Consider the following 243793-nt stretch of genomic DNA (forward strand, 5'->3'; position numbering starts at 1 on the left):
CAAACACAATCCAAATTCCTCCTGTTTAATTATCTTGGAATCATAGAACAGTTTGGGTTAGAAGGGAGTTTTGAAGGTCACCTAGTCCAGCTTCTCAGCAATGAGTTGGGACACCTTTCACTATCCCAGGTTGCTCCAAGCCCCATCCAGCCTGGCCTGGAACACTTCCAGGGATGGGGCAGCCACAGCTTCCCTGGGCAACCTGTGCCAGGGTTTTATGAGCCTCATCATAAAGATGTTTTCCAAATATCTAATCTGAACTTAAACTCAGTTTAAAGCCCGAAGTTGGATGGCTCCATGCACACTGCCTGGGTCTCACACTCATGGATGTGTTTGTTGGAGAAGGAGAGGCAGGAGCTGCAGAATTCAGTGTTATTGTGATGCTTCCCTGAGGCACACACTCAGAGTGAGAGATCAGAATGAGAAATGGACTGAAAACCAGGGTCTCTATATGGGGCTGAACAAAAGCAATGTATGGTCGAACCAATGTGATTATAACATACATTCTCCCTTTATTCCCAAAATGGCTGGTTTTATACAGTGTCAGATAGTTTACAGTTACAGGTGCATTTCTATTGGCATTCAGCATGAGAAAGAATGCAAACAATCTTAGCTTAAGGCAGCTCCTGTGTTTCTACTCTAAGTGTCCTAACTAAAGCATGCACACACCTTAACTTAATTTCTAACTGCACCACAGGTTTATCTACTTCTACACGGGCCTAAATCTGAGGCCCAGTTTGGGATAGCTCAACCTTCATTCCATATCATATCCTGCTCTTGCTACAATGGACCATAAGAAATAACAAAGCTTCAAAGGTGATAATGAAAGCATTTGGTTGACAAACTCACTTAGAGCCCCTCAGTAACAGTTCTAAGGGAAGAAGCTAAATGTATAAAAATGGAAAGACTGGCTAGGAGAAAAGGGGTGAGAATAGCCAGGCACTTCAGGACTTTGGAATAGCAATGCCTTCCTTTTTCCCCACTCTCCTTCCAAGGCAGGTCATTGCTGTGGACTGTATTCCCCTGGTGTAATTATGGTGTAATTAGACACTTTGGGACACGCTGTGTAGCAAAGGTTATGTGGAAAAGTCTTGTAGCAGTGCTGGGAGTCCAGCCCAGGTCTGCGGGCCTTGTCCATCCCAGACTCCATGCAAGCCCACAGGAGGCACCAGATATTTCCTATCTTCATCAAATAATCCGAAATTGAACAAGAGAGAGAATTTAATTGGAAGGATGGGGGTAAGGAAAGCAGTGGAAGAAGTAAGAGCACACCCAGCACCACACCTGACTAATTGTGCTGTCTAGCACTCACTTCAGAGAGACAGAAACAGATTGAATATCTGTTGAACTTTATTCACAGCTTTAGTACTAAATAAAAAACCAGAACACTAAAATAAAATTTGGCAAAAACCAATGCCAACTCCTGTGTTAAATTGACATTTTCCTGAGCTACATTAACCTCATCAAATCTTTCCTATGCTAGAAGCCAAGTGATTTGATAAATTTGGGACAAAGAAATAATCTAGTTAATAGTTGTAATTAACTGACAACAAACAATCCCTTATTCATTTAGGGGTTATGCAAAAGGAAGTGAGCAAATGAAATGAGAAGTGGAACACTTATTTCAGAGAACTAGCAAGCCATCAGGAAATCATTCATTTATCATTTTTAATAAAACACCGTAGACTCCTGCAGATGAAAGCAAGCCACCAAACAAACTCAAACTACAGCCGAATTTTTCAAGTTAACTATTTTGCATACAGTATCCAGGACTGACAGCAAATTTTTGTCCATGGCAGCTGATCCTTAGATTGAGAACAACTGGGATGCCCAAAATTGGGTGACCAGGCCAACCTGGTAGCGTCTGGATGGCTCACTGGTGCCTGCAGCTGAATGAGCACGGTCTTCAAGAGATGAACAGGGAAATATTTCCTAAAATACTTCAGAAAACTGCAGTGCCAGCCCAGTAAGGTGGGGAAGATGTCAGAAAAACTGAAGTGGGAAAGAAAAGAGTTTCCAGCTGCAGCCCTCCCTCTCTCTGTGCTGGAGGGAGCACTGCACAGCTCAGGCTCATCTGGCAGGAAGAATTCTCTTTTACAGTAAGCAAATACAGCCTGTGGCCACATGTCAGGCAAAGCTGGAACCTTTGATCCCCTAAACCTCAGTCTCACTGACAACAAGGAGCAGCAACCCTCAGTCCAGGAAGGACAATTTAATGAGGGGTAACCTGTGGCCACAGGGCAGACATGCAGCAGCAGAGGAAAACCAAACCTCTGAAGCTGCTGCCACTCCCTGCCTTCCTCCCCCACCTGCCTCACAGATGTTGCTGCCCCCAAGGCAGGGATGTCTGACCCACTCATGAATCAGCTCCTAACCCATCCCACTTGGGCATGTTAAGGTAACCTGACATCAAATTTAGCTGCCAAATGTGGTGTGGAGCGCGTGTAGGCAGTACCAGCTCCAGCAGTGTGATATTAATTCACCTCTGCACTCCTGGCAAAGCCTGAGCTGGCAGCTGAAAGGGCAGGGGGGCAGTGGCTCATCCTGGGAGCAAGCCCCAGCACAGGGGGGTGGCTTGGCTCTCTCTGTCTACCTGCAAATTTCCTCCAGGCTTCAAACAGGTCAGGAATTTGGGGGAGAATTCACAAGCGCAGGGAGAGTAAAGCTCCACAAAGAGGTTAAGTCCTTCCTCTAAGCACAAACTCAGCCCTATACATGTGTCCTTTTATGCTGTAATTCAGTGTTTTGGTGTATTTCTAAGGCTAATCACAAATAATAGATGTAATACTTACTAATTGACATTCACACATCACCTTAGAGATCCAATAAGCGTCTTTGAGTTATTTTTGCATAATATTTCAACTATAAATTCACAGATTATTTAAATTATTATGGCGTTATTTAAAATAACTACTTCAGTAGTGAGGGGTTTTTTTTCAATTTGCATTTGTGAGTATGTACATGAAAACTTCTTTATGCATGCAAGGTCTTGGGCAAAATTTGCATAATAATATGCAAAGTTTCCTCTGCCTGTATAGACTCCTCCCTTCAGCACAAACCCTTCTTCTAGTCTTTCCTTTCTAATCATTGCCCTCAGGACTATATTTTTATAAGCAGCTCCCTTCAGAAGCCAGCCTGGACAGTTAGAGACAGGATACTACCAGAAAACTAGTCAGTCATAAAATGTAATTAAATTGGTACTCAGAGTGCTTTATATTTAAATCTAATTGACAAACTGAAAACACAGAGGTACAGGGATGTGGATCTAACAGTGCCTCTATAGATCCTAAATAGATCCAACATCAGTGTGAAAATACACCAAATGAACAGTAATGTATAGAGAACAGCTAAAGAACCTGGGCCTCATCTCTGGAAAAGTGTTCCAGAGTGAGTTTTGCTCCTGTTCCTGTTCTGTTTATATGAGGGCTGTTTATACTGAGGATAAAATTATTTATAACATATGATAAAAGCACAACTCAGGTCCTTCTAAAAACTCAGTGATATTGATCTTACATTTTCTATACAAGACAATGTCTGTTGCTTTCCTACAACGTTATTCTTTTCCTTCTCTGTCAGATCTACTGTCAACTCAGTTCCTCTTTTTATTCTCACTTTTCAAACTCTCAGCATTTCAGATCATCAAATTTCATTGGAAAGATGAACAGACATCAAAAGTCTGGAAGCACTTAGTAGAGACAAGTAACACTGTCTTCCTTTAGACCAGCTCAATATTAAGCTCCAAATATTTATTGTCACTTCTAGTGATCACATGCCAGAGCTTTCAAGAAGTCATTAAAATGAAGTGTTTATTGGAAAGTGGCAACAGTAAATGAGTGAAAATATGTCCAAAGAGAACATTCAATATTCATAACCCTTCTCCTATCTAGGGATTGCTAGAAGAGCAAATCTTTCCCTTTTTGCATCTAAGAAAAAGACTCACAAAAGGCTTCAAACAAAGCTCAGGGGAAGCATTAAGAAAGGAACATCATCCAGCTGAGCTAGGATAATCCTGCAATTATTATTCTAATCTGGAATTCCCAGCAGGCTGACAGCTACCTTTCAAGAAACATTGTTCAATCAGGTACTTATCTGCTTCCTCTAGGAAAAAAAGCAAACTTTCAACAAGATGTGCTTAGATGCAGTGGCACAAGCAAATTTTTAGTTGTCAGCTGTTATTTGTCTTACAAGATCAATTTTTTTTTTTACAAGTGCTCTATTATATTTACAATATATTCAGATTTTAAAGGGACAGGCTCCGTCCAAAATATTATCAAGTTTGTTTCACTTGTTCTCCTACAGGAAAAATGTCTTTCCTCCATAATTCTGTTAATTATTTTCCTCCATTTTTCAACTCAAAGTCATCTAAGCATGTCATTGGAATTCCATTCCCTTATTTTTAAATGAAGGATGTGTGCTATAATTTTTAAGAAGATTTGTACTAAACTGTGTCCTATAGAATAGTTTTATATGACTAGATATCTCACAGGCAATCTAAAAGATATCTTAAATTACCTCTCTAAAAATGCATTTCAAACTGAGAAGGGTATATAGTTCATAAATTTTTGAGCAGCTACTAAACTGTTATGCAAATGTCTTTGCAGAATGGGGGCTTTACAGAAAGAGAGCATTGATTTTATTCTCCTAGGAATTTGTTAGAAAAAAAGAACAAAACCAACACATAATTAGATAATATTCAAGAACTGCGTGTTATTCTCAGCTATTCAGAACCCAGGTTTCTCAGGAAGTACAGAAAACTTTGTTTTAATCTCCACTACAGATTCTACTTCCTAATAATTTGCCATGAAGCAATGGAAATTAATTAAAGACAACCTTTAGTACTGGGAGAGAAGAGAAGAAAATTTAACAGAAGGTAAGCATTCTGAAAGAACACTGAAAAGGGAAGAACAAACTTTTCTTCTATTTTGATTTAATTAAAAAGCTATTTGCTTTTTCCTTTAAAAAATGGTAAAATATTTTGAAAAATTATAACATAGCTAATTATAATTAAACAGCCAACCAACACCTCAGTGTATGACTTAGTGAACTGCATTTCAGGTAGTGACTGTTCAGCTGGGGATTTATCATGTCCTCCATTAACAGCAGAACACATTTTACTGATTTGTCTAGAGTGAAAGGTTAGTTCCAGACCACTAGAAAAAGCCAAGAAGTTTGAATGTAGGTTTGGCATGAAGCAACAACCCACCCTAAATCACTCTTTGAAAGAAAATCTCTATTTTGAAAGCCTACTCATGGGGCTGTCCAGTTTCAGTCTCATGAAATTCCCATTTCAATATCGTGCTCCAGTCTGGAGCTGCTCATTGCAACACATCCCCCCAGTTCCTCCATCCTGAAATGGAAGGACATACAACTCCAATTTTAGCATATAAAATAGTCCAGCTATTTTATCTTTGCTGAGATTTGAGTCTATTTGAGTCTAATGAAGAGCCATCCCTCTGGGAAATGAGTTCCCAAATATTCCCATCACAGCTGCCACTCACCCAGCACACACCATCCCCCCAGACAGGTCCAGGTCATGAAGGAATAGCAGAGATCATCCTAAAAGTGCCAATTAGTGTTCAGATTCAAGCTGACTCAGTGTCAGTAAAGAGGCATAATCCTGATTTTTTTGTATCAGCAATTTTCTGCTTTCTTGTGCCTAACCTGTAGCTATTACCATGCTTCATAATTAAGATCTTTTTTTTTTCCTCAACTCCAAATATAATTACTGCTTCCTTAGGCTCCTGTCTTTTCTTACTTTTTGTCTTACAGGCTAATGATCTGTCAACTAATATTAAATTATTTGCTCTCCTAATTGCCTGTTTTCAAATAATAGATTTTGGAGGAAGGTGGCTACCTTAGCACTTTCTCTGTATATTTCAAAAGAAGAAAGAATTGATACATTAGAAATGAAAGGCTCAAATCCCAACATAGCTCTAGTCCTACTTATAACTCACATATATATTTCATCCACAATATTAAAATATTTAACAAAATTTCTGCAGTATTTATTTTTCCTTTCCCTTCCATTTTTCATTCCAAAGCCTGCCAGTTTTTCTCATTTTCAGATCAAACATTCAAAGCATCCTGAAAATTTAATACTGCTATAATGCTACATTTAAAAAAAAAAGAAAAAAAAATGATTGAATCTACTGATATTTTCTCCACCTTGGAAGAATTCTTCCTGTTTGCCAAGACAAAAAAGTAAATCCAAACCACAGACAGCTGACCAGGTTAACAGCTTGAGATGAGTTCAGCTGTGTGACACAGGGGCTACACAGATTAGAAACTTCAGAAAATAAACTTTCCAAAAGTTTAAGTGACTCTACTGATGAGATTCTCCCAGGAGAGTTTTTCGTAGGTCAGACATCAAAGATGTAAACGTATTATTTATACCTAATATTTATTTATCAAGATAGACAGAAAAATAAAGCACAAAATAACTGGTAGAACCTTAAGACAACCTGAAACCTTTAAAAAATCCTAAAATAACTTTCATTTTAGAAAAATAGAGAACTTCAAACACATAACTTTAAACATCTTTTTGTATGAGAGTTAATTCCTAACAAAAATATCTTCGTCTGTCAGCAATTAACAGTAAGTGAATGTAGCTTTCCACATAATTACAAGATGTTTCATCTCTAACCTAAAGACCTCATCAAAGAATGACAGAGAAACACTTGCATTGCTTCCACCAGCCACTTTGTCCTTTAATCCATCAGGGTGACAAATGATTACTGAATAACCATCTTTATATAACATTTTCCCAATCAAGGGAAGTGCCCTGTAATCATATTTCATGATCAGTCTGAATCGTGGACTCGTGACTCTTCCACAGCCCCTGCTGTGGGGAAAACTCTTAGAAATAAACACTTTTTCAGGCAATGCCTTGTTCACATACTCAGACTCACATTTTCCAAGTGGATAGCAATAAAACCAGATAACGTTGATATTTCATACATTATCTATAAACTCAGAGTACATCCCGTTCTCTTAGCAACTTCAAATTTGCTGTAGTTACTTGGAGGGGTCACAAATTCAGAAGTGCCAATGGAAAAATGTGTTTCTTGCCCATCCCCTCACACTCCCTTAATTTAGTTTTTTAATGGATTCCTTCCCTCCACACAAGCATTCTAGTCCATATTCTACAGTTTTTGTGGACTGCTCCTTTAGAGCACATTTCCTTTAAAGAAGGAGAGAGCTTGAAGATAAAGTTCTTCCAGAGGCAGGTACTGCACAAAGGCAATGGATAATAATTATTTTAAAAATTGTTTCCACTCCAGCCTCCAGTGAATGAGTTAAAATTTCACAAAGAGTTAAGTGACTCCAACATGAGTTCAAGTTTGGGCAGAGCATCAGGAAATCCCCAAAAGCAGGAGGTCACCATGCTCTGCCCTTATATTTCTGCAACAGTTTTTCAAGTCACATCACCCCTTCCCTTTGAGCCAAAGCCAGATGTAATCTTGTTTTTACTGCCATGGCAAATAATAAAAGAGAGGCCATCAGTCTTTAATTTAAGGCTTATGACAGAGAAAATTTTAATGGAAGCTAAATTAACTATTGACATTTATCACAATAATTTGTTCCATAGCCTCTGACCTGCAAGACAATAGCAGAATAATAAAGACTTTAGGACATGAGTGAGCTGGGAGAAGAATTCAAGTAAGCAGCCTGTCAAATATGAGAATTCTTGTTTTACAGACACAGAAAATCCAGTGGCTATTTTATCTTTGAGACATATTCACACACATGCAATCCAAACATTTATATCTGTTCATTTCATGAGTATATGCAAAATGAGGTCCTGAAAAGTCTTTTTAAAGGAAGAAAGCTGAATTGAATTGCTACTGACCATTACAGCATATAAAACAGCCAGAATGATCTTTATGAGAAAAATGCTTTAAAACTTTCAAGATCTAAGCTTAACTTCAAAGATACTCTACAATATGAAGGATTTATGTTTTAAACATTAGGCAGGATATTATAAAGGAGATCTAAGATAATAAGAGAGTCTCTTTGACTTAATGGTTTGTTCCAGTTATATTGAGAAAAACTGGGATATTGCAGCTTTCCTTTCAAACTAATTTTTAACACTGTCTATTAATACCACATTGCAGACAGGCAGGTCTATATTCATCCAATGCAATTTCACTCTATTTTAATCAGATAATTGTAAATGCATTTTTTTTTATATTTATAAAAGGATAATACCAGAGCATATAATTGCTAAAAGTCTCCACTCCAGAATTTTGTAATTAAAATTCTGGTATCATGTCAACATGACAGAGCTTGTGCAGCCCAGGATCAAAAAAAAAAAAGCTAATAAATACTCTCCATCTACCATACAACCCCTGTGGCTTTGCATTCCTGCAGGAAGCCTCATCAAGTAGCAGGAATCAACCCTGGACTTTATAACCAGATCCTTGCCCAAAACTGTTCTGAAGCTGTGAGTGTAAATTGGCTTTAACATCACAGGGTAACTCCAGCATGTCAAGCCAAACATTAGCTGGCATTTTCACAAGAATATTTTCCTAAGTAAAGGGAGCAGAAGAGGCAGATTAGCACCAAATCCTGTGTTTGGTTAGGCACCAAGCAGCACTTAGTTAAATACACCTTTTTCTGCAATTATGCCATCCTGTGGAGAGGGTGGGACCATGAAGTCAATCCTACAAGCCTTAATTAGGCCAAATTCTACTGAATTTAAGAGAAGGTTTGCCTCTTTAAAAGTCAAGATTCAGATATTTGCAACACCCAGCAGCTGATCATGGTTCCTCCCTTGAAGCCTCATTAATTGCTCATATAATGTAACTTTTTTCCCGCTTTACGTAACAACTCCTTTTCATGTGTGTCTCATCTTTTATATTACCTAAATCAAGCTACTGGCAACAGCATTGTCCCGCCTTGGCACCTTCTATAGATTAAATGAATGTTGCATAAAAATGTGTTTCCCTTTATCTGTTTTACATTTGTTGTTTTTAATTTCAATATCCCTTTGTACTTTTATAATGAGAAAGAACAAAAATCTAAGCCTTTGACTGAGCTTCTCCACACCAGTTCATTTTTTATACAACACTAACATCTTTTACTTCATCCACCTTCCTTGAGTAGGTCAGGCAAGCTTTAGAAATATCTCTCTGTTTGGTGGCCCCTCAACCTGTAATAATTTCCATCTGTGAGGGTCATATTTACTTTTTTTCCACAATTTTAAATTATCTGTTCCTGTGCTCTGGTCGTTTTGAATCACTTCCTAAGGTACTGGTCATGTCTCTTATATGGGTGTCCAATTTTCTCATATATAGATTATCTTTTTTACACTAATATGGCAAAAATGTAGCCAATGATTACAGCTTCTCTTCCAAAAGTTATTTATCACTCTCAAGAGCCTGTTGGCTTTGGGGTAATAAAAAAAGTGTTGTTTACCTAATGAAGGAACAGCTTATGTCACTTGAGTAGTTTTCAACACAGATTTAGTTTTAATAAATCAAATACTTTGACAGTGTTTGGTGTTCTCCGTTAAAGACAATATGATGTATTTACATTTAGCACACCACTGCCCTTAAACCTGCTCCAGAGTCCAAGGCACAGCCTAAAACATCAGTAAGCTGGGTCTAGCAGTGAGCCCAGCACTGAACCTCAGGGTGGAAATGGTGTCAGCAGCAGCAGCTGCTCCTTCCCTGACCACTGCATTCAGGGCTGCTCTGGGTGGATCTGAAGTTCCTTGGAACTGGCAAACTTCCAAAATGGCAGAAGGCTTGCTAAGCAATATTACAATAAAACTGTTCCGTTCAAATATATATCTTTTTAAAATTAAAACTTTTTTTTTGTTTTAAATTCCTCTCCTCAGGAGGGGATTTGGAAAGGGAGGTTACCCTGGTATTTTTGAATCAGCCTATCCAGGCACACAATCACACATCTTTAGAGATCTCACAGCTAGGGAAGATCAGATGTTCATCATCTGATGACAAGTCTTTTGTAAGAACAGAACCTTAGCCATGCAACAATCTGCCAAGATCTCACTGGGCTCTGACACTTCCTTCTCACAGACCAAACTCCACAGAACAAGCAAAATATAGCATTTTATAAAAAGGAAGTGAAAGATGTTGACATCACTATACTGTTAGAACTCACGGACCTTCCTCACTTCCAGTTGTGTAACGTATTTCAAATGCTTCAGTGGGAAATTCTTTTGAGATATCATGGACTGGATTAGATTTGCAATAGGTGATGAAAGATGACAGAACAAGAAAAAAATAATTAATTTAGACACAGATGCCTAACACCTACCTGAGGACTGAGGGCAGATATTATTGGGGCAGCAAGGCAACATCAAAACACCTCCAACAGGATGAGATGTGTAGGACTTACTGTACCAAAACCACTTTTTTCCTCTCCTACATCCTCAGTTTGTTCAGGTTGCAGGGGCAGAAAATCAAGAAATTTGGATTAGGAATAAGCAGTGACCCCCTGGCCAGTCTGACTGTGCACATCACGAGGAAAGGGATTGCAGAGTGCACCAGGGATGTTTTAATGTATTTTTATATACAGTTTCTGAACTCATAGAATATGTTTTTCTTTGGGGAGGGAGAAAAAAAAGGGTGCTGGCCAGCTAAGAACGAAACAGAACTTCTTTTGTGATTTCCTACCTGCTAACAGTTTCTTGTTTTTTTCTCATAAATATTCATAAACCATTAAAGATCTCTTTGTAGATCTAAGAGAGGAATTCTGGGATTTGTACATGAAAAACAGATTTGGACTGTACAGAAAAGAGAGGAGACCTGTCAGAGTGTTGTCTATGGCAGCTGCCATCTCCATTTTTGTTTCTCTTAATGTATTTTATAACAAGGCTCTCAACAATAATAGCCATAAAATACTTAAAGCAAACTATTAGAACATGTTTATACATAGTAAAAAAAATAAGATTTAGGAAAAAAAAATTAATAAAACTACACAGAATTTTGTTTTCTTTGAAGTTTCTTTCAGAATAGAGATACTAACTGGAAGAAATTTAATGGAATGGTTTAAAATGATTTACCAGGCAGTTTGGCTGTTTCTAGCAGTGCCACAATGGAAAGTTCATCACTGGTTTTGGTGGCAGCCAGTTTATGCCAATACCTGACACTTCTAATCAGCACAATCTAAAAACATATCCACTAAACATACAAAATTCAAAGAGGAATCAAATATTAACGATCTCCTAATCACTTCTGCATAACCAGCACCATAACAAAATGGATAAATCTATATTATTTAGTTGGACTACTGAAAATGAAGAATACCTTACCATCGCCCCTTGCCTTGCAACAAATAACTATATCTTGCTTTCTTTTTTCTGAACAGGCTGGAAAATTACGTTGTGGCAACATTCTTTCATTTACATCTCACTTCTTTAGAAACACTCCATTGACTAGGATTTCTTGCAAATATTGAGTTAAGATTAAAAAAAAAAAAAAAAAAAAAAAAAAAAAAGAAAGAAAGAAAAACAACCAAACAACCATGGTCATTAAAGCCATCCAACCTGGCAAGAGACAGATTTCTTGAGAAAGAGTTATTTTAATGAAGAAGGGTATGACAGGGGAAAAAATATTTTGTAGAGTTAAAGCATGCTTGCTGCTAAATAACCTCTTTGTACAGTTAGGACTTGCAAAGTGGCAAAATGCAATCCAATTAACTGAGTTAGGTTCATGTGATTAACATCAGTCTGGCAGTATTGCTCCCATAGTTCATCAGTAGCTTTACTAATTAGGACTTTGCTAAGCAGGGATATCTGACCTTGCTTTAGCCAGTTCAGATTATTGTTTACCCTTCTGAACTCTCACTGCTTCCTTCTCTCCTTCCTGGTGGGCCCTTTCCTGTGATATTCTGCTCCATCTGAAATTATTTCTAGTAATCATCAACATTAATTCATTAGTGCCCCTCTGCTCACTTACTGATGAACACACAAAAGATGAAAGAGCTTTCAACAGGTGTATTTTTCTGCTCGTACTTTAAATCCTCTACAATACCAAAACCAGTACAGGAGGCATAGAAAAGCAGCCAGGAAGCAATTATAAATTCTAAGTAGCAAAAAAATGGAAATTGTCTTTGCTCACCAAATACTAACAAGGGAAAACAGTGTTGAGTGGAAAAAGTGTCACAAATGTTGCTTAGAAAAACAGAAGATTTTCTAGATACTGTCTTGTCCATGATAGCTCTGTGGTTAAGTGCCCTTAAAATGACAACTAACAGAATAAAAGAGGCAAGTACACACAACTCTGTGATGCTGATGAAGCAGCAACTAATAAGCATAATATAGGAGCTCTAAGTATCAAGAGAAAATATTATAAATTTAAATTTTTTTCCAAAACAGTTCATCAAACAGAATTGCTTTATAATATGTAGAACTTATAGAGCACAAAGAACTCATAAATTAATCATTTTTTTTCCATTTGACATCAGAATTCTTCTCTAAATATCTCCTAGCAATAACTACCATGCTACAGAAATAAAAAATTATGAATAAAAATTAACTGTAGATCTCTGAGGATAAACACCATCAGCCTGATGCCAGTTAGAGCAAAAATGTATCTATGATATTAAAAAGACATTAATAAATGTATTAGGGGCAGGGATACACAGTGAATTAAGTAAATTAGTGGGAAAATGAAATTTCTAAATACAAAAGAATGCTAATTAAAGTGTTAGAAAGAGCTAAGTGACAGAGCCTATGGTGACAGGGAACTTCACAGTCCTTGAGATTCCCTTTTTTTCCTGCAATCCTAATCTTTCTTGTCACAGTAGAGACAGACACGACACTCCAAGGTTCAACAGGAACCTTTATTGTTCACAGCTCATATTTATACGGATTTCAAAAATCTCACACTCAATCCTAACTGCCTAGTAAGTGGTTATTAATTTTATTATTCATTCACTGGCCAATAGCTGCTGCATAGGTGCTCACCAAAGGTTGGCCAGCATCTCTTCCTTGCAGTTAAGTCCTTCCCCCTTTTCAGTGCTTTTTTCCTTAGGGATGTTTATTTCTTTTTCTGGCAGGCACACATCGCAGTACGACACGAAATGAACGACACGAACACACAAAATTCAGACGGGGAAAGAGCAATTTATACAATTTAATTACAATTTCATTTTAATTTATACATTTCTGACACTGGCTGTGCATTGGAGGACGGGGTTACCACCTCCTCAACCACACTGGTAACAGCAAGAGTCCATCGACTTCTCTCCTCCTCCAGAAAGGAATGCAAAACAACAGACAGTTAGAATAACGTTGACTTTTGTTCACATGAAAAACTGTGAGAACTCTGACTCCATAAATGGAAACTTCAGAGTGCTAAGAAGAGCTTTAGAAGGGCAGGGTGACAGGCACAGGCTGCTCAAGTCGAGGCCAGGGTTACTGGTGTCTGTGAGGCCTTCAGGACAGCTGTCAGCCATCACACCTTCCAGGAAAGCAAATTTCACTGCTGCATAAATCTCTCAAACCTAGCACCTCCAAATTCACTGATGTTCTATCTAAAAGTACCACCTGCATATTATCCTCTTACCTGAAGAAAAGAAAGAAATTCCAGGGGTTTTCATCATTAAAGGGGGGAATAGAGGCAGAAGAACCCCAGTAATTAGTCAGAAAGGGATGGGAACGCTGCTGAAGGCATCTCAGGGAGGGCTGAGAGCCATGGGCCTTGACAGAGACTCTCAGCAGCTTTCAAGAAGAAGGCTCTGAAGCTGGGTTGGCACAAGAGAAGGTCGTACAACAAAACACCAGGAGCTAGCCCAGCTTCTTCCCTTTCATCCCTGGGTGGGGGAACCACCCCCACTTTGCCCCACACCACAGGGCACAGCAGGGGAGAGAGGAAGGCCAATGCCAAGGGTGATGCCAACCCATCTGAGAGAGCCTGGGGCTCTCAAACACAGCAGCTCTGCAGCCACCCAGGTAGCAAAGAGCAGTCAGGAAGGACTGATGTCAGAGATGTTCATTTTTCTCCACTTTTCATGCCTCATTCTTAATTGAAGGTCGCAATTCTCACTAATTTCTGATGGTTTTCATTTTCATTTCACAAACATGGGACTGCTAATATTAGGTAAATCCAGAGGCACTTGGCATTATTTTCAGTCTAAGCTCTTTGAAAGCCATTTTCAATGCAAAGCATGTTACAGGGAATAGAAAAGTAACTTACTATACTAACAATAGTGACAGAAGGAGAAAGAAATATCTCTTTGCAAGGGTTTGGATTCCTGCTGATAGGAAAAAATGAAGCATAAAAGGATCTGTAAGATTTATCCTTCACAAAAATTCTGGGCTGCAAAAACACTGAGAAGGGGAAAAAGCAAATACATGGCCTGTTTTTACTTAGTATTACAAATACCTTCATGCTCATCCAGTATTGGACAACACACTTCAGTGTTCCATGGTTTTGCATCAAAGCATGGAAAGGAGGTCTCTGCTTTTTTCCATCAGAGAATACATCAGCCTCAACTGCTACAGTGGTCAGCTACAAAGTGATGTGACCAACATTAGCATCCTGATGTCACTGTGTCACCTCTGCATCCATCTCATAATTGCTGCTTAACAACAAAACTTGGATCAGATCAGCACAGATCTGTTTCCCCTGAGCATTCCTAATGAATTCTGCAGGGCCTATGGTGGAATGGACTCAGCACAAGTGAACATATAAGATATAATGTAAATACTGGAAGTCACAAGATGCAGAGGACAGATCTGAAGTGTTGCACTCTTTCTATTCATTACAGGAAATATTAAAGCATGGTGTTAAAAACCAGCTGACAAAAGTCTACAGGAAGCCTGCACTTTTTCAGGAAAACATTATTAGCAGCTGAAAAGTGAACCTTGGCAACATTTCTGCTCAGGGGTGTAAGTGCTGCCTCCTTGTTTTCTACTAAAGAGTAAAATTCAAAGGACACAGTCAATTAAACAGAATGCTGGCTCCTATGGCCTCCTTCCTTTGAACCATCTGTCTGCAGGGCCATCAAAGGAGACAACCGGTGGTGGTGTTGTTGTTGTGGCAGATGTAACAAACTCTGTTCTGAAATATTCTAAAAGCTCACAACAGGTCATGACAGTGTGTGTAAGAGCTGGGTGGGAGGAGAACTTCAGCCTATCCTGCTGCAACTCCTGCAGGTGAAGCAGGATGGGCTGTGAAGGGGACATGCTGTTTGTAATTTAGCACTAAAAAGACTGGGATGGTCCCAAGTGTGCCTGAAGGAGTCTGGAGATATTTATAAGCTCTTAAGAAAGCACAGGCTTGGTGGAGACAATACCAGAGGGCTTGAAACTGAGACATCCATGTGGCCTTCAGAGATGCAAGGTTGCTTTATTCCTGTGCTGCAGCAGGAGCCCTTTGCCTGTTTTTGTGTCAGTTCACAGTGCTGCCACAGGGACTGGACTACTAATATTCAGGGAAAAACCAGAATCTGATTTTTGTGTTGTTCTTATCTCTTCTAGGGGAAAAAAAATGCAAAAACTATTTTGCACCATTTTCATGAAAGCTTTTCTAAGATCCAAGTGTTACACTAAAGCACTAAAGAAAAATCCTTTCTTTGCCAAAGCTGTAAGTTCAGATGGTAAAATTTGATAACAACAACAAACAAATGCCAAAAACATAGTCTAATTTAATAAATTAACTAACCTAAATGAATAACAGTTTTCTTCATTTTTGTCAAATAAAGCAATGCAGTAAAGGGCTGACTACATTCCTCTGTGCTCTCTGTTAGACTCTTAGTTATAACATCTGATGGCAGAGATCTAAAGAGATATCTCTTAATAAATCTGAGTACATCTATATGTCTGATCATGACCTGCTTGTTAACAGAGCCTGAATCATCATATTAATGGTGGTTTAAATGAGTAATTTTTCCTCAGATAAGTGAAGCCTGTTAAATATCATGACAGGTTTTCTCTGAGGATTTGGAACTGACCCACCTCTTACACACTAGAAGAGGTCATCATTAAAAGGTTCCCTTTTAAGAGTCACACTAATTGCCTATGTAGGGCAAAACAAACAGGGGTTTTTAAACAACAAAACAAAACCAAGGAAATATAAAGAAAGAAGAGCAGACTACAGGCTCAGACTTGAGGTGGAATCCAAACTCTTGCTCTGACAATATTAAGTATTACATCTCCAGGGCTGAGTAAAACCACAAATAGAAATAACCTCAACATCAGATATTAAAGACACTTTTAAAAGGCACCTTACTTGAAAATATATTTATAACTCCAGCACAGGGAAACAGACTCCCTCCAATTTTTGAGAAACATGAAGCTGTCCATGAAGATGTCCATTAGGTTCTGCTAAAAATACTCACCCCATTCTAAGGACCTGTTTCTCCTGAAACATTTTAGATTTTAATTTCTTCAGACAATTATGTCTGTACAAGGCAAATAAATGGTCACTAGATCCAGGGGTGTAAATCTGTGCTTTTAGTGTGCTGTGTGAAAACTGGGCTACATGGCCCACTCCCCTGCTCCCCCAAAAACCGAACAAAAAAACATACCTTTCATTTGCAGTTGAAGAAATGAAAAGTAAAGGAGGAGTCTGATACTAAAGAATTAAATAAGAAGTGCTGGAAGCATACTTAAACAGGGTCCTCAACTGCAGTACATCAAGAGAGTAGAATCTGAAGTAAATTCTATATTTGTGCCACGTAAAGATATTTTCTGGCTGGGTGTAGGTAGATTGTGGTATTCCTGTGCTTTCTGCATTCTAATAGCTTCTGTTCAGGAAGTGACAAGTAGAGATGATTTGATAGAGGGCACTGGAAGTGGAACAGTGTCTAACCCACACTGCTGAATCTCTCGCTACCTGATTCACATCACAGCATTTTCCTGAAACAGAGATAGCAAGAGAAAAAAAAAATCAAAGAAAGACAACTTCGTCATTTGAATTTCAGATGCAGTACAGTGGGTGGCAGAAGTTAATAACACACATTTTACAGCACACTAATTGCATGACAAGCACTTCAATGTCTTTTCAGAATTGCTTTTCCCCCTTGCATCTAACCCCCTTTCCTTGCCTTTGGGTGCATCAGCACTTCTTCCAGATTTTTCTGTTTTCCATGTTTTATCAAATTACTATCCCCTCTTCCCTCCTTATCACTTCTCTTCCTAATCCTTGGCTGCAGTTATCCATCCAAACAGTCTGTCAGATGGATTTTGTTTCTCCTCTCTGAGGCAAAGAAAGGCTTTGTTGTCTTGCTCTTCTTTCTCTGGCCATACAAACACTGAAAGCCAAAGCCATTGCATAGTCTAAAGGAGATCTTGTATGAACAACTCTCAGACATATTTTCATAGACATTTCTTCTGTCATTGCCTAAAGTCATGTCAGCCTTTCACTTTTCCAGCCTTCCATTAGATATTTTAGCTGTTTTTCCCTTTGAGTCAGAGCAGATTTGTAGGCCACATGCAAACACTGGGTTGGGGAAAGAAAAAGGGAATGTTACAAGTGGGTGTGCCTGCCTGAAGTCACTGTGGAATTAATCCAGACCCAGCAAAGCCAGGTTTAAAAACCAATGTCTCTCAAGCTGGGGAATGTTCAAGGAGTGTGTTTAGTGTTTAAGTTGAATGCCACATCTGAAAGGACTTACAAGAAAAAATATTTCTGAGAATCTAGAACTTTCATGCATGCAAACAAGATCCTCATACAGTTTTCCATCAGCTTCCAGGGAGCAGCATGCTTGAATCCAGAGGTTCAGACACCTACACATACTCTCATCTGCTGCCCGTTAACACTCACAATTTAAGTGTTTTTTTCACCAACAGCAGCACCTGAGTGCAATACACACATATATTCTGTTTCATGATGAAAAAGTAAGCAAAGATAACAGTAAACAGCAGCTTACATTAATTGCAATTCTGTTTTAATCACGTTAAACACCACCTCAATCTTCTCTCTTTCTTAAGACTGCCAATAGTCTGGAGCTACTCTGGATTTAGCAATTAAGTAGAGACAAGCACTCTTTCAGAAAGAGAAGTAGTCTGGTTTCCTGCTGTGAAACTACAAAATCACCCGGTTCTTTTCTGAGTCACCACGAATCACAGCGGAAGTCAGCCTTTGATTTGGCAAACTCGAAGATGTTTGACATCAGTTTTCAGAAATTACAGCATGCCCCTGGTTGTGAATGAGGTACCACACCATGGTACAGATGTTTTGGTGAATTCAGGATGTGGATCAGTTAACTGCACAGCCTCATGCACTGAGGGGCAAGTCATAAGACTAAAACTTGAAATGGGGAAGTGGCAAAAACTGAAGAATAGTCTTCTCCAACTTCGGCACACCCACACAGATTCATGACTGAATTTCAGAGGTACAAATAAGGAGTAATTTCAGAAGAAGAGGCAAAAGGGAGGGTGACAGCTCAACAAAAGCCACAAGAGATGCTCACTGTGCCCACTCTCACAAGACAGCCCATTTCCTGTTGCAGCAGCCCTCTTATTAAAGGACAGAAATGAGCTGAGGCACAGCATGAAAATGGCCCTGGTTTATTCCTCTTTACAGCTCAGCCATCCTGACTCCAACCATTCCTTGACTCTGCCTGCAGCAAGCTCCTGCTGGAGGTTTCCCTTGCAGCCTCTGACTGCTGCTTATTTCCTGCTGAGCTCTGACTGCAGGGATTGGTGTGCAGACCCTGACTGCAGCTTTTACCCAGCCAGACTGTGACTGCAGGGAGTGGTTTGCAGACCCTGACTGCAGCTTTTACCCAGCTAGACTGTGACTGCAGGGATTGGTGTGCAGACTGTGACTGCAGGTTCCAACAACAGGCTCTGACTGCAGCCCCAGACTGACCTCGCAGCAGTGATTCTCTCTCCCCAGGATCCTTCTTCTTCTTCATTCTCTCCCTCTGACTGGCAAAACCCCTCAGGAGGGTACAGTGTCCTTGGTGTTCCCCTGCTGCTGCCTGTCCCATGTGAGATATGAAATGGTTGCCAGGCCAAGTCTCCCAGAGACAAGAATTTCTCCCATCTTCTTCCAGTTGCCTTCTGCAAGTGGCACATGTGCAACCCCTCCCCAACACGCCTCTGACAAAGAGTTTTGAGACACATGTGAATTACGTTGGCTCCCCACACATATTCCAGAGGTTTTAAACGAAGGCATAAGTGCTAAAGGTCATTCAAAGGCATTCATGGGAAGATATTTAAGATAGCATAGCCATCCTCATGTGGAGAGCTGCCAAGAGAGGCACACACCAACAGCTGGGCAGCAGCCTTCTCACTCTCCTCAGCACAGCAACACTTGGGAAAGAGGTAAAAGCCAACAACCTGGGCCTGCCCTGCCTTCCCAGTCAGCTTGCAAACTGTGCAGAGATCTTAAAAAGGTTTTGATCTTGTTCCCACACCCTTTCCACCAGCACCATGCAGGCAGGCAAGCCAACCCAACCCATCTCCTGCATGCCTCTGCTAAGCCTCTCAAGTCCTTTGTTGTGCTTCTGACTGTTCTGCCTGTAGCCTCATGTTTTTACTTTGGACACTTGCCTCCTAACCACCCTCTGACCAGTTTTAGTGCTTCATTAAATGGTTTCTTCATCTTCAGTAAGTGCTTTTATAAACCCAAAATTGTATTTTTAAAAACAGTATTCCAGGTTTGCGAGTCAGCACAATGATGTGACACCTAATCCTGACTATCTAGTGCAACTGGAGGGCACAAAAGATCTTCACACATTATCAGAGCACTATTCTCACTGCTTTTCTTTGCTTCTAAATCTATCTACTAAAAAAAAAAAAACACTGTTACAATGTCAGCTGTTTAGTGATACACCCGCAAAAATCAAAACCATGTTTGCCCCAAGGTGAAAGAAAAAAAATGGAACAAAGCCTAACCCCCAACAGAAATATATGTTTATTTAAAAACCATTCATGACAATGACTGGGATTTGCTGATACATGAACTTGTGCAAAACCTTGGAAAACAGCCCCACCAAACTCAGACATTAATACCATACAAAGTTTCCTGAGCTGCAAAAGACATCTTTGTACAGGAAGTCTCCTCCTGAGCCTGACTTGTTTTGGGCACTAATAAATTCAGATGAAGAAATGGCACAGAGATGCAAAGGGAAATATTGGCAGGATACCACTTTAGGATACAGCAAAAGAGGCGATGAGGGAGAGGATGCAAAACCTGACATTTTGAGCATGATTTGAAGAGGCTGTTATGGGGAGGAAAATTTGCTGTATCTAAACTCTTTACATCCACACTTGCCCAAGACTAAAGCAACCAATCCCAGGGACAAACCAATGTGTTAATTTTAAGCATCCCCTAACAGCCAACACAAGCATAAACATTCTTATTCTTCACCCCAAAGGGCCACTGGTAGCTTCATCATGAAGGTTTAAGGACCCTTAGACCTCAGACTGCCAGACACCACATATCACCAGTCAGAGCTTCCCCATCTATGTTACTTTTTCCCAAAGTATCTTCATGTTATCCCAGACATGAAGCTGGATGGATAGCTTCACTCCAAAACCCTGTCCCACTCCATCTCTAAATCTAGATAGCAATGCTAGAGGTGTCATTTTGTCTCTGATCTAATACTCACACCCACGGCCTCACTGCAGCTGCCTCATCTGAGATCCAGATTGCTGCTCCCCACATCTGCCACTCACCCTTACAGGATGAGCTGGAGTATAATAAATATCCAGAGAAGCACAGATGTAAATGCAAACCATCAGTATGGCAAGGGGTATGGGAGTCAAAAATACATACATCCTTTAGGTATGGCAAAACTATCTTTTTAATGAAAGTGGAGTGTGCTCTGCCTGAATATAAGGTGAAGAACCCACAAAAAACAAGTTGCAAAGGGAAGATCATTTGGGAGACAAAACATGTGTCATATTTGCCCCAAAATCATCTTTTCCTCCTGGCCACCTTGCCAGGCATACACCAAGAGCCTCAAACCAAAAAATTCCTTCTGGAACGAGCAAAATCCAAAGTGCCAAAAAGCTGATATTTTGTAACCAAGGAGAAAGCAGAAGCAGACCATAGTGTCTGGGCAAATACAAAAAGATATTTTTGGCTTCCACCCAAAGAGGTAGAAGTCCAAATCACATGTACTTGGAAAAGCTAAAGCAGATATGGACAACCTAAGCACGCTGGTACTTCATGGAAGTTTCACTTCTGGTCACAGGAGGTGCAGGGAGTGTGAGAACAGAGCACTCCCATAGCAGAGGTCTGGTGCCCTTCCTGGAAGTCACACTGGCACATTAGATCACCAAATTGCTTCAGCACAAAGGGACATCAAATCAGCAAAGCTACGCTGTAAGTAGGTTTGAGGCAAAATTGTGCTCACTTCAAAAAGGAAAAAAAATTCAGACTATACTCCTGAAGCTATGCCACAGAAAGGAAGTACATTTCACAGGCTTAGGATTTTCCACATCAAAGTAAGGCAGTTCTCAAAGATACTCAAGTAAACAACCTCATGCTTTTTGATACACAGGGCAATAGGAAGATACAGCAGTGAATGAAATTGCAGCAGCATTCTGTCACCCTGAACTACCCAAGAGATGAGACAAGGACCTTCTGTGCAAAATGTGTCAGTACATAAACCTGCTCAAAGACAACACATCCAGCAAATGCAAACATAGGAGGGTGAGTTTTCTCATGTCCAGCACAAAAATCTATATCCACTAGCAAGCACTAAAGCAGATGAGGAAGCATGGTCTCGGAGTAAGAGGTCTGATTGTCCCAGAGACTCTCCACTCTTCCAAGGCCTTCCAAGCTTCCTTTAAACCATATATTTTACTAGAGCCCTGAGTGCTTAGTGGTCTGGAAAATTGCACAGTAAGTAAGATGGCTGCAGATGTCTGCTTGTACAGAAATACTTCCTGTGATGGCCACAGAAATGAATAAAGCTTTCATTGGCTGCAGTGTTTCTATTTCCCTAATGCTGCTTAGGATTTGTGGAAAGATCAGTCCTTGGTGAGATGTGAACTTGGCTAAACAAGTACTTACAGGCCCATTTGGAAAAGCTTTTGTCTAGCTGCATTTCCTTTGTTTAAGCTCAGGAAGAGCTGCGAGCCCCAAACCTGCCAATACACCTCCATTAATATTTGGAGAATTAGCCTTTTTTTTATTTGCAAAAAAATTACAGACAGTCAGAAAGAGATTTTATGAGCTCAGAATAAAAATAGTAACGAGCATTTATTCATCTGTAAGCCTATTTTCCTTGGATAGTTTCTCATTGATTTTACTGGGGCTCTTCCAGCTCTATCAGCTTGAAATCTTTTAACAAAGAAAGGTACTGCTTTGTCAGATGGGGTGCTTCCAAGGTTTCAAAGCAAGAATCTCCCTTAACTGTTGTGTCAAGGCAATGAAAAAAAAAGGGATGATCAAGGAGGGCAGAATTCTATCCTTACCAGTCTAGATCTATATAATCACACATCCCCAGGGAGTGCAGGCTCCTCTTCTGTTGCCTTTTTGCCCATCTGGAAATAAAACTCAAGTTAATTTTAGTAAGGAGGTAATATAAGAGTGGATCTTTATTTGAAGGCATTCAGGGGCAGTTATGGAAAGAGATCCACAAAAGTCCACCCCTCCCAGGGGAGAGTACATTTTTATAGGTTTTAGGAAATGAGCACAATTAATAAAAAGCACCAATTAAGAGGACAAGTGGTGATGCAATTCCCCCCAGGTCAAGCCCCTTCTCTAGAGTGCCCCCCTCAGCACAAGTTGTACCTTGTCCATGAAAATGTATCTGGAAGAGTTGTTCTCAGCCTTGGTTCCCAGGAAGAACCAAGATACCCCCAGGGCTTGGAGCTCTGGAATTTGTTTTGTCTTTCTGCTTAGGGACAGCCATGGAAAAGTACTCAAGAAACTAGCTACTAACACAATAGGCTGCAGAGTTACAAATTTGTGTGCAGAGAATACAGAGAACACATAAAAGAAAAAAGGCAGAAACCAAAGGGCATCACTTCCTCTCACTTGCAATGGCCAAACAAGCACATGGAGAGCAGGATTCGTGTAAGTGGCAGGCCTCCCAAATACCCACTGAACTGTGTCCTGGTCTCCTGGGCAAGCAGCACCACCCCAGGTCAGCATAGGAAGAGAAGTGACTTAGAAGATGGAAAATCATACAGAATTAAGTAGCATTCTGCTGAAACCTTTCCCCCTTTTGCATTAGACCTAATACTTTTCTAAAGAGCTATACCAAAGCGTTAATTTAATTTGTGCTATAAAACATTCAAGGGGTCCTTTGGTTGATGGATTCATAAGTAAAATGCAAATTCCTCTGATGTAGCAGAAATCGTAAATCAGTTGGTAAGAGAAAAGCTGGGGGAGATGGGTAAATGTGCTGAAAATCTGTCCTGAGCAGACACTTTGCAGATGGGAAATTTCACCCACAGAACAGCAGCACTGACCACTCTCAGCTACCAAAGGTCCTGCAGTGCCTTCTGGAGAATTAAAGCTGCTGTCTTAGGCAAATGTCCATGGTTATACTTTCCTTTCCTGCACTCCCTTCACAGTATCCATTACAGAGGTTATCCTCTTGCTTTTGCACCAGGCATGTTCCTGCTGGCAGCTGCTGAGCTCCCTCAGATGGGTCAGCAGTGCTCTGCAGGGGAAATCAGTCTTTATACACTGTGTAGACAATTCTTAGGGTCCTGGTTGGACCATTTGGGGATAGGGCATATCTTGGATGTCCCATACACCACACACTATAAAAGTAGCTTAGCACAGAGATTAATAACTGAGCTAAAACCACTTTCAGAGCTTAACAGACTACCTCTGCTTGTGATTTAATGCAGCTTGGTGTGTCTAATCACAAAATCTATGCCTCACAAAAGAGATCTTGTCATACTACATAAACAAAGGATTATCCAGCCGAGTGTCAGTGGAAATAAACTGTCTGCTCAAAATATCTTTAAACACTCTTCTCTATTACCCATTTCCAAAACTACTTGGAGTGTACTGCATTAGTCATATGAAGGAGGTCACTGATTAAGGTCCCCATGGAATCTTAACCTATTTTACCAAAAGCTTCAAGGCCAGAGCTCTGAAGTATGACCATTAATTAAAAGTGCTGGCATTTCTAGGTAAAAAGAAACCTACGGGCTTTCAAAGAGAATCCCTTTTAAGAGAGTACCAAATCTCTTGATTTTTGAGAATTTGTGTTCAATGCCCAGCCCATTGAAGTCAATGAAAACCATTTTGTTCCTTCTAGTCAGGGGACAATTTCACATGCCTACCTTCTAACTTCCTCCAAGTTTCCCATAAAGGACACTGTGCAAGCTACAAAGGTCACTCAGTCATATGGGATTTTTTTCTGTTTTACTCTGCTGGCTTAGCTTGTGATAAATACTCACTGATTTTCCTATATGACATAACTGTGGGCATAAAACCTCCTGCCCTGCTGTGATGTGTTAAGAGTTCTCCACACTCAATCCCTCGCCTTCAAATTGGAGGGGAGTTTACTTTTCCATTGTATAACACACCAGGTATTTTCTGAGGCATACTTGGGATCAGTACTGCCTTGCTAAGCTTGCTTATTTCCTAAGCAGGCTCAATGCATAGATCTTCTTGATTCTGCAGCAAATTGAACTCAGACACAGTGAAAGTCATGCAAAGGCAAGAGGAAGAGTTACACACACAGCATGAGGCACCTAATGACTGACAATAAAATCTCCACTCCCACTAACCCCTGTTCTCCTAACTTCTCTGAAGAGAAGATGAAGAAAACCTGAGGTGCTGGTGAGAGCCCTGGTGAAGGGTCTGGAGCACAAGTCTGACAAGAAGCAGTGAGAAAACAGAGGTTGTTTATTCTGGAAAAAGGAAACTCATGGAGGACGTAATGGCTCTCTACAGCTACTGAAGGAGACTGTGGCCAGGTGGAGGCCAGTCTCTTCTGACAGATAACAAGCAATAGGACAAAAGGAAATGGCCAGGGAAGGTTTATAATGGCTATTAGGGAAAGTTCCTTCACCAAAATGTGTTCAAGCATTGGAACAGGCTGAGAGAATGGTGTTTGTTCAGCCTGGAAAAAAAAAATACTAACGTGACCTGATCAGCCTTCATGTAAGTGAAGGGAGCCTACAAGATGAAGAGAGACTTTTTACAGCAGCATGTGTAAATACAGGACAAAGGGAATAGGCTTCAAACTGAAAGAGAGGAGGTTTAGGTTAGATAGCAGGTTTTTCATTGGATAAAGTTCTTTGCTGTGAGGGAGGTGAGGGACACAGGTTGCCCAGAGAAGCTGTGGATGCTCCATTCCTGGAAGTGTTCAAAGCCAGCTTGGATGGAGTTCTGAGTAAGCTGGTCTAGGGAAAGGTGTCCTTGCTGACAGCAAGGATTTGGAAGTGGGTAATACCAAACTAGTGACAAATTCTGTTTTCTAAAGACAAGAAAGACACAAGTGTTACAAATGTCTTCATTTTTTTTCTCAGAAATCCTTTCCCTCAATCCCCTCCAGTTTTTCTTGAACATTCATTCATGACTTGGTCAAACTCTGAATGACTTTGCTAAGCTTTACCCATCTGATCACAAAAAAACCCACAGAGATTGAAAAATACCTTGATATATATCTAAGCACAGACAAACTTTAGGTCTAAATAAAAACATGCAACTACACCTCATTAAAACCATCTCCTTCATTCTTCTGTAACTTTTATATTATGTTTTGGGGAGGAAACAAAATGCCACAAGCTGCCATTTCCAAGGATGAAAAGACAAACTGGTTTGAATACATTCAATAATTTAGGGACAAAGTCTCAAATAAAATGAAGAATTTCTACTTGCTCCTATACCCATATATTACACCTACTAGTTGGTTCTGTTGTGTTTCAAAGAAAGCAAGCCACTTTTGGTGTTATAGCCAATTCTAATTAAAGTTTGAAAAATTAACTTCAATATATAGACTTGGAAGCTGATAAAGATAATTGGCACTTTATTCCCACATGATCACAATTCCAGTCACTTACAGCTGATTCATTCTCTTGGTTTGCTCTCTGCTTCACTAATCCTCTCAGCATGTCCTGCCATGCACAGAAAAGACCAGCACAGGGTCCTGGATTCCAAGTTAAAATCAAATTTAATAGCAAACATTTAAACACAACTTATTAACATTAAAATCCCCTACCTTTATGTCACTTATGTCCCTACAGATGGTTTCTTCACAGTCCTCCAAACTTTCATAATCCCCTCCTGCACACATAAATCTTTCCACTCTGTTTGTCATGTAGACGCTCCAGGACAAAAGCTCTACAACTTTAGTACATCTTTCTTCAGAACTGAGTGAACAAGGTTGGGCAATAAATGTCACATGAAAACAAAATGAGTTCTACAAAGTGACAGGGTAACAGTCCTAGACTTACAGCCCACTTTATGCAAGCCATCATCTTATTAAACCTTATTACTGCTGCTCACTGGTCAAGGAATTTAAATAACGTGTATTAACACAACCTCAATCAGTTTCATCTTAGGCGTGTAGGAACATTTTAAACTCTGAATTGAAGCTGCAGATCATCCATCACAGCATCCTTTGAAGATGCTGCCTGCATCATCAGACAACAGCACAATGCAGCAACAGAAGATGATGCTTTGCATGGATCCAAAGCTACTGCAAACAACAAAAGGATTTCATTTAACTACTGATTGACCCCCCTCTGCTGCCTGTAATTGTTTCATGTCCTTACCAGCTTACTCCAGTGAAAATGCTTCTTATTTTATGCTTTTGAACACAGTTACAGGGGGGTAGGAAAGGACAACATTGGGAAATTACAAGATCTTTGTTCTGCATGACAGAATTATGACAGTATGAATTTGCATACAGTTCACTTTTTTGCAGAGAAATTTAATTTCTGTGCAGAGGTTTATATGCCTTAGGAATTCAGAGACTGGATTTGTTTGGCTTCGTGGAACACTCACCATCTGGCTTCTTGGGTCCCTTTTACAGAAAAGTTTACTTTCCTGTCAATTCTGTGTATTTGAGATGGTTTTAATCTTTCTTTTGAGATCCTAGAAATGGCTCCACAGAGTCTGGCATGTAGCAGCATTTAGAGAACTTTGCTGAGTGAAAATTAGTCATTTATTGTGCTGTGTGCCAGCTGTACTTTTGCCTGTTGGGTCTGTTTTCCTCAGTGCAGAGAGGCTGCTGAATTAAAGAACACAAGCATGAGAAAACCCCTCTATTCACACAATCTGGGCTGTGCATGGATACCACTGGCACCTCACATTCTGTTTTGTGTTGAAAGGATAAGGTGTCTTCAAAACACAGTTTCTGAACTGGCTTTTTGACCAGTATCTCCACAAATACACAAAAAAAAGTCCTCAATTTTGAAATACCTGCCTCCCTATGATGACAGCTACTTACCCAGCTTGGAATCCATCCCATCACAGTGGGAAATACTTTTCCCCCATACAGCTGTTCATTCACTCCACAGCAAAATCCACAGTTTCCACCCAAAGGGGGGCATTTTCTGTTCTCTTTTTCTTAAGCAAATCTCTCTTCCTACTTTCTCAATCTTTCCTTGAACACCCTTTCCCCACTGCCAATCTTACGCTTCCTCCAAGTCCACTTGGAAATGGGACATTTTCCTTTTATTTCACTGCAAAAATAAAAGAGGAATAGGAAACAAGACAAAGCATGAAACAAAAAACACAGAAGGTTGTTAGAATTGCAACTATCTTAGGACAGTTAAGATTTAGAGAAGTAAATGTACCAAACCTACTCATAGAGGAAGGAAAGTGCAACACTGCCAGATAGGGCAGGTGTCCATATCTGTGTGTGACATTCAGCAGATGCAAGTCTCCATTTTCCTCCACTGCCTTTGCAAATTATCCTTTGTCTTCCACTGAAAAATGAAGGAGGATAAAAATGAGCACAGACAAACAAACAAAACAATAAACAAAAAAAAAAGTGGCACAGAAATCCTGTAGAATGCTGACATCACCTGCAATTTTTGGAGTACATTGCTGAGTTACTCAGAACAAGTGTTAAAATTACTTGCAGAGAGTTCTCCAGGCTCTCCATTGCATAGGAGAGAGTGGCAGGAGAAGATGACAAAGCCCTGGCAGAGCCATGTGTGTTACAGAAATCTCTAAACAAGCTGTTTAACTGACCTGGCAAAGAATTTTCTGCTTAAACAGTGCACGTTGGTTTTTCCTTTAGATTTCAGACCTAGGTTTATAAACCTTCTGTGTTAATAATTCTTTGTCTTTATTAGACTGAGGGAAATCTGGCTCTGAACTTCTGTGGGTTCATTTCTTTATTCCACTTCAGAGTTTTGAAAATACACTGTCCCTGTCTTTGTCTGGAGAATCAAGGCAGTAAAACCCCTCAGCTAAGACGGGTTGGCACCTGGATCTCAGACAGATATTCTGTGTATCAGATTTCTGTATTTAGTAGTGGACTTGGTAGTGTCAGGTTAATGGCCAGACTTGATCTTTTCTAACCTTAATGACTCCATGATTTTGCTCTGCTACTTAAATGACATCTTGGGAACAGCTTCATCTACTGACTAATGAGCTTCCTACTGAAATGGGAGTAAAAATACAAAAAGTTTAAATTAATCTTTTATATTTTTCAATCTAATTTCCCAAGATCCTTAAGTTGGATGCACAAACACAGGAACTCTCCAGACACAACAGTTTGCCTTTCTCAGTTCAGCCAGTCCCCCCACAGTTAATTCCAGCCAGGGATCTGACACTCAAAAGAGAAGTAACAAAAATTTATCCCTGAATCACTCATGCAGTTGGACTGGATGATTATTGCATGACCCTTCCAAATTGGACTATTCTACTCCATATCTGGATTTGCAGCTAAAATAACAATTTTTTCATATACTACAGATCTTGGAAGAATAATAACGTGAATTGTAATGGTCTACAAACACCTTACAATACATTCCAGATCAACATAGGCAACAAATAACAACCAAATATGATTTCAGATCTTGAGTCTGGGTTCCCAAAAAGAGTTTGATAATGTCTCTGTCCAGGAACAGAGAACATATTTGCCAATGGCTGGGCACTCCAAATGTCTCCTTGTTTCTTTGAGCTCAGCATTTAAGGCAGAATAACATAGTCCTTAAATACTTGAACATAACAGATTGAGGAGAGAAGGCAAAAGAGAGGTGAATTAGACTACAGGCACCACTTGAGTTAAACCTTGATATTTTAAACAATGTCTGATGTTATTAAACCTCCACACACATGTTTATTTTATGAGCAGAGAAAATATCTTTGATCTTTCTATGCAGCCACAAAAGTCAAATAATAAAAAGGAACCATATCTGGTTTCCTCTTTTCATATATATAAAACATAATGCAACATTAAGAGTGTTTTAATCTAGTCATATAAAACACATGAAAAAACCTAAGGAAAAATTACTTTAAATGTTTAAAAAGCTTTTTTCCAGGCTAAATGGCAATGTTCATTTCTGTCTTAACATCTGCTTGAGGATTCCTAAGGAACTTCAAATGTATCCTAATAGACAGGTTTGTACTGAGAAACAGTAAAAGGCAGGAACACTGTATCATCCCAGTGTTCTCCAAAATATAGGATTTGTCCCAGAATAGTGCTTAAAGGAATAGACCCAAACCCCAGAGTTGATCTTTTCCAATCTTAATGATTACTATTTAACTACACAACCTGGTAGGATACAAACCTATCTGCCAACTGCAAAAATTATCCTTAAAGACTTTGTAATAAAGATAAATATATGCATTCTCTGTAAATATACTGTATGTTTCACGGGTGGGAAAATAGTGTAACAAAATCATCAGAAGATACAATACACACAATAATGCCTGTTTTTATTTAGATTCCATACTCTTTTAGAGAATTATAAATGTCAATGCCCTAATAATCCCCCACTTTACCTTTTTCTAAGGAATAGTTGTCTGGTCTCTGTCATTCTATTTCTCTCTTAGTTAAGGGGAGCATCATTTCTCCTTTTGTACTGCTTAACCCTGAAAAAGGAAGCTAGGAAAAAAACATTTTCCAGTGTATATTGTGAGAAAAACGGTGTGAGAAACTGTCATTTTACATTTATGCTTTTCCTCCTTTTTGACAGAGGATGCTATTGATGTTGCATGTGGTTCACAACATCTGAAAGGTGCTGCAGGGTTTAAATGTTCTTATCAAAATATGGTTTTGCCTCTAATCCTTGGAGATTTTACTACCTCCAGAAGAATATTTTTACAAGCAAACGCATGCATTATCATCTAAATCATACCAATATCAATGAACAAAAGGATGTGCCAGTTCTGCCGCGAGGAAGAGCTAAAAACATTTCAGTAATGTAAAGATCTCACTTTATTTAAAAGGGAAAAAGACTTACAATAAATAAAGATGGGTTTCATTTACAAAAAAAAAAAAAAAAAAAAAAAACACAAACAAAACCAACCCAACAACCAAAACAAGTTCCTAGCACTTTCCTAGCTTTCAAAAATGTTGGTATAAATACAAAGAGCCTGTGGGTTACTTTTCCCTGATTTCTGCTGTTTTCTATACTGTTCACACTGTATGTGCTGGAGCACAGACTTATCAGCTGCCTCCTCAATTTGGATTTAATATGCAGCAGTGAGAATTCCCATTCCATTCTCACTTTTCCCCCTCCTGCCCTGGACCAGGCTTCTTACTCTCAAAGTATCATTAATATCTAGGATGGTTGGTAATCTCCTGTCAGGCAGCCTCTGGGAATTTGGTGATCCTGGTAAGGAGGGGGAGATGGAAAGAGCTGCTTGTCTTCCACACTGATCTGGGCTGATTCCCCTTAGGAAATCACGGCTACTGGACCATCTAATTGGAAAGTCTCTCCAAATATAAAGTAGTATAATGCAATTTAATATACTAGTAGTGACTGGTGGCAAGTGAAATTAAGTGCTGCCCAAGTTGGCAGGCTGTGCTTGCCCCATGAGCAGCTCAGTACAGGGGAACTGCTTTGACAACATCTGCCCCACGAGATGGGATTCAAGAAGTTCTGCACCAATTGAAAATGCCTGGACCTATAACCCAGGGCCCATTCCCTGCAGGGAGTAAGGAAAAACAGCCCCAAAAACAGAGAAGACATGTCAAACAACACTTGGTAAAACCAAAGTCTTTTGACTAGATTGTGTTGTTCACATTTACAAGCTGAAGTCTACTGAAAGTAAACAGCAAAACCAAACAATACTGGAAATTTACCTATACTCATTGCAAAGCATAGAAGTAGCCTAATCTGTTTGGCATGAAAGTTGCATGGAAAAACTCCTCATCCATTCCTAGTAAAGGAATAGGTGAGTTTGACTGATTGATTCATTTTCCTTGAATAATTTTTAAAAGTGCTGTAAAACCCTCACCAAGCCAATGCCATTGGTTAACTATGTCTCTACAGACTTTAGGAGATAAAATGATTCCGACATCAATCTCTTTTTCTACTTTCTTGCTGCAAAACACAGCAATAAATTGCAGACAGTTCACTGCAAGGCTAAGATGTAATGTTGTAAAACCTTCAATAAAGCTTCAGCACCAAATTTAGCTCCTGTGATAGCCTGCATCACAAGGTCCTCCTGCAGTGGCAAGAGATGGCTTTGCTTAGCAGTAGCACCAAATCAATTAAAAATTGCAGTAAATAGCACAATCCCTTGAAAGCTTCCACAGTACAAATATATTAATGCTCAATGTTATATTTAGGAGTGAGATATCAATAAATTACAACTGTATTTACAACACTTCAAGTTTTGCTTAATGATAAAATGTAACTGTCTCCAAAGTTCCAGCACGCTGCAATAAAAACCATTATTTTAGTGCAGATCCATGAACACCAAGACCAGAAGAGCCCCAAAACCAACTAGAGCCTTTGTGTGCAGGTTATAGTAGACCTAAATACACACATACCCTTCTTAGGTGGTTTTTCTGTGACAGGAAATTAGGTTTGATTTCGGGACATTACTTACAACACCTTAAAATGAGTGACTAAATTATACGAGTGACTAAATTACAGAAAATAATGAATATGTCTATTCACCTTACACATCTAAGCAAAACTTACTGTTTTTCTAGCCACAATACACAGGGGATGTCCAAATGCAGTAAAAGGGGGGTGTGTCATTCTGTACCTCACTCCCCAAAATTCATTAAAACCAGAGAGAAATTGAGGTGATTATTTCCCCCTAGGGAGAACAGGCATCTGTGGGTTAGGTCTGTGGGGCTTGATTCTCACAAGCACAAAAAAAAAGCCATTCAATTTGTAGAGCCAAGACAGAAGAAGTGCCAGCGTGGGATGGTGGGCATATTCCAGAGCAGTACGTTAATTTAAATATTCTAGATTATGTAAGCACTCACAAATCCAAGAAAATAGTCATAATAAGTATTCTCTGGATTAAAAACTCAATCAAAAACTTTGGATACATGGGGAAAATAAATCTGACAGATAAAGAAGAACTTATGTAGTCACAGAAACATCTCCAAGGCTCTATTTAACCTTTCAGTTCTCATAGACCTTTCAACAGAGGTCTAATCTCATGTTAATATCAAATCTAACAACCTGTTAGAGATTGTTTTAAATGTTGTTTTAAAAACAGCTTCTTGGTGCCAACCAGGTAAAGCTGTCCAGCTCTCCAAAGGAAAAGATGCCACAAAAATCAGTCAATTCTGGTCTCTTATTGACATGCAGAGAAAGAAACACTTGCTTTTAATAACAGGACTTCTTTTCATGCACAGATAGTGAAAGCTTTCAAAGGATAAATAATTCATAGTCTTCCAACTCTGAGAATAAATTTGTTCTTTTCCTGTTTTACTTTCCTTTAAGATATGACATCTTAGGAAAGCAGGGAAAAGGAGACTACTCTTTGCTCCTAAGCATATAAACATTCACAATGTTTCATTTTCCCACTGCAAACAAACTATAAAATCAATAGACAAGTGATGAAAACCTTTTCCCACAAGGCAGAGGCTCTGCCATCTAAATAGTTTCTCAAAAGATAGAGCCTCTCTAGCAGCAAAACACAAAGAAACAGCCAGAGCACAGCTAGGGACCAGGCTTGGAATAATCTCACATGGGGACAACTCCACAGTAAGGCAGCAAATTATTTAAGTTTGATCATATCAGTGACTGGTGAACTACAATCCTGCCTCCATTCTTTTAAGTTTTATCTAAACTCTGAGGGGATGTGAGAAGGCTGTTGTACTTCTAGTGTGGTTTCAGTAAACAAAGGGGGGGAAAAGCAGCTCTGTACCAGGATGACTAAAAAAATTAGAACATATTCTGTGTGGTAAGCTGGGCTGTGTTATACAGGCCTAAAGCAGCAAAATACCTCAACACAGCAAACAGGTTTCACAGTAACACAAGCAGGCCAAGCTTTTGTGCCCAAATCTTGCAGGAGGTAAAAATCTCATTTTTGCCAAGTCTGCAGTGCTAGGACTAGAATGCAATCAGCACACAAACTGACTGTGGTAAACTTCATTCAGACCATTCTAACCCTACAATATCCATCAAAATGTAAGGGCACTCCTTGCCTAAAAAACAGTGGGTCTTCAATGCCCCACTGATGCAGTCAGACAGGCTAAGTCTATATATTTTATATATATATATATATACACATATACATATACACATACTTCTTATCTAGTAGATGTTTTAAACCAATTTTTCACATGCATTTAATTAAAATCCAAAGGGATTGCTTCAAAAAGAAATTTAATTCCATTAGCTCTTCTACCAGAAACAAACTGGCATAATTACCCCCGAGTGCAGATTGCCCAGTGCAGTGCCCTGCAGCCTTGGGCTTCCTCAGCAACCCTCCCACGGTTCTGACATAAGTACTAAAACAAAGGGCTCAGGGGAGCAAGTGAATTCTTGGGCTGAAACCAGAAACTTCTCCCTAAAACTCAGCTGCATGACCAAATGAGCCACACTGCTGCACACAGTGTCTTCCAGCATGTTTGTTCCAGACCAAGCCTTCTCTTGGATATTATTTTATTACCTTTTATTTTATATTATTAAATTATTACCTTTTGCTGGTGTATCCCTGTTAGTCAGAGAACTGCAGGTAAATGTCAAGAAAGCTGCCAGATAGAAGCTGCAGGAGAGACCCCAACAAAGTTCATTCACTTTAGAGAAGGGCAGTGAGACAGGGGCACAGTAACACAGTTATGTCATACCCTCAACATGTCAAAATCTGCCACTGTACAATGAAAACCCTTATAGGTCTGACCTGAACAGGGAAGTGGAGCAATTAACAAGAAATTAATTTCACCAGATGACTGGAAAGACCTCTCACTTCTCAAAGCAAGCACACTTTTTAGGTCACTGATGCTCAGCTAATTAGAGCCATTTCCTGCTCTTCCAGAATTGTCCGTATTAAAAGAAAGAGGTAAGAAAATGAAGATTTTGTGCATATATGTTTCAGTCTCTCAGAGTAAATTTGTCCCACATTTAAATGGCTCTCTAAAAACCTGGGAAAGTGTGGAATACTGGTAATAAATCTGCAGAGGTCTGCATAACAGATGGCTCCTTGCCCTTCCCTAACTCCCAGCCCTCTCCAGCTCAGTTTACTCCAGCTCAGCCATGGTCACTGATGGATACAGCCATGCTTTTACCAGCCCTGAAAAGATGCTCTCATAGGATAAAAGACTTGTTTGCATTGGAAGGCAGCTTAAACATCTAGTTCCAAGCCCCTTCCATGGGTAAGGACAATTTCCACCAGGCAAGGTTGTGAAAAGCTTTGTTTTCCTGTATTTGCATCTTGGTATCATGGGATGGCTCCGGTTCCAACAAAAGGAAAGTCTTCATCCTTTTTCTCTCTTTTGAGGACTTCATTAAATGTAGTTCTGCACAAGTAAGACAAGATGTTTTCAATCAAAAAAGTAAGACATTCTCAGTATATCAGATTCCATAGTCTCAGGTTCAAATTTGATAATGCCCTTGCCCTTGTATTCTGCTCAGGCTTTTTCCAGCAGTTTTCTGTTTTTCTATTACCCACTGATGACTCTCTCCAGCTTGACACTCTACTACTTTTTGAAGTCTCCCAATTTCTCACCTAAGCAACTTTTTCTCCAACCTCCAGCACGACTACCAGAGCAAGCTGGCCCCAGCAGCACTGGGTGTTTGGGTTCCAGCACTGTTTTCTTCTCAGATCCATCCTCACAGAGAAATCCTTTCAAGTTATTGTCTGAAGAAGAAGGTTCTATTCAGGTCAATTCTACCAACTTTGGTTTAGTGTTTTACTCTCTAAAGGGGCTCAGGGTGTAGAAGGCAATGGTGGTAAAACTGCAAACTTTATGTCAACTTCTGTTTGCTGCCTGATCAGCCTGTCCATATCTCACACAGATTCAAAAAGCAGTGAGCATATTTTCTTTAATTAATATAACTCTTCTGCCTTCCTCACTGATAAACTGAGATTTTTTTGTCATGGAGATGACTATTAGAACAAGTTTTAAGACAACAGGTGTCACTGCTCAGAATGAAAAAACAAGCACACATGAAAAAGAGATTTCTCTGCAGAGTTCTAGTGGCTGGGACTCCATAAGTATTTACACACTTTGGGTTTCTGGATGGGAGTTCGGGCTATATCCAAATCCAGCTGAAGCCAGCCTGCCCTGCCAAAAACACAGTGCTGTCTTCAACTGATTACTTAACTTTTCCAAGATCAAATCAGGTCTGGAAAGCAGCTGATTCCTTGTGTGCTAGAGTAGCTAAAGAAAAATCAAGGATGTTCTGAACAGCCTGGAGGGAACCTGGAGCCTTTTCCCCAAAACTACACTACATATAATTCTGAAAATATGTAGACCAAAAAAGTCTAGACCTTTTCTCAGAAACAACTTAAGTGATCAAATTATTATTTATCTTTGATTTAATCAATTGGACAATGAATAATAAGACTTTCGATTAAGTTTGGTAGAATTATAGGGAATTATTTTTCCATTATTCTCAGATCTGTTGTTGTTTTACTGTAGATTATCTGCTCTCAAATGTCAAAAAATTTACTGGAACAGAACAGCAAAACTAAAACCTCTATACTCAGCTTTATGAGTTTTTATGGAGCTCTTTTAAAGTTTGAATTTAGTTAGCTTGTAGGGTCTAGAAGCAGATCTAAAAATAAGCATGTTTCAGAATCTTTCTTCATGTCCAGACCCATTCTTCAGCTTCTGTGAAAATCTTGGATGTATGAGAAATGCTCAGTTCTCCCATGCATCTTCTTTACAAGGATCTGTAATTAAAGAGGAAGGGAAACAGCTCTACATGCTTACCTTTGAAACAAGACATTGCAACATTTAAGGGAGAACAGAGAAAAAAAACCATGCCTCCAAGCGAAATTACAAACAAAGCAAGGATTATTTAATGGCTGGGGGTTATTTCAGTTTCCTTCTAAGAGAGGAATTTTGCATTGTGGTTGTGGAGTGGGTGGCTGCACGTGGTCATCAGGTGTTACTGCAGGCTCCAGGCTGCCTTCCAAAACACACCTCATCTGGGTGAGAAGTGTACGCCTGATTTATCAGCTCTAAACCCAGCTGGAATGGAGGGAGATGGGTTTTGATGATGAGTTTTGAGAAGGTGAGGGTCACTGCCTAATCCCTGACACATTTGATACTGTAATGACTTCTTGTGCCACCCACAAAATGGGTACCTCACTCCATCAAGCACAGGAACAGCAAAGGCATGTCCTGCTGACACCCTGTCCTCCAAAAGAACAAATTCCTACATGTTCTCTCTCCCTCCTGATTTCTTACTGCCCCACAGAACCCCCATTCCCACCAGCATCAGGCTTTCAAACCTATAGCTGTGACCTAGGCAAGATTTCATTCCCTCAGCTGAAGGCAAGGATGGCAAAAGAGGCCTCAAGGATTAAGTTTTCATCAGAGTTCAGGCAGAAGCAGCAAGATTGTGAAGCTGAATTTCCCCAAGAATTGCAAAACTGCTAATTTTAAAAGAAAAATAAAATGCATCTTTTTCAGGTTGTAATGTATTAGCATAAAAATTATTTCAATGGAAATATTTTCAGAAAGGTAGGGGACCAAAGGGAACTGAACAAGGTAAAACAGTGAGAGAATTGCATAAAAGAGATCAGATTTTTTAAAAATAGTCTGTTGATAGTTGCACTCTTTTAGATGATGATTTCCATTCTTTTTCCAAAAACAGCCTTGAATCTGAATAAAACTTTTGTTATGTCATATTTGGAGCAGTCTCACTCAACACAAAAAAATAAAAAAGGTCTCAAAACAAGAGACACTGATCTATTTTGTGGATTCAAACACTGGGGTAATAGGATGAAAATAACAATGATTGATGTATACTCAAAATAAATGTGTAATAGCAAGAGTAAATATAAATATATAAGATCCTGACATTGCTTTGAAGATCCTTACATCACTTTGAAGATCCTTACGTTGCTTTCAGCAATGGTGAAATTCACTCTTTCCAAGACGCAAACTTGTGATGCTGTGTAAACAGATTTCCTCAAACCCCTGGAGTTTCCTGCATACATCACAAATAAACTGCTTAGTGGCAGCTTGTATAAATGCCTTCTTTTTAATGTCTGACTGCAGATTTTATAAACTGAATAAGCATTTCAAAGATAACAAAAGAAAGGGTGTTTAATTTCCTCTTAAATAAGTATGTGCTGCCTATGAGAGGGACTTTGCACAGCACAAAGCACGTTGCATAAGAAGACACAGCTCTAAAACAATTACTAGAATACAAATGAGTTGCTTCTTAAAATGGAAAACACAGACTGTGTTCACAGCTCTGGCTGGGAAGTCTGCAAGCACACTTTCACCAGTACAAAAACAATATAAATACCACACTGGAAATGTAAACATGAGGAAAAGATACATTAGCATGACCCAGGCACTCTGAACTGCATGGCAGGAGAAGCAAAGAAATAAATCAGTAGCAGTTAACAATTTATCTAATTTAAGCTCTTACAGATTCGTTCAGACTAATTTACTAAACTGGGGTTTAGCCCTATTTGCACAAGTTCAACAATCACTTTGGGAATGACACTTCCCAAGCACACATTACAATTTATTCAGCTATCACAGAACCATTGAAGTTGGAAAAGGCCGTGAAGATCATCAAATCCAACCACTAACCATACACTTTCATGTCCACAACTAAACCACACCCCTAAACAATCCATCTGCATGTTTTCTCAACACTTCCAGTATGGGGATTGACTTATAAATCATTTGCTGTCAAGTCTTTCAAAAGAACCAGCAGAAAAAAGTTAGAGAAAGTGCTTCCCTATGGCAAAAAATAGTCTCACTGACCACAAAAGCATTTTCTTACAACAATCAGGAAGGTGACATAATTTCAATTTCTGTCATCACACTGCTGATGTGCCTGGATCAAGCACATTCTGCCAGATGCAGTGCTGCTGCTCACCAGGGTAAAGCTACTCATTCAACACGTTTTAAATCAAATCATGATTGAGTGGTTAATTGATTTATTAACACATAATTAAGCAGCAATCAGTGCTAGCTCACACAATACATTCCAGAATCAGCATCCAGAAGGAAAACCCACAGTACTGAATTATTTCAAAATCTTGATATGTACAAGCAGGTTTCTAGCTATCCTTCTACAGCTAAATCCTAAAAAGTCCCAAACCCCACAGGCAGAGACATCCCAGAAATTCCATACAGAGCCAAAGCTTGGACTTGAGCTCTGATAGAAATGTTAACATAAGAGATACCGGAATATAATTTTGCAAAACAAAAAAGAAATAGGATTTGGAGAATGGTGCATTCAGTTTAAAAAGCACCAGGCAGTAAATCTGCAGTGGTCCTCTGTGCAGACTTCCCCCTGCTGTTACTCCTACTCATACAAGGACCTACAAAACTACTGCAAATATACATATTCCCTGAGCACACTGGTTATCACAAAAAATCCCATAATCTAATGAGTGATTTTTTAATGGAGTTTGTTCACAGTTTGGGTTCCACAAAAAAAAATTCATTCAGAGATCTCCAGGAGCAATTGTTTTGATGAAAAATTAACGTTATTTCGTAACTTTTTATTCCCCAAAATCCTTTTGTATGCAATCTTCAAAATATAATTTTTAAACAGATCTTACCACCTCAGTGAGTGCTTCTAATTCCCATTCGAATGCCATAACCCCACAGGAAGCGAGGGAATAATAATTAAAATACACGCTTGTCTGAATTTTTAATAACAACACTCTCCGTTTGCTCCTTACGGTTTATTGACAAAGCGTATTCATCGAAAGGTTCAACGAGTTTTGTAACCTACGTTGCACATATCTGTCATTCCCAGAGGATACACCTCGCACCAGCCACACGGGATCCCGCGCTGGGCGTCACCAGCCACACGGGATCCCGCGCTGGGCGTCACCAGCCACACGGGATCCTGGCCTGGGCGTCACCAGCCACACGGGATCCCGCGCTGGGCGTCACCAGCCACACGGGATCCTGGCCTGGGCGTCACCAGCCACACGGGATCCCGCGCTGGGCGTCACCAGCCACACGGGATCCCGCGCTGGGCGTCACCAGCCACACGGGATCCCGCGCTGGGCGTCACCAGCCACACGGGATCCCGCGCTGGGCGTCACCAGCCACACGGGATCCTGGCCTGGGTGTCACCAGCCACACGGGATCCTGGCCTGGGCGTCACCAGCCACACGGGATCCTGGCCTGGGCGTCACCAGCCACACGGGATCCTGGCCTGGGCGTCACCAGCCACACGGGATCCTGCGCTGGGTGTCACCAGCCACACGGGATCCTGCTCTGGGTGCCACCAGCCACACAGGATCCTGGCCTGGGTGGCACCAGCCTCCGTGCTGGCTGTTGAGCAGGGTGACACTGAGAGGACAGCGATGTCACCTCAACATCCGTGTGAGAACGCGCACACCGAAGGATCACGTTCCCTGGAGTGGGAACACTTTAATTGGCAACCCCAGCATGGGTTGCTGTGGGATGTGAGAGTGTTTGTGATAAGAGCAAGGAACATCCTGCTCTGCTGCTTGGTCATAAAAACATAAAAAGCTCACGCATGTCTAACAAAGCAATTCTGTTGAATCGCAGTGGTGTCCGTGATCCAAGGACTGATGACCAACGTAAGAAAGCTGCAGAAAGTCAGAAATCCCTGGGAACAAAGGAGTTTCCCCTCTATAAAATCTCCATACTACCTGAGCTCAAAGCATAACACTGCAAAACCAACCCAGAAATCAAATAAGGCTTAGGTCCTAAAGCAGCACCCCACTTTAAAAAGGTCATGCCACTCCAATAATAAGCTAGTTTCTGATTAAAGTTTTCACAAGAAAATCTGCTCAGTTGCTGGACAGTTTCTGAAGAAGATTAAAATAAAACTTCATCCTCTGCTACAGGCTCTGATTACCAGTTAGCAGTTTCTGATTTATTATCCATTTATTTGGAGCAGGGGAATTGCCTCTAGTCCTCCAATTCTCATCCCAGCTGCCTACCCTCTCTATATATGTGGGCAGCAAAAATGGCTCCATGTTCCTCCAGATGGGGCAATCTTTTTAACCTTGATGGGTTTAAGTGACAAGAGAAAAGTATCAATGCAGCAGAGAACCTTCTTTATTGCTTTCCAGAACTGTAAATCTACCACTGTCTAACCTAGTTTCCCCAAATTCTGTGTCACAGAAGCCTCATCTTCTGCTCCAGATCACACTCTGACCTGGCAAAAACAGAAACATACGCTACTCCAGACAAACAATTCTACTTATCTCCACAAACAAAAATTTAGTTTTAATTAAGGGCAAAGAAGGGAAGGGGAAACTTTCAACCTCGTCCTCCTCCCTGCTGCCCTTGGCCATTGCTAATACAGCTCTCACGAGGCATTGCAGGACTTAAAGGGTGCTTATGCAGCTTGTTTTAACAAGTTACTTACAGGCAAAACAGGCTTCCAATTTAATATTTTAATAGCTGTGGCTTAAAATGAATACTCCAGGTGGATGTATAGAAACATACAAGGTGAGAAGATGGATAGGCAAAAATTAATAGATCATCACAGAGAAGTTAAAATAATAGCAGTTTTCCATTTCAAGAGGTTATCCACTATAGCACGTCAAGGAAGATCTCAGTTCTTTGGTACTATACACACTCTGAAGGAATGTGTAAGGAACAGTCAGCACAAACCCAGAAACAAATACACCTTCCTCCCCTCCTCCACCCCACTCCTGTATTCTGTGTTAGTGTTTCCTTTTACTTTTTTACTTGGTTTGTTTCTCTCTCATTCATTTTGTTCCTGTACCCCTTCCCACACACATGCACTTTTTAACAAAATATTCACTTTTTCATTTTTTCCATTCATGAAGGAGCTAAGAGCGGGTCTTCTGTCATCTGAAGTGTAATGCTGCCCTCCAGAGCTGTCAGGAAGAAAAATTTCCTCAGGAAACATGAAACCATCTCCAAGCAAACCGTAGCCTTTCAGATGGAATGGCTGAGTCTATCTCACATTTATTCTCTGGGTTGAAAACTGTACAGAAATCTTATCTGGCTTAGCCTGGTTTACTGACAGTCATCTTGACAACTCTTCCCACATACAACTTGTGCATCAACTCCAAAGCAAAGAAGGGACTTTTCTCCTGTGTAAGACAGTGAAAAAATCCCAGCTAATAAATTAACTCATGTCTTCTCACTCACGGTAAGGAATGGTCAGTTAAATTTTCAAATCCTGATTGGAAACCACATTCAGAAGGAATTTACTGAGAAACCAGGCTCCAGAAGAAGCAGTGTTCAGGTTTAACAGAAATTCAGTTACCCAAAAGTAAGTATTTGATTTTAGATTTTTTTCTTTAACCTATTTGCAGCTTTGTTTTCCAGCCTTCAAAAATTCAGCAAAGTGCTTATTAATGCTTAGGCAGCCCCTGCAATGTCCTGGTATGATCTCTGAAAGAAACCCATTCAGTAGAGACACAAAAGACAAAGAGCAGCAGAATGTGTCTTATTTGTTGATTATCTATTGAAGAACTCGATGTTTCTGTTAGATTTTAATTCAGACAGCAATTTGCAAAGATCTAAGGTTGGCCACACCATAATTAATCTGTCTTATGCCAGGTAATACCCCTTGCATCAGATTAGATATTTCACCTCATGCATCTGCATACTCCTTGGGTGCTGTAACCAATTATGATCCAGAAATATGCATATCATCAATTTTAATACAGATATTTTTAATTAACTTTACAGGAATATATTTTACCCACTGCTTTGGTCAATGGGACAAAGCTTATGGCTCCATGAGTATCTCCTCATAAGAGTAACACTGAAGATCTGACATAACCAATTTTTGCCCCATCACACTTTTTTCATTTTAATTAATTTAGATTTCTCTTTTTTTGCTTAGTTAGTCCAATTTCTTTTTTCTCTTTGCCATTTCAGGTATTTCTTTTCATTATAAAAATCTCAAAAGGCAAATAATTTTATTGCTGTAAAACCACAAATCAGGAGCATACACCAAAGGTATCATACTTGGGGAAGAGGAACAAAAATTCAATAAAAATATTTGCCATATTCCAACCTAGACTGCACTGAGAACAGCAGAGTTAAAAAATAGATGACAGCTTTTTAAAGTATCATTATTATCCATTTTAAAGACCAATTTTCCAGATTGTCTCCAGATGGTAGAGTTTTAAAGCCAATTTACCTATTTCCTTCACTGAGAGTTTTGCAGTGATTTTCTCAAGAAAGCTCCAGCATTTGTAAAATTGCAAGCTGCTTCCAATGGGAATAGTAAAAGAAATGCTTGTTTATTTAAATTGGTATTATGTTAGATAATTATGGCCTAATCTTGTAACTGTCTGTGAGTTAATGGATCCTGAAGTGTTGCTAGTAGTTCCTGGTCCTCATCCATTATTTTTGGCCCTTCATTTCACATAAAATATTAGCAGTGATTTTCTCAACCTTTTTGGAATTTATGGGATTTTTTTTTTAATACAAGGATTTTTTCTATTATTAAATAAAATAAGTATCACTGTTTCATACAAAGTTTCAATAGTATCCTAATGCCATCCAGGGACAGAATACCTATGTGACAAGCCCAGATGTCGAAAATAAAGCTGTGGCAGTTCTTTAAAATCATCTCTTCTATGAGACACATCCAGATATTCATGAAAACAGTGAGTTGTACCTTGTGGTCCCTCAGCTGATAATAGATATCGGAATACAATAAAATAAAAATACAAATAGGTGAAGACATGTGGATAAATAGTTAGAAAATGTAAGTTTTCTGGAGGATAGAATCATCAGGGTTGGAAGAGATCTTTAAGATCTCCCAGTCCAAGCATCAACCCAGCACTGCCACTGTAACCCCTACACCACCAAACCCAGCACCAGATCCAGGTGCCTCTCACACACCTCCAGGGATGGGGATTCCATCACCTCCAGGGAAACCTATTCCAGTGCCTGACTACTCAAATAGAGAATTTATTTTTCCAACATCTTATCTGAATTTTCCCTGTCTCAGTTTAAGGCCATTTTTTTTCTGGTCCTTTCACTGAAGGCACAGCAGAAGAGATGGGCCCCCACCTCTCTGCCACTTCCTCTCAGGGAGCTTTAGAGAGCAATGGGGTTTCCCTGAGCCTCCTCTTCTCAAGACTAAGCAAACCCAGTTCCCTCAGCTGTTTCTCTAAACAGAAGAAGCTGTTTCTCTTCTATGACATATTTTCTAAACCCTTCTCCAGCCTTGTTGCCCTTGCTGGACACAAGACCTGAATTCCTGCCCTGCAGCTCCAGGAGCTGGGGATTTTGCAGGCACAGAGAAACAAAGATCTTCATCCACAATGCTCCAGGTCTATGTGGGTCTCTTCATCTACCCTATCACCACTTATTTTGAGAAGGTAAGCAAGATTTGGGGTTGTTTCAGCTCTTTTAGACTGAACCAGATGCAGTCATTTTTTCTTTTCTTTGTCTTGAAGGCTTGAGCTGAAGCCAGTCGAAGTCAATTGAAAGAGAACCAACAACTTCAAGTTTTGGCTCCAGCCCTAAATACACACCACATGCCAGACTTGATGACTGATTCTATATCTGTCTCTAGGAAGCACTTAAAAATTGAAATTCAGAGGGGGAAGAGAGTGAGTCTGTGTATATCACACTGGATGTTCGACTGGCTTTAATAAATTTCAGAAGCAGCACACATGCCAGGAGATGTTTTCAATCAATAAATAACACAGAGGTTGAATTGTTCACCTGCCACCTCTTTACTTCCCCTCAGCAGAGGTGGAATTATCTTTTAGCCTCAAGGCTACTTGCAAACTAAAAGTTACATTTACAGAAACATCTATTTGCCAGTCCTTTTTTTTTTTTATTTCAGTTACAGGCAGTAGCAGTGTTTGACACCCACAAGGACCCTTTTCAGCAAGACATTATATATCACTCCATGGAAATACATAAATGACAAATTATCCCTGATAGCATTGTGTCTCTGCTGACCTGCTCAAGGTTTAAAGGCAGCTGGCAATTAAATGTCATGGCTACTGACCTGTTAACTGTAGTTGTATTTACAAGCAGCAAAGGCAATTGTATGTGATGGTATTTATTTTGTGGATGTCTTTCTCAAATGAATTTGAGTAGCATTCATTCTTTCACTTCTCTGACTAAAATTATCTATTGATCTCTCATGTATTATTATTTCTTAACAAGCTGAATTCTGACTTGTCTGCTCTAAAGCAATAATGTTGTTTCCCTTCCACATTTCCCACCACAAAGCATTTTGCCAGAGACTGAGAAAGTGGAAAGATATCACTTGCCTTGAGTCTACAAAAACTAAAGATTTGTTAGCAAAACTTTCAACTTTTACTTTTTAGCTTTTTAATATTTTCTTTTTTTTTTTTTCTTTTAAGTACAGGCATTTATTTTAACTATTGAGGGTCTTGTATTTTTATTAAGTGCAATAGCATTGCTTTCTTCTGGGAGCAGACATACAGCCTAGCCTGTCTTCAGTAGTCCTAGGCTCAGGATTTAAGACCATCTCACACTTAACTCTCAAGAAAGGGAAGATGAATTCTCAAATTAAACATGCCACAGAGCTTCCCTCTCCTTGCATTCCACAAAAGCCTTCCTAATTTAAGACAATCTCTCTCTGTTTCAACTACAGCAAAACAACCCAATGAGAACAATTAGACCCACAGAAATAATAAAACTTTTGAGTTTTCCAGAATAATCAGGCTTAGGTGGCAACACCCATCTCAAAGTGAGGATGAATTACAATTCAGACCCAGGACAGAACAGCCTGATGAAGCTATAATTCTATGTTGCACACATCATTAATAAGCCTTGGCCATTAATAACTTTACGATTTGCTGTAAACCCAGAACCATAAAGATGTATTTAACCTTCCATCCACCTGAAAGAGAGCTCCTTCCAGATCAGACAAGATCACACAACCACATTTCTCAGCCCTTAGCATTCCTCCACTTTTCCCTTAACATTTAAAAGATGTGAGCAATGGCATTTTCAAACCAGCTTAGTGCCAGAAAAATATTCTTCCCATGTAAGATCAGTGGATGGAGTTTCCATCTCTTCTATAGAAGACTGTTCAGTGTTATTAACTGCTTTTTCATTAGAGAAAGGAACACCAAAGTCATGCACTCCCTCTCAAAGACCAGTGTGTATGTGCAAAGTACACGTCTCACACTGGCCATTAGCTGAGAATATTGCACTTACAGGTATAATAGTCTATTTTTCCTTCTTCCATGCTTAATGGTGCATGGAATGAGTGTCTGAATCTTGAAATGGAACAATAGACTACTGATCTTTAAAAAAGTTTTCAGCAGCAAAAAAAAAAAAAAAAAGGCACAGGGAGAGAAACTGTTTGCAGTGCACTCCTTATGGGGGAGAAGTCAAAAGACTCAAGTTACAGCTTTAAAACTAAAAAAAAAAAAAAAAAAAACCTCAAAGGAGCAGGGAAGAAGGAGAGGGGGGAACACAAAAAAATGCACCATCACACCAAAACAAGGCAAAATTCAAAGAACACATCACTTTATCAGAGAAAACTATGAACAATCCCTTCTGTTTGTTATCTCAGTACAGGACAGACTGCTCTAGCTGGTTGATTACAGTCCTACACTTATGTTGACATTGTATTCAATCTACTGTTGAATTTTTGAATTGAAAACTATTGTTTTCCCTGCTTCTGAGGGAGAGGGGAAATGGCTAAATTCTCTCTGTTCCAATTCCGTTCTCTCCCCCTCTCTACTGAGGTTTTTTTCTGTACACTAGCAAAAATGCCAAATATCTGCTGGGAACACTCTTCCAGTTTCAGTCCACACTGTTATAAACCAAAGAAAGAACAAGACCAAGACTGGTAATCAGCTACAACTGCAATTATCACTACCATAAAGCATCCTGCTGTTATTTAACTTCTACACTGTTAATATCTGAGATTTGCATTAATTCTAGATGCTTTTTTAGATTAATCTTATTCTCCTTGATGCAATATTAAATCCCTGAACAGGCTCCCATCAAAGTGACACATCTCATACCAAGCAGAAGTATTACAAATGAAGATGATTACAAGAAAAGACTGAACTGTAACGAGCTCAAGCACTGGGCAATAAGAGCACAGTGCTAGAAAAGAGAATTGCAGTGCAAGCAGCTCTCTAAAATATGATTTTCCCCTTCCCTATTCGTATTATTGAATATGGTTTTACACAAAGGTTAATAGCACCTGAGAAATGAAGCTTTATCTCCTCAGAGTTTCCACACAGCCTACAAGAGAAGTCATGACTCACCTGCTGGCTTTATCCTGGATGCCTAGAAGTGGCACAGAAATAGCAAATTCTCATCAATGCAGGCCACTGAGAGTGACCCCACCCTTCCACCCCAAAGGCAGCAGCAGCCTCCTGCACCCCTTCTCACAAACAGCCTGGGAAGCTGCTGCTTGGGAAGCCTAGGAAAGCCTTGAGAAGCAGCACTTTAACATCAAAACATGACAGATCTTTGCCTGAAGTTTAAAATAGGGGCAGCTGACCATTCAAGGATGTAAAGAATAAGATAAACCTGAGGCAAGGGCCAGCAGAATAATAAGCAAGCTCTGCCAACACCATACTGAGGTGTGACACTGGTCACCTCCTGAGGATCCTTCTCAAACAAAGGCACACACTTCTCATTGGCATTACCAGCAGACTGCAATTGATATTATCCCAAAATTATTAAGCACAGGATTACCTCAGTCCTGCCTACCGTGACAGAGAGAGCCCAAGTTATATTGCTGGGCATAATTATTCTGAAAACCTGCTTTTTTTCCCACAGATTTTTCTCTCTGTTAGAGACATCTGTTGCCCTCATCCTTGAAAGGCAGGCCTTGACCACCAGGAACCTGCACAACTCCACACAGCCCAAATCTTAGCAAAGGGTTTTAACATGTCTTCATGGTTCTTCCTCAGAAAGACAGAAAATCACATTTTTTCTGTAGGAAAGCGTCCTGTTAGGAAGCGGGGGCAAAGCCATGTGCTGCTTCACTGCGTGGTGGAGCAGGAAATGGTGCTGATCACACCGACAGGCTGCTCAGCCAGGAAGGGGCTCCTATCACCAAGAGAAGTGAAATCCCAGGCTCTGCCTGCAATTTTATGGGTGAGTATTTTTTGTATTTATTGCACTGGACCAAGCTCAGCTCCTGCAAGAGGAACGTGACAGATTTCATCTGACAGCCAAGTCTAATTGTATTTTCGGTACAAAATGACCAAAGACAAAAGTGCACATGTCTAGGTAGTCCAGTGATGTGCCATATGGAGGTCTAGATAAAGAGTTTTTTTCTGTTGTTAGAGCTCTCCACAATAACCAGGCATGGCCTGCATCCTGAGTAACTGGAGCAGAGAGGACAGACCTGAAGGGTTTTTTGGAATGGTGAATTAAGATAATGTCCCTTTCATTGCTTGGACCACCAAATGCAGTGGAAAAAGTAGTTAAAACTGATCAGACATCAACACTCCTGGTAGACACAGTGTCTAACCAACAATAAACCTTCAATGGTGAATTTCAGTTCCTTATTCCAGCATTTACTGCTAATGTTGTAAAAGTAATGTTAGCATTAGAAGAACTTTTCATTTACATTAAATTCATGACCCTCCAAGATAGCTTTCCCTGGCCTGTCCCAATGAGATTTAAAAATATTCTTACATATTTGAGCAAGGAGTATTTGTGTAGTGATGCAGCAACTAGTTCCCAATACAAAATGATCACTCTTGGAGTCCACACAGTCAGATTTCTACTAATCTTCAAGACATTATTGCAATGCTCTTTTTAGATGCATTGATTACTTTGATATTTTTGCTGAAACAGAAGCAAAACAACAAAAAAATGCATCTGACAAGTATTAAAAAGCTGCTCTGATTTTTCCAACCAATGAAAAACCAAGTTTTCTACAAGTCTTTCCTTGCCTCAGACAACCAGAGCTATGAGAGCATTATATGTATTTAAGTACAAAAGACCTATACAGGCTTAAAAGGCATCCAAAAGTAATTCATTAATCTTAGAATTACTGTACCCTGCAGTACTCTGAGTGCAGTTTTGATTACTACAAAACTATGAAACATGACAATATTTACTATGATTACCATGGAACAGTATACCCAGTAAGCCCACATGAACACCAAAGAAACCCAAAAACCCCTCCCATGTGGATGTTCAGTGGTCTATTTGTGACTAAAGGTAGCTGCCAGATGAGCTCTGGGACCACCTCATGTTGCAATTAGTTATTTAGAGGTTATGGAGCACAATAAATGACTGTTCTGGAAGAACACAGAAAGAAATCCCTCATGTGCTAATACTGATGGCATGAGGCAGATCCTCAAGGAGAGGAAGTCCATCCTCATGGAGCACAAACTGAACTTTCCATCTTCGATCTGCAGATAACACCTGCAGTCTTTAATCAACTTTTGCAGACAGTATTCAAGGAAGTAAGACTTAGTCTATTTAAAACAAACAAACAAACAAACACCCTAGACTATTTAGGTTTGTTTGAATTAAATATAAAAATAAAGTTCATTTTTAGGAGCCAATAACTTATTTCAAATACAAAATCTCTTTTGCAGTGAAGTAGCTCTTGGTTTCTGCACAAGTATTCACAAAGAAATAATTTCAAAAAAGTACAGCATCTGTTTTACCAATCACAAACCCAGATGCTCTGTCACAGTAAAAGTGGAGTCACTGTTTCTCTCAGCAGAGAAAGTCCATGAACTCTCCATAATTTTAATTACCAAAGTAATGCCTACCTCCTTCAAATTAAACTCCTGGTTAAAAACAAAACAAAACAAAACAAAACAAAAAAAAAAAAAAAAGAGGGAGCAAGTCAGCTACGTTGTTTGGGCAGAAACTTTTTACATAGGCATCCAGAGAATGGCGTGACCTGACTGGAGCTAACCCCAAAACACCCTGCTAGTGACAGGCTTTACAAAAGCACTCTGCTTCCCTTTGGTTTCCATTCCTCTTTGTTTGGCATTTGGATGGCAGAAAAAGGAGATTTATTTCTATCACCAGCATGCAGTGTGTTTTCCAGAAACTGTGCACAAATCCTGAGAGACAGCTACAGAAATGGGCTCCAAGCACCTTGGATGAGCTTTGGAAATACAGGCCGGATTTTTAGCTGCATGATTCCCATCTATTTTAACTGTTTCATTGCTGCTTTCTAGAACAGGTACACTGTGTCAAATGTGTCCTCTGAGCTTGCCAGCACTCACATCACCACAGGCCATCATTTTTCAATCACACCTCTGCCTTTAGCCACTTGGGCTGTGTAGAACAAACAATCTAATTATTATAACACCCAGCTGAAGCTCCCAGCTGCACCTCACCTTCTCCCACCAGCCTTCCTCATGCTTTAATTTTGCTTCATTAATATTGCAGCTGATTTCTGCAAAGTTATCACTCCACATGAGTGAGGTGAGCAGCTCCATCACCTCCATCACTTTCCATGGAAACAATCAGCCAAGAAAGAGCTGGATTCATTGCACCCAGGAAGCAGAGGGAGAGTACACTGCTCCTTTCCAAGTGTTTGGTTTAAACTGTAATTGAATAAGAAAAAAAAATACATCAATTGGCTTCAAAGATACAGAACACTGACATATTTCATTTAAAAAGGAAAAGGCAAATATTATTAAGTAACAGCCAAACAGAAGAAAAATTCATGGGAATACACATGCACACACAAGATAATGGTCTTGCCTAGACAGATCCAAGCTCGGCAAGTTTTTGCTACAAAACCTGCAATAAAATCACCTGAAACTGAGGTGGTAAGGAGCACCAGCACCCATCTCCCCTCCCAGAGGGAAAGGCAGGCACAAACACATCACTGTGTGCATGGAAGAGCAGATGACCATAAAGATGATTTTTCTTCATAAAGAGAGGCTTCTCAGAGTTCTCCACCCTGTTTCCACAACCAAAAAAAAAACCCCAAAAAAACCAAACACAGCCTCCCTCAAAACAGGAAGGATAGAAGGAAAATGGAGCTTGTTAAATGTTAGCACACAAATCTTCCAAATGAGGGTAAAGTGAGATTATTTCAAACACTAATAGTTCCTCAAAGATTTAGCACTGGCTAGTGGAACACAGACAATTTCCCCACCTCAGTTAACAGGAAACTGAGTTTAAAGCTGCAGGAAGTTCCTGTGTTGCACCATGCACCTTGTTGAGAGTGCTTCTGCAGAAACCCAATTTCTGCAAATCAACTTAATTTTAAAAAAAGGGGGAAAGCCATGTGGCATCCATAAACACACAAAGTTATGCTTAATATAATCTTTATTTTATTCCAAGCCAAACTCACAAAGAAATCACTTGTCCAAATCTCCCCTTTCAGGACTCACAGTAAAGCTTTCACTTTTTCAGTGAAAGATGTTGGGATCTCCCTCAGAGCTCTTTCAAAATGGTCTTTAAACAAAGCAGAAAGGTCAACCCAGGAAAACAGAAAGTTCTACTTTATTTCTATCCTTAACTGGAATGCATACTGCATTATTAGTGTTTTGACATATGTGCATTGGCACATAGTGAAGAATATTTAATATCATGAATCATAAAGGATCTCCTAGTTCATTATTCCATGTATGCTAAAACAAATATGAAAAAAACTTTTCCTTTTTTTATTTTTTTATTCAGTGTTTTCCAAGCACATAATTTTGAAATTAAATTTTAAATCCCAGTCCAGAAGCCAAATTATGACATGAACCGAATATAGTTTTTAGAAGAGGTACACTCTGGGGAGTTTAACATAAACCTACCAAAAAACCTATTCTTTGTAGAAAGTCAGAAGGGATTCTTCTGGAACTACTACTGAGGTGCTTGAGAAGCACACAGAGACTAATTTCAACTTGGACACCATCTTTTTCTGGCAAACAAGGACTATGTCAGCGTTTCAAACTTTTGAAGTTCAAAATATTGGAATAACACACTGGAAAAATTGGGCTATGGAAGAACAGATTTTTCAGAAACCACAATATCTAAAATAGCTAAAATGTGATCTTTAATGTGATCGTTGACATCTGTAACTAGGATTATTTCCAATTAGGAAAAACAAAATCTTAGAAGAACTACAGGAGAAAATATCAAACATTCATTTAAGAGGTAGATTCAAGTTGACCAAACAAAGGCAAGTAAAATTTCTGATTTTCATTTGATGTCTGCATAGAAACCTGCTGTATGCTGCTCAATTCAACTGAAACACAAAACACCCTCCAGCTACAGAATTACCAGATAAAGACACTTCATTCAGGCAAATTATAATCATGCACAAGGTGATTCTGTTGCATTTCCATGTTATTTTCTGCCATTTACTCTCCCCTTACATCCCCTTCTTGTAGGTCCTGCACAGGTCACAGCTGGCCTTGCCAAAACCAAGATGTGAGCACAAAGAGAATTTCTCAGTGAGACCCAGTGCAAGCTCTGCTGTAGGAGAGAAGGGCTGTTCTCTGTGACCTTTTGTCTTCTGCAGCCCAAAAGAAGGATAAGTCACACAGTGACTGTCCTGAGACTGACCCAGCAAAGATACTTTGGAGAGTACAAGCCATTGTCAGCTCTCATTTCAAAAACTGAATTTCAAGAGAGAAGGATTTGGCTTTTATGAGAGATGTCATTCTATTGAAACTAAATTTATTTTCAGAGGCTCCATAAACTGGCTGAGTGAAATCTTAACTGCATTAACTTTTTAAGATATATTTGAAAAACTGTATTTCACAGGACTGCTGCAAAACCCAGACTTAGTGCCTATAAATCCTCTCCTGAAAAGGAATCCATTCTGACATGTTTTATTGAATATAACTTAATAATAAACCCAGACTCTCCAGACAGGATGCCCAGCTGTATTTGTGCAGGATTCCCAACGCACTATCAGATTAGGATCTGGCATGACAGATTCAATTGGCTGCCTCTGGAGATTAGGGGACTGCAGGTCTTATTTTTTATAAAACTATTAAGTGTTTAGCCTACTCTTTACAGTGAGTCTCACCAAAGATGTTCTACACTGTCATTAGGCTGAAGGAAGCCCCTGTCATATAAATCAGTTCATGCTTTAAAAAGTTTAAATAGAACACCTTATTCTCCAGAGTACGGAAATTTGTTATCCTACCCACAGATTATGGGGGAGCAGCAGCCTCGAGACATGTTCTTCAGTGACCCTTATTTTTCTAAGCCCAGGGAATTTCTCAAGGATCAGCCAAAGGTGCAAAAAAATTCTATCTGAATGTCAATCATAGCCCATGTGCTTTTTCTGACTCAAGCATCCTAACTCTAAAGTGATTGGTCTTTTCCCTCTGGAGTCAGGCCGAGTGATACAGCAGCTCTCTCTGTTGTGATATTAACATTTAAGACTCAATTCACATCTCCATCTAAGAGACAAGACAAGACCTTAGGCCTGCAAGCACTGCAGGGAAGTTCAGTTTGATTCTCAAGATCCCTAGAGTTTTACAGATGGAAAGCAAACCAAGAGGCCACAAGTTAAAATTCCTCCTACAGAACACAGAAATACACTGTGGAGATTTCAAATCAATCCTGCTCTGGGGAAGAACGCTGAAACCCAAACACATCTGAGTTTGTGACGTGGCATCTCTGAACCACACGGCCTGGGAACAATTAACAGGTATTGCAGCGGTGGCTCCTGTGCAAGGACAACCTCCCTGAGCACTGGGAATCATCCAGAACCTCAGCCATGGGAAGAGGCAGGAAGGGACATCACTGGGGCCAGCATCACCCAGCACTGGTGATGTTCTGCACACCCAAATGATTCATCCTAACCCCACCAGTGGGGTGGGTGCCCTGTGCTGTGCTCTGGACATTTCTCACACTTAAACACCCCCAGAATTTGCCCTTTTTCCACTCTCCTCCCTCTGGTAAGAACCAGGTGGCAGTTGCTTGTTGCTATAGGACACAAAATGAGCCACAGACCCTGTGAATTCTTAGAAGGCTAGAAAGAACATTTATTCAAAATGTGATTTCTTTATACACCATCTACAGGCCCCCTACATGCATCAATATGATTGGACGGGCAAAGTTAACACTCCTCAACCACATTGGTTAAGCCAGAGGGCCATCAAGAAGTCCCTCCTCTAAAAGGAATGAATAACAGATACAGTTAGCAAAACATCTCTTTTTGTCTACAGCAAATCATCTGGGAAAGAAATTTCACAAACCAAAACATTTCAGATATGAAATCAGGGCTACACTTGCTCATCTGAATATTTTGGTACCAGGTCACCAGCCCTGGTAAGGTGGGCACACAGCTTTGCACATCCAGGCCTTGAGGACCAGAGAGAGATTGATATTTTATGCACACTGTGGCAGTGAAGAGCTGTGCAGGTATGGTTTGATTACGTCATTAAATCAACCTACCTGATCTCCTAAAAGACCTTGCAATGTCCCCTTCTTTCACTTTGAAAACAGGAATAAAATCACCTCTAGCAGCCTGTTACATCCTCATTGAGCCCAGCATGCTGTACATGAGTTTCACAACATCACCCACCCCTCTGTGTCCAGAAAAAAAAAGGGAAATTAGAGTAGAATTGGGATATAGTGCATGTGGGGCCTTTGGTCATGTTTTTGGACTGCACCACAGTCTCTGCAGCCATGCCAGAAAGAGGAGGAAATACTAAATGCTGAAATCTATATTCCCTGTCCCTGTGAAACTCTATTTGAAATCCTAATCAAGACAAATACTTCATCTACAATACACCTCCTATTCATAAAGAGAATGACAATGGTAGAAAAAAATTAGCTGACAAATGCAAACAGCAATATCATCTGTCCTCACCTTCTAGCAGTAAACATCAAGCTTTTCCAAAAAGGGGGAAAAAAAAAGTGCATCAAAGCTGAAAGATAGAAAACAAAGTAGACACTTAAATTAGAAATTATTTAAATTGAATTTTAAATGAAGAATGCCCAGAAGCTGGCCTGTTTATGATAAACCTTGGGGTTTCTGCATGGCTGGATTCACATTAGCAGAGGAATGATAGCCTCATGTACTGACTGATCTATTACCTTAAATTAGAAATGGAATATTGCATTAGCATGCAGAAGGACACAAGCCAGCACTACAGGGGAAACCAGTATTTGTTGTAAGTGCTGGAGAATCACAGTGCACATCTGTATAAATAATGAGGCAAAGGAAAAACTGAGCTTGCACTGTTGTGAGGCTCATTTGCCTTGATTAGAATATTGACATTCATTTTAACGTGACACCTGCTCTGAACAGCCAACCAAAGGCCAATGCTCAACATGGTTCTGATAGGAGCCTCTCCTTCCTTCTTTCCCATTTCCCTAAAAAAATAAAATAATGCTCAGATATGCTGAAATCTTTCATCTGTTGATGACTTCCAAGACTCAGATAAAATTCAAAGCGTTTTTACTGCAGCTTTCAGTTTTAGTTACATAATTTACTCAGTTCAGCAGTGACTATCATTTTGGGACTTGAACTGCCTGAAGATTTTCTTCTGAAGAGCAGAAAAAAAACCCAATTCAACTCCTGACACCAGTATCTTTCCTCTGGGAAATGCTCTAAGAGCTATTACCAGCAGGTGGTCTGGCATGCCACTTGTCACCTGCCAAGGCAAGCTTTGTACCCACCTCTTCTCATCATCTTTAATAGAAATGAGCCAAGTCGTGACTCATGTTCCAGGCCCCAAAAATCCAAGGGAGTTTGTGCTCTTGTCTCAGCTGATCTTCAGTAGTTCTGCTTTGAAGGACTGTATTGTTTATTCTCAGATAATATTACCAAAGATGCTGATTCCTGCATCTTGCATGTCCCTTATGTTGAAGTCTTCTAGCCTCCTCTGGCAAGCTCATATTTTCCAAAAATATTTAGAAATATTCATGCATTTCCTGGCTTTTCTGCCTTTAGAGGCCAAAACTCTGCTGGCTTGGGCTGGACCCTTGAAGACTGCACAGGAGGCACTAGGATACATTGATGGGCAACTTTCAACCACACAAATTATGCCCCAGAAAAGTTGAGAATTAAGGTACCTAAGACTACTGATTAACACCCAATCTGGCAAATCATTTTGGCTGAAAACACGTTTTGTGTTTACAACCTTTTATTTTGACATCATTGAAATATTTGGAACCATTTAATTCCCAAGCACACTGAAGCATAAACACTTCAAAGCAAAAATATTTCTGAAATGTAAGAGTTCTCAAAGACTCGTTTTGTTCCAAAAAAAATCTCTTCTCCCCTCAGCTATCTGATTTTTTCAGCAAAAAGCTAATTTTTCACTGGTCCCCTTGGGAATCTGAAAGAGAAGTCAGAAAAAATGAGAGGGGAGACAGGGATAAGCCCTCAGGCCTCAAGGTAACTGGATTGTTTTGTCCCATGTCAATGAAGGCAGAGAAGAAAAGACCAAATAATGAGCCAGCCAGAATCGCAGCACCTCAAGCAAAAGAAACTGAAGAGTACATGAGTCCCAAGACATAGGACCTAAATAAACAATCCTGCTGACTGTCCAAGCAGAAAATCTGCTTTGCTGTTAGCTTCCAGGAACTTCACATCCTCTTTGTTTCCAGGGTAAATCACTCCTCCCTTCATATAAATATCACAAAAGCAGAGATCCTCAATCCATCAGCTAATATACATGTGACAACGTATAATACAGACTCTCATAACCATAAATATTAAGCCTAACAAGCAAATCCCAGAGGGGCAAGCAAACAGGAGATTCCTTGTTCAGAAGCCACTCAGCAGCTGTCAGCAGGTATGGCAGTACCTCAGGTTGGTGCAGCCCACTGACTTGAAGGCAAAATGCTGACAGATTTATGCCATAGCAGTCACTCTTACTGATAATTTTCAATCTGAAACTCTTTCAAATGATATAATTTGAAGGGCTTAAAAGCAAGCAGAAATTATTCCATTTTCCCTTACTTGAATACGTGGCAGGTTCGCAACATTCAGTCTTGCCTGAAGGAGAAGGAGATATCAGCATAGCAAAACCCAGAGATTTTAACAAATCTATTAGATTAGATCTGTTATTTTAGGAGGTATTTGCCCTCTCATGCACGTGTGGTTAGGCTGGAATACAACTGTTCAAAAAGGCAATCTTCTAGTATCACTCTGCTGGAATAACGTGTACAACATTGACATTCAAATAGACAATCTGTGAGAGCCTGCTCTGTAAGGTATTTTTATAATGAACTTCTCCATTTCAGTATTGGCAGAAAGGAAAGGGAATTGAATAACATCAGACATTTTAAATCCCAGTCCTCCAATCTACTTCAATTTCTTCTCCCTTATCACTTCTCAAACCTCCAGTACCTGTTTTCTCCAAAACTTTGCAAGACTCAAGTTCCAATTGCCATCTCCACTGCTGGCTATTAAACTGTGCACACCCTACAGGGGTGTAATTAAGGAAACATTAAGATTCTTTCACCAAAGGACAGTTCACTCGTTGCTGCTGCACTCTTATTTCAGGAGGTTAACTTCTTGGCAGCCCTTGCATGTCCTAGAGTCAATTTGCATCCCAAGGATGGAGAGGAGTGGGCAGGACTGAGCAGTTTCTCTTCTCACCTCTCATTTATTATCACATCACTCAGCAGTGCTGCTGTCCTTTGTCACCTTGGAAACAGGGACCACACACTCTTGGGACTGTGGGAACAGGGACAAAACCCCTTTGAGGTAATATACCTGATGATAAAAATATTAACAGCATAATGACACCCTGTTAAAAGCAGGCTGTTATTTCATCTACTCTCCTACTTGCCTTCTTGTCTCCCATTAAAAGGGTAAATCATGCAGCCAGAGTTATTTGTAGTTACAAACAAAATACTACCCTTTGTCTTCTGCTTGGAGCAGCAGTGGCTTCAGAAGGAAGTGCTGCCACGCTGTCCTGAAAAGAGGGCCACCAAAACTCAGAATTCTCATGCTGACCATCCAGACACCTCTGCTGTGGTCCTGGAGCAGAAACAGGATGCCTTTAGAAGGAGGAAACTAAAGAATTGGATGCTGAAACATCTGAAACAGCAGCCATTAGGGAATGTGTGATGGATCAGCCTGAAGTGATGGAATTCACTGCAGAAGATCCTTAAGGGAAATTCAACCCCATTGTGTGCCCAGAGAGAGTCCTGCTGCCATCAGCAGGGCTGGCTGTGCCTGCTGGGCATGGCTGAAAGAATCAGCGTTAATAAAATCACCAGACAGCACCAGCAGCCTCACAAATGGCAGCAAGAGAAGCTGGACAATGTCAGGGCATGTTGGAGTCCAGGATATCCCTCTGGTTGCCCTGGAGGGTTTGGAGACAGTACAGGGGGTCTGGGATCTGTACAGGGGGGTCAGTTAGACCCACACAGAGCCCAGGAGGACACTGACTCTGATTCCTGTCCATGGGAGTGAACACTCACATGCAGGAAGAATCACAAATCCTAAGAATTTAAAATAAGTAGTGGATGGTTTATTATAGAATATAAATACAGAAATTAGGATTCTTCGTATATGGGGCTGAAGAGACAAGATGGAGGAATTGGGGAGTGGCCCCTGTGCTCCTTGTTCTTGCTCTCGTCCCCCATCTTGTGCTGAGTTGGGTTTTAGAGATTGGCTTAGAGTAGAATTGACATGTTAGCATAGGTAGTAGGTATTGGTAAAATTTTGTAAATAAAAAGTTTGTTTTGGACAGTGGTTGGGTCAGGGGTACTGTACATAAAGTGCAGGGGGCTCTCTGATCCGCCCAGTCCAGCCGCGTGTCCTGCTCTGCTGGGGACGCCTTGCAAAGCTGGACAAGAACTGAGAGATAATTGAGAATAAACAGCCTTGATAACACGAACTGCTGGACTCAACTTGTCTCTGGCTTCAGTGTGAAACACCCAGGGCGAAGAAAAGACTGAAAACCTGATTACCTCTGGGAACAGCAACCCCGAGGAAACTCCCAGGGAACAGCAACCTTGGGGGAACCCTTATCACCTTGGGGAACAGCAACCCCAAGGAGAATCTCAGGGAAGCAACAACCCTGAGAAGGGCAGGCATCTCCAAGACTGTAATTATTCCCTGACTCTCCCCTTTGGGGTTTTGGGGTGGGGTACAAAGCCGGCTGTGCTTCCTGCTCTTCTCCCCATGCACCCAACCTCCACCTCCTTCATTTTTCACCACATGACAGCAAACTACCCACATTTCTTTTGAGGGAAGTGCATACACCCCATTTCCTGGGCTCTCACACAGCCCAACCCCTCTGCAGAGCAACTTCTTGGAAGAGGCTGCATGGCAGAGAACAATCCAGTAAAGGACAGAGCTCTATATAAGTTGGTATTTAAAGTGCTTCTACTTTAACAAAGAGATAAATCCTGAGCAGGAGAATGAACTTCTCAAGCAAGTTTAAATGTGCCTAGATCCATGATTGATGGGTATGAGAGACTTTCACACTCTTGAGTGACCTTATTCATGTTTTCTCCTCTGACAACAATTCCATCATAAATTGCCCTGGCTGATAAAGACATCATAAAAAGTATTCTGAAAACCCATTCACCAAGCCATGCACCCATGACTGTGCAGCAGCTAAATTAGCAGGCAAGTCAGTCTAGTAACAGCTAATTTGGGAAAATTATTAATTTTTATTTTAGAGAAGTAATGGTTGTGATGCATAGTGATGAATCTATTTTGATTTTAATGTGTCTATCATGTGAAAAATTACTTTCAAAAATGCCTTGAAAATTAACCCCTCCTTCATTTTCATTCAGTGAGCAGACACCTGAGGAGAACAGAGGGCAGAAGGTGATTTTAATACAAAAAAAAAAATACCAGCACTAATGTCACTACAAAAGAAGACATTAATGTTGTTTATTTAGCCCTTTTCTTGCCTGTAGCTCGATCAAGTCAAAACCCCATGTGTATCATACCCCCAAAACCAGTTTTGAATACCAGACAAATCACACAGAGAGAAAAAGAAGAAAAGAAATGGAAGCAGCAGATAAAGAAAATATCATGAATCTGAAGTGTAAGCTGCTCTTTTCAATCAAGAACCAGTTTCACAACTCCAATTCACTCCCTTCTACTTCTTAGCAGGAATAAGAGTTATCTTAGGAACCTCTGCAGCAATTTGGCTGAGCTCTCAGAAAAGCAGGTCCTAAAAAAGAACTCATTCACATATATGATCCCAGAACCCACAAAAATCACATATCAGATCTGCCCTGAGGGGCTGGGCTAAAGAGAGAGACTGGGCCTTGAAAGAGAAAAAGATCACAGGGATTATTTCCTTAGGGAAAAAAAAAATCCCATTTTGTCTGCTTTTTCACCTCAAAAACAGCAAACAAAAAAACCTCACAACATGAAAATTCCTCCAAATAAATGAACAAAACAAAACACACACACAAAAAAAAAAAGGAGCAAGAGCTGGAAGCAATCACCCAGCATGGAAAATTAACTAAAATGCTGGAAAATTATCAAATGGAACAGAAAATAGTCTTATAATGGGAAATGTCAGGCAACCCTAGTAAAAACTGAAGCTTCCATTCCCACCTGTAATCACCACCACTGCACTCTTAATAGGCAATCTACAATTAGACACAGATGGTGATAAAGACAGGGCAATATTCTGTTGATGCTTGTGGTTATATATTTTGTTAAACAAAGTGCTCAGGCAAATTAAGGGCACTCCTGGAGATTTCTCCTTTAGCTCTCCAAGATCACCTCTCAAATCAGAGGGCAAGACTTAACAGACAAAGTAAACAGTGTAAAGGAAAACACTTAATTCAAATAATCTGAATTCTTTTGCATTTCCTACTGTTCTAGTGGAGAGAGTTTATTCCACATAAGGCTCTTTTCCAACAAAGAAATGTACTAATAATTTTAGTTTGGACAAAACACAAAGAAAAAACAAAATCATCTAATGCAAAAGTGCATGCTGAAAGGTAAAAGCAGAATTACAGTACTGAAAAATAATTTAGTAGGATATTTCAGAAAAGCCCTTTTCTGTTTTTAAAATAAATTGCATTGTGTTCAGAATGTTTCAAGGTGATGTTTGGGGTGAAATCCATACTTCAACAGGGTTGATACGTAAATATTAAGTTAAACCAATTTGGTTTTATTCCCCATAAAATTCCACTGAAAAAATCTTCTCCAATAGTTTTTTTAAGTTTTCCTTTTTATATCAAAGAATATTAAAATACACAGAGAACTTCTTTAGGACTTCTTTAATCCAGCTACACTGTTTTCTGTTTAATCAAGAAAATAGTGATTTGCTTCTTAGACATTTGAAGATGTCTTAACTTCTTGAAGACAAATTTGCAAAGAGTTTTTTTCTATTCCTGAGAACAGAAAACTAATAAGGCAGATGCACAAAGGCTCTCAAGGAAGAAAAAATGTCAGCAGCATTTTTTGAACTCTCAAAGATATGCCTTCTGTCTTGATTAAATATCCAGGAAGAAAAAATACCAAAATTTTCCCAGAGTAAGCAAGCAAGTGGACTCTACAAATCCTTCACCTTACCAATTCTTTCTGGGGTCTTTCTGGAAGCAAAACACTAATTACCATATTCAGAACAAAAAGCCAGAAACCCTGAGCTGAGCCACTTTTAATTCAATTCTGCTCTTTCACCATCACCAGCAAAATGAAGTTATCTTGAGCAGAGGCAAATAATTATAACTGTTATTAAAAAATTATATTTTTTCATATATTAAGATGTCATACAGTTTAAGATAATAAAAGCTTCTCCTGACAAAAACCATTAAGCTTACACTACTTTTTCCCAGAATTGAGAATATTTTACATGATGAAGAGACAAATTTAAAGAAAATTTATTATTACTAGGACTAGCTAATTTACTAGTCTTAAAAGTGATCTCAGAATGGAGGAACCTCTATGGAGTTCACAAATCTTCAATTTCTTAGAACTTGGTTAAGATCAGTCCCTTTTATCCACTGGACTTTGCACAATATATGTGACAGAATGTCTTTAGTCTCAAAACTGTTTTGATAATTTAGAATCAGTTAATTAATGTAAGGCAGAAAAGTCCACAATCAGTTGCAGAAATATTTTGCCCCCTCAGAAGTCAAACCCATACTCAGAATGGCCACATTTGAAATCCACATACTAAATACTGCTAGCTTTGGGCTTATGGTTTTCACTTAAATTTATTTCACTGCAATTTATTACTTTAATTGTAATGCTTTCTTTCTTTCCCAAGACAAAATATCCTGGCAACAAGTATCTTATCTCTCCACGTACATCGTTATACCAGCCAAATCTATAAGGCTTGCAAAAAACAGCTATCAGACTTTTAACCTGACAGTATTTGCTAAATAAAACCCCCGAGGCAGAGCTGCAATAGCATCAATCTGGATATTCTGAAGCTGTGGCAACTCTGAAAAAAAGTTAATTCAAGCAGAACAACAGACTCTCTCTCTCAGATTATCATGTTGCTTTAAGGATATTCAACTACATATATATATATTATACATATATATGTTTGACAGGTTTGCCTTATTTCCATTGTGATTCTTACACCAATCTGGTTGTTGCAACCAAAAACCTCTTTCTGACACAAACTTTCCTATCCAAAGAAAAGTAGATGGCTTCATACCGCTCAGAGATTAATTAGACACCCTCTAGGACTTTTTCTGATCCAAAATAAAATGCCTTCTAGGCAACCCCAAGCATTTCACACACTGAAAAGCCATGTCAGCCACAAAGAGCAATCAGCCTTAGCCATAAGGAAAAACATTGTGCAGAAAAGCCTGGGCTCAGGCTGGAGGGCTGTGGCAGAGCCACCCTGAGTGTAAATGCAAAAAAAAAAAAAAAATAAAAGGTGAGGGGAATGCTCCAGCTAATTACTGAATGAGAGACCTGAGTAGGCAAAAAGAAATGAAAGAGCCCTCTCTTTATTCTGCACTCTCCTGGGACACATCCAGAATAGTCATGAGCAGGACAACACCAACCCTCATGGCAGATTTCTTCAGATTATAACAGAATGAAGAAAGCAAAGGAAATTCAGACCCAAGTTAAAAAAAAAAAGTTTTCTGCAAGGATTAGATCTGTAATGATATTTTAACCAAGCTTCAATAGGGCTTCACCACAGATCGATTTGCTGGCTGAGACTCTGCTAATGATATTTTTTGAGAGGAATGTTGAAGTGTTGGATCCCCTCACCAGAGTATTAATCCACCAGTTACACTGGAGACCCATTTCCAGAACCTCTTATAGCCATAGTTCTGGTACCCCATTGTCAGAGAGGTTTTTGATTCATCATTCATCTTTATAATAAAAACTTCCAATGAAAATTCTTTATTTTGGGAATTGAGATCACGGGGAGGGGAGAGAGGGGAGGATCTGCATGAGGAAAACAAAGCATGAGTCCTCTTCCCAGGGATAGCAGCTGAACTGAGAGAAGTGTCCTCTTGGAAAAAGTGGGCACTGGGAAGCATGGCAATGCAATAGATTAAAAAAAAGAAAAAAAAAAAAGAGAGAAACTTATTCTAGATTTCTTAATGGAGATTCCACCCATACAACACCAGAAATCTCCACTCTGATGAAGAACCAGATAATTTTAGCCTGGGTTTCAAACTAGGGGTGAACCCACATCTCATTTATGTTTATGCCTCTTTTCTTCAGCCTGTTCTTCAAATTACTGCTGATTTCATGGAAGAAAACCCCTTGATGTCTTTCCCAGGAGTCACACAGAATTAAGCAGAACCATGGCTGCTCTAGCAATAAGTGAGAAAGCTCCTCTGGAAGAACAAACAAGTTCTCCCCTCATTCACAACACTATCACTCATCACAGTTATAAATTCTGTGCAGTATTGGCCAACCTTTACAGTGATATCGTAGAAAGACAAAGATTAAATTAGCTGAAAATACTATGAACAAGGAAAATCCTTCAAATAGAGAAAAGCTGACGTACAAAAAGGATTCATGCAAAACTCAGTGATGTTGATGGAGACAGAAAGAACCTCTTTATGTGGAGGGGGGCAGAGCACTGGAACAGGGAGGTCTTGGAGTGTCCCTCTGTGGAGACATTCCAAATCCACCTGGATGGGCTCTGGTGTCACCGGCTCCAGGTGAGCCTGCCTTGGTAGGGGGGTTGGACGGGATGAACTGCAGAGGTCCCTTCCAACCCTACCTATTTTGGGATTCTGTGATAGTAACAGGATCCTTTTATCTTAAGGGCAGTCTCTCTTACTCTCTTAAAATCCAGAGAGCCTGAAGCTCAGCAGCCAAGGCATCACCACAATTTTTGGGCTGATATCATGAGAAGAAGGGAACCCAAATGCCCAGACCGAAGATGGAGAGGCTATCTGATTAAACAAACCATCACAGATGAAACACATTTTAAAATGCACCAATTTATCTTCTGACTGCAGCTACTATTTTTCACCTGGAAGGTGGGAACAGATCAGGCTGTGGCCCCCAGCAGTCACAGTAGATGTACATTATCAGGAATATGTGTGGGGTGACACTTAGAGTCACACTTTCTCCAGAAAAGTACCTAATTTCCAAACCAGATTTGATATCTCAGTCTGTTGGTAATGCAGAGCATGCCTCCCATGTGGCCCTGTGAGCCTTGATTACCTCTCTGATGCCAGATCCTCCTTGGAGAACCCTGAAATGAAGGTGATGGATGAGCTCCTGCCAGGTGCCATTCCCTGGGTGGCCCTGAATCCATTCAGTGATCTGTTACACTGCCAGCCCTGACAAGGATGAACACAAGGCAGGGAGCTGACAACACCTCTACCCATTACAAAATAAATTTAAAAAAAAAAGAAAAGAAAAAAAAAGGAGATAGATGGGAAAAGGTCTGACTGCCACCAGTCGATGCTCCACTCACCCACTCTCCCTTCAGAGGAGCTGCCTGGGGAGGGAATTACAAAGTCTGTTTATGGAATTATATGGAACAAGATATCCAGCATCCCTCAGCTCCATTCACTAAAGTGAGCACGAGGCTGCCCAGGTGCACTGCTTTCCTTTTGTCTCTTTAACTGTCTGTGCTTCCCAGTTGTGGCTGACAGGGATTCCAATGGGTTTGTCACACCAACAGTGACCCCAGAACAGTCTGACACCTCTATTTTCATGTTCCGTGGATGTTTGGTGCTAGTCAAGGAGGAGTCTCCCAAAAGGATGAAAGCTAGGAGGAGCTGCCAGCCTGGATTGTTGCATTTATGGCAGACCAAAAAGTAGCCTGGCTTTCTCCCTAATCTGAGCATGTAAGGAAAGGGTCTTACTCAAGAAGTGCTCCTCTGGGGAATTCTCTATTTTTTTGTCTCCAGCAGTCACATATTCCTGGTTTTAGACCTTAAAACAAAATGGATACCACTGAACTTCCATTCCAGAGTCACAAGAGCCTCATCCTAAAAACTTCTGTTTAAACCAGTGTGAAAGACAACCAGGCAGCTTTGCATTTAGACTAAAATATTTTTCTGTGGCATATTTTCATTTTCCACCTCTAAAACATATAAAATCCAAAACTTAAAAGTGTTTCCCTCCCCACATGTCACTTCAGTGTTTTATTTTAAAAAGGCCAACATGATTATTTCCTGTCCTCATCTGGACTCAGATTTCCCATGCTCTCTCCTACATTTTGCACCAAATTGTATTACACTGGAGAACAAGGAGCTGCAAAGCAATTCTAGAGCAAATACGTTTCCAAACAAATGCTTACACTTGGATATTGCTCAGAACTCACTGTTTTCCTAAAAAAGTTTAATGAAATCCTTTTGTTTATTTTCATTTCCCCAGAAGGGAGAACGTTCATAATGTTTGGTTTATCCAATTGATAGTAACACTTTAAACAAAGACATTCACTTTTAATTAGCCAGTTGAGCTCTGCCTAGAGCCACTGAAAAGAAACATCTGAAAAAAAACATTTCATCTTAGATGTAACTCCATCATAGAAACCTGCTTTTAGATGGACAGATCCCTCGAGGTGCTTCTCTTTTGTCATTTACTATTGAATGAGTAAAAGCATCTGCTGTGGATGAGATATCAAAGTTCACTTAATAGCAACTGAGATACCAAGATAATGAGTAATAAAGTGCAAAGGCCTTTCCTTTGTTTTCTCATATCTAGGTAATGCAACTAGAGTGAACTAAAACAAAAAGATGACAATTTATTTCAGGAAACAGCTGACCCTTCATTAAAAAATTATTAAAGCTCTTGAAAATTCTGTCTTAAAACAGAATGCACTAAAAATAATAACTCTGCTTCTCCTGTTCATGTAGGAGAGCACTTCAGGCATTGAAAGCTACACAATGCAGAAAGCACCAGTGACAAAAATTTTTTACAGAGACAATGCAAAAGATCCAGTGGCAAAATGATCTGTACATTAGCAGCTTTAATTTTATTTATTTTCATCCTTATGCCAGTTTAATACAGAAAATATACCCATTTTAATATGACTTATATGCAAGACTTTGTCATCCTTGTGGTCTTACATGTTCAGCCATCAGTGCTTAGAAAAATGTTGCAACACCTTGTAAGGAATATTTGTGTTTGCAGTAGGCAGCTCCCAAGCTGTCTGGGACAGACTGACCATAAAAATTGCATTATTCTCTCCTACACCCACAGCAGACACTCAATTTTCTGCACAGGTATAAAATCATCTCTTGTTTAAAGTGAGGAATGAGGGAAAAGGCAGCAATCCACCAGATGGGTGCTGCTGAGGTACAGAGGATGCTCACCCTGGATGAATATCTGGCAGACTTTGCTCCAAAGAGGATATTAAGTAAACCCTTTTTATGGCAGAGGTAATCTTGGTGCTCAGACTAAGTGAAAGTAGTAAATAGAAAGACTGTAAATAGAAATGCTAACTCTTTTTTTCTATTGGAAGGCACAGGAGAATTAGCTTTGACTGCTGATAAGTTACTAGACACAATAGAATTAGAGAACCAAGTTAATTCTGTTCTTTCAGCCTAAAAAAAAAGGCAACCAATCAATATTTCTATCTGTATTACCTGAAGAAAAAGAACATTATAAAAAAGAGTTACATTTAAAATAACTAAATCTTTAACTACTCAAGGCAATATACTGCAAGCAGTTACTGGACTGGCCTCATCAGTAATAAGCAAACAGCAAAATGCAGGAAAAGGGAAAAAATAAATTTTTAATATGGAGTTTTTGAAATGCCAGAACCATAAATAAAAGTTAGGTGTTAATGACCTCAAAAATCACACCCAATCCTGACACTCAGCATCGTGAAAATGAGTAATGGTTCTTTGGAGGTCCTCCCACAGGGTAAAATGTACAGACATCTCCACCTCTCCTGCCTCATTCCTGAACAAAAACATCTCGGCAGATGCTGACAGGAGCAGAGGGCTGCAATCACATCAGGAAATTACCCCTGCCTCAGACTGGTGGAGCAGAGAAGCAGAAGAACCTTCAGGATTTCTCCCTGCCCATGAGCCTGCCCAGCCCTCTGCCAGGACCCAAAATCAAAAATCAACTGTCAGTGTCAATGCTGGAGGTAAGAATCCATCACTTCTGATAGGACTCTTCTATTTGAGCTCATGCTTAAACTCCAAGAGTCTGACCCAAAAGCTTCCAGGGCTTCCCAAAAATTATTCTGATCAATGGACTAGATTAATTAAAGAATGGAGAAAGATTCCCAGCCTGGTGGTAAATTACAAGGATGATTCACTTCTAAGAGTACAAACCTTTAAAAAAGGAATTAATCCCAGCAAAGGAAAGGAGAAAAACCAAAGCTCTAGGAAGAGTCCTGCCAGTGCAGAAGAAGAGTAAGGACAAAAGTGATTTTTTACTCATTTCCAACTCCCACCCCATGAAAACTGGATGCAATTCCATCAGAGGAGGAAGTGTTTTAATGAAAACCCAAGCTTGCAGCACCTCCTGACAGGAGGACACGGGGCTCACTGCAGCATCAGCCCTCCCAACACCATCCCTCATGCAAGGGTGGACAGCAGCAAGAGCCACCAGCACCTCCAGAAGCTGAGCCCCTGGAAAACACAGGGCTCTGCAGAGCTCCTTACACCTCTTTCCCTTTTTGAAGGTTGGATGTTAGGCTTGAGAACCCCTTTCATTAGCCAGGCAATGATCTGCCCTTGTTTGTGAACTCATTGTGCCCTCAAAGCTCAGTGTTCCTTCAAAAACTGCTCAGCAAGGCAAGATCTGGAGACTAAAAGGAAAGGCTAAGCTAGTTTGTTGTTGTTGTTGGGGATTTTTGGGGAGGGGGTGTGTTTTCATGCTTTTATCCCCTCCCTGATTCCATGGAGCTCTTGTGTCAGAGGCTGCATGTGTCTGATTGCCATTTATGCACACAGAGGTCTAACTAGTGTGCTCCTGCTGAGGGAAATCCCTTACATTAAACAAAAAATAAAAATATCTAGAGTCAGAACAAAGCTCTTGTTTAACTTGATGCCCAAAGTACCCTCCTTTTCCCCACACTGTATGTGCTGCTCTGTTAACTTCTAGCAGAGGAACAGATATTTCAGAAGTGAGTTCCACAAGGACTGAAGACAAGTCAAAAGAAACATCCAGAAAGTAATAAGCTGTAAAAAGGGAAATGCACAGAGCTTGGCCCAGGACTTCTTTCTTTCCAATTCCTTTCATCACTTCTGTGGCTGGAAGCATGGCAGGCTGAGAACAGGAGAAGACTGTGCAGTATTTGGAGGTGGTGATGGATAATCCATATTGCCATCAATACTAACCTAAGGATAAAAGATTTAAAGAAATGGCAACACAGGGACCCAGGTGTGGAGGGTGTGAAAGGAAAAAAAAAAAAAAGGAGAAAGAACAGTGAGATTTATGTAAACCCCCTGGGAGTGCACTGGAAATTTCTGTGATGAAAAATTGACATTGCTCTGAGTGAGACTTTATTGAAGAAAAAAGTCAGTGTTGTGTAAAGGAAGAAAGGTTAGCTGGGTCACTTTCTAGTCTGTCCTGATTTCCCCTGTTCTTTCCCTGAAAGTGTGAGCATTGCCATACGAGTCTCCAAATCTTGCTCTGAAGTGAGCTATCATATGGATGAGAAAACTTTTTGGAGTTTGATTAACTTCTGCTGCTGTAAGCGTCAAAACCTAAGGCAGTATATGTATGCAAGGATGAGGGGGGAAAAAGACCCCAGAAGAGACTTAGCTTACCTGGAAGCATTTAGACAAATATGCCTCACTACAAAAAGCTGTGCTGTTATTTCAATATTGATACCCCCACAAAGAAGACTCAGCCCAACAGCAGCTAAGAAAATGCATAATACTGCCCCTTATATTCCTTCCATCGGTTCAATAAAAGCAGGTTTTATTCCCAGCCTTCATCCTGATTTGGGTGTAGTAGAAATATTTCTCACTGTGGAAGGTACAGAATTGAGTTCTGACTAGATATTCCTGCCACTGAGGGTATAGAAAAGCAAAGAAACAGCATCACGAGCTATGAAAGCAATAAAGGAACTTTGATACCATAAGCCAAGCATGTCTGAATTTAGTTACTTAACACGTACATCCCCAGGACTCTCTTGTCTCTGGTGTGTGTTTCATGCAGAGCACAAACCTGATGTTTCTTGTATTCTCTCACTGCAGATCATTTTTGTGGTCACGAGAGGAAGGTACACTTTGCACTGGCCCTTTTCCCTTTGTGCTAGAAATTGTTGGAGATTTGTGTTAAAACACACCACAACCTTTGGTGTAACTCACTCTCAGCAATTTTGATGCTCTTCTGCTACACACACCCACTTCCTGAGACAGCATGAAAGCATCTCATATCAAACAATCTCAAAACCAGAAAAAAACCCCATAACCACTATAAAAAACTTCAAGCTGTCTGGCACTTGAAAGCAATTTGATCCCTTTGCTGCACTACTGGCCATTACTGAGCTCATCCAAAGAGAATCAATTTAGTTTCCAGCCTGCCTAACCTACTGAATCTCTCACTACACAATATTTGGGCCATAAATACTTTGCAAAGGACAGCATGGTTTATGTCATGTCACTCTGTGATAAGCATAAATCCACTTGCATGCAAGTCAGCATGAGCTGGCTTTCCCCCGTACAGCTGGGCACTGCTTGTCATCTTCATTATTTGGCCTGAATTCATACAATGTTTAAAAGAAAGAAAACCTTCCTTACCCTGACTGGCAGAATAATGCTGATAGGAAGTTTGTTTCAACTTTGCTGTGTTTGGCAATGTCTACTGTCAAATCAGACATCTTCTCCCTCTTGTTTGCTAGCAGGGTCTCAGTCAAGCTGCATCTAAAACCTATAATCCCCATTTCCCACAAGACTGTACAGCAGAAGACAATTTCTCAGAAGGCACTCTCTGCAAGATGTATTAAACACAGTAAATTTACATTTTATTCTGACTTACTGCAGAATAAAATACATATTTAAAGTTCCTGTTTATAGTAATTTATCTGATACAACTCCAGCAATGTCAAGTGTGATATAACACCTAAACAAGTCTCAGTATCAGTGTAATTCTGGGACTTTTGGATTCAGCAGCAGGGGTCAGTAGAAGGAAATCTAATCCTTTTACACCGACTTCAATGGATTTGGCCTCTTGCTCTTCTGAGAACTGGATTTTGCAAAAAGCTTGGCCACGTGTGTGACCCCATGGAGAATGAACCCCACAGCCAGGCGATGCAGGAACCAAAGCAGCAGGATTTACACACTTGTTTAGGAGACTTGCTTTCTATTTAAACGACTTTTAATGCAAACACAGGTTTCTCTGAGGTACAATACTGACCTTTTGAAGCACACCAAGAGGTATTTATGGCAGAGAGTAGAGCCTTTTGGTGGGGGGCTCTGGGACTTCAAGGAAGGTTTGGAGGTTAGAATGAGAGAAGGTTGGAAGAACACTCTGAAGGCCCAGAACAGCATGTTAAAAATCCACAAATGGTTATAAAGTCCTAGAATATAGACTGTAACACTTGTGCTTGCTCTGTGACACAAGAGTCTGGCTACCATGTGTGAGGCAGGGCAAAAAATACTTTAGCAACACATCAACATTTGGGAGGGCTCCTTGTATTTTCCACCTTGTGTTAATATATCACCCTTGCTCAGTTCACACAGTTCTTTCACAGAAGGATATCATTAGCTTTTCAAGAGACACAAAATAGATGGCATTCCTTGAAGCAGTTCAGCAATGTAAGGCATTACCCATTTTTCCATTATCCACAGTAATAATCCAGGGTTTTTTTCTGAAATCTCAAAGGATCCCACTTGCTGCTCAGCAGGCAATAACAGGCAACTTTTACAACTTAAATTCCTATGTGCATTTTCCATATTGTACGTGATTCTTTACCAAGTTGTGCTCTCTTTTGAAGGCTGCAGCTTTCCAGTTACTGGCAAATTTTGATTACAGCACCAAAAGCCACTAAAGAAATATCTACCAAGGAAAACACAGACCAGTGAAGGGAGCTTACAAGATCTCCTGAAGTACAATTCCAGGCCGTGCTCTGGAATCACATCACCAGCTCCTGCCAATAAACCCAGCAGCAAACAGGTACAACTCCAGCTTTCCAACTCAAACCTCTTCAAAATGCCTTCCCTGGGAGGGGCTCAGGGGCCACCCAAGCTCAGGCAGGCAATGGACTGAACAGACATGAGTAAATTTAAGCCACTGGATGTGGTCCTTCAGTCTGCTGTTTCTTTTGCTGCAGAGGATGGGGCACTGAAAAAAAGCTCCTAATGTTTCTCCCAGCAAGCAGCGAGCCTTCAGCTGTGGGAGGCATTAACACCCTGCTGTCCAAGGCAATAAAACATTAACAATTTACAGAGCTCTGCCCAGAGGCCTTGGGCTTCCTGCAGGGTTATGGCCCAGACCTTTTTTTTTTTTTTTTTTTACTATTTCACCTATATCCCCTTCTTTTTCTAATCCTACAGCAATGAGTACTTCTACACATGACCTCTATTTTTTGCAATGCCTGAAGAAAGTATAGAAAGAAAATATAAATAGAGAGGTAAAAAAAAAAAAAAGAATTATTATCTTCACACCATCTCAACAGGGATTTTGACTGAAAGCCAAAAATGCTATGCTACAATGCAGTCCTGGAATTGAGCCCAATGCACACTTGCATTGCTTCCATAATATCATATCTACACATCAACATCACACTCTTGCTACAGGGCAAGTGCAATGATGATAAAACTTCCTAACTCACTCTGGAGATGTGGTTATTAGAGAAAGGGGATGCTGTTCTCTGGGTGGCTGAGACAGAGGAGGACTCTGGCATTATGCTATGAGAATGTGGGTCAGTTGCATTACCTAAAGTGTCTGTAGTTTACACTTCTCAATTAGGAGGCAATCAGGATGTCATTATGAGTATAAATTGTTGGAATGACCTTTAGACTGTTTTTTGTCTTGCAAATCCCCACAGGCAGCTTGACTGAAGGCACGAAAGGAGAATGAGCTGAGGCAGGCTCATGATAAATAGGAACAATTATCACACTTATTATCTGATAAATAATGTATTATGATTTGCCATTAATCCATGACAAAACACCTACTTCAGGTAAAAGCCTGCAGCATGACTTCCTTTCATGCTTCCCTGCTTATTGCCTGGTATTTGCACTAAAGGAACATAAAAGGAGAGTTTACTTGGAAGCAGAGAGCTGCCTCTGCGTCCTTGATCTTTTCAATAGGGGAGGATGAATTATGCCCCTCACAGAAGCAACAAATTGATTCTTCTGACTTGCTGCTGCATATTTAAGTATCAGAGCTCCATCAGAAGAAAAGACATTAAACAGTTTGTCTCTCTTGCTCACAAAAGACTCCAAAGCACTTCACATATTGCAGAGATTATTCTCCTTTCCATAAATGCTCTAAGATACAGGACAGGTGGACCATTTTTGGTTTTTTTTATATTCAGTGCCTGAGCAGCAGAACCCAGACTCACAGGACAGCCTACCCTGGATTTTTTCCAGTGACTCCCAAGTTTGCTGCTCCCTGACTCATGCATGCTCACCTCTGACACAGATCAAGATATTAAACTACACCTATGAGAGCAGCACTGATAACCACTTTCCTTAGGGTATATCAGCTGCTGCTGCACCACCAGCTCACCTAAGAATCCAAGGGAGTTTGGAAAGCAAGTCAAGCATTTCCTGAACCTCATTGTTCCAGCAGCCCCCTTGTTAGAAGATAGAAATGAGCCCACACACAAACTTCTTCTTCATTACAGCATGAAAATGGCCCTGGTTTATTCCTCTTTACAGCTCAGCCATCCTGACTCCAACCATTCCCTGACTTTGCCTGCAGCAAGCTCCTGCTGGAGGTTTCCCCTGCAGCCTCTGACTGCTGCTTATTTCCTGCTGAGCTCTGACTGCAGGGATTGGTGTGCAGACCCTGACTGCAGCTTTTACCCAGCCAGACTGTGACTGCAGGGATTGGTTTGCAGACCCTGACTGCAGCTTTTACCCAGCCAGGCTGTGACTGCAGGGATTGGTTTGCAGACCCTGACTGCAGCTTTTACCCAGCCAGACTGTGACTGCAGGGATTGGTTTGCAGCTCTGACTGCAGCTTTTACCCAGCCAGACTGGGACTGCAGGGATTGGTGTGCAGACCCTGACTGCAGGCAAAATACACTCATTAATAACAACAACAGGCTCTGACTGCACACCCAGACTGACCTTACAGCAGTGATTCTCTCTCCCCAGGATCCTTCTTCTTCATGAGTCTCTCATTCCCTCTTCCTCAAGGTTCCTCCTTCTCCACGATTCCCCCTCACGAGCTCGCCCACTCCCTTTTATCCCACTGATCTTTATTGGATACAGCTGTGACTCATCAGGGGCCAGGCTGGATTGCAATTAACACAGCTGTGACTCATCAGGGGCCAGGCTGGATTGTAATTAACACAGCTGTGACTCGTCAGGAGCCAGGCTGGATTGTAATTAACACAGCTGTGACTCATCAGGGGCCAGGCTGGATTGTAATTAACACAGCTGTGACTTATGAGGGACGAGGTCACCTGTATTCCCTTCTCCTACTCCTCATGAATCAGTGGGATGCTCCCCTTGACAAATCTTGTCCAAAGGTTCCATTTTGTCCATGATACCATGCAGAGACTGCCCTGGTGTTTTCTGCTTTGGTCTTTTAGTGATGCTATCATCAAATTAGCCCTAATTGCTACTTTCCATTAACTATGTGTCTTGCATTAACTGCTGCGTTTCAAGGATTAGTTTATCTGTTGGTTCTACACAGTTTGCACCTTGAATCTGACAGAAGTACAGGCCAATCATCACTGGGAACCTAAAAGTCATTTTTCCATTATCTCTCCATTTTTAACAAGGCTTACCAGTGTAAGCACACACACCCCTCCATAAGTGTACTGAATAATGTAGAAAAGTTGTCTCCTTTTCAGTCTAACTGTAAAAAAATGCATGGGATTTTTTTTATAGTCACTGTTGTTGGGTTCATTTTTCATACTGCTCTCTGCATGTTTGTTACTGAAAACAAACTGCCAAAGCAGAGCAGCTGCTGGATCACAAACTGGAAAGCCTCTCACTTGGGGTTTGATGTGCTGTACCCCCATATCTCCAAGATTCTAATCAAGCACCTTCCTTTGATTGGTGCAGGTTGTTCTGTTTTGGTACTTCATTATGGACTTTGGAAAATTAAGAATCAAACATGTAATTCATACAGGTTGTAGAGCTTGTTTTCATTAGGATAAGTTTTCATTTAAGAGTTTGTATGATTCTATGTATGTATTACATCCCAAAATATATGTAGAGCTCTGTGAACAAACTGGATTGCTTCTGTATGTTTAGAGAACACCACAAGGGATCAACAGCTGTACCCACACAACCGAACACCAGGATTTGGAAGCAGACTCAGCAGATGAGATCCTCTGACTGACCAAAAATTGTTTGACTGTCAGACCAGTGAGTTACTGCAGCACAAACGAGCAGTCTCAGAGCTCCTGTTTCTGCAGGCAGCCTGTTATCAGCATCTGAGCTACACAAGTGTGATGTGTTTACACCACGTGAAGGAGAAATCTTGCTCTCAGGCGTGCCCCCAGTGCTTTGTGGTAAGGGCTTTTCATTGCCATCTCAGTGTCTTCTGTGGCCAGCGAGGAAAGGAGTCTTTTCTCCTGAATCCTCTTACATATCTCACACATTTACTCGGAGGAAGAAAGGCACCCAGCGTATTTGGATCAATTCCCCACAGGCACCGCTTCCTCCTGCTGGTCTGTGGTCCAAAGCGTAAAGGTTATGCCCATCCCATTTATTTTCTTCAAGAGTGAAATCTCCACTTTTATTGCTTTTTTCCTGAGAAGAAAATTGACCTTTGATGGCAGAAAAAGATACTTGTTGCACCATTACTGCTGAGGAGTCAAGTGCTCACTGCTTTGAGGAGCTGTGTGAACAGCCAGCCTCCTCTTGCTGCTGGAAAGCTGGAATGCCTCATTTTATGCTGCTTACACTTGTTGCTGGCAGCTGCTCCTGATGCTGCTGGTGCATATGCCAACTAATTATAATATTTCTTTTTATTTAAGAGAAAGATGTCTTTCCACCCAGAGGCCATTTAATATTCCACACCGAGAAATGCCACAGTTCTACATGTACCTACAGCTCTAGTTGTCTAGAAAAAATCTTTAAAAACATATATGTCTTCTTTATTAAAGTAGTTAATGACCTTTTTTATGAGATTTGGTTTAACTGGTGTAGTTCATTATTATTTTTGTTGCTCTGTTCAGAGGTGTTCCTCCTACTCCAGATATATAAGATGTTTGGTCAATTAAGTGTTTTGAATATCCAAGTATTCTTTAATGTCTGTTCATATATTTGAATGTCTTTATTCACAAATAAAGCCCTGACTATATAGGGGTGTGTGGGAATACTGTGTTTCTATATTCTTTGTCTTTATGTGACAAAAAATGGACACTTTGGAATAATAAATAAGCCTGTATATTGTGATAACAGGTTGTAAAATGAAAATACTTGCACATTGTAGGGATGTACAGGCTGTGCTTGGCTTTGGTGTAATGATTAAAATTTTGAATAAATTTTTGAAGGTAACCCAGTTCGCAAACACTTTAATAAAATTACTTTTATTCTGTGTTTCAGTATCTTCTGCTCTCTCTCCCTGTCCTGTATGACTGCAACAAATGGAAAGGGCCTCTCCTCCAACTTGGATTCATAAAAGTGACAGTTCTCCAACCTGGATTCATAAAAGTGACAGTTCTCCTCAACTATTTTTCTAGCTACTGTAACTCACATCAAATTTAAAATTGTATTTTAGTCAGGTTGGCCTTAAAAATCCTACTGGACTTCTCTGAATGTACCTGCACGGATATTTATGTATTCTGCTTTTCATGATGATATGATTTATTTTATATTTCACTTCTTTTTTTACTATTTCTCTCTTCTGTAATCTGGCTGGCAATTCCATAAAGCAAGCAAAGAGTAAAGAAGAAAAGTCTACTAGCTACAAAATGTGAAATGATATCGAAATATCTCCATTTAAGAAGAACTTTCCTCTATAAGTCCTTCAAGGTGTGGATTCTGGAGAGCTTGACCTATTATAAGCTTACAGTTTAAAAGGAGATTTTTCTTGCCAGTTGCTGGATGATCAAGAGTTCAAAAATTATTGACCAGTGAGGAGGGCAACAGCACAAAACAGTTTCAGGTCCCCTGACCCTGTTTCAACAAAATTGAGAACGGCTTCTTTTTGAGAAGCCCTAAGGATGATAAATTATATAGCAAAATACACTCGTTAAAACCCTGTGGCTGAAAAGAAAGGACCAGAAAGTGCTGTAATGATGACAGGTCATCTTTTTACTGTGTAATGAGCACAGGTCAAGTAGTGGTGTCTGATTTACTTGGAATGCAGTTTTTTGCATATTCAGAACCCAGTTTCTCCACCAGGATAAACACATGACTCCAAAACCTCCTGACCATTTAATCCCAGTGAAGTCCCATCACACCAATTACAATTAATTTGGGGACAAGGTCAAGAAAATCAACATACAAACAAAAATCAAGCAGGCACCACTGCAGCTTTTATGTGGAAGAGAAAGGAGGAATAAAAGGGAAGGGCTACTAAGGGACTAGCAAAGTAAGCAACCTTAAATTTTTAGAAAATTTCCTATGAAGCTTATGTAAAGCTGCAAGAAGGAGAAACTGCTGACAGAGAGCACAATAAGGAGTTTCTTGCTTTCCAATATCACTGCTTGAGCACTAGTGCACAGGCAGAATGGGACTCATTTGTTCCTCAGAGCCAGGGAAGCTGGAAAAAAAGTAAAGGCTGCAGTGGCTTGGCCTCACATATCACTTTTCCAGGCATCAATCAACTTACAAAATGTCATTTCTTAATCCTTACAGTAGCCTAATTAACACTGCAAATCTTTCCAGGTTAGACTGGAGAGGAAAAGCAGAAAGACTTCATAACTTACTATCTCAGGGTGAGAGTTTCTATGTTAGGGCTTTTGGCACGCTGAAAAGCATGGCCAAACTTTTTCCAGAAGGAGCCAAGTTCATTCCTCAGACTTTGAAGCAGGTCCAGGAGAGAGAGGGTCCAAGAGAACCTAAAAAGAGAATAAAAACAAAGAAAAACCACTCAAGGTTCTTTTGAGAAAGAGCCATGGCCTTTTTCATTTCTTCAAACTTAAGAAGTCTGTAATGTTTTTCATTCCCTCTCTTCATGCAGCTCAGGGATCTTAGTCACAAGCCCTGAAACAGGCCCCTACAGCTCTTTTCTTTTCCGTAGGATTTTCTTTTTCTGGATGCACAGAATCTCCCTTCAAGGACCAACAAGTCCTGTGGACCCTTTGAGTTTGTTGATGTAAATTTATTCTGCACCCATAATGCCAGGCAAGAGCATGAGAATCTTAAAATCCACTTACTTCACACAATTAAAAAAAAAAAAAAAGGATTATTAGTTTAAATATAGCTTTCCATGTGAAGGCACATTAAATGCCAGACTAAAAAGTTTTGTATTGACAGTGATAGCAGGATGGCAGTCCCTAGGGCTGGGTGTAGGAGTTTGGCAGCTCAAGACACTCAGACAGATGTCTTCTGCTTCCTGCCTTCAGCCATCCCAGCACCTCTGTTAGTTTGCTGTTCCAGCCACCTGCCTGTTTCACTGATATGACAAGGCCTGCAAAAATGAAGCAACTTAGAAGCATGCTTTATCCATTTTCTGCAGGACTGGTTTTGTTCTACTAAATAAAAAGGCAGTTTGGTTTATTGAATCAGGTGGGAAAAATAAGACTAGACATCAGGGAAAATACAGAGACGACATCTTTCAGAGCCTGTGCTAGACAGAACAAATAATACATCCCAAAGCGCAGCAAAGTAATAACCTGAAATTTCAAAACTCAAAGGCATATTTGGATTTAATCTTCAGCATATGGACCTATCTAAGGTCACTAAAGCAAGCATCTCTACAGAAAACGCCTCTCCTGCAGCTTTTCTGCATGCAGCTGACATATGTCTGTGTGATAGGGCATGTTTTCTCTCATTATTATGAACAGCATCAGGACTCCCTGCTACTTGCATGGTAGCTGTAACTCAGGTGATTTCAGTGGAGACAGAGCACAGTAACCATGGTAACGGGTCCAGAGCTGCCTGTTCCTTTTTTTGGCCTTATCCCGTCGGTATAGACATAAGAAGCAATGAATCTGTCATCAGTATTTACTCATGCCCCTCATGGTCACACCTCAACACCTCATAATCTTTAATGCACTTGCCCTCACTCTCTCTGAGGCAGTTTTGATGGATCTGTCTCAGAGGTGTGAACTCGAGGAGAGGGATTGTACACAGGCTTGGTCTGCCTCTCATTACCTCTCTTTACCATTTGTAAGGCAGAGAAAAATATCACTTCAGACACCTGTAGCAGGTCAGGAAATCAAACCCAATTCCCTGTCCCTGAGGCCAGGGTTGTCCCCAGGCTCCATGGGCAAGTTCCATGGCAGGAGTCCCCCCTAGACCATGGTGTCTTGGGTTATGTAACCAAAAAAAAAAGTATTCTATTTCATCTGTAGAAAGCAGTTGAGGAGATGTTTTCCTTTATCTCTTGTAACTCCAGGGGAGGAGGGTGGATGCCTTCTGATCACAGCCCAGCTGTTAAACCAGGTGGGGCAGTGTTTGTGATCTCTGTCACCACTGCCCACCCTCGGGGATATCTTCTGTTCATGGGCCATTGAGGCTCACCAGTGCCATCACACATTCCATCATCCATTGGGAGATGCTGCACCCAGTGGGGAGGAGCCAACCATTCCTACCCAGATAAAAATGGGGACACAGGGACCCCAGGGATCCTCTGTTCCACTGGATTCCCAGAGGAAGGCTGGACTCATCTCAGCACCACTGAACCTGTCTGCAGGATCATCTCTACTCCAACAGAACCACATCTGTCACTGCAGGAGGATTTATTTGGACTGCGCCCAACACCCTGACCAACAGGGTGTCAGGTCGTATTCCTGACTCTGTCAGAGTTTTCAAATACTTTTGTTTGTTTGCTTGTTTGTTTTTTGTATTACTGCATTTACTGCATTTGTATTTTTAATATTCCTAGTAAAGAACTGTTATTCCTATTCCTATATTTTTTTGCCTGAGAGCCCCTAATTTCAAAATTGTAATAATTTGGAGGGAGGGGGGGGTTACATTCTCCATTCCAAGAGGAGCTCCAGCTTTCCCTGACAGATACCTGTCTTTCCAAACCAAGCCTCATGTCCAGGCACACGGATGGGATTCTGAGTTTTTCTGAAGGAGAGAACCAGGATTCCCACCATGTCTCCATCTTATTAATTCCCACAGGCCACCAGATGCTGTGCAAAGGGAGCAGTTGTCACAAGGAAGCTGGCATCACACAGCTCACTGATATGTTTCCCCTCCTTTAGCACCTTTTCTCTTACCTCTTGGTTTTTTCAGACAAAATGCTTTAAAGATCCACATGAAAAGTAAACAAGCAGCCCCAGCTCATTCTGCCTCCTAACAAAAGCTGTAAATACCATATTCCCAGTCACGTGTATTTTCTGACTTGAACTTTGTGCTGAAGGAGTTTATGTGCCTCAGCACTGCATCTCTAACGCAGACCATGTGTGGTAACTAATATTTCTCTATTGACCACCTGGGCTGAGCAACCATTATACCCCCTGCAAGCAGTTCAATAGTTACCTAGAATGATCCCATTATCAGGAAGTTATTCCAATTTTAGACTTTAGACTTCAATATTTCTTGTAGGAAAAAAAAAGTATACAAAGGCAATTAAAAACGCCACTACCTCAATCAAACTCTGCTGCAGGCCAACATAAATATAAAAAAGGGAAAAGGATTATCCTCCACATACCTAAGCTGTCTTATCTGGCTTCACTGTCTCAGTCTGTCCTTAAGATTGGCACGAGCTGCTTCCCAAATGTGATAGCCAAGTGATGTGGTGAAGTTTCCCCCAGAGGGGTCCAAATGCAGAGCTGTTCCTGCAGAGGATGTTCTGCCAAGCTTTTCCTTCCATTTCCATGCACGTACTTCTCATCTCCTTCCTCTTCTGCCCTCAGTTTCACCCCGGGTTCTTTTATGGATAAATTTAAACTCTCATCACTGATTCCACACAAGGCAACTGAACTGGTTTGAGGGAGGCACTCAGAGGACATGTACCCCTCTCCTGTACCTGTAAGGTCATTTCCTACACCAAGATCAGGGACTTTATTCTGTTTATTTGTTGAACCAACAGCATTGTCCAGGATTTCCCTCGAGTGAGTGATAACCCCACGGGATCCCCAGCAGTCAGGCAAAGCAGGGTATTCACATTTGCAGTCTCCCACCTTAGCCGTTCCTCTTTACTTCAGTAACTAAGCCAATGTCACATTTGCATGCTCTCCACAAAATCCCCACACAAAGCAGGCCTTTTCTTCCTTTTGCTCTTCTCTTTTGTTCTGGAGCCTGTGATGAAGACTGCAGCAGGAGCAGCTGGCAGTGTGAAACAGATTCATTCTGACATCACAAATAGTAATGAGAATAAGGCAGGGGACTCATCAGCTCTTCCCATGACAATCTCAAGACTGGAATTGCCCGGCCTTACTCAGAGACAGGAACTACCACATCCATCATTCCCAACCAGCCACACGTATTCACTGGCAGAGAGGAAAATATTTGTGCTCTGCTCCCAGCACTTCGGCAGTAAATATAAAGTACAGCCCACTGCTGAACACAAATCCCAAAGTATTTCTTACCTATTACATTCATCAAAACCCATTTTATTTTAGAAATAATCAGAGAGGAAATGAATGCCTCACCTCTAGCCCCAGACAGATGTTCTTTTGCTGCAAGGGCACTTTGTAGATTTCTACTCAAGCAGATAATGACACATATGAAGTGCTACACATGAGTATATTTGTCTTATCTGGTGGGTTCTTGGCTTATCTCCTTAGGATTCTTTTAGGACTTCAATCAGGAAATAGTAAGTAACCCAAATCGATTTTGATTTCCCCCAAGTTCAGTTTCTAAGCTCTTCATTTTCCTTGCAGTCCTGGTAAGCCAAAAAGCCAGGCTTGGTTACCATCTGAGCTGGGTGGAAACAAGCACCAAAAGGAAATGAAGAAATGTTGACAGTTTATTTACGCATTTGGGGGGGGTAGGGGGGGAAAAGGAAAAAGTAGCATAAATCAACTGGCTATTGTGGAAAAACTGACAAAAATTAGGGAAGAAATGGTAAAATAGCAGCCAGGAGAAAAGAAAAAATCATGCCCAGACCTACTGCAGCAAATGCAGATACATTCTTGTGCCCTCAGCTTAGGGACAGGCATCCTCTGGCATAAATCCTCTTGTTACTTTCAACTAAACCAAGTAATCTGCCAAATCAAAAGCACCATCCTATCCAAATGCTGTAAATTATAGGGTGTCTTTGTGAAAGGATGTGAGGAGCTGCCTCTGTGGTCATTCAACAGCATCAGGGCTGGTCATGGGCCCCACACACTGATGTGGAAAAAGCACAACAACAGCACCAAAGGGGAGGTAGACCAGAGTTGTTGGAAAGGTGTTCCTATTTCATCAGCTAATGCCATAACATAGACTGGAATTAGCCTGACAGTGGTTGAAGTCTGTGTGCCAGTACTGAGCAAGTCAGACTTGCATTTTCAGCTCTACTGTACCCTCATATCATTGTATTGCTTTTGCTTTGGTGTTTAATTATTTGTTCATACAGCAATGGCTTCATTATTTCCCTGGGAAGTAAGGCTGGAATGCCAGTATATATGGCCACATTTCTGTTTATTTCCATTAGGTGTTTATGCACAAAAACAGCACAATAATCACAGTTTTCCCTTGACAATTGTTCCCCACCTTTACACAGAAAAGGGCTGGAGATTGTGCAAAGATTGTACAAACCTTACAAACTGTACTTATATTTACAGTAAGCTCACATTCCATAAAAAGTAGTTAGAAACACCCTGATCAGAGTAAAGGCAATCATCAGCAAATGGCAGCACTGGTAGAATCAAGTGCAATGCATTATTATAATCTGTCCTGCTCACTGTAACCCACAATTCATTTTATTCACATGTACATTTTTTTTTCTTTCAGGCATAGATTTCTTTTCAGCTGAGATCAAAAGCTGGAAGAGGGGAAGCTAAGTGTTTTCATCCATCATTAGGGATGTAGTAATAGAGTCTGCAGCTTCCCATTCCCTCTGTGGTTTACTTGCAGTGGGTATTGGCAGACATGAGCTGAGGATGCAGCACCCAGCACCTGCAGCACGTGTAAAGTGTTGCTGCAGGGCTTTTCCTCCAGTAACTGCGTGTTAAAGTCAGTTCTGCAGTTTCATTAGAGAGGTAATTGCAGGCAGAATTAAACCCACATTATACCTGCTTCTACTGTAATCACACCTTTGTTTACTGCATCAATAGGCTGTTCAAATGTGCCTGTTCACAGGCAGTAAATGTTCCTGCAGCAAGGCAGTGCAGATTGCCTCAGCCCAACCCTTGGCCAGCCTAAGGATATTGCACAGCCCTTGCCTTCCTTTGAGATGATGTTGGAAATGCCATCCCCTTGGTTTCAGAACAAGAGAGCTTTGCTAAGGGCAAAGGCCTGTCCTTTACAGTGTACACATCTATCTTTCTCTTTCTAATCTTACACCTAAATCTGCTTTATCTGTTAAACCCAAACTCAGCTGTATTCTCACTTCATTAAAACCACCCAGCAGTGTATCTGTGGCAATCAGGAGCTCACTTTGTAGTGCTCCTTTTTGGGATTTGCACTCCAAAGTGCCCTTTTCTTTTCTTTTATTTTATTTTCTTCAGAAGCTTCTGCTGCTCTTCTGGATCCCTTAATGATGTGAACATTCTTCTTGGAGTCTGTCAACCACAAGCACTTTCTAAGTGCCTGCATTCATTATCTGAGGAAAATAAGTTGTGTGTGCAGCAGTGGAGCCTTCTTAAGTGAATCCCTATGTTTCTTTGACAGAATAGACTTCTTAAAAATATAAGATCTGCTGCAGCAAATCTATGTACTCTCCACTAATGACTTTTTTAACATTAGTTAAATCTGGTGATTCTTGGGAAAGCAGGATAGCACTGTAAATAATATGCATAATAGCACTTCCCATTAAAGTTGCAATTATCCTCTGGGTATCAACCATATGTATTAATAGCCTATGCAAAAGCATCGAGCAGTAAGGAAAGCATAAGCCACATGGCAAAATCTCTCTAATGCATTCAGCTGCCTCCATCAGCATTCAGTTTTGTCTCACTTCAGAAATATTTGCTTTCACATTGCTATTTGGACTCCTCAGCATAAGTAAATCCCTGTGAATTTACCACAGAATGGAATACTCCTCTGCTGCTTCCCCTTTTTCATCTTCGTCTTTCCTATCCCCTCACACATTCTTTCAGAATATTTTATCCTACTATTTGTCCAGGTTGTTCCAATACTAAGCTGATGCCAAACCGGTGGGTTTTTTTGGTTTGTTCTTCCCAGGAAAAAATATGTCCAAATCTGGGCATCTTTAAGTGGAATATCTGAAAAAAACCTCAATGAGGTAGAAAAGTTACAGTCCTTTTGACTTGACTATTCAGTGCAACAGCAAGGGGTGACTTTATGGGTGTTTTGGGGTGGGAAGTGGAAAAGGAAAGGAATTACTCTTTCTACAAGAGATTATCTAACCGTACTTTTGATGATATGTTAACTGGGATGCACATGAAAAGAAAATGTTTAAAATACATATTGTTTCAGCTGTGAGGTGGTTTTCTTCCCTGCCAGTGTGAATCTTCAGAGGAAAAAACACAGATAATTTTGCAGGCCTGCGTAACAAATGTGTCAGGCAGAAGGATTTCCTCACTGTGTCAATTTATGAAAAGGGATAATGGGAGGAGACTCCATCCAACATCTATAGATGCGTGTCTGATTAGGTTTATAATTCCCTCTCCAAACTCAAATCTGAGTCTGTTCATAAATTAATCCTTCTCCCCCATCCCTCTCTACAGGATTGGGCCCTACAACAATATAAAAGTCAAGGAATGGACAGGGGCAAATTATAAAAACAGTTTTCACAGAGGACAAAATGCCTCAGGGATGATAAAGCTGGGAATACACTGCAGTCTCTGGAGATAAATTCTCTCATTTCTGTGTCACAGAAACGTAGTTTGCTTGGTTTTAGGTTTAAAATGAAGGCAAGAAAAGAATACTTCAATGAAACTCTACACCACTCATGGAAGGAGTTCTCTATAAGTGCCATGTTATTTTTTCTGTTTTACAAGGGGAGCCAGAAAAATATGTTGGGAATGTTGGAAATGACACAAAGGGAACTGAGAATTCACAGTGTAAATAATGATGTTGGGTTTTGTGCATATCTCTGCACCACAGCTGTATGCTTTAGCTTTGCCCAAGGACGTACTTGGAGCCTGTGCCCAAAGGTGCCAGCCTTGATTCTGCACAGTGCAGGGAGCTTGGTGGTGCAGAGACACAAGCAAATACTTACAAACTTCTAAGAACAGAGGACAGAGAACTGGTCAGACTGGAAGACAGAGCCTCTAGGATCCAGGGAGTTTGTGTACATCCCTCTGGCCTTAGGCACCCTGAAGCTGCAATATTTAAACCAACAGAAATCTTCCCCTCACTTGTCTGCCCTCTCCCTCTAGGCAATACATCCAAGAATGGCATTAATATTTGCCACAACTCTATGGGAGTTGGGTACAGGTTCAGATGGAAACTCCATGGGGAGAAAAAAACCCCAACCAAACAGTTTTACATCTTCCTGAATCCTGAATTTCACTCTGCAGAGGCAAAAAGCAGCTCTGCCACACAGCAGAAGGTGGAAAACAGGAGCAGGGATTTTTGTCTGCTGGTGCTGCCCCCAAAGTGCAGACTGAGCAGCCTCAGTGATAATTTGCAGGACTCAGACACCCACTGAAGATCTTACCCCATACTAGCAGAAAAAAAAAAAAAAGAAAGAAAAATTAACAGAAGCCTCTATTAATTACTTGTTCATTTCTAATAAATTATTTGTAAAATTCCTGAGACTAAATATATTCAATTCTTTTACAGTCAAAGACATTGTATGTGAAGACTTTTTGAATGGGCTTTTTACAAGGGCATGCAGTGACAGGGATTTGACTTTAAACTGAAAGAAGGTAGGTTTGGATTAGCATCCCAGTTGTCCATCAGTGTAAGTGAAATGGCAACTGCCTTTGCAACACAGTCCCTCATCAGCTTCATCACCAGCCTGTCACAGAACCAATTTGAGGAATCCTAAATTGCTTCCTGCACTGCAGCTCTGCAGTTATAACCAATTCTTTTGGAAAGGCTGTTTTCCAGCAAGTCAGGTACAACATTGTCTTTAACAACATTTTCCTGTAAGATGATAAGGAGGCATTTTTGCTAATGGTTTTTCACCTACTTTTCATTACTGTTGCTAAGAAGAAAGTGCTAAAAGTAATACCTGTGATAGGAAAAGGATGAACAGTGGGAGGAGGTGGCAGACAGAAGTCTGTTTTTCCTCACCTTCATGAATATCTGCCATTCTTTCCATATCACATTATCATCAAGAGTGCATGTAATGTCACCACGTGGCTGAAAAGAACTTCTGTTCCTGTTCCCACAAGTTGTTTTTCTCCAAATTTCTACCTGATAGCTATAGCTGGTGACAAAAAAAAGAAAAAAATAAGAAAAAAGAAAAAGGGAAAAGGAAAAACAAACACCAAAGTCTTAGAGCAACCTGGCTGATGGTGAAAGGCATCAAAGGGAGGGCTGGAATGACACAATCTTCCCACCAAAACTAAAGGCTTTGCTTCCCCACTTCTTTCAAATAATGCTAAACAATGGGAATATGCTAGGTGTGAAAAGAAGAAATTGAGCAAAGGGAAAAAAGGGCCCTCTCCACTGAAAAAGAAACCTTACATTTCAGGGAACAATACAGCATATACTCTGTAGGATGCATTAGAAACTGTGGATTTATGATCAAGTTCTCTAGCAAGAATCCCCAGGCAACAATTCGAGGTACAAAATTCTCTCAAAAGCCTTTGCTGCCATCTCATGGCATGTTTGGAGAAAGCCAGCACAGCTCTGGCTTTGGGAAATGCCACAGCACCATCAGGCATTCAAAACACTTTCCTGGAGCACGGACTGCCCCCGTGTCCTTCAGAGCAGGGCTGGGAACACCATGAGCTGCTGCAGGGTGATTAACCACCTTCGTTAATGTGTTTGGGAATACATTCGGATTGTGGGGAGCACGACTGAATGACCAAGTCAATGTTCAAATGAAGAAAATGGAGGTGGCTACAACACAAGGCAATGTTGTGCTTACAATCATTTTCTTCCCATTTCCAGGCTCTGAAATGAATGACCTAAACAAACACAGAAAAAAAATTGCCATTATATACATATCTACAGAAATAAGAAATGATGATATTCCTTATTAAACACTCCCAAAAAACAAAAATAAAAATCACTAGAGGAAAGAAGGTACCCAAAAATCAGCTATCAGCTGGTACCTAGGATATATGTACAATACATTGTCCTTCCCTTGTCTGCCCCTCTGGCACTCATTAGTGTGTAATTAAGATGTTTCTGTAAGGTGCTCACCCACGGCATCCCCAAAGGACCTGAAAGAATTCTCCACAGCTTCTGCCATTCAGCACAGAGGACAACCCAGATTTCCACTCACATTGCAACATTTTCATCACTGCTTCTGCCCAGAAGAACGTGCTGGTGAATTAAGAGGAATTCTCCTTTATGAAGACCCCCTCAAACTCAGCCCTCCCAAGGAGTTCTGCAACAGGAGCTGGTTCTGAGCACATTTTCAGGGGAGCACTCACACCCCAGTGTGACCCTGGGTCTTGTACCTGCTGCCCACCTGCCCTGTGGCACTGACCACAGCTCCAGCCACGAGCCCCCCACTAAAACCCTACCCCACCATTTCCCAGGCTAAAGGTTTCTGCTGCTAGAACACATTGTAAACAAATTTCCCAGACAAAAAGCCATTTGTGGAGTTTTTCCACTCAGCTTGCTTTAATTGAAGCTGAGACTTGCTATTTTAGTTGTTCTTCAAGGCTTGCTGTATTTTGATAAAGGACACCAGTGGCTGCAAACCCTTTCATCAAAGAGGCATTGACTTTACATGAATTTTACAGTTGTGCCTCTTTTCCACAAGGAATACAGAGAATTCATTAGTAATCACACATCAGAGAATGCATCCACCTGTTCTCCTTTGGCAATTGTGTAATTCCACAATCATTTCTTATCAAAGAAACTTTTCCTTTTAACTTCCACACAATAATTGCCCACAGCTTTTCTTCCATTTATCTCACACAAAGAGAGGGAAACACTAAAAATACAGTTATGTGGAGGGCTGCTCTCCTTTCCTTTAAACAGCAAGACACATGATATGTGCAGAGAGAAATGTAATAGTCCTGAAACCATGGAAAATAAAACTCCAGGAAAAAGTATTCCAGTCACCAAGTGACAACCACACACTGCAGGAGGGAGAAGTTGGACATTCCAGGTGTCACTGTTCTCTTTCTATATATATATATATTGCTCCTTCTCTCACTTTTTAAATTCCTGTTTGCCATTTTGTTATTAGTCCCCACACAGTAAACAACACGCTGCAGATTCTGGCAAATTGAACTACTGAAAGGATTATTCATCCCTCTGTGAGACTGCTCTGTGCAATGAGAGCTACATGTTCTGCATTCTGTGACTAAGACACAGTCCCATGTGTTTTCCCTGTTCAATCAAGTGTGCAAAGAACTGTCACAATAGCTCTTGATGCCAAGAAAATAAAATTTAGGCTGGAAGAGAAAACCTGAGTTGTATTTTAATGGCACTGTGTTTGCACCTGGGTTTTTTTCTACTCTTGGTGTTTTATTCCCCTTTTTAATCTTTATTGACAATTCATTAAAACCTCATCATCCCTCTCTGCAGAAGAAGAAAAGCGAGTTGTTATTTTAACTGTCTAGATAATTGTTACTGAATTGTCAAACTCTTAGAAGTGGCTATATATCTTTCATGTCAGACAACTGGGACTGATACAAAAACATTTCCAGGCTTCTGCAGTGTTTGGTGGTTTCATTTTTTTCCCCCTCACATTTAGAAGAAGACATAAAAAGAACAAATAAGTCAAAATGATAAATTATGACAGAAAAAAAATCAACATTTGAATTGCTTGATGCAAGAAAGACCATGGGGCTTGAGGAAAGATTAGAGCAGCGTCAAGCAAGAACAGAACTGAAAGTTATTTAAAAGTGATAGAAACCCTCCAGGACCTGCAACCCCACCATTGTTTCTGTTTGGAAAATCACTTATCAGAAGCTCCAATTAGCCCTAATTGAATTCTGCCTTAGCAATACCTAGAATTTTAATTGACTGGGAAGGTGATCACAAATCTCTGTTCAGAACAGAGCTGGGCCACGAGCAATCCCCAGAAGAGCCCAACAAATTGCCACAGAGAAGGACCTGCTTATTCTGCAGGCACGGCTGCCTCTAGACCATAAAATAAACATTCAGAAGGGAAAATCCCTGCAGGCAGTCACATTCCCCAGTGCACATGGCTGTGAATCACCCAGGAGTGCCACCACGAAGGAAGGGGTGGCACCCACATTGTGGCCATCCTTACCCACAGACATAGGCTGGGGGAAAATGTCACTTCCATGATTTACACAAGATCAACACTATTGGAAATCTTGCATAAATTATGGTGCTTGCATCTCCTCACCTTCCAGGCAATCTGCTGCCAGAAAGTTTGGTGGACAAGGGGAGTGCTCCTCTGAAAAAAAGTAATGCTTCTAACATTAATTCTGCCCTGGAGGGACTGGGAAGCTCAACATTTCCTCACATTTTGGCTATGTGAGTCCAGATGAGTCTGTGGATGTGACATAAATAAAATATATTTGCCATAAATGGTCAAGATGAGGGGTTGGGGTTTTCTCTCCTTTTTCTTTTCATTCCCTGGATTGCCATATTTAGGGAAGAAGCATAAAGAAAGGCAGACACATCTATGGGAGCCAGCTCAGAAAAAACCTTCACCCAGGCCCAACATTTTGCACTCCCCTTGATGCCCACGCCTTCCATCCTTCCTCCTCCAAACTGAAGCAGTAAAAATCTTTGAGACAGGTTTTTTTGGGATATGTCAAAAAGAGAACCATCCTCAACCTTCCTACACCCTCTACAAAACAAATATGGATCATCCCATTTCATGGATAAGGAGGCTGAAAATGCAACCCTGCTTTTTCAGGGCTTTTTCAGATTGGAGCTGGATAGAACTGAAGAAAAATCGAGATTTGTGGAAAATCAAGGAAATAATCCAGATTTGCAGCTGCCAGAGCCTCTGCCTTGCTGTGCTTCCCCAGGGAGGCCTCACACATGTGGAAAAACAGCTCTGAAAAGCAACAGTATTGTTTGCTAATGTTGGTAACAGAATATAAAGTGGAAACAAAAGCAGCATTTTTCTTTCCCTCTCCTTTTTTACATTTTCCTTTGCTTCACCCCCAGGGGAAAAGACTTTCCTATGCAGGCACAGAAAAAGTGAAGATAATCAAGCAATTTTCCATCTTCAATCAAAATGGTCACTTCCCCCTCGATTATAAATTCCAAATAAAGTTACTATTGTTCCATTCCCTTTGAATGCATTACAAAAAAGCAATTGCCATTTTTCGGTTGAGTCTGCAGCCGCCTTCTTTCCCCATGCATTATTTTCACTCCAGGCCTTTCCAGACACCATTCATACTGAACTGATACTTAGCTGACACAGAGGTTTTTCCCTTTCAAACAGGCCAGGGCTGTGCTTAATTCTCTGTCAAATCCCACTGCCTTCTAGCTGAGGGGATGAATATATGCATTTTTGTAAACAGCTCTGCCCTTTGCTCGACACCTCACCTGGAGATGCAGGGGGGTTTCAGTTATCCTGCTTGTCTCAGGGTTAATTTTTGCAGCAGCCCTGCAATTATTTGATGCCACCTCACACCACAGACATAGGGTGGTGCTGTTTCTTCAGTGGTCACATCACCATCACCCTGGATTCCACGGGATGAGCAGTGACGTTAATTTTGCACTGATCTGCACTCTCTGCCATTAGTATTGCTGTTACTGGTTTTCCTATTTCTTTGCTTTTTCTAGTAGATTGTATCTCAGCTTTTTGTGCCTCCAGTTCTCCTCTCCATCCTGCTGGGAAGGAAGCGAGTGAGCAGTTTGTGGTCTGGGGTGTTTCAGTGGGAACACTAAATTGTGTGGTGAGCAATCACATGTAAATTGTTTGCCTATCTTTAAACTCTGTTATTAGTGCCTTGTTGCTACTGTTAATTTTCTTATTCCATTGCAGTTTCTAGTAAATCATTCTTATCTCAGCCTGTGATCTTTAGCTTTTTATGCCTTCAATTCTCCTCTCCATTTCACCACAGGAGCAGTGGAGAGAAAGTGAGCAAGCAGCACATGGTCTGGGGCGTGTCAGTGGGAACATTAAATTAGGGAACACCATTCCTAAACCACATCTCAGCACCTGGAAATGGAGTTGCTCTTCATAATGACTCCCAGCCATTTAAATGAAGGTGACAACACAGGAGGTAAGTTTTTTGAGAGAGGCCATGACAGCTGAGAATGGTACAACCATGCTGTTCCATGAGGACAACCAAATGGTAATTTCCCACATTTACAAGAACAGTCAGTACAGAAATTACAGAAGGTTTGGTGGTAATGTGAACTTGGCCACCACCAGCAGCCAGACAGGCTTTCAGCCAGCTGTGGTGAAGGCATTTCTCTTCTTGCATCTTCTGCACTGTACAAAGAATAAGTGCTTCCAGGATTTCTATATCCTCACACCAGTCCAGGGTGCTGCCCACTGAGAGTGCCCTAAAAGCCCTGAGCTGGAGTGAAAATCAAACCTTTGCCTTGCTAGACTTTGGATCTTGAATGGCACCACAGGAGGGATGCTCAGTTAGGTCACAGATTGCAAAACAGACTTTCCCCTCCAGGACACACATTCAAGCCTCGCTGGAGCTGCTAATGATCAACCATCCCCACTTCACTGAGGTTTTTGTTTCACAGGTTTGCTCTGTCCTGGCCTTGCTGCTGGACTAGCTGAGTTGGCTGGAGAGTTCTCCCACCATGAATTTTAGTGCTCAGGACTTGTTGTCCATCTCAGGAGGAATTTCTTGCTAACCTGGACTCAGCTCAGTGGAGGGGAAATGGATTTGTGTTGAACAAGGTCCTAATTTCCTGGGGTGAATGGTCTTTCACAGGGCAGTCTCTGCTCCCTTGCACACAGGACAAGTTATCCAAAACTACCCCTTGTCCATCCAACACATAGAAATATTGAAATTACCCCCAGAAATATCTTGGGTTTGTTTTTTTTTTTTTAATATCACATTCATGGATGTATTGCATGACTCTTTCACTGCCCTCACCCTGTCAGTCACTGAGTGCGTCCCTACTTTATGGATGAAATATCATTTCAGGATCTCAGAAGGGTCCTGGGCAACTCACCAAACAGCCAAGAGATAATAAATCCAGTATTTCTTCACAGCATTGCTGCCTTGGAGCTCTTCTCTGGCATCAGTCAGAGCCTGTCACAGGCTGCCTGCTCCATGCCATACACCCAGGGGCAGCAGATGGAGGTGGCACATGCTCCAAAAGCCACGTCTGAGCTGTGGTGACACAGTGAACCCCAGAGCAGTAAAGCCCCAAAACAGGCTGAAGAGAAGCTGGGAGAGACTGACACAGGGCAGTGAAGGGATTCAGAAGACAGCCCTGGCAGCTCCCTGAGGACAGGAGGCATGCCATGGCAAGCAGTGATGCTCTCACCCTGCAGGGATCAGCTCCCCATGGAACTTCCTCTGCAAAATGTCTTCTGGACTTAGAGCTACTGAGAGTCTGTTAGGGAGAGCCCTAATCAATCCCCTCATATCCCTGGATAGAGCTGAAACTAGAACTTCTTCCAAAAAAAAAAAAGAAACTAGAACACAATAAGGGCAGAAAGTGCAGCTGTTCTCTGGGGAAAAAACAGCAGATTCACCCAAACTCCAGGGTGTACCCATGGAGGGAAGAGAACCTTTCCATGTCTCCTGAAGCTGCCCTGGAGGGACAAAAATCTATCCGTAAATAAATCCATGTTTGACGCAATTCAAGTAGAGAATTTGCCATTGAATAAGCAGATCATTTTTGCAGGGTGATAAACCCAGGCACAGCCCAGGTGGCCTTTGCCATGACTTGTTTGCATTACCTCAGCAAAGCAGCCCCTCTGGCACACAGCAGGGAGAGGACACAGCCCAGCTGCCACCTGGGAACTGGCCAGTTCCCAAGCCTTGTTTTCGTGGCTGGGACTTAGCAAAACCTTGAGCTTTGCCAACTCACTGCCTGGACCAGGACAGAGGGGTCAGGGGCTGCTCAGCCAACCTGGTGCCCTGAGGCCAGGGTGGCTGCAGATGGCACAAGAAGCCCAAAACTCCACCAACACGCCCAAGAGGGAGCTTCCAATTTTGTGTGTCCAGCAGCACCAAGAGCTTCCCAGCCTGAATTTCAGGCTTCCCAACTCCTGCTGAGGCTGGTCAGAGCTGAGCACAGCCACTGGGGAAAGCCAGGGTGCAGGTGGGGTGGAGGGCAGATCTCCCCTGCCAGCGGGGTTATGAAACCACTGCGGGTCACGGCAGTAACAGGGGCACTTGCACAAGCAGCAGGGCAGTGACGCAGGCACAGCTGGGCTCTGGCCAGGGCTGGATGGGCACCAGGAGGTGGGAGCTGCCTGCACTGCCACCCCCAGGCAGCCCAACCAGCGTGGCTGCACCGAGCACACCCCCGGGGGAAAGTCCAGGGCTGGGCTTGGCTGCCAGCTGCACCGTGACAGTCCCTCCTCAATTACATATTTATAGCCTGGAAACTGATGACTGGCAGGTTTCTTTACTGAGGCACCAAGGGGCCGTGAAACCAGGGTAAGAGAGCGTGAAAAACAGAAGTTGCATTTACTTCTGAAGATGAAAACTAGCATCATTTTACATGAGGACTGCAGGGCCCAGCCAAGGGTCCTCAGCATCCCTATGTCAGGCCACAGCTCTCCATCACTTTGCTTTTTAACAGGAGCCCAGACTGTAGCAATGAAGGAAAAATGATGCTTATATCAAAAGACTGTCCTTATCTTAAGACATCCCAAAGCAGTCATTTGGGAAGGAGGATGGATCTTCAGCCCCTTGGAGCATGTGTCAGAGAGCAGCACCTGCAGATCACCTCTAAATGGGCACCAGGGAGGAGCAGTGACAATGAAGGGTGCTGCTGTGCACTGTCCTGCTGGCTCTGCATGCCTGTGTGCCAGGAAATGCATCACTACCAGAGGCTCCACAGGGGCAGCACCTCCACTGATTCGGGCTCTGGACAGGCTGTCCAAATCTGTGCAAATCCCAGGCTGTTCAGTGGCACTCCCTCCACAGCCTCCCATTTGCCTCTGAGCAGAGGCAGGGGAACCACTCAGGCATCACAGAGTGTTCCAGGTCTTTCCAGCAGGTCAGGAAATGGTAGCACTGCCAGGCCTGACCTTTCTAAGGACACCTGAAAACTAGGTCGCCATCTGACAGCTGCCCAAAAGCCACAGCCATGTCACAACAACATCCTAGGTGGAAAATGTGTGCAATTCTGCCTCTCAAGAGGCAGAGTAATGGCTGGATTGAAATGTTTGCTAAATGTGCTAAATGGAAATGAATGATCCTCCCCTTATTCAGATACAGGTGAGCCTTGCAGCACAGGTGGTTGCACTGGCTCCAAGGACAGCTTTTCACTGGTTCCCTTCAAAGTCACTAACACACATAGAAGGGAAATAAAATGGCTTTGCCAAAAAAAGGCATATAGCAGGTCCTTGGTGCATAAACAAGGATTCAAAAAATTACAAAGTGGCAGAAAATAGATTCAGAGAGGTAGTGAGCAAGTCAAGACAAAGTCTGGCTGCCTCATGCAGAAGTCTTGGAAACTTTGATTCCACAGGCAGACACCTCTTAGACAGACACCTATTTCTAAATATGAAATACTCTATTTAATCATCCCAGCCGTGGTGTATATTCATATCTGAGATGAAGTGACATGCATGTTTCTTTAACAAAATGTCAGAAGTGTCACTATCATTCCCTCTTCCTTAACTGCCTGGAACACTTCACCATCTGCCACCCAGACTTGCTGCTACTCATTTCTCAGCAAGACAGATACTGGGTTCAAGTGGCAGAGCTCCACTTTGTGAAATGCTTTGGTGACTGAAATGCTTGACAAATGAGAGCTGAGGGCTTTGGAAAGCTGTCTCAGCTTTCTCAGCGATGCTGCCTGATTTAAACACCTAAATCTCTGCCCTACTTTACCTCAGGTGAACTTGTTTCAGGGCAGCCTCCCTCAAACCTGCCATGATCCCCATGTTTGCCACCACTCCTGGCTCACAGCTTCTTTCCCAGGTGCCCAAAAGCAAGGTGAGGCAGGGAGGGGATGTGGGCCTGATATTCTCAGAGATTTCAGCCTGCTAGCAGCTGCTAACTTTTTCCCAAGGGAAAACTTCTCAAGAAAGCTTCTTCTCAAAACAATCTCGGCAAACAACTATCCTTTCTCAAAACAATCCTTCTCCAGGTGGTGTTTTAGGTGTTTTTCTAGTTTAACCGATGGGATTAGAGAGGTGTCCTTCCTATTCAGCAATCATGTTAAGTCTGTAGGGAAACACCTTACGAAAAGTAGTAAGAATTAGACAGTAAAGCTTTGAATACTTCCTGACAGAGAGAGGACCGGTTGGAAGTGACTAAGGAGGTGGAATAAGCATTATCTTCAGATCATTATCAATCCCAAGGAGGGGGAATTTGAGGAAATCATTGCTTTTATTAGATGCTGGAAAAACTTCAGTCAAACCATCTTTTTTAGTAAGTAACAACAGCCTGCTGGTCCTGAGATTTCCACAGCATAGGAAAAGGATTAACAGGGTGGGCAGGATGTTTGAAACATCAGCATCTCCAGGGTAAGATCAGGTCAAAAAAACTAAGAAAAAAGCAATTTCACAGCCTATGCACCCTTTCACCTGGACCCCTTCTCTCCATTTGCTCACTGTTCCCACCTTGTGGGAACATCAGTCAGATGCACGTGGCACAGCTGAGATCAATTCCTGAAAAAACTTCTCTCTTTTCACTAAGTCACATGCACCTAAAATTAATAATATCTTTTGTGTATTTTCAGAAGGATTTTATTTTCCATATAAGGCTAGCAGGGCTTTTGAATCACCCCAAGGAATGCCAATAAAGCACTGATTCACATTTTGGAGCTAAATCATGACTCTTCCCAGTCCTGGGAACAGAGCAGTATGTGTTAAACAGCTTCATCAGGGACTTTTTTTGCTTTCACAAATGCCTTTTTTATTGTCTTGCAAGCCCAGGCACACAGGCTAAGGAAAGCCAACACTCAAAAGAGCAGAGAAAAGCACACGCAGTACAGCAGGAAACCTTCTGTCCTTCCTCCTTGGAGATTACATGCAGAGGTGGTTTGGCCCAAACCCAACTACTTGAGTCACCAGAAAAATAAAAAGAATAACAAACATATTGCACTGCCATTCATTAGTTTCTTAAGGATTGCTAAGCTTAGTACATGGTGAGTAGTTCCAAGAAATCTGCTGGAACAAGAGGTGAGGAGAATGAGCAGCCAGTTCTGGGAAAAAAAATGAAAAGAAAAAAGTGTTTTTCTACGGGGCCATCAGGAATGGCACCTGAATTCCAGCAAATGCCTGGCAGGAGCTGAGGACTTGGAGCTCAGAGATGCCTCCTCTCCTGAGCAGGACACAAAGCCAGAAATCTCTAATCTGTCAGCAGCAAAACCCAGGCTGCCTGTCCCCCTGGACACTACTGTCAGGGATTTCCTTTGCCAAATCCCGCCAGAAATGGCAGGGCGATTGGGGCAGCTCACGGATTCCTCGGATCACCAACCACTCCTTCCTTCCAGATGTATCCGGTCTTCTGAAAAGGGGAGGAAAAGCTGGTTACAGAGGTTCATGCACAACAAGCATAGAAATAAACTATTAGTCACAAGTTTGCCCTTCTGATAAGTTCTGGGCCCCCACCCCCCTCATCGGGGCTCGCTCCAGTGCTCTCCCCCAGCGCAGCGCCTCGCAGGCTCCCACAGGGGATGCTGCGCTGGGGGCGCGTCCTTCTCTGCAGCGGTCCTGGGGACGCGTGGGGAGGGCGATGCCCGTGTCCCAGCGAGGCTGCCCGGTGCCTCCCCCCGGCGGTGCCGAGGCCTGCGCGGCCCCTCACGGCTCCCACAGGAACCGATCCGAACCGATCCGAACCGATCCCCGCCGGGCCGGGCGGGGCGGGGCGGCCGCTGCGCCGTGACGGCCGTGGGAGCAGAGGGCGCCCCTTGCTGACGTCACCGGCGGGCAGCCTCCTCCGGGCCACACCACTGCACGGCAGGATAGGGGAGGCCGGAGCGGCCACGGGGCGCCTTCTTCCTACCGCAGCGTCCTCCGCCAGCGGCAGCGGGAGCCGCGGGACGGCCGGGAAAAGCGCCGCCCCGCCGGTCTTCGCGGGCGGGCTCGGTGTGCGGGCGGCCGTGCCGGCAAGGGTTTGTTTGTAGCTTGTCTCTCCCCCTCGGGTGAGGGTGGTAGTGCCCGATGTAGGCGCCGCGCGGGCGCCGCGGCCTCTATAAGCGCGGCCGCGGGGCGGGCGCGGAGCAGCTGCGCCGCTGACCCCTGCCGGTCCCTCCCGGTCCGCTCCGTCCCGCCCCGTCCCGCCCCGTCCCGCCGGGAGCATGTACCAGAGTTCCGCGCGCTGCCTCTGCTCGGCCCTTCCCGCTCTCTGCTGCGCTCCCGCCGCCGCCTCGGCCTCCCGCCTGCCGCGGCCCCGCTCCCAGCCGCCGCCGCCGCCCGGCCCAGCCGCCCCGCGGGCAGCAGCGGGCGGCCCGCCCGCCGCGGGAACGCCGCCCCGCACAGGTGGGTACTGACCGAGCGGCGTGCGGGGACCGCGCGGGGTCACAGCCGGGCGGCCGGTGCCGGGCCGCTGCTGTGGGAGCGGGATCTGGGCTGCCCTGCCCACGTCAGCGCGCTCCTTGTCCCTTCGCCTTGTGCCTCGCCGGGACTGGACCGGCCCTTGGGCTCTGAGGCGGCGGCCGTGGCGCTCGCCCGCCCGGTGTGAGCGGGCAGCATCCCGCGGCATCGCGGCAGGGACTGCTGGACACCCGCTGGAGCTTGAGGCGTTTCTGCTTGGTGTCCTCTAGCTGAGGGACAGGGCACCCTGTTCGCCCACATCTAGGCTGGGTGCTTGGAGCAAACCCAGGCACCGCTGGGCTGAGCTGCCTGGTGAGCCAGAGGGGTCGTGTCTGCCCTTAGGAGCCTGCCGAGCTGCCTCTTTAGCCCTGCACTTTGTGTAGGATGAGCTGGACTCAGCGGGTCCCTTCGCTCAGGGCAGGGTGTGGAGCAGCCCAGGTTCCCCTCTGGCAGGCAGCAGCAGGTCCCTGCTTGCCTGTGCGGGTAAATAATCACAGCCCATTCTTCATCCCCCACATGAGACCTGGAAGGTGCCCAGATGCCCTTGTGTGGGCACCGCCTTGGCGTGTGCCCCGCTCCGGCACCATCACCAGCGCTGGATCTTTACCCAGGGCAGGGCTGTCCCCACCGCAGCCCTGCGGTCGGATCCAGCCCGGAGCCGCCTCTGCTGGCTCTGCCCGTGACTCAGAAGCTCCCCCGGAACCATTCCTGCTGAAAGCGGCGGGGGAACAGCCACCGTGCTCCGGGCTGTTGCTGGTGGGAGGGGTGATAAACTCAACTCTTTATCGTTGAATGGTTTGAGTTGGAGGAGACCTTAAAGATCATCTGGTTCCAGCCCTCCCTCGATGGGCAGGGACACCTCTCTCTAGACCAGGTTGCTTAAAGCTCTATTCAAGCTGGGGTTGGATACTTTCAGTGACAGAGCAGCCACAGCTTCTCTGGGCAATATGTTTGAGGCTGTATTACCCGCCTGGCACGCAAGAGATCCACTTTGCCCTACTGCTTTCGGCTGGGACTGGGGTGAAGTGAGTTCATTCCATGTTGCTGGTGTTACAGCAGGGGTGTAAAAGCCAGGCTGGGGCAAGGTGCTTCCCCTCCTCCCGCTGAAGCTAGGCCAGGATGCCATATGGCAGGATTGGAGCTTTATGGCAGGGAAGAGGAGCATATGCATCTGAGAGCTGGCAGAATCGAGCTCATGATTAATAAACCACTCGTGAAGATAAAGTTTCCCAGAGCTTGTGCCAGCTACTGATTCTGTATATTACTGGAGGCAGGATTTGAGGTTCCTTCTTCTTTCTGGTGTTGCTTTTTAGAGCAGGCAGCTTCTGCCTTGCTCTGACAAACTCTTACTGCTGTCCCAGGCAAGGTTGTACATGTAGTATGATACCTCAGGAGCACAGATTTTGTCACATGGGGATGGCACCTGTCAAGTTGTTCCTAGAACTGGGGTTCCAGGGAGGGCATCTCTAGCTGCTGCCAGCCTCTGGGGCCCTGGAAGCTGATGGGAGGGGTGTGGAGCCATTCACCTGGCAGGGAAAGCCCTGTGATAAACATACACAAACACAAACATACCCTGTTTGTCATACTCAGACAGGGTAGGGCTTCTGGCTGGAAGTGGTGCTGGGAGGTATGACCAGAATGTTGTTCACCTTACCTAAAAGGTCAGGGCCCAATACCCTTCTGCCACCCTCATCTCTGAAGCAAAGTCCTTAAAGTCAAGTTTCTGATGGCTCGTTGCCTGAGATCCTAGAAGTTCATCTCTTCTGTGCTGCATGATGCAAGAAACCTTCCAACTTTGCACCCTGTTCTTACATTTAATTCACAGGTTGAATTCTTCCCTTGCCCTTTCTATGCAGAGGTACCACCCTTGCTGAGAGGAAGGAACTTTTTGATTTTAAGCGCCTTGAATTGAATTGCTAAGTTGATATCCCCTGTTACATCACACCAGGAGAATCACTTTCATGTTTGCTACCCCCTGCTACAGTGCAAGCTCAGGAGTCTGCTTGTGCCTCTGCCCACAGCAGCACCACAGTGTCACAGCACACATGACCCCAGCAAGTTACAGGTCACTTAACTTGCACTGTGGGATTTCAGAGTGGTGACCTTGTTCTTGTGTTGTGCAGCTGCACTGCTGTGGACATGGTTCAGCACTGCAGAAATAACAGAATGGGTTTTGTGTTTGGAGTTTTCATGTTCAGGTTGTTGGTCTGGCCCCTGTTCTGCAGAACACCTCAGTCTGTGTTGTCATGATCTCAGCACTCTGAGTACAAAGAACTTGTGCAGATCAGCAGTCATCCTAAGATGGAATCTTCCCAAGGAGCCCCCTCCTTGAACCAAAAACTTTCAAATCACCTATACCAGGACTGAAAGTGCTTAATTTAGAGTCCAGACCCTCTTTCACACAATCTTCTCTGGGTCCTCAAAATAAGACTGAATCTCTCTTTCCTTCCTGAGACAGGGCTGACTTTCAAAGCTGTCAATCAGTTCTGGGCCATAGCACAGGTTAGGCTGTGCTTTGTGCCCCACAAAGAGCTGGATACCCCATGATCCCAGGGAGGATGAGATTTAGACAATACCCTGGCTTTGTTTGCAGCCTGGCAGGGGAGGCTGAACTTAGCCTTGATCCTGCTGGAGCAGCTGTAAGCTGCTCAGGGCTTTGCCAACAGACCTTTGACTCCAGCTGTGTTACATCTACTTTGTCCCTTTCAACATCATCCCTCTGACTCAGGTCAGGCCACAGGCAGCCTAAGAGCTTGCTGATGTCTTCTTGGAGGGTAATTCTTTCCCAGTATTCCCTTGGAGATCCCCATGTGAGCTGTGTTCATCCATGGCATGGCAGGGCTGTACTCAGCTGCTGCAGCAGAAAACTCTGTGTGCTTATCTCCAGTTGCAGCACTTAGCTATGGGTTGTACCTGTCCTAAAAATGGGTGAGAGGCTCCCTGTGGAGCATCTATTAAAAGCTGTGTTGATTTCTTTGGGTTTCTACATGGCTGCCTGCAGTCCTGGTTGTGTGTAAACTGTACCCTTCTGTATGCAGCACAGAGTGTGCTTTCATTCCTTCCCCATCTCCCCTCACAGCTGTGTCAGGGTCCTGCTTAGGGATTTTGTGTTTTCCCTCACTATTAAATGCCACTTCTTCTACTTCAGCAGTGCTTGGCTTCTTGAGAAGAATTGTAAACTGAGAAAGATTGCAGAAACTGAAACACTACATTTAGCTTCCCTGGAAAGACATTTATGTGTGTGAGCTCAAGATCACATCTCAGTTTGAGGAACTCCCAGTACTTTAACTGAAAGGATGAAGATGAGGAGCAACATTCTATATCTAATCCAAATTCCCATTTCACAACTTTCTTGGAACTGCTCTATGGGCTCACACATACAAGACACATTAAAGCAAGTAGGTTTTAGTGTCTTTCAAATGCATCCATTTTCCTAAATACAAGGACATGAGGCTTATACTGCAGAGTCTTTCTTTTCCTCTCGAGTATGTTTATTGAACTGTAAGGGTGTCCATCTTCCTAGCTGCCCCTCTAGCCTGTCATTATTGTATGTCTGTCACCAGCTCTTAAAATTGGTACTGCTGTCATTCAGTCTGAACGTGCAGGTGTGTTGGGTAGCACCCCAAATCTGCCACAAGACATGAGCACGAGATGACGATTTCATCCTCTTCCTTTTTTAAGTAACTCAGATGTACAAATAAACTCACTTAAAAACCACTGTGGGCCAACAGCAGTGCAACACTGAAGTTCTTTTGCTTAAGTTTCCCCTTGCAAAAGGCAGTAAATAAATAAGTTGAGACAACAACAGAACTCAACCAGCGCTGCCTCTTGTGCAAGTTGCTGTGGTGCAAGTACAGTCCTTCCTGCGCGTGTTTGAAGGAGCAAAGCCTCTCCCTGACGTAGGGTTGGAGAGCTCCTGCACACACAGTGTACAAATACCACCAGCTGTGGTGAGCCAGAGAGCACAACAGAGCAGGACACACGTGTGTCCCCATCCCGTGGCAGCTGTGACCCGTGTGGGACGGGAGGACCTCCCTGCAGGCGCCACGGGGCTGGGTGAGGGCCAGCTGCATTAGCAGGGAGAGCTGGGGCAGCAGCGTGTGCAGGGCATGTGAGTGTGACAGGAAAAGCTACAGGGGGTGGCTGGGGCCAGGGAGGACTGCGGGCACTGCTGGAAACCGCTCGGCATAAAGGAGTGAGAGATATAGGGAGAAAGGAGGGGAATGAACACAGGGACGTGGAGACACTGCCTTTTCCATTCCACACTCCACTCCTGAGGCCTGAGCCAGCACAAGCATCTGGCTGCATCATGCTCATGGCAACATTACTGCTTTGGGGATAAATGGAACTGTGATCAGAGGTTCTATTAAATGCTAACCTGAGGGAATGGGTCACCCTGCTGGCTGGAGGTGTCCCAGATGGACACAGGGTACCAGGCCATACACAGTGCCATCTCCATCAGAAGCAAATGCTGCACATGAAATAAGGAGCAGGCAGCATTTGTCCACCTGCTGGGCTCCCTCCTCTGTGAACACGGAAAAAGCGTGCTCTATTGTGTTTTCTACAACATATGCAGAGTTAATCTTAGCCCTGCTATTCTGGTTGAAAGACTTCCTTATTGCCTTAGAAGACAGTGGCATGATGTCTTCAACCAGGCTGTTTGCGGGCTGCAGGCCCTGATGACAGGCAGAACATGAGACTGCACAGGACTAACCTATCTGCATCCTTCTTATTTTGTCTCAGACTCAGGACCAGGACTAACCTATCTGCATCCTTATTTTGTCTCAGACTCAGGAACAGGCTCCTGCCCAAACCATCAGTGGCTGGCACTGCAGCAAGGTGCCCAAGTGATGAGCAGGTTGTGGTGGGCCGTGTCTAACAGCAGTTTTTCCCTCGCAGTGTGTTCCATGGGAAACAGCACCAGCCGGCTCTACAGCGTGCTCGCCAAGACCCTGAGCAGTGGCGCCGTGTCCCAGCACCAGGACTGCCTGGAGCAGCTGGACTCGGCACAGCTGGATCCTATAGACCCCAAGGATTTGCTGGAGGAATGCCAGATTGTTCTGCAGAAGCGGCCGCCCCGCTTTCAGAGGAACTTTGTGAACCTGAGGAAAAACAGTGCCAGTAACCACCGCCCCATCCGGGTCATGCAGTGGAACATCCTGGCCCAAGGTAGGAGACGCTTGTGAGCTCAGGGTATGACCTTGAGACCAAATGCAGCAATGAAAACCCTGGCAGAGCAAAGGGAGAGGAGTGAACTACATGCAATACAACTGACTGAGTGCCAGGGGGGATATTTTGGGCACGTGAAGTAGTGGCTTTCCTTCTGTGCCGTAGGAAAGGAAAAAAGTCTCTCTTTGCAACTCTGATGCCAGAAGTAGCCCTGAATTCCTGTCCTAACTGAACACAGGGTATTCTAAAAGCTGTGAGCTATCAGTTTTAGATGGTTGTTAACCCCAGAAAAGACTCATCCTTTTCCTAAGTTTTATTTTAAAAGTTTCTCTTCAGTTTCTGATTACCTTATTGGTGAAGTATCCAGAAATTCAGGTCTGCTATGGGGGGACTTGTTAAACCTTAAAAATAATTTTAACTGGTAGTTTTGAAGCAAGGGTGTGAGTTGAGCAAAATCTTTTGGTGTGGGAAATTTCCCTCATAGGGACTGCCTTAACCTTCTGCAGTTAAATCACTTTTAACCCCCTTCATTTTATTTTGGCTTAAGCTGCAGAGCTATATCACCACAAGGCCTAACCAGAAATGAGACTGGGGAGACAGATCTGGTGGACAGAGCATGCAGGGCAGAAGACAGAGTTTATTTACAAAAACCCACTTTTATACATTTCCTATGAGGCCTGTGGATTGGAGGATGGAATTCCCACCTCCCCACCACATTGGTCAAGCAGGCTGTCATTCAACCTCCCCTTCTCCTTGGGAAGGAGTTCATAACAAGGGCAGTATTTACAAAACATGGTCCTGTGTTTACATTCACGAGCGTGAGGAACTGCACATTTCTCCTTTAATATGAACACTCGGCAAACCAGGAAAAAACCTCATGGCAACAGAGCTACATGTGGAAGTGCTTGCCCTTGTGGAGTGGGCAGAGTGGGAGAAAGTCTTTAATGTATCTTTTATCTGTAAAGGGACCTTTTTTTTGGAGTGGCTCCAGTGGCTTTAGAAGGGGTTCTCAGGCCCATTGGCAAATCTAGTACCCTTGAAGTCACCAGCTACTCCTGAAAACCTGCATGTAAACAGATAAAACCCAGAGGCTGACAGGCTGTTCTGGCTATTGGTAACTTTTGGGTTTTTTGTCCCCCCTCCCTGCTAATTCCAGCTCTCGGCGAAGGCAAGGACAACTTCATTCAGTGCCCCATGGAAGCTCTGAAATGGGAGGAGAGGAAGTGCCTCATCCTGGAGGAGATCCTGGCCTACAAGCCCGACATCCTGTGCCTTCAGGAGGTGGACCACTACTTCGACACCTTCGAGCCGCTCCTCAGCCGCCTGGGCTACCAGTGCACCTTCTTCCCGAAGCCGTGGTCGCCGTGCCTGGACGTGGAGCGCAACAACGGCCCCGACGGCTGCGCGCTGTTCTTCCGCAGGGAGCGCTTCCAGCTGCTCAGCACGGCCAACATCCGCCTCACCGCCATGAAGCTCAAGACCAACCAGGTGGCCATCGCGCAGACGCTCAAGTGCCGCGAGACCGGGCGGCTGCTCTGCATCGCCGTCACGCACCTGAAGGCCCGCACGGGCTGGGAGAGGTTCCGCTCGGCGCAGGGCTGCGACCTGCTGCAGAACCTGAAGAGCATCACGCAGGGAGCCGAGATCCCGCTGATCGTCTGCGGGGACTTCAACGCGGAGCCCAGCGAGGAGGTGTACAGGGAGTTCTGCAACTCCAGCCTCAACCTGAACAGTGCGTACAAGCTGCTGAGCCCCGACGGGCAGTCGGAGCCGCCCTACACCTCCTGGAAGATCCGGCCCTCCGGGGAGTGCCGGCACACGCTGGATTACATCTGGTACTCCCAGCACGCCCTGAACGTGAACTCGGCCCTGGGCCTGCTGACTGAGGAGCAGATCGGGCCCAACAGGCTGCCCTCCTTCAATTACCCCTCCGATCACCTGTCCCTGGTGTGTGACTTCAGTTTTAATCAGGACCCTGACAGGCTGCTGTAACGTCTTGGAGTGCCACCTGCTATTGCAGTGTCTGAACTCACCAGCCTTTTGTTTTAGAGAAAACCTTTGAAGCTAGATGCTGTTGAAAGATGAGGAAATACTGTTGACTAACCATTGTTTCAGGCACTTGTTTGGAGTTACACTTGCTGTTCAGTCCTCATTAATGTGCAGCCTTCGAGGGAGGAAGAAGGAAGCCAGTGTTCTCGTCATGCTCTTCTTGCCATGTCAGGGTTTGAAAACTAGAAGGCAAATGAGCTTTATCCTTTCACTAAGCCCCCTCCCTGTTTGAAGGATTTAATCCTCTAATGAATGTGGAGGCCTTAATATTTAAATCAAAACACTTGTGTTTGTAAAACAACTTGCCCTGACAGCATGCTAATTTTATTTATTTCGTGTTAAACTTCTGCAAGTACCAAAGGGAGTGAGGTTTGACTACTCAGTGAGATTATCTTAACTCTTTTTCTGTTGCAATATGAAGAAAGTTTAATGCAGTTTAGACAAAAAACTAAGCTCACAGAGTGTGGTCTTGTCATTTTTCCATGACCTTAGATGACAAATTCATTAGAAGTGTGAGGAAGGCCCCCTGCAGTAAGAGCAGGTGAGGAAGCAGAGGCTGAGTGAACTAGAGTAACACCCTCACTGTTCCAGAACAATGTGCATGTGTCTGTCACACACACACTGCCTGTAGGCTCTACACTGACTGTACCTTCCTCTCCTCTGTGCTTCCCTTGGAGGACACAGATAACCAGGGACTGTTTCTTCCTCTGCTTTGAGTATTACTTTTCTAAATGGTTTAAATTTGTAGTCTTGTCAATCTTGCTGTTTCAGTAAAGGGCCAGTCTTAACGTTGAAAGATTTTCCTTTATTTATCCTCAGAATCTAAAGCTACACTGGAACGTGTTGTAAGATAAAATTTATTTATTGGGAGATTTGGTGATCCTGCATCTGATGGGAAGTTGTACAGTGACAGTGTTCAGGAGCTTCTTCCTGTGAGCCAGGGCTACACCAGAGGTGTGTTAGCATCACCTGTGATGCTCACTGGTGACACAGGAATTGCATACATGGATTGTAAACGTGCCATTATGCCAGGAAATGACATAGGAAGAGAGGAGGGAAGAGGGACAACTGTTGGAGTTGGGCTGACATTTGAATAGTTGAGGAAGATATGGCAGGGTAAATAAAGCAGTATTTCCAAGTGAAGTAGGGTGCATAGTAACTTTTAAATGTTCCAGGTGTTTATTAATAAAACTCTTTGGAAAAAAAGTAACATCTCTGCTGCATTCTCAATTCACTGTCCCGAGTTCCTGTTGCCAAGGAGGTGACCTGTCTCAACTGGTTTGAGCTTCAAGTTGGTGCTGATGCTTCCCCTTCCAGACTTCTTTTCCCCCTAATCTTAAAGTGGGATGGCTGCTTTGCCTTCACAGCACGCTCTTTCTCCAACTTGGAATGGCCAAATTTCACAAATCTGAAGGGAGTTATGCTTAGCTGTTAAGCTGCTCACTCTTCTAGTCAGAGAGGAAACCTACACTGTAAATATTCCCATTTTCAACAGTTTTGTGGAGCTACAAACCTGGCTGGTCCTGCAGAGGTGCAAGAATTCACCAGGCAAAGTGTGCCTGGGAATGCTGGCCCCTTCCAAGATGCAGCTGCAGCTGCCACTCCCTTCTAAAACCTCACTTGAAGAGAAGAAATGCCACAGGAGTGGGCTTTACACAGCCCATAAATTACTACATGTGCATTGCTGAGAAGGGAAGTACCGAGTCTGGTGGCTGGAAGTCCCTGATTCCCACACAAACACACTCCTCATCAGGCAAACAAAAGAAATGCTGTTGTGCAGCTGTAACACTGCATACATTCCTGACCCTTGCAGGATGAGGGCAGCAGTGCTTCCAAGCAGAGGGATTCAACCACTCTGAGATTTTTGTGGATTTGCCTTTTCCCAGACAGAAAGGATTTCACCACCAAGGAGACCACGGCCTTGCTGAATACTCTTACCAGGCACATGCAGCATGCCAGCCCCTCCTTTGGCAGGAATTTCAGAAATAGGAACCTTTGTCCCTGGAAGCCAGAAGGGTGGAATTTTGGGGGGAGATTTGAGGCAAGAGATGCAACACTCCTAATGCCCCACAAAAAGATCTTTGGGCGTTGCTGCCATGTTTCATAACTAGACACTGACAGCTTTCTTTTTTCTGCAGAAGGGGTGAGATGCAGTGCTTCTCCCTCAGGATTACTTTCTCTTAGGACCTTCCCTCAAATGGTCTTGCAAGGAGGAGAAATAATACAAGTGCCCATTAATTAACATCTGTAGTCATCGACACTTGTAAAATCAGCAGCACAACGTAGACCTGTAAACTGGTACCTTAGTAGGTCAAATCCTTGCTCATCTACCACAAAAACTCACACCAAAAGCTGGAGCTTCTTCCATCCAGACTCCTTTTGGCAGTTTGTGGAAGAAACTACAATTGTGCTAGAAAGCCCTGACTTGAGCAAAGATCAGGTTTGTATTTAAAAACAAACTAAACCATAACCAAAAACCCCACCACTCCCACCAAAAAGCCTATGATTTCATTTCTCTTTTGCATAGTGTGGCACCCTTCCCACTGCCAGAGCACAGAGCCACAGGCCCAGTTATGGGAGGCTTTTTACCAGCAGGAACTGAACTATCACAGCTGCAGCATTCTCACTGTGGAGGATATGGTATCTGTGCTGTTCTTAAGACATTTTAATTCATGCCCTTGCTTGCAACAATAATTCTGGTTCACAAGAAACCAAACTGTTGAGAAAGAGCATGATTTGTATGACATTGCATCCCTGCAGAACCTCTCCTTAAGTGGAAAGGGCTGGGATTCTTCTTTCATCCTGGACATGTTACAGTAGATGTTCACTGCTTCAACTCCTTAAAGGGTAATTTTGGAGGCAAGGGGGGGTGGAATAACTGAAAAGGCTGGGAACTCTTCCCATCTCAAGGCAATTCTTAATTCTGTCCTACTCAGAAAATCCCTGCTGCAGCCCAGTGGTGAACCCTTTCTGCTGGACTTCAATGAAAAGGTGAACAGGCTGCAGAAATTCACTGCTAAGTTCCCAGGCAGCTTTCAGCCTCAATAATTTATTTCACAGACGCTTTTGGAAAACTTGAATGGATTATTGCTCTTGCTTTGTTTTATGCAGCAAGAGGGAAGCCTGCAGTACTGAAATACCTTTGCCAGCTATAAATACCATATTTGTATTAATATAATACCATAAATATTTTTAGATCTATAATAAATAAATAATAAATATAAATAAATAATAAATTAATACCATAAATATTTTTCAGAAGAAGCAGAAAGGATTTTTTTCCTATATAGCAGTATGACTCTTACAGTCAAAAATGTTTCCCAAGCTCTCCTTATGGATGTATGCCTTTTAAGCACACCATGGCTAAAAAAAGTCTCCACAGATCCTTTGCTTTCATCTTGAATAAGGCTGCCTCAGCTTTAGCAGTGACACTTTTCCATCATTCAAGCAAGCTGCAGGAAGAAATGACCCACTTGTTTCATTTGCTGAGAGGCAGAAGCAGTTGCAAGCTTATTAAAACACCATCTCTCCTGGAGAACAATTAGATTCCAAATACATGGTGTCATTTGGATTCTTAATAAGCTGAACACCTGCTATTTGAACTGTCTGTTCAAGGCAGAATGCACTTAGCTTGTCCTGGCAGTAAAAATCTTCATGAGCAGCTGAGATCCGTGCTGAGCATGAACTCCAGGCTTCAGGCACCTCTCCATTTCCTCCTCAACTGCTGACTGCCCCTGCCTCACTCATCCTCAAATACCTCAGATGTAACTCTGCAAAGCTCTGAATCTGATAAAATCAATTAGCAGAGGATGCCAAGAGCTCAGCCTTCCTTTCAGCACACTTTACCCAGACAACTTGAGTTGTGTCAAGGCCCAGAACCCTCACTGGGAGAGATGTGCAAGAGAGGGTTAACAAAAACATTATGGGAATGGGATTCCCCTTTCACCTTTTCTTAGTTTTGATACTCAGACATTTCTTCTGAATCACAACTCACAATTAAGACTCTTTTTCTCCTGTGCATTACACAGCATCACCCTTTTCATTCTGTAACTTAAAACAGTGGATTTGAAAAATAAAAATGGTTTTTATCTGCAAAATCAGTGGTACCAAGTCTGTGTTAGGTCTCAATGCCTTCTGTATAAAGCATATTTCACACAAGTTTCATTCTACCCACATATCTATGAGTTATGCTTGCCAAGGATGTGTTAAGCCTGGGCTCTTCTACATGAGCCACCAGATTCAGATGTAAAAGGGAGTCCAGCTTTCACACATGTACAAACATCAGGTTTTCAATGGAATTGCAAAAGCCTGGGAGCATAGCTAGATACTGTTTCAATATTCTAGTGTTCCTTTCATCTGTTTCAGATGTTACAAACCTGACCAAAGCGCCCTCCATCCTGAGGTCACCTCCTCCAACACCACCAGTGAAAACATTCTGATTTACTAGAAATAAAAAACATACTAATTTACAGAATCAGGTGAATCCCCTTTGCTTTTCAGTTACATCCTCACACAGCGTGAGATTCCCACAGCACTTCATGAACTCCATTAAATAAATACCCTCTGCAGCCAGGATCATGTGCCACTCACTGGTGGCCAGGGGAGAGAGCCAAAGGACCATCACTGGCCGTGTCTCAGAGCTGACTGTCCCACCACGAGTGGAGCTGGGTGCCTTCATTCCTCTCGTTTCTGACATTACATAATGAAGTCTTGGCATTAAGAGAAGAAGGTCATCAGCTGGAGATCCTTCTCTAATTCCAGGAAGATAGTTTGTCCCCGTTTGACTTCAAGTGTATCTAAATTAGGTCTTGGAAAGGTTTTAATTACAAATACTCGACATAGATATTCCATGCTCTAAGATACAGCATCTCTTTCAGGCACAATCAAACAGCCATTTAGCACAGGGTTTCTTACAGATTGGACTTCGAGTTGTAGGTTTAAAAAGACTTGTTTCTCCCTTCTTGTCTTTTGGCTCAATTTGTTTCACCTGTCTCTCTTCACACTCCTCCATTTCCCTTTACACAGAACTTTAGTGTCTCTCAGACTGCCAAATTAATCGAGTGGCTGCCCAGCTTCCCCTACTTCCATTTCCTACTCTCTTATGAAAAAAACCTCCTCTTTTCTCTCCATTTCCTTGTGTGAAGGGGTCTTTGTCCTCTACCAATGCCAGAAACACATTTCACGTGTAAGAACCTTTGATTCTCTGGATTGCTATAAATGGAAGTGATTGCTGCCTTATACACAAATTTTTATCTGCTTCAGCTTCATTTTGTTCCTAAACTCCACTTCCCTGCTCTAGATGAAAAAAAATAGTTTTTCCAGAAGCCTTTCACAGTCCCCCACATGCTGGCCTGTGTGGAGCTATTTCTACTTTTCAGCTGAAGGGAAGAATGAAGGGCCCTGCTGCTAGGACTCTACAAGTAACCTGGTTCTCAGCTTGGCAAGTATTTTATTCTGGTGTCTTTTAGCGTTACAGAACACCTCAGTTCCAGCCAGCTGTTAAAACTGCTCCTCCAGGCATAAAGTACTCAGATGATGATTTACACTTCAAGAATTTCACCCAAGTTCCAGCCCTGAAGACTTTTCAGGGCACATCACTGGGGTCCCCTGGGCGCTTTACCCACAGCCTGATGTGCCAGGGTGAGCTGCATTCCAAGCCATGCACAGGCACTGGAAATACAGAGCTAATATCTAATATCTAGGTAGTTCACAGAGCTCCTGGGTATCTTCACCATCCTGAAAACCTGTAAGAATTACAGTTACCTCACCAGGTTCACAGCAAGCTTCACAGGTGTTAAACAGTGAGACAGTTCAGCCCTTTGAAGCAGAGAGGAGTCCCAAAATTTCACCCTGTATCATTTATATTAGAATGGATGCCTGGAAGATTTCAAATAAGAAAAGAAGGTTATTAACAGGTTAGCAGAAAGGAAGAAGGAAAAAATAAAAAGCACACCAAACGCCATTAAATTTTCTTTCTGTATTTCAGTAAAACCTACTTGAATACACTTTGAAACAAGAGTACAACAAAATAGAATATACTTCAAATGTTGAATATACAAACTATTATAGTTCGTTCTGAACACTGGTACTTCCCTCTTAACTTCAACTAAAAAAATTTACAGGTTTAGAACTACCTGACAAAAGCTCATGCTGGGCGTGACCTTTGAAGAGAGAGTAGAGCTGAAACTGAAATGTATGCACAGATGTCAAGGCTAAGTGAGAGAAACAGGCATGGTACAGCAGAAGGCAGAAATCCTGCTGCTACTTTGTCCACGATTAAGAAATTTAGACAGACTTTTAACTACCATACAAAATATGTTACATGTTATTCTATAACAATACTGTGCTAGGTACAAGGTTTTTAAAAAATTTGTTTTAATAAAAAAGCTTTACACAAACAAGCCATTAGCTTATTTCAAGAAAGATAACTGAAAATCAGTCTAAGGCTTTCAATTTGAATCTGCTTAAGCTGTATGATACAAAAATCCCTCTAGGCCTCTGTCTTCTTTTAGAAGCTCTTTAATCTCCTTTATTTCACTTCCTACAACACCTAGTAGCATAGTTTTTCACATAGCACCAGTTGAGTACTGTGGGCACACAGTAGTAATCGCTGGTATGCACAATAAAATGCATCAAATTTGCCATTTGTGTAACAATGAGACTTTCCTCTCCCCCTGGAAACTAAAAACCAAGGCAAACCTCTCACACAGCTCTCTCTTAGTGTTTCAGGTCTTAGTGTAACGTGGTAACCGGTAGCGTAGTGAAATTGTTTGGTCCCTTTTCAGTCCCTCTCTCTTTCCTTCTCCATAGGTTCAGCTGTTTCCCAACTGGAAGAGGCAGTTTTTTTATCAGCATATCAGTGTGGTTTAATTCCCACTGAAACACGGGAAAATAATTTTTTTTTCCAGTAAGTCTTCAGCATATGCATGTTTATTAACATTCCAAAACTCTCCTTTATGACTCGGTGGTGGCATCCACATCCCTCCCCCAGTCATGTCAGTATATTCAAAACCGTAACAGTTACAAGTCCGTGCTGGAAGAAAATTATTCTTCATTTCTCACACGTGATGATTCCTTCTGTTTTCACTGTCACAGGAAGGGCAATAGCTGAGGGTGTACTAACTACTACTACGTGGGTCACAGTCTTGCCTCCATCCACGGGCTTCTCCTCTTTTACCAGCTGCAGCGTTTTCACCTCGCACTCCTGTTTCGAAGCAGCCGTGTCTGATTTCACCTCTGGACCTTTGAGAACGGCACTGATCACCCTGGGAGGAGTCTGGCCAGAGGCCTGCTGAGCAGGAACAGACAGTCTCATTACTGGAGTCCCATGAGCTATGGACACTGGGGTTAGTGCTCTCACAGCCAGCGGGGCTCCCACAATGTTGATGCTTCCCGACCCAGACAGCCCCGTCTTTGTCTGCAGCTGACACTGCGTGAGTTGCGTGGCAGGGATGGTGATGATTTTGGTGGGCTGCATTGTGATTTTGTCTCCATTTTCTGCAGAGGTGGGCATCACAGTAGGGATTGTCTGGATTACTACCTTTGGGGTTGTTGCTGTGGTTGGGCTCGTGTTGGTTATTAAGGGTGACCCTGCATTTACTGACTGCACCGCCACAGTTGAGATTTTCTGTCCCAGAGAGGTCATGACAACAGGCACTTGCATTGCCACACGAACAGTCCTACAAAACAAACGTGTGTGTTTAGGCCAAAACACAGGCCACCACCTCAGATGACAACAAGGACAGACAGTTCTAAGAGAGACAGGTTTTTAACTGGTTCTTTAAAAAAAAAACCAAAACAAACCCTAACAAAAAAAATAAATAAGCCGAACCAACAAGCAAAGAACCCAACCCCAAACCTTTTGCACATATGGCAACAGGACTTTGGAAATTTAACAGCCCATTAACACAAACCTGGGAGCTGTTGTTGCTGGGACAGTAGCAGTGGTAGTAGAAGGATGAGATGAGGAGGTGTCATGAGCTGGTGAGGCAATATTCACAACTCTGGTGACTGCTTTTTCTGTTCTGGTACAGCTTAACTGAGAGGAATTTTTTCCTTCACGTGCAGAGGTCGCTGCTTTTAAAAGGTTTTCTGCAGATAAAGACACTCTTTCCAGGGACTTTTCATCTGTAGGCATTGACAAATCTTCATTGCAGGACTCGCTTTTGTCATCATCTATGACAACTATATTTTTTGGCATCTCCTTAAACTGATACACAAGCCTCTGTCCCTCAACTTTTGCCAGGATTCCTCTTTGATAGTAGTATCTGCAAGGAAAGTACAATTCAGTAGAAAGCAACATAGTGACAGATTTTAAAGAAAACCTCATTCTGTGCTAACTAGAAAACCTGAAGTAATCTCAGTAAAATCTACAATGTAAGGAGGTGTGGAAAGAAGCTGTTGGAACACATTGGCAAAGGATCTGAAGAATCTACCTGAAAAAACCCTTACCTTTTAAATACTTACTGCAGGAATTAAAATTGCAATTTACTGTTAACATAAAAAGTAACAAGGACTGCAAGACTGAAGGCTAAAACTGCATAATTTTTAAAATTTCAGAACCCTTATATTTCTGTGGGCAAAATTAAGAGTCAAATTTTAATTTGTAGTGGATAACTTAAAGATTTAAGAGTTTTTTTACCTCAGAGCTCTTCCCATAGTCTCATAGTTCATGTCAGGTTTGTTTTTGTGTTTTCCCCAGAGTTTGGAGACAGCTTTTGAATCCACAAGTTTAAAGATTCCTTTCTCTCTCTGAGTCCATTTAATATACCGAGGACATGTATTTTTGTCCTGAAGAAGGTCCAAAAGGAACTCCCATAAGTACGTTGTATTTCCTATAATCAGAAGCATTTTTGTGTTAGAAAACCACTTTTAAAGATAACAGAAAGTTCTCCATATGACCAGAGTTACAAGCAACGTTACACAGAGGATGTAACCTGCACGTATTAATTCATTCTGTTAAGTTTAGTGACATTTCCATAAATATTTACACTCTGAAAGGAGCTAATCCAAGTGATCTGCTATACGGCACAGGAGCCTGTTCAATCCAGCCCCATCCTCAGTTCTTGAAAAGAAGCACAGGAGGGTGCTCCAAGTCAGGACCTCTCTATTCTGCAGGATGAGTGCTAGAATTTTCTTCTCATATTTGATTAAACAGGGCATGAAAATGCCAGGATATTTTATGACACTGCAGAACAGGAGGATATAAATAAGTAATTCTTAAAAGGCACACAATCTGCAGCAACAAACCATCTCAACTGTGGTTAGGTTTGTCTGGGATCTGGGGCTCTCACACTAACTGGTGACAGCCCATGCTCTGACCCTTCCCAAATGTGTGTGGCAGAGTGACCAACATCCTTCCAAAGCTGCAAAGCCAGCGCAGGATCTTGAAAGTGAATATTCCCAGGGCAGAAATCCCATGCACTTTTCCTTAATTAGGGGGATATAAAATGAAGGATTTAATGCACTTGTCAGGTATTCAAGAGGTGGACCATCTTCACTGGAGAAGCTCCAGTAAGGGGTTTGTGACAGTGACTATCAGGATGCCATAGAATTCTGCATTCTGACCAGACCATGAGCACCCATGGAAGAGGGAAAGAACACAAAGAAAAAAAGCAGATCCCATTTCCAATTTGTACAGCTGGAAAAGACTCCTCAAGTTTCTGAGAAGGGAGAACTAAGATCCACAAGGATAATCTCAGAACATTAATAAAAATTCTTCACCTCCAAGGACATGGACCAAATTATATTTTTGCATGTGTGTGAAAAAAGGTCATTAATTCCTCAGATTTAATGGCCTAGCATAGCACTCTTTATGCCATGCAAAGATAATTTTAAAAGGTAAGGCGGATTAGAGACCACTGCAGATTTTGAGAAGTCATCTATCTTTGAAAACCTCAAAGGATAAAAAAGATCACAGGTTCCATCTCCTGACAAAGCACCTCACAGAGAAAAACTGTGCTTTACAACGTGCTCCAAACAACAGCAAGTAGTGACTCAAGAGCTACCAAAATCCAACAAGATTTCAGAGCCATTTGAATAAGATCTATATGAGGAAAGAGTCAACAAGAGACCTGAGGAATCTTTCAATCATCCTCAATTTTAGGGAGTTAATCCCTGGGGTTTTATTCCTTAGCTCCTTACAAAGAGAATTTCTAGGTGCACCACCAAATGCTGTAGGTCTGCAACAGGGTTTTGCAAAAATGTAAGTGGGCTTCAGGATTAAGGAGCAAACAAATTCAAGAGAATAAATAAACTGCAGGACACAAATCAGATTTACAGCTGCCTCACTTTGCACCAGAAAGTATCTAGAATGCACAAAGGAAGGACTGCCAACAAGGGATGCCCTTTCCAAATGTGCACAATCATCTCTCTTTCTCAATGCCTTAACTCTGATAGTACTCAACTGGAGAATAATTCCTGTTTTCTAGAAACATGCTGCATATGAAATAGCCTACCTTTGCAAGTGATGTTTTAAAATAAGTAACAAGAATTAAATCCAGTTAACAAAATATTTTGCAGGACATCAAGAAAAAAAAGTTAATTTGTTCCAGTTGTAGTATAAAATATGGAATGAGATACTTCCTGAGAACAAGAGACATATGTAGCTCATTAGGAAGGGTCATAGAAATCAAATAAATTTAAAAGAAAGCTAAAAAATTTCCTGAAAACCAGAAAGCAGTACCATCTCCCACTTAATAAACAGGAAGCTACAGAGCTGAATTCACCAGGACAAAAATGAGAAGAGAGAGAAATACAGGCCTCCTTTTTCAAATTATTTGTGCAGGATACTAGGACCTGGAACAATTGGAAAGTACTGTTCAGGTAACAGAAAGGCAAAATATTGAAATCTGAAACAGAAAGAAATGTAAGGATGCAAGAAGATTACAAAAAAAATGAAATGACTAAACAAGATGTATTTTTAAATATAGCAGATACAAAATCTGTCATCTCCAGTCCACTGCTACACCTAATCTAAAACAACTGTGGGCACAGCAGGGAAGTTTAATTAGTGTTTGCACTGGTTTCCATGAGCAAACATCTCCATGAAGTCAGCCCCATTCTTCTTTGCCCAACTGGCAAACACGATGACTCAGGAGCTGTGGCCAGATAAGGAATTACGTAAACAGCAGAGACCTTGCTGTCAAACAAATGTCAAAAGAACAGTGGAGCTGACTGCTGCACACTCTTTCAGATAGCATGTGCTACTCCAAGTCACTAAACTTTGGTACTGCCAGCTGTAGTAACATCTCCAAATAACTTGCAGTGCTCTAAGAGGAGAAGAGATGCAGATTTTTCATCTGTAGCCAGGGAAGAGCTGATACCCTGCACAACACCTCAAGGGTAACCTGTGAGCAAATGTCCCAGGCTGTCTTCTTGCTGAATGAACAGCACAGGCTTGGAGTCCAAGAAAGGAACCTCTAGTTATGAGGAGAAACATTAGGAAACTAGAACTCTCCTGCACATAATTCTCCACTCCACCAACAAAGAAACACATCATCATCTGTTTTTACCCTTAAACTAAACTGAACCTATCAGTCATGGAATATATTCCCACTGAAGTTTGTTAATTAACTAAGAAATCATATTTCCAACCATCACCTTTCTAAGTGCTCATGTGCTGCCTCCACTTGAAAGAAAGTCTTACAGCAGTAGCTTAATAAATTATGTGTGTAGCACTAAGTTGAGACACAACACAAAAGACATCACAAGTCAATAACCACAAAGTAAAGCAAATAAAAAATGAGAATGCCTATTAACTGTGGAGGGCACTAAAAGAGACTCCTAGAGCATACATCTTTGTGCTGGATCTTGTACAAACAAATTTGAAGATATTGAATAAAACTCTAATAAAGTCAGTGCAATCTCATCCCTTACATTTTTAAAGATATTTACATTTCCTGTGATAAATACCATGCACATACACTGGTAATTTTTAAAGACTCAATAAATGGAAAAACATACCTTTGCCTTCTCTAGGTTTCTTCTTTATACCTAGATCCGGAGACCCATCAGATAAAGCTGATTGCTGGGTCTTGGGTTTACGGCCAGCTGCACATAATGCATGGAAAAAAGAAGTATTAATCAAATGCAGGGGAAAATTTTATAGTTTGACTCTGCTGAAAAAAACTGTCTGTGTATATTTCCCCTGCCGTTTCCTTGGTACAGGTATGGATAAATGTAAATTCTTAGATTACTACTGCACAACCAGTGTAATTATCTTTTAGTTGCTTATTTCATAGGCAGATTTAACTCAATTGCAGACAAGTTAATGCACATTTTTATTAAATCTAAGACTCACAGATCTTGGATTTGTATCATTTCATTACTACATTGCATTTGCTTCCCTCTAAATTACAAGTAGATATTCAACTTCAGTAATCCTTGCTCCCTCTTTTTTCCTGATGCAGACCCATTTTTCTAAGAACTCACATTTCAGACTCCCTTCAATCTGTTTGTAGGAGTAAAAAGACTCCAATCCATGCTCCCTGTACCAACTGCACCATCCACAGCAGTGGACAACAAAAATAACATTTTGAGATTGCTCCTATGAAAAGCCATATGTACCCTTTTTCTTCTTCATTGGTTCGTGGATATCAGGGGAAGTTGGAACAGGAGATACATCCATTTGTTCAGATTCCTCTGTTGACACTTCCACCACGGTTTCTGTGATCACATCAGGTCTCATGGCTGCATGGATAAATTCTGGGGTGGACACACAAGGAGGGACAAAAACTTCCACTACAAGAGAAGAGGAAAAAAAATCTGATGAATTCTCTACCTGATTATTTCAATGTGTCTTACATAAAATTATTTTAAACAAAGCACATGCAATGGTGTAACAAATTTCTGCTCCAAAACACTGTCACCTTGAAAATCAATCCAACTTCCCAAAACAAGCACATTTGTCAGCAGTTTTAGGCAAAAACAAGTACTGCACCAATGTTCTTCAGAACAAAACTCAACTTCAATTTAAACTCAAATTTAATTTAAATTAGAGCTTCATCTTTGATCATTATTCCGATCTCCATTTCCTATTTTGTAGCTTTTGCATTTCAGTTTGACCATTATTTCATACAACATATATTAAGTAACTTCAGAAGGGACATCAGTTAAAGTAACCACCAACTTTAACTTGGTTTGGTTTTTTAGACCGGTAACACTTTGCAACACATTTTTGGGTACTCTTTCTAAAATAGAAAGATGAACAGAAATACTTTTCCCTTAAAATAACTCTTTATTTTAGCAACTTAAAATGTCAAATTCACAGAACCCAGAGTGGCTGGTGATTGAAGGGGACCAGGTCCAACTCCTTGCTCAAGCTGGGCCACCCAGAACTGGTTGCCCAGGATCCTGTATTTTTTAATATCTCCAAGGATGGAGTCTCCATGGCCTCTCTGGTCAATCTGTTCCAGAGCTCTGTTACCTGCACAGTGAAAAAGTATTCCATGATGTTTAGGGGGAAACATTAATTTTAAATATGTCACTATTCGGCTATCTCTTCCTAACAACCCCTCTCAGATAAATGATTTAATCTGTAGGTATGCTTGTTGCAGGGTGGAAAAATCATGTAAAACTCAAACAAATCAGTAGTTTTTAAACATGCAGGCAAATATTTTAAACAGCATGCAGCTCTCCACAGAAATAGTTTTCCCATTTTGCTTGTTTTAGTGATTAGTAGAAGGAGAAATGGCTCCCAGAGCAGAGATTGTGGCTGACATACCAGGACTCCTGGCATCTCTCAGGCAGGTAGGAGACTCCATATGAAGCAAGGCCTCTGCAGCTTCAATTGTCTTATCTGTGCAGTGCACATTACTGCCGTGAACTGATGCTTCTACTGCAGGAGGATACAAAAAAAAAACATGGTAACAGGTTACTTATAAAAGTCCACATGTATCCCTGTACAACTGTACTTCTCAACCTTTAACATGAAAAACACAAGACTATCAGAGGTCTTTGCACCTTTTGTACCTTCCTGTCAACAGAAATATTTAGGGAAGGCATAAGGAAAGCAGAACTGACACTGTCACATCCTAGATTAGATTTCTGGTTCACAAGCAAACTCCTTGTTTCCATGAAGAGTTCAAGAGTTTACAGAAAGATACTGAGATTTGTCTTCTGCCTTCAAATTAACCAGAAAAAAACAGATTGTGATGAGGATGATTACAAATTAATGCAGCAGAACAGCGAAGTAGTACCATCTCATTATTCCATTAAAATCTAAAGGTCACCTCTCTTCAAATTTTCAGTCTGTTGGATAAAAATATATATATATATGTCTATGTATATATATATATATATGTAAATACAAGACTAGTTTCCAAAACACAGACCCTGTTTTGATTTCTGACATTAAAAATAATTGTGAGTTCATTTTAGCAGCTTGGTTGTTAAAAAAAACCACAAAGCACAACGAACAGTATAAAGGGTGTGCTTTATGCAAAAACTAAGGGAAGAAGGTAAAAATAGTCCTTTTTTCGAGTTCTGAAAGTTTAGGAAAACTAATTAATCAAGAATAATGCAACTTCGAGAGAGTACAGTTAAGTTTGATACACTGCAGATCACAGCATCTTGAACACAGCAGCAACACTAAAAAAACCCCCATGTACCACGTAACACTCCAATTCTGTTTACAGCTAACTCCCTATTCCTCACCCTGTGAAGGTTTTGAGAAGTGGTGACTGCAGGAGCACCTGTTGCCCATTCTCCACACTCTGGCCAAGGTAGCTGTCTCCCTTCAGTTGCTCTTTCCATTTATGGCCATCTGCTCTAAGCTGAAGCACTCCAGCAAGGCAGCCAGCAAGCAGGAGATCTATCTTTAGCCTAAGCACAGTCACCTATCTCTGGTAGCACAGAACTAAAGAGGATTTGGGAATGTTTCTCTACCAAAACTTCAAGGTGCCTATGCTGTTACTGAGAACATCTAAGAAATAACTCAAGGTTTGTTTAGTGAAAAGCAGGGAAACATAATCCCAGTTAAGGAAACACTGAATACACACAGATTCTCTGCAGGCTCACATGGGGTTTTGTAAAAGCCTTCCAGCATACTGCAGTTTTTTCAAATGCAGGGATTTAAAACTTGGGAAAACCTTCTAGCCAGCAGATTAAACACATCAACCAGAACCTGCAAGTGGATGAAATGTGGAAGATGCACAAATGCAAAGTTACAGGTGACTGAAAGTTGTTGCTGAACCAGCCTGCTGGCTGCTGATGGGATTCCCACCACAGCCTGTGAGCTGTGGCCTGGGGCGCTATTTAGAGGGTTTTATCTTCTGGAACAGCAGATGCCTGTTAAAGCTGACATTCCAACACTGCCTCACCCCAGGCTGTGAACAATAAAAACCTACCTAAGAGGCACAGGAAAATCAGGAAAGGTCTTTATTGTGCACTCTGGTCTTTGGATAACCAGTGGCAGCAAGGATGAATTTTGCACCACGAGCCCTTTCCCCAGCTGCAAAGCCTGGATGCTCCCCATGCCTGGCCAAGTGTTTCCTTCCCAAAGCCAGAGGCTGCCCACCTGCACTGTAACAGTGCAGCCCTGCAGGAAACCCTCTGCCTAAACATTTCTCTTTCCAAATAAAATGTCAGTTGTACAGAATCTGATGACGAAGTTTCCCTCATCTACCTGATAAAAATTTTCACTGATTATCAAAGTACACGAACAATATTCAGATAGTAGTTAAAAATGTATAAATTCTACAACACTGCTGAAATTAGAAAGTCCAAATCAGTATTTGATATGTTATTATTCTCATGCATGCAATAAGATTCAAAGCATGTCAGCAAAGCTTCTCCAACCAGATAGCTGCTTCTGTGCCATTGAGTTCAGTATATCAAGGACTTTTGTAGAGAAATTCCATCATAGTTGACAAATTTCAATTTTAAGAGGGTACTGAATTCACTACTTCCTAATGCTTAAAAGTAGACAAGATTTTCCTGCAGAGAACAGTTTGGATGCTGCACCACAACTAAGAGGTATTTAGCAGAGGGCAGGAAAAAGGGAAGAAAGACAGCAGAAAGCAATCTATGTATTTTCTGGTATGAGGATATTCTGCTGGAGGACCAGAGTGGAGGGAAAGGAAATATAACCAGCATTAGAAACTACGACTGCAAAACCATAATGCCAGAGCAAAGGAGCCATCTGACCTCTCCCCTAAGCAACCCTTCCATTTCCAATCAGAACAGCACTATCTACTCCACGAAAGCTCTGACATTTGAAAATACACACTCCACAAATGCAGTTCCAATGGGAGCTACTTGGGACTCCACTACAACTGTCACCTAAAAAATATCAAGCAAAAAATAGTAACACTTCTGGCTTTGGCTGGAACAACACATGCTGTGTGTCTATCATGACAGCTAACAAACTAACCTAACATTGCTGAAAGGACAGCTATTAAAACACTTACTAAATTCAGTTCTATTACCAAGTTTCAAGTCTTCCCAACTAATTCTCCTTTACCCAGCACATGGTTTTAGCCTTGGAGGCATTTGTCTACCCAGTGAACATCAGGAGTTTGCATTTGCTCACAGGCAATGTTTACTGCACCAACACAGTGGGAAGAAACAAGATATTTGTGTCTTAACACAAATTTATGTAAAATATCTTTCTGACATGCTAGAAAATGTCTAACAGAAGACAGCATGTCAGAGTGCTCAGAGAGAAGACATGATACCAAAAGCAGCTAAAAAAAGATATCATAAAAGATGAAATGAGGCTCTCTCAGAGAGGAGATGGGACAAGAAAAAAACAGGCAGCTCTTCTTGCAGATGACTAGATCAAGTGTCATCAACTTAATTCCACTTGTATCCCAGCACTTCTCACAAAAAAGCTGGAGAGGAAAGCAAAACAAAGGAGTAGGATTCCACAATTTAAAAAAGACAACTTCCCAAGGTTTTGATACACAAGTATCACAATGGGCAGAAACATTTCCAATCAGACTGAAGTGCATCACCCATTTCTCTAAAAATGCCCAATTCTATTTCTATTATTTTTATGCTATCAGACTGTATAAAGCTAGAACAGACTGTACTGTTTCAGTAAACAATACAAGGTACAGGTCTGTTATATTGTACAATCATTTCAGAAAGAACTGTCACTTGACCAAATGAAGCAAAGTAGCTGATGTGGCTGGAAGTAAATCTTCCACACTTTGGTAATTTAGTAACGTGAGAAGTGCCATTTAGTAATCTAGAACACATCAGAGCTAACACCAGCACTTATCTTCCATTCTTTTAAACCAAATCTCATCTCACTGCTTTTATGAAACAATCTGAGTTCTTGGTATTTTATTTTAAAATATTTAATTAATTTTTTACTGAAAAAAAAACTTCAGAAAACAAATTCAAATCTAAAGTGTAAACAGAAACTTAGGCTAGTTGATGTCTATATTCACTGTTGGCCTAACGTCTTCTAGCTCTACTTTCTACCCAAATAGTGTGTACAGTAGATTATTCAAAGTTCTCATCAGCTGTTACAAAATACCAACCTTGGTAATTAAGTCTGACAGGGCTGTACTTCAGTTTACAGAATAAAACAGTGGCAACGTATCCACTTGGTTATTCCTCTTTCAACATAAGACTACGAAAATTAATGAAGCAATTTATGAGACCAAAAAAAGGGACTGAAATTTTCAAAATGTTACTCTCTTGCACTGCACTACAGCCCCCCTTCCCCACCTTTAACCTGCAGTGCCATCAATGTCTGCATTTACAAGGCCAACATTTAACAGTAGCACCTGCAATAGCTTACCCTTTAATGCTTTTAATGAAGAATTCACAATTCCAAGCATGGAATTCAGTGAAGAGTGACTACACATACACTAATGAACCTCATTAAAGTTTACTGGCATTCACATGCTTGTTTCATTTTAGCTTTTAAAAACAGCAGTGGAAGTTAGTAACAGTGCTTAAACGACATCTTAATTAAAAGCAGTTGAATTACCTCTAGAGGTAGTACCCAGAAATCTTTCTGTATGCAAAATTTGACTGGAAAAGAAAGCACTCTTCAGTTTACTGCCTGTTTTATGGCAGACATTTATTCAGAAACCAAAAAAACAATTCCTTGGGTTTTTCAGTATTTCCCTAAGCCTGTCTCTGTTCAAGGCTCTCAGCTGCACACGATGTAAGGATGATGCCTAAGCCACTGCAGAAAGGCAAATCAATAACAAAGATGAGAGCAACCATCTCAAAACACTTGTTTCACTGGGAGCCCTATGTTATCAGCCCAATATTGACAGAAATATTAACTACAAAGCCAAAACATCTTTGTAAAGTCATTTAGGAGTTGCTCTTACCACTGGCAATTAAGATAACGCTAAACAGTAACAATTTTGGTCCATCTTGCTTCCCACAGCTACTAAACACTGAAGTCTTTTCAACACTGAAACCAGTAGCCACACGAACAGGCAACATATAATTATCATAATCCCTTAGGATAAAGAATTCCTCACTCAATTCCACGTGATATCCTCTACATACAAAACTAAGTAAACAGATATGGTATCTTAAGAGTATGATGAGGGAATACTGGGCATGCACTACAATGCAAATTTGGAAAAAAAAGTAATGAAGGTGGTTGGGCTAATGAGAGCCCTACCACAAGGACATCAGAAAGAGCAATGCAAAGGTCATTCATTATTTATCCAAGGGCTTGCTCTCAAGCAATCTAGTTACAGTGACTTAAGAAGGTGTTGACACAATGACCAACTATTTAAACGTTCTCCATTCACAGACAATCAGAAGTAATAAACAACTCACCGAAATCTGCAGCAGTGAGACCTGCAGAAATGAGAGTTGTTCTACTAGCAAAGTGAAGCTAGTGCTCCCTTGTCGAAACAAGTGTGAGAATGCTTAAGTCCTACTGCCCTTCTGTTATGCAGCAGAACAGTTCTTCACTACTTTGCAGTGCACTATTTTTGCATGTCTGGGGTGTGGGTCAGCCCCCTCCAAAAAACCCTGGGTATTTTCCCACATTAAATAAAATAAACCATGATGATGATGTGACTTGGCCCTTTCTGAAAGCATATCTTAATACACTGGTAAACGACAGAGCATTTACCGGTAAAAACCCACTGCCATGTCAATGCAAAGCCAGTACTAAAATTGACTCCAAAAATTCATGTGCAGCTACTGCACAGTTCATTACCTATTATGCCCTACACTGTACTGTTTATGGTTCCAAGGACTGCTTTTAGAAGTTGAGCTCTACACTGTAAAGTCAAAAACAAAATCAGATCTAGTACAACTTCGGTGGAGAACTGAGTGCTTGACACTGCATTTGAGGATTGGCTCAGTAGTAACCTTGTCCGTTCTTCAGGACTTTACCACACTTAAAGACAAGTCCTGGGATCATTAGAGTATCCTGTTGTCAGAGAGGAAAGAGGAAAAGGGGAAAGAGGAAAAAGGGAAAGAGGCCAAACCACGCAGGACTCTGAGCGCAAACCCGAAAAAGTGCCACAGCTCGGGTAAACGGCCCGTGTCCCGGCAGCGGCTGGGCCCGGGGCTTGCAAGGTCTGACAGCGCGGAAGAGCGGCCGCAGAAAGCGCGGCACGGGCACGGGCGGGCGGCACGGAGCGAGTTCCCTTCGCCTGGCGCCTCCTCACCCCGCCGCGGCCGCGGCGCTGCCCGGAGGCCCGGCCCGGCCCGGCGGGGGCGCCCGCAGGCAGGTGCGGCCACGTGCGGCGGCGGCGCGGCCACTTCCGTGTTTACAGCCGGCTTCCCCCGGTGCGGCGCGCGCCCCCGCCGCCGCGCCGCCACTCCCGCGCCCGCCGCGCGCCCATTGGCGGCCGGCGCCGCCTCCCCCGCGCGGGGCCCCGCGGGAGCGCGGCGCTTCCGCTACGCGGCGCGCGTGGGGGAGGGGGCGCCGCCGCCCCCCCGCGTCGCACACGTGGGGCCGCGGCCCCGCCGGCGGCGCCTCCTCCCGCCCCGCCGCCGGAGCCGAGTTTAAAAGGGCACGGGGGGCAGGCGGCGGAGCGGCGGGGGACGCGCGCGGGGCTGCGGCGCCCGCGGAGGCCGGGCCGCGGGCCTGCGCGCGGTGCTCGGCCTGCCCGCTCAGACAGCGTGGCGGCGGCGCTCGGAGCGAGGAAAGGGCCGGGAAAGGCGGGAGGACAACAGCCCCGCGCACTTCCTGGTTCTCGCCCCAGCCTCCAAAACCCCGCTAAACTCCTCCGCGGGCCCCGCCGCAACTCCCGGCGCGGGCGGCCCCGCTGCTGCCGCCCTCGCCGGGAGGCAAGTGCCGCGGGCCGGCCGCTGCCAAGGTGATCACTTCCTGATTGCCCTCCATCGCCTCCCGCCCGCCGCCGGAGCGCGCCGTGCGCCGCGTCTTTCCCCCCCCCGCCCCGGCCCGTCCCCGCTCCCGCCCCGCGTCGGCCCGGCGCAGCTCACCGGCCCGAATGAGGAGGTCGAGCTGGTTCCTGCGCCCCTCATGCACGGACGCCGCCATGTTTACGCTGCCGGAGCGGCTTCACATTGACGGGCGGGCGCGCGCGGGGGCCGGCGGCGAGGCGCGCTCCCGCGGGCGGGCGGAGCGCTCACCGCCACGGCGCGCGGCGGCGGCGGGAGCGCTTCCTGCGGGGCGGCGCGCGCGGCCCTTCCGCTGCCCGCCCCACACAGGAAGTGCCGCGCCGGCTCCCGCCGCAGCGCGGGGCCCCCGGGGCGGGCAGCGCCTCCCGCACGGCTCCCGAGGGCAAGGACGGCGGGGCCCCGGGGCGGGCAGCGCCTCCCGCACGGCTCCCGAGGGCAAGGGCGGCGCGGCACGGCCGGCTCCCGCCGCAGCGCGGGGCCCCCGGGGCGGGCAGCGCCTCCCGCACGGCTCCCGAGGGCAAGGACGGTGCGGCCCGGCCGGCCCCGCGCTGCCCCAACGCCTTCCGCTCCATCCCTCCGCGTCCCGGTGACACTTTGTGACCGCGTACCGGGATAGGCCGGACAGTCCTCACCGAGGCAACCAGTGACGCATTAACAGGATTTCTCCTTGACAAGTCCCTGGGGCACCTACATTAGTAACAGCTTGCCAGAAAAGCTCGGTCCTCTGGGCCTGGAATCCACCTTATCTCCGTTAGAGAAACAGGGCTTATTCCCGTTAGCCCATCCCTCCATCTCTCAAAAGACTTGTGGGGGTGAAAAAAAAGTTTCACTGTTCTCTTCATTAAAAAAACCCAAACCACTACCACCGCTTTGTAGGGCTGCATCCTCACACCCTGAAGAACACCCGTGTCAGTAACGCCACAGCATTACCTGCCAGGAGAACACAGTCTCCACACTTCCACCCATGTGCTGATCACTCCCAGGGCAAAACTTCAGAGCTGCATGCCAAGAGCAGCAGCACCACCAAGAAAAGCCAAGTATGTCTTGCACAGAGAAATTACACACAGCAATTCCTTCATTACCACCACACACAGCTACATTGCTAAACCAAGGATGTAACAAACACCTGCTGCCTATGGTGCCCTCCTTGACCACACCTCTTCACAGCTCCATTAAAAGAAGGTGAAGGGGTCCAGCTGCAATCTGACAATACACAATCTCTTCCCCTCTCAGTAATCCTAGGACTTAGATCAGAACAATTTAGAAGCAATTTTCCCCAGGGCCAAAGTCACAAAATAGTATCCAGCAAAAATCAACTCCAGCTGTTAAATTCAGTGCTTCAAACTCTTGATAACTCCTACTCTTCCACTACATCTCTCAAGACATTATAGGAATACATTATCATGACTGTATTTATATATAATATTTATAATACACTAATAAAAATCAGGCATTTTGTAGACAGCACTCATCTATTCCTGGGTGTAAGGAATTAAATTTGCAAGACCTGCAAACAGCATCACTCATTCTCACATTCGGGCCATGATATCTAACGGTAGATCTCTGCTAAAATTTTGCCAGTCAAGATCCTTCCACAGCCAGAGGCATGGACAAAAAAGGCAACTAGCCAGCTGTGAGGGCAAAAAGCTCTCATGCACATCCAGCTTTGCCAACAGCAGAGTGCTCCTGTCAGCTTTTGTTATTCAGAGAGGCAGAACTGCAGTACCAACAAGAATTCCTTCCATCAGCGTGTTTCCACTAGGGGACTCTGCTGTATTCCCCAGCAGAAATTTTCTTAGTGGAGGCAAGCCCAAGGACAAGAAAAGGCATTCTAGGTTGGCACACACTTAAATGTGCAATAAAATTTAATAGTCCTTCATTACAACATCCTCGGATTGAAGTGAAAGCCTTGCATGTGTAGTTTAGCAACGCCATGGCTTCATCTTATGTACACAGTACTGCAATAACCATGCAGTCCTGTCATTTTGTCCTCTGTACCTCCTGCTGTTCAAAATTATAATTTACCCCACTTCAAGCAGTAAAATACAGTTTAAAAGTTTGTCTGTTTAGATCCACATCAAAAGCTGTACTGAGATGCTAAACGGCTTTGAAGATCCACACCCATGTCAACAGGAGTTCACACTACCATACTTTGGAAAAGGTGCACTCATAGCTTCTTCCTTTTTTTGCTATGTAATTCAGTGAGGACTGTATACTGATTGCAGCTTTCAGTCACAAACTCCATACCAAATAAAGTTTTGCCTGAGATGTGTGGACTCCTTGAATAAGTGCAAGTAATTTGCATTGTGTAACTTTTGACAAACCCCACAGGTCCAAAATGAAAAAAAAAAAAAGAGTATTAAACATTAAGTTCTTGGCTTAATACCACTTTCCTGAGCAGCATTAATTTCCTACTGCAAGCACAGACTTAGCACAATTAACACAATTTTTGCCAGCTGCACACAAGTGTTCTGACTCTTCCCTCTGTCTGATCATACACAGAATATCACTGCATGCCTAAGGGATTCCAATCAGTTGAAACTGAAAAAATCTGAGCCTGTGCACTTCCAAGATTAATATGCAAAAAGCCAACTAATTATGAAGTGACCTGTGAATACCTTATCTATATTAGTATTAAATAATAACATTGTCTTTAAGGAGGAATGCAACTTTCTCCAAAAGTCCTGCAGTTTCATCTGTTTAAATCATAAGATTTCTAGTATTTTATAAATGCTGATTGATTTGTCATGTTAATAAAATCTTATTATTTCAGGAAAAATAAAAGACAACAGGAAAAAAAAGTAAATGTGCATTTAACTTTTTAATCTCTTTTAAAGCCTCCTTTTTAGGCTAACAAAGAGGGCTACAAAACCTACTCAGTGGGTGGCCCAATGAAGCAAGAAATACTTACTGTAATGGAATAGGGTCACAGGAAATTGCAGAAATTTTATTTCTCTGGCATGAAAAAAGTAAAAAAAAAAGTAGAGGAAGAGATTCCTGGCCAGCATCAGTCTTTGTCAGACAGAAACATATTTATTTACCCTAGTTTATTGTTGAGGGGGGTTTTGTTTGTTTTTACTGTTGGTATACAGAGACTAAACTTGTAAATTTTTAACATACAAGTTCAGATGTCAAGATAGCCAGGTAGAACTATAAGTTACATTTACCAACTGCCAGGAAAAAAAAAACAGTCAAAATGGGCAGTAAGTTGGAAAGTTACCATTCAAAATTATGCTTCTAGTTACTACATTCCTGTTTGTTATAAGCTTTAAGTAACTTCAAGACAAGTGAACTGTATCTGCACACTTGTATAAACAGAAGAGTAAAATATTTATCAGCTCATGCTTTCTGCTTAAGGGATATGGACGACTTTGTTCACAATAAAGGAAATGTATCACAGCTTCTCTGCAATGTACACCAGCTAAAACTTACTCTGGTTCTTTTGAAAAACTGAAAGACAACTCAAAAAAGCAGCTGGATGTGACTAATTGCATCCAAAACAGATATAAAATCAAAATATGAAAAACTGGTGTGTTTCATCAGATTTGCAGACTTGAATTGGAATAGAATCATCAATTATCCTAAGCATCTCCTTGAAAAGTCCTCAAAACTAACAGAGCATTTAGTGCTTATAGAGGAATTGTCATTCTCCACTCCTATAGCCTCCTACGCAAAGTCATGTTTCCTATGGCTCTCAAAAATATGATGAAAACATTCCTTGGTAACAGACTAGTTTCTCTTGGAAAACTATTTCACAAGCACTGTAGCTTGAAATGCTGGAAGCACAACCTTCCAATGGCACCTTTTCCTTGCACTGACAGTAAATAATTAACCAGAAAGAAAAAATTGTGTTCATTTAATTACTTTTAGCCACAGAGGATTCCAGTTGTATTCTAGTAAGACAAAGCTAACCTGGGAAAAGGCAATTATCATAAAGCACTTGCTTATTCTTACAAAGGTGAGTTGTTTGAGTTAATTTAAGTAAGTGGAGGGTAGATGGCAATCTGTCTGTGTGCTGGTTTTGTGTTAATTCATTTGTGGCGAAGAGGGAAAAAGCCATAGAAGTGGTTCTGTGCAACAGCAGCTTCCTCTATGCCTGGCAAAAGCAATCGGGCCATGCTGGCCTGCAACATTTTCACACTGATCCCTGTATCTGGAGGCTAGACTGACAGTACATTTTAATAAATTATGAAACTTCAGATTAACTCAAAGTAGCCCGAGGCTATTGGAATGTGTGTTGTAATGCAATAAACCACGTAAATCAGCAGTCATTGGAATTGCCAATGAACTGTCACAAGAAAGGGAAAAAATCAGGTCCGTGGCCAAGAGGAAAGATACTGACAAAGGGGGGTGTATTTTGTGAAAAGGGATCCTTTTCAAGCACTGCCAAGGACTCTTTAAGGTGGGTTTTATATTTATTTACCATGCTGTCTGTAGAATCTAGACCCATAAGAGGTATTAAGTCTACTCATTCTTGACAATACATTCAGTGTATTGTTCAGTGACAATACATTTATCAAATAACATGAAAAATTTTGTAGCTATTAATTCTGTCATTTATGAAGTAGAATCTATTGAGGCTACTTTAGTAATAATACATTTTTCTTCTAAGATGTACAGAAATCAAACTGTTGCACCTCTCTGAATTGGGATCATTAGCATAATAAAGGTATGTACTTCAAAAAATTAACACCTTAAAATGCTCTTTAAACATTGTACCTTGTTTCCTGCCTTAGGCTGCTTTGTCATTAACAACTACCATGGCATCTTTTGCCACCTCTCTCCTACATTAAATTGTTCCCTACCCCCAGCCCAGTATCTCTACCACAAAATTAAAGTTTAAAACCAGCACACTCCGATTTACTGTCCTGGAATTCATTGCTAATAATGGTGCATTACCAGAATGAATATTTCTCGAGGTTTTCACACTTTCTCTCTGTATGAGAAATAACTCAGACTCCTGCATTCCCCACAAGACTGCTTCAATGAACACCTTAAAGCAACTCTGGACATTAGTTCTGTGCAAGGACCATTACTCACTGTCATAATTACACCATGAAAACCACACTGGATTAATAACTGTGTACACTGGACTGTAGGAACGGGTGTGCATTCATAGTTTTTAAAAATCTTCATTAATTTTAATTTCTCTTCCACTTTTTACTGGCTTTTCACTGCCCATTAATTCTTAGATCAAAACTATTAAAACAAAAAAAAATTTGAACTGATTTAAATATATCACATTATCATATTAAATGTTTAAGAACATATTATTGTCAAACGGTGAAAACAAAAGCAACACACAAAACATCAACAAACTACATGCAGTCAAGACAGATCTCTTACCATATCCAGCCACAAATACCAAATTATCAAATCAACTGCCCTATAAATTGTAAGACTATACTTTCAAATATCAAGGCTTGGAAGCACTCACGTCCCTTTCTTTGAATGGCAGCTTACATAAAACTATTCCTATAGAAGATCTACAAGTTCTTAATTGTAGTTTTCCCCAGTTTATTATGGCCATAAAATTATGCTTAAAAACATTAAGTGTTTATTTACAGCAGCTCTTTATCCTAAAAGAACTGTTCTGTTAGCCAGTAATTTAGCCATTAATCTACAAAAATCTTACAAGACACAGCATGTTTAATGTTTAAAAAACAACTTCTGAATATAAAAACCTTCAAAGTATAAGCTCTTAAAGGTTTTCAAGTATAAACTTCAGCTGTAAAACTCAGTTTGGGAAGAACATCCTCACTTCTCACTTATGTCAATCTTAAAAGTTTTATTACCGTAGTCAAAAATTAAATTTAGGAAATATGTTATTTCATAACTTCTCTTCACATTAATTTGCTGAACTTTTAATTAGCATATTTGTTACAAAACACATTTCAGTAAACTGGAATTGTAAGTATTGTCCCAAAACCTGCATCATTAGTTCATGCTCACCTAGTGAAGTTAGTGCCTGTGATTTTTGCTGCAGTGCTACAGGATAACACCCATTTTGAGAAGGATGTATGAGCAATTACATCCTCTGTTCACTGAGAAATCTGCACTGAAACTCCCCTAACCTGATGGGAATGCATACACACTAACAGGATGCCAAGTTAAGCAGCTGAGACAGTCTCTCACCTTTGTTTGGCTCTCCTGACATCATGAATTTAAAGTCCAGCTCTAAATTAGGCAGCCCCAGGATATGAGCACATGCTGCCCATGTCAAGTGGCTCTCACCAGGTAAGTGTGGAGTGCCCAAGGGGATTTGTCCCTTTGGTTGCACTTCCATGCACTCCCTACTCCAACACTCTGCTAATCCAGCAGAAATTTAACTCAACAAAAATACACAACACTTGAGGGTCTCCTTGCTATTTTTCTTCCTGCAAAATTAGCATAGAGAAGTATGAGAGGCACCACAAGAGATCAAGAGGGAAGGACAGCAGGAATCACAGCCCAACAGTCAGATGTTACCAGGCTGCTATAGCAGCACAGCTTTTGCTCCTGCAGACACTTTAAACATACTTTGGTGCCTCTCAGAAAATGCAAACCTGATTGTGTTCTTTGGAGAGAGGCTGTACAGAAAGATTTGTGCTTATCACTAAACAGTTCAGCTTTCACAGCAGAGCTCCACTCCATTCTTCATCCCCAATTTGTTATTTTATAAATAGATGTGGTAATTTCAATTTATTAGGCTTTTTTCCCATAAAGGGACAGCCCAACTCCATTCCCCCAGCCACCCATTCCTGCAGTCAAACTAGCAATAATACAACTCTGCCCCAAAAAGGCAGGAATAGGAAGGGGCAGGAGGTGGAAGATGGGGTAAATAGAGCCACACAGTCCCTATTTCCAGCTGCCCTGCAGCTGTGTGGCTCACACACAGTATTAAATTAAATTCCAACCAGCTCAATTAAATTCCTGGCTCAGCTGATTTTTAAAAGCTCCAAGTTCAGTTGTCTAGTAACCTCCCTGCATAAGGAGGTAGCAAAGACATAAATGAAGATCTGCCTGCTCCTGAGGGAGGAGACAGTGTTACAATGCAGCACCCTGAATGAAATGTGACATTTTTACCTGCCAAGGTAATCCTGTCACCAATGAAGCCTAAGCAAAACTAAGCTTAGAGGAAAGAGATGTGAACCCATGTCAAGACCTCCATCCCGTGGGTAAACACATTCCCTGGGGATTTCTGAAAGTACAAAAACCTCATGGAAGAAAAGAAGTAAGTCAGTCTACCTGTTTCCACAGTTTCAGTCTCAATTTCTTGTTCCTCTGCTACATCTTGCATCAGGTAAGTCTCATCATCATAAACCAGGACCTGAGCAGCGTAACCCTGTTCTAGTCTGGCACTAGGAACTGGCTCCACAACCACTGCTGGGAATTCAGAGACTGGCTCATTTTCCTATAGAAAGGAAAAAAAAAAGGAAAGAAAAGAAAAAAATGCTCTAAATACTGCACTATTGAACTCTGCGTCAATATTTTCCTCTTATGTGCTCACATTTTTTATGGAATAATGATAATAATTTTAAGTATTTTTAAAGGAAATTTTCTTCCAAAGCAAGAGATTAAAAGAATAAAAGATAATTATTAACCATTAGAGGGGGCTTTCTAAATCTCAAAGATATTTTCCTGGGTTTAAGGACTTAAAAGTTGAAGCGCCAGACAGCTTTAAGATATTAGAAAAGAACACAATTTGTGATGAAGATACTCAGCTGTAGGAAGTTTTCTGCTCCCTCTGTTTGATGAAAGATAACAAAGGCTTTGACTATGCTCTGCAAGATACCTACATCTGACCTGTGTCTTACAAACACGTGTTTTGGGTTAAATGCAGAAGTTATTACAGAAGGAGTGACTACTTCAAAGCCTGTATGCTCATCTCTACTCATTTAAGGATCAAAATGTTTGTAAAAGCACATATAATCAGTTATAGTGTTGCAGAAGTAGAACCCTGCCAGATTCTGTTTATTAAAAGCTACAGGAGAGTAAAATGTATATATTATTTGTTGATAAGAATGCAAAATACAATAAAATATGCTGTGCTGGCTAACTTTCAAAGGGCTCCATGTATTGTTCTGCTCAATTTGTTCTATACCTCAAGACACGTCTGAGATCTTTAAAGAAAGTTTAGTATAGAATGTAACTTGTAAACCCAGTCTACATTTGTGCTGCAGGCTTCAAAACTTCCTTCTGCTTCCACTGCTGTGGTAACAAAATCTTCTGCTAAAGGATATTTGAAAAATGGCTGCACTCTTCCTCCTTACACATCAATCTCAGATCCATTTCATTTGTTTTCACAGCAAGTTTACAGTGAAATTTTCTTTCAAATTAAGATAAAAAGTTTCAAAGTTTGATAGTAAATAAGTGCTATTTACTTTTCTAACCTCTTGATTTTTTATTTCATTGCTGTCAAACTCCAGGGCAGGGCCTCCATTGTCAATCACCACTGATGTCATGGTGCATCCCCCGAAGGTTCTTTGAGAACTGTTCTCTCTCTCGAAGATTGAAATGCTGATAACCTCGGGATATCAAAGGCTTGCATTCACAATCCACTGCTCTTAAACAGCTAGGCAGAGGTTGCTGAAACACAAAATAATTTTAAGTTATTTGCATAATTTATACTCAAAGGTTTCCAGTGTTCATGAACTCTCTTGCATGCTGCATCTCTACATCCAAATAGGGCATCAGCAAACACTGAGATCAGTGCTTTGTAACAAAATAATTTCAATTTGCCCCAACATTTTTAATAAAACCCATCCATTAAAAGGCTACAACAATCACTGAGGTCTGCAAGAAAACAGGACCATCTAATACTCATTGAAGAAAAGAATTATCATCAATACTCCAATGGGCCGACTCAACGACTCTGCTTTTCAATAGCAGGAAGCTGGCTTAAACTAAACTAATCCTGAACACTCAGGGAAATGCTTGTTTGGATTCATGCAGAGTAACTGGGCTTCCTACAGGCAAGGTTATACCAACAAAAATTAAAAATGCTGATCTCCCCAGCCAGATGCAAATTCAGCAAGGAATAAGCACAAGATACATTGCAAAACAAAGAAAAAATATACACAAGTCAGAAAAAAAAAAAAGTGGTTTTTTGCTCACACAGGCAGTCCACTTAACATGACAAAGCACGACTCACAGCTAACTATATTTAATTTGTAACAGCACAACCCCCCCCACAGTTACTACTTTATTTTCCATCCTTTCATTTGTAAAGCTAGCACCACCTTTTGATGAAGAAGAAAGCTGAGACCTCCTCTGCTCCCCAAACAAGACTCGGGCTGGAAAGCCTTTAACCAGCATTCCTTGGAGCCATATACACCTCCAGAATTTTAGAACAAAAAGCCTACTCCTTACCTATCAATTATTCCAAAAGTCTTTAAATTCAAAAATACGTAAAGTAGAAAAACAGCTGCTTATTAATACACTAAAATAATCAATCAGAAGAAAAAAATCTGTTTTATTGTGAAACCTTTCTTTTACATTTATATACACAACAGAAATATTGCCAATGAATCATAACCCAAAACAGAAGTCCAAAGAAATTGAATTGCATTTTAATTTGGAAGCACAAACGTTCCAACCTGTTTCAAACATCACCATTATTCCTGCAACTCAGACTCGTAGCTACCTGTGCCTCATAGGGCACCTCTGCTTAAGCACATCACAAAGCTAATTTCATTCTCATGCAGAATATTGTGAACAAACAATAATAATAACTATTAATGCAAATAAACAATCATATTAGACTAGACCACATCTACTGTATATTTATATTTTACTATAATCCAACACAGGTGGCCAAGTAATCGCCAAATTGCAGCAATTGAAAACACCTAATACTGTTTACAAGATCAGGTTCTCTCAAAAACATGTTATTTCTGTCTCCTAGGTTACAAAAGGTTTAGATTACTTTCACGCTGATCTACCTCTACATGAATCACCAATTTCCTATAGAAATGAAGTTAAGGCAATTCCCAAAATAAGGGAACATAAATGATAATCCTCAATTTCCAACTGGGGCAGAAATCCTAGTAAGGACCTTACAGGGCAAAGAAAGTACAAAGAAGAATGTGTGAGATGCTAAATCACAGCATTCATTAAAATAATTGTATTTTGAGACAGAATACGTGGAATATCCTTCAAGGTACTCCAAGTCTTTATATTATAGGACTTGAACTTCATGCTGACATCCAGTCAGCAATGTTTTCAAAACTCTGCCAGGGCAGAGAAAACAAGAAGCCCGCTCGTCAGCAAGTGAGAAGGTAAAAGAGTTTCAGTTCAGTCTGGTTTGGAAGTTCTGAGTTAAAGCAGACACTCAAACACACCCACACACATACATGAATTGAGATTCCTACAGACAAAGCCCTTTCTCAACGAACCAGCCTTTCCCTTCTTCCCTTTCCCTAAGAAAGGTATTTTTGCTTCTCCCTCAAATTTCAGCAGGACACTGCATCTATTCCCCATCCTCTCTCTAGCAAGTTCCAACTCATTTGATTCCTGTAAAAGGAAAACGCTGCCTGGTCACTTCTAGGAATCAGCTCAGAAATTCACATTTCCCAAGGCTAAGTGAGCGAAAAAGGCCACAAGACAATTAGACTCAGACTCTTAAAGTAGGGATGATTCAGGTTTGTAAGAAACTAGGCTGTCCCCAGTGATAAAATTAGCCAACACAAAAGCTGGTTCAAAGTACAATAGTTTTGAATTACAGAACAACTTGCAGAAAGATTAAAAATAAAAACAAAAATGCACACTACAAATTTAATTCCTCTCTGGAGAGATGCCTACAATAAAGCAAAATACAGAATAACATCAGTAAATTTAACAGTTCCAAAAGAAATTACCAAATCATGTTGTTACAGTTCTGACGTCCACTCCTGTTCTTCCTGGTAATGGAAAATTCGGAGAAAAACTAGTTCTGAAACATTTGGAAAAACCCTTACAACCACAAAAACATCCTTGCTGTTATTTTTAAACATATCTCATGGGAAAACAAAAATAAGTGTACGTGCTCCCATTACCAAATAATAAAAAACAAACCCCCAACCAAACTAAAAATTCTGAATGTTGAATACTTTGCCTCACCAGCAAGAGGCTTCTAACTATTCACAACTACAAAACATATATCAAGACTCAATTTTTTTTATAATTTTCACTGGTCAAAACAACCAATTAGAGCAAGTCTTCAGAAGCTACAGGGCACTTGTCAAAAAGGCTGCAAAATACCAGTTCATTCACATATTGAATAGTACATTTATCTGACCTACATTATGTATCCAAGTGTGCCCCTACGAGAAATCCAAAGTGTTCTCTGAATGTTTCTGGCAGAAAGCTTAAAACCACTGCAAATCACAACTGTGATGAACACATCCCACTAAAAACAGCATTTTAAGTAGATTCCCCTCTGCACAACCACACAGCAAGTTAACAGGGAAGCAAACATGCAGCTCAACAGAGTAAATGATAATAATTAAAAACAGTGTGGAAAGGATGGTAGGGAAGGTCATCTCTTCCAGGCCACACTTCAAGTGAAGTTATTTAGGACTGATTTCAAAACAAAACTCTAAATATAACTCTGCAAACAGCTTTAGCACACTTTCACTTTAACTATAAAAGAAACTAGTAAAAAAAAAAAACCTCAAACACAATGCTTGAAAAAAGATGCTCATACACAAGAACAAGACAAACACAGAGAAGTCTGGGCAGCAGTGACCAGAGGCAGCTGCTCCTACAGCACTCAGAACCACCACAAGAGTACTTGGAACAACATCCTCCTTTTATTCCTAGCAGTAGCATCACAAATAACTTTTTTTTCCAAAACAGTCTTCTTTTGGTTTAATAATAATAAAAAAAAGTTAAGAAAGTTGGCTTGAAAATGAAGTTGGTTCTATGTGCCAAGATCACTGCAGAATCCCATTAACAGGAACAACGCTTCCCAAGGGCACTCAGGTGTTCTTTCAGAGGCAGAACCTCAAATACAGCAGCAAATACTTTCAATCTGATACATGTAAACCAGAGCACACTGTAAAACATTTCATGTTGACTGAAAAGTCTTTTTGAAGACGTTTTCCCAGATCATATTTACAATTCTGGCTAGGTGATTCACACTGGCATGTGCACAAGAAATGGAAAATTTGCTTTCTTTTTCTGAAACTCTACGTGCCTAAGAACTGAAAAATAAGGTTACTGAAGAAGCTGTCTGAGCAGGAAAAAAAACCCTAAACGTCTTTATAAAGTTTGTTGCAGGGGTTATATCAAACTTAGGATATACAAAGTAAATCTTTGCATCCACAAGGTCAGGGGAGCATGCAACCCATGCAGTTTACAGTACCTTACAATTTAGACCAAGTACTAAAATTTATAAACTACAAATCAAAATAAGGGATTGGCAAAGTAGTCCTATCCACACCATCCTTTGTAAGTTTTCATACAAAAAAGCAATAAAGTTATTGCTGAATGCACAGGAAGTACACGCTGGATGAAATTAATGATACATCAAATCCAGTAAAACACTAGAAGATCTCCTTCCATAAATACATAATTTGATAAGCTGAACATCCAAAGTTTGCTCTGAAACCTCGCTAGCTAAAGCTGATGAGCCCCAAAACATGTAAGCTTATAATCACTTAGAAACTATTAACGTTGTGCAAAAAGCTTTGTGGCTTCAGCAGGCTTCTCCTGGACCTTCCTGCATCTCATCCTATTAGCAGGCTCTCTTCCCACTGCTCTCTATTTAAAGATAGCCTGTAACCTTCTCTTCCCTCTGACACAAGTCTCGCATACTTTCCCTTAGTTTGCACCTCTCCTTCCAGAGAATTGATTGTTGGTCCTTAACAATCATTTCCACTCCCCCACAAGCCCGAGTAGGGAGGAATTATTCATCATTTTACATAATAAAGCAGCGGAGATGATTAAATTAAATGGTGAGGAGGTAGGTTTAAAAAACAAACCCCAACACACACATTCTGAAAAGAAGCAGCGTGCAAAAATTCAATAATTAGCTTTAGAGGTCGAAAACTTGTAAGATTAAACTTAGACAGCTTTATGAAGGTAAAGCCTCGGAGCTGCTTATGAGAATATTGAACATAAAGATGTAACAGTCTAAACTTTAGGCACCTTCTGAACCAGACACTACTGAAACCTGAGAGATGAAGAGTATGTCACTGATGGCACCACACAAAAGAATCATCCTTATTACAGCAGCTATCCGAAACCAACTAATCCTGTCCGCTGTAAGGGATGGAGTGAGAGGAGAAGGAAAAGCAGTAAGGACTAGACCCAGAACCTGTCTTTAAACTTACAGTGAGGTTGTGCTGTCTTTGCTAAAGTTTAAATGACCAAAGAAAAGTCACAAGAAAGGCAACAGTGACCAGCCGTAAAGGAGGGAGCAGGCAGAATGAAAAACTGAATTATTCAAGGGAAGAGAGACAAGAGGGAACACATCCAAGAAAGAAACAGATAAACACGAACCGGGCTCACCCAGCACGACGTTTTACGGTCACGGTACCATGAGAAGTACGCCAGACTTGTGCTGTTTACCCGCGGTGCGAGCAGCGCGGGGTGCACAGCGATGGCAGGGACGAGGCAGGAGCGATCACGCATGACAGCGAGTGTCCAGCACACTCGGGCTGCCATGTTCTCCCGACGCCCTGTGTAAACAAGGCGCTGCCCCTTGGCGCTGCCCCAGCCGCCTCCCCGCTCCGCCGCCGCCCCGCTCGCAGCACAGCCCGGCCCGGCCCGGGAGGCTGCGGGCCCGGCCCGGGAGGCCGCGCTGCCTCGGGCTGTTTACCCTGACAGCGCCGGGCACCGCCCGCTCCGGCGGGCGCGGACCCCGCGGGGAGCGGGGCCGGGGGCAGCGGGACGGCCCCGGCTCCTCCGCCGCGCCCCGCGCGAAACCGAAAGTGCAGCTGCGGAGGGCGGCGGTGGGAGGTGCCGCCGGAGCGACCCCCGGCCCCGCCGCCTCCAGGCCATCCCACACGCCCCGCCGGCCTCCCCCGAGCCCACACGGCCCCGCGGCCCCTTCGCAGGGCAGCTGCCGCCTGTCAGCGCCCGTCTGCCGCGGCGGCAGCGGGAGCCCGCACCGCGCCCTTACCGTGCCCGTGCGCCCGGAGGCCGCGTCCGTCGCCCGCCCGGGCCGGGAGGAGGAAGCGGCGGCGCCGCCCGGGCAGAGCCGGGCCGGGGCCGGGCCGGGCCGGGGCCGCCCCGCGCGGGAGGGGCGGGGGCGCAGCGCGCGACCTGCCCGGCCCGGCCCGGCCCACCCCCGCCGGGCGCGCGGGGGCGCTGCGGGCATGCGCGGCCGCTCCGCGCCTGCGCGGGGCTCGCGCGGCCCGGGCAGCGCTGCGGGGCGCGGGAGGGCCGGGGCGAGCCCGTGAGGGAGCGCGCCCGTGAGGGAGCGCGCCCGTGAGGGAGCGCGCCCGTGAGGGAGCGCGCCCGTGAGGGAGCGCGCCCGTGAGGGAGCGCGCCCGTGAGGGAGCGCGCCCGTGAGGGAGCGCGCCCTCATCCTTCGCTGCTCCCGCCGCCGTGTCCCAAGCCGAGAGGAGCCCATGGTCAGGACGCAGGACGTTCTTCTGAGGGGAAGAACGCACCGGGGTGTCGCTGCCCCTCCGCTGTGTAGGAACAGGTGCCTGCGCCCGCACCTCGCTGCCATCCCGCGGGCGCGGTGCTGTCCCGGCAGCGGTGCTGCTGCGGTACTCAGGACAATGAACTGTCCCGTGTGTCTGGGCAGCTGCGGAGCCTCAGGCGTGCAGAACCAATTCAGGACAGTGCTGAAATGCTGGCCCCCAGTTCTACCCCGCCGCCGCCGCCTCACGGAGCGCATGGGTTTGAAACCAGTCAAATTCGTAAAGCAGTTCTTGTTGTTGCCTGGCAGTACGAGATGCGCTGTCAGACTCCGTTCACGAAACAAGTGTGTATCGAGACTGTCTTGATCTAGCCTGGTCCGAAGTTTTGAACAGAATTGGTCTTCTCCTGTACAAACGTTGGGCTTCAACCATTATGCCCTTGGCATTTCACAGAAATAAACAGAAGAGCTTTAGCTGAAGAGGAGGCATTACATTTTCATTACAGGCAGACAGAAACCCCCACATTACCAAGGAGATTTTCTGCAATGAGAAGCCACTTGCTCGAAGAAGCTCTAGGATGAATGTTTTGTTCAGACTGTGCCTGTGCTTTGCAAGGGTCTGATTTAAGAATATTCCTTCGAACAGGAGCCCAGCCCCTGTGACAGGCAGTTCAGTCACACACGTCTGCTCCTCACCTCCATCTGCATGCAAAAGTGCCTCTGCTACATCTCAATTTCCATCTGACTATCCAACCTACTGCTCCTTTGGCGCTCTGTGCATCTCCTGCTTCACCAACTCTGATTTCCACACTTCAGCTTCTGCCCTATGCATGTTACCACCAACTGCTCTGGCTCCTCTTCCTTATACATTTGAACTGAATATTTCTTCCCTCTGCATTTTCAGGGCATCACATTCCTTTTCTAAGGAAATGAAATCCTTCAGGGCTCATTACACTCTGGAATCTGACTTTTACAGGTTACATACAATTTGAGTTTTCCAGGATAAATAACACGGGCAGTTATTTTACTCGGGGATGGCACAAACATCTCCCTGAGATTAAAGGTAGCCCTAAAAATATCAGTCCTGTGCCCTGAAGCATGGAAACATTGGTGATTCTTTCCAAAATCATGTCAGGCATTACTAACAATAGATGGTGCTACCAGCAGCCTCTTATGTAAGGGGCCACTACTGAGGTGTAAATTTAAATGAGCTGTGGCTTTGTAGTAAAGCACACAGCATAGCAAAATTGAGCTTTTACCACACACTAAGACTGCCAGACAAGTAGTAAGGCATACTCTTGGATGTTGTCAGTTACAGATTTTGCTTCTAGTTTATATTAACAAATAAATTTTCAGTTGTCTGTCTGCTCTTTAAAAGGTCGGAGGTATCACTTTTAGGTCTTTTATCACTTTTAGGTTCAGTTCTGGGTTTTTGGAGAAGAGGGATGCTTTCTCTGTCCCAGCTTTTAGTAATCTTACTGCTGTTGATTTACTGCCCTCTTCTGCTTGATGATGTGAGTTGTCCAATGGTTAATTATGCTCAATTAGTTCTCACTGGAGAGTAACATTTCCTGCTTAGAAAGAAGATAGCCTTATGCCAGAAAAAAAACCAAACAAACAACCAAAACCAAACCAAAAAACAAAAACACATTATGGGGTGGAGGGTGATCAATGAACCTCCATGGGCCCCAGTAATTTAATTATATTATAGAGATAGAGAAAATATGATTTTGGTACATATTGCTGTCTCTCCTCTTCCACTTCTTTATATTTCCCTCTAATTGGTTTGCCTACCACAATCAATGCTGAACTGAGAAGAAAACAAACAGGCAGCAGAACTTCCAGAGATGAAACACGGCAACTACAACAATGTGTAATACTTTTCCTGGAGCACAAGCAGAGCTCATGCATATATATTTTAAAATATCTCCAAGTGCTGAAGGTTTTTAAGTAAGGAAAACTATTTATCACTAAAAGAGCAAAATTTTGAGGTAATTAAGAGACTGGACCTGCCCATGAAATCTTATACAAATAATTAACCGACCACACAAAGAAGAGTTTTCTATTGCTCCGAAGTTGTGCATTTGTTATGCAGGAGCTGTTGGGTGTTAATCAAAATCAACCTTTCAGAGCTTGCTAAAGCCATCATTTATTTCAGCTAAGTATCAAGAGGAAGTAGAGAACATCTGCAGATGGAGAAATGTCTCATTCTGCTACAAGGGGAGTCGGGGAGGATTCCTTTTGACAGATTGCTTTGACATGAAGCGCAAATGCCACAGTATTATATGAGAACCGTTTATTTTCTCCTACCGAAGGGAGATGAAAAAGGGAGTAGAGAAAAGAAAAGAGAGACGGAGAGAGAAACAGAAGACAAGGACAGAACGCTGCCGTCAGCTCGGCAGGTGGAGCATGTGCGCCGCAAGCTGCGGTGAGCCTGGCGGGGCAGAGCGGGGATGGATTTCCTTATCTGCTGCAAAACACTACAGGTAACTGATTTTAGCTACAGAATTCCTCATTCTCACTCAGCTGGTAGGAACCTTGTGCTCCTCCGACCTGCTTGGTAGAGCAGAAGTTGAGAAGTTGGCTCAGAATTTTTGAGGGAAAGAGACTACCAGGTGAGGAAAAGAATCGCAGTACATTCTTGGCTGGGTTGGAATTCATTGGGGTTTTGTCTTTGTTTGGGGTTTTTTGTGTTTTTGTTTTTTGTTTTTGTTTTTTTGGGGGGGTTTTGGGGGTTTTTTGGTTTTGTTTTTTGTTTTTTTTTTCCAGAAAAACAGATTTTAAAAGTAGTATCACATCATCAAAGCCTGTTGCATAAACATAAGAAATCCTGACAAAAGTATTTCACTCTCAGGTTTTCCAAGTGCAGAGTGGCAGCTTGCAGTTTGAATTACGATTTCTAGTAATTGTCTTATGTTTTGAAGAAGCAAATGAAAATAAAATCGAAATTCTAGATCTACACCAACACAGGCAAAAAGTAAACCTGAAATTGTTAGATGGACTTTGTTATCTCCAGAATTTTCAGCTTTGTGAATAGCTGCCAGCAGCAACAGGCTGTCACCCTTCAGAGAGGTGAACTAGAGGGAGTAACCAGCTCTAGAGGGAGGTGAAAATCCTTGCCAGCTGCTTTCACAGATAGCTGCTGATGGCAAAGGAGCAATGTGCAGTTTGGATAAATTCCAGAATCTCAAGCTTTGCTCTGGCCTGTGAAGTGTATTGTCAAGACCAAATCTTTCCTCCCATCTCATTTAGTCTGTTCTCTGCTGTAGCCTTGTTCCGCTTAATGATCCATTTCAACAATACCTTTCAACATTTTCCATGGTTCATCACAGCCTTTGTGTAGCAACTCAAAAATTCACTTTTCTGAGAATGAAGGACACAAAAATATTCATTTATGTTGTATTCAGCCTCCATATGAAAAAGACTGAATCAACAATGGCCAGACCTCTGCAAATTTCAAAATATAAATGTGGTTCTGTTGTTACTCTAAGACAGTCAAGTGCTGAAGCAGGCCATCTGTGCTGCATGTCATCTAGTTTTGTTTTTGTTTTTTTTTTTAATAAAACCTGAACAAAACAAAACAAACAAACAAAAAGAGGAACTCTGGCATAAAGCACATGTACAGGCTGTTTTGGGACTCTCACATTTGTTTGAAATTGAAAGGATGAAAAGTTTTGGAAACCATAGTTTGTGATTCAGTCATTCAGGCAGCTGCTGCAGAGGGCTAACATACTTTGCCATGTACCAGAGTGGTTCCAGAGATAAAGAGCCATTCAGAAAAGCCTACAATTTCAGAAACCCTACTGTTAGATACAGCTAAAAGAACTTCTTTTACTAGGAATTAGTGAAAATGAAGAAATAGAACATTTAGCATACATCCATCACAGCATGCTTAATCTACAAGATAAATAAAGATAGACTCTTATCCAACAAAATATCAGTCTAAGATCTTTATTCCAGTAGCTTTGTCCACAAAAATTGCTTTTAATCACAGAGGCTTTATCCTTTAAGCAGAAGGCTGTGATTTGTCTTCTTGTAGCTCAGGAGCCTGCTTTTGCCTCTGCATTATTCCAGTTATTCCTAAGTAGGTCCAGGAGCAACAGGTTATATTTTTGTTGGAACACTTCTATAATTTGCTTTATAAGTGGGGAAGGAGCACGCGTTGCTTTGTGCTGTGGGTAGGAATGTCATAATGCTGTTTCCCTTTCAGCATTTTCCAAACTTCCACTTGAAAAGAGTCAGACACACCTTATAAAACACACTTTCTATGTAAATAGTACATAATATACCTTTTTTGGCTCTGGTTTAGAATCATTTCCATTCTGTGTTGGCTGCAATGGGGTCTCAGTGTTTTGTGTTAGATGCACGCTCGTGCACGTGGCACAATGGAGGGTTGTGGCATACAAACATATTATTCATAATAAATGTATTTTTTATGAAGCAAATACTGAGAAAAGGTTATTTAGCTGTTCAGTTCTTTCTTACTCCCCAAGAATGCCTGTCCATTTGAACACCCTTTGCATAGCCCTTCACAAGGATTTTACTCTCTGTGTGCAAGATCTCAGAGACAGGCTTTGCCCTGGCCTAAAAGGCCACAAATCACCACAAAGGCTGGTGATTTGTACCAGATTGGAGGTTTATACCAAACCTTTGTGTTTTACACTACAGCTACACAACCACTGCCAAGACAGAGCAGCACAGAGAGACCTCAGGGAGCTGAATGAGATTTGGGAGGAGCAGAGCACACCCAAGGCAGAGCCACCACTGATACATGGTGACAACACCAACCAGTGCTGTTTTGATTGTCTTGCTATAAAGTACCTACTGCTACTACTTGCAAACAGGTTTTCTTCCTAAAGCAGGAGCCTTCTAATGTTTGCTCCTGGATGTTATTGTGCCAGGAATGGTGGCATCTGAAATGTTTCTGCAGGGGGAAAATTAGATCTTGTGCAGCCAGATGTCCTATGCTAACAGTCACAAGTCCAAACTCAGGAGCAAACACGTTGTTTTTTTCCCTGTGATACAATTTAAAGATGCTAACAGGTACTTTTATAATATTTTGACTTGATTTTAAAACCTTTTGCTTACATTTTACCATGGAATGTAACAAAGGTGTAACTATGCACAACAGTTTGGACCAAAAGTAAGAAATCAATGTACATATCAAGACAACAAAGACCTAGAGGGAGTTCATCTGGCATGGTTTAGTTAAGTCTACTGCTTCTCTTAGCACATTTATTTAGGACATGCTGAGTGGCTTGACTGGATGCTACTTTCTAGAGCAGAGATGTAATCACAGGAGCGTTTCTCTAGGCAATGTAAATCAGCTCTTGCAGCACTGAATACTGGCCGTAATAACCAGTGTGTGGTGGGACAAACTGCAGTTTCTTTTATGTCTTCAAGGAAGAGTATGAGGTTTCACACAGGAATCAGCTGGTGGATTGCCACAAATATTTGCATTAAACTTTACAAAGGCGTCTTCACTGCTTACTGGGAAAGAGAAAAAAGAATCTGATTAGAGGAAGGGACAATTAATGATGTTTAGCAACAGACACAGTTCATAAGGTCTTTTTCTTTGCAAACATTCAAAGCACACTGTCAATTTGGCTGCAGGTTACCAGTTAAGTGAATTACAGAGCACTGATGTGTAAATCATGCTTATCTGATGGAAACTTGCTCTGCTGCCATCACCAAAGGTCACTTTCAAGGAATCCCTCATGTTCATCCACATTGCTCAGGAGTAAGTGAATTCCCCTGCGTGCTGGATTTGTACAAATAGTTACATGCTTAACTTTAAGCACAAGGTAAAACAACTGGTTTTTCACTGATTTACTGAGATTACTGATACAGATAGTTCCATAGCAGCATCAGTTTGGGCCCAATAGCCACACTCAGTAAAATGGCTGAACATCTTTACTCAGGCATGCTCTGAGCATCAACTCAGTGCTTTATCTGAGGATTTACTCCATTACTACTTCCTCTATCCCTTTACTGAATAATCAGTAATTTTTTAAAGAAGTTAACTAGATAGTGATTTGATTCTCATATCAGCATTCTTTTAATTTAGTTTTTTTTTTGCCTTGAATTCCTTAAAAAGAGTTAAGCTTCATACTCCAAAGTGTTTACAATCAAAACACACTAAAAAAAAATTTAAAAAAAAAAAATATATATATATATAATTTTTTCCTGACTGGGAATGCAATGTGAATGTGGTTCTAGACTTGTAATTTGGTCAAATGACAGCCAGTAATCTTCCAGCACCAAGTAGTAAAATATTTCATAAATCTCTTCCCCCCTGCTTACAAGATCAGATTGAAACTCAGTAAGAGGCCCTTTTGTAAACTTGTGTTGCGATACTCATAAAAAGTAATTTTTTTTGTCAAAGAGTCCAAACAGTTTAAGCAGAATTGACTGGACCTACACTAGTAGCAGATTAATCTATTCTTTTATCTTCTTTTCATTTTCAATTTGTTCCATCGAAGATGTTTTCTTTATTGTATAGAACAACAATCCAGAAGTCCAGTAGCCATAGATAATTTAAACCAAATATCCATAGAAGAATTTTTGTCTGGTTGAGAGCTACAACTCTCAGGTCTTTATCCAGTTTGCTTGGGACTAAGATAAAGCTATAAATAAATACACAGCATGACAATTGATACAGGATTTGCTATCTAGCCTCTAAAAGATGCTGGCAGTGGTTCCCAAAAAATAAGAAATACTTCAAGAAAGTTCTTTTTTGTTGAGAGCAGAAATATAAATTCACCATAACAGTGCATGTGCACTTACCACATGCTGCAATTGCCACTAACTGAGAACAAAAGATAGGTGAAGAGCAGAAAACCACATGCTGCAACTGTACTGTGTACCTTTAGGGCTCTTTAGCAACTTCTTCAGTGGTCTTCTCCTCCTCAGAAACTGAAAATGGAGACAAAACACCAGTGAGAAACACGGGAAATTATTTATTCAATGACAAACAGGCAAGTAAGTTGTTTCCCTTAGTCCAAAGAATCCTTGGACTAAAGGTATAGAATTCCAAAAGCTGTGTTAGGTATGCAGACGTTTTTCCTTTTAGCTTTTTCATTCTAATTTTAAAAGAATTTAGAGGCCAAACTTCTAAACTCCTGCTTAAAATCTCCACAGAGATGATTTTAACACACATTTTTCTTTGCATTCAATTACACCATTCAACTTCAATAGCAACATGAGATTGTTTATAGCTGCATCAAAGCACTGCAAGCTTGATTCATACCACATGCGCTATATTTTTCTTTACACCAATGCAATTTAGGAAAGTCCTGTCTTTCAAATAAAGACAGATGTTGAAAAAAATGTGTTATATGAAGCACAAGGAGAACTTCTTGTTCTTAAATAAGTTCACATCCAGCCACTTACTGAGCAGGGCACTGAGCTACCACATTGCCACCATCAGATTTAGCACTGCCAGTAATTTCAAAATGAGATTTTCTGCTAACACTGTGATGCCAAACACAGCCATCACTGCACCACTGGAGTTCTGCATGCTCCTGCAGCTGGTTCAGTGCACACAGCCACCAGCATTTACAGACACAAACATTTCACACCCAGCTCAACTCCTGCACCCTCTGAAGTTCGCCACGACTCCTCAGCATCAGCATCCTGCCTCTTTGGGTCTGTGTCAGAAATCTCTGGAGCTGCTGAGGTTACTCCTTCCTTGCCACTGTCCAAGTTTTCCTCATGGGCAGAAGAAGCTGCAACATCCAAGATTTTACTCACAGTTTCTATGAATCAAATTAGAAAGGTAATTGTCTTCTCTTTCCGTTCACCGTCATAAATGAGGGTGAGCAACCAAGGCTCACAAAGCATGAAGAACCTGACCAAGATAAATGCTTGAAACAGCTGAAGACAACAGGATCTATCAGATAATTAAATTTTATCTTACAAATGGAATTCCAGGGAAAGTCTGCCTCTTTCCAACCCTGGGGCAGAAACCTATAAATTGGAGCTATTTTCATGTATTTAGACATCAGCAAATATTCTCTAATGTATATATTATCTCTTGCAGATACTGCTGCTTTGTTTTCTGATTTCTGTCAAATTCATAGGACATTACATCTACACTCCACATAACCTTGAAAAGACATCATGGGTAGTTTTGATGTAAAAATATTCTAGCATCAGGCTGAAGATTCAGGTTGCCCTGTATTCCACTCACAAGGCCAACACATTTTTCTCTGTCCAAGGGAATTGCTGCGATCCCAGGGCAAAGCCAGATGAATGATGCCCTGAACCCCCCCTGAACAAAGCTTAGGCATTTCTCCTTTGTGTTTCCCTGAATGTTAAATTTAACCCCAGTGCTGTTCACACCCTCTCTCTTTTTTCTTTTTTTTTTAATGTGCATGCATTTCATATTTCTTCAATCCAGTTTAATCTCTTGCAGTTGTTCCATGTAAAATCCTGCAGTAACAGCCTATTTCATACTAGATATTTTAATCTCTGCCTGGTACAATGGTGACTCATTTTCCATAATCTTTGGATGAAGGATTTTCACTGTTCAATTATTGCAAAGTTGTTAATAAGCCTGTCATTATCTCAGCAGCAAATAGTGGATGTAACTGAAATCACCTCTAACTTTTGTTAGTTAAATACTAAAATATTAAGCTTCTTTATTTTTTCAAAATAGTTGTAGAGGAGTTACAGTATCCTCACTGCTCCTGCATTGTTTCCTGAATGATGATTAGTGTGAAAACCTGAAATTCCTGCATTTCTTCATGCAGTGATGATTATAATCCATTTTGTCTATTTATGCCAGATTTCTTACAATTTCTACAGGCTGTAACTGAACAAAATAATCTGAATTGTGCAACTGCTTCTCTGCAATGAGGACACATGGTATTTAATATTATGCTTTCCACTGAATGCCCAGCTGCTTTATTATCCTTATAGAACAATACCACTCCAGCTCCTGAACATCTTCACCAAAACACCCACTTGCAGCATTCCTGCCAAATGGATCTCAGTCAAGTGATAATTCCATCCTGGCCCATACAATTTAAAGCCTGCCAAAAATTATTTGGCACAAAATAAAAAGTGGGGTTCATTGGGATCTTCCTTAATTCTCTGGGGGAAACTTCCCCCTGCACACACATATCCTTCAGCAAAAGCACTGGAGTTAAATGGCTTTACAATTTTCCTGCTTCGTTAGGTGTGTTGTGCTTCTCCCCATCTTAGTTGGATATTTTACTCTACAGAATATACAGAATATTACTCTGCAGTACACAGAAGGTATACTTCACAGTTTCATACAAGGTATTATATTGGAAGCAAAGATCTCAGCCTCTGTGTATATTATTACCTTTTATTTTTCCTGAAAAGTTGATCTTTTTTCTTAAGTTTTTTCACTGGTTATTTATCAGTTTTCAGTTTCCTCCTGGGATAAGTAGCTGCACCCCAGTATTGCTGGCCACAGCTTTCTTCAATTTATATATACCATAGCACTTACAGGTCTGAATTAGGAGCTTAACTTTCCTGTGATTTCAACAAAAAACAATATAAAAGAACCTCAAGCTTCAGAGGAATCAAACTAATCACATTTACTCACTGTGGTCAAGGGGCTTTGCATACTGCATCAACAGCTGTTGCCAAAGCACTCGGAAGGATTTGGACACAGCAGGGATTTTGAGAGCAAACATCCCCAAGGTTAGAACCACACCAGCACCATCAGTGTGTGACATCTGTGCAATATCCACTGCTGACGTGTAACAGGGACTCCCAAAATACCTCCTGCTCCTGCTACAGGCACTCCCTCAGTGTCCTCAGCTCCTCTGCTTTAGGAGATAAAATTCATCCTCCCAAACTGCACTTGCAGGAGCAGAACATGACTGGGCAACATTACACATGCACCTCGTGCAATACCAAACCATTTCTGTTGTGGAAACACATCTGGATTGAGTTGAGAATAAATACAGAAGAGGAAATTGATTTTACAGACAAAAGAAAATTGTGGATTTGTTTTGAAAGCTTGTGTTTAGTTGCTTGCCTTTTTCTTTTTTTTCTTTTTTTTTTTTTTTTTTTTTTTTTTTTTTTTTTTTTTTTTTTAATAAGGCAGCAGATTTAGAAGGCTCCAGTAGCTTATTAGCACAATGTGCATCATTTCATCTAGAAATATATTTTTTAGGAAACCATCCTTATCATTTCAGTTACAAAAAGTATTAAAAACTGCTTCCTCTGTAAAGTAGGAATTCCTGCAGTCCTTAAAGACAATTTTTACAAGTGCTGAACTTGCAGCTCTGCGAGTGAGTGCAGAACTACACAATTCTGTGCACTTAGAGTAGAAAACAGTCCAAATACAGGGTGAATTCTGCATGCTCATGATGGTCAGTTTGGATTGTGTGAATATTTGTGAGCTCAGCATTCCCCCACAGAACAGAGTGGCAGGATAAGCAGGGACTTGTGTGCCCTGTGTGACTGACTCATCTTTGCTGCAGCTGATAATATAAAATAACACGCCCAGACTGACTTTCTCCTGCTAATAATAAAGGGAACCCCATGCACAGGCATTGACTTCCAGAGTCAGAACTGCCCAACTTTCCTGATGCAGTTTTTATGCAGAATCAGCCTGGATTTTTGTCTGGGATGTAAAGCTCTAGTGCAAAATTTGGCCAGCTCACACTGGCAGTCATGTCCTACCACCTAATAGAAAACATGCTAGAAGATGACCTTGAAGCAAGGAGGTGGAAGAGATATAAACTAATTTGTATATTATATTTTTAAATCTTAACTGGATTTTAAGCTTCTACCTTGTATTTTTAAGTGGTTTTCTAAGTATGTTTTCCTTATTTACAGTAGAGATGAACAAGATAGCTGTTGCAGAATTTAAAATGAAAGTTATATTCAGTCTCTCCCTTGCTTGGGGAGAGGTGGGGATTCCTTCCAGCAGGACAGAAGTTTTATAACAAGACCATACAAGATAACCCCAGCCCTCTCAGGAGTACAGCCTGTATTTCTCCCCTCAGTTTTGCATTTCCTTACTAATGGATTTAAAACGAACATATTTTGATTCTAATCCTAATCTTTGATTCATTTAAAAGTGATCTTTTCAGTTAGAAACAACAACAACAACAACAAAACAAAGGCAGGCACTGGTATCCTGCAATTTTAAAAGATTTAAAAATGTACTTTTCTGAGTGAATCACTTTACTTAAAGCAGTATCCTTCATATGATGATTTTTTTTTCCTAGGCAGTCAAGATGAGGCTGGTATCTGTAATGCCAGACACCAGGTTCAATTACTTTTAAAATATTCTTTGCAGAAGAATTTGGTTTTATAAAGCTAAAATAATACAAGCTAGCCAGCATCACACAAATGGAATCCCCCTGGAGCACACAAACCAGAGCTGAAGTACAAAACAAGGCTTGGATATTTCAAGCTGCCGATAACATAACCAATGTCAAACTAATTCCAAAGGCAGAGAGGAGGGGAAAAATCAAATTAAATTGTGAAATTAGAAACAGTATTTTATGAACAGTCTTTTAAAGACCATCTGACATTAGAATGTGATGCTTTTGTTTACAGAAAGCTTCCTCAGTCAGGCCCATTGAAGGTCTCAGGACGTCCCTGAAATGTTAAGGTAAGCAGAGCAAAATATTCCCAGTTCCTTTCCATAGTTTAAAGACCTAATTGAAAACCGGCCATGGAGTAGAATTGACTTTTAAAAAGTAAAATTCTGTCACATTTAGAAAGTAATTCAAGAATTTATTTAAGAAATAGTGCACAAGAAGCAGGGGTACTTGGCTCATTCAGATATAATCCAGGGGAGAAGACAGCAAGAAACTGATTCCCTTTAAGACAACTTCACATCTTTTGGTTCCATCAGCCTTAGGGAAAATGGAAAGGGAAATTGTTCGAAATCCTGAGGTGGTGATGAGAGCTCAGGTCCCTCCCATGCTTTCACCAGAAGCCCCCTGTCACCCCAGGCATGGCTGGGTTCCACACCTCCTCCTCTGTTCAAACCTCACAACAGGAACAGGGGAAATAATAATCACAGAGGCACTTTGGGACAAAACAGGCAAAGCAGTGCAGCTGTCCCTGGAACATCACCAAGCGCTTCAGGTGCCAGTGGCCAGGAAGATCTCAGTGTGGAGGGCTTGCAGATACCCACCAGGAACACCCCATCACCAGGAATGTCACTCAGGACCAGCTGAAATGCCCTCTCTCTCCTCTCTGGCTTTTTATTCATTTATTTATTTATTAACATTTAGGATTCCAGCTAGAGCAAGTTACCCAACTTACTGCTTAGAAAGGAAAAACACTTAACACCTCAACATTGGGCTTAAAAAGGAAAAAGGTCCTGAGTGGTTGACCACAGACTAAAGCCTCTCTACACCACTGTGAAATCAGCACTGGAGCTCCACACAAACTTTTTAGTTCCCAACAGAGTCAAGGTTAGAAAAGCACTGATCATTTTTCACTCTGTGAATGCAAGGGTAGGAACCAGAGGCTGGCAATGAATTGTTTGTGGAACTGCCCTGGCCTGATCGTGCTGTTTATTTGAACACAGCACGAAGGCAGCCTCAGCCTCAGCCCTCCCTCACCAGAGCCCATGGGCATCAGTTTAGTCCCTCTGGCATTCCAGCTATTCCACAGGATGGACACAAACCAAAGGCTCAGGGCCCAAGGTCTTTGATGAAAAAAGGAAAGCTGGGATTTCTAATAAATCTTCCAGTATACAAATATGACATCTTTTCCTTTTTGCAAGCCATCCACAAGCAATCCAGATAAAAATCCATGAGGTCCAGCTGAGAGCTTAAATCATGGCATTATGAAGCACATTATTAAGAATAAAAGTTTTCATCACTCCCTACAGAAAGAGAAATATGTTCAATCAGCCGAGCACATCACAGGTTTTTTGTGCCTGATGTAGGTCACTAGTTCCCAAGAAAAGCCTCATTAGTTCATACTAATGACCAGAAGGCTCCCTTGAAGAGAGTTTATTCTACAATCAATGATTTAAGAAGTTCCAGATACAGATGCTTCCCCCATAGGATACTATTTACATAATACAACTTCTTAGGGCCTAATTTAGCAAGATCAGTCTATCATCATCAGTAAAGAGAAAAAAATCCTCATTCTTCTATCTCACACAGATGCTTAGAAGGACGTGTCTGTTCTACTGAGCAACACCATTCTGAAAGCCTCTGAATAAGTGTGAGAAATTGCAAATCACTCTGGGGACTCTTCAGTCATTTTCTAAGTACTAACAGTGTCAGCACAGCCAGAATTTGGTAACTTACCAAGCCAAGCCAGCGTGCACTGATTATATCGGGTGCTTTTGTCTGCTTGGCATCACTGGATGATGGGGTCAGCAAAAGTCCTGTCCCAAAAGCAGCAGCTCCTGTCCAGAGCAGCCTCCATTTGTTTCTCTAGGCTGCAGACAACTGGCATTGTAGTGTGTTTGAAGCTTAGCATGGAAAGCACTGGCACATTCACACACTAATCCTCCCCAAACCCAGTCACTCACTCAAACGGCCTTGGAAATAACAGAGAAGAGACCATGCCCTCCAATACTTCCAAAATTAGAAAAAAATCTATGCTAGAGAAATCAGGAAGAAGTCTGGAAAAGCATGGTTTGGGACTAACTGCTTCTGTTCTTTCAGTTGATAATGCCAAAACCTCAAGCCTCAATACCAGAGTTGGAGAAGTTTATGGTGACAACCCAAACACCAGAAGTCAACAACTTTGCCTAATCCAAGTAGCAGTTGCAATCTGTGAATTTTACAGCATTTGGTTTTTCTAAAAAAAACAATTTATGGTCCCAGACACAGAGTACACTAGAAGGAGAACAACAGGAATTTAACCAGCATTGGGCACTAATCAAGAGTGACAGGTCAAGCAATAAAAAGGTAGAGAAAATTAGAAGTTAGAGGAAGTTAAAACCTTGGAAACAGAGTAACATAGTTCAGTGCTTATTTTGGTAACAGTATTTCACAGAATTCCAGATACCACTAATGGATTGTAAATTGCTTAACTTGAGGCAAGGAGAACATTCCAGGGAGGTACAACTGTTAACTGTCTGAAATGGAAATTACCCTGATTAAGTATTAAGCATCCAGCTCCAAGGCTGGGTTGTTTGCTTGTTTGATATCTGTTTTGGTTTGGGTGGGGTTTTTTTGCACATCCCTGTATAATCATACATTTACATTGTATGCTTAACTCAATAGCTCAAGAAACAGGATGGAGTAGTAAAACAAACATTTGACTCTGCTTGTTTTAGACAGTAACTCTGGTGCCAGAGGCAGGATGCTTTCAGAGACACTGATTTAATAAACTTAATTACCTTATGCTCATGATATGTCAAGTTAATGCCTGAATTAGTTTTCACTGCAGGACAAACTCCATTAGGAACACTGATGCTATTCTTAATGTTCTGTAAGAGGCAGAGCTTTAGAATCCACCACACACACACACTCAAAAACCACATTCATAAGTTAACCTTGAACTGCAGCAGCTTCTGAATTAGCAGCAAGTTCCAAATTAGCAGCAGCTTCTGAGTTAGCAGCACCTTCCTGCTGTGCTTCCTCCACAGCCTGGGGTACCTCTGGAGCCAGTAAATCATTCTCCCCTCCAGCTTCTGGGGATCCCCCAGCACTCTCCTCCTGTGCTGTGGGTGCAGCACTCTCCTCCTGTGCTGTGGGTCCAGAACTCTCATCCTGTGCTGCAGCTTCAACAGCAGCTGCTGCCTCAGCCTCTTCCGTGGCCTTCTCTGCTTCAGTGACTTCGTCCTTCTCTTCTCCATCACCTTCTAAGGATTTAGTCAATACAATAAAGAGAGTAAAATGCATGCATGCAACAAAAAAATCACCAACTACTTTTTTATCATCATCCTCATTTAAAGTGGGAAGCTAAGGTTTGGGATCAGAATTAACAACAAAAAAGGATCGATAATGAATCTCCCATATTGTCTAATGTGGCATCAAAAAACTATGTGTACAAGATGAGGAAACCATATTCTTAATTACTGACTTTCATAACATCTTTCAGTGTGATAAGAAAAGAAACTGTGGCTTAAAGCAAGTGTTGGGGGTGCAGGGAGGATAACAAAGGACCTTGGCAAGTGTTGCCTCAAACCCCTCTGCTGAAAGGGGCAGTGATGGTACACACAGGTGCCAGAGGGAGTGTGACTCTGTGGAATTACCACGTGGGAAATAAGACATTTGGTCTTATCTAAGTAAGAAAATAACTTGCTAATTTAAAGTGGTCAGAGCTCACTTTCTTACATGAGACATGACCACTTCTGACTGACTGCTTTCTTTTTACAACTCACAACTCGCTTTTAAAGTCTCATTTACACCACTGTGGGTCCTGTTCCTTAGAATATGAAAAACAGTGTTTTTCCCAGTCATGCATCACTTCAAATTCAGCTGAGACAAGTCAGCAGCACAAAGCAGCAAGGATGCTCAACCACCATGCAAACATGCACTAACATCACGTTCACAAAGGAAAAGTTATAAACCAACTGTTCATTGCAAGTTCACAACCAGAATCAACTCACCATGTGAAAAATAGGACTGGAAATAAAGTTTATAAACTATGTGAGAATTGAAACAAAAGAGCTTAAAGAGACATAGTCAGAGTTTGTTTGATTCTTTTGTATCTGTTCCAAAACTAAAGAGATCAATTTTATTTCTTGGTCTTCTTATGCCAGTGAAAGCCTCTCATTTTGTGTTCAGGTTTCAAGACAAGCCCATTCATTGCTCAGTAAAAATCAAAACTTTGCATTATGCAACCTGATCATGTCCCTTTAAGAAAATACTGTTAAAAAAAAAAAAAGCCTAAATTCATTAGACAAAGAACAGGCTAACAGCCAAGCTCAGCATTCAGCACACTTTATTGGATAGTCAAATATAAAGTGCATTAATTCAGAACAGCCAGCTTCTCATCTCAGAACTGCCTTCTACAAAGCAGATTCAGTAATAAGCTCAATATGGTTTGGCCTTGCAAACATAGGTAGCTCTTTTAAAGTCTCACACGAATGGAGTTTTACAAGAGAAGGTATAAAGTCATCCCAAGGTTGGCTGCAATGTACTCAAAGGTGAACAACTGTCCTTTGTTTGTATTTAACTTCCTCAGGTTTGGAAAGAGATTTCCCTTGTGTCTGGAAAGTGTAAAAGCATATAGATTAGAAAGTCTGGAAAGTGTAAAAGCAGAGTATAGATTATAAAGATTGAATCAGCTTGTGATGAGTTAAAAAGAAAAGTCATAGTTAAAAAAGAAGGAAATCAGGAACAAGCTTAAGGGTCACAAACAACAAATGGAAGACAAAACTCAGTATTCACTAAATAAGCAAGTAGAACATCCTGCAAGCCAAACATCATTTTACATTTCAAATGATGTCCCAGATTTTCTACTGCTACTTTGAGTCAGGCTTCTTCTAGGGACTTTTTAAATCCCTCCCCTTTCAGTTAAAAAGAGGCACAGAAAATTTGCTATCAGATCTAAATATCTGTTTTCTAAATATCTGTTATCATTAATTAAAATATCATTAAATATCATTTCAACCCTCTAATTAACAAAGAGCCCTAGAATGATTGTTTCTTTTGTTTTGACAGACTAGTTTGTTATGTACAATTCTCTGTAACAGACATTTTGGGTTCAGGCATAAGGGGAGAATTTTCCCCCACATGAGAAACCACAAAAATCCTATCAAAAGAATCTCTGATCAGCTGCTCTCCAATATTAAATTCTTCCACCTAGAAAGTTCTTTAACCATAGGCAGCAAATACACCATGAACATGCTGCTTGGCACACTGCTTTTCTATCCACCACTTCATATAGTTACCAGCTCTGTTTTAGAGCTTATTCTAATTTAATGTGCCCCTAAAAATATATCAGAATACTTTGAGAACAGAATTTTTAACTGCTCTTATCAGCAATGCTTACTGTGAAAAAGTGTAAGGACTGACTCTAAAGAATGCACAGGGAAAAGAAACTGCAATGGCACTTCTGGGAAAAGCAATACTATGCTAACACTCTGTGACAAGATAAACACAAAAAATATGACTATGCAGGGAACAGGAGAAAAAGGGGAGGAAGAGGGGTGTTAATTCATTTGAGAATGCACACAGAGGATTCTGCAGGAAAAGTAAGAACAGAACTGATGCTCATTCTTAATGTTCTGTTCTTTTGGGTGCACACAGCTGGGAATGAAGAAGGATTTTAAAAAGGAGCTGATTCAACGGTGGATTTGTCCTGTGAATTGGAATTATCTGCTCAGAAGTCCAGCTAAAAACTCTAGGCTGAGCATATATTCAGAAGTCAAATATTGAAAATAATGCAGGAAAGAAGTTTCAACTGTATTCACTGAGTGGCCTTAGAAACATTCTGGACTTCTTACTATCAATCAAAAGGGAGGCAGCAATCATCTGCCACTGTTTGTGACATTAATGGGACTTATTTAGCAGCACAAAGCAGCAGAGGATGGGATGTCTGGAGAGTACCCAGGATCAGCTGCTGAGCACTCAGTGCTGCGGGTATTTCACCCCAGCATGGGGCAGGGCAGGGCCAAACCCCAGTACCTGGCAGAAGGGCACCTTAAAGAAAAGAGGGAATGCACTGATATCACCAGGAATGTGTTGGCAGGTTTGCTCAATGCCTCCCTGCTCTCCCAGCTATGGCAGTCAGAGTGGAACAAGGGTAATCCTCACTTCTGCCCTAAACAGCAGGAGACCACGTCCCTACGAGAGATCTGCTTTGGTCCTGGGTACATTTCTTATTTTAGGGACAATGAAGGACTGCAAATTGGGGCTGAATTCTCAGCATTTATTTAAACAATTGAGCTTTAAAACTATACTGTGTTCAGCTGCTTTATGTTTTGGAAATTAATGTACTTGCCTACTTTAAATCTTAAGATCTGTAATTTTAAAGTTCTGAAACTAAAGCATATTTTGTAGAAGTTCAAGGCTAACTATTTCTAAAGAAATAGAGGCAGACAATTTAAATGATGTTCTCACACTGAAAACAAAATTTAAACTCAAGATTCTTTGTTCAAATCTATTCTTCGTGTGCATGCAAATACATTAAATCAATTCCCTAGATGTCAACATTAAAAAAAAAAGGAAGAGCTTCAAGTGCTCTGGCTTCAATATTTTATTTATTTTTAAATAACAACCAAATAAAAATAAATAAATAAATTTTGTAATTGCTTAAGAAATTTTCCTAATTGCTTTTGCTAGCAAGGCCATGCTTGCCAAAGTTCTACCTTTTACATTAATGCTATAACACTAATTGATGTAGACAGGGACAACATTCCATTACAAGTATTTGAACTAACATGGTCTAATTATTCAAGCATGAAGAGCTAAGTAAGGATTTGCTATACATTTAGGTAACACCTGCATTTCATTTAACCCCAAATTAGAAAACTCAAAATCGAAGTTGTAGGACAAAAAATTGGCCCAAGTTAAAATATTTTTTTAAATGTAGGGTTTTTTCCCTATTGAACTGTATTCCCTGATGGCATGTGGCCTGAAGCCAACCTGTTGACTGAAAAAAAGATATTATCTTCTCTCCCCCCCGAAAACAAAAGAACAAGACTGATTTTGACAGCATTACGTATTCAATCAAGTTTCATTAAGCTTCCAGTGAATCAAATAGCCATTATACAATTAATAATATTCACACATCAACTCTTTCCATCCGAAGAGATTCCACAGGTGGATCAAAGGGCAGATTCACTGCCTGAACATTACCAAAATTCGTGCAGCAGCAGCTCTGTGACAGAACACTGCACAGCCACCTTTGTCTTCCCTCCCACTCACACAGTTCAGACAAGAACTTGGACAGTGCTAAAGCCTGATTAGACAATCCAGAAATCTGTTCCAAATCCTCATCTACCCAGGGAACAAGAGAGAAGCGCTTAACTCACCCTTCCTTGACCAGGGATTGCTTTTCCACTCCTCGGCTCTCTCACGAAGGGTATTTGTCTGCTCAGTAAACTTGCTGCGGGGTGAACTGACTACTCTGTAGGCCTGAAAGGGAATTATACCTGAATTTACAGCTACACCCCTACAAATACACCAAACACAAAGAGGGGAGGGGGAGAGAAGGGACTTCAAGCAAGTGCTACTCCCTATCTTAAAATGCACATAAAATTTATCCTAAGCAAGGTTTAAAAAAATTAACAATCTGCTGTACTAATATATTTACACATTTCATATTTCTCTGTCATTAGAAAGCAAATACAATATACCACTCAGCTTTTGAAATACTACAGTGTTCCAGGAATTGAAAACAATGTCTTAAAAGATAATTAGATTAAGATTATTATTTTTGTAATGTGGTAAAAAATGTGACAGCAAGAGAAGATGTTATTCATTCAGAAATGCAATCAGACATGTTTGATATTTTGAACAAATAGCTACTTACTATTCAAGAGGATTACTTGTGGGACAGGGAAATATGTACCTCTCTGGGGTGTGTTAGTCACAATCTCATCGTGGGGGAGAGGGGTAGAAGTAAGCTATAAAATGGAGGATTTAGGGATGTGAAGCACAGAATCTGATATATTTAGAAGGGAAGAGAATAGTTACTGAAAAGCTTAACAAAAGCAGATGCTTACAAAACTTTAACATGCTTTCTTGAAGTAATTAATGCTCTTATATATGTATATATATATTTTTTTTTTTTTGTGCCCAATCTAACAAGGTTCACATCTTCCCCTTGCAGCTTCAGACCACTTATTTCACATCTGCCTTGCCCACTCTGAGATATTGCTGATTATAATTTCTGGTTGACCAGACAAGGCAAGGGGTTAGAGAGAGGTGTCTTACTCCATCTTTGGACACATTCATTTCACATAGTTTGAAATATGCTTTCCACTAAGAATGACCCAGCACTACTTACCAAAGTAACAGTGAAACAGGCAAGCAACAGGCTTTCAGCTTCACTAAATGCTCTTAAGCTGATTTCTAAGTTAGGCTGACTTAGCTGTGTGCTACAACATCCACATCCGTTGATGGTTTGCATCTTGACCATACTCTTTAACCCAGAACACACCTTACACCGTGCCAGCTCAGGAAGCACAAACAGCTCCATCCCCAAACACTTACATAAAATAATCCACCAAAAGCAGCAACACCAGCAAGGAGATAGATGATCATGCTGTCTCCAGGGGAGCCGGGAACACGCCCAGAGGACATCTGGCGAGGAGGCGCTACAAAAACCATTAGGTGAATTGATGTAAAGTGCTGCTAAAACATGATCACAAAAAAGAATGATGGGATCTGAAAGAATGATTCAAAAAGGGTTTAAAACCCCTTTTAGAAGAAGGGGCTTTTAGAGAAGTACAGCTTATTGATGTATCCTGTGATTGAGTTACACAGGTGCTCAAATGAATAAGGTCCATGGCTGAGCTCTTCCTGAGAGGTGTTTTTCTGTGAACCACATTGTCTGCCATCAGCTTCCAAGTACTGGGCACAGCCTCTATAGACTAAGGAATGTTAAAAAGCAGAAAGGAATGTAGAATAGTTCCTGACTAAGCTAGGTAAAATAATTAATCTGTCCTTATTCCTTATGATCAACAGAAGTAATGAAGTCTTTCTTCATGTTAACAGCAAGGAATCTTTTTAAAAAGTTTTTGTGTTTGAATTGATGTTCTTTAGCTCTCAGACTGCTGACACTTTGATACATATCCTTCACCTCATAAATTGGCCAACAGGGCAGAGAGGTAGGATTACACAGTTTTTTCCCTGATTGGCTATCTATTAATTCTAACAGCAGTGCTACTGATTCATTTGTTATAAACTGATTCTTACTGCAGTCTTGGATTCATATGTACATCTCAAAAAGAGATCCATAAAAAACACATGTAATTCTCTTGGTCAGCCAAGCTTTCTGCTGAATTTCGTGACTTGATCCCAGATGAGAAATGTCTCATTGAAAAAGTGCTCATGAAAAATAAAATGGCTCTGAGCATTACAATTGAGAGCTGCAAAAATAATCACCATGTCAAAACATTGCCATCGAGTGCCAGATTATCTTTAGCATCATCTGTCTCATGACACACTTCAGACTCCTCTCCGGCAGCCGGGCATCCTAATGGATTTGCGTGCATTTACATTTCCGTTCAGCAGCAGTGTGTCCTTAACCCTCTCCTCGGGGCTGCTAGCTGCAGCAGGACAGTGGGCAGCAAGCTGCCATCGCCCAACACGGCTGGCAGATCGTTTTTGCCACTGGTTACACAACCTCTGATGCGCCAAAAGCCACGGCTGCGGCACCCCCGGGTCTGCTCCCGTTCCCTCCCGGGGCCGGCAGCCCCAGCGGGCGATACGGACCGCGCTGTTCTGTAAGGAAGGGAAGGCAGCAGCGGCCACCGTTTTACCACGGAGGGGGGAGAGGGGGTCCCGGGCCGGCTGGGCTGCGCAGCGGATGGCGGCGGAGCTCTGAGCAGCCAGTGCCGGAGCCCGGGATGACCGAGCAGCCGCGCCCGGCTCCCGCCCGCCCCCGCCGCACCTGTGCGGGCCCCGGCCGCCCCCGCCCGCGACCTCCGCGCGTCCCCTCCGCCCCCGGCGATCCCCGCGTACCGCGCTGCTTGAGGCGGCTGGCGGCGGCGGGAGCCCTGCCCAGGCGGCAGGCCAGCGCCTGCGAGGCGGCCCGGCACAGGGACATGGTGGCGGAGCAGCAGAACGGAGCCCACTCCGGGATGCTCGGCGGCAGGCAGCGGGCCCGCCTCGGGGCGGGCCGAGCTCAGCCCCGCCCCGCGCACCTGGACGGCGCTCCCGGCCGGGGGAGCCCCGGGGCGGCGCGGGGGCGGCGGAGGGGGGAGCGGAGCCCCGGCTGCGGCGGGAGGAGGCGGCGGCTCTGGAGCGCAGCGCTCGCTGCGCAGTGCCCGGCGCTGCCGACACCGACCGGCCCCACGGCAAGGAAAGGGCGACTGGCGCTCGGTACCGACTGCAACGATACACCCGGGAATAACAGCACGGCACTGAGCGAGGAGAGGGAAGACAGCGAGGAACTGCTGTGTTACTGAAAAAGGAATTTCTCCAAGAGAAAGAAACGGAGGAATCGACTGCGTTCACGGCGAAGGGCACTGAGGTTCAGCACCGTGCCAAAGGCGTTCGGTGAAACGCTGGGAGTGAATCGCTGCTCCGGGATCGCGCTGACGGTCACAGCCACGGGCGTGTCCGGGTAAACCGGTGCAGCTCTCCTTGTCCTGCCTACACCGTTGGCCATAGCCCTGATTCTCCTCCGTCCTTGTCCCCTCAAGGACCATCTAATGCCGCATTCTGCCGACTGCCATGACGCGTATTTCCAGCCTTTGTCCTTGGCTGACCTTGATGCACGGCGAGAGGGCAGGAGTGTTCAGCAGCGCTCAGAGCCAACACTGCCGTGGGCTGTGCAGTCCCACCACTGTGGGCACCTCTCAGCAATGGCCGGTTCCCAAATGCTCACAGGAAAATGCAGATTTTAGCGTTTGTACAGATCCTATTCCTGTATTTGCTTGTTTTATAAATTTATCATTGAAAGCGACGGCAGAGCAAGAAAACATTCCTTAATATTTACTGAATCTCATCTGATGTGTAATTCTGTAATATACCTTCCAGAATAGCAAAGACAGTTTTGAAAATAAGACTGAAAAACTATGAAATGGAAATGCCACATAAAACAACTTCAAGACCAGCAGAATGAAATATTAATGGCAAACTAGTTTCAGGTTTCTTCTAGACTTTATTTTTAATTATGCACATGAAATCTATGAACATACAAGTAATTAGGTAACTTTCTACTTCTTCTGTGCTCATTTGTTTGTAGGACAATGCCCACACACACTTTCCCTTAGAGCACTCATCTCCTTGTGGCCATGTCATCAGCCTAAGAAAGAAGAGAAAGAATTGTTAGCAATAAGAAAAATAGATGTGATGAAAGTGGTCAAAAACATCTCATAACATCCTGCATTTTCATCTGGAGAGGAACGATTATGGGGAAAAATAGCCACAGCACCATAAGTTTTTCTATAGTACAAAGATTTTTTTCCTGTGGCATATTAATTGCTCTGAGGCCATAATGCCCAAAGACTTCTTAGCTGGCAGGAACACAAATTATGTTTTTTATACTGAAAAGGGAGAATGACCACAAACACTTTGCCCTGTAATGCACATCTACAGGCACTGACTTTACATCATTTCATGTGTAATATAGAAGTGAAACTGAGAAAAAACATACCCCACTGTATACAAGTTAAAATAAAACACAAGGTGAAAAGATAAGCTATTGTTAGTCACTCTCGTTTCCTTGCCACTGAGCCATTTATAAGATATTCAATTTACAACCTTTATTTATTGTAGACACTGTAGGAGATGTGTTCTTTTCTAAGAGTTTGCATGTTCAAAATAGAAAGCTGAGAGGGAACCCGCACACAAGTGAATGTATGAAAATACAGATAAGCCACCTTATCATCTGAAAGCTGGGAATGAGTTAAAAGAATAGCAAAAGCCAAAATGCAAAGTACTGAGGAAAAAAAGAAGAATATAAATCAGTATCTTGACTCCTAAAAGATGCCAAAGATCTTCAGAATTTGTGTTCAGCTAAGTCAAAAGCATTTGTGTGTGCACACTTACTATGAGCATCCTGTACATTTATGTCCTCTTGCTTGTTTTCTTCTTTCATATTCCATTACATCCTCATTATGCTGCTTGATGAGCTATAAAATAGCAGTATATTATAAACAGCTATACAACTGACAGCTGGATCCAGACAACAAAAAGAGCTCTACAGAATATAAAATACCTGTGATCAGAATGCAAACCAGTATGGAACTGGGACCATCCAGAACACAACACAGGCAAATTCTCAACTGAGAAAGGTGTGGAAGCAATGCCTCAAAGGACAAACATCTTCTCCTCATCAGATGCAGGGGGGCTCCCACTAATTAATTCACCAGCCCCAAAAAACGGGAAAACCCCAAAGGGAATCCATCCCACCCTGAAAACACTGTCAGCACGGGAGTGCTGCTTATCCTGCACAATTCTTCCTGAGGCTACTACACCCTGCTTGCTTTAGCACCATAAAGTCTGTGAGTTCTCTGACACAGAGGATCTTACATCTGCACTGGGCTCAGGAAAAAGGAGTCTTATCCACTGAAATCAGCTAAAACCACCTTAACCAGCTGAAAAGTAAAAAGAGAATTGGTAGCCTGATAAAAACAACATTATCTGGGCACATCCCTAGGTCTTCTTGCCTTTTGGAAGGACCATGGGGAAACAACACCAAAGCATTAATCCAACAGGCTTGAAGAATTAATTCTGTTGTGGCTGTTTTGAGAAGCTTAAAAAGGTGTTTACTTCTTAAAATAAGAGCACAACTTCAAGCTGGGAAAACATAAATAATGAACATAATTATGCTTCAATCTTGACACCTGCTATGACCACCCATTACTCCAATAAAGTCAGCAGGTTGCAGTCACTGCATTCATATCACTATTATGATTTTTAAATGATAGTTAAGTTCAACAAAACCAAATGAAAACACTTACAAAAGCCCACAGGGCAGCACTGGTGCTAAACGCCAAGCCAACTCCCAGCCAGTTCGGTTGGGCATTATTTGCTTTTGTTGCAACAAACGCAGAACGAGTAAAAGCTAAAAGGGCACAAGATTACAAACACATTAGCAATCTTCAGGGTTAGACTCCCAACTACTTACTGACATTCACGCAATCAGGGAATAAAACCAAACCACAACACAACCCCCAAACGAAAGCAATGATGAAGTGGTCCCTGTGACATTGTTATAGCCGAGTCGTTCGTAGGGTCCCCTATGAGGGGACGGGGCACTGCCCAGAACTCAAAAGCAGTGCTGTCTGCCCGCTCCCCAGGCACAATAACAATTTCCCCCCGCATCTTCTGCTCTATAAGGCTGCCGCTCACTGTCCCCTGCCTAGAGCCCCCAGCCCCGGGCCCTCTCCACCTCCCATGCCCCGCTAATCCAGGGCGCTCCGGGCACAGCCCTCCTGGGAAGGGCGGCACCACCACCGCGGCGAGACATGGTGAGCCTCCAGCCTGGAAGGAACACCAACTTAGAGCAGATAAATTAAGGACTAAGAAATAACTAATGGGTTTCGATTAAAAATAGCAAGAGGCGCTGCCAGCGAAGCCTCCTCTAATCCCAGACGCAGACTGCTTTGCGGGGACACCGCCACCGCCGCCTGCACAGGCAGCAGAGCTCCCGCGGCCCTCGGTCAGTGGGCCGGGCTGGGTCGGGCAAAGCCCCCCAGCCCGCCCCGAACGGGCTCTGGCCCGCCGCCGCTCACCAAGGCTCGGCGGTGCTGCCGCCACCAGCCCCCAGCGCCTCACCGCCCTCAGGCCCGCCGCCATCTTGTCGACCGGAGCCGGCTCCGCCCGCGGGGGTGGGACCACCCCGCCCCGCCCGTGCCCCGGCGCCCGGGCGGGCGAGCTCCGCCGCGCAAGGCCCGGCGGACCCTACGCAACCCCATGGCCCCCCGCCCTTCCCCGCCCGCCGCCGGCACCGAGCAGCGCCGCCGCCGCGCCGGAACCACCCCGGGCCGGCGGCGGCCCCGCGGCGGAGCCCACAGGACCGGCGGGGCGGGGCCGGCGCGGGGCCGCGGCGCATGCGCGGGGCGGCCGTGACCCGGCGGGGGAAGCGCGGCGGAGCCATTTTGGCGGCGGCTCGGCGGCCGCTCGGGACCACGTGAGCGCGCCCGGGGCTGGCGCGGGGAGCCCGGCGCGCGCGGCGGCCGGAGGGGCCGGGAAGGGCCGCGAGCGGCGGGAAGGGCCGGGCCCGCGGCGGCGCGGGCGGCGGGAGCGGCTGCGCTCCAGCGGGCTGTGCCCCACGGCGGCGGCGGCCGAGCGGCGGGGACGGGACGTAGCCCGCCCGCCCGCCCGCCCACTCACTCTCCTCCTCGGAACCCCTCGGCGGCGCCGGAGCCGGCGGCGGGGAGGATGCCGTCTGTGAGCCTGCCGCCCAAGGAGAACGCGCTCTTCAAGCGCATCCTGGTGAGTGGCGGGGCGGGAGGCCCGGGCTCGGCTGCGGGGAGCGGGGCTGAGGAGGCCCCGGCTCGTACCCCGAGCCGGCGGGGAGCGGAGCCCCGGCGCCGCCGCCCCGGCCGCGGCTCCTCACGGCGGGGACAGGCCGGGCCCGGCGCCGCCCGTCCCCCGCGCCCCGTCCCGCCCGGCCGGGGCAGCGCCGGGGCCGCCGCGTCCCCCGCTCCGGTCCCGGCGCTGGCCGCGGTGAGGCAGCCCGGGCTCCGGGAAGGACCCGCGGCCGCTCCATTCATCGCTCGCCGGGGCAGCCGCCGTCCTGCCGAGCCACCCAGCCTGGGTTCGCTTTGTTTTTGTTATTGTTTTGGGTTTTTATCCTTCTAACTCGTTGTTTTGCTGTAGTCAATAACCGTGTTTGCTGGTCGGTGGCTTTCGAAGGAGGAAGTGGAGAAGGATGAAGGTGTTGAAGTCTTCCTGAAGTTTAATTTGTAGCCGACTCCTGTGGAAATTTGTCAGTCGATTTTGCTGTGTGGCGGCTGGCATATGGATGAGAGAACATTCAGTGGAATTTAGGCAATAGGGCTGGTTTTCAGAATGAGATTAAGATGGTCTACGGATTAAATACCAGCAAAGTGTACTCAATTCAGCTACATCCTAAGGAACTTGTTTCAGCTTTCCTGTGGTGTTGCAGGAACGTTGTGTTTCTAAGGACTTGGGTTGACTTGGAAATGTCTTAAGTTTGTTAGTGACCAACTTCAGTGGATTTATTTAGAAGATTCCGTGTCTAGATCAAGCTGTTTTCTCTCAGAGGTCAATTTTGTCTAAAAATCTCTTACTGTCTTTCAAAGAGATTTACACCACTCTTGAGTCATTTCAAAGATGAGAAGTAAGATAAGTACTGTTGTTCTGTTGGAGCAACAGCATTCTTAAGGTTCTGTAAACTTCTGCCACTTAAGTGGGAGTGATGTATAGTCTTTTGTCACTTCTGTTTCCAAAATATTTTGTGAAAATTGAGCACGTAGAACTAGAAACCCTTATGAAACAGACATGTGACTAGGAGACATGCAATTTCAGTTAGGGTTAAAAAGTAAATATGATGAACTACAAATCTGATTCCTACTTTGAAAGATGTAGTCTTGCTTCCGAGTTGGTGTGACCTTGTACTGAGTATGTAGTTTTTGATGTGTTACAGGCTGGGAAAGATCTAGCCTTGCTACTCACTCCTCCTTTGCTTTAAGGATGGTTTGTGTGATTACAGGGCACGCTGAATCAAAGTGCTTGTCTGTGTTGAAATCTGAGCAGATTTGGTTGCATTTTTGTTTCTTTTCTTTTTTTTTTTTTTTTTTTTTTTTTTTTTTTTTTTTTTTTTTTTTTATTTTCTCCCCTGTGCTTGAATGTGTCTGAGTGTTTGTGTGGAGGGCAGGAACAAACAAGAAATAAGAATGTCTTTGGAGAAAGTGCTGGCTCAGCAGTCTTGCATTCATAACTTCATTCAGATTAGAAAAGGTGTGCCCAAGTGCAGGCAGATTTCTGTACACTTTTTTTTTTTTTAACTGAAAATCCTTCGTAAAAGTCGAGGAGTCTGAGGTATAGGCTAAAAGCTGTTGTGTCATTGTGATCTTTTCCTATGTCTCACAGGGATGAGCCTGTGAGACAGCTGTGTATTCTTGCATTTAAGACTGTCCTGTTATGAGGCATCTTTATAACACGTGGTGAATAGAAAAGGCTCAAAGCTGGTTTTCATCACACTGAAAATTTTCCTAATGAACTACTTGTCTGCCTTGTTACAGATAATGACCCTGCTTTTTGAAGTTTTGGTTACATGTTTGGCTTGAATTACTGAGACATATTTTAGGAAGTCCTAAGAGCAGGCCCTAAGAAAAATGACATCCTTTCTCCGGTGCCTTCACTCCTCTTCACATCTCATCCTGCGACCTCTCCTCATTCTACAGGGTCTTTTCTGGAGACTGTAGCACTTCATCCTCTGCCACCTCTGGCAGTGTCCCCTCCCCTGGGAGGCTGAGGAGCAGCAGGAGGAGCTGAGGGCTGCCTGTGCAGCTCTGGCCAGGAGTGGGATGGTCCTGGGTAAACCCTGCTGCCTCCATGAGATCTTTCCAACAGATGCGTTGGGAACTGGCCCAAGTGTTATTGAAAGGATGCAATACCCTACAGATACATAATTACTGATACACAGGCTGTTAACATAAGTATAAACCCATTCCCATTCTGTTTTTTATGGAGATAATAAACACAGGAGCTAAGTGGATAACTGCCTTGTATTTTTGCAAGTGAAGCATAAAGTTGGGGTTTTTTCAATCTGTTTTGTGTGTGGTTTCAATTCTTGAGGCCCCATTTCTTTTTTCTTTTTTCTTTTTTCTTTTTTTTTTTTTTCAGATGTATACCTGTAACACAAATGTTTCCAACCTGCCCTGCTTGGCATAGCAAAGGGCAATAATTAGCTTTCAGAGTTTGGGTTGTTTGTTTGTTTAGTAGTAAGCATCCTGCATGATCAGTACCCTTCTCATGTGTATGGGTTTGCTCACAAGGTATCATTTCCACTTACCTGACCAATTCTGAGTTCAGAAGCGTGTACACTTTGTTTTTGCATGTTCCAACACACTGTAACTAAACTAACCTCTTCTAGTCACTTTACAGGCGCGTGGAGGTTCTGATAGAAACATTTTTCCATTTGAAAGAGATTTTACAATTCAGAGTTCCTATAGTACAGCAGGAAAGAGATCTGCATGATTAGCTTGAATAAAAAAAAAACACCCACAGGATTAGCAATCACCATTCCCCTTAAACTTGCACTTCCATTTTAAAAATGTGTCTAGCTCATAGAGTTTTAACTATTTGCTGTTAGGTCTACAAGTAGATGTTCTACTGTTCAGAGATTCTGAGGCATTTAGAGCAAAAGTGGATCTCAGCATTTGAATATCTAAAATAATTGAGTGCTTATGATTCTTTTGAACACACATAATTTCTAGGCAGTCCAGAAATTACTGGAAAGGAGGTGGAGAGAGGAGAAAGGGTAGAATATAAAAGAATAGTAAACACAGCATGGTAATGGGTAAGTTGGCGTTTTGATACACAAAAGGCTGGATGCACTGTGAAATAATGGAAAAAGTTCCATTTCCTTCCCCCTCCCCGCTTTACTGTCAACTATAGAACTTGCAGTTGTAGGAAGTAAGATTCACTGATTTTTAATTTATTTTTAGTTAAATAAAACTGATAAACATTCCTTGACCATTCCTGGCATTTTGCCAAAATATTCATCTGCTGTATCTGGTCAGGTACAGTTCATCAATAGTATTCAGTTTTATTTCACAAATCCCAAAGGTAATATTCAATTAAGATTTTTTTAGATGTAGAAGTTGAATATATTTATTGGAAAGATATTGAAGAAAAATTAAATACCAAGGTGTTAGAGGTGCCATATACTTTGTGGAAGAGTTTTTTCAGTCCCTTGAAACATCAGGATGAACTTTGTGGAGTTTTGGCAGGCTAAGGTGGTGCAGGTATTTTTTCACCATGCTTAGTGAGCTTAGCCTTTAATGAGCAAAGAGAAAAAAATGTCCCAAGTTTTTAAGAAGTGAAACATCATTGTATTTGATGTCGGAAAGAAGCGATGCAGTTGTGTGAGTGTGTGCAGTTGTTGTTTCACTGACTCACAGCTGTTTTGTGCTGTAGGAGTAGTGTAGTGAGGAAGAGTGTGCCTTGCTAGTCTGAGCTGGTGTACATTGATTGTGTGAGATCAGAGTTTCCCTGTTCTGCACTGGGGTTAGCCAGGGCCATTTTGTCATAGGGAGAATATTCCTCTTTCATCCCTATCAGTTTCCTGAGGTGCTGTGCAGGTTTGGCTGGGCACAGCCCGGAGTGCTCCAGTGGGGCTTTGCAGGGTGGCTGCTGCAGGACAGGGACACTTCACCTTTAAGGTCATTTTTATTTAACATTGCAGTGCTTGAGGGCATCATCTTTGAGCTGGTGGTCTCCTTTCCATGCTGGCTTTGACAAAGTGTTCTGCTAAGTGACATAGGAACTTCCTGGTGATAAAAGCCTGTTGAACAAGCTCTCTTCAATGCCTCTGCTGTAAATATGCCAAGTCCCTCGTGCTGGGCCATCTTCCTGTTTCTTCATTCCAGAATCTGCTCCCTGTCCCTCCACTTTGAAACTAGACAGACCAGTGCTTCTCCTTTACTAGTGCTTTCATCAGCACGAACCCTTTAAAAACAATGTTCTGTCCATAGAAATTCAGGTGCTGACTTTAAGATTGCTGAGGTGACAGACTTGGAAATCTCTTCTTAAGTCATCTTAATTCAAGATTAAAGGCTTGATTTCCAGAATTTCACTTTTATCAGTAACCAAGTAAATTAGTTTCTTTGCAATTGTTGCATTTGCATGGCTGTACAGTAATCAAGTACACACACCACTGGAATTTTACCATGTACTATCTTTTGGTTGAAATATGGAATTGCTAGCAAGGCTCTTTGAGATGTCAGTCACTTGGTTTTTCTTTGCCAAGAGGAATACCCTGCTTGGTCAGTAGTAGTAGGAAGAGAAATGATATCTTGGCAGAAGCATTGGAATGGAAATACAAGATAGACTTGCTGCTTTAAGCAGAATCACTGATCTTATTTTTCAGAACTATTTCTCAAAGCTGCTTAAGAAATTAATTACTGTTTGAGACTTTAGGATGCCATTGAGGATTCACTTGAGCAATACATGTTTTACTAAAGCCTGTTAAAGAAATTAGGCCATTTTTTGTCACTCAGCCTGTCAGAAATAGTAGAAACATGATTCACTGCTGTGAATTTCTGAGGAGCAGCATAATTTTACCTGTTTTGCTGGTGAAAATAAGACTTAGGAACATCCTCAGTTGTAAGATTATAACCAGTCTTACATTGCTGTAGATACTCTTAATTGAACCCTAAGTGGTTTTAGTTGGGGCAGGGAAGTTAATTCCATTTATATGCTAGTACCCTTTATTTTGGTTTGAATTTGATGAAGCTGTGTTTATTTCTGATTTTGAAAGGTTTTCTTAATGAGATTTTGTGGATGGCACTTTTTTTGGGTGTCTCAGGTTTAAATTTTTTGTCTGCAACAGCACTGCATCAATGCAACGGGAGTGGCCATAAGGAATTACACATTTTCTGATCTTGCTGATAGAGAAAATTAACAATTATTCATTGCCCTCCTTAAAAGTGAGGTCAGTGAGATTTCTTGCAGGGATTTGTTTGCCACAGAATCAAGTTAGCGAACCTTGTAATGTTGAAGAACAACCTTTCTTATCTTAATAGACTCATTTAACTATTTCTCAATGCTCAGTGCTGCCAGACCTCTTCTTGCATACCTCAGTGCTGAGGGTGAGGATTACTCTAGGTGTAATACACGGGTAAAATTGCCATGGAATCCCGGAATTTGAATTGATAGACATAGTTGTTTCAGCTAATCATTAAAAACCAAACATACCCTGAGCATACTGGATTTCTTGTGAGATACAGTTGGTTTCTTGATGAGTTCAGGGTTGAAGCCTGAATGTAGAGGTTCCAGGGTCATGAGCAGAAGTCAGGGTATTTTAGTTCATAGGGCCAAATTCCTGGTAATTCTCCCCAAGAAGAGATTAGCATAAGCAGGTACAGGCCAAGAGAACTGATGTTGAATAATGGATTTTTTTAGCAAGTCTCTCTTCAGTAAGTGAGGATTTCTAGTCTTCTAGAAGAGCTGTAGTTAACTATTTGTCAGCCCCTGTTTCCAGCTGATTTTTTTCAATATAGGAATCAGACCGATTTAAAAGCATAGACATAGCATAGATTTCTTTTCTGCCTTAGTATTAAATGAAAAGGTATGCATATTTCATACATTTTTCCTAATTTGAATTTCAACTTTTTCTGTTCCTCTGGCTGTATACTACCAAGCAGTGGTAGTTGGGAAGATACCAGTGACTTCCAAAAGGTAAAGCATGCTGTGCAGAGGATGATTTCTTAATCCCTTGGACCAGGCAATTGCTGAAGCTGTTTGTTACACTGAACACTTCAATTAACACTTCAGAGCAGTGAAACAGGAGAGTTGGTTTCAGTTTGACAGCAGAAAACTACGCAGGTTTGCCCCAGAGTTCTTCAGCATTGACATAACTGCAAGATTTGTGTGGTTTCTTCAGTCCTTGGGTTTATACATCTTGTGTTTATCATGAAATTGAGTTGGTGTGGTGGAATATCCTTTGCCTGGAGCTGCTGAGCTGTTTGATATGGTTAGTGCTCAAAAGACCCACTAATTCATGGTGAGTAGTAGCTCCTAATGCTTCCAGCTTTCAGAATCTTCTTTACTACATTTAGCTTGAATTAGTGCACCTTAGTGCCTTGACCTGATCTTGTCTACCTGTAGAGAGAGGAAGTGTGCTGGAAAACAGCCTTGAGCTGAATTTACTATTTACACATCTGGGCTGTGCTGGGAGAAATAGATAGAATCAGAGTGGCAGCCGTGCATTTCCTGCGCTGTAAGTGCACACCTTGGGTAATGCAAGGCCAAGGACTCCAGTGCTCCCTGCTGCCAGAGGTGTCACAGCATGGGAGCTGCCAGCATTGCCATGGGATGCCACAAGTGTACATCCATGATTGCCTCTGGGAGAAACTGTGGGGTCCCCTAAGAGCGCACTGCTGTAGTTGAGAGGGTTTGTTGTAGAATCATAGAACAATTTGGATTGGAAGAGACCTTTGAAGGTTGTCTACTCCACCTCCTTGTTCACCATGGATAGGCTCAAGCCTCAAAAGCCTAGGGAAGAGGACAGCAGAGTGTCAAATCTGAATTGTTTTGTTTGAGCAGCCCCTTTGTCATTGTACTTCTCCTGGGGACTTGCAGGTGCAAGTCAAACATTCACCTGTGGCCATGTGTGGATCAGCTGTCCTGGTAACTCCTGTATATGACAGGGAATATTGTGCAATACATTTCCTCTGACACGAGACTGGCTGTGTCACTTGCTGAGGGAAGAGGGGCTGAGTACAGTGAACTACAGAGAAGTTCAATTTGGAGCTGTGCTTTTGGGGCTTAATCCCAATTTTGGCACTCATTTGGTGAAGAAAATCATATTCTTCAGCTGGTCTGGCACAGCATTGACTAAATTAGGGTGCTGTCTTTTACAGAATTACTCGTGGGTGAGAAGTGATTTCCTGTGGGGGTTTTGATACAGCTTTTTGTTTCATTGGCTTGGGTTGGTTGTTTTTAAGTATTGGGGTATTAGGTAGTTTCCATTCATTTTACTGCAATTAAATTGCAGATGTGGTATGTTAGGTTGGAGTAAGAAGTGTGACCTGGTAAAACACTGAGTCCTAGAAGAGAAAACAAAAGTTTGTCATACTGTTTTTTGTAAAATTCTGTCTTTTTAATGGAAATTGCACACTATTTTTGGTTCCTGTTCAATTTCAAAGGGCATGACAATTGGTAATGTGATTCCATCCCACCCACCTGGTTCTGCTGTATCGGTTTTATTCTCACACTGCTTTCTTAGAACCAGTTGTGCTGATTCAAGTAAGAATAAAAAGAAAGCAGTCAGTAATGCCCCAGTGTTCCCTCTTGTGAGTTTGGGGAGTAGATGGCACCTTCTTGTCTTTGATAATTACTCCTGAGGAAAAAACTCTAGTCTTGCATGCTTCCAGGTGGGGAGACAAAGGTGGTTTCTCTTTTATGTTGGTCTTCTGTGATTGTCTTCATCTTGTTCATGAAACACTTTTGGGTCTGCTTCTCACCTGTTCAATCACATGCAAAATCCAGGCTGGATAGACTCCTATGAGACTTTTTGTTTTGTTTTACTGCTGCAAATTAGTTTTAAAGCACTCTTGAATCAGCTAGGTTGTGCCTGTGTATTTTCTCAAGTGTCCCTGCTTGAAAGGGAGTTTTCTGCTTTATGTTGGGGTCGAGGTGATTCTTTGTGCAGTTTGAGTGGTACTTGGTGGCAGTGTAAATTCACTGTGAAGCTTCTAGTCAGGCTCGTGGTAACTCCTGGTGTTAACTATTGATGTGACTGAACATAAAACACACTTCAGTCTGCAGTGTAGTTATTATAAAATGTCTTATAAATAGTACATTTAAGTCTGGCTGGCTATTAAATTATTTACCTTCGCTATTAAATGCTTGCAGGACATGAAAGCTGCTTTGTGATGAAAGAGGAAACAATTAGAGAGCCTACTTGGGTACATTTCAAAAATATAAAGTCTCTAAAATGCTCTTGTGACAATGTATGTGTTTATACCATACATAAAGAAAACAGTGCTGAATTAAGTTTGGATAAAAGTAATTTCTGCTGTTGTAAGCAGCTCTTAGTGCTACCGTAATCAGTAGCACGGCCCTTGTATAACAACCTTGTGGTTACCTTGTTCAAGAATCCATGTCAGCGTTCACTACCTGCAGGTTTGGCAGCGAGGTTTGGAGAGGAGATGGGAGAAGATTCAAAAATGGAAAGCTGGGGCAAGGGGGGAACAAACTCCATGAAGCCATGAGCTGTGCTAGATGTAGGCAAGCTGTAAATAGTGGGAGTCTTTTCACCTTTCTTCAGGCAGCCACCAAAGAAGAGATGTGGAGGAATTTTTTGACATTAGGCACAGTGAGCCATGTGCATGGGTAAGGCATCTGCTGGCCAGAGACCGAGTCTGCACAAATGCCTGAATACAATTCAGAGAACACCAGAGCACAAGCCCTCCTTCCACCTCAGGCCTGGGATTCTTGGGAGTATGGGCCATCTCTGTTCCTTAAAATTTCCATGTCAATCTGTCTAGTAATTGCCATGCATTCTGATCCACTGAATAAAAGCTTGGTGGTGGAAGCAATGCAAATGCAAATTGTCACCTTCTATAGTCTTGCATGATTTTGAAGGAGTCATACTTTGCCTGCCCCATCTTACTAATTCTTTGTGGAGTTGTATTAAAGCAGGTGTTATTTCCTTGCTATAAAGATAGAAGATTAGTTAAGGGGTATAAAAAGAATCTTGGTGTGTTTGGAATAGGTTGTAATTCTGACCACAGCATGTATAGAAAAGCTTGTTTGATATCTTAAAAGATCTGGTAACTTATTAAACGAAAAAATTCGAAGGGCAGGAAATGTGTAATAGCTTCAGTACTGATGTAGAGTCAGATTCTGTTCTTCTGAAGCCTTAGCCTTCCTAACCTTACTCTTTTAAAGTTTAGCTTTTATGTTTTCTCATTGCATGATGTCACAAGCTGTAGCTGCAGCACTTGTCTGTCAAGCATCACAAGCATGCTCTCACTGCTGGCTTTGAAGTTTATATGTGCAGGAATTTAACTTAGTGCAGGCAACTGTGCTCTTCTGGCCATCTCTGGAACAGAGGAATATGTTACCTCTGCACAACATCTGTCCTAAAGCAGGGCTTGGAGCTCTGGGAATAAATGCTACAAGCTATTCATCTGGGAGGAAACAAGCTACCCAGAGGAGGAAAATTCCTGTTTCCAGGATGCCTGGATCTTTATGTCCCAAGAATACTTGACATATCACCATTCCTGGTTCTGTGGTTTTTCTTTTTATTTAAATTGCTGGTTCTTTTTTCTTCCTTACTCAGAAACTGCATACTTGCTTAAGGATCTTCTTTCCTAGGCTGTGTATATATTTTCTGTCTCCTTTTTATTAAAATACTTTTGTTTGAATTGTCTATTCCTTGAAACTGTAGGTTCACTGAGATTTGTACCATCCGTGGTTGCATTTGCTTCTATCTTGGCTTCCCTCTGTCTCATTGACACCTTGATTTAAGCTTGTTAGCCCATAATCTCTCTGGAGAATGAGTTAAGTATGTGCAGAGCTTCAGGCAGGGGAATCTCGATGGTGCTGTTGGGTCTCTTCTGAAGAACTAAATGCGACCTCAATTTAATTTGTTCCCTTCCTTCTGTAGTCAAAATATACATGGAACACATTACACAGAATAAGGAAACTCATAAAATAACACAGTTTGAAATGTTTGCGTTAACAGAATGAAATAAGCTTGAAAGTATTAACTAGAAAACTTGGGAGAAATTGTATACAGGAAATCATTCCAACTTGTCTTGATCTAGAAATAACCTGTCAAAGGAGACCTTTGACACTTCACTGGGCAATATACAGAGCTATATTCTGGAGATAAAACTATATCCAGTTTGTTTCCTGATAATTTGTTGGCCCTATTCAAGTAGTTTCTGGGTTATGAGAACCTTTCTGTAGATAGAAGTGGAATATAAACTTGTAAATCTTTCCTCCATGAAGCCTCAAGGAAGAATTTGATACAATTCTCAGTGAGTCTGCTCTGTTCCAAACTTGCATTATAAGTTCTGTATCACCCTAGAAAATGTCATGTGCAAATATTTCCTGTCTCTAGCATATATCCCATCTTGGGACATATGACTTTGCTTAAACTTCAAGGTGAAAGCCTGGTTTTATAGTACATTAAATGGAACCATTTATTGATAAGATTTCACATTCATAGCCAGCATCTGAGCAAGCTGTACTCAGAGCCAGGCTGCAAAACCTGAGAGTGCCCCATCCCATCTGCTTGTGGCACTGCCTGAGTTCCACTGCAGACACATTCTGCAGTTCCTGTGGCTGCACCTCTCCTGTGACAGGTTCTGCTGCTTTCACAACTGCCTGGGTGGGGGCAAATGGCAGCTCCACTTCTCAGGGAGGAGGCCTGGCTGGTAACCTTTATGACTGATGGTTTCAATTAAAAAAAAAAGAAAAAGAAAAAGTCTGTCAGCTCTGACTAGTGGTTGATTATAGTGACTCAGCCAGCTACTTGAAAGCTGATAATAACTAGAAGGTGTAAGTAATACCCAGTCAAGTTTAATAGAAAAAAAAAAAAATAGTTGCCTGTACAGATTTCCTCTTACCTAACCCTTTAAAGTTCTTTTGCCATGTGCTTGCAGTGCTGACTTTTCCTGTCCTTGGTGAGCAGAGGGAGTTGTCTTTTGGAAGTGTTCAAAGTCAGGGTTGGAAGGGGCTTTGAATAACCTGGTACAGTGAAAGGTGTTTGTGCCCATGGGGTGGGTGGAACTGGGTGGTCTTTCAAGGTCTGTTCAAATTGAAACCATGCTAATTCTTTTGTTGATCTGTTCCTCTTTGAGTACATCTTGCTCTCTCTGGGCATCTTCCTTCTCCCTCCTTTTCCATGTGAGCAATTCCCTTTTTCCGAGGATGGTGACAGTGCAGGGGAGCAAGATGGGTGGTTTGTGATGCATCTTGCTCTTCAGTCATATTATTTCAGCTGTATAACTTTAATACAAGGATTAATAAATGCACTTAGTGTTTCACCATTTTTTACACCTTTGTAGTTTATTCTTGATATTTCCAAGAGAAAACGAGACACCAAACAGTATCTTTCATTATGAAGAACAGCATAAAACACAGAAGCTGTAAATATGCCATTTTCTTTAAGCATTTCCCCTAATACTCATGTAACTTTTAAAAGTTTTATTTTTAGAACCTTCTGCTTGAAGGGAAGATCTCTTGGGTCTGCCTTTCCTAAATATTTTTGTTGAGAGTGCTTGGAGGACACATGGTGTCCATATGTGCTTATGAAAGCTCTTGGATAATTATTTTGGAGCAGCATGAGGAAAGACGGAATCCTGGGCAACAACTTATTTAGAAGGACTTGAAAGCTCTCAGCTGTCCCCAGTTCTTGCACCCCTGTCAGGCAGCCTGCCACCAGAATGGATCAACCAGAGTCACTGAAGTCCTGTTCTGAATGACTTCGGAATTAATAACAGCATTAATCTGATTTGGGTTGGTGCTCAATCAGTGTGTGCTGCTGTACTCTTGGGCTCATAAGTGTTTATTTTGTTACGATAAAATTAAATGTAAGAGGTTCCATGCATTTGCTGAAGTGACCTAAAATGTACGAATTGATGTTTATAATGTTATTTCTTTTGGCTTATATTCAAATATGAGTGCAAGAAGTATATTTACATAAATAAAATACTAAAACTGGTTTTAAAAGTTCATGCTGTGTGCTGTTGTGCATTACAGTCACCTTACATAATGAATGAGACTCAGACAAAAGAGTTGGACTGAGAAAACAGTAGAGGAATATTTAAATTTTCAGTATGCCAAGGCAATGTTACTATATACTAGTTTTGAAAGTTTGGATGTATGAGATACATGTTGTAGTCAAAGTGATCATTAGAGGTTGCTTTCAGAGGTAGTTTAAGCCAAGTTCCAGTGATTTCTGTGTCTTTCCAGCTTGTGTGGTGATTGATTGTCTCGTGGGGTTGCTATCCAGGGGAATTAACCAAAGTGGGTTCAATGCTCACCAATCTTACAACATAAAGTTTGCTTTTATGTTAAGGGAGAGTGGAATCTCTTTAGGCACTTAAGCTTCCTGTGGTGTCTTACCTGAGAATCTGCTGTATGACAGTATATCTTCACTTAAAGGCTTAAACTCGTGTTGCTAACATTTTTTTTTCTGGCAATGGAAAGAATTTTTAAACACAGGAAGCTCAATAAACAGGATTCATTAAAATATCAGTAGATTTTCTAAAATCTGATGCTTAATTTCAGGCATGCATAAGTACTTCCACTCGAAATTTTTTGAATAAACTTATTTTGTTCTTCAACAGAGGTGTTATGAACATAAGCAGTATAGAAATGGGCTGAAGTTCTGTAAACAGATCCTCTCCAATCCCAAGTTTGCAGAACATGGAGGTAAGTTTTCAAATGGCATATACTCTGTTTTTCACTGGACTTTACAGTAGAGTAATTATTTTAATGTTTTATACCCCTTCACTATTAACTTTTTACCCATAAAGCAATAAGAGCATCCATAAACATGTATTAAGCACTTACTGTTGGTAAGATTTGTCATTTTAAAGACTGATCTTACCAGTAGTTATAGCTTTCCATTCTTTATCATTCAAGTCTTAAGATTCATGGTGCAAGTTTGCTAATACAGGTATGCATTAATTAAATCCCTTTTCCTGGGAAATTGATAGTCACTCACATAAAAGTGAAAAACAAAAGGAAAAGGCTGAATATTGTTCAGTACTCTGTCAGCTCTGTGGGCTGCTACTTTTCTGAAGGAATAGTCTTAATTTAAAAGAAAAAGGTGTTTATTCCTTTGCTGTATTTTTAGTCAGCTCTTAATATTGAGTTGAAAGTCTCTTTGCTTTGCACTGTTCAGAAATTCTTTATGGGTTTTTTGCAACTACTTTGGTATGGATGTGTAGAAATATCAGGATTGTGAATTAAAAAGTGTCCAAATGCTTGTAGAGCAGACAAGTTGAAAATAAAACATTACTTCATATTTTGATGGAAGTTATACAAAAGGTTTATTTGTGTATGATATGCTTAAGTGAATAATCTGACAGTTGAATTTCCCATGAAACTCTCGAGAGGAAAAAAATGTGAAATCTTGGTAATAAAAACTGAGTCTAAACTTGCATTTATACTATATTTAGGGTTGCTATATGAAGGTTACAAAGCATGACAATGAGTAACTGATACTTATTTAATATTTTCTTTTTTAGAAACCTTGGCAATGAAAGGACTAACACTGAACTGTCTAGGGAAGAAAGAGGAAGCTTATGAACTTGTGCGCAGAGGCCTGAGGAATGACTTGAAGAGTCATGTCTGTATCCTTTTTGAAACAGGCTTTTACTGAGGAATTAAAAAGGTTGATTTCTGCAACCACTTAATTTACAGAGCAGCAATAAAAGCCAGTTCAAACTTCAAACTGGAAGCTCAGAATTTTCAATTTCCAGTAAATATTTTATCTAAGCTATCCAAAGGGCAGATGCTTTGCAGCCCATGCAGTCACAGTTAGCTCACATATTATTCTGGCATGCATTGTGTATTTTTTTATCATTAATCTGCAACTGTAAACTGATGGTGGGCATTTAAGCATGTGATTTGCTTTGGAAACATGAGTAGTTGGCATTACATTGTTAAAGACTGGTCCTATACTTGAGTGCAGAAAGTATGAGCACTCAGTTGTCTAAATTGTGTTCAAATAAGCCTAATAGCGTTTTCAGAGATCCTGTTACTTTATTTCCTCCCCCAGTATGTGGAAAGTAACATTTACAGCATATTGTATAGACTGTATACATATAACAGGCAAAGTTCTGACAAAAAGAGTTGTAATGTTCTGTCCTTTTATAAAACAGCTCCAGAGCTTGGTGCCAGCTGTTGTGTTGGAGCTCATTTTTCTCTGCACAAATCCAGTGGAAGCCTTAACAGAGTTTTGCAGGTTGGCATGTCTATGGCCTCCTTCAGAGGTCAGACAAGAAGTATGATGAAGCTATCAAATGCTATAGAAATGCACTGAAATGGGACAAAGACAATCTTCAAATCTTGAGAGACCTTTCTCTGCTACAGATTCAAATGAGGGATCTTGAAGGTTACAGGGTGAGTGTGCATTCTGCATTTAATCATCATCTGGGGAGCTGCAGCAAGGGTGGCAGATGGGTTAATGACACTTAAAAAAAAAAGTTAGGTCCAGAGGGTTAAAACTGTGTGCCACTCTTTCACCTCATGAAAGTAGAAGCAAATGTGCTACTGAGCAATTTTATAAAATACAAAGATTTAATGGCAAATTATATGATGTGGTTTCAGCTCAGTGCAGAATTGCTTGCCTTATTAGTTTTGGGGATTTTTTTAACCTAGCTGTAGACAATCTCCAGTCTTGTTCTATTCCTGAAAGGATTTCTGTAGGTAAGAGGCAATGTGTTCAGAATGTGACTTTTAGTCAGGCAAAGGAGTTTGTGTTTTTAGTAACTATGTACTGTATATCCCTCCACCTTTACATCAGTGCCCCCTCGTTTTCTGTTAGCAGTGGGTAATAAGAGAACAAGCACTGTGCTGCATGAAACATCATATTTTGGTTCCTGGGCATTAGTGAGTGACAGCTCCATTTTCTTCAGGTTTTCATCTTTTCAGGTTTCTCTTGAACCTCTAAAGTTGTGTTGTTTAAAACACATTAGTTGGTCTCTGCATGTATTATTTCCTTTTCATATTAGGGTAATGTTAGTATACCCAGGAGCAAGTTCTGTGCTCGGTTGTGTGGAACCATCAACTTGCACAGGTCCTCAGAGAACTCATTCCTGAGTCAGGACAATTCTTAATCACTGATTTTTTTCATATTAGTAATTTAGAAATTTGGTTCCACTCTTGCTGAGATAGCTAAAACTTAGTGTATGTGCCAAATGTGCATTGGCAAATTGCTGTTTTCTTGGCCTCTGGGTAGATGTGAATACAAATTCTGTAATCTCTCAACACACAAGTAACACATGGTGACTGCATGCATTAAAGATTAAATGTTAGGATGCTTAGAAGTCAGTAGTTCATGGCTAATCATATGCTGGAATATGAATTTGCTCTCAAAACTGGGAATAAGATTGTGTTTTGGTTGGTATTTTTCTTTGCTTTAAATTCCAGCCTCTCTTACTTCAAAATATTTGAGTGATCATCATTCTATTAAAGCAGCTGTAACTAGTTTTAGTTCTTTGTTAATCCCTGCTTCTGACAGTTTGGGTTTTTTCAATAGGAAGTAACTTTTTTTCCTTTAAGTTACTTGAAAATGCCTTTCAGGAGTCTACAACAGAACAAGTTTTACAGCATTTTCCTCAGATTAAACTTGCGTGATACCAAGCAAATCTGTTGTCTTTTTCAGCTGTAATTATCCTCTTGCCAAAGAATAGGGATGTGTTTGCGTGACCCGTGTTGCCTAAGAAGGCTTCCAATGATTTAAATACATATGTACTTGCAAGGTTAATGTGAAACACTGCTAAATGTTCCTGCAATTCAAACCCAGTAACCTTAATTATGTTCTGTTCATAAGTGGTTAGACAGGAAAAGCATGTGTGTCATGCATTAACAAAATTAGTGTGACTCATCAGGATTTGGTTGGACATGTTACTTTGTGAAGGCTTTTTTTTATTATTCAGTGAACACCATTATACTTCAAAGTTTATTCCTTCTCTGGTTAATAAAATGCATATAAAAAACTATTTCACAGTGACTGCCTTAAATACTAGAATATTGAACACAGACTATTGCCTAATGAATTCTACAGAGTATCAGAGTGAAGACAGGAAAATTAGCAGCTGCTTTTTTGCAGGAAACAAGATACCAGCTCCTTCAGCTCCGACCTGCACAGCGAGCATCGTGGATTGGCTATGCCATTGCTTACCATCTGCTGGAGGACTATGAGATGGCAGCAAAAATCCTAGAGGAATTTAGGAAGACACAGCAGGTAAGAGGATAACATGAAATTGGTGTATGCAGTGCTGCTTAAGCCAAAAATAGAACATTCCTTTCATGATGAGAAAACCTGATGCAGTTTCTTTAGTCAAATGAATTTGATCCCAGATTTTAGAAGGCTGAAGTGTGTCCTGTGTCTGCCTTTCCTCTGCAGACATCACCTGACAAAGTGGACTATGAGTACAGTGAACTGCTGCTCTATCAAAACCAAGTCCTCCGGGAAGCAGGGCTGTATAAAGAGGCCTTGGAGCATCTCTGTACCTATGAAAAGCAGATCTGTGATAAACTGGCTGTTGAAGAAACTAAAGGTAATCACTCACTTCCTGAAGATACATTTAAACACAGAGCATACAATGGGACATAGGATACAGTGGGATGTCCATACTGTCAGCTTTTCCCATCTTTTGGGGCTTTGATTTGTTTTTAACCTAATTTATTTGATTTTGCTGTTGTAAAGGACTGCTTGTCTCACAGCTTATTCAGTCCCTGTCATTCTCTTGCCCCAGGTAAGACATCAGTGAAGTACAGACGTGCTGTTCTGAAACTTTTAAGCTAACAAATGTTTCAGACAGGACATTCTAAGTTGATGTCCTGAAGTTCTGTCTGGAGCAGTGTGCTCAGAGCCATGCTCTTAGAGCTGTGGTGGTGGCCCTTACAAGGGTATCACGTGCTGAAAAGGAAGAATCATCTTTGGCCGAACACAGAAGGCTTTCAAATGTCCTCAGTCACCCTTGCAGTGTATAGAAATCAGACTCTTTAGTGAGGCAACCCAACATAGGCTTCTGTTTATTATTATAATCCTATAACAGATCAATACAGCAGTGGAGCTTATTCCATAGCTGGACCTGCAGAGTGATACAAGTTCATTCTAACAGCTCTATTAACAGGTGCACTTTCTTAAATCATGCCTTGTTCCTCTTCTGCTTGATGCTTGTACAGCCTTTCTCTAAAACTGCCAATCTGTTGAAGGTACTGCTTGTTCTTGGCCCACACTGGAATCTATTTAAATGATTACTTTAAAGATAATAAATCCTTTTACTCTAGTTTGTTCATGTGGATATTGTAGCTAGTTCCCTATTTCTGCTAATAGTAATCTCACTGCCTTGCAAAGCCAAGCCAGGAGCTGAGTAGTGACAGTGTTGTGGGAGCTGTGGTGCTTCCTCAAGGAAATGGATTGCAGATGACTCTCCAAGGTAGCTGAATATCTCTGCTTGAATATAAAAGGAAATGGATCTGGAGACTACAGTATCACAGATCATTTTTGAAACATAGTAGTGAGACTTTTGGGAGTGGGAGTGGTTTTTTGTGACTTTTATTTTTTATCTGAAGGATCTTTTGACATAGTTTATATTCTGTGTTGACATACTATGTGACATACTCAGTGTTTGAAGGTCCAAAGTTAGGAGTGAAATAGGTTTTTCAAATAGGACTTCATTAAAAATAAACCTGGGACCAAAACACAAAACCTCCTAGCAAGTTACCAGACAGAAGGATGGAAATACTTTGCAGTCTGTGTACTTTCAACAGGATAAAAGGGATTCATTTTTTGAGGCACAGCTCCCATTGTGTTGGTCTGGCTCAGCTGCTGTGTATTCTCCAGAAGAGCCTGGTAATAAATGAGTGTGTACAAATTTTAAGCACACAAGCTAAAGCCACTGTGGATGAGGTACAACTGACAAATGCTGAATATTGTATTGGCATTTGCTGCTGTTAGATAGAAAAAAAATTAACTTTCACCCCAGAGAAAGAATTTAAGGTTTATTTTCCCAATACTGTCACTCTCAGTGAGTGAACTGTTGATGTTTTCCTGGGCACTAGATTCTGTGTGTAGTCCTCAAGTTACTCTAACTGTGGAAAGCAGCATCTCTTGACAAAATTATGTTAATTGTGTGACATAGGGAAGAAGAAAGGTAAATTTGCATTTTCCTCTTGAAACAGGGTAAGAAAATCTTGCCTTAGTCTAGAGTGAGACTGTTCACCTCTGGTGTTTAATCTGTTCATGCCTAGCACTTGCCAGTAGCAGAGCTTTGTAAAATAGTTTTCCATTGTGAAATGGGAAATTGATTCCTGTTGCAGTTCCAGCATTAGCAAAGCTGCCCATACAATTGTTAGACCTAATCTTTCTGGGCTTTAATTTGTATTGCAGTATCATTAAAAGGAAACTTGTCTGCAGAATCTTGATACTTCATTCATCAAATCAATGGCTTGATTAAAAACACTGAAGTCAGTTTCATGAAATACCAGACTGAAGAACCATTCTCCTACTTGCAGCTCTTCAGTTTGTTTGGTTTTCAAGATGCTGTATACATCAAATACCTTGTACTGCTTTTATTGCCTTCTGCAGTAAAAACTGCTTAAAGTAACCAATCCCTTCAGTAAGCGAGAAAAAAGACAAATCTCGTGCATTTTGCATTAAATTTTCAAGTAAGTTTCAGGAATTACAGGCCAAGTTGTCAAATCTTACTATATTAGCAGCTATTGTCAAAGTAAAAGGATATCTGTCAACTAGTTTGTAATTCTAGATGTAGTGTTTATCTTTTCTAAGAAATGAGAATCTGCCTGGAGTTAAGGGTTATCCAGTCTGTTACTGTAGAGTGATAAATGTTACACTGCTTTAGTATCTTGTTACCTTAATTTAAAACTTGTTTTTCACACAGGAGAGCTCCTGCTTCAGCTTGGCAGACTGGAAGAAGCAGTTGAAGTCTACAAGGGACTGCAAGAAAGAAATCCTGAGAACTGGGCTTACTACAAAGGCTTAGAAAAGGCACTTAAGCCAGGTAATGATTTGATAGCTTGTAGTAAATAAGCTTTCTCTGCATATTTGAAATTAATGTATGTATGGAAAGCTTATATTGCTTTAAATACTAAAACTATTATTGAAAAAGTCCTCATTTAAATTTTGCTGTTTAATCATAATGTGTACATACAGTCATAATGTTGGGGTTTCTTAGGACAGACTGGAAATATTTCTTGCATTGTTGTTACCTTGTCTTATCTAAAATCATAGAATCATAAACACGCAATAATCTGCATGTAGTTGAAAGAACAGAATTATTTCTTAGAGGACAGTTTTAATTTTGAATTTTTCCTTTACTGTCTCTGTTATCTTCATCTTGTGTTGTAGCTAATACAACTGAATGGTGGTTTTTGAAGGTTTTAGACAGCAGTAAGGCAGGAGCTCTTTTTCAGATGACAGAGAAGCAGTTAGTATTCTAGTGCTGGAAGAGGAGTTAACAGATTCAGAGTACCTTGGAGTCATTCAATTCATTAGTTTTAATAAGGAGGAAATTCCGTTCTTTAGGAAGGACATAGCTATTATATATATATTATATTATAGTTGCTATATATTCTGATTCTTTTTTTAGTCAGGTATAAGTCACTTTCCGTGCCCCTCTTTTCCTTCTTGCCAGAAAGGAAGGGGAAAGTAAACTGTAAAATTCTCTTCCAGCTAATATGATGGAGAGACTAAAGATCTATGAAGAGGCCTGGACTAAATACCCAAGGGGACTAGTTCCAAGAAGATTACCATTAAACTTTTTGTCTGGTAAGTGCATTTTTGCTGAGCAGGTAGTGATCAACGCTTGTGTTTCTTAGATTCTGATTAATCAGTATAAACAAACTGCAATTGATGAGTAATGTCTGGTAAAACAAAATCAACAGGTCTTTTTCCTCTCAAGGTGAAAAGTTTAAGGAATGTCTGGACAAGTTTTTAAGGATGAATTTCAGCAAAGGTTGCCCACCAGTCTTCAATACTTTGAGGTCGTTATATAAAGACAAGGAGAAGGTAAATGTTCTAACCAGTTTTTACGTGTTCTGCCTCATAACTGATATGTATTGAAGAGATGAAGGAAACCTTTCAGTGTTCACTCCATCAGCACTGCTTTAGATGACCTGATGTAGCTGGGAGAAAATTTGACATACATGGTAAATGCACAAAACTTAAGATTTAGTAATTCTAAGCTGTGTAAGTGTTCACCAAGGGAGGCCTGGTCTTAATTTATTAAAAATCAAGTGAGATCAAGTACATTCTCAAATGTAAAGTAATTCAGGATATTGCAGAGTTTTCTTAACCAAAATAACTAGTTGGGGTAACACCAAGTAGCTCAAGTTGAAATGAAATACTACCTGGCCACAGATGATTTTTTGTGTCTCGTCTTGCACATGTAGGTGGCAATCATAGAAGAGCTGGTGATAGGTTATGAAACCTCTCTAAGAAGCTGCAGGTTATTTAACCCAAATGGTGAGTGCTGACACTGTTGTGTTTCATGGAAGTAGTGCCTGGTTTAAGCATTGTGTGTCCATTCACAGGGGGGGAAATGGGGAGTGAGGAAACAGAGCTGATGTGGGTATTTTCTGCTTTTCCTCTAACACAGAACTGAACCATAGCTGTCAAATATAAAGTCTGTATTCAAAATATACTCACTTGTTCTAATTTTTTTTTCCTGGATTCATGAATTTAGTCATCTCTTTGCAGTTTTGAGTTCCAGTATGCTATTTTCAAGACTTGAGTTTATCACTTTTAGTTCAGGAAACTGAAGTTTGAACGCTGTGTCAGATCTGCAACTACAGAAATGTCAAACAAAAGGCAAAATATACTGACAGTACAATCTTCAAGGAGAGGTGTAGTTTGGGAGCTTTTGGTGGGGAGTAGGTTTTGTGTCTTTGGAGGTTTTGCATATCTGAGTGCCCTAAGCAAATACTTAGATTTAGGAACAGAGTGCAATTCCCTTTGACCCACCAACTCCCTTTTCCTTAAAAAACCTTAAAAAACCACAGAAGGAGAAGGGAGCAGTACACACTTAGGTCTTGGATAGACCTAAAATCTCATGTCCATACCTGGAGCCAGTTGTTAGGAAGCTCTCCTAGGTCTGATAGAGAGGTAAATTAACTTCAATGACTGTGTTTGTAGCATTCTACTTCTGGTATGTTGTTTTGGTAATAAACTGAACAAACCTCTCTCCATTTTACTCCTGCCAGATGATGGTAAAGAAGAACCTCCAACCACTTTACTCTGGGTCCAGTATTATTTGGCTCAGCATTATGATAAAATTGGACTGCCATCCCTGGCTCTAGAATATATAAATGCTGCTATAGAAAGTACTCCCACTTTGATAGAACTCTTCCTTGTGAAGGCAAAAATCTATAAGGTAAGCTTGGCTTTATTCTTAGTGACCAAAGGTTATTTGTTTTTTAGGAATTTTAGTGAGTTTCTAGATAAGGGTATTGTTTAGCTACTTGGGGTGGGGTTTTCTGCTGCATATGAAAAAGCTGCTATGAAGGTTTTTAACTCAGTAAAGGAGAAATGTACAGCAAAATGTGAATTCTCAGTTTAAAAATCACACTGATAAATTAGATTTAGTCTTTCATCTGTTCTTACCCCCTGTTTTTTTAGGGGGTATGAACAGGTGAAAGACTACTTAAAACAATTTCTCAAGTGCAATTTCTCTGATATTGTATCCAAATGGGATTATCCAAACTGGTTCTTTGAGCATTTTCAGTAAAAATATTCAGTGTTAAAAGACCAGTAATTCCATAATGAGGAAAGGTATTTAGCTGCCTTTTTTTTTCTTAAAAGACCTGTTGCTTTTGAAGAAAGCTATTTATTTTTAAGAAGTCTAAAAAACCTACTTATATCAAGCAGTGAGTAGATAAAATGTGCATGTTTTATAATTACTGAATCTGATTTAAATTTCTATTTTTACAGCATGCTGGAAACATTAAAGAAGCTGCAAGGTGGATGGATGAGGCTCAGGCTTTGGACACAGCAGACAGATTTATCAACTCCAAATGTGCAAAATATATGTTGAAAGCAAACTCCATTAAAGAAGCAGAAGAAATGTGTTCTAAGTTTACACGGGTTTGTTGCACTTAACTAGAGGTCTTTGGAATAATGTGGGCCTAATCCCTTGTGGAATAACTTTTTATTTTTAACTTTGCACTCAGCTTCACTATCATATTTAAGTTCTGTTTCAGAGCAGCTGTGGTTGTTTGCTTCAGTTCTGGTAGTCCATGGCAGGGTTTGAATTAATCTTGGATAAACATGATTCCATAGTAATAAGTGAAAACTCTATAAAGTGTGGATTTGGTTATTTTTGCCAGGTAGGAAAAAGACAGCATGCCTGTTTTGGAGAGAACTCCTGAGAAAATAATTATTGCACAATGATCTTCGGGTTTCATGTTGATTCTGTAGGATACTTGAAAGATCTGGTGAAGTTGTCCATGTCTCTTTTCTAATGGTAGTTAAGTTAGAGAATTCAGATGTGTCTTGGAACATAATTTTTGTTTGGCTAACCGCTGAGAGCCTTTGTGAGGTGTCTTCTTCACAATATTGTGTGAACAGTATTTCATCCCCAAGTCTTTGTTTATCAGTGATGAAGGAAAGCTGCATGTTACCTCTTCTCTTTTATTTTTCAATGTTCTTACACATGGCCAGTTATCTGGAAGAAAAGTATTGTCTTATGGAAATTGCATAATTTCAGTAACCCCATTTTGATAGGTTTGATGGTCACACAGGTTAGTTACTTTTTCAAATGTACTTCTTTGATATTGTTCTTTTATAACTGAAAGTCAAAACAGCTCAGTCAAATCTCTCCAGACTATTTGTCAAATGATAATTTCGGAATACTGGCAGTGTCATTTGTGTGTTGCCTATGGGAGACAGGCAGCCTGCAAAAGTTAAGCCTTTTCTGTTTGTTTGTCCCCTTTTCTCCTCTCTCAAAGAGCAGGAGAAACCTGGAATGGAAGGAAGGTTGAACAGAGAGAAGGGGGAGTGGTGTTCATAAAGGAAATCTGAAGGATCTTGTGAAATGAAGGCTATGGGAGGAAGTTCTGTTTTATGTATGCTCAGTAGCTTTATGTGGGAGTTTTGATGCAAACCCACCATGAATTCAGGTTAATTTGACCTCCCTCAATGCCTTAAGCAACTCTGGGATGATGTTAAAAGGGAAGCATACCAGTTACCCAAAATTGAACTTGAAAAATATAATTTGATGATGTTGCTCTTTAGAATCATATTTATCTCCATTTGATCTTATGTCTAGTGCTCAAATCCAGGCTTCTTAATTAAAAAGCAATAATTAGAGGAGTCCTAGGATAAGGCATAATGAAAATAGAACTGACACTTTTTCTTCAGTTTTAGTTGCCTGAATCAGGCTGCTTTGAACACTGCCTTTCTCTTTCATTGCTAAGTTCTATGGATCTGTGCAAGTATATATAAATACCAGATTTGAAAGACAACTGTAATCCCCTTTTTTGAACCAGAAGGGTCAAAGTTGGCAATATTCCTTTTGCCTTGCTGCTCCTCTCTAGTACTGATTGCATTAGAAATAATCATCTACTACTACTGCTGTAAGGATGCTCAGCTCAGTCAGCAATTCTCTGGAAGATGCAGATGGAACTTTCAGTTGAGGGAGTAATAAAAAGGATCCTGCAGGATTTCCTGCAGGTGTCAGTGTCCTGCTGTAGACTAGAACTTTTCTGCCATTTTTTCCATGCCCACGGTGTGTTACTTGTGTGCACACAGCATTAAAAGCACTGAATGAAGGTCTCTCCTGAGCTAAAGATGAGGAACTGTCAGTGAAATAAATGATCACTGCCTGGCTCTTGATTGTGTCTTTCTGACTCTTCCAGTAGGTGTAACAAAGATTTTTATATTTGTTTAAATTAATCAACAAAGCTAATCAGTTTTAACTGTGGCATTTCCAACTTTCAAGACTCCGGTTCTGAGCTCTAACATTCATTTTATTTATTTGTGCTTTTAATTAGGACAAGCTAAAAGAAATAGCTGATGAATCCAATGAGATTTATTTTTTGTATAATGCTGTTTTTGCTTTTAGGAAGGAACCTCGGCAGTAGAGAACCTTAATGAAATGCAGTGCATGTGGTTCCAGACAGAGTGTGCACAAGCCTACAAGGCAATGAACAAATTTGGAGAAGCACTTAAGAAATGCCACGAAATCGAGAGAGTACGTATCCAGCTCAGCTGCTGGGGGTGGAAACACTGCCTGAACTTTCCTGTGCTGGTCTGGTACTTTCCTGAGCAGTAAGGGTGCATTTCAAAACAGTCAAAAGCACACGTGAGGAATTAAAACTCCAGTAGTATTTTTCTTCCTTTATATGAATCTGTCACACTGTTTACACCTGAGTGTCACACCTTCTTAAAAGGTGCTGTAAAACCCTGCTGTGGGGTGGCTTCCAAAGGAGGAGACTGCAATTAGCTTCTTGTGCTTACTCTTCTATCCTGAGCTTTGACAAATAAAACTGAGCTTAGGATGAAGTTATGAGATCATAAATACTTGGAGAAGTTCAAGAGGGGAATGACCTTTCACTGCTTCTCAAACAAAAACAATGTAGATCAGATGGTGTGGAAAGCAGAGCTTGAACAAAAGAAAGTATTTTTTCATATGTCTGATTTAAGTCTGGAATTCATTGCCACAGTATTTAGCAGAAATTAAAAGTATAATTTTGAATGAAAAAACTAGAGCTGTTCATAGAAGAAAAACTCCTCAAATGATGTTTAAATACAATGAATATAAAACATAAGAAATTCTTAGAGGTAGTTACTTTTAAGTGAGTGTGAAATGGGTGTATTTTGGTTCTGGGCTAAGATGCCTTCTGTCCTTTTCACCATGACTATTTTTGGAAGGTTTTGTTAACATCTGTAGTAGTTAAGTTGCATTTGTCAAACAGTAGGCTTTGACTGAAGTCCCAGTTAGTATCTCATTGTTAATACTTGCTGAATAACGTTGTGTTCCACTGTGCCAGCATTTTGTAGAAATCACGGATGACCAGTTTGACTTCCACACTTACTGTATGAGGAAGATCACCCTGAGGTCTTACGTGGACTTGTTAAAACTCGAAGATGTGCTCCGACAGCATCCCTTCTACTTCAAAGCAGCTCGGATTGCCATCGAGATCTACTTGAAACTCCATGATAATCCCTTAACAGATGAAAACAAAGAGCACGAGGCTGATACAGGTATTCAACCCTCAGGATTCACTCATTAGTGGGTGTTTTAGGAAGGTCTAGCATTCGTTGTGCTTGTCAGCTGTGGTAGCCAAAACCAGAGTTCTACACAGCTCAAAGTAGGCAATTTGCAGCTTGGGCTGCATGCTAAAATGGTGTTCTGCTGGGAATTAAACTAATGTATGCTTTTATTGTGGTAATTATAAAACAATGTGGGTTTGTAGTGAGAGTTGTGACTCTTAAGTACAAATGTTTGTGTTATGGAGTGACTGCAAAAACATGAATTCTCATGGTGGTTGGTCCATGGCATAGATTTAAGCAGATGTGCTTTGTAGTAGCTCTTTCTAAGCATTTTATCAGTGTGCAGAAGTTTCACTAGGTAGCAACTTAAAATTTATCATCTCTTGCTTCTGATGTAAAAATAAAGTTTAAATCATCTGGTTTTTTCCTCCCATTTCTGATTTGAGAGCAGCTTAAGTGATTATGGCATGGGGTACCTCAAATGGTGCAAACAGAATCAAGAGAGAATCATTTATGAGGAATTTCTCAAGTTTTAGTATTTTTCATCTCGTTATACTATTATTTTAATTTCTGTGGTTTCACTAAGGAACTTGTGGATTACAAAGCATCAGCATAGACTGTAAAATAATCTATCCATAATAAGCTTTTATTGTAATTTGTCATTACAAAGGTAATGACAGCATTGCTCTTTAGTAGATACGGATTAAAAAAGGTGATGATGTCTGACAACTGCTTGATGCTGTTAATACCAGACATCAGCGTTGTGTGGTTTTGTCCTTTGTGTACAGCAAATATGTCTGACAAGGAGCTAAAGAAGCTACGAAATAAGCAGAGAAGAGCACAGAAAAAAGCACAGCTGGAGGAGGAGAAGAAAAATGCCGAGAAGGAGAAGCAACAGAGGAATCAGAAAAAGAAGAAAGATGATGATGATGAAGAAATTGGAGGACCGAAAGAGGAACTTATCCCTGAGAAACTGGCAAAGGTGCTTACCAATGTAATAATAAAGTTAGAAATTTTCTAGAAAAGTTGCAGTGAGCACACATAAAACTTAAAAGCCATTCAAATAACTTGTCTATTTTTTTGGTATGGCATCTCTTCACAAGCAACGTTTTAAACATAATTCCTTTCTAGTTTGCTAGATACAGTGTCAGTAGTGTGGAAATCACAGCTTTTGTGCCTTGTTCTCCAAGGCAGTAATGGAAGTCATAAACATTTGCTACATGTGGAATTATCTCCATGTGTCTGCTGCACTAACTTGTTGATTATACCCAATTTCTGGTTGGTCTGTGTAAGTCTTTCTATCCTGTATGTAAGGTGATTATCAGTCACTCTTTCATGCCCCCTGATACTCTTTTGTTTGCACACTCAGCCTGTGAAAGAGGAAACATTGAAGCACTGAATGCTTTAACAGGATTTGTTTGCATATTTGAATGGGGGGAAGAAAGGAATAAAGAAGCTGTGGTAGTAAATAGGAGACTAGACTGAGATGGATTTAGAGATCTGAATTAAGAACTATAGATAGATATTAAAGAAAGGTGACCCAGAGGACTCATCTTTTGGCAGAAGTTATACCTGTAAAGAGTGGGAAAAGACTCAAAAATATTTGAGGGAAAGATAAGAAAATGATAGAGACTGGAAAAATTCATTTGTAGCAATAGTAGTATAGGTTGCAAATCTTTACAGACTGAGTATTCTGGATCTATTTTCATACTATTCACACTGAAATGAGTCATGTTTGCTCTTGAGGGAATATTTGAAAGTTGAGTCAGTGAACTGCACTCTCCAGCCAGAAACAAGTGACTTAAACTTGACTAGTTATTAAGAATAGTGTTGGTGTTTCATTGTTTAGTTCCCTGGTTGCAAGAAGCAGAACTAGTTGCAGTTCCAAGATGGAAATGCAAGAGCATTTATTGGGTTCTGTAGTAGAGGGGTGTCATGGGGATAGCCATGAAGAATCGAGCCAGTCTCCAAGATGATAAGGAATAGTTGCAGCTGTATAATGCATTCCTTTGGCAGATCTAGATATCTCTTTAATATGCAGATGTCAATATAATGTAATTCCAAATTCAGTATCACAGTCATGATGTAGACACTTCCAAATGCAGTTGGTTCCAGAAGACCATTTCTGACACAGCTGCAAATACTTTTCCTGGGACAGCTGCCCCTAGACTTGTTAGGATGTGTATCTTTGGCATTAAGGCATGGCTTTGAAATGGGTTTTTATAGGTTCCAAATAGTTTATGTGCACAGTGTGTATGTAAAATCAGCAGCACACAGAAGGGATGGGAGTGTTTTTATGACAGGTGCTGTAGTTATATTTAGCAGGAAGTTCTCCATTGCAATCTTTAACTCAAGTTATTTGCAACTTCAACGTTGCTGAATTGGTATTGGCACAGAACAAAATTTGTATTTGCTTCTTAGAGAGTATTTTCTGCTGATAAAAAAAATTAAGGACACCAAAGAGTTCTTGTTTGAGTAATCCCAAACCTCTGTGTGCAAGATACCTGTCTGTAAAGAACCCTTGCACAGAATTAATTTGTGTGAAAGCTGTCCATTTACTGGTTTACACTGGCTACGATCAGGAGACCTTTTTCAATATCTAATTACTTAGCTTGCTGTTGGTACTTTGGCTGGGAGTGTCACCATGGCAGCTTTCAGGAACTGTCTGAAGCTCACAGAGCAGAATGTCGTGGGTGTTTATCAGTCATTCACCATCTTCTCAGCCCCACGTGTGTAGGGTGGTTTGGGCCACACTGCTCTTTCCTGTGCAGGTTCAGCTCCAGTTGTGTTCACTGCTGGTGTAGGATAGAAGGAAAAGATTTGTCTCTATAGCATTTGTAGCCATCAGAAAGCAAATATTTTGGACTTCTGATGTAACTCAGCAATAGTTAGGTTTTGTTGTTGCAGTTCCTAGGTTTGAACTCTGATTAGTTGTGTCACTTCCTTGAATCTGCAGGTTGAAGCGCCTTTGGAAGAAGCCATTAAATTTTTAACACCCCTGAAGAATTTAGTGAAGAACAAAATAGAGACTCATCTTTTTGCCTTTGAGATTTATTTTCGAAAAGGTAGGTGAGAACACTTAATGAAAGCAAACCATTTGTGAATGGAAAGGTGTGTATTGGAACTTAGGGTGGCAATGATTTGTGAGCAGTGAGGAGCCCATCCCTGTCACGACACAGAACTTTTCACTGGACCAACGCCCCAGCAACACCTCTGAAAACCAAAGTCTGAACATTTGGTGATTATCCACTTAATTCACTGGTTAAATAGATGCATGTTAATAAAAAATAGCATTTGCAGCACCCTCAGCTGTCAATTCTTCTGATCATTCTGATTTCAAACACTAAATACTCCTGTAACCCAATGCAGTGAGTTCCTACCACAGGTTTTTGAACATTTTTCAACACTTTTTTTTTTGTTTTTTTCCAGAGAAGTTCCTTCTGATGCTTCAGTCTGTGAAGAGAGCCTTTGCTATTGATTCTAGTCATCCTTGGCTTCACGAGTGCATGATCCATCTCTTCAGCAGTGGTGTGTATCCTTTTGGTGGGACTCCATCTGTGCACACTGCCAGGTGATGCCAAACCTGCAGTCACTGAGTTTTAGCACCATTAATTCAAAATATTTAAAGCATGTATTAGAAACATGCTTTAAACATGTTTTTAAACAACTGATTCATGCTAAAATTAAGCGTGGTTATTATGACTGCATCTGGATTTAGGCATCATCTCAGTATTGATAAGAATTTTGAAGACTGTGAGCAGTGTGTGAAGCCTGAAAGAGAGAGGCAGTGAAGAAATGGGAACTGCAGGGTGAGGAGTGTGGCTTTTGTGCTGACAGCCTGTGTCCAAGTAGAGGGCTTAGAATTATGTCCTGATTGGTAAAAGCTGGAAGAATTCTCTCCCTTCCCCTGTCCCGAAGGTCAGCACCCTTTGTGGTGGAGGCTACAGAGTAGACACATTTAAGAACAGGCTTGTGTGACTGTTCTTAAATTGACCTTTGAGCCTAATAGGTTTTAAATTAGTAAGGGAGAGAGTATATTAGTGTAAAAAAGCTTTGGCTTTTTCTAAGCATCAGAAAGCTGCTGCAGTTAAGCTTTTTCTATCCCCATCCAATATTTACCTTTTCGAATGTCATGCATCTTCCTTTGGGATACTTTCCAATTATATTAATAATGTAAACATGAAAAGTACTAAAATAAATACATCAATCCTATTTTATTGTGATGACCTGTGCTCACCTCAGCTTCTTTTTTCCAACAGTATCTGAAAGTAAGGATCTGCCTGATGCCGTTAGAACAGTGTTAAACCAAGAAATGAATCGGCTTTTTGGAGCAACTAATCCAAAGAACTTCAATGAAGCTTTCCTTAAAAGGAACTATGACTCACTGCCACATAGGTTATCAGGTATTTCTCCTTGTTCTGCCCTACTCTGGCATGTTCTGTGCTTCTGTGGCAGTGGGATCTCAGTGTCAGCCCCAGTGATGTAACAATCACTCCTTCACTCTGGAGCCCTTTTCTTCTCTGTCTGTGTTTTTCTGACATGATTGCCAAGTTTTCTGTGGCTTTCTTTAATTTTCTTTGTGCTGCTGAAATGCAAATGTTGGGACCTCTGCCCTAATGTGTGCAGAATGTTTGTTTTAATGCTTTGTTTGGAACTTCCCTTCTGCCTGCTTAGGTGTCAGGCTTTAGTGCTCCCAAGTTGGTTCCATTTTGAGCTACTGCTGGAGAGTTCAGTCCCCCCCTCTTCCTCACATTATCTCTATTTTATGTTTGTATATAAGTTGGTTTTGGTCATCCACTCAGTGATGAGTCTTGTTTTTCCTCCTGTAGCTGCCAAAATGATGTACTATTTAGATCCTTCCAGTCAGAAGAGGGCAGTGGAACTGGCAATGACCCTGGATGAATCCCTTATTAACAGAAATCTTCAGGTAACATATTTATAAATTGTAGACAACTTCTGTTTTATCTGTGGAAACCTTAAGCAAATTTTGGAGCTGAAATCATTGCTCTGCCTTATGGTCAAAAGGTTAAGTTGTGAAAGAAAGGGATGTCAGGTTCATCTGAACTGAAATATTTAATATCCTTTTTCACATTTAAATTAATTTAGTTTTGTGATAATACGAAAATAGCAGCAGCAGAAACCATATTTGGTTTTATGCTACAGGTAATGGGAAAACTTATTAAAATTGAGAGAATTCCCAAGGTAAAAGAAAAGGTAGGAGTTTATCTGAGCTTTGGGTGCACAGGCAGCTGTTCACCAGAAAAGGAGTGGCACAGAGCCTGGAAGGCTTTCCACAGTCAGCTCTCTGCAAGCTGTGGGCACTGCCATAGGTTAATAAAAGCTGCATATGCACAGTTGTGCCTCAGCGTGGAGTTAAGTGAAAATCTCACCAAATTTTGAGTCTTTGCTCCATTTTGGTGGTTGTGGAATGATCTCCCTGTGGCTCCATGTCCCTTCCCCATTCCCCACTTTCATCTGGGAAGGCTTGTTAGTCCTGACTCACAATTCACAGTAGTCTGTGCACTCAATTTTTTAGATCTGTTGCAAGTAAATTTGATAAATGTTACTTTAAATTATTCTTTTGTGGACAAAAAACAGAGTTTTCAAAAAAAATCATTTAAGAAATATAGTGGGTTCAACAGAACTTTAACTGTGAAGGATTTTAAGTTCATTGCAGAATTTTTGGACCAGACAGAGGGGGGGAAAAAGAGACAATAAAGGACAACTTGTATTGATTCGTAGATTTGTTAAGGATGTTAAAGATTCAGATCCTTTCTCTATTCTAGCTGTTGTTGTATGGGACACAAACTCATGTCTTTTATATTCTAAGTACATATTTAGCATTTCTTATAAAGTTGTCCTCTTTGGGTGTTGGTTTTTGGGTTCAGGTTTTCCTACTGTTTGAGTTTAATCTGGATTATCAATAGATTTAGAAAACAAAAATTAATTTGCCTTCTATTTGCTGGTTTTTGCCTGTGAGTGGGATTCTGGGAATTGGACTGGGGAAAGATTTAGTGCGACCAAAAATGCTTGGTTGTTTTGGAGGTGCAAACTTGAAGCAGCTTTTACCAACTCAGCATTGCAGAAACATCCTGTACATTGCATTGTGATAAAACTGCAAACATTGAATTTAAACATGTTTGGTGCCAACATTAAGGAAGAGCTGGACTTCTACTAAACTTCTAGATGAGAAACTGAAAGTGCCTTAAAAATGGAGAATCTGAAGGAGTCTAGGTGTTTGTTGAAAGGTATTTTTGTGTGCAAAGAGATCAGATTTATTACATTTCATTGTAGGAAAGTCCATCAGTCTTGGAGCACGCTGCTGGCATAAAACCAGATATATCTGACCTTTGGTGGATGCCAGTGTTACAAAGAGCAAATGTGAGGAGAAGGGGTTGTTGAGGAGAGCTCCATGACCCTACAGCAGGAGGACAGAGCAGTTAATCCCAGTACACAGAGGAAATAAAAACTGTACCAAATGTCAGAGGAGCAGGAAAAGACTGCCTGGCTGTGCTAATGCCTGCACACAGCCACGGGCAGGTGTTCAATCCTGCCAGGCTTTAGTGGAGCTCAGGTTGGTTTCTCATGTTTGGAATGCAGGCTGAAAAAAATTCCACAGGAAATCTCCTTTTCCTCTTCTAAGTCTTGGAAAAAATGGAGAGGAAGCTGCATATATTTGAAAAATGTGGTCATATCAGAGTATTTTGATTTGATTGAAAGGATATTATGTGTTGCTGAAATGGTCAGTGGGTCCCAAGAATGGTGGGGTTCTTGCTTGCCACTTTTAGCAAGAATTTTTTTTTTTTTTTAGGAGAATAAGAAACAAGTGACAAGTTGGTATTTCATTTTACAGTCAAGATTTCCAGCTGTGTTTTAGATCCCTTTTTAAACTGCATTATTTCGAATCAGACTACACTGGTATTTCATGCTGTGTTTAGTTAAAATGTCATTTGATGTCGAAAGGTGTGTGGCTCTTGGAGCAGGTTTGTGGCAGAAATACTATTTTAAATTTGCCTTGTGAGATTATTCTTATCTCAGACAGCAGAACTGCTGTTTGAAACCTGTAAACAATAGAAGCTTTTTGTAGCACTGATTTGTGAGTGTTCAGCTGAACGTTTAAGAAGCCATAACACTTCTTTATTTTTCTCTTTAATCAGACTTGTATGGAGGTATTAGAAGCTTTATGTGATGGTAGCCTTGGAGACTGTAAAGAAGCATCTGAAACGTACAGAGCAAATTGTCATAAGCTTTTCCCTTATGCTTTGGCTTTCATGCCCCCTGGATATGAAGAGGATATGAAGATCACAGTTAATGGAGATAGTTCTGCAGAACCTGAAGAACTGGCCAATGAAATATGAACAACTTTATTGGAAAAAAATGACGTTGGACCATATCTGGTGTATAATATTTTTGTCACGCACCTGCTGAATTGTTCTAACTTACACAAAGAACAGAAGGAGAAAAACCCCGTTGCCTTCAAACTGTTTTACGTTTTTTTTATCCTGCTGACAAAGTATATATATAAAATATCTAACATATTACTGGTTATAGGTTGTTTGGTTTCTTAAAAATTAAAAGCTGCTAAAATTGAAAAAAAAAAGGAAAAAATAAACAACCCTTTTCCTCACCTACCCACCCATGTTTTTAAACTAATTTATATGAGACCTGGAGGTGTGCAGCCCTCAGAGCAGGTGTGTGGCAGAAATATTAACTTTAAATTTGTCTTGTGAGATTACTGTTATCTCAGACAGCAAAACTGCTGTTTTAGCACTGGATTCTTTCACTGAGCACAAAGTTGATGGGGCTTTAGCATCCGACCGATTTTGATACGGGGGATGATTGTGTCCATAGGAAGTGAGCAATGTGAATCAGAATAAACAGAGAAACCCGCAACGTACCTGTTACGCTGGGGTGCTTGGACATACGGATATCAACCAGAATTAAGAAACATAGTGTGTTCAATAAGCTTGTTGTGTCTCTGAAATTCACTGTACACGGTCAGTTTGGTGTTCTTGCACCACAGTTTTTACCTGAAGGAACCAGTTCAAAATGGTCTCTCTGGGAATTGAACTTGGGGTGGGGAGAATCGACATTGCTGTTCGTGAGATGAACCTATCAGCGTAGGTTGGCCAAACTTTTTAAAACTGTAATGCAAGAACCAAATAAAATTATGCACTGTGATGTGGCACCAATTAGAAAGATCGCATGCATTTTTCACGTAGAGTGAAAACAAAATGAGAACATACTATGGCTTGAAGTTGCAAAGAGGAAAACTCCTGACTACCATTTTGACTGATCAAGAGACTAATAGATTAAAACCTCAGCAGGCCTTGTTCACGTTATGCAGAAAAAAAAAAAAGTGCTGCAGTTTAGATACCTCTGGAACTTTTCCACAGTGTCACAGGTTTGTAATACTTGAAGCCCTACATTTCTAAGAATATATTTCTTGCTCAGTTGTTTCAGGCAAGCCCAAGACTTTGTAACTTTTAAGGGGCCCAAGATTTTTTTTTCAATAACAGACCAGCTTCTTATTCCTGCAGTTACAGATGTAATTTCCTTTGTCAAACATAAGGTACCAAATATAATGCAATAAAACGTTTTGAAAAACAACTGTGTGAATATTTAAACCAATCTATGTTGTTGTACTTCAACAGTGAATGGGTTTGCTAGAGTACAGCTCAGGGTTGGCTTACTGTGCTGTCCAGTCATGCTAACGATGTCACTGCTGATGGGTGGTCACTGAGTATAAAGTGCAAATGCATTCTCTGTAAATACTGAATGTCTGGGAAGTCCTATTACACCATGCTTTGCTAATTGGCTTTTAAGTTCCACCAGTGTTAGGATGAATTTTGTTTTCCAAGTCAAGCTTTTCAGTCTACAAGTCTACTGTGTTAATAATATAGATAAATGCTCAAATGTTTTCTTTTGTAGGCTCATCATATAAAACAGATTAGAAATAAACTACAGCTTACAAAGTGAGTGCCTTCTTTGCTGCAGGAGTTCAGTTACAGAGTATCTGTTGTGTGGATACACAGCCTTCCTCTTCCACATAATGGAATTCAGTGATTGACGTGTACAGTTAAGAGATCCCAGCAGATTTACTGGGGTTTGTATTTTCTGACTGTCAGAACAACAGGCTTTGTTAATTGTGTCTTCAGCTCCACTTTCTTTTCATGGTTAGCCTATCCTTGTGTATGTTTGCAGTATAGTTCCTCTCACAAGTGTGGGTTGCTGTATTTGTGTATTTAACCTGCTGGGCCTTTAGGGACTAGAATACTTACAGAGCCTTTGACTGACTCTGGTGTTGATGTCTTGGTCTCAGCTGTTTCTGCAGCCTGAGACACTTGGACTGCGTGTCTTCTGCAACTCCTGGAGAAGGTTCAGTCTTGCCTGCACACCCTGCGAGCTTTGGCCTTGCCTCTTGAGTATTGCTGCCCATTATTGGCTGCTGGTGTTTAAGCTGGAGGCAGATGAGTGCTCACTTGTAACAGATTGTGAATGGCATCAAGAAAATTTTTCTTTCAGAAATACTGGGGGTTTTGGGTGCTGCCTATAAATGGGATTACTTCCTTTCCTTTTTCCCTGCCTGTTTTTGCTTTGAAATGGATGAACTAAAAGCTGGAAGTTACTTGTTTTTAATTGTGCAAAGGGGGAAAAGGATGCTTCAGTGGGCCTTCCAGAAGTCTCCATCTACACATCTGTTTTGATTTGTCTAAAGACACTTCGTAACCTTGCTGAAAGGCCTCGACACTGCTTCAGAGATGGTGCTTGTGGATTGAAGAGGTCACTCATCCCCTTCCAGAAGACTGCAAGCCCAGGACAGGAAACTAAGCCAGGAGTTTGCCTGAAGACAAAGCTTCAATTGGCAAAGAAATTGTTAGTCCTTCCTTTTCACATCTGTGCTGTTAGATGCAAGGCTGACATCTGAGGAAGAGCTTTTAAGAGCTGGAAATGAAGTTAAAATCCAGTGTAATGAGTCTCCTTTGGTAGCACAGAGTGCTGTGCTGCAATGGAAGCTGAGATCCCAAATGGTAATCACTGGAGCTTGGCTACCGAGGCAGGTGAGCTGTGTCAGTGACCCAGAGCTCTGACACGGCACAATCTGGTTTGATTCTGTGTGATTTTCACTGGAGAAGGAGGATTTCACATCAGTGGAGCCTTGGTACACGATGACACATGATACAGGTCTCTTTCCTGGAGACAAAGAAAGTTCAGACAGTAAATTTGGCCTGGATAAGAGAAGATAGTGCACATTGCATGAAGCAATGCCAGTTAGATGTGGGTTTAAATTGTAAGGAACTGGAAGTTGTGGTTTTCCCTGTGGTGGTGGGTGAGGTGCTCACTTCCTCCATGCAGAGACCAAAGCCTGCAGGCACATGTGTGAACAAGCAGGTAAAACAGCCTCAAACTTACCTATTCAGTAACTAATTTCGTTGCATATTAAATGCCTTAAAAGCTATATTCTACTTTTTTTTCAGGGTTGTGGTGTGTTTTGGTGTTTTTGTTTTGGGTTTTTTTTGGTTTTTTTTGGGTTTTTTTTGTTTGTTTTTTTTTTTTTTTTTTTGTTTGTTTGTTTGTTTGTTTTTTTTTGTTTGTTTGTTTGTTTGTTTGGTTTTTTTTGTAGAGGTCTTAATACTTGCATGTTCATAGGGGGAAGGCTTGTCCTGTGCTGTGTCAGCCAGAACACAGAGGAAAGTTTGTCACCCAGGTTTTTCCCCTAGCATGGGGAGCAAATTCCAAGTTTTCCAGGGAGCTCTCTAGGTCTAGATGAGGTATTTATGATCAGCCTCTCAAATCGTACTTTTGCATTTGGATTTGCCAGGTCTGGAGGTGCTGCAGCCCTAATAGTAGACTCTGGAAGTTGGTGTAGCAACTCACAGATTGGGTTGTGTTTTCCCTGAAAGAAAATACCCATGAGGGCAGGGGGAGATCAGGCCTGAGGAGCCAGAGGTCCAAATGCTATTTCAGTATCATGTGAGCAAGATAAATAAGATGATTTAAGGTCTCTGTCTAATGTGATGCTTTTGAGGGTTGGAGCAGTGGTGCCATCACAGCATTCACATTCTGTTGCCACAGTTCTGGTTTTGGACATGTACTACTAATGCAAACAAAACCACTTGATACTATAATCCAGCTCAACAGACCCAGATAAAAATTTTATTTTTCCCTTTCTGTGATTGCTTTAACTGTTTTTCTAAGTATTCTGTACAGAGTGTCGAGCTAGCTTTGAAATCTTTTCCCTGAAGGAATTTTGCTTTACAAATGCCATTTTTACCTAAGTGTAATGTAAAATAGCTTGAACTGTGTGGCAGTCAGAGTTACGCTCAGTACTTTGGGGTCCTGTGAAGGAAAACGGTGCAAATGCAGTGTAATTAGAGGGTCGTATCAGTAATTGAGTCCTCTATAAGCTCATTAATGAAAGGCCAAGTTGCAGTTGGAGGAAGGCGATTGCTGAGCTTGGGGAAAGGCTCTCACTTCCAGGAGCTTTCCAGTTCTCACCTGGGATGAGGTGAGGCGCAAAGGGCATAAGCATTTACAAAACCTCTGGCCGTGCTGTCATGGTCATATTTCCTGGAAATTAAAGCTGCAATCTACAAACACTAATTTTAATTGGGCAGAGACACTTCCCAGGAGCACACAGCCAGCAGTGGGAATGGCAAGGAGCAACTGCTAGAGCAGCTCACCAGAAGAAGGCTGGGGTGAGTTACAAGGGGGTGGCCTACTAGAAATTCCATTTTAGATTAAATGTAAAATAGCTTTTTTTATTACTAGAAAGATGACTGAATATGTAAATATTATAAATGAAGTCTTCCCCTGCCAAGGGAGCTGTCAATGTGTGTCATTTCTGGGGTGGTACAAGTGTTGAGACCCAACGCTCTGCGTTCATGTGGGATCGGCCAACTCCTGTTGAGGGCTGTTCACCTTATTTGGCTTTGGAAATCCACGTGGTCAGCTCTTGATTAGCTGAACTAATTGCCACCTGCTTAATTGGCCAATGGCTGCCTGTGTGTGGCCCAGACTGGTTGAGTTATATAACCCAGGTAATTACATAATTAGTTGTATTTCAGTTATAAAATTATAATTAGGATTATTTATACCTAAAGCCAGCTGTTAGCCCCACACAAAACCAGCAGCGTGTTCACAAAGACTCCAGCTCTGGGTGTTAGTCTTCATGCAGATTGTGGCAGAAAACTGGGAGGGCAAAAATTGTCCACTTTACGAGAGACAATATCAAAGAGTTTGTAATATTGCAAGAGAAATATTGCTACAGAACCCAAAGCATCTTAGAATAGCTTCCCTAAGATGTTTGTTTTAATCAAAAGTGTTAAACCTGCTAACTGTTCATGATAAAAGAGGAAGTACTTTCACAAAATATTTCTGCCTGGCACTGCCCATTCAATATCTACCTCTACTAGTCCTAGTCTAGTTTGGCTACTGCATAATTTTAGCCATTTAGCATAAAACATATGGAAAAGTGTCACTTACCTGGTTGGTGAATGTATGATGATGGATAACATTTAGTTTTAAACTGTAATGCAATAAACCACAAAGTTAGTGATTAAATCCTGTTGTTGGTTCCGTGCAGCAGCATATTTATTGCTTCATTGCTGATCCGTTCAAAAAAAATCTTAATTATAAATTCCACCAAGTTACTTGCAATTGTACTGGGATTTGCTTTCTCTTCCAGCCTTCCAAACTGGTTCACAATGTTGTACTGTGTTTTTACGCTCTTCTCTGGTGGTAGCAAATATCCAAACTAGCAGGAAGTCAATCAAAAAATAAAAATGCTGAGTTCTGTTTGTAAATGAGTGCCAGTGTTTCCTTGTAGGGTTCAGCGCCCTCCTTGGATGGCCCACCAGCTTTGGAATACAGAATCCCTCGGCCAGTTCCCTTAATTCCCCTTTTCTTCCAGGCTGATGAGCTGTTAGTGGGGATGCAGGTCTCCAAAAAGCAGAAAAAGGTCAGCAGGAAAAGGCTGTGGCTCCATCTGGAGTCAGGCTGGAGAAGATCCACCTTGTCCTAGCCTGGAAACAAAGTGTATGTACAACAAAAAACCCCATCCTTTGCTATTTCAGGCTCTAAAGAGCCAGTGTGGGATTTGATAAATGGGTGTTCAGAGGCAAGCTGAATGAAGGAGCATTTGCTGTTCTCCTCAAATACAATTTTTGGGGGTTAAATAAAATGAGATGTCTCTTCCCCTCCTCATAAACCCTCCTGATCCCAAAGTTTTCCTGATTCTGAGTCCCAAAGGATCTTTGATACTTTGATTTTAACCAGTTATCATGCAAGGGCGTGGAAGTGAATATGAAAGGCACATTCTGGTAACTGGCCCTAAAGCAACTGTGTCAAAACTTCATTTCAGTGCAAAGACAGATGAGACATTTGACTTTGTGAGTTCAACAGGGTGTGTTGACAATTGCTTTTCAGTCCGGAAAAAAAGCTGGTTTATTCCCCTCTCCTAAAAAGCTGTTCTTTGTGCTCCTGCAAAAGTTCTTTTTCCTGCAAAAGTGGAGGATGTGAAGCCTCACACCAAGGTCCCACAAGAAGTCATAGGTACAGTATCTCTGCAAAACTTTTTAAAAAGCTTTAGAGAAAATCTAAAAGCATTTAAACTACTCGTCATCATATCACCTAGAAACTTTTTGATCCCTTCAGAAAAAAACAAGTAAATGAGACAGCCTTAGACTGACACTTTTATCCCTAACTTGTTCCTTAACTTAAAACCTAGTAGACACATTTTTTAAATATTGAACTTTCTGCATTTTCATGGGACTAACATGTTTAAATATTCCTTCAGGAGACAACAGAAATAACAATTCTTGAAATGCTAAGTCAGTCCAGAGACTTGCAACTATTTTCAGAATCCCTTAGTAAATTCTGCATCTGCTAAATAAAAATAGCTGTGAATTTAGGCTCTTATATGTTCATTTACTGAGCACATCTGAAGAGCACATTAAGAGTACTTGTCCTTGCAAAAGAAGAAAACCAAATGCTTTTATAGCAAGAAGCATTTTTAATTTTTTTAATGGTTTCCAAATATATTCGGAAGGAAAAGGAATATCCAGAAATAGTCTGAGCTGGATGAAATGTAAGGATCTAATCAACATCTTTATTCCTTCAAGTACAACAGAAGTGATGGAATTTCCAGTACCACACTGAAATAGCTCACATAAAAGCGTCCACATCCAAGACAAAATTTAAACTCTCAGGTTTAAATGAGGTTATTTACTCTGTATTGTTTCGGGGGCCAGCTGTGTTCCCCGTGAAGGAGGCTCTGTCTGTCTCAGGGCTAACACAACAGGAACTGTGGGGGTGTTGGCAGCAGCGTGAGGCAAATGCACTGCAAGGTGTTGGGGGCGTTCCTTTGAAATTAGCCGAGTCCTAAAGCCCAGGAATGCCCTGAGCCACCAGGTGGGGCTTTGATTCTGCCATTTAAAGTCCTGGCTGTGGAAATAAAAGCAGTTCAGAGCTGTTGAAGAGCTCAGATCTAATTCTAATTCACTTTGGCCCTCCTGGCATAACCCAGGACAAAATGAGTTAAACGAGCTGTTGGCAGATCCTGTGAGCAGCTGTTTAAAGTCACCTTTTAGCACACTAGACAGAGCCCAAATCAGAGTAACCCCCACTAGAATTAGCATTTCTGTGCTTCTTTGATCAGTGGGCTTCCTCTCCTTAGCCAAACACATTTTACATTCTGGGTGCAAGAAGGAACAATTCTGTGCAAGGGACAATAGGAACCTGAGGGCGGCACAACCTCCTCTCCCACCCTTTAGTCTCCTTTAATAAAATCACTCCTCTTCTTTGACAATGAATTCTTTGAGAGCATAACTGGAGTCATGCTGTCTCAGAAGAGGACATCTCTACAGTCTCACGGGTTGGTCCAAGAGAGGGGAAAAGGAGTGGCAAAAGCTGAGATGGGCACTGCCACTGAAGGTGTTTTGAACTCTGGATATTTTAATGCTTTTTCAACTTAGTCTAGCCTCTTGTTTTTATATGAGTAATAATGGTTTGCTCAAAGCACTGTCCTTCAACCACATGGCAATTGATCTATAGGATCCCAGGATCATTTATTATTTGTGCAGGCAGAAAACCCAAGTGGTCCAGAGCACGTGTGGCAGTGTGCAGAGGAGGACTCTCAAAGGCAGGTGGGTATTATTAGGTATCTTATCTAAACCTTAGGAAGTCTGGCTCAGCTATCAGTTTGCAAAATCCCTGTTAGGGTACCCAGCTGGAGCCGATTTCAGCACAATTTCTGAGTTCTCTTCATTTGTTTCTGCCTTGTCTTGGGAGTTGTGCCAGATGTCCTCGTGGCCCCTGAATTCTGCATCCTTCTTCCCCAGCTTTGTTAACCTCCCCTGGGCCTGAGAGCATTTTGAAGCCTGTCCAGCCCTAAATCTTAACAGGACAATTCTACCAAAACGCAATTTGTCTTTGGAACACCTGGACATCACCTAGAGCTTCTTGGTAGCTCTGTGTTTCATGGACTAAGCCTCCCTTCTCAACCATTCCTAAGAAGATCTTACCTATTCCCCCTTCGCGACATTCAGGCTGTCGGGAGGGTGCGGGGTGTCCCCCACTCCTGGTTATTTGCGGTTATTTGCGGTTATTTGCGGATCTCCGCGATTCCCGCCCCGCTCCCGCTCCCGTCCCCTCAGCGCGCCGGGCCGCGCGCGCAGCGCCCCCTGGCGGCCGCGCGAGTCCGCCCGTGGCGCGCGCAGGCCCCGCCCGCGGGGATTGGCCGCGGCGCTCTCGCGAGAGCGGCGCGCGGGGGGCGGGGCCGTGACGCGTGGCGCGCCGTGCGCGCGGCGGCGGCGGCCGGGGCGGCTCCGCGGCGCTGCGGGGCCGCCATGGCGGCGGCGGACGTGGAGTCCTCGCTGGAGCTCAGCCTCACCGGCTCCGGCGCCGTGCCCGGCGCGCTGCCCCCCGCCCGCTCCCGCATCTTCAAGATCATCGTCATCGGCGACTCCAACGTGGGCAAGACGTGCCTCACCTACCGCTTCTGCGCCGGCCGCTTCCCGCAGCGCACCGAGGCCACCATCGGCGTGGATTTCCGCGAGCGCGCCGTCACCATCGACGGCGAGCGCATCAAGGTACGCGGGCCCGGGCGGGGCGGGCGCTGAGGGGATGGCCCGGGCCGCAGCCCTGGGGGCTCCAGGCCTCCCTCACCGCCGTGCCCAGAGGTTCCCTCGGCGGGGTCTCATCGCGGCCGTGCCCGCCCTGGAACTGCCCCACCGCGCGGCCTTGGAAAGGTGCTCACGGTGTGTTTTTCTGTGGTGGTGAAACAATTCCTACCCTAGGGCAGACCTTCCTGCGTCTCTTGTCAAGTGTTGATCATCAATTTATCCTTACAGTGGACTTTATATATATATATATATATATATATATCTTAGCAGGAGCTTAACTGTATCTTACTTGTGCCTGTTACCAGCAGCGTGTCGCCTCCAGGAAATTCTGCTGCTTTGTTCATTGGACATCACACTTGTTTAACCTTCAACACCACAGAGCTATGCAGGTGCCACTGTTATGATGATTTTGCTTCAAAAATGTTAGGAAATTGAATGTTATTCAGGACTGAGCAGCGCGTTTCAACTTCCAGTTTTTAGGATTCTGTTAAGTTTGCTGTGTGATGGTCGAAACCATCATTTGCAGAATGCTCTGTAACAGCTTACAAATGCAGTTTGTTTACTAACACGGTTTTAAACAGAATCCCCATCTGCTTCTGTTATTACAGTTTGTTTCTATGAGGAAAGCTGGGTTGTGCAGAAAAAGGAAGTTAACAGTAGCCTTGTGTTTGTATTTGGGCCGTAATTATCATCAGGCATTATAATTACAGCTTAGAGTTACATAGCTCAAAGCTATAGTTTCTCTTTGCTTATTTATTGATTAAAGAAATAATGGAGGATATATAGGAATAGGAGAGCCAATATGCTTTCCTGCTCCTGTGGGACTTTTGTGTCATGTCCTTTTTCAGCTCAAAAAGAAAGGTGAATAGGTTTTGTTGGTTGTTTTTGGTTTGTTTTGGCTTTTTGTTGTTTTTTTTTTGTAAAACCACTGACTGGAAATTCTCTGATAGCTGAAATTTTGTGCTCCTTTGTCCATTGCTGTCTGTGACGGAGGAGGGACTCCTGAGGGATATTGTCCTGTCAGCACCATCCATTCCCTGGCATTTCCATCACCTCGGAATGATGCCTGACCTTCGTTGGAGAGAAGTGAAGAAGAACATAGCATAATCCACAGCTCTTAAATGCCTCATGTGGGTTATTGTGCCATTCTGGTACATATGGTTTTGTAGGTTGTTTTGCTGCATTTTTTTGGAATATTATCTGTAAAATAAACCAGTTCTGGTTGAGGAAGTTGGAGAAGTGAAGGAGGCTCTTCTGAGACACATTGTTTTGTGCAAGTTTCAGCATTAAAGGAATAAATTTTATCATTGTGGCCAGGACCCTAGTTCTCAGTGGGCGTGTTGTCAGGTTTGATTTTGGGCGGTTTTGGCAACTTCTCTCACTCCTTTCTCACACACAGCAGTCAGCTCCAGCAGCACCAGTTGAACCAGGAGAGAGAAGCTCTGATGAACTGCATTATTGTAGTCCTTGCTGTGCCCTGAAGGGAGTTTTTCCTCCTGCATGGAAGGGGGTTCTAAAGCAGTGTCTGCTCCCTCCTCCCTTCCCCCAGCCAGCTGGATGGGTCTTTCTTGTGCTGCCACAGCAGTAACTGTTTCCTTCACAGCTGGAAAAGTGCTGTGTCACTGCGGGGAACACAAGCACAGTTCTTCTCACAGCAACTGTGTAGAATTCCAAGACAGGAACAAGTCTATTCCTTGTCCATTAGGCTGACAGGGTCATGTCAAACACTGATGCCTAAATGTGATGAGTAAATTAAAACTTTCAACAGATGGATTGGCTGCCTTCTAAATTTTTCTCCTCCTCAATTGATGTAAGCATTGAAAATGGAAGAAAACAATGATGTCAGTCTTCACTGACCTACATTAAAAGAGCAAAACACAAATGAAATTCAAAGAAGAAAGTCTGAACATCATGTTCTGTACCTTTGAGCTATTCCAATTTTTTCCCCATGTCTTTTTAAAGGAGACATAGCATCAAGGCCAGTTAGGTTTTTACCAGTGTGTTATAAACCACACACACAAAGTGAGTCCCTGTTTAAAAAAGAGCCTTTCTGCTCTTCAGAACAGAATCAGAAGGTGGGGTGTGATAGCTGAGTCAGTGTATTTAATATTTTTGATGCCGTGCATTGCAGTTCCTTATCTCCTGAAGAGCAAGTTTGTTTAAACATCACCGTGCACAGTTCCATAGCATTTCTCTGCATGTCTGAGGACTCCAGGACGATCAATGTGTTTAAAATTTCTATTTGCTGTTGCTTACGTCTGCTGGTGCTACAAAGCTTGTTTTGTTTTGTTTTGTTTTGTTTTGTTTTGTTTTGTTTTAGTTTGTTTCAGTCTGGACCCCAGAAATTTGAAAGTGTTTCAGTTCTTCTGAGTGCCTTTCTCTTCTGACTGAGCTCCTAGCACCTGTGTTCAGTCTGGTTTGGACAGAATGGTGTGTAGCTGGAAATGACAGTCACATGTTAAGCTAACAGGAGGTTTATACTCACTGTGATAAATTAGCCAAGACTCCATTCTCCTCATGCAGGAAAAGCCAATTCTTTATTGGCTTTTATTTATCATATCATTTACACAGTTTTCACAGACCTCCTGTGCAACACCTATTGGCTGGTGGTTTCCTTACTGCTTACTTCATTTATTGGTCAGAAGGGGATTTGTGTGTATGTGCTGAGATTCAGGTTGTTTACATTGTTCCTTTATGGGTTCTTATGGAACAGATATTGTTTACACAGAGGCGCTTATTTTTCAACTTATTAACCAACCTTTCATACCAAGATTGCTTTTGCATGGGAACGTGCAAATTGCTTAACTACACTTAGAAGAGATGACAGGCTAGCTATTGATTTAATAGAGCAGACCTGATTTTATGAAGCATTTCTTTTATAATTCTTCTACCTCTCACAACATACATTTTTTAAATTTTTCCTTTTTTGCATGCCTCGGTACTACAAACAATAGTAAGGTCCCAGTTTAAGCACTAAATAAAACTAAGTTAGATGTTTATCACAGGAGGGTTTGATTCCAACACACTGCAAAGAAAGATTCTTTGTCCTGTTTTTGTTGGTGATGTTGAAATCAAGCATGGTTTGATTTCTTCCTATTTTTACATAGCAGTTAATGTCATGCTAACAACAAAATTTTGGGGAAGATGAGGTTATTTTTGGCAATAACAAAAATCCTGTCAGCTGAGAGTTGTTTTGGGAAGTGACATATTTAATTTTCCAATGAAAGTGCTATTGCTAAGACTTAAGGATTTTTTATAAAAATCTTTTAAAATACAGGTTCCAGTAAACTTTCAGAAATTTGTATTACCTCTCAAGCTGTGTCAAAATTCCTCCTGGCCTTGTGAGCAGCTTTGAAAGCCATTCTGAAATTGTGTGAATGCGACGGTTTTCTTCAGCACAAGCTTGTCAGTATGATTAATTCAGGAGCGTAGATTTCTGTGCTCATTGAACTCTCCTCACTACAGGTAGTTTGTGCTATTTTGTTGAGTAATAATCCCTTTTTCCCCTCGTCCTGGTTGTGTTTCCAGATCCAGCTGTGGGACACGGCTGGCCAGGAGCGCTTCAGGAAGAGCATGGTGCAGCACTACTACAGGAACGTGCACGCCGTGGTGTTCGTGTACGACATGACCAACATGGCCAGCTTCCACAGCCTGCCCTCCTGGATAGAGGAGTGCAAGCAGCACCTGCTGGCCAGCGACATCCCACGGATTCTGGTGGGCAACAAGTGTGACCTCAGGAGTGCAATTCAGGTGCCCACGGACCTGGCCCAGAAGTTTGCTGACACTCACAGCATGCCCTTGTTTGAGACCTCTGCCAAGAACCCCAATGACAACGACCACGTGGAGGCCATTTTCATGACACTGGCTCACAAGCTTAAAAGCCACAAGCCATTAATGCTTAGTCAACCCCCAGATCATGACGAGATACATATAAAGTCTGAACCAAAACCCATCACATCCTGCTGGTGTTAGGATTGTCACTGATCGTATTGTCACCTTGTCTTGTTTGCAAGTGCTTCAAAATTATGGTCTTGGCAAAGTTCCAGGTTTTGGTAGCAATTATAGCAAGTCTTTTTGGCACTTTATTGTGTTTTTTAATTTTTTTTTTCCTGGTGTAGATGTGCCCATCTTATGCTCTTGCACTTTGTAATTGTACTTTCTGAATTACTTCGGTTTCACTGTAAATATAAGGGAACATATTCTCTTTGTCAAGTTTTGACAGAGCAATTCTAGTTGAGCTCTTGCTGCCTGAGGTCGTTCTCATCCCTTGTGGTAAGATTATAAATAGTAAAACAGTTTACTAATACTTGTGGTGGAATAACAGAGGAGGAAGAGCCTTTTGTGACAACCAGGGAACTTGGGTTTTGGATCAGCAAGTGGGGAGATTTTTGGCATATGAAGGAGCACTAGGTGACCTCTAGCAAATTAGAAAGCAGGTACCTTTTTATTAGGGAAAAAAAACCCAGGTCCTGGCAAAGTTTGGGCTGCCAGTGTCGGTGCAGATTGCTTGGTTTTGGCCTGTCATTCCACCATGACCTTGGTCTGCTTCTTCATGGCAGTGGTAACAGAATTAACCAACTTCTCCCTACCTCTAGACAGTTATTTCATACTGAGAACTTCACTAATTTTTCATAATTAGCATGTGATACCAAACTATGTTATGTTAACCCATGTGGAAAGTACTGTAGCACAGGATTTGGGGTAAAACTGGGACTCTATCTGTCCATAAGTTTTCTGATCTTATTATTAAGTTATTAAATTAGAAATAGACACTAATTTTATATAATTATTAAAATAATTATATAAAATTATATATTTCTGAGGGTGCTGTATTGGAGTTGAGTGTCTCAGGGTAAGTAAAACAGTTAAGTAAAAGATGGGGTGAATTTGGCAAAAGAATACTGGTTTTTAAAGATTGGGGTTTGCAGGGCTTTAAATCATGAGTGCTTCTCAAATATCTTGAAAAGCCAACTTGGTAACATATTTCAGGAATGGGAATGCTTAGGAATATGGTACATTCTTAAAATATTTCCAAACGCAGACTAAATTTGGTCTTGAAATGTGGAGTAGATCTACCAAGTGCATCATCTGTTACAGATTGGGAGTGAAAGCCTGCATGTATAAATGACTATGTGGGGCATCCTTGGCAGTACTGATGTGAGCTGGCAGGGGTCAGATGAGGGAAATCTCCCTCTTGAACCACCTCTTTCTGTGTTCTCACAGTTGCAGCTGCTTTTTCTCAGTTCTGTCTGAAAATCAAGTTTCATAACAAGGTCAAGTTTCATAACTCAAATGGTGCTAAGTTGCATAAAGTGACCTGTGAGCCATAGAATGCAGTCTGTGACTCCATACACGTGCCACGTCAAACTGTGTTTTGTGACTTAGGTTTTGAAGTATAAATGAAGGGTTTTTATTTTTATTGGCAATGTGTAGCATGTGCTGCTTACTAGAAACTAAATGGAAGGGCTAGTTCAGAAGCTGCCACCCTAATGATTGCATTACAAACTAATTACTGAAACAAGATAATGGTTATTATGTAAACTATGACAGTTCTTAAGATGTCATCTCATTGCAACTTATACACAAAAAAATGCATTGACTTTTTTCTAGATTTTGAAAAAGCATTTAATTTGGTCTAATATGATTAAGATGTTTAAAAGGAGTCTAAACAAAAGGTAATACTCTTTCCTGTATAAAGCTGCTTCAATTGTGACAGTATTTTTGCTTAGGAAGCATTTGTAAAAGGGAGCTTTTGTATTCACTCTGGACCTTACATGACTAGAATTTACAGTTGTTTCAGAAACAATCACCTTTTTAACACTAGTGTCCTTAATGATTTCTTTAAGAAAAGGATTGATCTTAAATTGATATTTATACTATGGTAAGTGAATATGGTTTACAGTCCTGTTGGACAGATTGTTTTTCACTCACGTCCTTAATCCTTTTCCTGAGAAGGATCCTTCTTAATTATTTGTATACTAAGTATGTCATCAATTGTTTTGTTTTGTTTTTTAATTAAAAAATACCCCAGAGTTAAGAATTTTAAAGTCAGTCAGTCAGGTTGGGGGTTGGGGTAAGAAAATAATGTAGCTGCAATGTTACTGTTCAACTTGATCCGGAGCACCTGCACATCTGTTAAGTTTAATTTGAGTTATCACAACTTGTAAATAAGGGCCCTCATGTCATGCACACCGTGTGGGAGTGGTGTTGCAGTGTGTAATTCCCTGTCCAGCACAGAGCATGTGGCAGTGGCTGTGCCAGGGAGGCAGCGTGGGCAGCAGTGCAGGATTCAGTGTTGCTCCCTGGCTGTCGGTGCTGTCCTGCCCACAGAATGAGCTCAGAGTGTTTTGTTTGTGCATTTTCACTTGACCAGGCTGTACAGTTGGCTTCTTTTGTATGTGCTGGGGGCAGGCAAGGCACAATCCCAGAAACCTAATAAACTGGCTTTGCCACAAACTGTTATCACTTGTTTTCAATAATAGGAATTATAATATAATTCTGTCTGGCTAAAAAAATGCTGTGAGGGAGTTAAAGGAGTTTCTAGTTTCTGTCTCTGTGGGTGACAGTGTTTACAAAAAAGACTGTCACAATACTTGGATTAATGTCAGTGTTTTCTTGCAATGACTCTGAGTGATTTTGAGGCATCTGAAGCACCCACCTGCTGATTCAGAGGCAAGTTCATTATTCAGATTCCAGAAGAATGGCAAGTGATGCAGCAGTTACAAAAATAGCAATTAATGACCCTTGGATGTAAATCAAGACCCTAAAGGAGTCTTCTCCATTACTCTTCTTCTAGTCTTACCTTATTCAGAAATAAAACCTCATTAACTTTTATAAATTTGTTGGAAGTCATATTCCTTGTCCCCTCTGTGACTATTTCCATTTCAGCAGAATGTGGACTTCTGACACTTTTTTTCCTGCCAGAGTCCTGCTTTTGAGGTCATTGACTGAAGTTGCTTTAACATTGCAATTCCCAGATAAATGTAGAGCCACGTGTTGTTTAGGAGTAATAGTAATGTTACTTTTTAATGTAACAGTCTGTTTTTTTCTGTGCAAATCAACACAACACCAACACATAGACTTCAACCTAAAGTCATAACTAATACTAGAAGCTGTCATTGTTCTGGGACTCACAAAAAATCCCCCTGTTCTGAGGATGTGGTGTTTTTTCTCCTGCTCTGTTGGTGCTCTCATTGATGCAGCTGAAGGCTGTGAAGGGGCATTGAGAGAGAAGAAGGCTGCTGGTGGCCAGGGATGCTCTGGGATCCGCTGGGCTCTGCAGCCTCCCACCTGCAGAACAGAGGAACGTGCTGAAAGCAGCTCCTTGTGGTTCTGGAAGCTGTTCCAGAGCTCAGGGGGAGGCAAGGAAGAGCTGCTGGTCACCCAGGGACATTCCCTGAGGTGCACAATCCCTGGGGGGATGTTTTTGACTGTGTTGTTTTCTGTCTTGCTGAATCATCACTGCTTAATGTGAATCACAAATTACTGGATCCTCAGCTAATCATTTGAAATTAATGAGAAGCAAATTTCCCAGCAATACCAGTGATCATAAAAAAAACCCCAAAAAACCACCAAAACCACCCCAAAAAACAAAAAACATGTCCAAAAAAACCCCCAAAACCAACCAAACAGAGCACAATCCTCTCCCTGGCCTGCCTTTAATGAATCTGCTGCTCTTACTAGGAAGAAGTTCTTCCCTCTGAGGGTGGTGACACCCTGGCACAGGTTGCCCAGAGCACCCATGGGTTCCCCATCCCCAGAGGTGTTCCAGGCCAGGCTGGGTGAAGCTCTGAGCATATGAAAACAGAGTCATGAGACCTTGATCTCAGCTCAGTACTTCCTTTTTATTATTTTACTGCTTGCACGGCCCTTTTGGAAAGGTCACAGGCAGAAAAAAAGGCTGATGTGAGGCAATATGAACTCCTCTTTCGGAAAATACTTAGTGATTTACTGCTAAAAACACCACCCTGGGCCTCTAAATCAGGAGTCATAAAGCAGAAGGTGCATTTGCAAACCTTTTATCCTCTCCAAAGCCTGGTCATCCCCACATCGTTCACACCACTCCTGAACAGGAAAACACTGAAATGCTTGGGGGGCTTTGAGGGGCTCCTTGCCCTTCTTAATCCTCTGTCCCTCAGACCTTTCTTCAGTTAAGGAAGGGCAGACAAAGAGGAAAAGACTAAATTGACCTTAAAATACACAAAATAGCTTTTCTATTTACTTAAGGTAAATAAATATAAATTAGAGACAGTGAAGGGCTCCTGGCTTCAGCAACCAACGATCCAGCTGTAGATTGAGAAAAGCATGTGCTAATCAGAGAGGATTTTCAAGTTCCTGTGCATCCTCATGACTGCCTCGGAGGGCTGGCTTCAATTCTGAGCTCAGGTCTGAGTCACTGTGAGGCTGCAGTTAAAAATACAAATACTGGCAGCCCTGGCCTGCTCCAAGGCTCACAGTGCTGCACCTGACCCGAAAGAGCTGATTTCAACACATTAATCTGTCAGTAAATAGGTATATTTCATTTATATGCAGGATGATAGTAGAGGGTAAATAAAGTTGTATATTATATACATGTTTTCTGGCCATCATTTTAGATATATAATCTAAAATGATGGCCAGAAAACCTGTATATTCACATCACCACAGGCATGCATACTTTTGCATCATAATGCAGCACTTGGGGCAGTGCTGTGTGGAATCCCAGCTCTTTTTCTGTGTGGTACATGACACTGGTGGGATTCCAGCTCTGGCATCTGCTTTAAGGCTCCAGCTGTCAGGCTTTATGGGTGAAAAATTGTTGAATAAAGCAAAAACTGGGGTCAGTCAGGGTTGGGAGGCTGCCTGCAGCAGACAAAATAAGAAACACAGAAGCAACTGCTGTAAGATATGTTTAGAGCAAAGAGTTTGGAAACTGAAAACACCATCTGTCACCCTGAATCAGTCTTATGGTTATTGGGTGAGAAGTAAGGACTTAGAAATATTTGATGTACTGCTCCACCATAAACACAACATACACAGCAACTAATATTGACTAAAGAGGAAAGAGATGAGTGTGCTTAAAAACAGGCAGTGGACAGAAGCCAGAGGACGAAATATGAACTGTAAAACAAAGTGATTTTAAATTAAGATGGTATAAATAAATGTCAAGTCAGTGAAAGGGGACACACATTTCTGTAAAATTTAAGCTTGAACTACAAAAAGAAAAAGAGAAAGGGAGGGAGGGAAGGAAGGGAGACATCACTGCAGCAGCTCAGAAAGTGCAAGTGAAACTGTGCAGTTTGATAATGTCCTTGGGTTAGACTGACCTGAAAAGGTGCAGGACAAAGAAGTTTCTGTTTTTATGGAGAAGCTGCTGGGAAGGCTGGGAAATGCTGTTTGCTTTAATGGCCTTCCCTCCTCAAGTTAGAGGTAAATTTAGGGACTTTTCCCCACACTTACACACAGTTAGGGATGGAAAATCATGGAATCATATCTCTCTCTGGAAGGGACCTATAAGAATCAATGGTTGGACTCAATGATCTTAAAGGTCCTTTCCAACCTAAAGAAGTTTGTGGTTCTGTGATCCTAGGAAACAAGGAATCACACAGTCTGACCCCAAAAAATGCAGTTGTGCTTATATTAGGTAGAATTTCTATTGAGTATAAGAAAAAAAGAATAAAAACAAAAAACACCCCAAAGATGGGAATATTCCTCCTCTCAGCTGCAAATACCACTCCTATTTTCAGACCATATCTGTATTTTGATTCATTATTACCACCCCTGTCCTTTCCTTTTTAAGGCTCTCTTCCATAGCCTGCCTTTCCCTAGCAGTCAGCAGCATGTTCAATGAGCAAGACCTATGTATTCCACACTCAAAATATTTTAGGACAGTTCATCCACCTGTAGTGAAGCTTTATTTCAGTCTCCAACTCCCTGCTAAAACAGGGTGGGCCGTGGAGATACAGAGCTGTGACTGTATCCCCTGGTTCCTCACTGCCTTTTCCCAGCAAAGGGGAATTTGTGCCCAGCAAAAACTGCCCTGACCCTGAGCACCAGCAGCTCAGCAGCACAGGGCAGGAACTGCACAAATCTGTGAAAAATAAAAAATCAGATAGAAATAAATAAAAAATATATAAAAATTTATGTGTTTAAAAAATCCCAAACGGGCTTGTTGTCAAGGAAGTTCCTGAAAAGGTTCCCTGATCCTCACCATGATAAAGATCCCTCTTCTTTCCCTCCTCCTCTGCACCTCCTGCCCCTTCTGTTGGGGAAATGACTTCAAAAAATTCGTTGCCCTTAGTTGAACATTAACTTCCAGAATCAGCTTCCCTGATTAACTTCTGATTACCCGGGTGATTACCTCTGGCCCCTGCTAATGGAGAGGGCTGGCAGGCTTTGCTTTTTTATCCACCTGGGGATTTTGTGCCTTGCTCTGTGCCTCAGGGAACAGGGTAATGTTTGTCTCAGCCTACCTGAGCTAAAGAAGTGTGGTTGTGGAGACAGCCACGACACTCTGAGTGCCTCAATAAAATTTCAGGAGGCTTTAAGCATCAGCACCTTGTTATCTAAAAGTCTTTCATACCTTTTCCACGTAGCTTCCCACGGGCAGCTCCACACAGCTCTGGCTCTTTCTCTCCTTCTTCTCTCTTCCTCCTGCAGCTCCAGGTCTTTTCTTCCTGTCCCTCTTTCCTCACAGCACGGCCAGCAGACTCCAGCCAGCAAATTCACTCTTTTATCCCACCCACAGCTGTAGGGCAAGGCTGTTCCCACTCTGTGGTGATTAACAAAGCTGCAATGTATCAGGGGCAGGATTGCCTCCAGCACCATCTCTGTCTCCCCACAGAAGTTGTTTTTTTGATGTAAATGCCTTGTCTTTGACTCAACACGAGCAATGCAGACACAAGGTGAGTGTGGGGTCCGTAATGGGGGTCCACAACTCCAGCTGGCTCCCACCAGTGAGAGCTGGGGGAACACAAGCCATGGGACATCCCTGGAGATGCAGGCAGGCTCTGGGGAGGGACTGCGCCTCCCACACAGGAACAGGATCTAAACACAGCACTGGAAACAGCAGTCACGAATGTATTTTCTGCAACACTAACCAAAGAGGTGAAACATTAAACTGATAATCAGCTTCCACCGATTTCCAATCTGCAGCTGTCATTTTCCTGGAAACCCCCACTTTTGTGGCAAGAACTGTTGAAACCGTATGTCTATGAGTGATCTGCAATAGCTGCACACTGGAAGGACTATGAAAGGAACAAGCCAGCTTATAGCTGCTGATAAATCAGTTGCATACATTCTTTTTTTTTTTATTTTTTTCAGAAGTAGCATGAGATCATTCCTGGAGCTCCATGCCTCACAGTGGGCACGACTTATCCTACTGCCCACTTTCTCAAGACGGGAATTATTTTCCAGGAAAATTATTATTACAGGAATTATTTTCCTGTTCAGATGCTGTGTTAACCTGTATCATGGGCTAAGTCATCCACCACTCCCTGTTCAAGGTCTGCAGGCAAGATAAACACCTGACATTCACCTAAAAGTGAAACATAAAGTATAGATGGGGAATTCCATATCTGGAAGCTGTAGTTCCTTGGTCTAAAGGACAAAGAGGTCCCCCAGAGAAAATACAAAAAACACCTTGGTCTAGATCTGTCATAAATTTTAGCAGAATGGGCCCTAAAATAAAGATTTCTTTTAAACTTTCAATCTACAAAATAGAAACAGGAAAAGTTGAACTGAATTTAGAGTACTCAAGTTACTTCATAAGAGGAGCTGCTGCAGCTCCAGTTCCTGCCACACTTCAGTGCTGAAACTGATTGTGCTACCACATGTGCACCCCACAGAAGTCACATTTTGACAGAGGTACCTGAATGGCATTATTAAGGTTTCATTTCAAAAACTTTACTTGCCCCCATTCCTACCAAGAAGAAGAGGAAAACACTCTGAAGCTCAAGGATGAAGTGTGTCCTTCATTATTATCCAAATAATTCATGCAGTAAGAGGGAGAAATCGAGATGGCAATTGAAGAAAAGGGAATTGTATTTAATATTTAAATGCCTAAGGCTAGCACTGCTACACAAATTACATGATGAATTCTACTGAAATAAGACATGATTTAAGTACAAAAGCTGGAGGAAAAAAAATATGCTCTCACTTTCCAGAGGTAATGAGGTATTTTCACTGAACAGTCTGAAAGTCCAAAATCACCTGCAGATCTTTCCCTCTGCACTGTGATCTCTGCTCAGTGTTGGCATTCACTAATTTGCTCTATTTGTGTTTTTCAAATGGCCAAGGAAAAGTGCATAACATCTGTAAAGATCAAGAACTTCTCACATCTCTCTTGCCACGTTTGAACAAAATGTTTGGCCACATTTTCAAGTCAATCTGACATATGGTGGAGGTTTGGAGGTGTCTTCTTCTGCATCTTCATCCTGGGCTGGAAACCGATCTGTGAAGTTAAAAATTCTCCCCCCAGGGCCTGAGTGAGAAAAGAAAACCATTAAACACAGTACAGACATTTGCACAAAATCCTGAGCTCCTTTTGGTTATCAGGATTTTGGCCTGGCATGTAAACCTTGTTCAGAATGTTCCTCATCCCTGGTGAACATCCAGATACGTGTTAGCAAAAGAGTTACTCACTTTGTACAGCACAAACCATTTCCACAGCCTGAGTTTGGTCCTCACTGGGTTGCAACCATTCCTGTGAAAAAACCAGCACCATCAAATACCTCACCTGGAAATTTGCTCAAGAAGATACACCTGAATTTATTCCAAAACTCTGTGCAGTCCACTCCTCCTACCACGTTTTAGTCTGAAAGTTTAAATCAGCCTCACGTCACCCACTCGGTGTCTTTAGTCAGAACAGCTGCCTTGTGGCCTGCACCCTTTAATCCCTTACCAAACCAAAAGGTGGGATGTGCATGTTCAATAACCCAGCATCAGAACTGCTCCAGCAGAGAAGCAGTTGGTATTTATTTATTAACTGAGCTCACTTAGCACAGGTGCCCTGTGCCCCAGCACTTGAGGCAATCCTTATGCATGAGGAGTGAATCACAGATGTCAGCACAGGAGATATTTTTATTACTGACTTTGAAGTTCCAGTGTGTAAGTACCAGTATCTCTTTGTAATGCTGCACTAGAATGTTGGCTTAAAGAGGAGATTAAGAGTTTTTAAGGACAGCGGGAATTTATGGGAAAAAGGGGCCACAGTATCTTCAGCACAAATGGTTTGGAAAATAGAGATAACTTAGATCTTACATAAGACTGTAAATAAGAGAGAGACAGTAAAAGGAAAAAAAAAAAGAAATATAAAACCCTTCTAATATCCCACCTAATTTCTTAGAATTAGCCCTGCATGACTGAGGTAGGAGCTGAGACTAGGATACAAACACACCTTGTGCCCAGTTTGTTCCCACCACACTGGGCTCCTGACTCACCATGCCGGTGACGCTGTCGTAGCAGGAGCAGCGGGGCAGGCTGCGGCAGCCCAGGTAAGCCATGGCCAGCACGGCGAAGGCGCTGCAGGTGGAGGCAGCCAGCATGGCTATGCTGGCACCCCTGACAACGCTGCTGAGTATGAACCGCTGCAGACAGAAAGGAAACGGTGAGGCCGTGCTCAGAAAGTGACACTGTCCAAAAGGGACACTCTACACCAAAAACCAATCTGATAATGGCAAGAATGCTGTGATGGGAGATTGATTGGTAGTCAGTGTTGTTTAAGGGTTTTCTGTGTTCTGAAAAACAAAGCAAATATAAGCCTCAAACAGAGCAAGCGGTGAAATGAGGCTGCTGGTTAAATGTGAGATGCTGTGCAATGGCACTGGGTTTGGAGATGGCTCTGACAATGAGTAAAAACACAAGGAATGGCTGCTCCTCTTCGCAGGGAATATGAGAAACTTCACCTTGCTGCACTGCACCTTACAGCAGCCTGACATTGTGATTTGTGCTGCAATAAACTGATGATCAGCTCCATCCATCTGCAATGCCTTCACCCCCACTGCAAGCAGTTGCTTGTAGGTCAGAGATACAAGAGGGCTTCCCTCCTTCTCTTCAGCCTTACTGTGGAGGATGCACTTGAAATAACAGCAGGTTTAACCAGCTGGGCTGTAACTGCTGTCACTTTGTCACCTGAGGTGCTGGCTGGAAAGGTCTGAGCCTTGCACCCACTGTCTCAGAGCAGGCCAGGGATGCTCTCAGCACCTTTCCCTGGCAGCAGCAGTATTTTCTCATGGCTCAGCCCACACCACGAAGCAAAAGCAGCCAACCTGGCCTAGTGTCACTGTTCCTACAAGTCTGGTTCTGTTTGCAACCCACAGCTGGCACTGTTTGCAGATTAAGGGTGTCCTGTTCCCCAGTAGTAAGCATGATATCAATACTTACAGTATGGACAACATGGACTGGGGCAGAACTCAGCTCCTCCTCTTCCCCATAGCTCAGTGTGAAGGAGCTATAAAATATTACAACGAGGATGGCAACACAGGAGATTATGGAAGCAACAATCAGTACATTCACCTAGACAGACAGAGAATTTTAGTGAGAAAAAGAAGGGTAGCAGGAATTAAAGCTGTCCTTTGGCAAATACAAGCATTACAGGTAGCCTTTGACCTACCATCACACTACAAATTCCCCAGCAGCAACAGTCACTCAGAAGCCAAACACAGAGAAGTAGAGGTTTTCACAATACTGAGTTTCTGAGCTACAGCTGAGTCCTAAATATTAATCCGAGATGCTACCTAAAGACTTCATCTTAGAGATCTCTAATTTATATACAATATCCTCCCTTGGAGTTTACACGGCTGGAGAAACCTGCCTAAGAAATGCAAACCTCTTAACTCATTTCGTATTTTAGTGTACACAGTGCTTAACAACACGAAGGACCATCCAAAGAAAAGCATTGAAATGAAGTGTTTAAGAAAAGCATTGAAATTAAGTGTTTTTACAGAAAGCAAGGTTACACTACATCCTCGTCTTGCTTATAAACACAGCAGCTTTTGTGAAGATAAAGAAATACACTCTTATTCTGCAGGAGGACCAGTCAGCTCATTCCTTCCTCAAACTGTTTTTGATTGCCCCAACATTTTGCCCCTGCCCCATACACACAAACCCCCCTCTGCCCCTCCAGCTTACCAGAATTGGATTCTTCCTCTGCGAGGAGAACAAAGCCAGCACGCCTGGGACTCCCATCACCTGCAGAGCACAAAAGGAGTTGGCAGCTTGGGAGATCAGCACCAGATTTGGAAGATAAACTGCTGCAGGGTAATGAAAAGCCCGTGTTTTCAAGGCTTGGATCAGAGTAATTGCTGTATCAGAAATGGGAAAAGAATTGTGCATTTCTTCTGTTCTCCTCATAGCATCTCCTGGGGGCAGGACATGGGTGACGTGTCTTGCCCACCCTTGCTACCACTGACCAGAGCTTTATGGGTTGGGCAAAATAATAAAACTGACTGAATAAGTCTGATTTTAGGTGCTAAAAATGCACATTGCTTTCCCCAGTCCATATGCATCTTGCAGAGGAAAGAAAGATACTAATGAAAGGAGATGGGCAGCCTCTGCTTCAGTGTAATTTCCTCACAGCTTGGCTCAGCAGGGTAAATCAGGGTGCTGAATGCCAGGGAGCAGGGACACCTCCTGCCCACTCCTCACTGCAGGACCAGAATTAGGGGCACTGTGCTGTGGGACAGAGATCATCACCCAGATGTTCATTTATCTGAACTGAGGATGAGGTGTTCCCCCCCCCTTATCTTTGGTGCCCTCTCTGTGGTCACTATGCTTCTGCAAAAAAAAATCCCTGTCAATTGTCACCATGCCCCATTTTCTACATTATCCAGCAGAAATATATTTAATTTAGCTCCTTCAGAGGAAAGTCTGCTTGCATTCTTCTGCCTATATAATGAGTTATTAACTGAGTTCAAAGCATAAAACAAGGGAAGAGCTGGCAAGAAATCCCAGCTTCCCTCCCACCCCCAATATGAGTACTAGTAGGTGGCAGTGGGAAAAACACTGCAAAACAAAGCATAGAAAACACAGTACAAGTTTACCATGCCAGCCCAAATTGGAGCTCTGGTTTTGCCCAGCTGAGACTCTGTCCTGAAGATGCCATCTATGAAGCCACAGGTGACACAGACGGTGCTGAAGGCGATCTGGAACATCCCCAGCACGACCATGTTCCTCTGGTTAAAGATGAAATATCGATAGCGATCCATCCTGCTCTGATTCCCGCATAAAGCCCTGAACACGGAGACTGGCGAGCTGCACCAGGGCTTTGCAGGGTCTGGAGAATGGCTCTTCCTAGGCAGGAGAGAGAGAAGGGTCAGGATCATCGGCTGGAGCGCAGCACCGGCACCAGGAGCGCAGAGCTCGCCCAGCGGCCCTCGGGAAATCCCCGGGGCTGCTCCGCACAGGAGCCCGGGACACCATTCCCGGCGTTTCGGGAGCGGAATGCTCGATCCTCACCTCAGAGCCCTCCGCTGACCCCCTCCCTCAGGGCTTTCCGCTGCCCAGCGGCGCGGGGGGCGCTCAGGGTCGCTCCCATTGGGAAGTTGAGCTCCGCACCTCTCCGGGAAGGCGCCGAGCCCCGATCGGCCCGCGGCTGCTGCCGCTCACCGCACGCCCTCTGCAGGGCCGGCTCTGGCTCTGGCTCCGTCCGCCGACTCCTCCCGAGTCTTGCCGTGTCCTCCCGTGTCCCTCGTTCCGATCCCGCTGCAGGCGCCACGCCCGCGGCGCCCTCACCTCAGCGGCCCCGGCCGGGCCGGCGCTCCGCGGGCAGGGCGGGAGAGCTCCCGCTCCGCGGCCGGGAAAGGAGCTCCGAGCCGAAAGAAGCCGGCAGAGCCGGGACCCCCCGAGCCGTGCCGGGACCCCCCGAGCCGTGCCGGGACCTCCCGAGCCGTGCCGGGACCTCCCGAGCCGTGCCGGGTCCCCCCGAGCCCTGCCGGGTCCCACGGCCTCCGCCCGCCCCTCCCGCCTCGCCTCAGCCGGGAGCGGCCGCCCCGCCCCGGGCGCCCTCGGGCAGCCGGGACCGGCCGCTCCACCCATCCCTTCTCCACAGCACCTGAGCATTTTTCCTCTTTTTCTTCCCCCTGCAGTTGTGAGTGCTGCTTCACACGATACACGTGTGCAAGACTGTGAGCGGGGGAAAGCGGCACAGGGCGCTCAGAGGCCTTGCTGGATGCCACATCCCTGAAAGTGCTCAAGGGCAAGGCTGGATGGGGCTTTGGTAACCTGGCCTGGTGGAAGGTGCCCTATGATTCTAACATCCCTCCAAGCACCGCCAGCCAAATCCTAGCAAGCACACCACTAAAACCTGCCTATCCCTAATAACTTTAAGAAATCAGCTCACAGGTCAGGTATAATTTCTTTAAGTAAACCCACTGCACCTACACCCAGCACAGGCAGGAGAGCTCAGTCACCTCAGCAGCCGGGGTCACACAGGAGGGAAGTCAGGGCAGCACTGAGAGCGTGCTCCCTTCCTCACCACTCACCCAGCAGGACTTAGGGAATTAGGAGACAGAGGAATAGGTTACCTGGCTGGAAGGGACCCTGCTGCACCTTCCCATTGCCTCAGAGGAGAATACACCACGCTTTAAAACAACAGTTAATGAACTTTGGGACGGAGGTTCTTCCATACCACAACACAAGTGAAGTCCATGTTATGTGCACTGAAAAAGAGGAGTAAGAAAAGCAGCAGAGGTGGCAGAAAAAACCAGCAAGTGGTGCCATTCACTATTTAGGTGAATTTCACTAGGTGAAATTCAGGTGTCATTCACTATTTACATAACTAGATGTGTGTTAACTGTGTAAAATCCTGCTCCTGTGCATCAGCAAAAACTGTGGTCACACAGGACACAGGGAAGGGGGAGAGGTCAGAGGATGCTCAAAACTGCGACCTTGTTACACAAGTAACACAAGTAATAAGGAGAGGCAATGGTTTTCTGTTGAATATTTTATTTTTGCATTGCCTTCATAGCGCAATTAAAGCAATCTTTAAAATTCACTTATTACAAATGTTTGTCAAGTCTGTTTTTCCCCAGAAACACTTTTCTTGCTTCCTTGCACATACACCCAAACACACTATAAAAACCTCATTCATAACATCAAAGGAAGGGCAATCATCATTCATGTAAACATCTTTCTTAGAGTTATCCATTTTTTAAAAGTCATGAATAAACTTACAGATGTTCAGTAAGGCTCATAGTTCGAGTACAAATGTCATAAAACACCTATCAAGTACTGTACACAAGTTAAACACTCCGGGGTTAACTGTTAACACATGTACAAGCTTACCCCAAAGATTATTCTTTAGCACTTAGTTCTTCAGAACAGAGACACCCACTAATTATGGGCTAAAGAGTATTAAAACAGCAGAAGGCCCAGCAGAAACTGTTAAGTAATACACAATTTTAGTCTGGTTCTTAGCTCAGAAGTAAATTCGTTAAATTTGTTACAGCTGCAGTAGGAAAAGTTTTCTAGAAGGGAGTCTACAGAAAGGAGGGATGGGTTGTTTGTATCATGAGGAGACAAGCTGAGAGGTACATCTTGAAAATGTGACTAGCCTTGCTATTGCAGTTATTTATGGCGGCTGCATGTAATGCTGCATAAATACTCCCCCAAATAGCAGAAACAACAATTTGCAATTGTAAGGATCATTTGTTGCATCTCCTCTTAAAAAAAAATAAAATCAAATCTACTTACTGGTATTCAATTACACTTGCATCTTACAAAAAGACATCCCTTTAAATCTGGTTTAGATCTTACTGAAACTTTTGTGTTTAAATATTCATTCTACCATGAAAATATTTCATACAAACAACATTTTACATACAAATGTTAAAACCTGTAAAGCGGGTCTTCCCACACTCATAATTTTATGGCTTGAACATTTAATTGCTTATATTTTTTGTATAGATATTTCTCCTGGGGGAAAGAAGAGAGTTACAATAAAATGGTAAAGAGGAAAAGGGCAGGAAGTTCCACTGCCCAATGGATGGTCCATTCAAGGAAGAGTGACCTTAGTATTCTCAAAACCTTTGATCTGGGGCAAGTAAACATGCACTTAATCTTGCACCTTTTGTTTTTCCTTAAAAAAAACCCCCAAAATCCCTTATAAATTCTTTGTCCAAAAATACAGTTCTCATGTTTCCGTTCCATGAAGCAAAAGGAACAAGTTCACTGCAGGTGAAGCCCATCCCCACTGGCAGATGGAGCTGCTCCCACGCCTGCTCTCCTCGCCTGGATGCTCTTGGCACAGCAGTGCAAGTGAGGAACAGGCAGCACCCCAGCATGTGAGCAGATACCTCAGTACCAAAGCAATTTGGTTTTTTTAAGTGCTTGGAGGTGAAGTCCTCAGGCACCCACGGCTCCAGCAGTTCTGCTGGGCCACAGGAGAACAAAGCAGCAGATCCTCAGCTCTGTGTAATGTTTTACATGGAACAGCAGCGTTCTCCTAAACACCATCAAACTGAGTGGAAGGACACAAATGACAGAGGTCTCAACTGCTGCACCCCTGGCACAGCCCAGGTGGTGAGCACTGCTTTGACTGGGGGACAAGGGCACACAGCTGGGAAGGACACAAAAAAGGGGCAATTTCTGTAATTTCTCAGTTTCTCTTACCAGATGGGATATGTTGGCTACTCTGCTCCTCCAGAGCCTGACAAAGGGTGAGAAATCCCCAACAGAGCTCCTGCTTCTTGTAGCACATTGCTTCTAGATTCTAGCAACATGCTACAAGACCCCTGGGGAAAAAACCCACTGCCATCTGTGTGCAACGCTTCTGCCTCCGGGAAGGCTGTGCCAAGGAGAAGCCTGCCTGGTCACCCCCAAAACACACAGCCTCACCCCATGGCCTCCCAGAGCTCCCAAAACCCTTCCAGGACCTGATTCAAAGCATGGGCCATCCCAGGAGACACTAGGAGCTATCGTAGCAACTGCGGAAAAAGTCAAAAAGCTCTCACAGCTGAACAGCTATTTCCATGCATTTCCTTTGTCTTTTTCTGCAGTCAAGATTTACAGGTATTTATGTAGGGTTAGTTTTATATAATTACTATTAAAAAAAAAAAAAAAAGGAAAAAAGCCTTTTCAGGTTTATTAAAAGAAAATCAGGATCCCCAAAAGTAGAATTATAGCACAAGACTCAACTTCAGACACCCCCTCCATGGCCAAAGCCCTTTTCCTTTTCCTTCTTATCCAGTGGAGTGACCCCAGCTGCAGGCAGCTCTCAGTTGCAACTTTTCCGGCTCTCATCTCCGAGAGTAGCCACTTCCAGAAAACAAAACTTCTATATTATTGATGAGAAAACCCTGTGCTGCCATCGCAGGAAAATCCACTTCAGATTTTAATTCTTTTTTTAAAGAGGCAATCAGTAGCTTCCTAATACAGGGTGATACAGACTTCTCAGAAAGGAGCTCAAATAACTCTCCCATCACAGAGAAGCCACGAGCAGCACTGGAGACTAAAGCCAGATGTTGGGAACTGATCTGCACCTGAAAAATGCAGCAATCCCAGGTTTTCCCATGCTATTTTTTAGTCAAAACAGGTATCTTGAGAGCCAGCAGCTCACTCAGGCCCAGCTGACAAGCATCAGCTCTCCTCCCAGCTTCAGGAAAGGTCTTTGGCCAGACTAAGAAGTGGAGCTTCTTTACTTATTGCATATTCACCAGCAGTCAGCTGCGTCCTACAGACCCGAGAAGCTGCTGTGTAAGGTGGTGCTTCCCCTGCCCCAGATGAACACCGTGGTGGGTGTGGTGTCTGTGGATATGAGGAGCTCTGTGAAGCTGCTCCTGCTCTCTAGCGAGCCCCAGAAGCACACTGACCTGTTAAGGCATTGTTTGGAGTTGTGTAACTAAGCTGTGTTTGAACCAGGGGATGGCAGCTCACACCTCTGAAGGACACACTGAGCTCTTTCACCACCCAGTGGCAAAATCCCTCCCAGCCACCTCCACTCTAACAGACCAGGAGGAGAGAGAAAACAAGAGTTAAAAGGCTTGGTCCTGAATCAAGCCAAAGCAGCTCCGTAATCACAACTTTTACAGAAGGTTGGTCGCTGAAGAAGGGAGCTATAGAAAGACCAACAGTTTTTACAGAGCTGAGAAGGACAGCAGAGGTAACAGAGATAACAGCCACGGCTGTGGCATGCTACCTATCAGGCTACACACGTGTACAAAAGAATCTGCTTGACTCTCACCTAATTTTTTGAGAAGACACAGGACACCTCAGTGCCTTTTTTTTCCCCTAGAATTTCCCTGTTTTATGATACAATCTTCTAGCCTGATGCACAAAGAGCACCTATATTCTATTTATCTCAAAATCAGGCAGTATGAAGACTGACAAATCTACTAAAAGCAACTCCACACAAAAGAGATTAGCAGAGGAATCAGAGACTGATCAGAAATGAAGGGAAAGAAGTTCTAGAGATCAGAACATTTCAAGCACAGTTCCCCAGTGAGCACAGAGAGGCCAGCAGTCCACAGCAGGTTATCAAGACTGTGGAAGGAGTTACCATCCATTCCCAGCAGGGCTCAGCCACATCCTCCCTCTGCTCTTTCCTGCACCTAAACTCGAGCCTCAGCTGTGTAAACTTCATGATCCTGGCACAATAATCCCCAAGACACACATAAGAGCTCCCTCCTTTCCTGCAAGTGGCTGATGACCCAAAATAACCACCTAAGGGCAGGTAGGGAAAGATGAAGTCATGCATATTTCTTTTGGAGAATCATTTACTGAAGCTGAGCAGCTGACTGACCTTTGCCAGCTCTCCCTCACCTGTGAGGTCTCTGCACACTCAGGTGAGTCCCTGAGCTGTCACCTCTGCCGTGGATGAGACGTGGAGCTGTGACCTGAGTGTCAAGCACGAGGAGATGGGAAGGGTCACAGCTCCTGTGCAGATCACTGCTGAAAGAGTGTCACAATACCCTGAGCCTGCCTGTCCCCAGCACACGCACAGAGCAGCTTCTGTGCACACTGAAATGATGAGGTGATGGAAAATGTTTGTGAGCAGCCACAGGGACCAAACAGAGCCCCAGGTTCTCATGAGTAATCCCTAACTTTCCTCAGGTACCAAAGCAAAGATTTGCCTGCACATAAGAGCAGCCTCATCCTTCCACCTGCAGGTACCCAAGACATTCTCCCTGCCCAGCTTCCCAGACACCTCCAACAATTCAAGCAACCAAAATGTCTTGCAATAAAAAGGTCTGATTCCCAAATCATTTATGTTACATATATACAAACTTTTTAAAACTACAAACATTTAAAGAAAGTGTTGCAAATGCATTTGAGTTTCTCCTAAGCTGCTAAACCCAAAAGAGAACGTCAGAGTCTCAGAAAGGCCCCAGTATCCAGACTGAGACAATACATTTTTTCTCTCTTACACAGCATTAGGCAAGAGCAGTACAGTATCTGACAAACCACAGTTTTCCCAGAACACAACCCTGCAGATGAATATTCACAAGCCCCCACTGTTGGCTGCAACAAAGCTATGGATTTGAATGCTGTTTATAAATATGCGCAGAGTGATGTTTTTACATTCATTGTTTGTCTTTCAAAAACAATCTTTTAATATCTTTTCTTTTGTAAAAAAAATCTCATTTTGATACCTCATATTATATTAATTCACTGTGCCATAAACCAGAACTACTAAAAGATGGCTATAAGGCTATGCTGTTCTGCCAAGTGAACACAGAAAAGATACAGCTCTCCTTCACCAAGGACTACAGCCTGCCCCCAAAAACATGCACCTCCTTCAGAGAATCCGTGGGAGACCCAAGCATCTTTTCTTGCCTTGAGAACTGGCCACTTGAACAGGTTAAATACACAAACCAGCCCATGAACACTGATGCAAGTCATGTGCTTGCCTTCCAGAACGGGTACTCCTGGAAGTCTTTCAACAGCAAATCTGTCTTCTCCTTTTCACAAAATCCTCATGCAAAGAACAGCTTCATTTGCATGTCATAATAATAAATTAAATAAAATAAGCCAGCCATACAGGCTAGATAAATATTAGGTTTAGACATGTTGCTATACTATTTAGAGAGCCACAGAGACCAACACACAGCACTCTCACATACACACACAAGCCTTTCCACTAGTTAGAAAGGATTTTCTCCTGCAAAAGAGGATTTGTAGAAAGAACAACGTTCAGACAAGAGGAAAGGGGAGTTAAAACCCAGCCTCCTATATGATAATAAATAAACTGCTCTATTGCAAGATTCAGATCAAAGGTTTAAAAAGGCAAAATTATGCTACTATTAGAGAATATCAAAATATTACTGTTATCATCACAAGTGGCATATATGCAAAATGCAGTTGCACAATAATGCCTAGGCAGATAGAGAGCAACACTAAGTCTGCCGACTAAAAGTGAACGATACACCCATTTTAGTTTCTTTCTAGTCTTTTGGCATCTTTGCATATGGTGCAAAAGCAGAAGCTACCAAAGAATACCACATCTTGTATAGAATATTAAATAATTTCTTCAGATAAGACTGGTGCAATGCTAGCTAATTTTTAAATCTGCTATGAGTAACACGGTCAAACCTAGTTAGTATCCAAGGAACTTATCTCTTAACACAGAATGCAAGGTTATGATGCAACAGCATGAACAATCCCTGGTTGTCCAGTTTCGAGTATAAAGGTAGTGCATAGATCCAAGTTTCTGTTTCAGTTTGCTGAACGGAGAAGGTGCTCCCATGTCACTTTTGCTGGGCAGCCTGGAAAGCTTTCAGTTCCAGCTGGTACCACTCGGGGGCCTCGGGCCCGTTCTGCCCCACAGGGTTGTGGTCGTAGCCATAAGCCACTGTCAGCTCCTCGTCCTTCTCCACAGCCCTGATGGTGCGGATGCACTTGATGGGCCCAAAACGAGGATGAACAAACCTAGGGAACAAACACCTCTGCTAGGCTGCTCTGCCAGCTCACATCCTCTGCCAGCCCCTCTGACAGTTCCACAATTCACTCGCTTCAGAGCAATACTGCATAATCTGACATTGAATTAGCAGACCTGAGTCAGCCTCATAAAGATTTAAGAACACAAGCAAAAATATTGATTTATCAAAGCACTGGCAGTTCAGTAAAAACAGTGCAGATCTAGCCAACCCAGGATTTACAGAGCTGTGATCATGCATTTTACAGTCACAAAGCAACTCAAAGTTCATGACAAAACTAACAAGCTGCAAACTTCAAGATACTCCATGGTGTAAGTCCCAAGCAGCCACAATGCCAGAACAGAGAGAACAGATTAACTTTTTTTCCTCAACATTCTAGAGCAACAGTACTAACACAAACATAATGCCAGCCCACTTCCAACTCAGCCTAGGTGAGCAGAGACTCCTTCAGTGCCTCAATTCTTTACTCCCAGCCCTCCACTGGTCCTCAGGCAGCCCAGGGACCCCTGTGAGCCCAGAGAGCAGGGCTGCAGCTCCTGCCCTGAAGCCCAGGCTGTACTTACGGCTCGTAGGTGCAGTTAGGAGTGAAGGAATGGTTGGCCTTATGCCCCAGCGAGGCACAGTACTTGGCAGCGTGGTTGTAGGGCTCTGGCACGTCTATGACTGTCTCATCATCCAGGGATATTGTATTTCCATTGAGGGCCCAGTCTCTGCTGTCTACCTAGTTTGCAAGGCAAAAATCCAATGTCTGTGTGGAGGGGTCAACTTTGTCAGCAGTTTGAAACCCAACCTTCAAAATATAGGCAAATAAAACTTTTTGTGGGTGTATGTCATTAGAAAAAACAACCCACACTTTTAAAATCTATACATAGGTGAGCATGCACTTTCCTTCAATTAAACTCCACCATGTCAAATCAAAAGTGGGGAGGCAGTGGGTGTAAGATCCGACTATGAAAAGAAGATTTCAGGAGGAACAATGGAATGCAGACTGACTTTTTTCTTTTCTTTACCTCCTGGTGTGTAATTCGCACTCCGTTATAGAAGGACATCACCGTACTGGCCTCTGCTGCTATTTTAGAAAACAGTCCTTCTCCAGCACTGGAAATGAGAGACACATCCACATACACCCTACAAGAGGAACAAGGCATGGAATCAGTGACTGGCTGCAGCTTCAATTTTCAAGAAGTACAACACTACTGGGATAAAGCCAAATATTTCAGCATAACAATAAAGCCAATAACAACAACAACTACTACTAATTATTATTCAAAACCTCTATATGGAACTCCTTTCTTTCCTCTTTTCCATATGTTCTCTCTACTTTGTCAAAACTGTGATTTGGTGGGCAGTTTGGGCTGACTTTGAAATTTTAATTTTTTTTAGGATGCCAATCTCCTATTACTCCACAATGATGGCTTCAATTCAGGAACACCCTCAATAACACATCAGAACCCCAGGAGTCCCCACCAAGCTGGGTTGCTGGTATGAACATGCACTGAGGAGCAAGAGTTCTCAAGGAGAAGCATCACATCTTCAAGTACTCGATGCAAATTAAAGCAAGTGTTTTACTTATCACTTCTTTAGATATTTCAGAGTATCAGAAAGCACCTACAGCTGAGGTACACACAGGGCTTCCATTTTACAAACATCTTGTAAGTTTTAGATGAGAAAAGGTTTGCAAAATTAGGCCCTGTATATGTAATATTAAAGAAATATGGGGAAAAGAAAAACAAGCTTACCTCTCTGACTCATAAGGATCAGGAAGAAGGGCATTTGTAGAAATGCAGGATGAAGTAGATTTGTCAAAACTGTATACTGGGCCTAAAAAAATCAGAAATCAACAAAGGAAATAAACTAATTGGTGGTAGTGAGAGTATGCAATCTTTAACTTAATCAAGCAGTCAAAAATTAAATTTTAATGGCTGCAAAAAATAAATGTTACACTACCATAAAAACTGCACCTGTAAAAAGCCTTAGGTGAGACACTGCTTCTAGATTACTTTTTCTCCTCAACATTCTAGAGTAACAGTACTAACACAAAAGGTGATGCATATGTTTCTCAAATTACCAACTTGTAGAGAACTGGATACTCTTGCAAAACAGACCCTCCTAGTGTCTCTAAATAAAATTTAAAAGTAAAGCAAAATTTAAAAGGATATATTCGATAGCTCATTTTAAGAATCCCAAAAAAAACCCCAAAAACTTGATTACTTCAAATTTGAACTATTTTTTAGTCCAAATCCACTTCAGGCAGAAGATAACATTTAGTAATCAGAAAGCATCCTTGCTACAGTCCTTTATTTTTTGCCATTAATAAACAGCCCAGTGGTACAGCTCTATTATATTCTTACATCCCTCTCCCAAATGCCAGAGGCCTATCTTGGAGATAGATTAGGAAGAAGGTGGAAATAAGATGGGAAAAAGCCCCACAGAACAGAATATTAATATAAGTTTGATATAAGGCATTTCCCCCTGGTGTCCAGGATCTGCTCTGGCTGAAGGCAGCTTCCTCCTGAGTGTAACTTCATCCTATTTACAAAGCACAACTGAACCCTCTTACAAAGTAAGTTTTAAGTTAAATTTTGGCTTGCTATCATAACTGAGCAGTTCAAAAAATACACTCACAAGCATTTGCTTGTCAATACCTTTTCACTGAGCTTTATGTGCCTATTTCATATCAAGTGACACCATTTTTGCTGGCAGAGCAATAAATGCATTAGCACAGTCCCTGCTTGTTACTGCAGTTTAACCCCCACTCCTCCAAAACATCACACACACCTCAGAACAACAAACCTGCTGAAGAACCACAGGTTCAAGCCACTGGGGAAGGCAACCCTTACCCCTGTGCACTTCACAGCCACTTTCTGTCAGCAGGACCAGCCTGAAGGGTGCTGGTGAATCAGACCATTACACAACGGCTGAATCTGGTTCACCAGCTCCCATCTCAGCCCAGCAACGCAGGTGCCAGAACATTCACACTGCAAACACTGACTGCACAAACCCAGCTGACAGAGCTGCAGCCAAACCAGGGCCTGCCTCTCCTCCTGCAGTTATTTCACTGTGGCTGTAGCTGTGCCACCATTACCAGGGGAAGGGAGCAGGTTTCCCTCTGGCACCGAGGGCAGCAGGGTGTGTGACAGGCAGGAGTGTGCCCATGGGCACAGGAGTGACAGAAGGGCCATGAAATGCAGTTGAGCATGCAGGGGGCACTTCCCATCTGTTCCCAGGACAAAGAGCACCTTCCTCTCTGCCCCACTCAGTGCCTTGGAGAAAGGGCCCCTCACTGACAGCCTGTGTCACCACAGCCAGTCTCCAGGGATCATCAAAGGGCTGCTCACAGCAACACAAGTTAGTGTTGGCTGAACTTACTGCCTGGTACTACTTCAAACTGAGGTTTCCCATCCTCAACAGCTGTCAGAGTTGCCAGTTTTGCTTCTATCATTTCTCCATCTATGAACCTTCCAGAATATGCAGTCTTTCCATCAGGATACACATAGGCTATTTTCTCTCCGGTCATCTCGCCGTCTTCGTTCACTTCTCCCACAAGGCTGCCTCCATCCTGAGAGCACAGGCAAGAAAGAAAAGGCAAAGCATTTAGTTACACTTCACTATCCTTGACACCTAAGATTTTAGCTCTTTATATTTTCATGCATATATAGCTTTGTAGATTGCAAAAATGTGCCTGTAGCTTCTATTACTTTTTCCTATTCCTTTTCCCCTACATTCCTAAAATATTCTTTAATCTTAATCTCCAAGATTAAGAGTACCAACTACAAGGATGTTCTGTTTTCCAACCAGAATCTGGACCTGACATAACAAAAGTGAGGAAAAAGAAGCCTATGGACAGCTTCCAGTGGGGCAGAACACGATGAATTATTACCTAATCAACTAACCTTTTAATTGGATAATACATGATAGTTATAGTAATCAACAAACCTTAGAAAATGGTGAATTTACTCTACCACATGCAGTTTGTGCCATATTGAGTACCTAAAAGCTTTCAAGTAAAAGTTTGCTTTTACATTCATTCTAATGTTGTTGGGAAGATCTATTTTCTAGGCAACATCCTCAGTAAACAAAAAGGGTTTTCACCAACTTTAAAGACGTGCAATAGTAAGATCAGATGTGAAATTATGAAAATGAGGGAGAAACAGACACATGAAGAGCCTGGATGAAGTCATTCCAGTTAGGATAAAACTAATTTTCTATGTTGTTTGGAACAGGCATCTTGTAGCCTCACTGAATCTCATCTACCGGGCAAACATTCAACATCAAAATCTTTTAACTTTGTGTTCGATTATCTAAATCAGAATGCCCAGATCTTTCACCCAGATCTGTGTGTGCTGATTTTTGGATAGCTGGGTCACGGTGGGTATTTGTTTCAGCTGGGGAGAAAAGGAGATAATAAGGAGAGCAGGTAACAAGGAGAGCAGGAGGTCAGGTTTACCGGGTAGTAAATCCAACAGACTCCGTGTCGGATGTTGTCCTTGTACTGCCCCTTGAAAATGAGCCGCCCGTCGCTGTCGTACTCCTGGGCTGGGCCGTTCAGCTCTCCGTCCACGTAGGTGCCGTGGAGCACCACTCCATCCTCGTAGGTGTAGATCCCCTGGCCCTGCAGGGCGTCGTCAACGTAGTACCCCTCCAGGGTGCTGAGGAGGAGAGAAGGAAACAGCAGTGGGAAACTGCTCACCTCTCAGGGGTGAACCCAAACCCTCAATGCTCTGGAACGCCGAGGTGAAAACCAGGAATTTGTTTCTCTGGAGCTCCAAAGGCAGAAAACAGCTTAGAGCACCCTTTCATCAGTGTGAGCTGCATGGGCACAGCATCACTCAGCTCAGTCACAGGACTGGTGTTTTCTGTAGGCTGGAACAGCCAGCAAATGGACACTGCTGTGGAAGAAGTTCTTGCTCAAGCAGGCTACTCTCACATTAGGATTTTCTACCTGCTGGACCTTCACTGACAAGTCTCTGGAGAGATAAAATTGAGCTGCTGTACACGTGAACTGTGACAGGGCACGAACTGCAGCCTGCCACAGTTCAGCATCAGCTCCCCAGCAATACACTTAGCAGAAATTTGTACAGGCCCCACTAAAAGCAGCCATTTTTCACGTATTTCTCTTAAAATCAAACACAGCCTGTCAAACAGAACTAGTGCTGCACTTGGATTTAGACAAAGAAATATTTCATTTTGGTTTGGTCTTGAAAACCCTTTGCTATCACCATAAAACTTCATTTTTTAAATATATCTGAATATAAAAAGTATATCTGAATATAAAAACTATTCAGAGTCTATTCAGGTATTTTCTTCTCATGTTAGGATTAGCGTAAGGAAACACAACTTGTTTAGCTTTTACTTCAGCACACTTAGCTAACAGCCAGCTGTCAGCATACACATATTTTCACTGCATAATTCTCTTTCAGATGCAGACATCTAAGGTATAAGCCCAAACAGTGTCTGTGAGCACATGACTCCACATGCTTTACCACACAGATTTGCAAGATTTGTGGAAGGAATGTTTTTTCAGAATTTGCTTTCTCGTTTCTAAAGCTTCCTGCTCTGTTTTTAGATAATTTTGGCAAGCTGGATGAGGTTTCCATGGGAAAATACATTACACTAAAAGCCTCAGTGCATACCAGATGCAAAACAAGGGGCAAGAAAACTATTTTGCTTTTCAGTCAAATGGATTTCTTGCTCCAGACCTGCATAGATAGCTATGGCACTACAGCACAGGAAGAATGAGGGAACCACCAGAAACCAGTGCCCTTACTTAACCATAAATGATGCCACTTCCCCCTCTAATTTATCACAGATCACTAGATTTGAATTCCATTGTAGTGACAACACACATAGTGTGCACATGCAGGATTACTCTCTAAAAGAAGCAGCCACCTCCAGTTTATGTAATGAAAAACACCAAAAATCCTGTCTTGTTACCTCTGATTGCACTAGTTGAAGTTAAAACCTTGCTAAATTACAACAGTGCTTCAGCCCTGGAAAGAATATATTTTCTTTTACTGTAACTCAAACTTCAAATAGGCTCCAAACAGGACCAAAAGATCCATCTCACTTAAGGAAATCAAACTGATTATACCTTAAGAAAGAAGACTATGTCCCTCAAGCTCACCTAAAAAGTCAGGTTCAGAAACTTTTATGCTGTTCTCAGTTTCTGGGCTATTTCCACCCTGCTCCCCACTTCACTTTTTTAAGCTCTCAAAGTATGGTGTCTGCAGCCAGACAAAATAATTGCAACTAAGACCTGACCAGCACAAAGACGAATAAATAGCTTCTGTGTCTTCCCTAAGCAAAATCTTTTTAATACAAACCCTGAACTAGCCTTTATTTCTCAGGTTTGCTTCTCAGATGATCTACTTCTGACAACATAAATTCTACCAAAGTCAAGATTTATCAGATGTACCATCTTCCCATTATCCACCGTGCCTAGAAGGGATTGAAGATACTCCTTAAGTAAAAATTAAACCATTAAAATACTTACTCCAATATCCTTCCAGGGATTAAGTTAATATTGACAGAGACTGATCCATTTATCTCTCGCTCCCTCTACATGGGAATATTGAAAACTTTTCCCCTAAAAATAATAATTCTGCTGTGTTCTGGGAGATGTCAGCTTACAAGAGTTTCCAGTTAAGGAGGAAGGGCAGCTCTGTGCCAAGCACAGCTCTCATGCCTGCCTTTATAGTGCAAAATGTTCTGCAAAGTACACTCCAGAACCACTGGCACCAAGGAAAGCTCAGTTCCACAATCCAAAGCAGAGAGTATGCCAGAGGTGAAACTTCTTTCTCTTAAAGAATATGCTGTGATTTTTTGCATTTTCTTGAAGGGGAAGGAAAAAAACCAACTGATATTTCATTCCAGGTTTCCATTCCCTTAAATAACCAACAGGAAGGGGGCAGCTGTTCCAGTAAAGGGAGAAGTTTCCTTGACCAAACAAGGCAGCCAGGCAGCCAGTCCTATTCCCCAAAAAATGGGAATGCTTACACTGCAGCCAGCCCTGCATTGGACAGGACTCAGCTGCTCCCCACGACAGAGGTACAGCAGGACAGCTGTCAGCCTTTGCTCAGCAGCCTGCCAGGGAAACACACCCACGGGTGCTGAAACCAGCTAGTTACTGCACAGGACTCTGCAAGGGGAGAGCTGTTTTGAGACACTTCTGATATTTATTGCTCATCTTCATGAGCACTCAGCCCTGCCCATGGCACAGTTAATGGAAACAGCATGTCCTGTTCTATGCCAGGTCATTCTTATGACACATCGTGATTCCTGAACCATCCATTTCAGAAAGCAACTCAGTCTTGCTGGCTGGGCATAGCTAGATAAATTATATCTTCTGTAATTAGCTACTGCTTTAGCTAAATTAAAATATATAATAGTTAATGAAAACATCCCATTTTTCCAAAACCACACTGCAGACTATTTTTTGCATTTTTCATTCTGCCAGTTCCTAAAGTCACCAGTGGCCAGCTATTCTAGTTTTTTTAAGGGTTATGAAAATTGAGAGGGAAAGAAAAAAAGAAAAATAGAAGAGTTGGCAATATTAAGTACAGAAAAGGCTCAGCAGCAACCAGACCCTTCCCACTAAATGCTGCCTGTACCCTGGATTACATGGAGGAGCAGCCCTACCAACAAAATAGTGGGTCAGTTCCTCTGACTGTACAATCAGCAAGCACTGTGCTGAAATCATCCACCAGCACAGAAACATTATGTACCTGTGTCCATAGAGACACTGTTTAACAACTTAAACCAAAACTATTTTAGAGAACTCAGCTGCTGGGCAGTGCTGATTTTCAGTTACTCAGAGAAGATTTAATAAGGCCATTACCAACAACAGCAAGGCTTTTTCTTCATCCAAGCTTAGAGGCCTAATCACTTTCTACATAACTGAATAAATATATTATCTTTCTTGTGAAAAAACCCCCACAGTCCCCAGTATGAAGCAAGTGCAGAGGCAAGTACAGACAAGGAGCTGACTCACTGAGACAGCACAATACCTCTGCTCCTGCTCCCAGTTTTGCTGAGCAGGAAGAGAGCAGGCCCGGCAGGACTGTCAGCTTAACAGCCGCTATTCAGAGTGTCACCAACAGCTGCAAAACCAGGAAGAATCGTGGCATTTTATACTGCTGCTCCCTCCAAGGAGGCTCTGAGCAACTGCACACAGGAATGCTGCCGTGGTGGTGGGGGGAAGACTCACAAGGTGTTCGTAATGAGGACCAGAGAGGGAAACACATGCACAGGCACAGACTAGTCCGATTCCAGTGTCACAATTCCCAGTGAAAAGAAGGGAAATTATTGGGGCTTTTCTCAAAGTACATCAGGCCACAAGCAGCTTGTAGAGTATTAACTAGAGTTGGTAACAAATCTGTATTTACCTCAGTCCTTTAACTGATAAACGATTTGACAAAGGAGAAGGCAAGCCCCTCTGTCAAGGTCCTGTGTCTGTGTGTGAGGGCTGGCACAGGGAGCTCCTGGTCCAGCTGCACTCTCTGTGTAGCTCCATAAGGCAAAGTTCACCTGAAGTAATGAACTTCAATGTCCAAGTCACTGTCAGCATGGTTTTCAACAGATTTGACCACCTCCCACTTCTTAGGATTTCTAATCAGCTCACAACTGATTTACAGTGCTAGAAGAGCTCACCCCACTGCATTCTCCCTCCAGGAAACAGCTACAGGCACCTCATTACACACAAAGCCACCACAGGAATGGCTGCAGCAGCAGCAAACTTTTCAGCTACAGTTTTTAATGAGAAATCTTATCCACAAACTCAGCAGCACACAATCAATGCAGATTAGTTTTGCATTGCTACAAGCAGAAGGAAGAACACAGAAGAAAAATCAAAGAGTCAGAGTGTACCTTCCATCAAAAAAGAAGAATTTGCCACGGCCATTCTTTTCTCCATGCACAAAGTTCCCTTCAAATCTGTCTGTTGATGAATAGGTCACTGTACAGAATCCATGTGGCAGCCCATCATCATCTAGATGCCCTGAAATAAAATCCAAATGAAGAACAACAGAACACATTAATTACTACACAAGATTTTAAACCTGCTCTCATTATGTAGCTGCTTGAAATGCAGTAGCTCCCTAGTACAGAACAGTAATTCAGATCATTGCTCTTAGGAACAGCGATCAGACATTCTGTACAACTGAAGGTTGTACTTGTGTAACACACAGCTTAAAATAAAAATAAAAGGATAAAAGAAAAGGGATGAGAGATGGGAGAGGGAAGAGAATAATAAGCAAAACTTGTTTCTGAAAGAAACAAGGTTTATATTATTCTAACTTGTATTAATATGCATTTTCAAAAGTATAATAAGCCTTTATCTAAAACATGTATTTATTGGTAAGAACAGGATAAGAAAAGGTTTGATCTTTTCTTTTGATAAACACATGCCTTATGATAATGTGGGTGTGCCACCATGCAGCTGTATTCACAGGAATTTAAAGAAGTAAAAGTATGTCATGTCCATAAGGCTGTGCCCTTGCAATATGTCAGTCAATGTGGTATTTAATATTTTAAATGCTATTGTCCAGTGCCTTTCTGATGTGTTCACTTTATATCCTGTTCCCACCCTTAGCCAGATCAGTTTTCCCTGTTATAGTATTCCCTGTTGCACAGAGGCAAAGCAGAGACTACATACTTGGATCCTCACCTGCACTTTGTGTTTTACTGAATATAACCGGCCAACTCTACTAAGTTAAAGCATAATCAGGCTCCTGTTGCATCTCTAATTGCCTCTTCAAAGCCAAAGGAAATGACAGAGAAGTGTTTTAAATGATGGTTTTTGCCTGGTTTAGCTGTGTGAGCCAGTGTGTGTGACACACACCTGAGTGGATGCCACAGCTCCCACAGTGACATTTTACCAGGTATAAATTTTGCATTAAAAACTGTCAAATAAATAACTGCTAGCCTATATTTATGCTCTTCCATGCCTGTAACTAAAACATTCCCTCTGATTCCCCTGGTCTCCTGGTGATGCACACACAGCCTATTAGAGGTGAGAGACAGTGTGTGCACACACTTCTGCAGGCTTTGGGTGAAGCTCTTCCCTGCCCTGAACTGAAAAGGTTCATCACACGTATGGAAAGGCAGAAACAAACTCCAGTGTGAGGGGCACTGATTTACAGCCCAGGCTGAGGCAGGCAACAAGAGGCACATCAGTACTGCCAGACCTTGAGTCTGGTGCCCTGAGAGGAACAAGCTGTGCAGACTGCACTGAGTATGAAAATGTACAGGAGAAAGCAGCAGCGAGGAATCTGAACTCATCCAAGAGCCAGGATTCCCTCCCTCACCCTTCCCCTGCATGCTCCACCAAGCTTCTCTCACACCTGCTCATGACTGTGCTCTCACTTCAAGTCCCTGCTCCAAAGTAGATTGAAAACTGTTAAAAGTTTAAGCCAGTAAAACCAATCAGGCAACTGCTTAGTTCAAGTGAGAGAAATGATGGAGTAAAAAGAGAGAGAGCAGGAGGTGGAAGGAAAAAAGCTCTATCACTAAAGGCTTTTAATTACTTTGAGGAGGAACTCTTTAAACAGAAGCTGCTCTTTCCGAAGAGAAGAAAAACTTTTTTCCCTCCCATTCTGTCAGGACACCCCTTTTTGTAGAAAGGACAAATTTTAGCTAAATTTAACCAATTATTATTAATTGTTGAATATTAATAAACAATAAATTAATGACCAATTTAAGGAAAAGGTCAGTAACATCTCCGATATGGACACCTCTTTTAGACCAAAAACTACGTCAACATTTATCGTTCTAATTAAAACCCTTTAAAATTAAGTTTTATCAATATAGAAGGGTACACTGGTATAAGTTAACAAACCCTAAACAATACAATACCAGTTTTCCTGTCACTAGAGGGGCAAAACTTTTATAAAATACTTGCATTAAAAAAATACACTGATAATATTGGTACATCATACTATTTTTAAAAAATACCCAAAACAACAACAACAAACCCTTGCAACTTTATTCTCTGTGACTATTCAGCTTTGTCAAGATTTTGCTGGAATGCAAAGCCCAACACAAAAGCTGCCACGCTTGTGCACAGAACACGTCAGGACTTTTGCACAGTAGGATACAGACTACCTCAGAGATTTAAATGGTCAGCTTTGATCCAATGGCCTCTATACAGGGTCTTAATCTCAGCCACAATACAAAGAATCCAATTATTCTAAAGTGCTAGAAGTTTCTCCTTATTTAAAAAAAAAATAAAACCATGCCCCCACCACTGCAACAAAACAAGAAATAGTCTCTCTCAGTCAACAACAAGGGAAAAAAATGCACTCTCGAGTTTCGTAACATAAATACAACTTTTTTTCTGTATGGCTGAGACCTTTGGCTCTAATTCTGTTTCAGATTAAGTCAATGGAAAAAATCCTCATTATTTCATGGGGAGCAGTCTGTTCCACTTTTCTTTCTCACCACTCTCCTCCATTTGCAAAAAATAAACCCAAAACGTCTAAACACATTTTTAAATTATTGTAAAACCTCACATTTGTTGCTTCAGTAAGGGCCTCCCAAGATTTCCTCTTAAGCTCAGACAATGAACTTTCCAAGAAAAGGAATTACCCAAAGAGGGGCTAGTTCACAATGAAGTCACTTACCGAAACCACGATGTACACAAATCAAAGATAAAAGCCCTTTACTGTAGGTATCACTATTACTTATAACAGATGACATATAACATGCATCATCAATAAAAGATTCTGGCCACAAAGATGCCGGATGGATGTTTGGGGGATAAGAACAACAAACCAAACTCCCCCAACATAAATAAAAGTGCTGATTTCTATATTTCCAGCTTCCTTGGGTAAGTGCAAAATCCTATTCACCCCCAAAGAGCACCCTGCTTCTGTCTCACTCAGAAAAACACATACACTCTTATACACTGCTGAATAAAAGAGGCTTTAAAGATTTGTCTCCTTAGCCCATGGAGATGCCAAACAAATCCAGGATAGAGCAGAACACTTTATCTGCGATATGAGGAAAACCATGACTCCTTGCAACCCACAGATCTGAGGAGGAAAGGCAGTGGAAAAGCACATCTGTGAGGGCACAGAGCACTCCCCATGCATAGCAGAGCCTCGTTCCCTCACACCCATGTTCTAGATAAAGCTGCTCTTAGGCAGCAAACCCAGTCAATCTGAGCAGCAGCTGCCGAGCTCACATCTGCTGTCACACTGAGCTGCCGGGCAAGGCACCCTCCTCGGAGCAGCTCGCCTTGAGGCCCAGCCCCTCTGCCACAGCACACACGGCCAACACGGGCATGACCCGCAGCTTAGGCAGCTCCTTGCTGCCTGCCCCATCAGCCCAACACCCCGGACTGCTGCTCCCGGCATCTCTGGGGAGCCCGTGCTTTCCCACAGGGATGCCGTGCTTTGTTTCCCTGCTCTCAGACGCCTCACGGGATGACAGCACGCTGGGGAGCTGCAGCCCTGCCTGCTAAGGTTTCCACCAGCAATTCGCTTCCAGAGGACATGTGCCTCTGCGTTTAGAACTCTTCGAGGGTTGGTTATCCACACGTGAGAGGTGAGCCGCCACAGAGGAGCAGCTATAAGGTGGCCCATCCTCTCCCTTACGGATGGCTCCAGCCCTGCTGCCCATGGATATGGCAACAGTGTCTTCTTGGAGTCGCTCTTCTTTCTCCTTTCTCCATTTGCATGACTGCAGCTCCCTGGGCTCTCCCCAAGGATGGGCATGCCCATGTCCCCCAGCCGCCGGGGGAAGGACCGGGGAGCGGCCGCACCGCCCAGGGAGCCGGGGCTGCAGGCCACTGCCCGCACGGGGGCACAGCAGCGGCAGGAAGCCACGGTCACGACTTATTTTTGACAGTAAGAGCTGAGCAGCCGCCATCCCCGCGTCCGGGATGCGGAGCCTCCCGCTGCGGCCGCGGCGCTCGGCGGCGGAAGGCAGCCACAGCGCCCGCCCGGCCGCGGCGCCAGCGCGGCCCCGGCTGCCCCCGGCCCCGCCGCCGGCCCAACTCCGCCACGTGCGCGGCCCCGGCCCGTCCGTTGCATAAGCCCACTGATGTCATGCGCTGCGCCCGACCCCGGGAGCCCAGCTCCGGCCGCCGCCAGCGCCCCGCGCCCCCACAGCTCCCGCAGCAACGCCCGGCGCCGGCGGCCCCGCTCCCCGAGCCGGGGGACACGCACCTTCCACGATCTCCTCCAGCGTCTCCTCGTCGCTGTCCATGGCGGCGGCGGCGGGCGCGAGCAAGGCGCAGCCGCGGTACCGGGCACGGGGGCGCGCGCCCCACGCCCCGCCTCCGGCACGCCCCGGGGGAGGGGCCCCGCCCCGCCCTGGGGGCGCGTCCGGACACGGCCCGGCGGCTGAGGCGGGGAGTTGGCGGCCCCGCCCCTCGGGATAACGGCGCGGGGAGAGCCGCGAGTTATCCTCCCTCGGGATAAAGGCGCGGGGAGAGCCGCGAGTTATCCCCCCTCGGGATAACGGCGCGGGGAGAGCCGCGAGTTATCCCCCCTCGAGATAACGGCGCGGGGAGGTCAGCGTGGGCCGAGGCTGTGTCCCCACACGCGGCACCGAGGCCACGAGAACGCCAGCCCGCTCGGTGCTGGTCCTCCAGCGCATTCCGTGCTGTCCATCTGTCGGCCCGCTGACCCCGAGTGGTGTTGCTGCAGTTCACCTCACAAAGCCGGAGGGTCCCCGGCAGCTCCAGGACACTCCTCCATTCCCACACCAGTGACCGCTGATCTGCTGCTCTTACCACAGAATCACGGAATATGCGGTGTTAGGAGGGATCCGTTAGGGTCATCGAGTCCAACTCCTGCCCTACAACATCCCAAGAGTCACAGCCCGTGCCTGAGAGCACTGTACAAACACCTTCTGAACTCTGCCAGGCTTGGTGCTGTGACACTGCCCTGGGGAGCCAGTTCAACCTGCTCAGCCACCTCATGGGTGAAGAACCTATCCTGACATCCAACCTAAA

General features: G+C 42.2%; 9 protein-coding genes and 1 long non-coding RNA gene across 18 annotated transcripts; 4 read left to right on the forward strand and 6 right to left on the reverse strand.

Annotated features, from left to right (window-relative positions):
* Nucleotides 1-94471: 94471 nt before the first annotated feature.
* On the reverse strand, nucleotides 94472-96386 carry LOC134560010 (collagen alpha-1(III) chain-like). Its single transcript, XM_063415464.1, has 2 exons — nucleotides 95696-96386; nucleotides 94472-95591 (listed from the first exon to the last, which is right to left on the reverse strand). Exons 1-2 carry the CDS (start codon nucleotides 96384-96386, stop codon nucleotides 95554-95556), a joined length of 729 nt encoding a protein of 242 aa, XP_063271534.1. The 3' UTR covers nucleotides 94472-95553.
* NOCT (nocturnin) lies at nucleotides 96245-104884 on the forward strand. The gene is made up of 3 exons (XM_063415405.1): nucleotides 96245-96565; nucleotides 101519-101788; nucleotides 102945-104884. The coding sequence occupies exons 1-3, from the start codon at nucleotides 96385-96387 to the stop codon at nucleotides 103778-103780; spliced, it is 1287 nt and encodes a 428-aa protein (XP_063271475.1). The 5' UTR covers nucleotides 96245-96384; the 3' UTR covers nucleotides 103781-104884.
* A 4915-nt stretch (nucleotides 104885-109799) lies between these two features.
* Nucleotides 109800-138398, reverse strand: ELF2 (E74 like ETS transcription factor 2). Of its 6 annotated transcripts, XM_063415399.1 has the most exons (10): nucleotides 138228-138398; nucleotides 134980-135021; nucleotides 132505-132709; nucleotides 131369-131534; nucleotides 117561-117674; nucleotides 116405-116578; nucleotides 115802-115888; nucleotides 112479-112671; nucleotides 111751-112104; nucleotides 109800-111516 (listed from the first exon to the last, which is right to left on the reverse strand). In XM_063415399.1, exons 3-10 carry the CDS (start codon nucleotides 132583-132585, stop codon nucleotides 110889-110891), a joined length of 1797 nt encoding a protein of 598 aa, XP_063271469.1. In that variant the 5' UTR covers nucleotides 132586-132709; nucleotides 134980-135021; nucleotides 138228-138398; the 3' UTR covers nucleotides 109800-110888. The 6 variants fall into 6 exon arrangements, with proteins under 6 accessions (XP_063271469.1, XP_063271470.1, XP_063271468.1 ...); XM_063415400.1 differs by lacking the exon at nucleotides 134980-135021 and having other exon boundaries at nucleotides 132514-132709; XM_063415398.1 differs by lacking the exon at nucleotides 134980-135021.
* A 1751-nt stretch (nucleotides 138399-140149) lies between these two features.
* LOC134559971 (uncharacterized) lies at nucleotides 140150-153357 on the forward strand. The gene is made up of 3 exons (XR_010082655.1): nucleotides 140150-141181; nucleotides 150246-150300; nucleotides 153256-153357. It is a non-coding gene; the product is annotated as an uncharacterized LOC134559971 (long non-coding RNA).
* MGARP (mitochondria localized glutamic acid rich protein) lies at nucleotides 141422-160421 on the reverse strand. Of its 3 annotated transcripts, none has more exons than XR_010082653.1 (6): nucleotides 160250-160421; nucleotides 158777-158880; nucleotides 157594-157696; nucleotides 153163-153471; nucleotides 145482-145610; nucleotides 141422-144185 (listed from the first exon to the last, which is right to left on the reverse strand). XR_010082653.1 is itself a non-coding variant. In XM_063415344.1 (6 exons), exons 1-5 carry the CDS (start codon nucleotides 160332-160334, stop codon nucleotides 145564-145566), a joined length of 648 nt encoding a protein of 215 aa, XP_063271414.1. In that variant the 5' UTR covers nucleotides 160335-160421; the 3' UTR covers nucleotides 141422-144178; nucleotides 145562-145563. The 3 variants fall into 3 exon arrangements, 2 of the variants coding, with proteins under 2 accessions (XP_063271414.1, XP_063271413.1); XM_063415344.1 differs by having other exon boundaries at nucleotides 141422-144178; nucleotides 145562-145610; XM_063415343.1 differs by having other exon boundaries at nucleotides 145562-145610.
* A 1861-nt stretch (nucleotides 160422-162282) lies between these two features.
* NDUFC1 (NADH:ubiquinone oxidoreductase subunit C1) lies at nucleotides 162283-164151 on the reverse strand. The gene is made up of 3 exons (XM_063415345.1): nucleotides 163972-164151; nucleotides 163198-163301; nucleotides 162283-162366 (listed from the first exon to the last, which is right to left on the reverse strand). The coding sequence occupies exons 1-3, from the start codon at nucleotides 164033-164035 to the stop codon at nucleotides 162283-162285; spliced, it is 252 nt and encodes an 83-aa protein (XP_063271415.1). The 5' UTR covers nucleotides 164036-164151.
* Nucleotides 164152-164306: 155 nt separating this feature from the next.
* On the forward strand, nucleotides 164307-198473 carry NAA15 (N-alpha-acetyltransferase 15, NatA auxiliary subunit). The gene is made up of 20 exons (XM_063415341.1): nucleotides 164307-164674; nucleotides 177241-177325; nucleotides 178147-178251; nucleotides 178866-179023; nucleotides 180735-180869; nucleotides 181032-181185; nucleotides 183535-183654; nucleotides 184326-184421; nucleotides 184555-184661; nucleotides 185045-185117; nucleotides 185855-186024; nucleotides 186582-186734; nucleotides 188713-188841; nucleotides 189641-189854; nucleotides 190652-190845; nucleotides 192820-192928; nucleotides 193293-193391; nucleotides 194123-194266; nucleotides 194693-194790; nucleotides 197021-198473. Exons 1-20 carry the CDS (start codon nucleotides 164621-164623, stop codon nucleotides 197219-197221), a joined length of 2598 nt encoding a protein of 865 aa, XP_063271411.1. The 5' UTR covers nucleotides 164307-164620; the 3' UTR covers nucleotides 197222-198473.
* Nucleotides 198474-205618: 7145 nt separating this feature from the next.
* On the forward strand, nucleotides 205619-212443 carry RAB33B (RAB33B, member RAS oncogene family). The gene is made up of 2 exons (XM_063415342.1): nucleotides 205619-205954; nucleotides 209516-212443. Exons 1-2 carry the CDS (start codon nucleotides 205712-205714, stop codon nucleotides 209957-209959), a joined length of 687 nt encoding a protein of 228 aa, XP_063271412.1. The 5' UTR covers nucleotides 205619-205711; the 3' UTR covers nucleotides 209960-212443.
* Nucleotides 212444-213812: 1369 nt separating this feature from the next.
* On the reverse strand, nucleotides 213813-222659 carry LOC134559921 (uncharacterized). Of its 2 annotated transcripts, none has more exons than XM_063415269.1 (7): nucleotides 222521-222659; nucleotides 222007-222256; nucleotides 221096-221155; nucleotides 220349-220480; nucleotides 219406-219552; nucleotides 218609-218669; nucleotides 213813-218447 (listed from the first exon to the last, which is right to left on the reverse strand). In XM_063415269.1, the coding sequence occupies exons 2-7, from the start codon at nucleotides 222169-222171 to the stop codon at nucleotides 218344-218346; spliced, it is 669 nt and encodes a 222-aa protein (XP_063271339.1). In that variant the 5' UTR covers nucleotides 222172-222256; nucleotides 222521-222659; the 3' UTR covers nucleotides 213813-218343. The 2 variants fall into 2 exon arrangements, with proteins under 2 accessions (XP_063271339.1, XP_063271338.1); XM_063415268.1 differs by having other exon boundaries at nucleotides 222422-222554.
* Nucleotides 222660-224079: 1420 nt separating this feature from the next.
* SETD7 (SET domain containing 7, histone lysine methyltransferase) lies at nucleotides 224080-243196 on the reverse strand. The gene is made up of 8 exons (XM_063415009.1): nucleotides 243003-243196; nucleotides 238702-238831; nucleotides 234284-234485; nucleotides 233206-233395; nucleotides 231576-231657; nucleotides 230847-230964; nucleotides 230400-230557; nucleotides 224080-229828 (listed from the first exon to the last, which is right to left on the reverse strand). The coding sequence occupies exons 1-8, from the start codon at nucleotides 243040-243042 to the stop codon at nucleotides 229648-229650; spliced, it is 1101 nt and encodes a 366-aa protein (XP_063271079.1). The 5' UTR covers nucleotides 243043-243196; the 3' UTR covers nucleotides 224080-229647.
* Nucleotides 243197-243793: the final 597 nt, after the last annotated feature.

Source organism: Prinia subflava, chromosome 18 (genome assembly GCF_021018805.1).
Source record: "Prinia subflava isolate CZ2003 ecotype Zambia chromosome 18, Cam_Psub_1.2, whole genome shotgun sequence".
Taxonomy (NCBI): Eukaryota; Metazoa; Chordata; class Aves; order Passeriformes; family Cisticolidae; genus Prinia; species Prinia subflava.

Coding starts and splice junctions, on each gene's coding strand:
- NOCT (XM_063415405.1), top strand. CDS start 96,385: ATGTACCAGAGTTCCGCGCGCTGCCTCTGCTCGGCCCTTCCCGCTCTC. Junction 96,566..101,518: donor GGGAACGCCGCCCCGCACAG/GTGGGTACTGAC, acceptor TTTCCCTCGCAG/TGTGTTCCATGGGAAACAGC. Junction 101,789..102,944: donor GTGGAACATCCTGGCCCAAG/GTAGGAGACGCT, acceptor TGCTAATTCCAG/CTCTCGGCGAAGGCAAGGAC.
- LOC134560010 (XM_063415464.1), bottom strand. CDS start 96,386: ATGCTCCCGGCGGGACGGGGCGGGACGGGGCGGGACGGAGCGGACCGG. Junction 95,592..95,695: donor AGCGAGCCCCGATGAGGGGG/GTGGGGGCCCAG, acceptor TCCCCTTTTCAG/AAGACCGGATACATCTGGAA.
- ELF2 (XM_063415398.1), bottom strand. CDS start 132,585: ATGACATCAGTGGTGATTGACAATGGAGGCCCTGCCCTGGAGTTTGAC. Junction 117,675..131,368: donor GACTGAAACTGTGGAAACAG/GTAGACTGACTT, acceptor ATCCTCCTGCAG/TAGAAGCATCAGTTCACGGC. Junction 115,889..116,404: donor ACCAATGAAGAAGAAAAAGG/GTACATATGGCT, acceptor CATTATGTGCAG/CTGGCCGTAAACCCAAGACC.
- MGARP (XM_063415344.1), bottom strand. CDS start 160,334: ATGTCCCTGTGCCGGGCCGCCTCGCAGGCGCTGGCCTGCCGCCTGGGC. Junction 158,881..160,249: donor CAGCCGCCTCAAGCAGCGCG/GTACGCGGGGAT, acceptor TGGTTTTTGTAG/CGCCTCCTCGCCAGATGTCC. Junction 157,697..158,776: donor CTTTTGGTGGATTATTTTAT/GTAAGTGTTTGG, acceptor ATTCCCTTTCAG/GCCTACAGAGTAGTCAGTTC.
- NDUFC1 (XM_063415345.1), bottom strand. CDS start 164,035: ATGGCGGCGGGCCTGAGGGCGGTGAGGCGCTGGGGGCTGGTGGCGGCA. Junction 163,302..163,971: donor GGCAGCACCGCCGAGCCTTG/GTGAGCGGCGGC, acceptor GTGCCCTTTTAG/CTTTTACTCGTTCTGCGTTT. Junction 162,367..163,197: donor GTGCTGCCCTGTGGGCTTTT/GTAAGTGTTTTC, acceptor GCTATTTTATAG/CTCATCAAGCAGCATAATGA.
- NAA15 (XM_063415341.1), top strand. CDS start 164,621: ATGCCGTCTGTGAGCCTGCCGCCCAAGGAGAACGCGCTCTTCAAGCGC. Junction 177,326..178,146: donor CAAGTTTGCAGAACATGGAG/GTAAGTTTTCAA, acceptor TTTCTTTTTTAG/AAACCTTGGCAATGAAAGGA. Junction 184,662..185,044: donor TATATAAAGACAAGGAGAAG/GTAAATGTTCTA, acceptor TTGCACATGTAG/GTGGCAATCATAGAAGAGCT.
- RAB33B (XM_063415342.1), top strand. CDS start 205,712: ATGGCGGCGGCGGACGTGGAGTCCTCGCTGGAGCTCAGCCTCACCGGC. Junction 205,955..209,515: donor TCGACGGCGAGCGCATCAAG/GTACGCGGGCCC, acceptor TTGTGTTTCCAG/ATCCAGCTGTGGGACACGGC.
- LOC134559921 (XM_063415269.1), bottom strand. CDS start 222,171: ATGGATCGCTATCGATATTTCATCTTTAACCAGAGGAACATGGTCGTG. Junction 220,481..221,095: donor AGAGGAAGAATCCAATTCTG/GTAAGCTGGAGG, acceptor CTGTCTGTCTAG/GTGAATGTACTGATTGTTGC. Junction 218,670..219,405: donor ACGACAGCGTCACCGGCATG/GTGAGTCAGGAG, acceptor GTTTTTTCACAG/GAATGGTTGCAACCCAGTGA.
- SETD7 (XM_063415009.1), bottom strand. CDS start 243,042: ATGGACAGCGACGAGGAGACGCTGGAGGAGATCGTGGAAG. Junction 234,486..238,701: donor TTCTTCTTTTTTGATGGAAG/GTACACTCTGAC, acceptor TCTCCTCCTCAG/CACCCTGGAGGGGTACTACG. Junction 231,658..233,205: donor GTTTGAAGTAGTACCAGGCA/GTAAGTTCAGCC, acceptor TGATTTTTTTAG/GCCCAGTATACAGTTTTGAC.